The following is a 278,044-nucleotide window of genomic DNA, read 5'->3' on the forward strand; positions in this document are numbered from 1 at the left end:
CCCAGAGGACAGCAGTTGAAATTTTAAAGTATGGATGTGGCCATGTCAGCTTGTAGTACAGTAGTCACTAGTCACTGTGAGGATAGTGGGTTTTAAAATAGCAAAGGAAAGCTGTGTATTCATCAGTGTATGACTGATGTGCTGACAGGATCCTAATTATGCCATGAACAAAGCAATGCTGTAATACAACTTCACCATAAGGGACTTAAGGCCATAATATATTTTATCAGCTGCTGTGTAGGAGGAAAAACCTATTGCAATAGTTCTTTTTTATTTTTTTTTTAAATGGGACTGATGAAGAGGTGTTGATCATTGAATCAAGTAATGAATTTTCAAGATCATGGTAATCAGTGAAGGATAAGTATCTGTTTGATGTGGGAAACATCTGTTAAAGGATTTCTCCTGAGTCTCATAAGTAGCTGGCAAGTCTCATTGCTTTAGCAATGTTTTCATTATAGTTCTGTCTATAAAATGGCATAATATGTTTTGTACTACTGGTGTCTTCTCAGTGTAAACTAGTAACAGAAGTTTTTAATTCCAACTTTTTGTTAAAAGTTGTTACAATGTATTGCATAAAACAATATAGTGCTTTTCATCTGCATAGTCCTATATTGAAAATTTCAATTTCTGTGCTAATAGAAATCACTGAGTATGAAAATAACCTATGTGTAATTTATGAGTGACACATCTAACTTTGTTTAGACCTTTTTCTTTCAAAATGAAGAAGTAACTTTGTCCTTAAGTGTGTTAGCCTAAAAGTAGATGTACCATTCGTTACATATACTTCCTTTTCTTGATTTTGTACACAGAAAATACAGGTTTCCTAATGAGCATCTACTGAGAAGCTTATCAACACACCTGCACTAATCTTAGAACAGCAAGCTACAGAAGTAAATAGGCTAGTCTGTTGTCTCGTCTCTCGGCTGTTCCAATGGCCTGGAAAGGCTCGGGATGGCCTTGGGGCAGCCCGCGCTCCAAAGGACGAAAGGAGTCTTCAGGTTTTTTGGTCTTCAGTGTTGTTAATTAATTCTTATCTACAATATTTTCCCCCAGCCCGACAGAGGTCCGCACAGCAAGCCAGCCATGAGCACACTGACTGCCCTCGGGGCGGCCGCTTATCTTTATACTAAAAATTACATATAAGATATTGACCTTTTCCCCCCAATACCTTTCACCCTTATTGACAAGTGCACATTCAGTAAGGACCAATCCTAAAGTGCCACCAGCACCACTGAAGATGGATGACAAGAAGAAGAAGAAGAAGAAGGACAGGACACGCCTTAATTCCTCCATTTTGTCCCCATAGAACCCCCCTGTACCGAAACTCCAAAACTTGTGTTTCACACTATAATTAATCTATTTCTTCACCATCTATCCCCATGTGATCCTCTCATCCTCATACAGCTGTTACATCCTGTGCAGGATCAAAGTTCAACTACGAAACACTTCTGGCAACATTCCAGGACCTCTGAGTCCCCCAAGGGTTGTCTCAGTGACTCTGCACATCAGGACTGCTGTGCTGAGTTCCCACAGTCTGTCACAGGAATTGGTATGCCAAACCCTAATTATCTATTATTTTAAAGGAACTGATGGTGGCCAACATCAAATACTCCAGCAAAGTTGAAACAAATTGCACAGGAGTGGCATCCATTAAAAAAATGGAAAGAAAGATTTTTCAGTTAAGCTGAGCTTGAAACTAACTTTTCACATTGCCTGATATCTCTTTGTCAGTGTTAAGAGTACTCATGCTTTAGAACTTCAACAAACTGATAATTTCTTTTTCTTTTTTTATTTGGGGTGACTTTGACATGATTATACCCTTAGGACGTTTTAAAATAATCTACAGTTTTCAACACAAATCTCATGGAAAAAGGAGATTATTTACAGCCCAGGCTGTAAAACATAGCCTCCCAACTGGCAGTGCTTGGGCTGCAGCAATCTGCTGTACGAGGGCTGGGCACACACCTATGTACACATTTAATCTTCTTTAAAAGGGACAATGCATTTTCACCAAACTAAAGGAAAAGGTTCATATGGAAAAAATTATTTAGCTAGTGTACAAAAATATTTAGCTGTTCTACTTCTTAAATTCAATTTAAGCAATGTTTGAAGAAAATACTTCTTTGATATTTAGAAGAGTTGTGTATTCCAGATCATGCATCACAACATTAATTTTGCCTGTCAAAAACAACACTTTATCTTATTCATTCACTATTTACAAATCTTCACCAGACTACTATACACAGTAGAGCTGACTGGAAAAAATCCAAGATGTACGCATTTTTCTTGGAAAATGAATAGGGTTGGACGGGCGGAGAGATCTTAACTAAGAGATGCACAATAAAAGTTCAAGCCTTCAGAAGCTGAGTTGCGGTGCACGATCTGTTTTGCATAACAGCTGTAATAACAGTGATGTTTGAATAAGGGGATTTAGTATTGTTTCACTTTCATTTCCATGCTTTTTTTTGCTTTGTCAAAAATCTGATATGACTAGCAATTCTCTAATTGCTTTACACCTATGAAAATATAGTTTACTATTCTTTCTAGTGTAACAACATTCATTAAATTACATGCCTTTTCTGTCTCCTGCTATCATTATTATCTTGTGGTGGGGAGTTCAACACGTTAACTATGTGCTTCATAAAAATATTCTCTTTTAACTTCAAGCCTGTTTTCTTGAATAAATCCTTACTTTTAAATTATAAAAGAAGATAAAGATGTGTTCCCATTTACTTCTTAAGATTCTGCTTAGATTCACTGCTTTTTAGAAGTCATTAGCAGTAGAAAAGAATTTAATCTAGAATGGAAAGATTTCAGAAAAGTGAATTTAAAATACAAGCTTGTGTAGACATTCTTGTTTTCCCTACAGCTTATTCTACTTTAGGAGCACAAATCAAACTCCAATTTACCTGGTAGTTCCTCATCTCCACTGGTCACCATCTTCCATTTCTCAGCTTTTTTTTTTTTTTTAATGTATTAGACTTAAGCAAATCAATGCATACTATATGGGGTATTGGAGTATCATCATCTTTATTTGCATGTTGTATTACCTCTAGCAGTCTGTTTCTTTCGAATTACTTTAATCTGATTTTTGCTTTTCTCAAAAACAAGCCGAAATTGAGCATACCCAGCATCTTAATACAAGAAATAGTTATCAGTGCTTGTCTTACTTTGTTAACAGCTGTACTAAAATCAGTATTCCTAAGGTAGTGAAAAGTACATTGACATCCAACATACAAGGTTTTTTTGCTCCTGCAAGTAAATTACAAGTGCAAGATCACTGATACATGCCACAGACCTGGCAAATACAAGTAGTTGTCTGTGTGTAGTCATACCTTACAGGTAGGAAGATTACTTAGCTAAGCACTCCACTTTTTGTGTGGTGCCAGATGTACAACTGGAAAAGGATTTGTGTTAACATGGGAACACTAACTGTACCATTAAAGACATATCAACTGCTGTGAAATATCTGAAGAATTTCTTCCAAATCTGAGTTTAAAAACTCTGATAGAGGAAGGGAATGATGAGGATGTAGAAATTATCCATGTTATAAAAAATGACAAAAACTTCAAAAAAAAGAAAAAAAAAAGGAGGCAGACAGATGGTGGCAGGTGTCATCTTTGGATCCAGGTTACTTTTATAGTCATCTGACTCATGAATTTCTCTCATTTATTACTACCAAAGAGAGGATGAAACAGCTTAGCTTCAAGGCAATACCTAAGCCCTTTACATCTAACTCCAAGCACCTGGCTCACTTCAGAAAGAAAAGCTACTCATCTGTCAGTCTCCAGCTTGAAACTGGCAGTTCCCATGCACTGTTTGCCAAGTACAATTACATCAGTTGGCACAAGACATTAGACTCCCTAGTAAACCATCACTAAGTTCCCTAGTTTCAAGAATTATTATTTTGTATTCTGTTAGATGCTGAGTTTTCTGATAGGTTGTTATCAGAAAGATTGATAACAAAGGATATAATAATGAGGTTGCAGTCTTCTAGAATCCATCAAACCCAAAGCAAATGATCTTCCTTAAGACAATTATTACTTGTTCAGTCTGAATTTAAATGACGCCATATATTCATCAGTGGATTCCCAGGTCCACATAGAGATAGAGATGCATTGAGATAGTGCTAGAATGGGAAAGCTTTTCTAGTCAGACAAGTTATAAAAACAATAAAGAACAAATGTTTTACTGAATGTCATTTTACTATACATTGGAACAAACCAGAAGTATGGCAGTTACCACATCTCCATATATGCACCATGTTTCAGGTGAGGTGTAGAAGTTAACAGCTGGGAAGCACCTATCTGCAGTTGAGCTCTAACAGAATATTCACAAATTATTAGCTTTTCTGAAACTACAGAACATAACCTGTTTAAAAAAAAGCTTCCATTTGTTGTCCACAGAGTACTTAATACAGCATAGCTAGGCTTTTAAAATTAGCTCAGAAAATGAAAAAAGGGGATCAAATAAATTGTTTGCAATAAATAGCTCCCAAACATACCTCCTTTGATTTTGTTAGGCATACACTAGGGAAGAACTTGGTCTGCTCTTTCTCTGGCTAATACTAACCTCCAGTTGCTGATGCCATTATTAAGTTAATTGTTTGGATCATCAATCTGTGTCAACAAAGCTTTCAGAGTGCTTGATGAGATATCAAGCATCAAGCTGCGATGCATTAAAAAATGATGAATTTACATCCAGGTAAAACAATGCCCTTCAGCTATAATAATGCATCACTACTTTGTTTACAAATGGGTATTCATCATGAGACATGGCAAGCACAGACACTTTTGAAGGGGAAAGGCATTAGCACAGTAAATGATCTTTGCAACTAAAGCTGAATACATAGCAAAGTGAAAAAGGAGGGCATGTCAAATTATCTTTTCAGAAAGGAATTATGAATGCAAATTCACACTAGTGTTGCCTGACTCACATTAAATATTAACAAAAGATACAATTCAGTATTAAGATGTCCTTTATCAGAAGAGATGAATCAACACAATAGACTTCTTCCAAAAGTTTCAGTATTGAACAGAATTTCTCAGTACACACTTTTAGATCCTAGAGTAAATTGTTATTCTTTTGCTCAGCTACTTCCTCTAACAGGCAGCAGGTGCCAGTGGTCTACCTCCCACCATTCTGGCAGCCAAGGAAGATTCAACTATGTTGGCTGTCCCTCTTCATGCTGCTTTTGCCATTGGTTGCAAAGATTGATATTATTTTGCTAGGCCTGTCAGTCCAAATAACTGTGTGATCACATCACAAGTAAATTTAGTGTAATTAATCTCACAGAGGCAGTGAAGATACTCCTGCATGGGCTCAGGAACCCAGAAAACATGCAAAGAATTGCTAATTGCCTCTGATTTACAGCAAATAAGTAATGCTGGGCAGATTGTAGTTATCAAAAGTATGACTGCCTGTCCTATAATCATAACCAGATCATTATACATATATTTCAAATCTAACTTATTGCTATTAAAGCTCTGGAATCATTAGTAATGTCTAGAGGACTACCTTCCATGTCATAAATTCTGAATTATTATGACACATTTCTAATTGTCCAGAAACCCTACTGCAGTGGTATTTTCCAGTAGGTTGTTCAGATGGGCAGTAGCAACACCCAGCTGTGGACATGTCAACATAAAGAGCTCCACAAAGCCAGAGTATAAATTAGACACTCATTAACACCCCAGGAGTAAACTTCTGCTGTGAAAATCTGAATAAGTTGTTTGGTGATTCTAGAAGCACCAAGCCTCTGACAATGTATTCTTTGGGAGAGGAATGTACTGTAAAAAATGTAACCATGGCAGAAATCTCTAATCGCAATTTTCAGGCTAGTTACCATCTTTCTTATGAATAAATTGTAAGACTCCTGAAGCAGCTTTCTTAGGCTGGCCTGTGTCGGAAAATTCTTAGAGTAGCCTTGGTTGATGTCTTCAGCAATTAGGTTGCAATTGTCTCAACAGCATAGTTTGACAAGAAAAAGTGCTCTGGTCAAAGTGACACATTCTGATGGAAGTTTTGACAGGCAATAAGTATTTCTGCCAGATAACAAGTGATTCTGAAGAAAATTTGTTCTTTCCTCAGGGTATGAGAAAAGAATTTGTGAAATCAGTAAGCTACCAGCGCTCATTGTTCTCCTTTCTCTGTGCAAAAGACTTGTCAGTCTGGCCACTGAGGAGAGGAGAAGGAAACCTCAAAATGAACAGTAAGACTTTCATACTGTTAACATCTTAGCTGCCTTTTACATTAATTGTATCTATCTCACAGCACATTAAATTTAAAATAAAATTGTCACAAACTTAAGGACAGAAAGTAATTTTCCAATTTAGATTTGAATTATGCTGGCAAATATTTTGTTTCTAAAAGGATAAGATGAGCAGGAGATAGCTTTTTCTTATTATAGAACATGCAATGACAGAATAATTTTATACAGCTTCAAGGCAGTAAGTAATGTCTGCAGCAACCATATCTTAACAGTGCTCACTACCATCATGCATTACTGATTATTTTTCATGAAGAAATGCTTTTTTTCCCCCTTGGTTGCAGGATTATCTGCCAAAGTTCTGTGAAAAATTACAATTAACTCTAAGAATTGTTTGTATAAGGCAGAAGAATGCTTGCAAAGATAGCCTGGAAATGTTGCAACAGTTCCCATTTCTGCATTACATCACTAAAGAATCACCTTTGTGTTCAGAAACCTAATTTGCAAACACAAGTGTTAACAGTTCATTTGGCTGAAGCAATTACTGTTTGTCTGCCTGGTATTCATTCTCTTGGAGATTACTGCTTCTGTAGCAGGAGCAACCACACAGGAAACAAGTTCTGAACTACTGCTGTTTCGTACACAGGATATTAAAGTAATCCTAAGCAGCATCAATATAATTTGTTGTGGTGATCTGGGTGAGATAGTGAACCATCTGTGATAGTTCAGAAGTTGTTCCTGCTGTGGGAGCAGAAGCTTTCAACAGAGAGGTAGGGAAAACAGCTGAGAATGGTAAATTCTACAGCCATCTGACTGTAGCAATAATAATAAACTTCCTCGGATGTTTCTTATTAGCGTGGGTTAGCTTACTTTCAAGTGGAAGCATTCTTGTGCTTCATCTGAAATTCCAGTCATGTAACTTCCTAACAACTCATGTAGTATAAAAGTCTTACATGTTTTACCCTGTAATTCTTGTCTGTTTGTATTAGGGGGGGAAAAAATAGTTCAGTCTACTGCTCAGAACTCTGATTGTTTTGAATAATTTTGTTGATTTGTAATATGCATCAGTCACATTCACAGTATATTGTAAAATATATTTCAGTACAACAAAGTTATGTATCTAGAGTTGCATAGAGGGAGCTCTTGCTTTGTTTTTCCAATGCAGTAATGCAGTATTTCTGGGCAATGAGACATTTTTGTTATTTGCTAGAGGCTAAAGCAGTAGCACCCAAGATATTGTGTTATTTGCTGACATTCTCATATATCCTACCTAGAATAATTTTCTTTAAAATGTAGGTGTTTTCTCCTGCTATTTATTTCATATAAAGATGTTAAAAGAATAAACTCCGTGTGAAATTGATGCTTCATGATCCCCCATTGCTCAAAGAAGAAATTTTTCATTCTAGAGTGTATAAAACATGAACAGGAACCCTAAAAATTATCAGTAGAAGATTTAACACTTGTCATGAACCTGTGTAATCTGGTTCCTCCCTTTTTCTTGAATTTTTAACTATGTATTTGGTTCCCATCATTGTTAACCTTTTATTTAATCTGCAGTTGCAGTTCAAGACTTTTCATGTGTTCAACATGCTTGTTGTGTTTCAATTTTCCTTTTCCTGGAGTTGTTTGCTTTTCAGAGAATGTTTGAAGTTCAGCTACTAAACAAACACTAGAAAGAATAAGGTTTCCTTCCCTATTACTTATATGGAAAGCATTCTTTTCTTTTTCTTCCTCACAGGGAGTCAGCGAGTACATGCTTCATACAAATGGGTGGCAAATAGAGTTCTGTGCAAGGAAAAGAGACACTTATACCAGAATCTCATGCTGCATGTACTAACAAAACAAATACTCTTATGAGTGTGATGTTTTAAAAGTGGCTGACTTATGTACCTATTTCCTGCATCATATTGTATTCATTTTGTAATTGTTTACAGTCTACAAGTGAGAAAAAGTATTTTTAAAAGCTCTTAGCTGCTCAACAGTTTTTAAAGAAAATTACACCTGCCAAACAAAGCATAGCTTGTGAAATTATATGGTATAGCATCTCCAAGTTTGACATTCTTTACAATTCAGTGTGCTAGTTTTTTTTTTTTTTTTTTCAATAAGCTATAATACTTACATGAACTAGCAGACTATCAGTCCTGAAGGACTAAATAAGCTGGCTGCTCAGACTGGATGCTGTAGTAAGTTCTGTTAGCTGTATTTTGAGGTGCAGTTGCTCTCACATCATCGTTCTGCCTGTCTGAGTTATTCCAATAAATCTGTATATCATGAAGAATATAACACATATCTAGAATAAACTGGGATAATTCAGAAAAGTCAATGAAAATCTTGTTTATAGAGGTGAAAGAGTTCTAAAATATTTTGAAATACTTTAGAAAGCAGATTTTTTTTTTTTTGACAAGTTAATGATTTTAAATCTCCTAGGAAGTAAAGCTACTACTTTACATGTCTACTTTAGTTTGAAATAAAGGTGTGTGCCCTTGCATTTTTAAAATATTTTATGGGTTTTCAAGTCAGTGTTTACTTTACAGACACAATCTGAAACTTTAACTGATTCACCAGCATCAGTAAAACAGAGTGAGTGGTAGTAAAATCAGTGTTGTTGAAGGTCAAATACTGTTCACTGATTGGCAATAGCTGACAAGACTCTTTTTGATTGTTCTTGTCTGAAAAAGTACCTTCATGTTTAGGGAACAGGAGCCCAATACTCCTAAGACATCTAATTTCAGATTATGCCAGGATGAGAAGACAAGGTCGCTTCATCTTGTCCCTTCTTTGGTTTGGAGTTTTTTTGTTGTTGTTTTGGTGTGGGAGTGGTTTTGTTAGGTTTTTTTTTTTTTTTTTTTTTTTTATGAACTGCAGTATACTGGAAAGACATTTGGAAAACATTGGAAAAAAATTTCGAAAAAAACTTGGAAAACATTTCTTTGGAGGCTGGTTATAAGATTCTGTTCTTCTTAAGCTCTGACAAGGAGTGTTTTGGCCTGGAAAACAGTAAAGCATATCCCTGGCTTTTAGTGTGAATAAAATGTGTGTCTCCTGATTCAGTTTCCAAGTTGTGCTACTCTTACCCTCCTACATAGGCTAAGAAAGGACTTTTGTCCTACTGGGTCCTTGTAGGTGTCCTGCTCTACACCACTGTGTTCTTAAGCTCTGTAGGGTCCAGGTTGGAGCTGTAGATTGGCTTTGAGGCACAGACTGGTACAATGTGTCAGGTGATGAAGAGAGCCAGCACATGAGACACCTGGCATGCCCTACCCTGCATGACACAGGGCAGCCTGGGATGGGACAGTAAACACTGGTGTGTGAGATGGAGACATTCCATCAGGCCAGCCCTGTGGAGACAGACTCAGTGCACTCTGCCTCATGAAGGCTGTTATCTGCCAAGATGCTAATGCAGAGGTACTGCCCTGGCCCAGGATTTTCACCACTTTGGTTATGGTGGAGTAAGGTAGAGCTCCTTATGTTGTACTGTACAGTAACGTTGTGATAGTTGTGTTACAGGAAGGTTGGAACTGGAACAAATCCTGGAAGGTCTGCTGTGTGAATGCAGAAAGGACACTTTATGGAGAGGTGCTTATAAGCATTCTTATACTAGAATAGCCCATGGGAATGGTGTGGCCATAGTCTTTATCAAAAACTAAAAGGAAAAATACCCAGGACATAATTGGAATATCTTCTCTATACATCATACAATGCCTGAAAAATACTGTAAGAAAATGGTACTCTTGGAAGAATATGGGATTTATTTTTTAGCAATTTGGAAAAGTTGGAGGCAAAGAGAGTAATACAAAATGCGAGTTTCTTGCATTTTTTCTCTTTTTTATCGCCATGAGATTTCAAGTTGGTCAAAATTTAGCAGTATTTCAGCCAATTATACAAAATTTCTGGCTTTAGCTGAGTCAAAACAGGCTGTTCTCCCAAAGCAGAGGGTTTGTACTTTACCTTCTGTGAATTTGCAGTAAACTTTTGTGTTATCATGGGACAAGTCATCTGTCAAAAAATCCCAATAATTCCAAAAAATCAAAACAAACCTATATCAAAATACCACTACAATTAAAATTAAAGAACAATAGCCAGTGTGTTTTCTAGGTTGTCTCTGATATGTGTAGATATTTGTTAACATTCCTACAGTGCCAGTACTAAAGTTCTTTTATTTTCTAAAAAAAATCAAAGTTTGTCTTTTGATTTGGTTACATATAGTCATCTTATAGTCTGTTCTTCATTTCTTGGTGGTGTTTGCTATACATTGACTTTCCCTGAGTGAAGACTTTATGTATGACCATAAAGAAATAATAGTGTGTAGATAATAGTACTTATAACAGGAACATTATTCCCAGAGGGATCCCAGAGGGATCTTGAAGATCTAAGAAATTTAAGAGATCATATGCCTTAGCCAATTACCACTGGTTTGCCTGGTTAAGCAATCAAGAAAACTGACACTCTGTCCTATAATAACAACCTTTTATAATCATGAAATCCATAGTCTTTGATCCCAGGTGATCTCTTATTTTTTACATACACTTATTGATATTTGTGTCTTGGATTTACACATACAGATTTATATATGCTACAATATTTCTGATTTATCAGTGTAAACATTTAAATGCTTGTGTTTACAGTGCCCATTTTGAGATAATTACATTAGCCATTGAGTTATTTGTGTGTATAAAGTCAAGCCTGACTGGACTTAGATTTTGTTCCAGCTTTTGAATATTTAGTCTAGAATTTACTAGTTTGTGTAAGGAATAAAGCACAAAATGCTAAACTGAGCTATATCTGATTATCCAAATGTAAAGCTTTCCTTTTGTATAAAATTCTAGTAATTTATACAGATTATTTTGGTAAATGCTTCTATTTGGTGCATATATATTCCTCAGATTAGCAAAGACCAAAAGATTTGAAACAGAAATTTGCACTGAAACTGGTAGGTGAAATAAAAACAGTCCTGGGTTTAGAAAAGGATATAAAGCTTCATCCAAGAAAAATGCCTGTTTTGATGCATAATATTTAATAACTGTTGATCAAGTTGAATTGCAACTCTGGGTCTTGTAGAGGTCACCAGTAACTGTTGTCAAATCACACTTTGACAAGAATTCTTGGCATGAAGTAAACATTTCTTATTACTTTTGCTCAGAAGAGCCAATGAATTATGTCATTCAAACTTGCTGCAGATAAGAGTGACCATTTGAGCTACTTTTGTATAACTAATAATAACTAGATAACAAACTCAAATGAAAATTTTCTTTTTTCTACATTCATTTTATGGTCAGTAAAAAATTAAAACATATATTTAAATCACAAAAAAATAATAGGCTCATACTCACAAAGCATTTTATAAAAATAATCCATTACATACCCAATGCCCTAACGCTTATTCAAAGCTGAACAATGACTGGAATCTATCCAAATGCAGACAAATGCTAAACACTGCCAGTATACTGCCAGTATAAAACCAGTCTCTCTTGCAAGTATGCAGTGTCCCTAAGGGAATAGTGATCCGTACATTGCCATCCATAATAGCTACTTTCCCAGGAATAAGGGGGAAGAGAATGTTTGTACAACCAACTTGGGTGAGTTGAACTGCTTTTTCTTATTATTTTATTGTGGTTTAGTGGCAATCAATGCACTCAGGGAAAGGATGGTCTTGCTAGTTGCAGTGTCAGAGACAGATGCAGAAGATTCAGTCAGAGCAAGTGTTAGCTCTCTACTCATCCATTGCTCTGTCTTGCTTTCTAGTTGGCTTTTAAATTGCCTTTTCTGTCTAGCAGTGAGTTTCTTCTTGTCCTTCTGATTTTGTTATAATTTACAACTCTTTGTCAACATACTTGGAATATCATTACACAGCTCAGTTTCAAGGTGGACCTTTCAAGCACTGAAATATAAGACCTTGCCACAACTGCCCAAGAGCCAGGATGAGATAGAGGAGACAAAGAAGAATAGGGGTCCAGGAAGTTTTAAATTAGGATTTTCTCCATCTGAAACAAGGCCTACCAGAAAAAAATACCCCCACAATTCTTAGCAGAGGAGGATGTTTCTGATAGCAATCGTCTGATTCAGACAAATTCTTAAATAAGGATAAGGATAAGCAACATAACTTATTAAATAAGTAGGCTTCCCCTTTGACACAAGTTTCACATTCTCTCCAGAGTTTATGACCATGGGAAAGGAAATACAAAAGTTCCTAGACTTTTATGGGCCATGCAGACAGAATCTGAGTAATTCCAGAGGAGCCTTATCTTCCTCTTCCGTGTCACCATTCTGTTCTCTAGTTCATGAAGAGAAGGAGCTATTCAAAGCATGTCTAGAAGGATTCAAGAGTTGAAGAAAATCCCATGCATTGTAAGAACACTGTGGGTGGGAAACACCTTCTTCACAATGAGAAAATAGCAGGAAAATATTTTTTTTTGTCTTTGATCAATATATACAACTGCACTCATTGATGGAGATGTAGGATTTTGCCTTAGCAGAGTGAGAATAATTCACTGATGTCTCATCTTTTTTTTTTTCTCTTGTTATTTTTTTCTAAAACCAGAGCACTCATGTATATTAGTAGGAGGAAAGAAAGCAGCAGAAAGCAATGTGAAAGGCAGGGCTCCCAGGAGGAGAGAACAGTGTTGCACAGAAGATGTTAAGTCAGACTTACATAGGCTTGCAGGCATAAATGTTCCTTAGTGAGATCTGTAGCTGAAGGCACACATCACCTCTAAGGGGGGAAGCTCATTCAGTAGAGAAAGTGTGCAGCAGGCAATAATGATGAAGGATGAAGATGATGATGAAGACAAGTTTACACCACGCTGTTTCTTTAATCCTACATAGTTTTTGTGAAGATTTGCTCTAACTCTCTGCTGGATGTTCTTGTTTATGATGCCATCAGCAATGATTGGTAGTATGCTAAATAGATACAAGTGATGCTCTCTGATTGGATGGTGTATTATGGAATAATGTTTACTGAATACTTAAATGACTCTTACCAATTTTGCTGTGAATTTTTTTTGTGTGCTTTGATTTTCTCTAGGCCAAATTAAGATGTACAGAACAAGATAAAGGGAACTGGGAGGAATAAGGGGTGATTCTCAAGTGGTAGTTTCTTCCTATAAAAAACCTACCACAAAGCACATTTGATGACAATTGGACTGCATTTTCCAGTTGGGCATCCTCTGAAAGGAAGGAAATTCTGTTGTCTTATTCAATAAGTAGGGCTGATGAGGAGGTTTACATGAACAGTGTACTATAGGTCTAAACAAAAACCTGAATGCAGATATGCCCTGTGAAGAATAGCTTGGTGGTATTACAGGGACAGGTGAAGTCCAAAGGGATCATGTGGGAGGCAGCGATCTGAGCATCAGGAGCTGGACAATTGAAGTTGCAGGCTGTGATTTCCTTGATAACGTTCCTTGTGATCATGTTCCTTGTTTCTCTCCACAGACATAAAGCAATGACAAATGAGCTCAGATGTAGGTTACTCCTGTCAGTGTATGCTAGGTGTGATCTTAAGAGGCCAGCTAGATCTGGATTCTGGATTTGTACAGTGCTTGTTTTCTGAATGATACCAGGTTTACATGGGAATTAGGAGTTAATCTCCAGCATATCAGCTCTGGATTTGAGCAAGAGCCTGCCATATAAATGCTGTAAGCATAGATCAAGCACTGCAGTACTCAGGGAATCGGGCGCTTTGGTCTTTGGCAGCAACAGGTTTTTATTGTGACTTAATTTTGATTATTTCTGTGTGCTTAAATGTCTTTCTTGAGAAAGACACAATTCAGAATTCAGAACTGGTGGTTATGATTTGGATTAAGGAGCTGTCCTATTAAGCACTCTACAAAATATACTGAGAGACAGAGCTCTAAAGAAGATAATACCAGATAGAAGAAAAAGAGAAGTGAAATACCTTATCTTATTTATCTAGCAGATTAAGGAAAAGAATGTTTCCACATTAGTCTTATGGCACATTACTCCATGTTGCTGCTTCTAATAGAACTGTTTACTTATAATTATTTGCAAAGTAGCCTATTTATTTTCAAATATGCTTCATTCTTTTAACAGCTTCTGGACCTTCTTGTGCTGCCCTCATAAACAACAACTATAAAGTTCACTTTCCCTGGCCAGATTGTGTAAAGTACTGAGTTCTGTTAACTCTACTAAATCAAGGCTTAGCTCCTTCCATGATCAAACCTTCCAAATCAAACTGCAATATAAATGATCTGTGTTAAAAACTGTAATACAATGGTTGAATTATACTTCATTGGCAAGTAAATAAGGTTCCAATTGTAGAAGTAATTAATAGTATAGACTTCCTAATGTCTCAAATGCTGATGTCCAGTCTGCACTAATGTAAATTTGTAACCTGCTTTCTGAGATCACCTTACCCATCTCTTGTCATACTATTATTTACTCTGTTTATTAATAAAGAAATTGTATTCTCATATATCTAACTTAAAGGTTGATAAGCATGGACTGTAGATGGCGGAAGGAGCTGCCAATCCATTCTTGTAAGAAGTAGAAAGCAGAGAATTACCAAGAGAAAATGTTTATACAGTTGCCCCAAAAGAGCATTTAGACACAACATCTCTATTAGCAGAGTTAATTGATAAGCATGACCCAATTCCCAAATTCCATGAAAAATCAAAAGCTGAGTAATGCACAGCTGGAAGAAGGGCTTCAAATGCAGCTATCTTGCTCCTTTTAACAGAGGATTAAAAAGATTCAAGAGATCATGATGATAAATGGAAACCTTTTCCTCATGTAAACCGTGGCGAGATTCTGCTTGCTCTCTGAGTGTTTCATTTCTCATGAGTGTTGAGAGATAATGAGATAATGAGAACATGTAAATCTTTTCTCCAAAACCATATGAAAGGCAAAACCTGTCTTGTTACTGAGCATAACAAGTTTGATCCTGACTGCCATATCATTCATAGCTCAGGAAATTCGCTATTCCTCTAGTGATTGTAACTGAAAGCAAAACCTATTATTTTGTCATATGAGAATAATTTCTTCTTTAGACATATAACTTTTTTTTGAAATTACTTTTTCTGTCTCTCATCCAAATGCTTCCTACAAATTTTGTAAATCTCCATTTTTTTGGTTAAATTATTATTTCTGAAGTACCATTTTCACTGACTAATTATATGAGGTCTAAGACTAATATCTTTCCTTTTTAACTGACTAATTATATGATGTCTAAGACTAAAATCTTTGAAAATACTTTTTGTAGACTGATCTGGATCACGTGTGTATATATATAAAACTGATATATACCTTCTTTTTTGTGACATATTCATTCAGTATGTCTAGCTCCTTTTCATTGACATTTCTTTTTTCTCTATAGAGATGTATATGAATATGAAAAAAATACAGTAATAATTAAAAATATATTTGAAAATGTGGAATTCTGTTTCCAGGGGAAAAAAATCATTAATCTATCTGTCAGCTTTTTTTTGTTTTGAGGCTTCTCTTTTTGGAATATAAATACTATGAGCATTGTACAGATATCAAGTACTGAAAGGAAGCTGCTAGTGCTACTTTACAAAGAACTGGATTTCACTCAGCAGCAGTTCTTATTAAGTCAAGGTGCTAGTCAAAAAGTAACCTGGCCTTTAAAGCCAGTTGATCCTCAAAATTAGACATCTATAGATATGAGATATGGAAACATCTGCCACAAGATTGCATGTCACCTTTGTATGATGAAAAGTATTTTCAGTCCAAGCTGTCTCAGTTTGTCATCTACTTCATGTGACAGTATTTGGCAAGGAACTACAGCATCAGCTGACATAGAGTGCAGAATGGATGCAACACACATGCAGGTACTCCAAAGATGAAGTGTCCATACTCCTTTATGTACCTAACAATAATCCCATGTGAGAATATAGTACATGTCTTCTCTCTTTTTTTGCCTGATCCTGCATTAGAATATGATGGCTTGCATTTAACTGTGAGAGTTTTTCTTTGAATCTCACTCAGCACAGAAGTAGGATACCCTGTGTCCTTTGGAAAGATGAGCAGTCTGGCCTCTCCAGTCTGGAATCCCACCGCAGTTTCCTGGAAGTTGTAGAGTTAAAAAATGCACCATATCCAACATGATTTTATGCCTTTCCTTACCTGACAAGTTTTCTTGTCTGGCCTGTTCTTGCCTTCTCATGCATATTATTGTACTATGATAGTGTACAGCTTTCTTCTGGGATCCTTTCTACATGAGGGTTCAAAAATGACATAAAAAACACCAATGAGTTTATTTTTATTATATCAAAATAATGCTCAATTTTAAATACATTCTTCTGTTATTATGATATCTTATGCACTATTCTCTTACAAACCAAAGTATTTTAACTTGAGTTTCACTTAATAACAGTAAAGAAACCTACATGCTAGTTCTCTTTTAATTTGATTATTTTAAAAAAATCTAAAGCAAATAGTTGCAGGATTTTCTTCTGTTGAGTTCAAAGAATGGACTTCAAACTTGAATGCAGAAGGCTGTACTTGTTTCAGTTATGCAGAAGGCTTGAATTGTTTCATTTAAGTGCTGACTTCCACTGTACTTGTTTAATCACATTCAAAGATCTAATATTTGTGTCTAAATTGTATTTCTCTGATCCACCCTGATCAAGGGGAAAATGAGATCTATAGAGTCTGTGAGTACACCAGGAAATGAATCATGACTCATAATTTCTCTTGTGTTTTCCCTTCCTGTTGTGTGGGACTATGGGACTACTTCCCTGGTCTGTATGGAGCAGATTACTTGCTGTTGTTTAGATGGCCATGTACTCTGGCTAACAAGTATCAAAACCTCACCCTCAAGCATGTCTGTGGGGAGGGAGAGGAAAAAAATTATCAATATGCAATCTGGTGGGCATATTACTAATCAGCTTATTCATGCAAAGTAATACTCTACTTTTGAAGGCTAAACAATTGTCTGTAAAATATGGTTCCTTACAAATAGCAGCAGTCTTTGGACTGTTATTCCTGTCTTTGAACTGTTATTTCAGTGATTCAATATTCCAATCAAGGTATTCTTTGGAAAACAAGGAATGCAGCTCAAACATGAAAAACTTTTCTCTTGACGTTACTTTTTCATGCCTAAGAGCTGAATGTATTGAATATGGTATCTTATGATCAACCATGTCATGTCAATTCTGGTTCTGAACAGAACATTACTTTGTATGTAGTTAAATTGAATGTGAGAACTTACACTTTCTTACACCTCCTTAAGCATTCTCCTATTTCCATATCTCTTTATCTTAAAATTCTTATCTCCATAAGCACAGTCAATAAAAAGTCATAGCAATGTATTGTTTCTCCAATAATACAAGGGAATAAAAAATGGTTCCAGAACTAAAGTAGTAAAAGACTGCATTCTATAAAGGACAACCTTCATTTTTTTTGACAGCTTTTTGCTGCCAACCCAAGCTGAACAGCAGGTTTAAAAATATCCTAGATTAATCTCTGTATTCAAAGGCCATATTTCCAAATGAAGTGAAAGTAGAAAGTCCTCTTATTTGCATGCTGAAAATCATTAAGCCAATGTGAATGCCTTCAGAAACATGCCCTAGGGCCTGTCATGTGAAAACTATGATTGATATACAAAAATAAACACATTAAAAGAAAACAGTTGATTTTCAGCTTCTGGACTTTATTAAAAGCTTATGCTAAAGGTGACCTATAAAGATTTAGCAAACTTCATGTGACAGTATTTGGCAAGGAACTACAGCATCAGCTGACATAGAGTGCAGAATGGATGCAACACACATGCAGGTACTCCAAAGATGAAGTGTCCATACTCCTTTATGTACCTAACAATAATCCCATGTGAGAATATAGTACATGTCTTCTCTCTTTTTTTGCCTGATCCTGCATTAGAATATGATGGCTTGCATTTAACTGTGAGAGTTTTTCTTTGAATCTCACTCAGCACAGAAGTAGGATACCCTGTGTCCTCAGCTGAGTTCTGTGTGAGTTACCTGATTTTATAGGCACAGATTGGCCTTTCTAAACACATTGCAATATAAAACAGAAGGTCAATACTAAGATTTTTTTCTTCTAGATAAATATAATTGTTCCTATAGGAAGTAATGTTCATGCTTTAGAACTCCAAGCATAGATGTAAACAGGTTTGTTTATCTTTTTTCATTCAGATCCAGACCTACATGTACTACTTTGCAACAGAAAGCAAGCTTATTGATTTCCATGGAAGCAAAATGCATTTCTTTTCCTTGAACAGCAACTCTGATTTATATGACTACTATTACCCTAAATCAATATCAGAATTAGTGAGGACAAGATCACTTTCTATGCAGTATGTGCACAAGCAAATATGCAGATGCCTCCAGATAATGTTTTTTTAAATGCCAAGAAAGTACTAACTGAGAGCTGATTGCCCATTAAAAAGTGTGGGAGCTGGTAAACTGAGCAGCAAGTGTCACAATGCTGGGGGTTTTAATCACCCAAATAAATATTGACACAGAGTGATAATCAGTCCCTTCTTTCAGTGATTAAGAACAAGTGGACTTATATCTTCTGATTTCTTTGTAATAAAATGCAAAACCAGTCTGAATTAGAAAAAAAACTCACGAAAACCTGCCAATTTTTAGTAAAGATTGATTAATTCTAGTCAATAGAATCTTTTATTGACTTTGCAAGGTCCAAAAAAGGAACTTTGTCACATCCATCAGGGTTAACATGAAGGAAGAAAGATTATTATCTCTTTGGATTCAGTTTGGTTTTGGCTTTTGCTCTTGTTTCCCAACCCTTTGTTTGAAGCTCAGATGGAAGAAGAGAACAGAATTAAACTGAGCAAAGGGAGACACATTTTAAATAGAAGTATCTGGCTGCCAATATTCTTGTACATTTGATTTTTGTAGCCCATGAAAGCATAACTGGACATCTGAGCAGCTGCTCCCACAGAAGGGATACTAATTCTGAGTTTTCTTTGCATTCTTCTGGTAGAGAGAGGCTCTCAGAAGAGACAATAGTTTCTGTTCCAGCTCTTCAGAGAGCCCATAGGCAGACAAGGCTCCCAGCACGGAGGCTTGCATCTCACTATTTCTCTTTGACAGTATGCATACTCCTGATGGAAATATTTTGATGTAAAAACACCCTTGCTTCTTGAGCTTTTCTTCTAAGAAAACTTTTTATATTGTGGAAAAAAATAGATTTTACATTATAAAAAGCACATAAACAGTCCACTTTAAATTGCCTAATAGTGTTTTAATATACTCATGAGGACATGGGCATGTAGCTGTGCAGAGTAGTTTTCACACTCTCAGCATCCACAGAGTTTTCTTCAAAGCATCATCTTTGTGGTTGAGAAATGAAATGAATAATGTAACAGCTTCTCCTTAGCTTTCATGCCTGAGACACATTTGTGTACACATACTGAATGGTTATGTGATCTGAGGCAAAATTTTCAATCAGAGGATACCTATGGATAGTTTCTAAGAGTGATTCAAATTAGTGATAGAAAAACTTAACCTAAAAGGGGAGAGAAGGGCGAAAGAATGACTGTAGAGAAAGTAATAATTCAAAAAATTTCTATTTCCATTTAAAAAAGTACGACAAAAATATTTTGCTATTGCATAAATTTTCTCAGCAAAGGATGCTATTTTGAAACATCATAAAAAAGAATTTTTGTAGAATTGTTGCTTTCTTATTGTGATAGATGTGATATATCGTGATAGATTTTAGCTGCTGTAGCTTTGTATGTTCACTTATTTAACATAACAAATTCTGGACTAAGTTCTCATACTTTTGGCATGAAAACATAGGTCCTGAAATTGGAGACTGAATGGCACAGAGATTATTAATTGTGCTCAAGCACCTTCATTTAGACAATAGAGTAATAAATCTTCAGGTTTTCTTGGCCACTTCCTAGCAAACAGAGTCTAAAAAAGAGCCAATAAAGTTATTTTTGTTACTTGTATTCACATGTATCTGTGTTTCCATTTAAAGTGTGCCTTTATTTAAAAAATAGGGAAGCTGTTTTTAAAAATGAATATAGTAACTCTATATATGTACATATAATGAAATGTATAGAAATTTAAACTCTTATTTACCATACTGTACTGAAATGCAACTTAGGATATTTTTCTATTGTTTTGTTCCATTTGGTCAAAAATCATGAAGCTTAATAAACATTGAATATTATTTACACACTATTGGATGTGGCTTGGTTTCTTTACTTAATAATGCTTGTGTATTCTCACCATTTATTCAGTGCATATTCATTTAATTGCTTTCTACCTAAGAGCCTCATTGAAAGTGAACTTAAAAAAGTAAATTATTATGATTGACCAAAATTAATTCAAAAGACAGGACACTGATGAAAGAATAAGTTATCAGAAGACTACAGCAGAAATATTTTCCAATTAAAATAGATCCATCAATGTTACTAAATGGGAAGCTTGATGGGATTTTGAATTCCTTGATAGTCCCTTTGTTTACATTGCACACTTAAAGCTAAGGTTTTAGTATACTGCCTGGTAATTTTAATTCATGAGATATAAATTAAATAGTATGAGTTTAGAGTATACAATTATTCAGACTAACAAGGGAATAATGGGATAAATATTAACTGGCAGAAGAACATTCTTCATTTTTCAGATTTAGATACCTAGGAAAATATGGTTGAAAATATTGCTTCATATCTGACTCATAGAAACCAGTCTTTAACTTGGTTTCTCTATTATATAAAATATGTTGAATAATTCTGCTAAACAGGGTGGTTTTCTGTGCATGAAAACTAAGAGAGAATGTCCTGTAGAATTCAAAACTGGTACAAAAGAGGTGTCTTTTCTTAGGTAAGATAAAAAGTGTAAGAAAATGCACATTAGTATATTCAGAAGTAATAACTATTTTTGTTTACTCTGACAGAGACAAGATGACTTCTAACTGTGAGTTGCATTGTAGCGTTTTCAATACAAAGGATGGTAGTGATTCTGTGCTGGCTCTATGAATCATGAACCCTTTCTGTTTCAATTTGTGAGCACAAAATAGTTGTGAACCTGCATTCAGTTACATTTGCAAATGTAATTTACTGATTAAGGTAAATATTGAAAGAATTTTTTAAAGTCTAATTCAAAGGAATTTATTTGTCCGTGTATCTTCATCTTAGCATTAAACAGCAACAACTAGAACTTGTAATATATGATACCAGCAGACGTTCAATATGACTGATAAGATGTATTGCAAACATGGTTACTTATTTTCATCTCATAAATAGTAATAAAAGGAAATAGGGAAAAATGTGTCTCTGTAAATTTCTCACATCCTTGCATGTGTCACTTTGCAAGAGGCCACTTGGAAAGTCTACCAAAATCAAGTTTTTGTGATTCAGTTAAGTCCAAACATAAATTTTTCAAGTCACCTCTAGCTTTTATGGTGATGTGGTTTTGCACACTGAAAAGATTTATTTAAAAGAGCTTAATAGGATTTTTTTCTATTGAATAAAAAAGTTAGTAAAACTAAGATAAATCCAGGAGAGATCAAAAGAATAGTCAAGACAAAACAGCCCATTTGAGAATTAGGTTTATACTTGCTTTGTTTCTCTCTTACTTTATCCAACCCCCCACCCCATAAAACAAAACCAAAAACAAACCAACAAAAATAATAACAAAAACCCCCAAACAAATGAACAAACAAGCAAAAACCCCACAACCCAATCCTAAAACTGCTCCCTATTTATAGCATTTATAAGGCATATAGAAATAGCTCAATTTAAACCTAGTTCTCCTTCCTTGAATTCTTTGATTTTCCTTACCAAACTTTGGTTTCTGCACTGACCAGAACCTCTAAAATCCGGTTAACGATACCCAAGACAGATCAAGGCACTAGGGGGAGACACGAGCACGTTGACTCAGTGCATTAACATAAGAATGTTTGTCTTGTGAGAAATGAAACACTAGTTTTGAAGGAAGACTTCAGATACCAACACTCTAAGGGTTTAATGTATGATTGGTAATAAATTTTAGAGCACTAATGAGTATTACAGATCTCAAAATGTAAATCAAGTTGCTTATTAACAAGTCAAGTTTCCACTAATGTTCCAGCAGTTAGAAGTATTCTTTCAAATATACTCCAATACACTAGTTGAAAATTTTAACACAAAAGTACAAGGTAAAGACAGCAGGTTCCAAAGTCCTGTACTAGCTCTCCTGTTTAGTTCTGTCTGTATATCTTTTTTCTATATACAAAGGTCTAGGCACTATTTGAGAAGAGATACAGACTCATGCCAAAAGAATATGTGACATTTATTGGAAGGAAAACTTTTTATTTCCATTTGCAGAGTATTTTAGAAGAGAAACATGCAGATTTTCCTTTAGGTTTATCATTTAATATAAAAAGCCACCACCTGTTTTTATTTTTACAACCTCATTTGGTAAAATATAATAAATACATTGTATTATTATTGTAATTACAATTCTTTTTAGTTAGTTGAGAGACATCACTTTACATCGAGCTGTGTAACCTACTAATGTTTTACACACATGGAACATGTACAGTTTCTAAAAGTCTAAGCTTTAGCTAGTAAAGGAATCAGTTAAGGTCCAGACATTTTGTGACCTGTAATGGGATATTGAAAGATCCATACAATTTGTTTGTGCAAGCCATCTGTATAAAATCCAAATGCCCAAAGACATGTTCAAATCAGATAATCTTCTCAGCCACATTCAGCTGTTTGAGAATAAAAGGCTGTTTTCTACTGCTTTGTCTGCTTTCTCTAATTCCTTCAGCAACATTGAGATTTGTGCATTTAGAATATGATTCAGATGAAGTCTTTTGAAAACATATTACATTTATTTGACATCTGTAGTACTTTTTTACTGTAATCATTTGGAGTTTTTTGCAGGGTAACAAAAATACATTTGTCTGGTATACTAAGCATGTTAAATTTTGATATAAATCAGTGTTGGTAAACAGTGCTGCCCAAATAAACAGTAAGGTTTGGGAACTATGCACTTTGAAGAGAAATTTAACTTCTACTAATAGCTCTGTGTCTGGCTTTGGATAATTTTTTAATGGTCTCTCAGAGAAAATTGTCCTAATACTTACAGCTGCATTATTCATGGCATTGTATAGAATGGAGGCTTGAACTTGTTGTTCCTATCCAGATGAGTTTTCTAGTTTTATAGTTTGGGGAGTCCTTCATACTTCCTACTTGGTAAAAAAAGACCTTTCTAAGCAGATGGCCAGCATTAGAAAAGAAGATTCAGGATGTTTTTGGCAAAAACCTCAATGGATGAGAAGTAGTTATTACCAGTCAGACTAGGTAAACTAAGCCTTACTCTTTGCTACCTTTTATTCCCAAATATTTATCATCTTGCCACGATTTTTTCCTATGTTCTTAATTCATATTATGCATTACACAAGGAGCTCAAATTCCTGTTCAGTGTTCAGAATTTAACCTCCATACACTTCCATTAAACCCTGTACCTTGTGTCTTCCATGTAAATTCAATTATCTATGTTTTCATGTTCAACTACCATAAAAGGCATCTCAGGTAACACTAGATTGCATCTTTGTAATAATAGACACCTATTTAACAGATACACAATAATCATTAGGGTCAAAATGCTCTGTGCTCAGTGGAAACAACTTCTATATCTTTGGAAGAAAATATCCTCTATCTTTGAAAGTGTGCATTTCCTGTTAATCTAATGCTGTACAGATGAAGGCTCCATAGGAGCATGGTTGGGCTGATAGGGATTGTCATTCATTCTTTTCTAAAGAGGCATGAAAAAAATTAAAAGCTTCTTTAACAAATACACTGATTTAAAAAATTGTTTAGCTGTGGTTTCTGAATTAAAAAGAATTTCTGTAGTGTCAACAGTTCTCACAGTGTCAGTTCTTTGCATGAAGTACAGTATATTAGGATCCTAGTGTTTTCACTGGGAGGTGGATTCACACAGATAATTTATAAAAGACCCTAAGACAAATGTCTGTGGTTGGTTTCTGCAATTACGATTACAGCAGGCCCTACCATGGTGTGTATCTCACTAACTTGCCCTGTCAGATCTGGGAAATTGTAATAGTATTGTAAATATTCTGCCTAGATGCCTCTGATATATATCAGAGATATATCTAGTGAGTGCCGCTCACTAGATATTCAGGTGACTTGAGTTTACTCTATGTTAAATTTTTTCTACCTAATGTATTGCTTTATTGGCACTTGATTAAAAAATGCTTCATAGAAATTGGCTATTAAAGATTACTTTCTTCCTGAAACATAAGCTATTTATCATTTAAAATACCATTTAACTGATGCTGGGAGCCTTATACAAATATAGGCCGTTGATTTTGGTGTAATTCACCAAAATTTCCAAATTCACCAAATAAATGCGTTATTTATTTAACACAGTGGCCCTATAAACTCAGGAAAAACTTGATGCTTAATTTGCCTTACAGTATAGGGTCAACTAAATGTCACAAAGACTGTCCCAATTAGGTAAACTCTTGGAGGGATTACATGCATATTCCAGTTACTTATTAGCCGGAAGAAAATCACTTTGAAGTTTGAGAGCCATAAGCTGAAGACAAGCTAAATACAAGCTCTTGTATATCTCTGACATGTTGGTAGATTAGACTTACTAAAACACTCCATGGATTTATAGGGCCATTTTGGAACAGCTGTTTTAAATGCAGCTACTAATCAGCTTGGACTTGCCTAAGATGTTATTTGGGCAATTTAGTTTCTTTGAAAACTGGTTAAAAAAAAAATCAAGCTATGTATCACATGCAGGGAATTGCATTAATTAATCTAAGTATAACAAAAAAGTGCTTCAAATGCATAAAGGGAGTATAACAGTTAAAAATTAACCAAATCAAAGCCTTCACTGAAGTTTATGCTTTCTGATACAGAGCAGTCATAATTATATGTCAAGGTAAATCCTAAGTAACTTTTAGATGAGAAAATGAATGAAGGCCGTGGTAGGTACAATTCTCCTTATAGCATTGGAATTTCCATGAACAAAATTCTCAGATCTTTAACATTCTAGCTAAGAAATACCAGAAGTTTAAATGCAGTTATGTGGCAAATAAAAGTCACAAAAACAAGTATTTAGCTTTTGAATTTGTAATTGGTTAATTAATATAGCACACCTTTGACTTATAATTGCCATCTTTGAGAATGTTAAACCAAAGTTTAGATTTTAAAAATTATGAATTAATCTTAAAAATATCTTTTGACATGCTTTTTATAGCTGATGATTTTTAACTTTTAAAAATCTTGATTTAGCAATATAATAATAACTATGAGGGTTCAAAATACCATTTAATTTTTTAAGGAGAAATTTTATCATTTTTCCTTTAGCTGTTTAGATAGATTTGTAATAAAATAATGCAACATCTTTGAAGTTCCATAATGAAAAACAAAAAAGACAAATGTCGTTTCTCAAAATACTTACAATTAAAATAAACAAAACAAAAATCAGCATGAGGAAAAATACTTAGGGATGAAAGCTGTTGTTTTCAGGGGATAAATTAAACAAATCAGCAAGTTATACAATTCCATGCTTCCCATTTTGTTCTTTGCAAAAAATGACCATGCACAGAGTACAAAACAGTTAAGGCTTTGCTGCAGTAAAACAAAACTAGAAAAATTAAAGAAATTGCTTAAAAATATACAAAAGCTTTTGTTCCTACTGCCTTTTCAGGAGTATTTTTGAAAATTTGTGACACATTGGGTTTAAATGTCATGAGCTTGTATTCATGTTTTACAGCCAAATCTAACAAGTCACACATTTATTTGAGTACCAGAAAAATCAAATGTTAAACAGAAAGCTGATAGCCAAGTCCAATTCAGTTGCTGAATCACAGGCCTCTTCTGTGACTGCCTCAGAGTTATACAGCAAATGAAAACTGTTAAAAAATGTGAAGGATAAAGTACTAGCTCAGATCATATATCTATATTTTAGTGATGTCCTAAAGGGACACTTCTGAAGAAGGTAACCGATTAGGACATTTTCATTTGAAGCTATCATTCACTATCAAGGTCAGTTGCTACATTTTTTCTGAAAATTTGGTTTTCTTTGATTTTAGTGATGAGCAATTTGTGACACTGTTTCTGTATTCAAGCCTGAAGTTAGACAAAAGGACATTATTATAACATTCAAAAATAATATTTGCTATCTTGTCTGATGTCATTTGCCTTCTTTGATGCCAGTTAACTTATTGAACCAGAAGACACTTGTCTATTTAAAATATTTAAAATATTTAAATATTTGGCTGTCATTATTCCAGACAGCCCAAAGATTATTTTATCTAGAAATTCTACTGGGAATTCATACTGACAGGGACAAGCCATTAGCAATAGTCTAGGTGTGAATATGCTTGCCTTCTCATTGAAAAAGAAGGTAGAGGAGAATATTTGCACAGACGCACTCCTTTTGTTTCTCAACAAAAAGAAGACTCTTGTCCACAAAAAAGTGTGGAATTATAATATGAGGCAGACTGTTTCAAATAATTGGGAATAGGATCTTGTGCTTGTAAAAAGGAGGCTTTTTTTTTCTCAAATTGACAGTCATTATTGTTACTTTTACACTTCCATACATTGTTTCTAGAAGTCCTGGAAAGGTTTTGTATGTCATATACTTTGCATGTTTCATAGCTTATCACTTTTCATGTGTTGAATTGAAAAATTTGTTGATCATACTTCCAGCTCTTTCCCTGTTTAAGCTTTGACATTGCTTTAAAATGTGAGAAATATAATCCAGACAGTATAATTCATTCAGGTTTTGGTTTTGACCCCTGAAGAAACAGTTTCTGGAATTCATAGATTCATGTAGTCCCTCATATTTCGACTTTGCCTTTAAAATTCCTGTCACCTGGAGTTCCATCTCTGGATCTTTGCCTCTAACTCTGGCACTAAAACCATGCCGAATCAAGGATAAGCAACACATTGAATCATTTTTATCTACCAATTCAGTCAAAAAGTGGTATAAGAATTTTTCTGGATTCTGTGTAGCAGTTGAGCAAACAGAGGGATTGTTTTTTCATTTGTTCTTTTGGAATGGATAATTCTTTTAATAATGCAAGAAGTATGTTCTATTTTCAGTTACATTTTTCTGAGTCAAGATCTACTCCATTCTTTCTGTCAATGGGATTTAATCCAATGAGAAGACTACATTAAATGTACTTTTAATTCCTTCTGAATTAAACACCACACTGTGTTGTTTCACACATATGCTTTCATGTTTGTAAGACATTTTGTATAAAAAGTATGGGAGGAATAAACTAGAATATAAATGTATCCATTTAGAGTTTTGCTTTGTGGCATACTGACTTGAAAGCTAGATTATCCAATGTACTACAGAAAATGTTTCCAGAACTTGCAAGATGAGGTAATACTTAGCATTTTTGAGGAAGGAAAAACACACAGATCACCAAAATGTAAATTATTAAATTTAAGGAATTGCTGCTAAAATCAAATGAAGGTTGTAGTTGATAACAGTTGCAGTTCCTCTACCCCCAAATATTTTAAATTACACTAGTGGAGGAAGATGATGTTTGTTTGGTTTTCATTTGCACTAAAGGGAAAAATTTTTGCCAGTCAATGAAGTCTTTATTTTAGTAACTTTGCCACCAGGCATTGATAGTTCTGGGTTTGGTTTTCTTTCAGTACAGATTTCTTGCATATTACTTTTTTTACCATCCCTAAAATTCGTGATACTTACATATTCTTCTATATAGTTCTGTGCAAAGATGCTGAGAGTCTTTGACAGTCTTTCTTGACTGATACCACTTTTTCTATGTTGATTTTATCTACGGCATCTGCTATTCATTATGTGACCGACCAAATGTCTAATGAAGTCTTTGATGTCTGACTGACTTTGATGGATCATGAGTTTTGTATTGCGAAATAGGAACAAATACACTAATTCCTGAATTCTCTGAAGCATTTGTGTTTTAAAATTTGATCGCTCACAACATTAAGAGCAAGAAAACTTTATCTGGTATATCTGGTGATTTCTGTTAACTTCTTATAAGGCTGATCTGAAAACCATAGATGTAGAAACTTAGCTCCTAGGAGAAATAACATTTCCTCAAGAATAAGAATTGGAGACATTTCAATAAAACCTCATCAGTAATGCAGCATTAAATAAAGAACCATGTAAAATAGTAATTTTTATGTTGTCTTTCTGTATCTTTTTTTCAAATAAGCAAAAAGTCAGATTGGTAGACTGGTATCTGACAAAAAAGTTGCAAAACTTGTTTTGTGCTGCTATTCCCCAAATCCCTGTTATTTGGTGTTGGAGGACCATTCACATTTTCGGAAATTAAGTGAAGGCAAATAGTTGTTTCAAATTCTTATGACCTTAGCCAATAAACACATTTCATCACTATGGTTGCAAAAAACAAACACCCACTATTGCGCTGTGTTTCATAGGCACATAAGAATTAGTTGACACGGAAGGATTTGTTTTCTGATACTAGGTCAAAACCTGAATTCTTGAGGGAGAAAGAGTGAAAGTAGGGCAATATGATTAGATGAAATCTTGGGTATAATATTTTATTCTTAATGTGGGTTTATATTTGATCAGTTTTGATGCATTCTTTCAAGAAAAAATGTCTGCTCAGAGCCTTACTTTGAGTATACAAACAGTGCTTGAACAATGACAAATGAACTGCTTCATTACATCTTTTCCAGTTCTTTAATCATTGCATTCTTTGTGTACTTGGCCCCTAGAGGGGAAAAAAGCGTGTAAGGTAGAATAAAAAGTCCTGATGTAGAATCCATGTGGGGAGCAATAGAATTAAATAATAAGAGGGGATGGAAAAGGGCAGGAATTTATCTGAGAGTTTGAAAAATATTGCAGTAGAAATGTCAATGTTGCAAAGTCAGGAATTTTAAGATTGATATTTAGGGTCCTTGTGCAATTTCAGTGGAGCTGTACATAAGTTATGATTCAGATTTTAATTACAGAGAAATGCTTGCTTTAAAAAAAAAAGTCTAAATAATGTTCTGTACACAAATACACAGTATTTGTTTAAATTCCATCATTTAAAGTAGTTCAGAGATTTATTTGTCAACTTTGGCCAAACCCCTTTTGAGGAAAGCAGACTACATTTCTCTATAGACTTTCAGAATACTTATTCCTTATAATAGCTTTGCATATAGATTTTGGACACACACAGCTAGCCAAGATTTCTCAGTTTCCAATGGAGACGGAACATTGACTTTCCCACACAGGAAAGACTTAGAAAAGAATGTAATAGGACAGAAGCGACTGCACTGAGCTATTCACACATGACCAGCCCTTTTTTATCCTATTACCTTTCTTTTCCCACACTTGTTCTTAAACCATCTAAACATCTCCCCTTTTCTCCATCTTCTTTCCCTGAACATCCTGCAAAATTCTTGTGCACTTCCAAAACACTCTTCCCCTGAATCCCATGGCATGTCCCAGGACAATAGGCCCATGGCTGTCCCTTGGCAGCCCTAGAGCAGGCCCAGATAAATTGTCTGCTCCTTGGGAGTCCTTAATCTGCATTCCATTGTGCCATTGTGCCCCTTTGCTCTCCTGGGGCTGGTGGGGATGGGCTGGTAATGGGCTGATGGCTCCTCTGATGGGCCTTTGTCTCCCTGGACTCCTTTGTCAGATGGCTCTTACCACTTGACCCAACAAAGTCCAAAGCAGATGTTTTTAGTGCCCTTCATGTCCACACTCCACCTCCCTGAACTGTTTCTGCAGACAGAAAGCATTTGTCTAGCCACAGACAGCTGTGGCAAAAATGTAAATAATGTTTCAGATTTAATTGTAATCTAGTGGGATTACACAAATCTCAAGTGTATCAGTGTGGATGTGTGCCATGGGCAATCTAGAGGTTTCCAGAGACTCTGCTAGCTTGATCACAAATGAAGCATTCCAGTCTTGGGCACCTTCATTTGTAAAGTCCTTGTCCATGTCTGAACAAAACAGTGTAGAAGCACCTACAGTAACTGATACTTTTACTGTCTCTGTTTTGGAATATCATACTTCAAGACAACTGATATTTAAGGAAATGGATTTTCTATTATTTTAATAAACAAGTATTTTCTAGAGGTTGTAATCTTTTAAACATTTTTGGAGCCATTTAATTATGTTTGAGACAAGAAGTTTAAACCCCTATATTTTTAAAATTAATACCTGCGTTTTTGGGGTTTTTTTTCATAAAGATTAAGCAGACATTTAGAAGACAGATTAAAGACAGATTAAATTTTTGTTTTAGCTGCTGGAGTAATCCTCTGTGAGCATCTGATCCTTCTTCCAGCTACTGGGAATTACTATTTCTATGTTTATTTGTTGGCCCTCACCTTTACCTAGTAGGATTGTATCTCTACATAAAATGAAAGTTTAGACTGTTTAGTGAGAGAAGGTATGTCCTTTACACATTTTAAAATTGGCTATTTTCTTTACAAATATAGTTTGAACAAGGCTGCACTAGATGAAATTTTAAATAAGAGACTGAATAAGCTGTATAATGAGCATGAAATACTTAATTAAATTATGTCTATTAATTAAATAGAGAAGGTGTGCTATGAGAAACAGAGGGCATAATGCATACAGCATGATGTATGCTGTATGCCCTCCAGGATACATAAATTTTCTTATAAAATTGTGCTTCTACACTCAAAATAGAGCTAAATATGGTGTTCAAAAGGTGTAATTCTCATTTTCAACGCAAAGATAAATCTGCCTGACAGTCTAATTCTAGAAACCAGACATGAAAATATTCCTACCAATTTGTGCCACAGGAGAATATGTCAAATATGGTCATTCTTCCCTGTTAGGTTATGTCTTTACATATAAAAGACAAAGTCACTGCTCAACCTCCACTAGAGTGGCTTCACGTTCCTTTTGTTTTCATATCTACTCTACTGAAAACTGTACCAGAAGATATGCAGAATAATCTACAAAGCTTCGTCAATATACAGGGTTTTTTTCTCACTTCAATAATGTTCAAAGAGGAAAGATGACATCCATTTGAGTGCTGTACAACATTTACAGGAATATAGAGGAGACATGGGGAGGCTTAGCATTAGAATAGTATAGTTTGTGATAGCAGGGCAGAATACAGATGATCAAATGGAAGAGCTCTGATTAGCAGCTATTCTTCAGTAATAATTTAGTCTATATTCATATAATTTTTAAAGTATCCAGATAAAGTTCCAAAAGCTATTTTTCTTCACATATTCTGCTCTTCTTCACATATTCTGTTTTTTCCATTTGAAATCCACTTGATCATTGTTTTGAATGGATGCTTTTTTAGTCAAGTCTATGAACAGTCTACACAAGCCTTCAGTCTTCCTGGCTCCTTTTCTGCTATCGTGTTTATCGTGATTACCTACACCGCAAACCCTATGGTCTTTCAAAATTGCCGTAAAACAGAATATGAACATTCTGTTTGCCTTATTGGACAAACTGTTAGAAACAAGCTAGTTCAAGCTTGTCCATAATGCCAGGGATAGAAAAAAATATGTTGATCTAGTATGCTCTGTTATTCTGTCTCCATATCCCTCACCTGGACCTACAAATTTTCTTATAGTACTGCCTCTTACACCTCCATTGCCTGTAACATTTGTCTGAATAGTGCAATCCAAAAGGACACCAGAGAGAGCCGTGACATATTAAATAAGCTAGGAAAAAGAAAATGTTCTTACAAAGCTCATAAAAAGAAATTTAATAATTTCTCAGTCTAAAAGAAAATAATGCTAAAAAGTGTAAGTTTACATGCAATGTCTGTTAGCTGAATAAAAGTCATTGTTGAACAAAATATCTTCAGGGTCCACTTTCAAGGGAAAACATGTTTTACACATTTAGGTGGCAGAACTCCCATAGTCAAAAATTAGGAGTCAAAAATTCAGAACAAATTGTCCACTTGACTGTTTCTAATTGAAAATTATTAAATTCTGGAAATGCTTTTGCTTTTGAGATTATGACCTCAGCTGCTGGGAATTTCATGTATGAAGAAAACAAGTGGATGCCCTATTGAGGACATAAGAAAGTAAATAACCAGGCAAACATTCCTCATATGGAGTCAATAGTGGAGCATTCCTTAGAGAATCGGGCCCCAAGTGTCTAATTAAAGCAATTTGTGAAACTCCTTACCTTAGAGCTCATGGAATGTTATGGAAAAGTTCCAGAGTGTTTTAACCACTATTAAGCAATGACTGCAAATCACAGATTATTACATGACTACTCTAGATTATGCTTTTAATGTTGGCAACACCCAAACAGATATTGAATCTGAAATAAATCCTGTGTTTTATCTCGATTTACTCTTTTAGGAGTGTAAATGTTTCCCTACTGCTATATTGAAAGACATTAGCATAGGAGTTTGATTTTTCTTTTGGATATAGCAAAGGTAACTGTGAGGAATATAAAAACATTAGGTTAATTTTTCAGTTGGAATGGCATGGCACATGTAAACAGACATAAACTTTTCTCAAATCCCTTAACCTAAAAGGATTTCCTCTAAGTATGAAAGTGATATTAATCTCAGTGCCTCTTCCATTTTAATTTTTCTTTAGCAAACCAAAAGAATTCCAATTAGTTCCAAACCTTGTGAATTACTTTCAGTTAAGACTGACCTATATTCATGTGGGAAATTGCAATGTGCATATACATTTATCAGTGAATGTCAAAGGTTTAACAAACTGCTGTCTGTCATCTCTGTTAATCCTGTTTTGCTGCCACGTGAAAGTCAGGACCAACCCAGAGAGAATACAGCACACATAGTTTTTGCAGAGAGAGCAGACTTTTTGCACAGGCTCTTAGAAAAAGGCATGGGTAAATCTAGACCTGAATCAGAGACCAATACAGAACAGAAACACACCAGTTTTTCTTTTGAGCCATGGTGTACTCCTTTGAACTTCAGATATTGCATATGCATGCTAGATGAGCTCTGCTTCATCTTAGAAAAGTTGGGAACTCCCTTGAGTAAAAACAATGGTAACGCCTGGAAAAAATGCAGGAGTGTGGTGAAGAAGGCAAGTAACCACTTTCTCTAAATTTTTTGCTTAGAAATGACAAATTCAAGCCTATGACTATGCCATTATCTTAAAGAATGCGTAGTTGAAGTTACCGGGTCTTGTATGCAGCGCTGGCTCCCTCACCCCCTCGCTTTCCACCCATGGTTCCTGCTAACAAGGTAGTAGTATTACTACCTTGTAAAACAGGAGAAAAGTCATAAGGAAGATGGAATTAATAGAATATATAATCAAAGTTATGGAAAAACTGACAAAGATATGGCTTTCCTGCCTGAAAAGCAGACAAATACAGTGTGATATAACAGAGATTAGAAGTTGTTGGAGGATAGAAGTGCAATTGAGAGAATGATTTTTCCCCTGTTCTTAGATTCTCCTCTGGGGATCTGGCTTTAGTTATTGTCTGTGGCCTAAAACAAGTACCTGTACCTAAAATGCAAACTACTCTGATATAATTTTTTCTAGAAGGAGGCAGAGTATAAAGAAAAACACTAAATTATTGGTGAAAGAACCGCAAATCTGTTTTTGTGTAAGCAGATCTGTAGCAGGATTAATCCGTCAAGCATTTTAGAAAGAGTGGGAGATTATAGGGTCTGCAGACAGATTTCTCCTAATCTGTAATTTATCAGAATTACAGCCTCAGTTTTGTGAATTCCCCTGTGGCACTAGCTAGTCCATCTTTCAAGGCATGAAAGCAATAAGTGGGAAGCAAAGTCATATTGCTGCCTCACCTGGATTTGCTGTTTGGCTTTAAGGGTGAATAGTGTAGTAGCCTTTCAAAAAGTGCATTTTTCTTGAGCATCAAGGTAGCCTAGGAGTCTCTGTCTTTCTGAGGCACAGGAACTCATGGATTGCATAAGATGCTTCAACTAAATGCAGTTAAAAAAAATATTTAGCTTTGTTTGTCACAAACCTATAAAGGTAAAAGATAATGTTGATATGAAAGATACTGTGGAACACAAATGACCACTTTAGCCCAGGTAAAGTACTCAGAAGAACAAAGAGTGTCAACTGGGCAATTCTAGCCTACTTTGCACATGTAGGCATATAATTTGGAGTTTAATGGACAGGGAATGGACATGTTGTTATTTCTGTTTCTTTAAATGCCTTAAAATAAGCCCATTTGCAAACAACTTAATTTTGCTTTATTTATGCAGTTGTAAATGTTAACAGTCATAGCAGTGTATTGCTTTTATGGTTTTGGTTTTTTGCCACTTAAAAAAATCACTAAAAATTGTTTCTTCCAAAATAATAAAGTTTTGTGATTAAAATTTTGTGATCTGAAGAGATAAAGGAAAGCAAACAGATTTTTTTTTTTGGTCTTTATGAGGAGTTTCCATTGATAAAGCAATATGTTCCTTACCTCTTGACTTAAGAAACCAAATGAGGTATTCAGGTTACATTTCTGTTTTGAGTGCCTCTCAACTGTGATTTGGTGTTTTCAAATGCATTTCCATGGTCTGAATTTTCTCCCCAGTCAAAAAGTTACAATCCAATCAGGTCTTAAATCTCAATGATGTTCAGTTGTACGTATGCAGCATCATTGATTTCTTTATTTCTTGGCTAAATCTTGAGCTTTACTTGACACTTCTGCTTCATATTTGTTTCAAATGCAGTTGCTGTCAAAAGTTCTGAAATATGGGCCAAACCTACTCTTTTTTGGACTTGAATCTGTATTGCTTCTGTCCAGCTCCTTAGGCATGCTCTACCATCACCAAAAATGTATTATATGTGACAGAATGTGAACCACTTCATTTTCTCTTGAGATCTCATTCACCCTCCTTACATCATAAGGAAAAATATCTCATACTCTCCTCTTTTGAAGCTGTCATCTCAGTACTATGTTTGAATATGTCTCCTCTTTTTTGCATTCACTTTTTAATGTTGCTGTCTTTTTAAAACAATTTTGCTATTCTGGTAAGTCTATTCCTGCTGTCAAAAGCTCTGGTTAGTGATAATGTGAATTTTCACTGCAATGTATTCCCTATTTCACTTATTGCCATGCTATTTGAATGCCAAAATACACAAAATATTTTAAACTGTACTTCTGTTTCTTAAAGATTTTTGATTTTTGGCAACCTCTTTATGACAGGTCTTATTAAATATACACAGCTTGTTAAATAGAAATCTACAATACTCAACTGTAGATTGATAATGTTAAAATATTATCTCCCCCTTATTTTTTTATGCAAGGCAAAAGAACTTCCCTGTAATTTGATTCAGCTTGGTGTCCAGCCCTTGACAATGGATGCATGATCAAACTGATGAAAATGCATCCATTTTTGTTTTCTACATTATTCAACTTCACCATATAAAAGTAACACTGTACTTTGTAACTGCTGAGGTTTTTCAAAGTGTGCTCTACCTACTGCAGTATCCAAGCAACTGATAACTCAAGCAACTGAGCCTCAGAATATTTCATTATGCTAATATAAATTTGTTTTGGAAAAGATGATTGTTTTTTATTTTTGCAGTGAGTATAGAGCAATTAAAATTTCATAATTTAGAACAAACAACCAACAAATAAACTCCAAATCCACCAAACCCAAACTGTTCAATTAACCTGAAGAACAAATAAAATAACTCTTAACATCTCAGCAGAGTTGACTTGTCCAGAAATTGCAGAAGTAGCTATTTGTCTCCAGGACATAGGTTTGGCAGTCAACGTTTAACTACTCTTCTGGCTTTTTCTTAAACCATATTGTGATCTTGGGAAATCTTTTGTCATTTTTTCTCTATCTATAAAGTGAATGTAAACATGAACATTTTGGTAAAGTGTCACATGGTGTACCGATGGAAAGTGGTGTGTTAAAGCTAGCTAACTGTTATTCAGGTTATGTATAGCCTACCATTTATTGTTTTATACTTTGCCATATACTTACTTTTCTGCATTCAAGCTAATAAGCAGCATATTCCCTGCCTACCAATCACATTTGCAGGACAGCAGAAATCTTTGTTTTGCCTCAGATTGGGATAAAAGTTCACTGCTAAAGCAACAGTACAGTCTAGAGAGCAGAGTGTGCTGGAAGCAAGGGAAATGTGTTCCATGATCAGCAGCCTCCCAGCAGTCCCAGGAGACCCTGGCAGAGTATAGGTCATGGAGCCCCAGTCAGATTTTACAATACAGAAAGGAAGTTTCTCTCTGTTGACAGTAAATTATATTCTTTTTTTTTTTTTTTTGCTACAGGTTTGTCTGTGAGGGAAAGCTGGAGAAAGAATGACTAATTCCAGCTCATTTTTTTCACTGGTATATCAAGAGTTTCTGGAGCATGCATTTGAGCAGTGCTCTACTGTTTATCAGGATGCTACTGATAGGAAAAGTCTGGACTGGAGGGCTGGGTTACAGCCAGCTTCACCTCACCACTAGACATGATCTAAAAGCAAAAATTCAAGCCTCTGTTAAAAGGAGTAAAACATCTTACAACTCCCACTACTGATCTGGAAAACTGCTTTTAAATGTGTGATTCAATTGCCTTCTCATGAGCATTGAATACCCCTACATGTACTAGGGTACCCCAGAGGCCTTCAGCTGCCACTCCAGATGGCACAGGGATCCCAAAACCCATTAGCCTGATCAAACAGCACACCAGTAGTACCTCAAATATCCTAGGGAACAGAATCAAGTCCCATGTATTTTTCTTTACCAAAATTACTTGTCATTTTAAAGGAGGAAGGAAGTGCTGTGCTGGTTCCCAACACAGTGGTATATTTGGTTTAGTATCAGTCACATTCAGAAGATACAGCTGAAACCAGAGCTCAGAGAAGCATCTTTTAACCCTCATGGTTCACATTACCATGGCTTCCCTGCATGGTATCTTCTCCTGAGTAGTTCTATCTTTAAATTTGTCTCAAAATGAAGCTGTAGTTTTCATTTAAAAATGTAATGAATAATAAAATCTAGCAACATGAATATAATAATTTAAACAGAAAAGCACTGATGTATTTATGGTAACATGGTGTAATACAATTTTTAATATAGAGAGGTGTACACTGAACCAGCAGTAAGTTCCCTCATATTAGACAGAGGCATTCAATTAAATGGCAGCAAGTTGCTGTCTTGTCTAGAAACTGAAGAATAGCTAGATGCCTGTCATGTCTTTGTGCTAGAGAAATATGTGTGAATTTATCTGCATGCATTACATTTGCAACCAATGTGTATGTGATTTTTTTGGTGCATGCTTTTCAAAAAAACAGATAGAAATATTTTACAGTTTAATTTTCAATTGGATTTTTTTAAAATTACTAAGTGTTCCAGTCTGACTTAAAGTAGTTAGCATTTTAGGTACTGAATAGACCTTTGAAGTCAGAAGAATCAATGCTTAAAACTTAGCAGAATGTTAGATACTTTTCAATGGCATGGAATAAATTTTTAAATAAACTTTATCTTAGTAAAAGAAAAGCCCATTTCTGGCAAAACTTTTCTCTATTAATCTGTACAAAATCTACAAAAGTACAAGTGTGCAGAGGCAAAATCAGGCAAGACAAATATTTTCAGAATATGGTTAAAGAAATCTAAGATGCTAAAAAAACCTTTTACAATGTCACAGCTTCTACTTTGCACTGACGTAATAAGGCTGAATGACTAAAATTTATCAGATATGCCAAAGTGCCTGACTATTAGCACAGGATTATTTATATTGTTTTAACTACTGTGTTTATTTGTGGTTTCTAAAAGTTAATAATTTCTTTGTACTTTTTTATATTTTTAAAAGCTGTGTTGTGCATCAAGAAATGATATTGTGCAACAAAATTAGTTATGAATAAGCAAGAGTTTAAACAAGTAATGAGTGTGTTTTTCTGAGGTTAGTTGGCTTTTCAGCATTCTCTATTTTCTGTAGGATAAACATACCTATGATTTTATGTGATGATAGATTATCAAAACGACATCTCTACTCTTGCCCTTGTGTTTCTCAACATTTTTAGTAAATATCAAGTTAAAGGATCTATTATTCCAGTAGACTTTTAAAAAATCATTAATAGAATAACTACTTGTTGAGAGGGAAAAAAAGGAGATTTACAGTTACCCAAAAGCCTGAATGTTGAAAGACAGACAGAGCCAAATAAAAGTGGGTGAAGTGGAATGTTAAAAAATAATAAAAGTAATTGATAAGAAATGAAAACAATTTTCAAAGTATTATTTTCTTCTAATGTTATGTCAACATTTCAAATCCAAAACAGATGTAACTGATGCCAAATCAATTTTTGTACATCTTTTCCTTTCAGCGACTTGGAAAGTGATTTGGTTTCTGTTAATGAAAATGAATCTTGGTCCAAGAGTAGAAAAGCTATTTCATATGGCTTTAAATCTCTGAGCTGTTCCCCATCTCTGACTGATTATACAAGAATTATCTGAAAGAGCACTGGCATAAAACAGTGTTTATGCAAAGAAATCTGTTAAAAATTGTAGATTATTGATAAAGAGAGCTAAGTGGAAGGTCAAAGCTCAGGTAGACTGACTGTAAAACACAAGCAGGACCTAATCTTAATATACCTTTCAGAAAATAAATTGGAATCATTATGAAATGAATCCTGACAAATTGTCATATTCGTGGTGATCTGCTATGGGAAAAAATTCTTTGATTGTTTTATTTAACCCAGTGTGAATTCTCAACAGAATAACACAGGGAAAATGCGGAGTTTAGTAGTAGAAATATTTCTTAAGATTTATTCTGGTTAATCAAACCAACAATGGAGATTAATTAAGAAAAAAATGGCATTTTTTTATGTATCTCACACACTCCACTTCCCATATCAGTCATTATTTTTCTGTTCAAGTGTCCTTATAGACAAAACTGCATATTTAAAATTTTTGTTTATGAAACTCTGCTTTCATAAATAAAAAGAAATGTACGTTTATGTAAAATAGCCTGATAATTGCAAATATGATACTTCAAAATTTATCGGTTCAAGCAAGCACAGTGAAAAGAGATAATTGATTAACATTCCAGACAAAATTCTAAGTCACTGTAACTTTGCCATTTTTACTTTCTTTTTTCCAGTTTAATTTTGTTTTGATCAGTTTGTTTGGCAAATGGGATTAAAAATTCTGCCTTTTTAGTTGTAAAAAACATTTATACACAGAAGAAATAGGGAAGTCTAAAAAATATAGAATTTACTAAAAAGAGTACTTAAATGCATGTAGATTGCCTGTGGATATTAAATAGCATTTCCCCCAAAGGGACCATTGAGAGTGCTTTTGGAGTAAAAATATCAGAACTTAATGTAAATTGAGATTGAACTGGGACAAGCTGCATGTATAAAGAGTATTTATACTCAGTGCATGGACTCTTCTAAGTTGAGCATGCGAATATTTTCTCTCACATAAAATCAGGTAAATTACCTACACTGTGTTAGAATGGCATGCAGTTATCCCTAGATACACAAGTGTGAATTAACAAACTCTGATAACTCCAAAATTATTCTAGGTTTTCAAATCACTTAATCTTGGCAAAATAGACCCCAGTGTACTTCACATTTGAAGCACATATGTTACATCCATCAAACAATTCGGATTTGCAAGTTTTATTTTTCTGTATTATCTTGCATTAGACCATGTTGTGTGTACACAAATGTTGAAGCTAATCTCCCCCAACATTCATATATAATTATATTCTTATACATAAATGTACTTATATACATATACTTAGCCTGTCACGTGAAGCTGTTTTCATACCCAGTGACTGTTCAATATCACAGTCAACATAATCTGAAGTCTATTTCACATTAAATTGGCAGCTATATTTTGTTAGGTGCATCACACTTCAAAAGTGCCTGTTTCTTTCCCTGGAACACTAGAACAGATGTTGGCTGTGCATGCCTGTGCTTCAGAGCAGTGATTCTGAGTTTTGTGAGTGGGTCTGAAGTTATGTGCAAGCCTTTGCCTCAGTAGAGATTCTAGAAAACATTCATGGTTTGGATGTTTGGTACATGTACTGTCTAAATGATCTGGGTATTTTCAGTATCTCAGAACAAGCCCAGAGGACCTTTTGCATGCACACAGGCTATTCCCATTGCTTCTATCAGGTTGAAGAAATCCAAGATGCTAAAGCCCCCTGATAACTGCCAGGCACCTTTTCTGCACATGCACAGAAAATGTCTGGCATTTCCTGATGAGCTGCAAATGCTGTATCACCTGAAACATTGGGCATCCCAAGTAAACGTCCATGTTGTCATGTTCTTCTCAGGCAAAATTGCCAAAAAGAGAACTTACAGAATCCCAGAATGACAGGATGGATAAGATTGGAAGGGACCAGTGAGCCATCTGGTCCAACTTCCCTGCTCCAGCAGGGTCACGCTAGAGGACACTGCACAGAATTGCATCCAGACTGTTCTTGAATTATTCTGGGTAAATCTAGAACTTTGTTAGCTCTCATAGATTTCCAGAAAAGCACATCAGGTACAGATATTTCAATTGCACTCCAGTTTCTGGCAGTGATTTCTCACAATGTAATATAAACATAATTACATGCATATTACAAAAGGGAAGGATTGGTCTTATAAAAAAGTAGATAAGTCATAAGTCCTCAGAACTAATTTTTCAAATTGGTTTTATGAACCACTGGAGCTGAAAAGCCTCAGAGACCTCTTTGCAATTTCTTGGCAGAAATAACACAGTTGGCTGAGCCTAATAAAACACAAGGTATCTCAACTAGGTATGAAATTGTTGTTATTATTAGAAAATCACTGGCCATCTGGTTGGGCATTATGTGAAATAAGCTATAGACTACTGGTGTAAAATTCAGCATTATAAAGAATTTCTTGTAAATAGAAGAGCCAAATATAGTCTACATCATCAGTATTCATAACTAGAGAGAGAAACTTTCAGGGTCTGAACTCTGGAGTGTGAAAACTAATGGAGGGCAAACAAATGAATCTGTTTACTTGAAAGAGTAAACAAGCATGCAAGCAAGGTGAAATTCTCATTAAAGCTCAGATACTGAGGGGTATTACAGTACCACTTCAGATATAATTTAAAGCACTTAGTATAAAGTGATTGTGGGCATCATCTTGGAAGCTATGCCAAGATTATGTGAGTCAGAAAAAGCCCACTTTTCTAAAAGAGAACAAAAAGAGTACAATAAAGAAATTTCCTGTTTTCTTTTTTTTGCAAACTTTACTTTTATAGCTTTAAGTGGTCTTTGCAATTAAGGCAGGTCCATGGAGCCATATAGCATCCAGGTAATGCAGACAAAGAATTTCTCTTTATCCAATACACTATTCACATCTTTATGGTAATCACTTACAAATAATGTCTTATAAATTAATGCTTGCAATTAATTCTGTGAGTTAAAAATGTGAAGTATTTGAATCACAATCTAAATTACTCTAAAACTAGACATTTCTTCTTAAAACTACACATATTCCTTTTGCTTCTAGCTGCCTTCAGTGGATTTATATAGCTATGTAAGGGAAATTAACAAGAAATTGCTGTTTATGTTGAAAGACCATTTGGACCTCAACAGTAATTTTATTATAATTTTTGTTTGATTTAAATAGGTCAGTGAAGAAAGAATAATTTGCAGGAAATGGAAAGTTAGAAATTAGGTGACTACAAAGAATTGCAGTCTTGGAAAATCTATAAAACATATGGTTTTTCTTCAAGTAATTTTTAAGTTTGGACACAGAGGGCATATCATTGACAATCTGAACACATGTATCCAGGCATTTCATGTTGTTCTGGGAGGGGAGCCTCTCTGGCTGTGCCTCCTGTGCCAGGCAAGAATACTTTTCTCTCTATGCAGAAGTCCATTTCCCCCTGATTACTGTATCAGGTACCTGGCTGGATCACCCTAGATCTTTTGAATACACACACTCTAATTTTTGAGGGAAGCTGGAATATGTGTATGTCTTGGGGGAGTACAAAGGAAAAAGAATACACAGGTCTTCTTCCAGAAGCTGAGAAGCATTTTTGTGTTCCAGGGTTCTCTTTTCTCTTGTGAAAAGCCAACTCTCCAAAACAAGAAGAGGATATGATTATAATCCCAATAAAGATAAAAGGTATTAGCTATTATGTCATTATTTCAGAGACAGCTCTTAGGGATAAGAACCATCTGTGTCTCATATATGAAATCTGAAGTGAATGAATCTATTTGAGCAATTGGTTAAATGAAACTGGGGCAGTGACAACAAAAATAAAAGGAATATGCTACCTCCCTGCTGTATAATACCCAGCATGTCTAAGAGTAATTTGTCATTTTTTCCCCTTGGGAAATCAATACTACATGAATGGGAAATTCATAGCAACTGAAGAGCAATTTGTATGCCAGCATTCACCATATATCTTGAGATATAGGTAAGTCCTGCCAGGAATCAGCATTAAATAGCTTGTAGCAGAAAATATTTTTCAGTGTAGCAAAAGGCAGAAGGCATCTCTTTTATAATTTAAAGGGGAAGACTGTGTAAATTTTCCTTCTGAATATTGATTGCAGTTGCTTTGGGCAAAAGATGCATTCAGTAAAATATTTAGTTTGTTGCATTTGAATTTATATGAAGGTGAAGCTGCATGCTACACAAGGGATAAATAGTCAGGAAATGCAGATTTCATACGGAAACCCAAAATTATCTGTCAATTCTCTATACTTTTCTGTCTTGCTCTATGCTCATCCTATGTTAAGGTGAAGATCTTTGTACACTGTTAAGTGTACCAGTATCCAAATCATGCACATCTAGTCCCCATTCACAGTAATTTATTCCTTTCTTGTATGTATTTAACTCTGATCAGCACACTTGTTTATTGTTATTAGGATAATGTTAAAAAACCCAAACACTGAATGCTATGGAAAAATGAATTAACTTTATGATGTCCAGAAGTCTCCTTTACTTAAATAAAGGAAGCTTGGAGATAGGTGGTAGGGTGGTGTGGTAATAGTTCTGTCAGATGTTCTGCTTAGAATTGATGCAACATACTCCTACATTTCTTTATTAGTTCTGTTAAACAACATAATATTGTAACATAATATTGTAAACATGTTCTGCTAAACAACATAATATTGTACACACAAACTATTGTACCATATATGTGCAAGCAATCCTACACATGCACAGACACATACATCAATGTGACAAGAAAAATGAAAATTTTCTGAAAATTAACATTAAATAAAAAACTTAAATTTAAAATTTAAAAAATGAAAAACTAAATTAAAATCAAGGAAGAAGGAATGCAGAATGTTTTTAAAACATCAAGAACATAAGAAAGCCTGAGATTTTTCAGGGGTTTTCTGCAATTTTAGTTCATGAAGCACAAAAATCATTGTTAAAAAAATTGCTCTAGGATAAATTTCTGCATGTGACCTACTGTCATAAAAGCATGGGGAAATATTTTAGTAACCAAAGTAAGGTTATCTTGGTCATTGATACAGACAAAAATAGTGAGATTTGAACATTGTTATAAAGGATGAGACATTTAAATCTCACAAAAATGTTTGTGTTTAGCAAGAGATATGGGATGAAGGGCATATAAAGGACTGAAAACTAGTAAAAGTAGTTGTTCATTTGGAGTAAACAAAAAGGCATAATTTGATTTGTCATATGCATAGTGAAGAATTCATTTGGTCATGATTTCAGGAACAGTTAGAATTTTATTTTGTTTTATACAACAGTGGTGTAACAGAGATTAGTCACAAGTAGGAACTCTAAAACTGATCCAAAATCAAATCCTAGTCCTAATACTGATGGAAGTATTTTTATTTGTGAGGCCTGCTGCACCACAATACACCATTATCTTGTTCACTTATAATTTCCTGATGGGTTTTTAGAAGAATTTTGCATTATTTCACTGGGGAAGTAATGTGGTTTAAACATTTTGTAGAGCCTACACTGCTCTACAAATTGTAGGTAGATATTTTAATAGATACTAATTCTGCTCTTTAAGTAGCATAAACATAAAAGAAAACTGCTTAAATGTCTGAGCAACAGGAAAAAATGTTTTTTAAACTATACACTATACAAAGCCACTTAATAGTATTTCTCTAAAGGATCTAACAAAACATTAAATAAAAGCAGGGAAATAAAAGAGAATGCTATAGTGGACCTGTTTCCTCTGTCATTCAGAATATAATATTTAGTAGTATTTCCACACAACTGGAAAGAGACCCAAGAAAAATAAATGCTATAATTTGAATGTGTACAGCACTTAATATAAGTGTGTCTTAGCAAACCTTACGGAGTGCTTCAAATAAATTGTTAACATTCTTTCTTACTAGGAAAACCAAAGGAATACTATGAAAACCAAAGGAATAAATTTACTGGTGTGTTGTTTGGGTTTCTCTAAGTTCTTATTAATAAGCATCAGTTTTAAATTTGTCATTGAGAGAAATATCTTCTACTATCACATCATTATCTAGATCAAGTCTAAAAATTGCATTTGTTTTGCCAACACACCTAATGCGACACATGGCTAATTTCTCAGTAAAGGTCCCATTACAAGTGTTTGTTGATAAATGCATATTACTGCAATTATTAAATGGAGAAAATATTTTGTCTTATTTGTTTCCCTAATATCTTCTTAAGAAAAGCGTAAGAGTAAAGTAAAAAAAATTGCAGGATTCTGTCGTTTAAAAAACACCTTTGTGCATGTCTGCTCCTGATTTATCTGTCCTGAGTGCCCAGCATTGCAGTGAGTCCAACTTCACATCACCAAGTGAAACAGTAGCACGTTCATGTGTGCTTCTCAAAAGCCTGGTATTACCTGCCTTCTCAGCACATGAAGCCTGGGCTAGTACATATTCCAAACGTGTCTCTAGTTAAGAGGAGCTTGTCATCTCTCTACCAGCTCTCCTTTCCCCCTTCTCTTCCCCCACTCTCTTTATTTCTCAGTCTTAGAACAGAAGGAAAGTTCACCCTCAACAAAATTCCTACTTGGTGTGTCAGAGTGATACTGAGTTACAGAATCCTCTATGTATGGCTGTAAATTGTTTTAACTTAGATTAGCAATCAGAATTCAGAGAGGATGATCTTGTGGCAGAAGTGATTAAAGAAATCTAGGCTCTGATTGTTTTCCCCATAGCAAGTAAATCACATTACATTTCATTTCTTCCCTTCAAAAACACAGAAAATATCTTTTTCTTGTGCTTTGTTATGAGAACTAAAATACAATTGTTGTAGGAGCGTAGAATAGTCCATATAGAAGAATGGATAAGTGTGTATCAATGTGCTTGTGCATGAACACAAGTATAAGATATAGTGCTATACATAGAGTGACGAGTTTCATTTGGCATAAAAGACACTTCAAAGGCTGATTGAAATAGTCAGAATTACTTCATTCAGCTGGGTTTTAGTCAAGCTAAGCATAGTTTGGATGACCAAATGTGATTTTCCTAGAAATAACACTGTTTAAATGGAGAAGCAATTTCAGTGGAGTGAAAAGTCTCTGCAGTTCTAGGGGAAAAGAAGAAGCAGAGGTTTGGGGAACAATGTCCCAGCACTCTGCTACCCAAATAACAGCACAGCATATTTTGTAGAATGTACATTTATAGGAATATTTACAGTTGTATATACAGATACCTATGCACTTTATTTCCTCAGGCAGCAGAAGAAGAGTTATAAATTCTTTGTGCTGCCTTTTTTCCCCCTCTTGCTGTGTTGCCACCAATACAGAGAGAATTAAGAAAATGCTTTGTGGGCGTTTTTGATGAAAAGTGTTTTAAGGCTGCCAAGTTCATAGTCGTTTGTGCCTTGAAGGCTAGATGAGAAAGATTGTCAAGGAAACACATAATAATGAGTTCCAAAAGAAAATGTTGCCTTTAGAAAATTAAGGAAATAGTAGCCAAATATCTAGCAGGCTAATCTGTAATTGTTGTGGCTTTCACAATAGAACAAAACATTGCATGGATACCCCAGGTTTTGAGGTAGAAAGTTATTTGTAAGTGCTTTAATGAATTTTCAAGGAACATTAAGATGATGGGTGTCAAAAGACAGTTTTTACATCATGAAGAAAGGACTGCAATAATTTTTTGAAATGTGTTCCAGTAACTGCTTGGGTCATCTCTATGTACATTAGAGATTTTTTTAAAGCAATAGTGTTATGTGAAGAACACTTTATTTTTTCAGTGGAGCTGGAATGTGATATGATTTTATGGAAATTTTGTAAAGGCCATGTGAATTAATTCAATAGGAAGGGATCATATATTTTATGTACTTGTTGATGGATATTTTCCAGTAGTCTATTAGTTTACCAGAGGTTACAGAATCACAGAATGGTTAAAGAAAGGTCCACTTGTTGAGTCATCTGGTCCCACCTCCCTGCTCAAGCAGGGTCATCCTAAAGGATTTTTTCCAAGTGATTTTAGAATATCTCCAGTGAGGGAGACTCCATAATCTCTCTGGGCAATCTGCTCTGGTGCTTGGTCACCTGCACGCCTCCCTCATGTTTTTGGTGAAACTTCCTATGCAAAAATTTTTATCAGTTTCCTCTTGTCCTGTTGCTTGGCACCACTGAGCAGAGCCTGGCCCCATCCTCTGGCACCCTCCCTTCAGATACTGATGGACACTGATGAGATCCCCTCTCAGTTGTCTCATCTCAAGGCTGAACAGGTCCAGCTCCCTCAGCCTTTCCTTGTGAGAGAGATGCTCCAATCTCTTAATCATCCTTATTGCCCTCTGCTGGACCTGCTCCAGGTTCTACATGTCTCTCTTGTACTGGACACAGCGCTCCAGATATATCCTCACCAGGGCAGAGTATCAGAGCAGGATCACCTCTCTTGCCCTGCTGGAATGCTCCTCCTAATGCGCCCCATTGATATGAAGGAAACTTGGACATATTGCCTTCTTCTCTTTAACCAAAAATTTCCTGTTTAGAAGCATGATCTTACTTGGCAAGGCAGTTCTAGAAGAGGATTTTTTGTTTGTTTAAGTACTCATTTTAAGAGCTGTTGGTGGGCAATTAAACTAAAATAACCTTTCTATTTCATTGAGTCAGAATGGAACCCATGTCTTCCAACTAAATGGCTAAAATACTGTCAGGAGCATGCAAGAAATCCAGCTGCTTTAAAAGATAAAAATAAAATCTTCATTTCCCAAAAGGGTTGATGCTTTAAAAATGAAAATACTATGACTTTTCTGCTTTGTTTCATTTTGCTTTTTAATATAGATTATATACTAGTCTCCTGAGAGATTACCATTGGAAGGAAACAATTAAAATGGAATCTGGCCTAGGAAAATGTAATCTGACTGAAACATACACCTCTTATTTTCAATTTATCTTTCAAAAGTAACCAAGTAGTGTCTTTTTGTTAGTTACCATATTTAGGTTGCAAATACAGCACACAGGTTCAGCACAAAGAATAAAATCAGCTGGAAAGACAATATATACAAATTAGGAGAAAACTGACATATAGAGAAACATCTACGTTGGATTTCTAGTTCTTAATTCAGTGTTGTTATCACCCTTTCTTGCATCTAATAAATCTGAATCAATATGCATAATCATAATTGATTACATTAATTGAGAAGAATTTTTATACAACCTCTCTAATACAAGGGGGACCTTAGCAGTTTTCTGCAATGAATATTTGCATGTCAGCCCTGCAGGCTGGGTGTGCTGAATCAGCCACAGGAGCCTACATCTTTTTGTCATCCAAAAGACTTAAAGAAAGATGAGGTAACAATCACTGGACACTACATATATCCATATATTCAGCCAAGTCTTTTAGAGCTGCTGAACCAGCAAGCCTCACAGATTTTGTAGCCAATAAAGTGGTGATACTATGTCAGTAACTTCAGAGCTGTAATTTGTCAACTGTCTAACTCTATGAACTGCTAGTCTGAGAGCCGTGAGATATGGAAAGTTCACAGACCAGCATGTAGGCTCCAGGATTTTGGTCATATGTGATTTCAGTTAATTAAGTCAGTGGGAAAAGCTCTGGCCTTTTAGTCTTCCACTGTATTACAGCACATATTGATTTAGTACTGAAAAGTAAGTAAGGACATAGAAAGCAGATTTTGCACTACCAGAAACTTTTGTGTCAAGTTACTAATTTTCCTCACCTTACTGCAATGGAGGTGGGATTAGGTTTGGCACTGTGAGGCATATGATGGCTTTTCACTGATTATTACCTCCTCTTTTCATTCCTCCCCTGTCACCTTGTGACATATTTAGGAGAAAGATATTCCAGATACCATCAGAATGTGAGACTAGGAGGGGAGCATGAACCCTCTAAGAACTGTTATGTCACAGACATCTTTTCATTAAAATCCTTTCATTAGGATTTTTCCTGCTGAAGCTGAGAAGTTTCAGCAACAAAGTGTTATCATTGTTACAAACAATGGTTATCTGCTGCTGTGGAATGCAACAGGTGAATCCATGATTGGTCTTGGGTGAATGACCACTCACGGCACAGCTGGGTCTCACTCTCTGCTGAGACACAGCCCTTTGTTATTCATGCCTTTTCTATCCTTAGCTTAGCTAGCCTTCTGAGAACTTTCCTTCTATTTCTTTTAGTATAGTAATAATGTAATATATATAATAAAATAATAAATCAAGCCTTCTGAACATGAGGACAACATTCTCGTCTCTCTCTTCACCCTGCAACCCTTGCAAGCCCTGTGACACTGTTATATGGAGCAGTGGTTGTCCAAGTAGCTACCACTTGATCACAGAGGCAGAAATGCATTTGCATCCAGCTGGACTATCATGCTAAGCTTGATCTCATCCATATTTGGGGTTGGTTTTGATGACACAGCTTTATTTCCTTGTTTTGTCCTGAGTAACCATGACTTCTCAGTTGTTCTTTCACTCAGAAGCTGGAATTAAGGGCTTTATGAAGTCCATGTGCTTGTGTAAAGATACTGACTTTGCTGATGCTCTACCAGCCAAAAAGCTGCTTTACTCTTCCTTTTTTAAAAATAATTAATCTAGTTTAAAAATGGATTAGTGTTGACATCTCTTCTTAACAATAAGAATAGAAACTCAGAATGAACAGCTGTTGGGACAATCTTGGATGAAAGCCTTTCCCTAGGCAAACACAGTAGATGCACAGGCACATGCAAGGGCACGTTGCTGCCATTATTGATGCCCATCTGTCAGACTGGCATGGTGCCCGCTCAGAAGCTGAGTCTAAACAAGGTCTTAGTGACATAGGCTCTGCCTCCTCTATGACAGTACTGCCACCTGGGTGCCAAACAACTTTTCACAATAACTTCCATTTTTAGGTGAAAAGTACTACTTATAAAAGGAGGAGAAAATTAAATATAATCAAATGGAAAAGTTATGTTACTTTCAAGCAAATATGATGTAATTAATGACTTTATATATGCGTGTGCAGTGCATAAATATATACACACACACAGACATTTATGTGTAAAATCACATTGTCATTGCCTGTTGTGACAGGGGACTAGAGTTACTTGTTTTCATGAAGAATGAGAATTTTTCATTTACCAGGCAATTGATCTATGGATTTCACAAAATTTTAGAGGAAGAATATTTAGCAGTTTTACTTGGAAAGAGTTTACTTACAGAAAAGTGATTTCAGTTAAGTACCTGAGGAGACTGATTCCTTCTACCCCTGGAAATTCTGCAAATGGCTACCTACGAGATATTTGATTTCAAATGCCTTTGAAATGTCCATTCCTTACCTAGTGTTTCTCATGGACCCAACATCACCAAACACCTAGAGGTAATCTTTTCTAGGCAGTAAATGGAATTCCAAGTAATTCCTACTGCCGTGCATAACCTTCCTCCAAGCAGTTAAAATGACCTTCACTGTTGTGTGCAGTATTACAGCAGCGGTGTTCATGTCCTGTGAAAACTGAGTTTATTTTTTACACAGAGTATTCTATTTAATTATGTTTTCTTCAACAGAACTATTTATTGTTTTATTTCATTGCAGTCTGGTAAATGAGGTGTGAAGTTTTGTGCCATGCCTAATAATATTCTGTAAAATATGGGTCAGTTTAAATTTTTTTTTTATGGATATGACTCTAAGTATGAAAGTGATTCTGTGTTTGGAATAGTAGTCAGGTGGCAATCTGCCCTGGAAGCCTCACTGACGAGATTAATAAGAAATAACTTCAGGATATTCTAGCTTTATTTTCCTATATATAAAATCTGAGTATTTTGCCTTTAAATGCATACATGTTTATTAGTATTAGAATTATGCTTAGTTGTGAAGAAGAATACCATGCAAAAATTGAAGTTAATTTTAAGTTTTGAAATATTACAAAAAAATGTCACCAGGTGGCAATATTACACAACCTCTTCCAAGTTACTTTTGGCTTGTAAGCAAGTAGTATGTTTTAGAAAGATGTGTTCGCTTTAGACTATAGTTCTGAAAGACTCTTGCAGTAACAAAAATTCACCCTGAAGAGAAAACTTGATGATTATCAGAAATGTTTACGTCTTCTTGACTTCTGATTAGAATTCATCCTTGAGGCAGAGCATGCTGTGGATGAGCAGACAGCGTTTTCTGAGCTGTGTGAAAGGCACACACACCTTGTGCCCTGCAGGCTGCCCAGGTCACACCATGCAGTTCTGACACGTCCAACTGACCTCCTAAATGGACTAACAGGGCAACTGCTATGAACTGGAAATCCTTAACCTGGGGTTAGTTTTACTGTACAAAGAGCTCTCCAGAGCCCAAAGAAAAGATTCTGTCATTGTTTTTAGCTCTCTGCATTGCAAAAGAGTTATCTCACAAAAAAAAAAAAAAAAAAAAAAAAAAAAAAAAAAAAAAAAAAAAAAAAAAAAAAAAAAAAAAAAAAAAAAAAAAAAAAAAAAAAAGGCTAGGTTGGAAAACAGAATTGGCTTTTTACCAGCTGCTAGTAGCAACAATGCCTCTGAATCTGCTATAAAAAATAATAAAGGTTTAGTTAGTGTTTCAATAGGGAGAGATGATTCATGTGTGTACAAGTAGGAAGGACATGCCCCCCCTAACCTGTTCATCCTGGCTTTGTGACCAAAGATTGCCCTTTCTTGTATCTGTGCAGTGGAATTAATGAATATCACACTAGATTAAAAAAGCCAAATCCAAATACAACAGGATTGGGGTATTTTAGGTAATTTTCAGTTCGCTTTTATATTTAGTCAGTTGCATTTCTAGGCAGAAGTTACATCCTTTTTTTTTATTATTCAAAAGTCACAGGGAAGATAATAAACTTTAGCTTGGGGCCATCATTTAAACTTCTCAGACATCTAAAAATAGTAGTGCAGAGGATAATTTAATATCGTCTTAAGAAACATAGATGGAACTATATGCAGAATTCAACTCACTTCTCACAATCAATTAACTGATTCAAATTAAACACCAAAACATAGGGGAAGATAGATTATGGATTAGGGCTAATTTGTGTAATAATGTGAATATTATAATTTACTGTGTTGCTGTAAGCTGACTTCAAGTAATATAACCAGTGTAATAAACACACAAAACAGATGGAGACAGTTTGGGCCCAAATCAACCCAATGACCTAATACTTGGGTTTATATACCTGTTTATCAGGCATACAAAAAATTTCACACTGCTTCCATTTGCCTTTAAGGTAACTGAATTTCTGTGAATTTTCAGCAGAAGTAATTCATGTGAATAGCCATTTGCTGACTGTAAGGATAAACTCTCATCTCTAGCTGACATACTGAGTCAAATAATCCAAAATTATATAATGGATTATTTAAATTAATGAAAAGAATATTTATCTTAGAAAATATAACATTTATTATCTTCTCTTGTGGACTTTAAACTTCTGGAATTATACAGTCACGATTTCCCAGCCACATGTATTGCTCAAACCAGGATGACTGAAATGAGTCTGAACAGGACATTACCATAGTTACTTTTGGCAAAATAAAAAGTAGGCTCTGGAAAAAGTCCAAACTCAAAGAATATTAGCTCTGCAAATAGATGTGGGAAATCCAACTTCTTGCATTCTCCAGACATGTTCAGATACAGTTTGTGAAATATCGCTTTGTTTGATGCATGAAATTTTAGATGTCCTGAAATAGTGTGACAGGAAATCTTTATTTACCAAAATCTTGGCCACTATTTCATTTGAATGCTTTAAATGGTTATTTCCCAGTGAGGTGCACTGGAAATAATATTTCAAAAGTTAATACTCTAGAGTTTAAAAATACCCAAAGAAATTACCCTGCTTTTTTCAATAACTTGCCAAATCCATGGTGATCGTTGTGATAAACATTTTTTCAGCCATGATTACCACTTTTTAAAAATATTTCATCATATTTGTGCACTAGAATGTCCAAATGATCCTAGGCTTTATGCAAAAGAAAGAGAAGATTTCCAGATTTGTAATTTGATGTTAGACCAAACTCCTGAATTACCTTTGGTACCTCTAGCACTGATCATTTTAAACAAAAGGGCGTTTCCACTACATGTTTATCATCTAATACTAATTTGTTATGTGACTTTCATGCATTGTTTACATACCTCTACAATGTGCTTTCTTTGCAATAAATTGGAAGTTTCAGTTTATTCAATTTGCAGTACAATACTAAGGCCTACTGCCTTAGGTGATTCTCATAATTTTCTTACCACAGGTTTCTTTTTTATATTCCTACATGCACACATACCCCCTAAAGTGCCATACATCTGGAATTAACTTTTACATAAATCTGGCTCGGAGTCTGACAGTTTTAGAGACTATCTCTATTTCTCTAGCAGCTGAAATTAATAAAAATATTATGTCTACTGAAAAATGAGACTTTTTGAAAGTAGGAACAAGGCATTCTCAGCACATGTAATTTCTATTCAATCTACATATGATACGTGGATGTTCCCTTTACACAGAGATTGATCTGTTTGGAAAAAGACATTTACCTTCATCAAATAATGATTTCAGAAATCTGAGATCACGTAGAAAAGGAATGTAAGTATTGTGTTTTTATTGAAAAAAAAAGTTTGATAGCTTTTCTATAAAAAGCAGTTAACTTTGGGGTTTATTTTTGGTCATATTAGAAACTGGAGCCAAGATTCATACAGAAGTTTCAACAAAATCCACCATTATTTTAATAGAAATCAAGGTAAACATAAGAAATACATCTCAGTCAAATAAACTTTTTTTTTTTTTCCAGGCTGAGCATTGAAGTAATTGCAATTAAACAGCTTATGTAAAACTTTTAGATAAAAATTAGGAAATTGCTGTCCATATATATCAGAATATTCTACAGTATCTATCATCTTCTTTTATCTTGAATTCAATGTTTTTTTACAGTATAAATAAGTTAAATGGAAGGGAATACTTCAAGATTAAATATGTAATAGAAATAAGCTTATTTAAAAGAAGAGCGCAGTAAGTGTAAAGGAAAATATGACAGGTAATACTGTTTAACATAGAGGAGAAGACAGAATAACTTTTTTTCATTTTGTGGAGCCTGTAGGTGGTGTAAGTACCTTAAGAATTATCCAGAATTCCAAAAGAATGGTTATTTTTCTCTTTTATACTAATATTTTATAGAACTATATTGTATGTTTGGTAAGATTGTATTTCTACTTGTATCTAGTGGAATCCTGTTTTTTTTTATTTCTGGATAAATGAGTGATAAATTCACTTTGGATTATTGAAAGGGCTCCATGACAATGCAGGTTCTTGGACTGTATCACCTACAAATAATTAAAATACATTTTATTAATTCATTTATAAGTTATTTGTGTAGGGGAAAAATTTATGGGATACTAAAACACAGCAATGAATACTTTCAGAATATACAAAAAAAAATCACCTCCACCACCCCTTTGGCTTGTGTATTTATAAAGGATATGTGTGCTTTAGCTAACATATGTAGCTATAGGAACTTACTGGAGTTTTTCAGTACAAAAAATACAGAGGCCAAATAATCTTTGCTCATCAACTCTATTATCAAGAAAACAATATGTGTAAAGACAACTATATGCTTGTAGTTTGAAAGTTCTTATACTTGATGATTTTCTTTCATTTTATCTGCCGTCTGCTATGACTCTTGGATCACAAGAGATGAGGATCTGAACTAAATTTGGGGAGATCGTTTCAGGCCTATGCCTGCAATTTTCCAGTGAAATTATCACCTTTACTCACAACAATAGATTCAATTACAGGACTGATTTTTATGATGTTTCCTAAACATACGTACCCATTTATTCTCAAAAAAAAAGTCATATTTTGTGCGGGCTGGTGGGCAGTGTGGGAGGATACCATAGGGGAAGTCAGGCAGGGGCAATAAAACCTGGTAGTTCCCTCAGCAAGCCCTTTCCCTGGGAGTTACCTTTTCAAATGACAGCATATGCATGCAACATTTGTCCAGAGCTTTGTAGCACTAAATACAAAGATTACTATGACTTACTTATATTGAAAAGCCCAAAAATAACTGTTGTGTATAAAAAAAATCAATTAGTGTCATAAGCATCACTTTACAACTGAGACTAGATTGCTGCAATACACTTGATGCTTTTCTGTTATGACTAGCTTCCATGTGTGAAAAAGAAATGGTTTGCTTCAAAGACCACAGAATATATCCACTGTAGGCCTATTCAAAAATTGAATCATATCTCTTGGTTACAAACAAAATTTATACAAACTGCTATATTTGGTAACATTGCTAACTTGAAAAAAATAATGTATTTCCTGTAGATTTATTTTCCAAAATTTTTCATGGAAGCCCTGCAAAGGACTGAAATGTTATTGGTTCTGAATGCTATTACTAAATCTTTAAATTGTTGTCCAAGACAAATCAACAATTAACTGTCGCTTGGCATAAGGCAGGAATTTAGGTGTGTATTTATCATAATATGTAAAAAATATGCGTTGAAGTTTGAAAGCTGGTAGAAGAAAAAGTTTTTGCCTAAAAACCAATGATAGATATAGAAGTACATGGAACTTCACAGAACAATTACACAGAAGTACATGCCCCAAGGTTGAGGCACCAGATGTGAGTTCTGTAATTTGTGAGGAAAGCTGTCTAATGTGACCACTGCACAGAGAAGGTAAAGTAATACTTGGACTAATTACTTGTTGTTTATATAAGAGTCTATGAAGTGATAACGCTAAGTGAGTACACTTTGTTTAAAAATATTTCTTCCACTCTGTGGTGGTCTGAAGTGAATAAATTTGATAGATATCACTCTGCGCTCCTGGGAATCATACCATACAGATCTCCAAGACAACAGGAGAGCACAGAGCTGATTTCTCTATAATATTTTTGCATAATGTTTTCTTTACTGTAGGGAAATGTATTTTCTGCTAGCCAAGAACCAAATGTTACTAGAATTGTGAGATAAACTATAACAGCAGCCCATTCCCTGTGATCTTAGTTTTAGAAGAAGACAAGAAATTAAATTTAAGAAGTAAAAAAATGGTTTTTAAAGTATGATATTAATATTTTGTGAAAAATAAAGAAAAAAGCAGTCAACAATTTGACTACATTTGCATCTCTGATATAGATACATCTGTCTTACTTTCCTTACTCACACTCCTCTGTTGCTACATTGTATTTTAGACTTTTGTAATCCACATGAAAGGAGGCATATTATTTCACTAGCTGTCTTCTAAAGAAACTAGTTAAAAAAAATAAGTCTGCTGCCAAGAAAGAACTTTATCCCCAAGAACTTACTGAAAGCCTAACTAACAGGCTCTATAACAGAAGCCTACGGAGTATTTAAATAACAATATTAAAACATTCAGGCATTGTGCAGAGGAGGAATACAATTATGCATGACATCAGAAGTTGATATCATGTAGAGAACCTTTTAATGAGTTTATTACTTCTTCACATATCTACAGAGTAGAGAATTTTAAAAATTAATCTGAGTAACGTTTTCAAAACTGGAAGCTATAACTCAAAAGTCTTTTGGTAGTCAAGATGAGCAAACGTTTTAGAAATAAAATATTTAGAAATGCCACTAGGCATCTAATGTCAAATGTACACAGGGACAAACTGAGGTTAGGAGGTTACTTCTAAGGTTTTCTAACTCCTTCTATTCCTTCACTGTACAATTTTACACATAAATATGAACCTTAGGAGATAGAAGGTCTTGGGAGTTAGGAAAAGAAGTGGTTTAGCTTCCAGTGATGCAGAAATTCAATGAAGTTTGGTTTCAGAATTCATGAATTGGAGAGAAAACTATACTGAATTCTGAGGCTCTTTAAGCATTCTTCTTCCTATTAGTTCCCATTACCTTTAGTGTTCTGTGACTCCTGTTCCTGTCTTCAAGGGCTTCAAGATATCTACCTTCTTTGGTTCTTCCTTTTGGTGCCTCCAACCCTGTCATTTGAGGAAGAGATGAGATTCAGAGACACTGACTACATATGCCCACTTTTTAGTCAACAAGTGGTTAATATGGCTCCTTGATCATCTTTCTTTCCATGCAATTTCCTTCCATCTTCTTCCATATTATTAATGATTTCCAAGAACTGTTCTATTCCTTTGCTTTCTTTCCCATTACAATATTTTTTCCTCTATTTTTTTAAATTTAATAATCTAGATTGTTTTTTTCAGTCCTTGTTATCAGCCTTTCCATCCCAGTCATCTTCTAATTTTTTTAAAAGTCAATACAGTCTATCCTTAATGCCTCTTAGTCATTTGTATGTGCTTCAGCTCATTATTCATGTTCCTACCTTCTTACTCTCTTGTTATAGTTTGCCTAGCTAACCTCAAATTCCTACTCTGCTCCCTGGAATATATTTTTCTTTACTGTTTCCTTCACATCTTTAAGCAACCACTTTCCTTACAACTCAGATCTTTTCTCCCAATGTTCAAACAACTTAAAGATCTTTTAATGGGACAGGATATTGTTTTTCTTGCACCTTAAAAAGTGTATGGGACTTTTATTACTTCTTGTTGAACCTGTCAGAATAATCTGAAAAACTTTACAAATGGAGGCAACCTTCTAAGTTTTTCAGTAATGAAAGAAATGTAGCGTATGTCATACTGAGAGCTCACACATTGGGCCGAATAGAAAACCTAGACATCCTCCCCCAGAAACTTAATTCCCATAGTCTGCTCTCTTTCTGACATAACAGTGTCCCTCCCTTCCTGCTAAATAGCAGTGGTCCCATGCCACTGGAGATATTTACAATAAGGCAAATGTATTACGGTAAAACTGACTTATTTATTGCCAGCAGTAAAAGATCTTGTAGAGATCATTTTAAGAATGCTGTTAACATTGAATTTCAGCATCTGATGGTTTCAGTGCTCCCCAACTCAATTCAATTTTATAGAAATGAACTAAACTTCACACAGAAAATATTTACTAAGTAACGTAGTGCAAAGCCTCAGACGCAAAATTGATGCAGCATAACAAAATGGATTTTATGGAAAAATGTACTTGGCGTCATATAAAACTTAAAAATCGGACAATCTCACGATTTTTATAAGACTAGTTGTCAGGAATGCTTTTTAATTACATTGCCACACAAATGAAATATTTACATATGCAGCATAAGATTCATAAACATGCTAACCTTAATCATTCAACATAATCATATGCTGCTGGAAAGCCCAGAGAGAAACAATACTGTGCTGATTACAGTCAGGCCATTTATTAAAGTGCTAGTGGGGTTCAATAAAACCCTTCCAATAAAACAATTTAATGGAAATCAATTATGTAAATTATTATCCTGCCCAAGACTTCAGCCGATATGGTCTTATACATGTCACAGTCATGCTCCATTAACAATTAATTAAGTATATGTGATTGTCAGGCAACCATAAGATTCCCAGAATTTATGGGAAACAATCTCTTCCTACAAGGATTATACACTCAGAAGGAAGTGAATGCCTTGATTTGTTTCTCTGTGCATTCTGAGATCAACTTGAGTAAAATGTAACTCAAAATATGCATAAAAGCAATTCTGCAATTTCTCTTCTCGCCCTGAAGTGTACAAAACCAATAATAGAAGATGCATTCTACCAGTAAAGAAAAGTAATGAAAGAAAAATTATTTTGAAATCTAGTTATTGTGGGTACTGAGGAGGTAAGATGTTTTGGTGCTAGTTTCTTGTTGCCTAGGTAAGTGTTCTGACCATTATCTTGTTAGCTAAAATTTCCTTCTGAGGCCAATTTACACTATAAGGAATGCATGTCTACAGTTTCATTGGAGACAGATCAGGCATCCCCAGAAATTCCACCTTCTTACTGGGTCCCAGATGGGATTAAGTGGGATAAAAATGTCTAGATGTTCAGTCCCTATGTTATTGTGGACTACATTTTTGGACATAGATTTTAGATGTCAAAATCCTTTTACAGAGAGAGCCTTTGACATATTGTTATATGTGATTGAAATCAACCACAGTTGGTAATCCAACAGCTAAATAAATTGTGGTCCTAATCTAAAATAACCAGACTGAATGACTAGGAAGCTTTCCTGCAGATTTCTTTGGATAGAGCTGTCTGAAGGGTTTTGTTGTTAGTGCCAAGTGCTTTTAATTGTTCATTACCAAATAAAAGCTGCTAGTTAATATTTCTTTAGCTCTTCAGTAGGTCTTTAAGGCTCAAATTATTTTGCATTGTAGTTCATTGCATTTAACTATATCCCTCACATGGCAAGTTAAAATTCATAAACAATCTGCCTAATTTCTTTCAAACAGTGACTAACACTGCTTTTATATATATATATGTCTGAGAAACACCATACTAATATACACAACATTCATTAAATATTGAAAAGCATCTTTTTAACAGAAATCAAGTGAATATTAGTTTTTTTGAGTCTTCTAATAATTCTAAAGTATTTCCTTCCATTCTCCACTCTTTTAAATGTGTTAATGCTCTTCACAATGCTATGGATTATTCTATGTCTAATAGTCCCAAAAATTTAGACTGTATGTATTAAAGCAGTTCAGTAAGTTTTTTATTATTTTCTCTGTTTTGTTTATTCTGCATTTAAGCATAAGCAATTATTTTCAAAAAGATTTTCTGATTTTAGATGCATGTATTTCTTTGGTATCAACTCAAATTATTTTCACTGGGCTGGAATCCAGTCTTTGGAGATGATTTAACTTACGTCCAGAAACCAAAACAATCACAGTCAGATTCAAATTCTGGAAAAATCCTGGGTTATTCAGACATGTCCAACTAATGCAAGATTATTGCAGCTGTAGTAGACATGAACGTTTGATCAGAAACCATGAGACTTAAAGGTGAATAACAAAATACTTGGTTTTCAAGGCCAGATTGGGTGGTGCTGTGAGCAGCCTGATCTAGTTGAAAATGTCCTGGCCCACAGCAGGAATGTTGGAACTAGGTGGTCTTAAAAGTCCCCTCCCAACCCAAACCATTCTATGATTCTATGATACTTCCAGAATGAAAATGCCTAGAAAGATTTTACTTTTTGTCCTTCCCACTCTGGTTATTGATGTATAGAAAGAATTTTTCATAAACCACATATTCTTGGTACATTGTACAGGTTTGGCTAAGGTTTCGTTTCTGTGATTGTGTGTGTGATTAGAGCAGCATCACACAGCTCCCTGGGATGTGGACCCAGTTTGGGAGGGCCCTGGTCAGGCAGGGCAGGGCTGTGGGGAGTGAGGGGCTCACGCTGCTGCGGTGCCAGTGATGCCACTGATGGACAAGGAGAAGGACAGAAGGGGAAGAAGGTCTTTGTGGCATCCTCTGGACCCTGGTAGCAAGTAGGGAAAGACAGAGGTGGTCACATGCACCCAAATTTCCTAGCAATTCTCAGCATCTCTTTGCAATGACGGGTTATCACTGCAGGGGTATCAGGCACAGATACAGAAACTCCATTATCAGAAGGCATGAAAAAGCACTTTATTATTAGAAATCCACAGTTCTTATGGAAACAATGGTGAACCTCACAGCTTCCCAGGAAAATCTTGGGAGAGCTATGTTTCTCTCTGTTCAGAGATTACCACATCAAGTTACCTGAATTACCTGAAGCTCCATGATGACATCTCATCTCTGCACTTTTTGGCGCTCTTTTATCATGTTTCTCACTACACTCTAGTGAGAGATGCTGGATTTATTACTCCCAGTGAGAGCTAGGTTTACTAATCCCCTTTAATAGTATTATAAGCATTTTCTCTCTTATTCTATTTGGGATTCCTATTCAGGGATACCTTCATAGAACTTACCCAAAATGGTTTTCAGTGAGCCTAAAGTGAGTATTTCTTTTTAGTATTGCTTTTAGTCACTTTTAATACTGAAATGGTGGGCTTTGTTGTTTGTTATCTGTTTAATTTGTGAGAAACTGACTTGTCACATATTTGCTAGTCATTAATTCATCTCATTTCTTTGCTAGCTTCTTAAGAAGTTTTGACTGAAAGAGTAAAGTTTTGCTAGCAAAGCTTAGGCAATTTTTCATTACTGAGTTTGTATGTATATTAAAAGAGTGGGTATCATAATCTAACTACAGGTGGTAGCAAAAATACAGAGTTATAAATCAGATTAGGCTGGGTTTTTTGTGTTTTGTATTTCAGCTTAAACTTGTTGAGGTAGTCTCTGTTCATAGATTAGGTTTTGTTGAATAAATAGTCATGAATCACTGGCTCTGGCATCAAGTTTAATGGAGCTGGACTGGCACTGACAACCATGACCTACACTGCTTTTCAAAATAAACTTCCAGTAGATCCTTGCTAGTGTTTCTCTGTTTCCTCCAATGTCAGGATGAATTAGTCAATATGTGATACCCTGAATCCCCTGTAAGCTTCATAACTGGGTCAAAAGCAAGCTGGCTCAGGCACAGATCTATGTTGGGCTGCAGTAGATGCACTTCTAGTCGCACTCCAGCTAATCAGCCAGGAGATAGCACAGGTATCTCACAGAGGAGTCAGCCACGCAGGCTGACTGCTAAACGAGTTGGCTTGCACCAGTGGAGTAATAACTGCTATAAGCACACAGCAAAAGCAAGTTCAGTTAAGCTTCCATTGGCCGAGATGTAAAAGAGCTCAAAATAATTCTGTTGTCCCTCTGTTCAACTTTTGTTGGAATACAAGTATTGCTCAATCTGTTACTTCAGAGTGATGTACTTAACATTCCCCTGATGAATTTAGGTAACATGGCCCAGGGGTTGGGGGAGGTGAGCACACACACATGCACTCACATAGACACAGCTCCCTGTTCCCTGATAGCTCAAACATTCTGATTGAGGCTGGCTTTAAGCTCTTCTGCTGGAGTTCTTTCCACCATAATACTGCTTCTCTGTTCAGATTGAATACATCTAATTTAGTGTCATTTCTAATGAAATATTCCCACTTTGTAGTTCAAGTATGTGAAGCTTGCAGAACTCTTAACAGGTTGTCTGCTGTCTTTAAGACTTTTCTACCTGCCTCAGTACTAAAGAAAAAAATGTACATTTACTGGAGTTGCTATGACACTGGCTGAAATTTTCATCTCATGGTTTTTATATATCTTCTGTAATGTCTCAACTACAAAAGTAAGAATTCTAACTTCTAAATGTTAGACAGATGATTTTGGCTTACTGATATATTTAAAACTCTATCCTCTATCCTAAAGAATATTATCCAGTTTAAGTAATTTTATTTTTAAAATACAGTATTTATAAACCATCAAAAGGCTGTTTCTCAGCAAATACTCTTTTTATATGATGTCTTATTATGCCAAATTCAAACAATGAATACATGGGTGTTTTTCTTGTAACTTAGTGATTCAACAATGAATGGTTTCATATTAAGTTTGTTGTATATATTCTTATATGTTTTAAGTGAAAGAACCACAGAATCATTTGGGTTGGAAGAGACCCTCAAGATCATAGAGTCCAACCATTAACCCAGCATTGCCATGTCCACCATTAAACCATGTTCCTAAGCACCATGTCTACATGTATTTTAGGCAAGAAGTAGGAATTGGGGATCTACAGTTTGATAGCCTTCTATGATGGAACAACTGGTTTGGTGAGGGCAGACAAGTGGATTTTGTCTACTTGTACTTCATAAGGCTTTTGACACTGTGTCCCATAAAATCAGAGAAGCAAAGACTTGCTTAGAATGGTTTAGAAATAGGTAATCTTTGGAGTGCCTTCCAACCCCCATGTCATGGGCAGGGACATCTTCCAGTGGATCAGTGGAAGAACTCTAAGAGAGAGCTGAGATTGTTCAGCCTGGAGAAGAGGAGGCTCAGGGGGAAATTCAGCAATGTATAAACATATCAGAGGCGAGCTAATCTCTTTTCAGGAGATTACAGGACAAGGGCAACAGGCACAGACAGGAGCACAGATTTGGTCTTCATGTCAGGAAGCAGAAGGTGCCTGCACATTGGCACAGATTGCCCATAAAGGTTCTGGAGTCTCCACTGTTGGAGACCTTCAAAAAGTTCCCTGTGCAACCTGTTCTAGGTGGTCCTGCTGGAGTAGGAGGTTTGGACCAAGTGACCTCCAGAGGCCCCTTCCAACCTCAGCTGTTCTGTGATTCACTGAGCCAGAGGTAGGGCATTTCTGGTGGACTGTAAGAGGAGCTGCTTGTGGTTCACTGAATCACACTAATTTTTATGAACTCTATTCAGTTCTGATGAACTGGAATTTTCCAGCCAGATTTATTGATGAGCTAAGATTTGAGAAAGCTTTAACGTCACTGATGCCATGAAAATTGTTTCTTTGGCTATTCTAAATATACAGTGTGAACTCCTGTCAACTTGGAGGTTTGCAAGCCAGAGATGCAGATATAACATAGAGACAAAATGAGTAAGTTGTAGTAAACCTGTCAAACGTCTTCTAGGAAATTCTAATACAAAGTTTTATCAGAAACAATTTGTGTATTTTAAGAAAAAAAAAAGTTTCAATATTTCACAGACTCCTTTAATTTCATATAATGAAAACACAGCATATTCCCAGCACTGTATTTCCTGCTGAATGCCTTTCAAGAACTGGAAACCTTCCCTCGGTAGTTTTTATTTTCAGAAATATCCTCTCTGATTTAGACATATGTTACTACTAAAGTAATCGCATCTTGTTCCACATCTCTTCTATAAATTTACAGAAAAGGTCTCAAATTTTTTGATATAGGAATAAAAGAAGTTTTCTGCTGTGTTGGAAAATGAGCACAGTAACATTCTCTGGACAACTTGTAACCAAGTGAAGCAACAGCTGGATGAAGAGGCAAGCTATGGCTTCCCGCTGAATGGAAAGAATTTAAATCAGAATTTGTAAAATACAGTGCAGTATTGGACCAGCTCATAGGAACAAGAGAAAGCCAAATAAAAGCCAAAAAATGTAAATTTCCAAGTATTTCTGGAAGACAATATCTTGATTTTACAACTTTCCCATAAGAAATTATTTCCTCCAATCCAATTTGACCCATATGCCTATGGTTCAGTGCTAGAGAAAGCCTGCCAAATGTTATTTCAAATGAGAAAAGTTGGGAATACAATTCTTGCTACAACTGCAGATTGCAGAAAGAGAAAGAAAATCTTAGCATAAGCCAAGACCAAAGAAACATAACACTGTAGGAAAACAATATTCCATAATTATTCTAAATTTTTATCCAGTCATCCTGTGCTGTGAAAAAGATTACAGCAACAATGAGAACCTTCCAATTGTCACTGCATGCTCTGTCCTACAAAATGTAATGTAAAATATATTGTAACTGACATTTTGAGGCAGATTCAAAATGTAGCAAATAGTTTTAGCTGTGTTAAAAGAGGAAAATAATTCTTAAGTTTCAAAGAAATTATAGACATCCAAAGTAAAAACTGATTTTCATGCAATTTTTTACAAACTTTGCATTTCCGGTAAATAAGATTTTTTTTCTGGCTGCACAGCTTGACTATCTAGTCAATGGTTTGAGACATTAATATAAATACATTTCTGAGGTTTTGATATGGTAGCAGAATTATCCAATTGCATAGGAATTTGTGAGTCAGAAGGAATTATCATAGAGTAACAAATGTTATACTAGAATAGATTAATTTTTGTTGGTAACTCAGTCATTTCACAGTTCTGCTTATTTAGGGCTAAAAAATAATAATAATTTTCTACCATCTTTCCTTTAATTTGTGAGACTGCTTTACAGATGTGGAAAAAACAGATATGAATAGAAGCATGTGTAAATGTAAAGAGCATACAGAAATATAGAAATAAATTATCATTAATATGGCAAACACCTCCAGTTTACACAAGCTATGGCTATGCTTTTTGAACTCCAGCAGAAGTGAGATTCATCCGTTCCTTATGTGGGACTCATTCTGATGAAAGCAACTTAATAAATTTGGAATAAGAAACCTTCTCTCCAGAACAGGATATCTAGCAGATAAAGCTGTGTGATTTATATGAAATAGAAAGCTGGTAGAGCCAATGGGAGTCAGGGTAGGAAGGTACATGAAAAGCTGTGTAAATGTATTTACAAATAAATGTATACATTTATAAAAATGTATAAATGTATTTATTTATTTATTTGTGTTGATAATTTATGTATTTTTATGGCTTAAGATATAGGTATCAGGTGGATGCCTAGAAACCTCAAAACTTAGCTTGTTTGCAAACTAGAATTTTTTCTGTTAATAGAAGTTTGAAACTATGAAGCAATGAAATTTTATTTATGATGAAAGAGACCATTCTTCTGATAATCATATGAAGTCATAGCTCTTTTAACTGTATCTTTAATGACTTTCTAAATCTTCTTAAATGTGATATAAACTATAAAACCTCTTTTTTTATATGCTGGACTAATTTTTCAAAATAGCTTATTTTTTATTGATAAATATTTTCTTTCCTTTGAAATCTTGTCAACATTTAGAAGAATAAATTACAGTGTTTACTTTCTGTAGAGAATACTTTCTGAAAATACTGAGATTTGAGTCTGTGTCTGAGACAGACATTCTTATTTTTTTTAGAGATAAACTTAGATTTAATACAGTATGATAGTTTCTGGGCAACTGAGAAAGATCATAACAATCTTAAATCACCATTCTGGGTTATCTGAAGCAGCACTGTATTTACCTTATTCATTTGCACAAGCTGTGTTATTTTATTCTTTGGCCATTCTATTTGACATGTCAAAACTAGATATATCTATTTTCTTTAGGACCACCCTACAATGCAGCCTTGCAGTAATAGAAATTAATTTCCTCCTGTGGCCAAGCTATCTGATTTATCATTTGTTTAAGTGAAGCTGCACTTCTGGATTAGGTAATTTAGGATCTCCTTGTGACACAAAGAAGTGGCTCACAACAAAGGTGTCGTATAAGCAATGCCATAGCAAAATATTTCTACCATGATAAACTTTGGTATTGGTAACTTTAAGAATTCCCCTGAGAAAATTTGAGCCTTTGAATATAAGGGTGACCTGAACCACAACCATAAATCCAACTGTTATCATAAACTACTAAAATCTTATGCCGTTTCAGAGAAAGATACAACTTTTCATAAAAAATAGAAGAATATAATAACTGTTCATTATTTTTATTTCATAATAAATGAAGAAATTAAAATTTTATTTCTTTCACACATAGTGTATAACTGAAGGCAAGTGATTCATACTCTAGTATAAGCAGTTTACAACTAAATTTTTTTGTTCTGGAAAACTGCAACACAATTTCATAAAAGGAGTAATGCACTGTAGTTTGTTCCATGGTGTTATTATAAGACAAAAATCAGAAATGTTCTTTCTATACCTTGGGGTAAAAAGTAAATGTGACAACAAATACAGAGCAAACAAGTAACAGTTAAATCAAGATAGATAGTTAATAATGAAAAAAAAAATTGTCATTTATTCAATATCTGTTTCATATTTGTTAGTAGTTTCTCCCTTTTAATAAATATTCATATTCTAAATATTCTATAAATAGGTTACTGAGGTAGCTTGATACAAATCTAAAAAATTAAACCCAAACCTGGGTTTAATTACATTACTTAAGTGTCAGCTTTTTCAATTTGCATTCATTGATGGAGCCACAAACTGTTCTAAAACCTTTGGGTGTACATATTTGCAAACACTGGTCATTCAGTGTCATTTCACTCCAATCTGCCCCAAGGCATCTGTTAACAAGAACCTGGGTTACCCTTGCTTTCTGGGGGGGGTTGTAGCAAGGATAAGTCTTATTTATCTGACCTTTTGGGGAGCTTAAGTCTTGTTAGGAACCCTTTCTGTTCTATTAGCTTGAATAGGCACAGTAAAACATTAGCTCCTTAAGGAGTTGCATAAGTGGACTAAAGTGGTTTGAGGTCTGGTGACATGAGTTCTGACACTTACTGAGACAGCCACAGTGTCACTTGACAAGGGTCAAAGAAAGGAGAAAACCTGTTGACAGTCTGTCATAGCAAATTGTCACATTTTGTATTGTGTTTACCTCTTTTACCTCACAACACTTCGTTTTTTGCCTTCAAGGGGCATCTACCTACTTACCAGTATTTGGGGGTTTTCAGACATTATGTTTTGGAGAGACAGTGTGATCATTACTGCTTTGTGAAACTACTTTGGGGTTATTTAATGAAATAGAAATAGAAATAATAGAAATAGAAATGAATAGAGTATTTCTCTTGGAAGGGACCTACAATAATCATCTTGTCCAACAGCCTGAATGCTGAAGGGCAGACAAGAATTTAAAACATGATTTTAAGGGCATTGCCTAGATGCCTCTCGTATGTTCTTGTCTCCTTAACTTTCAGCTTTTGAAACCCCAACTCTTTGAAACCCCAAATTCAAATAATGTAATAATTTGGAATCCTCAATCTTTTCAAGTGCTTTTTATTTTATAATTTTAATATAAACCTAGATGCATGTCTCAATAAATAAGTTTAGTTAATTATGATTTACCCACTAAAGCTAAATAGGAAAAGTTCCTATGTATTTCAGTGACAGCAATAGTAAGCTTAACTTTTTATTGTTCTTGGGTTTTCCACAAGGTGGATTCAAGTAGAGTTTAAATCATGACAGATGTTTTGAAACAGACTGCAGGAGCTATGAACAATATAATTAGAACTTTAAATTTTGTGTTTCTAAGGTGTTTCTAATTAGAAAACATGTTCTTCCAATTTTCAGAAATTAATTTGTTAATAAAGGAATACTTTGAATGCACTGTGCATAAGAAATTACCATCCTGACTATTTATGTCATGTGCACATGTAGTAAGCTGCTACAGGAGGGAAAACTGCATGGAAAGATTTACATTGCTTTCACCTGATGATAGTTTGAAGGATCCAGATTTTATTAAAATATTCTAAATGGGTGTGTGACCTATGAAACTTTATATTCCATCTCTTTATTTTTATTTAATATATAGGTTTCATAAACACTCATGTAATTTTTATGTTGTATAATGTAATTTTTATAACTTACATAAAATTTTAGTTGCCCTGAGTAATTTCTCATCACAAGCAGTTTCTCAGAATACCTACTAAAATGGATAAAGGGATATTTGCAATAATGTTTGTATGAGAAAGATCATAGGAAAGTAAAATTAACCTTTTGTGAAAGTTATATAAATAATCTATTTACACTGGAGAAAATATTCTTTTATTGTCATACTCTTATAAATATGGGCAAAATTTTTTCTAAAAATTATTTTCCTCTGAACTACTCTTCAAAATGTGTATGTCTTGCTTGATTTTGGTCTGCAGGAGAGTGTGTACTCTTAAAGTTTATCTCATGTTAATAATTGACATTGCTTTCCTCTTTTTCAACTGAGGCTATATCAGAGAAATAGGAAATCTAAATCTATTTTAAAATTTTATCAAAATAAGTATACTGTAAACTAAGCTTAAATTTTTCTGCTTTGGAAAGATAATTGCAAATAGTGGTTGGTTTTAGAATTCCCATATGCCTACTTATGCTACTGAGTCAGACAGCCTTTTCTGACAGTTAAAATTCTATATGATGTAGCTAAATCCAGTAATTTATTCAAATGTAATGAAAATAAGATATACATTTTATATAAAATATACATAAAATTATGCTTAATAATGAGCTTTGAAATTCATTCTGACTGAGATGGAGAAAGCAGAAGAAGGGAATGGACATCAAGTCTTTGTCTAATAGACTAGTGTGGTTCAGATTACTGCAATGGTTTTTCACTGATTTTTACCAGCTGAAGTGCTGGCTTGCCCACTGCGTTTTCAGAGTCACAGCTGGCTTATTGAAATAATATTTTTCTCACCATTCATCCACTCTTAGCTCTATAGTGCTTACGCTATTTTGAAGTTCAGTGTAGCTTTTTCAAATTTCAGTTTTCAGTTCAGATTTCACACCACATAAATGCAAAATCCATCATGGCAAGAAAAACTCTGATAATAAATACCATCAAGTTGGTTCACCATGATGAAATAGACAATGTGTCATAAGTATGCATCTGAAACTGTCCTGTTGAAGGAACAATGTGCCAAAAGAATGTAAGTGGGCAATGTCCATAGAGGCCACTCAATTTTTGTTATTTAGAATACACATATGACATTCTGTAACGTCACAGTGGTTATTAGGACATTAGAAATCAGTTGCAATATCGCAGAATGAAAATTATTTTTATGCAAAATTATATGAAAAAATCAGCTTCTGAATCTTTGTGGCGTGTATATGTTTATGTTTACATTATATATTGGATATTTTGAAACCTGTGGGAGATCTGCCTTTAACTTTAATGATGCCAGAGTTTCACCCCAGTGTCAAAGATTTGTGAGAATGCCTTTAAATATCTTTCTGTGCCAGAATGAAATGCCTTGGAGGATTTGATGGGTTTAAAAGATTCATGGAGTTTGTTCAAGAATTATTAAATGACTTTGCTAAATAAATACTATTCATTTATGTTTGGCAAGGTAATCTCATTCATGCCCTCAGGCTAATGAAAGCTGAGTTAAGAATACATAGAGCACTTACACGCACAGCGAAAAGGGATTTGAGGGTCATTGGCATCTATTTGAACATTGAAATATCTGTGCCCAGGACAAATTGTTTCATTAACCTTCTCATTCCCTAATTCACAGATTAGTTATCATGTTGTTATCTTACTTGCTCTTTCCTCTGGCTAAAACTACGATGTCAGCCCCACCACATTCATAAAACAAGTTTTCTTTTCATGTTCTAGATTGCTTTCATTGATGCTGGCAGTACCTTTTAAGCCATCCTCTGATTCAGATTTCTTACAGAATATCCTCTTTCTATTCAGTTTCTACTGAAAACTGTTCAATATTGATTAAAAAAACATTGGAGAAATAACTGGACTGGTATAACTGCTATAATAAATAGTGACAATCAGAGAGAAAAGTGATAGAGCAAAATAAAAGGAGGTAGAGGAAGAAAGGAGAAAAGAGTGCTCAGATGGCAGCAAATAGAGACATTTACAGATTCATAGGAAAAGAAACAATGAAAGGAGGAAAAAAAGAAGGACCTCTTCTTATGAAAGAAGGACCTAGAAGCTAGAGAATGTGAAGACAAAATCAGCTAAAAACACCAAGCAAAGACAAACCCAAGTATGAGTAAATTATGCAGAATTGATCTATTTTTGAAGATTAAACTAAAAAGGGAGAAGAAAAGGAAACTGGACAGAGCAGTTCTCAGATTGCACAAACATCAACTTCTGGGCCACTGAATTTAAAATTTATATGTAGTGGAGACTAGCAAGTAAACAAAAAGTTTGTTGCTGTAAACTAATTCATTTTTTCACATAAAAGGGAAATTAAAAATTAAATTTATTGCAAAGAGTTTTGGAAAGCTTTGAAATTTGAGTGAAGATGGTAAAAAGGGTGATGAAATTCTATATAGTTAAAGGCAGTACACATTCAAAAAACCAAAAGGGTTATTCACTCTCAGGGCAAAAAATTGAAGCTATGAGAGAGAATTGCATGAAAACATCAGGTCACTACTCAGGAGCAATCCCAAAAATATAATCAAAAGTCAGAAAGTAAGCAGGAGGGACAACATTATTATATGCTCCAATACAAGATCAGGGGATATTATTGATGAAATTGTCAGGCAACAAGTCATTTTTTCATATATCATTTAAAAAGCCAAAATTTTGTGGAGGTTCAAAAAGCAAAGAGATGCATTAATGAAAGAATATATATTAATTGAATAGAAAATCTGATATATTAGCTTTGAATCTGTTCCAGTTGTGTGATGAGGTCTTCTGGTAGAGTCATTCTTCAAGGACTGAAGTGTCATGGATTCTGCTTGGATACTGTGCTGAAGACCAATCAGAACTTCTTTATTGTATTTGCCTTATTTGTTTCTCTACTCTATCCAAAAGGTCAGTCAGGAGAGAAAGGATTCAAATGCCTCTCTGACACTTCTGATGTTTGCACTTTGTAGTTTAAATATGATGTGGTCACACAGTTTATGGTCATTGGGGTGGGGCTGTGGCTCATCCCCAGTGGGTGCAGCTGTGAGCAGCAGGTGAGCAGCACTGACAGCAATGAGCCCTGGAGGGCCCAGGGCACTGACCAGCCTCCAAAGGGACACACAGGTGCAATGCATCAATGAGAGGGTATAAAAGGCTGGGCTGAAGAACAAGAAGGGCTAATGCCTGTAGCTTTCTGATGTGGTATGGTGTTGCTCTGTACGGGCAGACGCTTAAAGCTGTCTGAAATTACATGGTGATGCTCGGTGTATTGTAGCTGTCTCCACTGTGACATATGCTGTGATAATATGAGACAAAAATGCAGCTGCACACAGGTAAGTTAAAATTTGATATGTTTTATCAAAATATTCTAAATTTTATTTCACTTGGTACAAAGCTAATTCTAGCTAATGAGCTCCTGGCTAAGTTAGAGAACAAGTTAAAGTGTTTTTCAACTCTTTATCTTGTACTGCTTTTCAGTTGTTAAAGAAGATTTTTTTCTTTTTTATATACTTTGTCAGGCTCCCAGAATTTCCCTTTCACATTCTGTATACGACAGAACAATCTCCAAGGGAGCTAGTCCTGTATCTTATTAGTGACTTTTGCTCAAAATTGATTCATAGTGGCGAGAAATAGGGTCAGTTTCTAAATATTTCTGATACGAATACTCTTGAAACTACTGTTTGTTACTTCAGCTGCTTAAGACATTCAATTTAAGTAAAAAAGCCTGTCTTTGTCCTCAGTGCAAGTGCAGCTTGTTGGCATGCATCATCTCCAAAACTGTTTGGGAACATGTTAATATTTTTCCTCTAAGAAAATGTCATTTTGACAAAAATAAAACTGTTTTGGAAGAACATTTCTGTTGGAAAAGTATTTCTTAGATCCAGACAGCAATTTCTAGCCAAATCTGTGGAAAAAAAGGATCCCTCTTACACTTCCTTGTTGTCTGTAAGACTCTAGTCAGCTTGGTGAAACTCTGGATTTCTGCATTGCGTTAAACACCACAAACACTGGGGAGGGATCCAAGCAGTGTCAGATACATTCTCCATAGGTGTTCTCTACCATGTAGATCTTCAGGAGGAACTGTTAACAGCCCTGCAAGCGATATGAGGCCTTCAGCATATAAATATGAAAATATACATTGACAGAATCAGTAAATTATGGCTTAAGCTTGTTGGAAAGTTTTGTTATTTACTTCAATGAGATCAAAATTTCAGCTTACTGAATGAAATAGCTAGATCCTCATGGAATTTCTGGTTTGTATGTGGTAGAAAGTGTAGCTGCCTTCTTTCTTCCAAACACTGGATTTCTTGTAAGACTCTCTTTGACTTACTGTGGTTTGCTCTTGTAAAGTAATTTATTCAAAAATTGTCTGAGAGCACTGCTTTCTACATAAAGAAGAATGGTAAAAGAGGAACTTAAATGACATCTTTTATCAATCTGTACAATAGCATGTATTCACAAGAATACTTTGAAATGTATTTATTTTTAACAAAATAAAAATTCAGATTTTCAACAGCTCAAAGTTTCCATTCTGTAAAGATACTTTAGGAAATAATTTGCTGTTGCCAAAATTTTTTTCCATCAGAAATGAATGCTAAGCAAAATATTAAACTTAGCCTATTTTTAAAAATAATATTAGAATAACCTGAAATTTTCATACTAGAAGAACCTGATTTTTTCCCAGTAGGTAATTCATGCTTTTGTCTTTGCAGACTTCACTTTCAAAACATGAAAAATAGTTTGGATACTTCTATCAGCACAGTGTTTTGTGTCACAGGATTCAATAGGTTAATGAATTTCAACCAACAGCTTGAACAGAACTAGTCTAGGTATAGCAGTAGGGTAGCAGTTGTTCTTCTGTAACTTTTTGATCATCTTTTTTTATTCTTTCTTTAATGAATTGTAGTCTGTGAACCTTCAGTTTTTAAAAATATGTCCTAATGATTACTTAGCCCATTATGAGCACCTACATTCATAATTTCTATGTTGCTTATTATCTTAACTTTCTATGGTAAACAGAAATGTTCAGTTTGGCCTTGATCCTGATTCTTATATTTTGCCTAATATTCTTATGATATGCAAAATTATATAGTGGAAGTTTTCATATAGCCCTTAATGTTTCTGTCTTGCTTGAATTAGAATATTTCTACAAAAAAAAAATTATTCTGGAAGTGTTTATGCCAGTTAAAACAAAATACACAGCTGCCATGGCAAGCAAACCTATTTTCATAGAACTTGGAATCTACAGATCTTCTCAGATAGAATATTAATTTCAGTGTTTCTGTTTAGCTTCACTACTTCTGCTAGGAGACTCCTCTCCTAGTGCAAAGGATCAGCAATAAAGTATAAAATCATGATTGGTTTCAATTTGTGCAAAGTGAGACAAAACTGAAACAGATCCCTGATCAGCCTTTTAGTGACCAGGCAGTTGGGGTTTATTTTGTAAGCTTTAATCAGTCAGTGCCAAGCAGGTGATTAGTACAAATAATAATCCTCCTGTGTGAATGTTGCTTCCACTGGCATTCTTACAAAGGTCTGTGTTAAAATTTGTCCTTGAAATATCTCTAGTTCCAACAGCCAGATCATAATTTAGAAATCATAGACTTATATAATTATCAGAATTGTAGATAACACTTGGCAGCGTGAAAGAATGGATTACTGATATTTTTCAAAGGGAAGTAGAAAAAGAATGTATAACTATGTGAACTCTTCCGTATAAAATACATTGGGAAAAAATTGTTGACACGGCAACCATTTTCCATTGACAGGAAGGAAAGATGACGATGAGAAACATATGCAGTAAAAGATACAAGACTTAGAGTAGGCACAAGAGAAATGTAAAAATGGCCAGTATATTTCACACAACTAATCAGGAAAATTGCCAGGTTAATATTTCTTTCCCTCTTTGTCCTTTAATGAAATCTCATTTGTTTTTGAGAGAAAACAGCTTTGTAAAACAGTTTCACATCCAGAGAGAAACAAAGCCAAGGGTGAATACAGAGCTTTAGACATGAAGTACAGATGAAGGAAGGTTCTGTTTTAGAAATTCCAGCCAACATCCTTCTCGCCAACCTTTTCCCTTCAGTCTTGCTCTATGACTTTCATATTGTCTGGAAAGAAAAGCAACTTTTTTGTTTCCTCTTTCTGTTCATATTGAGTCATACTGTTACCAAGCATCTGTTGCAGAAGTGAGGCACAGCTCTAATACTGAGAGATGTTTCTAACTTGTCTACGTGGCATTGCCTTCAGTAAAGCTGTGGAATCAGTGGCTTTATGCCTTAAGGCTCATCTTGATGAAGTTTGTGAAACTTGAGTTGAAAATCTATTGTGTCACTTCAGTGCACTTGCTAGTAAATAAGACCACGCATTCTCATGCTTGATAATACAAGATAAATGGGACAAATTTATGGTCATTTAAGGCATATTCAGTATTAAAAATATCTGTATTAAAATGAGAATTAATGTTTTCCCACTGAAGTTGTAGTTATTTAATGACTGTGTTTTTGGAAAGAAATGAAAAGAAGCTACTTATGTCTCTGCCTAACTACATATTGCACAACACAAGAGGGTCTGTCAATGAAGTTGTTAAAGCTGTTGTTGAAGCACTGGTCTGGGATTCAGCACATAGACTATTTATCCATAGCTCAGATGACCTCTGATCCCCTAACTGTTCTGAATTCCATTCTAATTCTTCCTAGACTATAATTAAGGGTATACATTTGGCTTGCCTAGTTAATGGCTGCAATGTTTGCACGGGATTTTAAAAGCCAAATGTTGCAGTGCCCACAGCTCAAAAATGCAATGTGTCTATGCAGTCTGTAATGTAGATGGTCTATTTTATGAAAAGGAAATGAATAATATATACTTCAAAGATATATTAGAAGAGTGAATACAATGAAGAAATTTCCAGACATTTACTAACATTGGATTCATACATAAACCTGTCCTGTAAGTGTTGTTTTAAAATCATTGCTTCAGGCAAATTAGCACTAGACAGAATCTATAAATAAGCAAGTGCAAAGAGAAGTTAGGTTAAAGAGTTTGGTAGCTGTACTGAACAGACTCAAGTCCATTTTTTTTTGTAGTTACTTAACTGGAGACTACAAAAGTGCATATGTGTACATACAATTTCATTTATAGTTTTCTGATTTACTTGGTGAGAGGTTGCATTGGAAGGGTCAATGAATGCCTAGAAGGGGTTGCATTTTAGGTCAGTGGTGCTAGTGATATGTTAATCTGACCAAAACTGCAGTGCTATTATTGTTAAAATAATAAGCTGTAAACTGCTGAGCTCCTCCAGACTCTACTTGTTGGGCTTTTTTCTTACTGTTGAAAAACCTCAAGAAAATTTCCAGAAACCAAGAATTCATAAACCTGTGATCAAGGATTTCAAAGTGAAATGGTAGTGCTGGAACCTGAATAAGACAGAAATAGAAGTTACATAAACAACACAGCTGACCTCTTTTTATCAGAGTTTACTAGAACAAATACTGTGCCTGAGAAAAGAACAGATAAAGTCAAAATATGACCAAAATAAAACTGCCATGTTTCAGTTAGAAGATACCTGGAGATAGACCTATGGTTGGATTTTCACTCAGGTTCCTCAAAAGTACTTTAGTGATAAAACAGACCACTTTAAGCATTTAAGTGCCCATTTAGGCTGCACTGATATCACAAACTGCCACCTTTCTCCACAGCCCAGTACATTCTCTCTGTATTTCAGTTTCTGTCTATGAATTTGTGCTCACATCAGTTCTTATTCCTGCCTGCTATTACCTTAGTTGACGTTCAGTCCTAAAGGAAGATTCCTAGCCTAAGTTCAGTAGACTCATTTCTGAAGGCATGTTCTGACCACAAATACCAAAACAGATTAGAATGAAATTGCTCTGGGTATTGATAACAATTTTTACTTTCAGCCATGTTGTATATTTTACAGGAAAAGGACTTTCTGTGGATAAAGGACCTCAGATGAAGTTCCTTTGTCAAATTAGGCAAAGTATGGATTTGAAGCTATGTCCTGAGCATTTAATCTGGTCCATTTGTTACACAAGAGCTGTATATTTCTGCTTATGCCCTATTTTGGATTCCCCTTCTGCCTATACAAACAAACCTGTTAAACTGAAATCTATCACCTTACTTCCATAAAAGGAGTGTATGGTTTAGGACTGCATGGTACTTCTTGGTTAGCTCATGAGACATTTTTTATGATCCTTCTTAATGCATATAATTAGGTAAAATGTAGCAGTTACTGATTTCACTAGGTAATAGCTACATCAAAATTAGTGGACAGCTGTATAAGTATTTCAGAGCAACTTTAAATTGAAATATTAAGATTCATATGTCTGCTTTGAAAATCAAATATCTTAGACCACGTTTAAGGATAGACATGGTGAATCAGTAAGAGCATGTGAGAGGATCGAGCAAGCGAGATGAACATAAATACTGGATTCAAAGCCATTAGCTCATTCTTCATAGAACCAGGACTGAAATTAGAATCAGCTATAAGCTGTGTTTTGATAGATGCCTCCCTTGAAAAGATAATGACCATATTTTCAAAAACTACTAATTTTTAAATAAGTTTGGATAAAATGTTATGGGAGTGAATTGGGTACATAAACAGAGATATCTGCTGCCTGACACTATTCTTGTCCTTGTATCCAAGGGCACTCTCCAATTAGCCACTGCCTCAATGTCAAATCTTCTCACCTTTGATAACAATTTAATAATTTGACTTTAATTATGGGCCCATTTTTCCTTCAATTACCTCAGTGCTCTTTCTCTCTCTCCATATGCCACTCCCTCAATCTGGACATATTTCTTTGATGCTTTCTCAGCTGTGATAGTTTAATATCAATTTGGAAATTTTAAACATTGTTTTCTAGAAATTGCACAAGCTATTAATCTATTCTGCCCATACCTTCTACATTTCAATTTTTATTTTCCTGAGCAGAAACAGTTTTTTGTTACTTCTCTGTCCAGTGTATTCCATAATGAAGCCTTTATTCATAAATAGATATTTTTGCTGTTAGCAGAGTAATAAATACCCAAGCTGTGCACCCATAGTGCTGTCACTGTGGGTGCATTTATTATCTATTATAATAAAGTTATTCTTTAATACTGAAGAATAATTTCATTAAGCGTCTCCCAGAGCTTTTCTAAACTAGGTTTCTCTGGGGAGCAGAAAATGGCACCTAACACCATTTGCCTGGCATGAAGCTTAGTTTTAATCCACTGAAATTACACTTCCACAAAGTTCAATCTGTCTGTCTTTCTGTCTAATGTCTTTCCTTTTCAAGTCACCCACCTTTCTTCAGGAGGGGACAAAAGCCAACAAAACAAACAGCTTTGCAGAGCAGTTCACAGACAATACTACTTATAGTGATATTTTCTGGACTTTACCAGTATTCACTGGATATAGGAAATATCTGGAGAGAAACTTGATGTGAAAGGTTTTTCTGTTAGGACAGAATTTTGGCTAACATAGCTCCCAAACTCTGTAAGGGAAGATCCTGTAACATTGCCTGAAGTACTGAAAAAAAACTGGCTTTGCATTTATTACCAAGACAGAAATAAAAAATTTCATTAAAAATGTCATGCTGAGTAAACAACTGAAGTACTTCATATTTTTGTTATTAACTTCTATGTAATTTCTGGTATTGTTCCATTCTAACAACATGCAGACTGAAGTTCAGTATGTCTGCATTTCCCAGCTGATAACTGAATTCCATGCTGGTGTACTGGTAAGAGTCAGATATGGATGTGACAGGAAATTATGTAGATGTCCTTGAGAAGATCTTATTTTAGAAACAACTGGTGCTTTGGAAGGAGCATAGAAACAGGCTAGGCTATAGAAAAAGGCTCTTGTTTTGTTTAAAATCACTAAATAGTCAGATATTCAGACATGCTAAGCAGATGTGTTTTAAAACAGCAGTATGAACTTTAAAACAATTTGTTGAATTCTGATGCCCGGATCTTTCAAGTGATTCTTGAAGTAGAAAGAAAGAGCTGTCTTTTAATGGAAAAATGTCAAACATGCATTTGCATTACCTAATGGAGGACAGCATGAAGGGTGAATGAGGCACATGGAGTCTAAGAAGTTACTAAATCTAGAATTCAGAGGAACTTTTTTGTTTAAGGCACTTGCTGGCTGTTTCATTAACATCAGGATATAGTTTCTGCCTTAGTTTGTTATTGTGTCAGATACAGGTCTTGTTGCACCACTTATCACATATTATACTGTTTTAGAGACCATGGATATAATGTTTTAATATTCTGTGACAACTTTCAATGATTCAGTAATATTTTCTAGAGATAAATACAAAAATCATTTTCAGTCCAGTTTTTATTACTAATCCACTAATACTGGAGATATGTTGGCTAACCCAAGCAGCTCTGTTTCAGATTCAGATACTCTTGGAAAAGGAATTATTTTCCATTTTTAGTTTAGTATTATGGTCTCTAAACTGAATCTTTTCCATGGAAAACATTCATTGATTAGCACAATGACTGAAAAACACACCTACACATGGCTGTTCTCTGATTCTGTCTTTAGTGAACCAGGACAAAACAGCGTTTTAGGTCAAGCAAAACACGTTGACATAAAAATATCACTGCAAAACATTTTACAGTAAATACATTTCATTAGTTGAGATTATCAGCTATTTACTTTGGGTTTTATCCACAAAATCTCTCCATTAGTATTTGAAAAAGCAAATTGGCTACTGCAAAATGCTGCCAAAGACTACTTATTGCAGAAGTTGGTTTGAAGTTAAAGGCAGGAAATGAGATAAAAAAACCCTTTGAAACATGCCAAGTGCTAACACAAGTTTTATTTTTGAAATTTGTACTTCAAACCCTCATATAAAATGAAGAGAATGAGAGAAAAAAAAAATGAAGCCACAATTTTTAAAGCCATAACTTTCAAATAGAACTGTCATTTAATTTTCTCAACTAGAAAAAATGTGAGTTGTTCCATGAGAAATAGTCCAACAATAGTTACTTTGTTTAGACTTTTATTGGTCTTTTCAATAAAATAAAAAAATCTCTTTAGAAAACAAATTATTTTAATATAATCCAGAAATATAACATTTTTTAGAAAATCTGTTTGAAGAGGCAACAGTTGGTTCTTTTTAGAATTCAACTTCTCTGCCCCAAAGTGAAAATGTGTGAAATACAAGTAATGTTATTATCTGTCAAAAGAAATTCCCTGGTGTTTAAAGAAACCCAAACTACATCTAATTGCACAGGCTTTGTGCCATTGCTAGACCTTGACTTTACATTTATATAAAGTGGACTTTGAGCAAAATGACAGAAATTCCACCCTAATGACAGGCAAACCTGGTCAGACACAAAATTATAAGAACAGTGGTGGAGCTGACCTAGAAGTCCTAGGAGGTTTTTTCCTGTCTGTAATTTTGGGGACCTTCTGCTAAGAGATGAGGGTTTTTTTCTGGCTCAAAGAAAAGTGAGTGAGATCTCTGGAAGCCAACTTTTTTTTTTTTTTTTTTTGTAAATAGATATTATTATGAAATATCTGGTCCACTAACTCTGTAATTCCTAGTTTAGGATTTTTGTGTAGTTATTTGAGTATCTTTATCTAAAATAATTATTGATGCACATTAGGGCTTCCTTATTTGTCTTTTTCTCCCCATTTCACTATTCAGTAAGTACAGCAGTTAACTTAGAGATAATCCCCTTTGCACTGGATCTTATATGTGCAGTATTCAAAAATCACTATTATATTTATTCTTTTGTTATAGAATGGCTTCATTGTGTTCCAATGCTTAGAAGCCCAGCGTTCATAATCTCTACTGCTGTGCACTCCCCTGAAAGTTGGAAGACTTGTGACATTTTTCACCCAAGGAAGCTCCCATACCTATGGAATGTGCATTCATGTTTTTGCTAATCACAATAAGTAAATAAAAGCAGGGAAAAGCAAACCCAAAACTTTAAAAAAAAAAAGGCAAATAAAAGATTATACTTTCTGGAAAGTCAGCTTTCCCTTTTTGTGGCTGAGTCTGTACTTAGGTGAATAGTAGTATTATATATCCTGTTATACTCTATTATGTACATACATACACTGTGTATCTTAAATATAGAGCATACAGATTATTGTTGTAGGCAGCTGTATATCCATAATTAACAGGCACATTTTGATATTTGCCTCTAATAATCACCCAGTAGATACCCATCATATTGTGCTAAGGAACACCAAGCCTAAATTTATTATATTTCTTGTAGAAAAACATGTAGTAAGTAATATCAAAATCTATAAGCAGCAAAAAACTCAAATCTAGTGTCACACTAAAATGAGGAAAAAAAATTAGTTGCAGTCCTTAATTTTTACAATTTCAACTGATTTCAGTAAGGACCATGAACTACAGTAGAGAAAAACACTCCAGCCTATTTCCTGAGATAACAGCAATGTAAACAGACACATATATACAGCCTTGGGAAAAAAAGTAAATGCCAATTTCCCACTGAATGCCTGGCAAGAACTGCCAGCAGCACTGTCACTAAGCCTTTCAAAATGTACAGCTATCAAAACATGTCCAAACCATCCCCAAAATACTGTAACCTTAAGAATTTTCAGTGATGGATTACAAATCTAGAATTAGGTTCTCAGTCTCCATTGGTTAACAGTAGAAGTTAAAAAATGAACTAAATTGGGCTGTTGGATTAAAAAAACATACTTAGGCCTCAATTTTGAAATGTATATGTTTATACACATTGATGTTTCCATATTGTATCAAAACACAAAAATAGGACTGTGTACTTTCATCTATTTCAACAGCTACCTTAAAGTGAGATACTATATGATGCTAGAAATATTCTAATTTTTGCTCAAAGACAATCTGTTTTCCCAGCAGTAGCAGGCATCTCGTTTCTAGGGAAAGATTATTTTTCAGACCATCTTGTCCAATCCCCTCATTTCATGAGGCAGAATAAAGACATATTCAGTACTTTCAAGACTTTGTGGTTCACTCTTGAAATTTTTAGAAGAGTTGAATTGTCTGAATTTGGGTATTGCTGCTATATGGATTAAGCAAACCTGTTTTTTTTTTTCAGAAATAAGTATTGTGCATTAAAATAAATGCTATTTTAAAATACTGACACCATTAAAATTAACTGTACTATGTTAAATATATCACAAGATATAAAATTTAATCTGAAGTTTCCTAAACACTTTAAAATTGCTACAATCTTTAGTCTAAAAATAAGTTTTATGTGAAATATTTTCAGAGATTAATTAGGTATAGAATTAAGCTCATGTAGTTTTTCATATGAAAGAGTACTTTTCTGGCAGATTAAGGGCATCACAGTCACCCTGGAATGCCTAACACATAGGAAATTTTTCCTTATATCTAAGTTTTCTGATAGATGTGTCACAGAAGATTCATAATTTAGGGCAATAATTTGGGATGTTGTCTTATATTAGTAACTTTGGATTTAGTGAAATGAGAGTTATGAATGGTGTAAAATCCAAGACACTACCATTTAGCTTTTTCTCATGCTCTTTGCATATTTTGTTGTCACATACTATTTACATAAATAATAAAGTAGTTTCAGCAGAATGTTCAAGATTTATCAGTACAGTTAGTGGTTAAATTTAAGCAATAATTCTAAACACATACATCAAGAAAAATTCCGAGTTTTCTTTGTAAAAAAATATTGCTATGCTTGTCTTTTAAGGAAATACTTATCAAAAATTATGAGTACACAGTTTTCACTGCACACGAAAATACCTAGTTTACATGTAACTTGTTTCTCTATGTAAATTAGGTTTTTATTTCAATTTAAAAAGTTCTCTTTAACATCAGATCGCACGTTCTTGATAGCTAAAAAAAGTGTGTACTTGTTCCTGTTTTTACAGGTACCTTGGACTGGGTCATTGTCTTACAGTGATAATTATAACAAAATTATTCCACCTTTTGCTTAATGAGAATCAGCTTTCTCAGGAGAATTCTCTTAGGTGGCAGATATCTTGTTGTTTGTCTAGAGAAAGCTAATTTTTCAAATAATTTTGCTAAATCCAGTCCTTTCATGGGTCATAAGGAGACAAACTGTCAAATTTTATAAATAAACTTCTGGATTACTTCTAGCTTCTGACTAAAAGCCAAAAGGCAATGTACTCAGACATTAAAATGTTCTGAGAGAAAAAATTAGTAGATACAGGAAGTAATTAGAGTGTCTTGATAAATTTCAGTATCTGCAAAAATACCAACCTGAACAGGCAGGATGTTTTCAAGGGTAAATTATTAAAGAACTTGAGTCTTCAGTAAAATCATTCAGTCAAGTCACTTTTCTATATTTATCAAATCTATTCAGAAAATTGGTTTACTGAGCCTGACATGTTTTATTTTATATGCATATTATAGATGTCATGTCAAGTAAGAAGTGGACAACCCTTTGTAAATAACATGAGAGAGATGACAAATCAGCTCTTTCAACAGACTGAGGTTTCTAAGCAGGTCAGTGGATAATTATGTGGGATATACATCACATAATTAATGTGAAGCTCACAGATTTGGCATGCTAACAGTCACAGTATCAAAAATACCCATTTTGCTTTCAGGACAGTAATAATTCAGATAAATTTTGTCCAGATTCAGAGTCTGAGAAAATGTCCACTAATATTCACAAAATCTGTTGGTTGACTTAACTGTTTGTCTATCAAGTTGCTAAGTTAGAGTTTGCATCTACAGTAGTAAAAATGAAGTTTGAAGTGCAATTTTACCCTATGAAATATATTTGCTTTGTTCATCACCATGTGCATGACTTAAAATAGCAGAAGCTGCTTGATTTCCTCCAAGAAAATTCTCATTGTTGTAGAGTAGAAAATATATATACTGAATGTATGTTTACTGAATATGTAGTATGTATGCTGAAATGGAATCACTGAAATTCTGTGCGTTCTTCCCCACTCAACACAGCAGATGGGTTTGAAGCAGTAATGAAACATTTTGGTGTTCCCTCCACTACAGAGTGTTTTTTAGCTGGAATGATGTAGTGATGTTAAACCAGGCCAGATAATGTTTCTAAGAAACAGTGATTCTTTCTTAGAATAAGAAGAGCTCATATTTCCAGCACTAAAATTTAAGAGAATAATTTTCAGGAAGTTCCTTATCTCGAAGTTTTAACTTAGATTCTGTTTTTCCTTTTTTAATTTGTGCTTTGATTAAGTGAAACTTGGATGACTGTGATATAATTGAGAGTACAGTTTGATCTACTTGTGTTTTTTCTAATCACTAAAATTTTGGCTAATCTCTCACACAGCAAGAAAAATCTAGGGAGTAACAATACAGATAGGCATACTGAAAGTTTCATAAATTGTGCAATTTCAGTATTTATTTTAAATTTGTTACCTCAGATACTGTTTCTCACTCAGATAAATTGTTCTCTTCCCACAAAGTTAAATTTAAAATCATGCTTAGTACAATATGCAATCATTATCTGCAAAGCACATACTATAATGAGATCTAGAGGTCCAAGAAATTATGTCATCAAATTACTTAAGATATTAAACATCTGTGTTAGTTATGCAAAGTTTATCAGGAGCAGACTCTAAGTATAAAATGGAAATAGATTGGATTCAGGAGAACACATATAGAAAAATTGTAAAACCTATGTTCTCAATAAGAAGGTAAGACATCTAGGCACATTGTAAAAACAATAACTATGTAACTAGATAGGATTTAGGTACCTAAGTAATTCTGATAATCTAGATATTCTTCTGTGGAAATAAATCATAAGGCTGAAGATATAGATGTTTTTAATTTAAAATATTAAAATCCCATGGTATTTAATTATAAATGATAATGATAAATTACTGATAATCTGTATACTCTGGGGAATCTTGGTAAAATATTATGAAATTTTTGGGCACTATCAGGATGAGAAGTATGTCAGAGTTTAAACAAAATTGGGCCATAATCTTAGGAAGTAAACTTAGATTTTTTTTTCCCTTCATTCCTCCATCTCTTTTTACAGTTTATTAGTATACAAGGTTCCTGGTGTGTATTAAGCTGAAATGAATTTTTGTGCTAGAGCTTACAGATCTTTTCCAACTTCAGGATGCTTCCTTTTCTCATGATGAAAAATATCTATTTACAGATCAATGAAAGGCCACTCTCTTTTCCATCACTACTCTGGTTTAGCTGACTGCTCCCTTTTTGTGTGTGGAGCACATATTGCTTCTAGTGCCTGCTGTTCTTTTATCACAAATCCAAGTCCCCATAGAATTGGAAGATATTTTTTTCACATTACTTATGTTTTCAAGTAGGAACATGAAGTTCAAATTTTGAAATATGTTTGAAAGGAAAAGTCAGAGCTGTTGTTATTAGAAGGAATTAAAACTTCTTGTAACACTGACATGAAACATTGCACTCATTGTTATGGGAGAAGGTCAGTAGTTCAGATAGAATATGCATTACAGTTCCAAAAATGAAACTAAAGGAGCACTGATAATATATTTTTAAAGCACCTTTGCCTGTGCTCACTTATATGTTATTCATAAAAATGTGGTGGCCTTGCATCATAGAGACAATAAAGGCAGTGATTTATAAAACAGCCTTATCATAACATGTATTAAGGAGTGAAATGAAAATGTAGTCCCAGATTTCATAGTCACTTCTGGTTTTTTAGGAAGTGTGTACAACAGAGACAGGCTACTAATGGAGGCATATTTGCTTTTAATGGATGGGGTCCTAACAGGAGAGGGTGGGTACTTAATGAAAAACACTCAAGTGTTACAGACAAAATTATGCCTCTGGAATCCTGCTAACAAGAAAATGTGCAGTATCACTACAATGACTGGATTATAAATGTAATTTGATCATATTATTAAATAATTATATGAATGAACGATGTTCGGCATTTCTTCTTAGGAATATAAGGTCATTGGAATTATAAGGTCATTGCAATTCTTGGACAAACAGAGACTATTTGAATTTTTCATTCACAAATGCTATATGAACTTTTAAATGTCTACACCAGGATAAATGTTTTCTCTTTTATTTACCAGGGAATTATTTTGAACGAGAGTAATGTATATTGCAATGTGCTCAACACAGGCAATTTCTATAATGTTGATTTAGGGTACTCCTCCTATATGAAAGTTTAATTATGCCTGATAGAAACACCTCTGTCACAAAGACTGGTGAGAAACAGGACAAGATTTCCTAAGCAGTCAAATGAAGCAACTCTTGTTTGCTTACCTGACATTGACATCACAACATACATCATAGACTGCTCTTCTGTGAGAGCAGTGATATCCTGCACTAAGTACCAGCCCATCTCCTGCCCTTGGGTAAAATGATTGCATTGCTAATTTTTTTTGTCAAACAGTAAAAGGATATGTTTGATATTATGCTATGGAAGTTTAATTCTTTTTATGTGAGCTATAATTCATGTTACATCAACCAACATAGTTATGTGGGCATGTAGTTGAGATGCAATAATTGGAAACATGACTAGTTTTAGTAGCAGCTGAAAAGTCTTATTAATTACTACCAAGAACCAAATTGTTGGATAACGTAAGTATAACATTGATGTCTCTATGTTCTGAGATTAATTTAAATGGAAAGATAATCTCTCACATTCTTTAAAACCCCACTGCAAAACTTTAAACCAATTATCTAAGCATCAGTCAGCTATATGCTCATGTTTTCATTTCTGCATACTAATTGTTGAATTCTTTTACTGATAAAATACATTCATTGTAATTTATCAAAACCCTAAGTTCTCAATTTTTTTTTTTTTTTTGGTCAAGTGGATAAAAGTGAAATTTAAGAAGTTTTTATACTAGTTAAATGTGACTCTAACTAGTCACTGGTAAGTGACTGGGTTTTTTTGTCTTGAAATTGATTAAATGGATCTCACTACTAAACACACATTGTTTGGACTTACAAGTGGCTTGGAGTATTTGATGGCATACACTCAGTGTATGAGCAACACAGTTGTGGAGCTAGGTCTGGATATGGAAAATTGTAAGGATTTCTTCCTTTAATGTCAAAATACCCAGCTGTTTTAGAATGTTGCACACCCAATATTACTTAATGATACAGGATTAGGTGAACAACTGTAGGCAGATAGTTGAATGAAGCTGGAAAGATACTCTATCATATCTAGCTACTGTGACTATCAGCAATAGTGAATATGCTTTGTCTTGTGCCAGCAGTCAGTGCACACTCTTCCCAAAGCCTTAGTCTCTCTTTTCTTGCTTGTCCTAAAGCTTGAGTTGCTGGTAGTTTGTGTTTTGTTACCTTTATGAAGCTAGCTGAGGTGTGCATCGAGGTCATAACATTTCATGCTCTTGAAGATGACCTAACAGAGCACATTCACTGGATAGGGGACTGCACAAGGCAGAATGGCAGCACCAAGAGCACTCTGTTGATGGTTGAGGCTGCTCTCATCCTGAAAGGGATTTTTCCCACATGTAGACTGACACCTGAAGGAGAATGTTCATTTCAGCCCCATAATTTACAAAAAAATCCACACTAGTTAAGTCAGGTGCTGAGCTCTTCCCAGCACTACACTGTTGCTTCTGACATGCAAATTAATAACTAAGGCACTGCACATTCACAGATGCAAAGCTTAGAAGGCATTTCTCTCTTATCCTGTCCATAATTTAGGTGCTGGGTTAGAAGGGAGTCCAGAGTCTTGCAGTTGGGTGGGCCTGAGCTGTTCTCATTTCAAAGGGAAGTTGTGTCTAATGCTCAAAAACTCAGTGAGATTGCACATCAGGGACTTAATATTAACATGAAGTCAAAACATGCTCACAAACTGCTTTTTCAAGTGCTTGTTAGCCAAAAAAAAGGTCTTTCCTGGAGATATAAGTAAACACATACTTGTATTTAATCTTTTCCCACTTCTTAAGCTATGGTTTGCTCAGTTAAATTTTAGCCATTCCTAAGTTTCCCAAAGCCCTAATTTCTCACTGCATCTTCACCCACAGAAGCTTAAACATTCTATGATTTTATACACCCTCAGGGTTTGACCCTGAGACTGAAATTTTAAAGTGAAATTCAACCAAAAGAAGTTTAAATACACAAATAGGTCACCTGTGATCTTTGTAGACCCTTTCTATGAATCTAGCCCATACATAACATTTTATCTTTCAGTAATTAATAAAACTCATAAAGAGTTGGAAGCTACTGACCTCAATCTAGTTATTTCTTTTCCTGTTTTGCTAATTTATTGTTTGCCAATTAATCTTAAGTGCAGAAAAGAGTAGGAGGATTGAAAATCCATAAGCTTTCATTTATTTGGGCCATTTCATTACCAATTGTAGATGTCAAAGCAATTTTCTTTCTTAGAGGTAGGAATGGGGTTTTTTCTCAGATTAGAGTTTGCTTTTTATTTTACTAATAATTTTCTCATGAAACAAATTTTCAGCTGAGGTATGAGATTTATTACAAATTTTTGTGGTATTAAATGACCTTTAAGATAATACATGACCAGGTTAACATGCTTTTAGGTTGCATTGGAGTTGCTCATTTGCTTTCTGCTAACGCAGGACTCTGGCCAGCAGAGGTCATACCAAGTAAGTGGGATTACATAGTCAGACTTCTCTTAATATCTCTTCAGGTAAAGTTGCCAGTAAAATACAAAATAATGCTTCCAGCAAAAATGTCTGATGGCTGTGAGAATATTCCTGGCATGAACTGAGCACCTTTTCCCACGGCTGCATGTTGCCAGTTGTCTGTACTCTGGCACCAGCGCCTTGTGATTCTGGCAAAATCCATTTGTTGGTCTTTGCTTGACCCTGTTATTAATGCCAAGCTCTTCTCCATTACTGTCCATCCACACAGCTCAAATGACCTCACTGGCAGGTGCCAGTTCTATGGCTTGAAAAACACAAGTCCATGGCAATGATGACTTTCTCAGGGCGACTCAACAGCAAGAGACACGACTAGAAGTAGAACTTTGCCTCTTAAACCATAAATTGAGCATGTAAATCACCAACCCACACAAATTTTCATCAGACTGCACAGACTGGGTAGTTTGCCTCAAGCACCAGAAGACAGAAATAATCTAGGACTGCATAGCATTAGAAGGTATAACTCCTTTCTCTGTGTTTCTTTGTAACAGCAGAGAATGCACTGGGGGAGGGATGGATTGATCAAATGCATGGAACGGCACCAAAAATGAAACACTTAGGCAAATTATTTCACAGTAGAGAAAAGGTAGGGGTAGTGGTACTGCATGTTTCTCTTCACAGCTCTAGAGCAGCCCTCAGGAACCAAGGCCAAAGCAAAAATACCTGCTAGATCGTTAATTCAAGGAGGCAGCTAGCAGGAGCTATGTCAGAAACTGAGAGAAGAGAAAAATGAGGACATAAGCTGATAAAAGAAAATGAGGCAGCTGTGACCACTCCTGCCTAGCGATCAGGCGAAATTTACCTAGAAGTATTTTGGACAGCAAAATAAGAAACAAAGGCTGGAATGGAGGGGCAGAAGGGTTTCCTACTTGTTTTTAAAAATAAATTGGTAGATACTAAACTTATTTGTCCAGTCACTTTTAAATCTTGCTGTTTATATTCGGTATTGCACCATCTCTGAAGACTCAAAACATTGCTTTGAACGTGTGCAACAATAAGCTTTATTGGGATTAATTTAGCTTACCAGGCTGGTCTATGCCTGCAAGATTTTCTACTATTTCTTCAACATGTGAGAGAATTCACATGGCAGTAGAGCAAGTCTAGTCACTCAGAAACAGACCATGAGGTTGGAGAAATTTCAGATGGTTATAAGTCTCATTCTCTTTGATAGAACTCATTGTGTATCCAGGAAAAAAACCTGCTTTGCCTACCAGATTTCTGATTGCTTTAACTTTTTTTCCTTAAATAATTTTGGTGACTTTTTGCTTTCATGATTTCCCTGTTGCTTAATAGTATAATTTTTGCTCTCTTTGCTTGTACACCATATGTGGGCTACAACATGCATTAAATACTTCTGGATTTTAACTATTATGAAAGATATGGATCTCACAAAATGTCAGTTATGGTTGGAATTCAGTCTGGTATTAACTGGTTGAAACCATAGCAATATCAAGGATTTCTTCTGAACATGAAGTCTCCCTTTTCTCCTGTCTGTTGACCCTCAAAGCACCATTCATATCTTCTTTATCTAAGACTCTGAATCAAGTTTATTTACAGAAGCTTCACTTAGGAACTATTACTGTCAACTGGGATGGACCAACCTATATAATATTTATAATTACTATATGGTCTATCTACTGTATACAGTACACTGTAAACTATATACTATATTCTGTATACTTTGTCACATACACTTTATTAAATTAATAATTAATCCTTTATGTGTGTATCTGTAGTACTAATGACAAATACAATATCTCAGTGAAACAATGGCTTTTTGGAATTAGAAATTCATGGATGCATGTGAATCACCTTTAATGCAAAGGCTTCAGTTGAGTGCTATGATCAACAGAATCCAGCTTTAGAGAGTTAGACTCCTACAGTAGATAGATCACTTTCTACTATGTAGAATTTTTCCTGTAAGAAACTGTTAGGTTCAGAACATAACACCAAGGGATGACTTTTTATATTCTGGTACTTTTATACTATAGGGCATACCATCTTATTACATGAAAAGAAAATACACAAACTTACATTTAAAGAAAATAAAACTGTAAATGGATCACACAATCAATTCAACAAATAACAGTCCAGTACAAATTGTTTCATGTTCAGTGTACAGCCAAAATATGCTGAAAGTATGTACATTATTTTTGGCAAAGCTTGAATTCAGCTTGGAGCGTGCTACTGGTTGCTTACTTTTCTCTTACCACAGTTCACATAACTACTGCATGCACTGAGTATAGTAGATAGCATAATGAACTGTAAACTGTATTGCTTGCTTGTACCCCTGCTAAAGAAAAAATAATTTAAAAGGATCTGAGAGCACTTGGAATGTGTGGGGTTTAAACTTAGTAATTTTTGTGCAGTGCTGGCCTTTGTGGTATTCTGGGACATGTTAGGATTCAATTAGCAGGAGTCTGCTTTGTTTTCATTTTTAGTATAGTATAGAAGCATGACACTATCTAAATAAAACTTTAGTATAAAAATAACCTCTTTCAAAGTCAAATGATACGAACATTGGAGAAGAGTAAGCAAAAGGAAAGAAAGGAAAGGATACTGAATGTAGAAAACAACTTCAGGAAACTCATTTCTACAGTATGGAAGCCTTTTTGTTTCCATTCTGCATATTAGGCCACTTCTGAAATGTCTGCTTTTTTTCTCCAGATAGTAAAACTATTTGAAATACAGAAAGTACACTTTATTTCTACAGATGTCATTGTACATCAGAGCTCTGTTCAGACTGGGCTGAAAAATATTTCTGAAACAAAAAAAAAATTTACTGGAAATGTCTTCTAATTATATAGAAACTAATTATTTTTAAGTATTCTTTTGGATTTCCTTCTTGAAACACATATTTATTTGTAGCCTGAAACATCATTTGAGTAGCAAATTCTTGGATAGGTTTTGAAATGTCACTATTTTTCATGTTGCATTTACTTCTGAGATTCAATGTGATCTTTACTAGAAAAAATTATGAGGCTTTTGAGGATAATCTCCAAAGTGTTTGTAAAAGAGTACTAGTACAGCTTTGTATCCATTTGACCTACCACAGCTTTTAGTATCATTAGCTGGCAATGATTCTAAAGCAGTCAGGTATAAATAAAAGGGCAAAAGGACAGGCTTCTCTGGCACTTCTGGTAGATTACATAGTTGTAAAGACATTCCATTAAAGATTACTGATAATATGTAACAGACATCTAAAAATTCCTGCTTTGGTTAGCAAGAGAATTAAAGACGTTTGCTTACAAGTAAACTCAACTCAGAATATATTTTCAGTATGGACTAAACCCAGCTGTGTTTCTACTGTGCTAAAAGTGCCTAGTGGTCAGCTATCTTTACTTATAAAAACACCCATTTCCCAACAGTTACCACACTGTGGGGTGTAAGATAATGCCTTTTACCCTTTCATTATTTCAGATACCACTGTGTACTGACTTGGTAAATGCAGACCTTTAGTGTTCAGCTGAGCTGTCCAAATATTTAACTGATCAAAAAATCATCTCTGTTTTCTTAGTTTAGTGGAGACTCTTAGTGGTATTTGTGTGGTATTAATAAATGAGCACCTAGGAAATTTCTCCAAGAGTTTTGTGTTTGGAAAAGCTGTCATCTTTAAAATAGGAAGAAAAAAATTACAAACTGTAGAGCATAGCTGTCAGCATCAGCAAATGAACAAAAAAACATGTAATAATATTGGGTCACTGACAACTTCTTGTCTAACTTGTGAGATGCAGACTTTAGAAGTCATTTCATCCAGCTAAACTTTAGCATGCTGTGAGTATTCAACACTATTTTATAAACATTTAAAAAATAGTATTCTTGCAAAAGGCTATTTACATGTAAATATTTTATGCAATATTTTTGAAAGATAATAAAGTTTGATGTAAGAAGTGTAAGAAATTGCTTTGTTTATTTCTGGATGTACTATATACAATTTATAAGAAAGATCCTTTACTTGAAATACAACTTTTCTAGCAGTTTCTCTGGAAAAAACAAAATTAAGGAAAAGACATAAACCAAATATAAAGAATTATTCAAAAGTACAAATTAACATATGTACAATGTGACAATTATTAAATGATAAGCTAAAATGTTACTTTGCAGAGCCACAATCACTGTGACTCATGTCTGCTGTAGCTCCTGGTTAGAAACGTCGATCTTGTGGTTATGGCAGGGAACTCTGACTCAGCAGACACACATTTACATACAACTGGTGCTACCAGTTTTCCTGTGTAATATCTAGAATGGAATTTAGGCTAGATTAACAAAACCAGGCAAACAGAAGCACACTTGATGCTGCAGTGCTGAGCAGCTTTGTGCTTAACTCACTACATTACAGTTTCTACGCAGTGCGCAGGACACTTTGAGCAGAGAAGCACTTCTTGATGGGCCAACTTGAAAATAAGAATGTGGTTTAATTTAAACCCTTATCCTGTATTTAGGTGTTTTTCTCATTGCTGCAGTTGATGCCTCCCATTCCAACTTTACAGTCCAAATTGTACTCTTCAGATAGTTGCCTGTATCCCTTCTTCCAAAAGCTGTGTACAAGTGGTGATAGTGATGCCCTCTCACTTTTGCTTTTATACAGTACCTTACTGGTTAAAGCACTCTCTTAAGATAACAGAAACCCAGATTCAATACACTACTTTGACTGAGAAAATTAAAACAAAATTCCTTTAGCCTTTCAATCTCCCTCCTAATGACCAACATAAAGCTCATGAAAAGATAAGTACAGCTTCTACCTCACATGTTTTAACTATTCTGTTAGGGGGAGGGAAAAAGACAAAAGTTGTTAACTAGATCAGAGAATGTCACTAAGGGAAGCAGGCCTTCTAGCAGACCTTCTGAAGGCCTTCAGCTAAAGGCAACAAGATAATAAGTCTTTTTACTAAGACTTGATCCCTAGTCCTGTTGTTTGTGGAAGAGATTTCTTTCCCTATTTTCATTAACCTGACCACTTTTGACAAGAAGGTCCACTGACTATAAACAGGAGTGGACAGTCTACAGCAGTGCACAGTACAGGCTACTGGGTTTATCACAGTTTTGCAGGCACATGTGCCCCTACAGAATATGGCATATAAGTAGAAATCTCAGATAGAAACTGCATTTACATTACACCTTGAAATAAGTAAGAATGCATTACTCTTGATAGATTCAAACTGTTTCCCTAAGGTTGAGTGATAATGCTTTACCAAGTTGCTATGGATCGCTTGAGTTTATTCTGTAAAATGTATGAGCTCATCAATGAGAATCTTAAGGGTGGAAAGAAAATATTACAGACAGCAGCCTTATGGTAAAATGATAAGAACATCAGCTTCTAATTCTTAAAATCTTCTTAACTTGGAAATATTTGGTACTTTATATTAGATGTTTCTTAAAATCTTGCAAAGTACTTTTTAGTCACAGTATTTTGATTCATGCTGTCTTTAGCATGGAGCAGTATTTATATTGCTATATTTTTTCTCTTTTTTCTCTACTAATATTTTTCAAGAAGTGCTCTCTTACTTTCTGCTGATAACTAATAATCTCCAGTCAAGCATAGCTTTGCTGCTGGGAACAGTGACAGATAAAGAATGCTATCAATAATACTTCATTAACAGCATGGGAATAGTCTTAAGTGTCTTAACTCTTTCACCTAAAGAATTTTGATAAGTCTTTATTGAATTTGAGTTTTTCCATCAAAGACTCCATTTCAAAATGTAGGTTTGGGTAAGGAAGGACACACCACAGAACTGAGCTATATTTGATTCATAAAACTGAAAGTTTATTATCTCCATTGACACATCTGGGTGTTCTTTCCTGAGGACAATTTTTCTGACATTCTGCATTAAGCTGTCTGCCTCACTTCTTTCATTATGTCTTACTCAAATAACTGAATATGCTTAGACACCCCAAGAGTCAGTGGGAATGGGATTGTGTTCTTTGAACTTCACAGAATTGCATCAGATTCTTTTAAAACTGAGCTCATTGTTTTCATTGCTTATTACATCCAACTTAAGTGCAAAGTGAAATGCAAAACAGAAGAATGTATATAATCAATTTATTTTTTTTGAAACTTCAAAAGGTTGTTATTGTTTCAGATAAGAGGTAGCTGCAACACTGAGTTTATTGAACTTCTGTATTCTACTTCTCAATATTTTTTACATAATAACATCCTCTCTGAACTCCAACTTTATTAAATTTACCTATGCTTATGGTGCAAAACAAGGTGGTTTTTTTTCCCAAGCAGGTAATTTGTAGATTTTTATCTGCACTCAGCATTATTTCACACATGTATCTATTTTAAAAAAACAAACCACCTTTGTCATGAGAGCTATGCTGTAAATAACAGTGATAAACTTCTTGTTGCTTAACACATGATCTGTTAATGAATATGTACAGGTCTACAAATGACACTCAGAAAGGATCTGCAACTTTATTTAAGTATTGAAGACACAGAAAAGCATAATAATCTTATCTAGTACTCTGCAGCTGTTACTGTATTAAAAGTTTCTTTGCTAGCCAGATCATTCAATCTGTTCTTACCTTGTTTGGGATGTTTCAGGCACACAATTTACAATTTGGAGAGGAGAAAAGGGTGTTTTTATTCCCACTTCTTTTTATATGTCTGTCAAAGTAAGAATGCCACAAAAACATAGATATGTTTTCTGCTGTTGCAAACAAACACTGCAGGGTTTAAAGATTCAAGAGATCTCTCTTTTGTCCAACTGAATGCTATTCCCTTCTAATCTGCAGTTTATAAGATCACAGGAAACCACAAAGAAGATATTTTTTCTTAAAAATCTACTACTTGGTAAATTAATACTTTTATAATTTTGTACCAGCACTTGAAGTACTACAGAAACCTAAAACCCAAATAATATGAAACAAAATAATACCATGCAGTTTGTTGACTCTTCATAGCATTTATCATTTTCACATGCATTTGCTTTGCATTGCATTTGAAAACTGAACACCAAAAGTTCTTGTAAAGCTTGAAGGTTAATGGCATTAGTCTGCCCCTTGACTATAGGAAGCTGTCTATCTAGTTTAAACTGACAGATGTGCTTTTACAGCTGGAGCAACACACAGATATTTGAGTTTTGGCCTTCTGGGAGAAAGTAGTGGGTAAAATAGCAAGAAATGCCACTGAGCAATTTTTCCAGAAAAGATTGATCAAAGTTTGGAGTGTATCTTGACCTGAGAAGACCGAAGAATTCACAGGAGTCTCTCTAAAACAACCTTTTTTGTTGACTGAAAACTCAGTTATACCAAAAAGACTAATGGAATTGTATTATTATTATATTATATGAATTTATTCCAAACAAAATATATTAGTTTGATGGTTTTAATGTATTTGAAAAACTCACGGAATAATTTCTTCACAATATAATATTTTTCAATATTTTTTCTTAATTTAGAATTATTAAATATATGGGCAAAACTTTTATATTAATTTCTTCTGTTAATAGAAAAGTAATATGTAAGTTTTGATGTCAAAGCATGCATTTTTCTGTCCAAGTTTATTTCCACAAAAGAGATAAATTACTTCTGCAAGGCTTTCTAATTTCATCTAAGAATCCTGAGATAAGCTCTATCTGATAATGGCTTGTATGAATTGACTCTTTAAATACCACTTTTAAGATGCAACTTCCTACATTTGTGAAAGAAGTTATACAATATGTATTGTATTGCAGCAGAAATGGTCTTGGTGACCCAGAAAATCTAATTCAGTCCTATCATATCCTAAATATGCATAAAACTGGCTCTGGCTTAAGAATTATTCAGGTCATAATGACTGAAATATTGTACATTTTGTCTTCTCAGAAATAATTTTCAGTATAGAATTTTTGCCTAACTAGGACTTTTCTGAGAGAAGCAATAATTACAACATACTTGGAACTTAATGGATTTGCGAGTCATTTCCTCATTCTCTGTAGAAAGTGAAGAAAGTGGTACAAAAAGTGCTACTGTTGATCTCTAAGGGCTAGCACTGAATTCCCCTGAGATAATACATAGATAGCATCTAAAAGTTTGTTTGGAGTAGAATTGCACTGAGGTCACTGTTCAAGACAACAAACTGTCTGCTGCATTCTCTGACCCCAAAAGGTTAGAGTTTAGGAATTTCCTGGAGAGATTCTGTTTGGTCTAACATTTTTATGAAAGTATCAAGGGGATAGTTAAGAGCAATAGTGAGGTTATTTTACCCAGAGCTGTAAAACTCTTTTATCTAGCCAAAAATACTTTCAGGGAGATGCCTGTTAGGTCTGTGTGAATGCAGAAGAGAAATCAGAACAAGGAAACTGGTTTTTGCAGGAGTCTAGGAACACAGCAATTTTTTAAAAAACTAATTTTGTGTTTACTTTGACTAAATATATTAAGTGCATTTATTTAAGTAGCATAGCAATCTAATGTTTGTATTTTGCAGCACATGAAAAGAAAGTTCTTTAACATTTATTCATATTTTTGACCTATTTTCATGTACAAAACTCATTAAAACATGGAAGAAAACAAATCTATTTTTCATTGATGTAGTGAATTTGCTAATGATGTAGCCTGAAAAAACAGCTGGACACAGCTGACTGGACCCTTGATGATACAACTTTATTCATGATAACTAAGAGGAAGTCAGAGGAAAGTTAACTTTATCATAATTGCTTTTGTTCAGTTTTCTTCTACTTGATTTGTGGAATATTTCAATTCCAAACATGTACTGCACATCATGCAATGATATAAAAACATCTTAATGAAGAAAGAAGTTAGAGTATCTTTGTACAATCCACAATACTGGTAGTTTCACAGCAGAAAAACTGATTTTCAAGAGTATCCAAAAAGATACATTTTCTGACAAACTCAGCATGTGTTCTTTATCAGTGTGTAATTTAGGGTGTCTGTAATAGCTCATTAGTACATCTGCAGGCAGAATGTCAGTGCAAATACTGACAGGTCAAGGCAGACAAGTCCCCCAACACAGGACAGCGCTGGAGTCAATGCTGATATGGTGGACAGCAGCTGATAGCGTGGCTGCTGGCAGCAGGGGACACCCAGCACCCTGGAGGCCAGCTCAGCCAGTTTCACATGGACACACCACAGGTGAGCTGGTACAAGCAGGGACACAGCGTGGACTTTGAAAGAACAAGCTGGCTGTAGATCCTTTAATGGGCACAACTATTCAGGAGCACCCTGATGACAAAGTCAGAATAGGTGCTAAAACCATGGTGTCTCTTACATTGACTGTGACTGTTGGTCACCAGTCACCTAACCTGTCCCACTGCTACATTCTTCATTTGCACTCACTGGAGCACCTACAGCTTGAGTTATATTTACATTTGACATTCACTTCTTGATTAACTTGCAGCATGGTCTTGTTTTCTTTGATAATTTATTCTTTATTGCTAAGACTCTGTTCAAGTTTTAGCCATATGTAATTGTGTTCTTGTTGACGAGTGTGCTTGTTACCCTCATTCCATCAACCTGTTTTCCTTTTTCCATCCCTATCTCCCACACTTCACTTTTCATCTAGGGCCTTACTGAAGGCTACATTCCAATTCGTAGAATTGGAATAATTTCTTCAACCTTACTGTTTCATATGGATTCTCACATTTTGCTTTTTGTCTGAGTCCTATAAATACAAACAAATAGCAGTAATAGGGTTATCCTCCATATAGGTTTAACACTGAATATTAATGGAATTGTCATTCATATAGGCTTATTATTATTTCATTGCTTTCTCCTGGGGGTTCTCTAGGTGGTCACTTTCAATAAAAAGTTTCTTTGGAGGAGAACTGCTTTGTTTTTCAGTATCTTGGAGATACCTATAAGGTCTTCAGGACAGACACTATGTCTGCTTTCTGTGTGGTCAAACAAATCACAATAACCTCCATCTTACAGCCATGCAAAGGGCAGCCCAGATTTCATAGAACATATCAGAAGGAACATTTTGTTAGTTGGATCTAATTTTGGTTATCAGGACTAAAACCAAACCAAATGGTCCTTGTCCATCATGATTTTTCTCACTCCCTGCAAGTGAAGGATGCTTAGATCAAACACATCTGATTGATACAACCCACAGGAGTCAGTTCAGTTTAAGTCAATACTGAAGATCTAGGGTACATGTTACACAAAGAGAATCACTAAGCTTGAGCAACAGGTCCTTTCATGGCTATTTATTCCAAATAATACACTCATATAATACTATCTTATAAACATAAACTAGTTTTTGCTTTTCTAAGCTTCTTATATTAACAGTATAACACAGCTTTCAGCTGACCAGTTGTGAAAGGATTGTATAACTTCTAATAATGTGCTATTTACAGGCAAAGGCTAATAGTAAAATCTGGCACTTTGTGTGCAATTTGGATCTTTATCTACAATAAGTAAAGGTTTTAATTCTGTATTTTCACTCAACTGCTAAATTAATTAGTTTCATAAACCTTTTTTAAAACTTTTTTGTATAAACCTGTTTGTATGAGCAGCATGTATTCTGACAAGGAGCTCACTGATTCAGAAACCAATCAAGAACTTATAAAAATAAGTTCTGATAGTAATATTCAGTTTATTCAGGGTGCTGCTATAGCAATTCATAAGATACAACAAAAAAAATCTACTTGTACTTTGGAATAAACTTTTTGTAGTACTTTTTTTCTCTCACCATTTTGTATCTATCAGCAAGGAGAATATTTATGTGAGCCATTTGCACTGATGAGTTCATTAGAGTAGAGTGAGGTAAAACTTTTAGTTTGCAGAAAGGAGAAAATACAAGACCTTCCTAAGTGTTCACTAGAAGGTTTTGGGAAGAGGAAGCTGGTTACTAAGAGGAAGTTGAAGGTAACCCTTAAAACTAGAAACAGGCAGGGTGAGAATTAGGACAGCCTTCTTACCAAGGACTGTTCAGGAATATTTCTTCTAGCCTCAATGCCTCTTGAGAGCTAAATGAGGTGTTACCATCTGCTGGGAACTGCCCAATGAAATCAGATATTTTCTGCAACTGGGATTAAGAATAGAGGTAATTGCCACTAATGTATCAAACCAAATATGGTAAGAAGGGAATGTTACAGAGTTCTCAGAGGAATTAATGAATTTGAGTAATTGAATCATCAATTCTTAATTAAAAAAAAAATAATGTTTTTTGTACTCTTACAGTGTTGCTTTTCTGTCTGGAATTGAGATTCCATTGTGCCATTAAATCAGTATTAACGCATTCAATTTTGGGTTTTGGCTGCTGCCTCTAAGATTTCATGTCTCTTAAAAGACATTTTTAAAGATATTTTTTCCTAACAGAAGGCATAACATCTAACTGGGAAATTTCAGGTCTTCCTAATGACCTTGCACTTGAATAGCCACTTTTATCCCCAGAGGATTTAGTGGTTCTTAAACTTAATAGCAGCAAAGTGCTTTAGAACAGGATGAAAAGAATCCTTCAGCAGTTGAAAATGAATGGTAGAAAAATAAGTTAAGTACTATTATTTCATAACTAGACCAATTTCAACAGTTCAGGAAGGCATTCTGTAGAGAATATGGAACAGAAAAGATGTTTTTTTTTTTTTTCCTAAAATCTGCCTGAGGAAGCATGAATTTTAGTTGTAGTTGTCAATATAAGTTTTGTAACTGAGGTTTTGTCACTAATCCTTGCTTAGATGACCTTTTATTGTAAACAAAATAAAACTGATCTGCTAAATTTAAAATCATCAACCTCAAAGATTTACATGAAAATTTAAAATTTCGTCTTTTAAAAAATGTAATAGAGGATCTGATATATCTGAATTCTGAGAGGATAAATCTGAAATAGGTATGAACGTCTTTCCCACTCTGTATATCCAAACAGAACAAGCTCCAGATTTCCAGTTAGAAGTATTATATGTACAGTTTATCTGAAATAAAAAGAAGTTCCTTTTAAAACTGAAATTTAACCTCAAGCAGTATGCACATAGATGAAAAGTCTTCACTTTTCTGTTGCTGCTTAATAGCCATTTAATGGGCAATAAAGCTTGGTCCCTAAATGCACTGTACTGTGTAGTTTGTCCTTGAACTCTCAAGTGTTGCATTGGCCTCCAGCTGTTAGCAGTGCACCACACTAATATTAGCAAGAGGTATCATTAGAGCTACTAAACGTGAAAAGAGGAGTATTTAAGTTACCGTGATCTGGAACATAAATAAACTGTTACTTCATATCCTCTCTTCAACTACTCTCTATGGCTGTGTTTACATCTTCCTGCTGGGACAGATCATGGCATGCACTACAGTCCAAATTAGACATGTATTCAAGGAGTGTCATGGTTCTCATCCAAATCGGGAGTCTGTGAAGAATAAAAACCAGGTCATGAGGAAAAAAATAATAAAAATTCATCTTCTTGGGTGTTTCTTCAAACACTATGACTACAGTAACTCATAGGTATCCCAGTTCCTAAATTCTCTTATCTTTTTATTTCTTTTTCACGTGGGTGCTTTTAGAAATAGCAATTCTACAACATTTAAATTGTTTTGTTGAGGAAAAAATATTTCTAATTTTAAAATGGCAGTAATTTTATTTTCACCAAAATGTAACTTTTTATATACCATAAATTCATTAATTAAGAAATGCTTTTGTTATCTTCATTATTTATTAATCATTCTACTCATTATCTCATTACTTTTTAAAAATTTTACAGTATGAGCTTAATGTAGCAAGAGGAAAGACAGACTTTATTTTTGAACACTCCCTGGTTCCAAGAAACAATCCTGCACTCAGTATCTTTGTCTTCTTTGAGCTATGGTTAAGTGAAAGTTAACCATAGCTCAAAGAGCCTGATAACCAGCCTGATTTCACTGTTCCCACCAATATGGCATAACTCTGGAAACTTGGGAAGGAAAGAAGACATGAATAAAAAGTCTTGCATTCCAGAGCAAGGGAGTATTCTCAAGAAGAGGGGGGAGCAGTAGGGAGAGGGAAACTGGGGCATTGTCTCTCAAAGCATAACAGCATGTTTATAATAGAGGAAACACATACCCTTAAAAACTGACTTGATTGGAAGAAAATTACTTTTAGCCAGCTACTGAAATCCCTAAGCACATGCTGGTTTGTTTAATGGGAACCGATTTTGAAAGCATTTATGGAATGTATAGAGGGATCCTGTCTGAAAACACATACAAGGAAGGCATACCAGCTGCAGCTATTCCCTTCATCCTCACTGACAATAGCAATTTAAGATTTAGTCAAGCACAAAACACCCATGACCTTCTGAGCCATGCAGTCCCACAGAAAGCAGTCAACCTCTGCAGTTAGGCAAGCCATCATGAAGAAACATCACTGTACCACAGAAGACCTAAAATAAATCTGCAACAGTATTGAAAACTGTGGGACACTGAAATAAGAAAAGTTGTAAATCTGTGTCCTCTCTTGTCTATTGCAATACTCTGTTCTCAGGATCTTTATCCCTGTAAAACTAGCCAGAGAACAAGACTAAAGAGGACTGTAACTCAGCATGTTTTGTTCCTATTGTTCTCCCTGACATCAATTTTTCTAGCTTTAAAAGTCATCCAAAAGCAAATTTTGAATCGTGTTTCTACCTGGTTTCTGCCTTAAAAAATAATCCACGGTTTACAGAGAAATCTCCATGCTATATGAATTCATTGTATGGCTGATCAGAGGCTTGTAGAAGTAGCTCCATTGCCACTCCAGCTCTCTAGGCTGCCCATTTTTTAAGTATCAGTTCATTACAGAAAAATGTACCTGGCTGGGTAAGGTATTTTTTTTTCCCAAAGTTAGTGAAGAATAACTAGAAATATACATAAAGGAGGGGGGTTTAGTACTCAATTAAAGCTCCTTTTTAGTATTCATCTTTGTTGTTGCTAATCAGAGCTTTTCCAGTGATCTAGTTTACAGCATGACTCTCCAAGCAGGGGCATAGGCATTTAATGAGGGTAGAAGTGAACAGAGTAAGGGAGAAAATGAGCTGATGGAGACAAAATGGATGTGGGAAATTCCTAAGTTAAATCAGTAATTTACAGTTCTAAAATCTACTCTAAGCACATTAGTGTGGGACATTTTATTGTTCCACAACTTTCTTAGTTATTTTCTCAGATCAGAAGGATGTCAGCAGAAGAAATTGAGAAGAACTCCCAAAGCAGATTTTTGCCTTTTAATTTTGAAAGGCAAAGCACTGTCTAGGAGACAAGCATTCCTACAGGGTCCTAGGTCCCAGATGAATTACTTTCTCCCTCAGATACCCTAAGTAATATCACAACATGCCAAAATGTTTACTTAAGGTGTAAGGTACTCACTTATTCCAATAAAAAGTTAAAAAAAATCTTTGTAATTAATGGAGTTATTGTTCACAACAGAGAAAATAAAAATATCCACCTAAACATCTGAATTCAAATTTGTAGGCAAAGATTGACTAATTAAAATAAAAAAATGTGTATTCTTTGTAAAGCTTGTGGGTGAAAATAGTTTTATGATACTTGAAGCAAAAATTCCAGGTAAAATCCATCTTCATAATAAAAATAAATTTTCTCCTGAAAAAAAAAGGATGGGAATTTGCCTGAATGGTTCTTGTGAGCCCTCAGCATATTTTTTTTTCCTTCCATAGGGAAAGTAAAAGGAATTATGATTAATGTTGGCAGCATTCTTAACAGAATTGTAATATATATTTAGCCATTGAGTTCACATTTCTAAATAATATTATAACAAATGTGCTTCATTAGTGGTGTACATAGCATTATAAGACCTTTGCAAGCATTATGAAACTTCAAAAAACGCCCAAGGCAGTCAGAACAAGGGAGATTTGGGGGTGATTTTTCACTCTTTTTAAACAAGAAGTGTTCTTAATGAATGTATAATGAAAAGCTCTTTCTTCTCAGCATTATCAAATAAATTTTTATTGATTGAAAGCTACAGTTACATTAATTCTTTTAGTGTCATTAAATTCACATCCCTTGCACTACATTACATTTGCATTTATTATTTCCCTTTCTAAGACATGACTGAGAAATAAGAACATTTAGCCTTTTGCTATTAGCTTGAATATGTATTTTACAGCTTTATAGCCTGAGAAAATTGTATTTCAGATGGAGAATGGGAAGAAAACCCCTTTAATACAAATACCATGCCCTCTCCTATCTTCCCTTTAGTAGACATGTTCTATGTTGAGAACTTCTCATACAAAGGTTTCTTCACATTCCTAATTATCCTCCTGGGCTGTGACTGCATGCTGTGATTTCATTGTTTTTAATTTGAATGAGTGAGCCTTTATTGTAGCTAAGCAGCAGGTCAGTCAGGTAGAGTGAAATTGATACATATTCTCTAACGTGCTGCTAATAAGAAAATGATTTATTGAGGTTGGCATATTGAAACAACAGTAATTTCCCTTGGCAAATCTCTTCCACTGAATGAAAAGCAGCCTTACTGTAGGTATTTCTTCAGAAATGATTTCAGGTCATCCCTCAGTCATATGGTTAGGTCAATCTAAAGATAAGACTTTCCAAGAGCAGGCAAAGCCCGCCTCCAAGGAGGATTGGCAGAGATTAGAGTTATTTTACTCAAAGTACATAAAGTAATAAAATGCTCTGTTGAATAGTTTTGGTTGGATAGCTGGCATTATTAAGCAGAAGTTTTCACTGACTCTTCTATGCTTATCTTACTAATCATCCCTCTTCCCTGAAAGATTAGCTACTTCATACAATCACATAGAATGTGAACATTTGGTACAGAAAGAAACCAATCCAACATAAAACCCCCGAAGGCAAAAATAAAAGCAAAAAAAGCTGAAACTTTTAGGGAATATGGAGAATATTCAAAAATTATTTTTCACGGTATCAGACTAAGCTGAATTACTTAAGGTGTTTATCCACTTACTGAAAACTGTTAGATTAAGGCAGCAAGGATGGAATCAATGGACCTTAGAAGCTCACCAGGCTCAACCACTCTACACAAACAGGGTCAGCTAATCCTATGTGATTCCTGGAAGGTGCTTGTCTGGCCCTGAACATGCCCACACAGAAACACCATATATCCTCACATTCCAACTTGTTTCAGTCCTTAATTATGACCTACTGTTGGATTTTTCCAATTACAAATGAAAATCCCTTGTTCCTTCCTTGTTCTCTGCCTATACAGAGAATATATTACTCCCTTCCTCTTTTATGTATCTGAACTGTTTTCATGCCCACCATCTTTTCCTCCTCAGCCTAAACAATCACATTTTTGCAGGTTTTTTCTTTGAAGTCATATTTCCAAACCTGCTGCACCAAGAGTTGTGTACAGAAGTCTGGCCTGTGCATTACTCCCCATAAAGCAGGAAAGCCATCACATTTTCAAACAGGTACCACAACATGAAGAAAATGAGGAAGAATTTAAGCTTTTTCTAGATGAAGCTACTACACACTATCCTTATAAAATGCTAGTTCTGTTTTGATGGGAGGGTAGAAAAAGTGGTGAGAAGTACCCATTTTTACATTAAAACCTTGTCCATTTCATGAATTCATTAGGAATTGCATGTGCTGCTCAGATAGAAGACAGGAAACGTTTTTCATGGGTCTCTAAAGAAAGCTGAAGGAGTCTGTGTGTCCCCAGGAAAGCTGCTTTTGACCTATGAAAGAGGCTGAACAATTTTATTACCCTTTGAATTATAGATTGACTTGAAGAACATAAAGAGCAGATACAGTTGCTGGTTGCTTTAAAGAAACATGAAAAATATTTCTGTTGTATGGGCCCAGAAACATTCATGAAGCAATCGAAAATTTTTTTGACTGATTAGAATTAAGAAGAGAGATGTACTGGAGAGTTATGCTGTCAAATGTTTTTCACCACTTGACATGTCAGCAAGAGGATTTGGGCAGGTGCTATGAGAAAAACAAAGTATGTGTTTATGCACATTTAACACCTTTCTGCAGGCACTCTTGCCTCACACTGTCACCCTGGGCTGCTTTCAGCACGTAATGTGCTTCACAGGGATAAAAATAGCACAGATATAGGATTTTGCAGAGCACAGCAGTGTTTGAATGGGAAAACTGAATAGTTTTGGAAAAAGCTGTGATACCTGGGCTAATGCTCAGAAAAGGGGAGGAGATAAATGTCAGTCCTCAACAACTCTTTTCCTACTTGTGCCAATACAGCAGGCAAAATACTGTATGGTGGATGCTATTGCCAGTAGGTCTGCTTCAACAAACAAGAAACAGATGTAAAAATACTTAAACAGAAAATACACGTACAGATATTGATTTTTTAGGTGCTCAGCAGTAGCTGAAGCTGCAGTTCTAAGATTTTATAATGAGTATTTGAGAGTTTTTCTAGAGATCTCAAGGAAGATTTGCTTTTTTCTAACTGAAATTTAGGTAAAACTCATGTTTCCCAAAAGTAATAGGCAAATATTTATGTGAGATTTTGCTTGTTATTTTATAACACAACATTTGGTTGGGTTTTGGTTTTATTGTTTTGGGGGTGGATTTGCGTTGTTTTTTGTTTGGGTTGGGTTGTTGTTTCATTTTTTGGGGAGGGGGCTTGGTTGGTTTTGCTTGTTTGTTTGATTAGTTTTTGGGGGGAGTTGGGGTTTTTTGAGGGGAGCTGATTTTTTGGTTTTAGGTGGTTTTTTGGTGGTGGTGCTGCTGGTATTTTGTTTAAATTTTGTAGCAGGATCATTTGCAAACTGAGGGAAGTAGCTGGTGATTTAACATTCACTCCATGAAATTAAGGAAAATAAAGAGATACCCAAACCTAGACACATACCAATTTACTTACTAAGAAACTTTTCCAAACCAGAAGTGATATTCAGCTCCATTGTAGAACCTGAAAGCACAGAGATATTAAGAAAGGCTATTGGTACAAGTAACTGTCAGCATACTCTCCCTTTTGGAATCTAATATTACTTCTATAGGGCTAACATATATATAATAATACAAAGTCACTACTTCAAGAAAGAAAGACCTGAGAAATAGAAGTCCCACCAAAGTCCTTTCTCAAATGAAGGAGGGACAATTTTTATTATGTGATTTATCAAAAGATCTCAGGAACATGTTGAAATATGTGTTTAACCCTATGCAAGAAGATTATTAGGGAGTGAAAAAGCATGCACTTAGTGATCGAAAATAAAGAGTGACACTGAAGAAACTATTGCTTCTTGCTATCCATGCTGAAGTCCAATCAAGCAAAAGAATCCAATTAATTAAAAAGCAATGATGGATTTTTTATTGATGCCTACATGAATATGAATTTAACCTTTTTGTAGACTGCTCTTAATTCCTTGGTATATATTTATTATAAGTAATTTAAAAAAGCAAGGTCATGGATGATTTTAGTGGCAAGAACAATTTAGAGTGTTTTTTACTTAAATAAAGTTTGGACCTATCTCCACAAAAATATGATTACATATGTCTTTATCATCTCCTGACTCTCCAGCAGATAAAGACAAACCAATGCTTCTCATTAGAAACTAATCTGCAATTACTCTGGTCAGATAAGGAAACAGATAAAGAAAAGTATCAATGTTTGTATCTTGGATATGTAAAAGATTTTAAGAGAAAAAGACCAACTTCTTATATTCATTACTAACAGACACATAACAGTATAAGGTCACTACCCTAAGAAAGTATTACTTCAAAATATTTAGATCTTACTGATGGATTTAGGTGTTTTTTTTGTCTTGCCAAGCTCTTTGAAAAGTTCCCAGTTTCCTTATTGATTGCACAAAATCTTGTGTTCAAGTTGTTCAGGAACTTAAATTTTAAGTCCATGTGAAGTATGCCAAGAGCATGAAACCAAAGTTGAAGGTGTTTCCATGGAAGAATGAAGGTTTTGCACTCTGCATATGTTTTTTTCCAGTTAATAAAATGTAGAACATCACCATTAGATTATGGACAATTGTTCCAAGGAAAAAACTTAGCAAAGCATTTGGAAAAACCTAAGTAAGAAAACCATAAATACATGTTCCATAATAATCCTGATGAAGTATCACATAAACATATAAAGCTGATTTGCAGAAGACCACTCAGGTAACAGGTATTGATCAAGCTATTAATTTTTCTGTGTCACAAGTCTGATGTTAACTTAGAAAGAGGGAAAGCTGTGCAGAAACTCTTTAGCTACCCAAAACTGAGAAGCTAATTAACATGTCTGGGACAAGGACAGTGAGTGCTCCTTTCATGACTTGGTCCCATCTCCAATTTGAACCATGTAGATTCACACAGACTTTGCCTGAAGGTTTATGTAAGATTTGCTGGGCTTTATTGCAAAACTGATGAAACACAATTCTGTCACCCTCTTGTAAGTCATCTAACTAAAAGTCCAAGTTGGCTTTTTCTATCTTTAATATGTACTAATCACTTACAAATTTTTTCCTGTGGTACAGGAAGGGTGATCTAATAAAGAAGCATTGCAAAGAACATTATTTAACCTAGAAAAGCTGGCAATCAAGCTTCTGAAGGCTTGCAGTTTTTTTGCTAGAAATATTCAAGTTTCAGTGTTGGACAACCATATTCAGCAACAAGCTAGACTCCAATCCAGCCTAGTTGCTAGGTATGACTGCAATTTACTAGAACATATCTAGTGAAGCAAACAATACTAGATAACTGACAAAGTTATGTATGTGCTTACATGTCCCTTGAAGGAAAATTCAGTGGAATAATGCTTATGGCTTCCTGGGGGATACAGTTACTCTCATAAAGAAAAGAAATGCATTATAGAGAAGTTCTAATATAGCATAATATAGTCCTTACCCCATAATGGAAATTGGACCTTTTATTTTAACTAAGTGCAAATCTTTGAAACTGCTATTGAAAATGAAATTGTCAGTAAAGAAATAGCTCACCTCAGCAAGGGGAGGAGTGTCCTTTGCCCAGTTTTGAGGGAGATGGATCTTGTGAAGAACTTCATAAGTATTTGGGGTCTGCCGCACAAAGCCATTTCTATAATGTGAGAAATGGAGGACACAAGGAAATCACATAAGCAATAATATGAGGTATTTAATCCCAGTGGAGTCTGTGTGGCCTCAGTAAATAAAGAGGCCTCATTTCTCCCAAAACCTTACCAGTCTGTAAGAGGGTGACTCTAGTAAAAATGGCTACCCTCATACATATGTAAACATTCTACTTTTTTTTCACTGTTGTCTAGTAGATCTATATTAGAGCTGTAACCTCCATCATAAGCTTAAAATAAACAAAATAAATTAATCATCATTACTATGATAATAAAATTAATAAAAGGCATAAAACAATCAAAGCCATTTTTAAAGGGCAATATCTTAATCCTCTTTCTCCTCATTACTTTGGCATAAATTTTTCTGTTAGGAAATTCCCCAGCATCATAAAACTATACAAGAAGTCCTCATGTTGCTTCATGTTAATAAAAAGAAAATAGCAGCTTTGATGATCTGTATTATTCAAACTTGTTTCAATGCAAAGTCGTTACTTTCATTCCATCCTGGAAGGAATTAAGAACCAGCTGTCTTTAATCTGCTCTGCTGTTCTAGTCAATCACAGCTCTCCTGAGCAGCAGGGAAAGGAGGATTCAGGTGTTGACACTTGCTTCTGATTGCTGTGTGCTGATGAAGCACAGCTGCCCAGATGAGGAGAAAGTAGCATGCTTCTCCAAGCCTGAGCTTTTCATTTTGGCATCATCTCCACTGGTTAGTTTCTTGAATAATTCAACAAAGATTTTGTCATGTTTTTGTTTGTTTCTGGTAGTCTATACCCATGTAAAGATAGATTAATATCCACCTAAGGCTAGGTTAAATGATTACTTCTTTGTATAAAATCTTGTTGTTGTTTGAGCTCAAGCATGGTAGTCACATTGGTGTATTTATGTTTCCTGAAAACCAGCCTAATTTAGCAGGGCCTTTTCTCCCTGTATTTAGCTAAAATTCACTTCTTTTTATATTACAGTGCTATGTAGCATAGAAGCTGTAGCAAGTAAGTAGAAGTGAAGTAAAGAATTTTAATAGGTATTTCCATTTAAATGGGTTTCAGTACTGGCATTCTCATTTCTCTATAGAAGTAGAGGAATTGTAATGAAGAATCTCTTTTATTGTAATAGTTTAATATTTCAGTACTCTAGCAAAAGAGTGAGATTAAAAGGCAGCAAGTCAAAACTCTCCATGAGAGACATTATGGTGCCAGAAATGGCTGACATTTGTGCTAATTTTAAATTAAAATATGGCCAGAAAACATGGACTAAACTCTGGGGACAAAAAACCAGTTTGGGCAGTATTTTCTTTTTTGCAAAAGGAACATGATTTGGTCCCTGGAAGAATATCAAATTGTACTTAATCTATATTAGACTGTTCTAAATCAGATGACTTAGTCATTAAATAATATTACTTAATGTTGTAAACAAATGTGGATAATATTTTCTATGCCAAAATTTTTGCTGTAATGAGTAGGAAAGGAGTTTAGAAAAGCTTACAAGGAATTAATCCACAGGTTGTTAATGATCCACTTCCTCACACAAACCCGTGCATTTAGCACCTGATTTTTATTATCCTCTTTGCTAAAGCTCTTATTTGACTAGGAGTAAATCTTATGATGTATAATACTTTATTGAATACTTGTTTTCTTATTACATGCTTTGTTGACTTCATAGAACCTTTAGGTGGGGAAGTCAGGGAACATCATGAAATAGAAAAATCAAGGAAAAAATAGCATTGAGATCACAAACAAGAAATATGTTTATCTTAAAAAGAAATATAATTCAGTATTTCTGAAGACATAAGGTTTCAGTGATATTAAATAGATCAACAGGAGTAAAAATGTTGTTATTTATATACTACAAGTTGCAAGCAAAATCAGTACAGCTCTGTTGTTGTTATGACGAATGCTCTGTTTTACTGTCTGCCCTATGTTTTCTCTTCCTAACCACCAAAATCACTCAAGCTTATTACCTTGCCTAGCTTCTTAGCCAGACAGCCATTACTGAAACTGCTTCACCTCAGTGGATGAGTCTTCCTGTTTTCTTATGTCTAACCCTACGTAATTTACTGATGGAGGTTGTTCTTACAGAAATAGGATTTTAAAAGTGGAACCCAGTTTTAAATAGGTGCCATAGAGAGACTGTGAAAGGAATTTTTTTTAGTTGCCTTTTGATGGATTTTTAATTGGTGAATATATTTCTGGAATTAGGAGGGAGATAGAATAAGATCCAGGGTAATTTCTGGAACAGTGAAAAGTTATGATAATCCTTTGGGATTTGGTGACTGAATCAAAAGGCAGGCAATCATACTACTTTGATACACTTTTCTTTTAAAAAAATTCAACAGACATAGCAGATGTTTTCTAATGCAACTTGAGTGCCCCAATTAGTTGTAGGTAGTGGGTTGCTTTTTTTAAAGTGAGGAGTTGGATGGGTAAATGAAAGAAACAATACCTCAGCTGACAATCTGTAACTGAAGGAAAACAAATGGAGTAAGTGAAGAGAAAAAAATTAAATGAAATGAGATCTTCCTGTGAAAAGTGTTCTTTTTTTCTTCTCAGAGTGGAAAAATGGTCATTAGAAAGGTGTTTTTCTTGTTTGAGATTGTAGCATTGATAATTAGTAGTGATTCTAAAGTGTCTAATTTTGTATTAAGGAAAAGACATGGTTTCTGTTGCCTAAACCTTGAGAATAAGGAAATTATGTGTTTCCCACCTCCTAAATAAGTTTTCCATTCAGTAGATTTAAAATATATTTTTAAATTCTGTTCCCTGTTTTTGATCCAATAAACCTTTAGCTGCTGTTTCAGGAGCTCTTTCAGCTCTAGAAAAACAGTTAAAGATACAATCTGAATTTGGTTATTTACTAGTCTCCTGAGGGAACAGACAAATCTTGTGACTTTTGCATCTCAGGTACGTGACCACAACTCTATGTATATTGACATGCTTAATATGGCAAGAGCACACCTAAATGTTTGTTTACTGCCAGTCTTCTAACAGCCTGAATCACATACCAAACATTAAAACAGCAGGGGGGAAAAAAAAAGAAAAGGAAAATTTTTACCCTAGCTCACTCTTTCTATTTTGAGCAAAGCGCCACTGAATCATGGGCAGTGGTCCTGTGACTTCGTTCTCTGTATCCCTCTCAATACAGAGTACTGGATGTTGAAATGTCTCTTTCCTTTAAGGTGTTTCTTAAAGAAACTGAATTGAAGGAGAAATTAATAAGAGATAATGCAACTTAAAGGGTGAAAGTCATCATTCCAACAGGAACCATCCCATTTCTCACTCTAACATCTATGGAAACATAACAGGGATATATATCCATGTTATTAGTTGGAGAAAAGTGAAATAATGAGAGCTTCTGTGCCTTCCTTCTGGTGGAAGTGTGGGCTTCTAGTTGCCTCTTAAAACATTTTGTTGTTGTTGTTTTAGGCTCTAAATACATAAACTAAGAGAAGGTATGGGGCTCAGTGGCAAAAAGAATTGGGCATACCTAAACAAACTGCCAGTCTAATTAACATTTTTCTCCTCTTTCCACATCATGTTTTAAGTATTTATTTATGCACACATTACATGTATTACATGAATGTAATATTTATGCCGACTCATACCAGCTAAGTCCCTGAAATAGCAAAGCAGCATTATTATCTACAATTCCAAAACTAAGTTGGCATGCCATTGATCAGGCGTTATTTAAAAGGCTTAAGCAGACTTCCCAGGGAGGCTCATTTCCATCCAAATCAAACCTATAGCAAGTGTAACCTCACCTTATTTGTAATGCCTGGTGGGACACGCAGGGCTCCTGTTGTTTATGAAGTATTGCAGTGTAAGTAATTTGCCTGCGTAAGAGATCTATAGCTCGAAGGTCAAAGGTCCTGATGGCCTGTGACCCAGAAACAAGAAATGTTTAGCCTTTCCGTGTACGTAAAGTTTGGCCACTTCAAAACCTTTTGAATGTGCCTGTGCTGTGCCGTGCCCCTGCAGCTTTACGAGACTTTTCTCTCAACAGTGTTTGTTTCAAAAATTCCTTTAAAAATAGTACCTTGCAGGATCTGCTTGGCCTCCCAGAGGGTGAATAAAAAATGCATTCACTGTCACGTTTGAGCTTTTGGGAGTGAATGATACACTTCCCTAAATATTTGTTGCCTTACGTTACTGTGAAAACAGTAGCTTAAATTGAGATTTCAAAGACAGTATTTTTCTCCATGGTTTTAATTACCTGTGCAGCTTTGGTATGGTAGTTAGCCTTGTTGGTTTTTTCATCTTCCATAAAATCTCAGTTAACAATAATATATTATGCATAAATAACATGTTTCCTACAAAAATAACTTAGTTTGATCAATTTCAGGTATCACTCAGATGAAGAAAAGATTTTTCCAAACGGTCTGGAATTTATGCCTGCAGCTGCTGGATCAGGCAAGCAACAGAAGTTAATCCAAAAATATGATAAAAATTTGGCAAAACCAGGGATTTTAGTGCAGCCTCCTTCCCAGTCTTGAGTGTGATCTCAGCAACATTTTAACTCTTTTTATTTAAAATTAGCTAACCATGGTGTGATGATCTCTGAAGGTTCTTGACAATGAAAGCTCTTCCTTGGGCTGAGTGTTTTCAAACCATTCCTTTTTTTGCTAGAGTACAGTTATGCCACTAAGAGACCTATTAGAAATAGCCTAAATCCATTTTGGGGCAAAATAGTTCTGAAATGGTCAAACAAATATCCATAGGTCTCCAATTTGTAGATCTTTTCACTAATGAGTGGACGCTGGTAACAAAATAGGATTTTAAAAGGAAAATCTGATTAATCTGTAGAGTGGCAAATTGTGGGTTAATAGCAAGAGTGAGGCTCTTTATTCAACAATTGTTCAGGATACACATTTGCTTTCAATGCTGAGCAGAGAAGTTTTCCCTGACATTACCCCAGCAAAGAGCTCCTACACAGCTGTGCTGGTCTCTCCAGCTGTGTCCAGGTGAAACATCAGGATGTGCAGTAGGAGGTGATGGTGGAGTGCAATCAGGATAAGTGTTTACACATGACAGCTTGTAGCAATTCTAGATTAAGTCACCCAGACTTGGTGTTAAATGGATATTTTGCTGGGATAAAGTGTCTGTATTGCTCCAGTTACATGCTTATTTCAGCTGATTTAAGGTATAAGCCAATTAAATTACTCAATTTGACTTAGGTTTTTATGTAGGTTTAATCTCTGAGCTACTGCCTTCTCAAATTTTCCCAAGCTTCCCTTTTTTTTTCACAACTTTTTCTTATGGAAATAGTGGCTAGAGAAAAACATGTTTTGACTATTTAAGCTTTTAAATTTTCTTCTCAATGTTTGGGGAAAGAGTGGAGAGGAAAAGCATCATTATTAAATGGGACTGTAAACAATTAACAGTAGAATATGTAAAGCAAATATGTTGAATTCTTGATTGCATCTTGTTATAAATTAGTTATTAATGGTTCGTTTCATTTTTGCTCTGCTTACCTGAAGCAAACATTAGAAAAAATATTCCAATTAATTTCATTATTCTAATTATCTTTTTGTGTAAAGCCCTGTGATTGGACAGATGTTTATGAAGTTAAACAACTAATTCAAATGGTGGGGTTGAATGTATTTTTTCATGGCATTTTAAAAGGTCTCTGTCCCCTTGAAGCTTTTTTTATGTCTGAGCTGGTTAAAGGTAGGCTGACAACAGAAAACTGGATGGACAGACAAATTAAGATACAGTTCTGTATGCAGTTTATAAATTATTCACATTGCTATTTCATTTGTTTTGATGCTATTTTTAAGAAAACTGCTGAAAATAGGAAGATAATGTGCTTTTCTAACTCCATCTTTTTTGCATAGCATACCACATTTTGGCAGTGGATACTAGTGTAGTCTTACATGGAAAACGTAACTTACTTAGGATAAGCAGGTTTATTGTAACTCTGAGACAGACATGGCATTTCTGCCTTTACTGATTGTCACAGCTTAACTTTAATTTTTATAGCTGACAATGTTTTATCTCTTTTGTGCATGGATCTCAGTCCCTCATAGATTATAGGCAACTATTAATTTTCTTTGAAGGGATGGGGACTTACAGGTCAGTGCTGACTTTAAATTACCATTTATTTTTAAAGAAACTCAAGTAGTCAGCAGACCACATGGGCTGCTTTCACTTTGGAAGATACTCATAATTGTAATGCTATTTGTCATTTTAAGACTAGGAATATGACCTAAGTTCCCAAGCCCACATAGCAAATAAACACTCCACGTCTCTAGGGAGCAGTACTACCACTCCACTACTAACTTTGGCTCATTATACTGAGTTTGCTGAACATTTAGCCCTTTCAATGTACTGTGTATGTGATATATGAGAATGAGTGAGTGGGTGTTGCTTGCAAATGTCCTCTGTTCATCCATAATATAAACAGGCCATCCTTACTGGTCCCTAGGTAACCAGTTTCTGGCTCAGTGTTTAAGCTGCAGTCTCCTGGAAAGATTGTGTGTTGGACCTGGTTCTGTTTGTATTAGAAAATTATCTAGGTTTGTAGAAATCCTAATGATTTACTGTACATGATTCTAGCATATATAACTTAATTTGAATGCCCTGATAACTCCTTTAGCCTATATATCATTGATGCTTAGGCAATAAATCATTCAAATCCTTGGGTTTGACCCCTACAATGTCTTTTCTTTGTCTTTTGGAGGCTACAGATAGCAAAATGAAGTTCATTAACTCATGGCCTAACAGCGTGGTACTTTGTTGCTTTTCCCTGAATGCTTTCTCCTTAATGTTGTTACCATCACTTTAAAAAATATTCATTGATTATTCACATAGAGTAAATAGACTCACTATAATGATTTGAAAAATGTTTCTTCCCATTTTCGGTTCTTATCTGAGATTCCTAGCATTAGAAACCAGAAAATGAGAGGGGTGTGTGGGAGAGTCTGTGCTTCACCAATTGTAGTTTTGTCATTATGCTTACTTGTATTGCACTTACTGCCTCTTGCACTGAAGTTGTGATTTGTTTCTAGCTGTTCTGCTTTGTATCCAAATGACAAATTATCAATCTTAGCATAATGGAGCCTTCATTTTACATTTTCTTTTCCATTAGAACTTGAAAAAAAAATGGTCAGGCACTCGGTGTAAACTAATTCCTATTTGGTTGGGATTTTTTGATTTGGAGTTTTTTGGCACTTGCAGAAAGAAGACTTTCAAGGTGAATTTTAGGACTTCCCTCTTACACTAAGTTCTCAAGGTGTCTTGAGAAGTCTGTGAAGTCCCTCTAGCTGATGTGTGTGATGTGTTCCAGCATGTATTACTGCCTGCAGAGTTGTGGCAGGCAACTTCAGAGTCTCAGTGTTGTCCACTCTTGTAGTCAGTCCTCTCTTCTACTCTGTTGGCTGCAGACCATGCACTGTCCAGCTCTTGTAATGTTTATCAAACAAAAGCATTCTTTTCACACAGACTCAACCATGACAGTTGCTTTCCTCTTATGATTTCTGCATTTCTTTTATATCAAAGCTGTGCTTCACCCATTACAAAAGAGTACCATAATTTCCTACCCTGCTGTAGCACAGATAAACCTCTAAGTAGATGTTATACTGAATATAATTTTGTAATGTTTCCTTATTTTTAGTAGAAGTGAACACCTCCTGTTTCTCTGCACCCCATTCACCCCTTGAGCACCACGTTTCACCAGCAATTATGTCTCTGTAACTCAGGCATTCCTCTGGAACAACACTTAAAATGTGCAAGCAGAATGCAATACACAGTAATATGGGAATTGGTTCTGACATGAATTTTTGGAAGACCACACTGCTTGAGCATTTTCATTCTATAGCAGCTGTTAGTTACTCTTAAATGGTTATATTAGAACAATTGAGTGGAAAAAAACTTCATGAATTTCAGCCATGTCCACAGATATAATTTGTATCATAAAACATTTTACATAGTGGTCAATGTGGCATAATATATGGTTCAACATATGTTGACATGTATTGGCAACTTATGTCAGAGTATTCCAAAAAGCTAGTAGAGCCTCTTGACTCCTCTTCCTAATTATATTTCACTTCTATAAAGTTCACAGTTTTAGTATTCATTTCAGAACTCTTCTTGTTAGGTAGTACCTCAGAGGCACTTCAAATACAAACCAAGAAGTAAAAAAAAAATGCAAAAATGAGGCTTATGATCTGCTTTTTTGGTTACTATTCACTTGGAGAAATTAACTTGTGAGTTCACCAGTGCATATGGATCCATTTCTGTCACTTGAACTGCACTCCTATGGATGTTCCATGCTGGGCAACTGAAAAGGAGAAGCAAGGGAGTGGAAGCACAGGAAACCACAAGTGGTAGTTTGATAATTTGTATTTCAAGAGCTCTTACTTGAAATGCACAGGACTTGTACAATGAACACAGTTAAAATTGTACTGATATTTCGGACACCATATTACTTACAAATTCTGGTGCTGTGAGCTTCAAGAGTAACACATATTTTCTGGTTTATAGCCTCTCTTTCCAAGTATTTTTGATGCCAAGAAGTACAAATAAATACGACATGTTCATACTTATATCTTCTGAGAAAAGGCTAATAGGCCTTTCAGATCCTTGCCACACATTTTGTATTTTGTGGGCTAGGAGAACAAGGTAATCTCCTTAAAAATGCACATAGCACTGATATGCAAATACTCTATTTTACTTGGAAACTTTACAGGGATTTGGATGAGGGAAAGAAATAAAATAGTTATTTTGATTTTCCAGATTTAAAGCTGATCAGTCCAGCATAACACTATGTGTAAGAATTTATCTTGAGTTTTGTAACCTAGAACATTCGTTCAAAATATCTAGTCTTCAAAAATATCTATATCTAACTGGAGGACTTTTAGTAATGGTTTGTTTCAATGAGTGCTGCTCTCACTGATTACAAATCAATTTCTTCTTTTTATTAGTACTTGCTTTAGTTTGTTAGTTGTCTTATATCTTTGCTACATTAAATGCTGTAATTTCTACCATTGCTTTGTCATTTGTTTTAAGCTTTCTGGAGCCAAATATCTGAAGTAAAGGCAACGTAAGGATTGCAACAACACTCCATTTTATCTGGTTTGTTTAGATTTTCTAGTCTTTAACTAACCTGAAATTCAAAGTGAAGATCACTTAAAAATATGAGTTTGTACAATAGCAAACTCAAACTGAAAACTGTAAATCTTTTGAGAGCTGGCAGCAGGAAACATCTTGACCACAACCCAACTGAATATTTTATCTCCTGTATGCACATCTTTTCCAATGAATGTAATTTTTCAGAAATGACCATCAGTTGAATGACTGTGACAGATGTGACTGTCAGTTGTCATTGGGCAAAACGGCCTCTGATACACTGACTGATGCAGCATCAGCAGCTCCTGCAGGAGACCACTCCGCTGCTGCAAGCCTTGGCGCACACAGCCAGGCACGAACATAAATTACTCTCCATTACCCAGGAAAATGCCATGGGGTGCATGTGGAGTGACAGTATCAGGGTGCCTGCTCTTACTCTAGCTGCAATAGCACTGGCAGTCCCTTTCAGGCGCTACAGTGTGTTGCTGAGCCACTTCTGTCCACAGAATGAAGGCCTAAAGCATTAGTGTGTCTTTATTTCAGAAGAAGATTCTGGATGGTCTGTATGAGTCAGGTTAAAGTTTAGGAAGAACAAGTGATTGCAGCATCAGTACGCTGTCCTGGAAACAGTAACACTACTGCTTACCAAGGGCAGGTTGTGTGATATTAGCAAACTGAGCACTATTTTTTCAAACATTGCTTGATTTCTACTTTAGGTATTTAGTAAAGCATCTGTAACCTTAAAGTTGAGTCATAGGCTTGGCACAAAAAGCTGTATGACTTGCAATATGAAAGCAAACGTTTATTTAGATTCCACTTCAGGAGCAAATTTTTCTAACTATATAGGGAATATTTCTTGACTTAATGATTAGTAATAAAGGAAGAAACCAATGTTAAAAAATTATTAGGAATGTAACAAAGAAATTAAATAGAAAATACCACTGTGATTACTTTTATCTGCAACAAATATATGAGAACTGTATACAATTGTTTTTTACTCATTTCAGTTTAGAGAAGGATGACAAAATGTATAAAACCATCATCTTCATGAGTAAAAAGCATACTGGCTAGGATCCTTCACAAAGAAAGAAAACTAAAGAATTTAGAGACAGAAGCTTGCAAAATCAAGTATAGAGGAAAGGTGGATAGGATTTATTTCTGTCATAAGAATGAGGGGCATAAAATAAAACTAGTAGTATTCAGAGCAAACCAAGGAAGATGTTTCTTCATACAACTTATTGAGCTGCCACATGGTGTGATGGATAGTGAAAATCTACATGATCTCAAAGTATGACAGTTCAGATTCCTGGAAGAAAAATAAGAACTGTTTCATAGAAAAATAGATAATGTTTCTCCTTAAGAAGTTTTTAAGCTGCATCTTGCTGAGGTTTAGATAATATTCTGAGAAAGCATAGCTATGTTCTTGCTTTCATTTTCCTCAGCTTCCTGCTGTTGGTCACTGTAAGGGTCAAGATAGGCCAGAGAGACCCTTTTGCCCCAGTACTTCCACTCAACGTACAAGCTGCATCTATTCCAGAAATATTAATACCTAAGAAGAAAACAGAATGTAGGAAAGCCTTTTGTATATTATTTGTAAGAGTTTACCTCTAGAAAAAAAGTCTTTCTTCCCTGAAAAAGAACCATTTCTGTGAGGATACAGCTGTGTGAAAAAGGCCTTATGATTTTCATGTTTATTGCTTCTCAGTCACTTTTGGTTCAAAGAAGTTATTATTTCTCACTTAACCTAAATAGTAATATCATCTGCAAAGACAGTTATAAGTTGATTTGATCACTTTTAAAATGACTAATGCATTGCATCAGAGAGAATTTTGCATCTTCTAAAAAATATGTGTTTAAATTGTTTCATGTCCTTAGTGATTTCCTTTATTGAGTTTTTACATAGTTTTCATAGTTATTCTGATTGTACAACATTATATTCATATTCAATTTTTTTAAGTAGGAAATAAAAACCAAAATTCTAGTACTGTCTGTTGCATACCAGCAAAATAATTAATCTAGTTTGATACATGTTGCCTAATCTAGTACTGTTATTATTCTAGTTTCTTCTATTGATTATTTATTCTACAGTTTTTAAAGCTAAATTACTGTGGAGGTAAAATAGCTGCTATATTTTTTTTAATGAAGAAAGTAAAGATATTTTAATCTGTTAACTGCTTGGGCTTTTCTTTATATATTGTTTTTGTCTTAACTGAAATCACTCTTTATTTATTTACTAGTTTATTAGGTCTTTTTATTCTGATGAATGCTTTTGTTTGTTGGTATTTTTGGCATTTTCCCTATTTTTTGCAGCCTGAAAGTTTGGGATTTTTGTCCCAAATGCAAATTCCTTTCAAAGAATTCAATTTGAGAGTCACACATAAAAGTTCTTGGCTAGGATTACATTTTCTTTGCAACACTAAATTATACATTTCACAATTTTTCTCTGTCCAGTCAAAGCAGCACCATTAAAATTACTTAATATGCAACCTTAAAACTAAATGTTCAATCTTATAACCTCTGGTACCTTCAGTTTATGGGCTGAGGTAGTACACTGTCCATTACCCCAGAAAATAACAGACTCCCATCTTTCTCAATTTGTACTTATTATACTTTATGTGATACTAAGGAAAAGAAACTTGGTAATATGTGGTTTTGGTTTCTGGCTCATGCTCCATGGTGGTTTGCTGTGTGTTCCCAGTAGTCATCTTTAACTGTATTGTTGGAGTTTTACAGAGTCTGGCAAGAACTCCCTGCTTCTGATGGACTTTTATGGCTTTGCAAACCCTGCTAAATCACCTTTACAAATTTTTATTCACACAAAGTTCAAGAAAGAATTATTACATTTCTTTTACCACAAAAAAAAATTCTGATGCTTGGTAGCTGAAGAGAAAAATCCTTTTTTTTTTAGCAAATTTCCCATATTGTATAGCATTTGTTTTTACTATTCCTCTTCTTCAAAGTTGCAAAACATTATTTTACATGTTTTATTCAGGGAGGAGGAATATTTTGGTAGTTTTCTTGTTTTGCTTTCAGAATATGTATAAATATTTCCAGAGGTGGAGTGGTATAGGAGGTTTTCCCTGCTCCATCAGTTGTGATTAGAAAACAAGTCCTTTTTTAACAAAGGGAAAAGAAACACTTAAACCTCACCCTCCACTTCTGAACATACACACCTGTAAGATTCCACAGTTTAAAAAGAAGTATTCTTGTGGGAGCTGTTTGTTAAAATAGTACAAAATGTCAAGATTCTTGGCTTGTTTACTTTTATTCAAAATAAGCACTCATTTTTAAAAGGAAAATGAAGCACTTTTGTAATGACAGAATCAGCTTAGTGTAAGCCTCATCTTGTCCTTAAAATACATTTTCATTCCTATAGAATGAAGAAATAGAAAGATATGTTGCTGAGTATGCCAAGCTGGAAAAGGAACACTTCCCTTGCTTTCAATACAGGACTGAACATGATGCAGAATTAGTGATTGGTTTTGCAACACAGAACACCAGTGCTATGTTGCCATCAGTTTTGCCAAGATCAATGCATTTGTAAACCCAAAATATTTCCAGATCTCTTCATCATGTTCTGCCTAAAGAGCAAAACACTAGGCATGAAGCTTTCTCACTGAGGATTGTGAAAATTTTTTTATTGATTTTTAGTAAATTTTGGATTTAATTACTATCAGAGTATTGTCTTCGCCCTCATCCCCATCCCCCAGGCAAAAAGTGAGCACAAGGCTCTAAATTATATCCAAAGTGTAACTTATAAACACTTATAAACCAGATTTGCAGGTAAATACTTGATAAATTTTTCTGCTAATTCAATACAACATAGGTGTTACTTCATTTTAAAACTTTGGGTTTTGTATCAAAAATAAAATCCTACTAAAGAGAAATGGGAAAAAATAATGGAAATGAAGATGGAAAATCTTTAGAGTAGGACAAAAGGATGCCAAAAGGGGAAAATATTTTTAAAATCCCATATTTGCAGGATCCTTACAGTTTTTCTGTAGGTAACCAATCTTAAGCAACATTTTGGCTACATGGTTTATTCATCTCATTTTAACTATTATGGTAGCATGCATTTAACTGAACAGCAGGATATCTTTCATGTACAAAACACCAAGTATTAGTAAATTGCATTCCTTTCAATCTATTATTTAAACAAAAGCAAAAAGAACTTAAAGGCCCTAGGAAAAACTACTAAAGGATTGTGTTGTTTTCTACCAATACGGGATGATTACAATCATGCTGAAAGATATCATGCTGAAAATTTCTGATATGAAAGTATAAATAAATATTTTAATAAAATACTAATGTACTGTAAGAATGTTAGTGACATGCTTTCTACTTTCCATAGATGTCTTGTGGCCTTCTGCCTGATCTTTGGAAACAATAACTGTGACACTGATGTATTCAGTGCTATTGTGCCTGTTGTATTAGGAAAAAAAAAGACACTTCAGAATAAGATATTCTGCTTAAGACACATTTGGATGAACCTGGGGTAAATCTGCCTGGGAAAATGGGATTTAAGTGTCTAGAAAACAAGATTAGCCTTTTCCATTTGATCTTTGGTGAAATCACGTTGAACTGAGATGTTTTAGAGTTGACAGCTCCTAGTGAATTCGCTTTTTCTTCACATTACAGAATTGGAGAGCAGAGGCCACAGGCCCTGCTGCCCTTTTATTGTCTTATAGCTCTGTTGTGTCAATTCTCATGCCAGAACTTGTGCTGCACGTATTGAGTAGCTAAAGCTTCACTAATAGTATTTGACATTATAATAGATGTCTAGCCAAAATTATAGAAAAAGATTAGATGGATTCAAATCTCTGTGATTAATAGGATATGTTACTTCATGCCATTTTTTTCTTCTTTGAAGTAAGAATACATAATGAATGTCATAACATAATTCTAATTTTTGCAACTTCCTTGAATTGTTACCTCAAAGAGGTGGCAAAAAAGGTAAAGACAACTACCTCTTCCTTGTTTTAATAAAAGTCAAGCAGAAACATCTGTAGTTAATAAAAGAGAGAAAGTTAAGTGCTACTTTATTTTCCTAATTATGTAATGCTGAAGGTTACATACATGGTACCATTTAAAAAAAAATCCTGCGGCAGACCAGCAAGATTCAGGAGAAAAAATATCAGTGGAAATATTATCTGTTCATAATTTTGTAAAAGACAATCAGCACCCTATATACAAGATAAAAAGTACAGTGCCTCCTGCACATCTCTCATGTGGAAATCTACCTTGGTTGGTGCTCTCTTTCTAGCCTGCTGTTGATTCAGTTGAGCAGTTTGGATTTATTGCACAAGAAGCTTATGGTGAATAAATCTGGAATTTCTTCATTCCCAGGTAGGCATTTACCATTTGCAATAAGAATGCCTATAGAGAAATTAGACACAATTTTTTGAGTTTTAAATATTAGAGAAATCAAGTGTTACACTCAGAAAAACGAAATTTAGTAGCCCATAAAACTCGATACTTGTGAAAATCAGAGCACTTATATGGAATGATTGATATTTATCTATAAAAGAAAGAATACCTGAATACCTGGAACACAGTTGTCTCATTTCCATTTAATTCTTGCGACATGTGCAAAGGAAAAATAGAGCTGTTTAAATTAAAACTATAAACATGGTTCCAACAGAAGGAATGGATCAACTTGTGGGTAGTTTTCACATCTGGTTTGCTAAAAAAGCCATCTCATAATACATTTAGAGTGCAGTGCAGCACACACAGTGCAGCGATGTGTGAGTAAGGGAACTCTGAGGGCTTCACTAGTTTGTGAAAATCTGAGACTCTGATTGAAACCATTTCATGACAGTCTTTGAAAACCTGATCTGGACATACAATCTGTCCTGCATAACTGGAAGAAGACCTCTTATGATCAGAACTATGGTTTGAATCAGATAGACACAAGTGTGCACTTTGTCTCAGGTATCTATATTTCTAATTCAGAAGATTTCATAATTATAGGTAAAATGCTTAATGTTTCTCCCCTCCTTGAGCAGGGTTGGGTTTTTTGGGGGTTGTTCTTGGGAGCAGAATTCTAAATCTAGTCTGGGAGAAAGGAAAGGAAGTGATGTTGGATTTTAATGCTTAATATTGGCTATGTTAGTCGTCCATGATAAAATCGGAGATTTTCTGTGTGAGATTTTGTTAAATGGCTTTTTTTTAATCTACAATAAAATTGGACCTTTAAAATACCCACCTGCCCACATTTTTACATTGTAGAGTTAGTATGTTTTGTATATATAACGTGATACAAATAGCAATTACAGGAATTAACATAAAAAAATAACAGTTCTACAGAAATTGCTTCTAGTTCACTAAAAACAACAACAAAACAAAAAAAAAAAAACAAACCCCCAAAAGATTAAAAAAAATAAAATAAAAAAGTGAAAGCAAAATCATACAGAATCCAGCAAGGCACTTCACTGTATTACATTAAAATCCTCATAAAGTTATGATTATCAAAAATACACATTGTAAAAACTTGTATTTGCAGTGCAAAGAAAAAAGGGTAGAAAAATGACATGCTCTCTCTAATGGCAAAAAACAATGAACCTCAAAATGTTATTTCTACTTGATAAAATTGTAATCTTTACTTGTTGAGCAACATCTGTTTGCTTGGGCAAACAGAATTCTTTGAATGCATTACTGCTGAAATACCAAAGGAGCCATGAAGGAGTCAGTTCCTCCTATGTGTAACAGATTATTCAGATAACCAAACTGTTAGGAAGTTTGTCTCACAATGTAGACTTCCATAAGAGAGGTTCTTTAACTAAAAAGAGACAAATTGGTTTTTAGTTTCCAGAGTTTAAAAAATTGGCAGGAAAAAAATGTGGTGGGGGGGACATGTCAGGTTTTTCTGGGCCTAGGGGTACTGAATGAGAAGCTTTTGACTCCATGAAGTTATTACTCTAGTTAGGGTTACTTTAAAAAGACTTTATAATCATCAGATGAAATATAGGTTTTTTCCTTTGAGAAAAGAAAACATACATTTTTTCTTTGCTTTCTGGAATCTTCTTAATCTGTTTTTTGGTCCACCTCTACTTTTTAAGCTTTTTCCACACCGGCTGTGTCTCAAATGCTATTTCCTTTATTTAATCTGTCTACTTTCACACTTTGTCGATCACACAGCTTTTTTAATGGCGTATTTCCCAACAGATGACTGCATCCCAAAACTCAATCAGAATGTCAGACCATCTAGCAATATCCTACTTCTATATGGCTTGATTTTGACAGTCCAAACATCTCAGATAGAAATCAAAGTGCTTTAATAGAAATCAATCCATAGGCAAGATGACAATATTAAGGACCTAACAAATTTTTAGTCTGACTTAGTCAATTGTAATGTGAATTTTTTTCCTTCACTCATTTGATAATTCTCCAGTAAAACCCATTGACATGTCTAAGCACCTTTTATCACAGCTTTCAATTTTTGCTCAATAGAGAGCCAAAAAATGAACAATACAGCAATTTTTGTATGAAAGCATTATCAGTCAACAATCAAATACTCCCCTTATTTTATCAATTATGCCACTACAATGTTTGCTCCATTTTGACAACCAAATGGCCATGCTGGAGACTAAGTTCTTGTCCTGTCCCTCTTTCTGCCTGTAATTATTTTGCATCCCCTTATGCCATTGGATCTCCCCAGGAACAGGTATTCTAATTTCTATTCTCAACATGAGATTCTTTTCTGTAACTTTAGGCATCTCAAAGTTAGCATATAGTCTCCCTCTGTCCCTAACAGAGAGAAATATTTTAGCACGTGTCCTAAAGTGCCAAAGAAATGGAAAGCTATTTCCTCTTTGGAAGAAGTCTGTTTTGTTTTTCATTGGCTGTAATGAACCATCAGATGCTTGGCTTTAGGCTGGAGCCTTAATTCTGGGATGACAGAAGGGAGATGAGGTCCTCTCCTATTTGTTTTACTCTTGCTGTTGTTCAGTTAGTTTTGATGAATATCTGCCCACACATGACTACTGCTGAAAACAATTGTAGTTCTCCATTTGGGTTTCACATTCTTTGGTCAGAAAATGTTGGCATGATGCAAGAGGAATATCAAGGCAACAATGCCCTTGAGGCATCCTGGCATTTGCTTGGATTTGAGGATTTCTATGTATTCTAAAGGCTAGAACAAATACAGTTCAACTGATGACCTTAAGAAAATGACAAGAAAGCAGAAACATTTTTTTTTAATCTTTGCATGGTAAAAATTAGTAGAAATAGCCTGTAAATATCTATTTAAAGATAATCTATCTTTTTAATGAAGGAAAGCATTTAAACATGCTTTGAAATGTCAAACTGACAGCTCTGTTTTGTTAAAAGCAAATGGTTTGGCTTTGCATCTTAGGAAGGGTGAAAAAAGGAGTTTGCTTATAAGGTCAAGTGTTCAAGCCAACCTGAAAAAATGAGTTGTGTTATAATTACTCCCACTGCTGTGCAAGCATGAAGTTGGCTGATGAAATGAGCTTTCTTAATTATGAACTTTGATATTGTATATTTAGTGTAAGCTTTTGAAAACTCACTGAGTTTGATCCCATCTTTTTTTGACCTTGACTGAGAGTAGATCGAACTCAAAAAGTTGTTTTATTCCTACTGGCACAAAGCATTATAATTTTACAAGGGATTTGTTGCACAGTTTTACTAAACAATAGGTCACACAATATGCAAAAGAAATCCTTTGAATCTACTGCACATCTAGACTTTGAAGTTCTGTTTTTAAAAAAGGGAATCAAATCAAATGAATTTTCAAGATCTATGAGTATTAACAGCCTTGCTGTGCATACTTTTCCATGAATACATCTCATTCTCATTTGAGTCTTACCCCTTTTGGCTTAGGTGATCAACAGAGATGGAAAAGGGCATGAAAAAGAATAGGGACTTAGAAAAAAAGATGTTATTTGAAAGAAGGCTATTACAATATAAAAGGATATTATTACAATTAATTATGGCTCCTAATTCCCTCCAGTTGCCTTAAAGATTTTAGTGCAAAACTGTGGGCTATTAGCCTGTCAAATGAATAGTTTCAGAATTGTGTGGAAACAAATATTTCTTTGGACTATTTTGATTTTTATGTAGGTTTATCAACTAGAATACTAGAGCACCATAGACCCACTAGTAAACACCTATTTTCATTCTAAAATCTTAGAAACTTACTAGGAGTAACCCAAGAGCAAAAGGTGTGTGGTGAAGCTATCTGCAATGCCTTAGAAGCAGAAAAATGTGTTTTAAACTATAACATAGCTCGTCTCATCTCTCTTGTAGCTGTCTTTGTAGTCTCAGCAGCAGCACCACAAAGTTAGGCTTCCCTGAGCTTCCTCAGGTTACATTCCTAATATGGCCAGGTCACAGAAAAAAAAATCGTGTCTTGTTTCTTCTCTTTGCATGTAGCTGAGCTCATGGGCTTGGAGAGGCTGTCCTTGACTGTATGCTAGTCCATAAAACAGATTAAAGTAAGTTATCATCAGGTGGTCTGACAGTCCAACCTCAGCTGGGGCAACTCAGAACCCAGCGCCACACTGGCCTGTTCCCTCATCCCAGAGTCCTTCCATGGCAGAGGTGCTGCTCCTGACTGTTCACATCTCAAGGGAGCAGAGAAATATGGTGAAAGGATGACTCAGACTTTGCTCTATCCTGCTTAAGTGAGATATCTTTGAATGGCCATACAGTTAAATAAAAGGTAATTTTTGACCACTCAGAATTATAAGGCAGAAAGTGTAAGCAAAGGTAACATCTGTGCATCTCTGAAAATTATTTTAATGTAATAATCCACAGTTTGGAACCTATAATTGTAATTTTTTTTTTTTTTTGTAATAAAATATTTTCAATCTCTAGCTTTTAAAAGTAGACATCCTTGTCTCTCTGCCTCCTCCTCCTCTCTCCAGATCAGTTGGTTACCATGGGAAGATGCCATCACTGCAGGGAGTCTTACTAAGAAGCTGAGGTTAGTTTTAGTTCTGAATACACTCAGGCTTATGTTCATTATCAATAGAGAAGATTAGGTTGAGTTCCACAGCTGGAATCTGCTCCTGAAAGTGGTCTGTTGATCTACCCTTTGCACTTAAGAATTTTATACTGGGACAGATTAGTTGAAGTGTCCCTGTGGAGTATAGCTGTAGGTTTGTGATGGGATAGGAATTCAAAAAATAGATTAGGCCCAGCATGCTACCTGCTTTTTAGGTCAGTAGTAGCTGCTTGAATTCAAGTTAGAAAGATAAGCAAGCAGAAGGACTATGGATGTGCTCTGCTTTGCCCAGTGATGGTCTCATACCAGTTGCATCAGTTGCCTAGTTTAGCCTGAAGTGTGGAACATCAAGACTCTGTTCAGAGACAGATTAACAGGTCGAGCTGAAAGTAGGAAGCAGTCAATAACTGCTCTAAGCATGTCTCTTATTGCATAAATTCTTTAATGATAATAGGGAAAACTAGCATGGCTTTCACTATGTCACAGCGAACAAGGACCTCTGCCACCCAGTGTTAAGTGTGTAGGGAAATTAAATTTTCTGGCCAGACAGTGAAAGAGGGAAATATCTGGGGCCTGTGATGCAATCTCCATATCAGTGTACCTTTGTTCTTTAATTTGTTGTCATTGCTTTTTGCTTGTTTGTTTTTTCTTAGCAGTTTTTGAGAAGTGAAAAGGTTAGGGATTGAATTTTGAAATCTTAGAGACGTTGGTTCCTCATCTTTCTAGGTCTGTGCTCAGGATGTATCCTGATGTCTAATAACAACAATAATGCTCTTGATTCAGCACAAAACATACAGCATTTTGAAAGGAACGTGTCATGGTTTTTTTTTTAGCAATTGTTTAGCAGAGAACAAAACCTTAGCAACCAAGTTCAGCATGCTGCAAATTCAAACTTAGTAATGGTAACTTGCTGCTGCAAAGTTGGTTTGCAGGTTTCTCATTTTGCTTTGTCTGTCTTGTTATTATTTAAAAAAAAAAAAAAGAGGAAAAAATATCTGAAACTGCTGCTTTACTGTTTTTCTGTGAGATGTATCCAAAAAGCTGGTACATGGAGTTTGGTTTAGGTTTTTTCTCTCTCTGACTGAATGATTAAATCTAGTTTCAATGAGGATGGCAGTAGAGCTCTTTATTAATTTCACTGAAACATATAAAGACTATTTTACAGATTTGATTTCCTGTGTACTTCCTTTCAACCCTATCTGTTGGACTGACTTTTGGTGTAATAATGATGTGTAAAAATAAATATTTTTGTTATGACTAAGTATAGTGGTCTGAACATGAGACTGTAAGACAAGAACAAATTTACTCTGGGGTTTGGACCTGCATCAATGAGAAATGGATTGAGTTTCCCTCATATATAAGATATGTACCATGGGCTTAGATAAACCATCTGTCTAGACTGTTTATCTAATTTTTTTTGTCTCCAAAAGTTACAATTGAATATGCTACTTAAGAAGAGCACAGTGAGCGTCTGCTACTGCAGTCAGTTTCCTTCATGCTTTTCCAGCATCTGTATACATTGAATAAAGTATCCAATATTGGACTCCTCCTCCCTTTCATCCCTCCAGCTCCCTTTCACTTAAAAATCATTTTATGGTCCTGATGTCCAGAACTATGTCTGATGCATTTGTAACCCTCACAGTTTAAACCTCTCGTAACAACAAATTCCAGAGGTTCACTACCTGGCATATCAAGGAAAACAAAAGAAAAACCCAACAAACCCAAACCATTATCCAACCCAAACCACAAATCTCTCTTTCATAATTTTTAAGTTTATCTCCAACTATTTTCAGCTGTGTGAAAAATGAAGTTGGACCTAAGAAAGAACCTTGGTCTTTAATGTCCCCACATTTTGGCATTTATGGTTTCTGAGTCAGTATGATGGGCTGAAGCAAACCCTGCAGTGTGGATCAGGAAGTCAGGAGGGAATTTCAACCTTTAAACTTTGCAATAGGTCAATAACAACACTTTTTCTGACCACAAGGAACCAATGGCAGCACAGGGGAAATACATCTCCACTTGGTTATATGTAAAGATGGGACCTAGGGAGCAAGGACAACAAAGACATATAGACTTAAAATTGGAAGTAATTATAATGAAGTATAAAAATTATTAGAAAAAAATAGGAGGTAGTTCCCTTTCTATTGAGAAATGAGAGTGTTCCAATGTGGGAAGAGTCAGATCTACAACTACAGGAAAGGGAACATCTGGCTGGATAGAAAATCCTCAAAAAACATACCAGAATTACATCCTATTGCAAGCTTAAAATGAATCTGCCTAAAAAGCAAATACCACATGGGAATGTACATGGATACAGAAGAATGGGTTGGGGTGTTTTGTTCTGCCCTAAACAGTCAGATTTGAAGTACCTTCTTTCAGTGCTGAGCGTCAGCTTTCAATGAACCCCTGGATAAATGTTATCCAAATAACAGTTATAAGTGTAACTTCAGAAAATAAAAATTTTTCAGGACTTTGAAAACACTGATCATATTTAGCTTAAAACTAGAAGATTAGTTAAGGAAGGCTAAGCGTTCAAATCTGTAAAAGGCTATTTTAAATAGGAGAAAATAATTGACTTTTATAAATAAAACCTATTAAGAAGAAATGAGGATCATTAAAATGATGCATTTATACTACTCTGGGTTTGGAAGTGAACTGGTCTCAATAATGTTTGACAATATCTTTAAGGTTTTAATAATTCAGCATTTCACATTTGTAGGGTTTAGCATATTCCTAGTTTCTAGGACAGGCAAAATATTGAACAGAATGTTAGAAGCACTGAAGAAAAAGAGCAGGAATGCAGCAGATATCCAAGTGAAGAGGAGGTATACAGGAGCAAAATCAGGGGAAACTGCATCTCTTTAAAGAGACAATTATTTCTGTTGAATTGATTTGGTACCGTCTTGCCCTGCTATACTACCAAATTTTGTAAGCATAACTGGGAAGAAAAAGATTTTGAAAACACTATCTCATAGCTTATCACTTGGAAGACTACTGCAGGAAGGTGTGTATCATGCTAAGTGTTTGTATGTTTAGTGGTCATGTGCTGTTAGCTCCTAATATTTTTGTTGAATCTAAGATTGTTTATTTAGTGACGTGGCTTCAACTATACACAGTTTAGATTGTGCACAGCTTTCAGTTAAGAGGAAGCATAAATTTGCAATCAGTCATTTTATTGTTTATAGTCAGAGGTTATAACAATGAACATCATCACTCTACAGGATGTTAAATTAATGTTCTGTGGATACTTGATGTTGTGTGAGACCTTACATCACAAGAGGGAAGAAAAACTATGGTAAAGAGAGAAATCATAATGTAAGTCAGCTGAATAAAATGTGTGCTAGGGCTTTCTCCATTCTAAGCTTTAGAGATAATGTAATTTGCTTTGGTTCATTCAAACACTTTCCTTGAGGTGCAGCCTGGTGCTGTCCATTTTTGCATCATACTACCCCTTTATAGCAAGGGTTGGAAGGGTTTTACACTACTGCAGTCATTTAGTCTGTAACACAGAGAAATTCTAATGTTAGATGCCAATGGTTTTGATTTTAACAGTTTAAAAAGGGAATCCCTGAGAACAAAGAAATCCCAATAATCCTGTAATCCTTGAATATCAACCGGTGTCAAAAAGCTGAATTCTAAGGATTCTTGTCTTGTTAATTAATTTTCAAAAGGGACCAATTTTTATACTAAACAAAAGGCAAATTTCTCGATAACAAAGTGCAGGCTGCTAGGTCAAGCATTGCAGAAAATGATCTTGCAGCAACGACGTCTTTCTCATTGAACTGAAGTTATTTGTCCTGGCAATAATGCGAATGAATGGATAAAATGACATTTCAGGAGTCCTAGCTGGAAGTTTGGTGTAGAACAGTTTCCCATGGGGTTTTATAAGAGAGGATGTCTGATCAAAGCCAAAGAAAATATTTCAGTAGCTACTGATGATCTCCAAGCCACCATGCTTAGATCCTTTTCTAGGATTATATAAGGAAGTACTGAATGAGGGCCCATACCAAGAAAAAGATAGGGCTTTAAATGTGCATCTGATGAGTGAGGAAGGACATTGCTCTCATAATCAGTAAAACTGGCAGCACTCCTAAATATTTCCATTAAATTATATTATATGCAAATAAGAAATGTAGAGTAGCAGATTGCAGCCTCAAATCCACAGTACCCCCCTTTTTCAGTAGCTTAGTCTTCTGTAAAGCTGGTTAGTCTGAGAAGATAAGCAATATGAAAAGAAATGTGTAAATAAACTTTGGGTTGCATGATTCAATGGTAGAAAATGTATCACTGAACAGTTCATTTGTCCAGTTTGGCACTGAATCAGGATTACCTTTTTTTTTTTTTTTTCCCTAAACATTTACGGTTATTTACATTTCCCCTAATTTATGGTATCTACACCAGACACTGATATTTTAGACACTGATAAATACCCGATTTTTTTTTTTTTTTTTAATCATGAGAGGAAGCATGGTGGAGTCCCATCTGTAAAGGAACTAAGGAAGCTTACTTAATGCCTTCATCTTTTGGGATGACTCCAGAATGGCACTTCCACAGTCTTATGAGTTGCTGCACACAGGGAGCAATGTTTTTTACTTTTGAGATTTGCATTAAACATAAATGCCATGGAAACTTACCAGTAAGACTGATGTGTATTAAAAAAAAAAACAAGCCATGGTATCTGATTTTAACTCTTGAGTATGCCTCTGTCTGTTTAATAGGAGAATGAAAAGGAGATTGCTTTAAACCAAACACAATAATTTAAAGATAATGAAAATCACATTCTGTAAAAAGAAAACATTTGTTAGCATTTATTTCTACATTAAGCAAGTAAACCTCATTATGAAAGCATGCTACTGTTTTTTCTTGCTCTTAACTCTCATGTATGTCCCACTTTCTGCTCACATTTCTTGCAATGAGTTTTCACACTGCTAACAAATGGATAGGAAATAGGCATTGAAATGCATCCATATTTCAGAAGCACAATGTATCTGAAAGGAGCACATCAGGTATTTCTAGACACAGGAGTGGTGTGTTCTTGGCAGACATATATTACACCAACTTGAACAAGGGATTGGGGCCTGGATTTTTAAAACTCCTTCTTAAAACAATATTAAAAGAATTCATTTGAAAGACTCTTACTTCTGACATAAAAATTGTTGTTTTATTTTTCAACAGTAGCTCTTGTTGCCATTGAGGCATAAAGGACAGTCAGATCCAGATCTGTGTCTCTACATTTTTAGGATATCTCTTTAGTCACCTGTGTTTATAAGGTCAGCTCACTGTTAGTGTACACAGTGTCACTTAGAATTTTAAATTGATTGTCCTGTAGGCTGATTTCTACTTAATTTGAAAACAAGAGGAGAAATATTAACTATTAAGTGGTGGAGAAAGTATGAAATATATTTTAATTTGTAAACTTTCAAATTAGCCATCTCTTATGGGATGGAGAAAAATACAGTCTAGATTAAGGAAAACCTTAGTGTCCCAGAACTAATGGAGTATTTATGTGTTTGTGCACAGAACATATAAACTATCATAGATTTCAACCCCTTTATTGTTAAAACCTTGATTAGACTGAGACTTGAGCCCCCATGACTATGGTTACTAGCTTTCAATTATGACACTTGAAACTTGCTATACAGGGCAGTTGGTGGAAATGCTCTATTACATAAAAGCCTTTGATCCCATGATGGATGTTCTATGAATTGTGGGGGGAAGAATGAAAGTGCTGGAGAACTGGGGAAATAAATAATGAAGCCAGCTGATATTATGATGGCACAGCAGGAGTGGTATGTTTCATTCTGTTTTGTCATTCAGTTCCGCGGCTTCTCCTTGCACAGCACTCATTTATTGAAATAATATTATCTGTGCTTGATTTGTCAGGCAGGTTTTATTAAAGTGCTGCACATGAACTTCTCCAAACCAGTCTGTGGTAATTCTGAGAGATTTTTAATATATTTACACTCAAATCAGTAATGCCGTATTTCTATTTAGATGGATTTTACATCCAGGACTATGCTCTCTTTGGGCTTTAATCCTATGCTTTGATCTGAAGCGCTGTAAGGGTCCAGTGAAGAACAATGGTCTTTTTAATTTATGTATGCTATTTTGTATCTTCATAGCTGTTCTGCTTAACTTCTACCCCGTATTTATTTCATTGTTTTACTCTATCTTGAAAGTATTTAGAAAAACATTAGTGCTTCAAAAATTTTCTAATGACTGTACAACCTCTTGAAATATAGCCCAATTTAAACTTTAGATTTCATTCTGATTGCAAATGAAGTGATTACTTTCTAGCATCAAAATATTTGTGTAGCAGCATGTTGAAATACCATCTTGTAAATGATAACAAATAAATAAAAAAACCCAGGAGGTACCTGAGAGCCTCTCAGAGACACCTTTATGTATAACTCCCAAAATAATAACATAATGGGATTCCCAAAGAATAAGAGCAGTGTAACATGAGCAGACTGCCAGCATCTAGTCAAGGCAGTCAGGGATCTGCCAACACAGTTGGTTCCCATACAGTCTAATTACCAAAAGATGTACACAAGTAATGCAGAAAACAAACTAAAAGCTTTTTAAATATTTACACAAGGGTCAATAATCAAGCAAAAAATAAGAGTATAAGAAATATAACATTTTCCTTTGCGTAGCTGAGATTTGAGCAGGCAGTAGAGTGTTACTTTGATAGCAATATGCTTTCTTTTAAAACTTTTAATCACAGTGTAAGCAGAACACAGGATCTATGCTCAGTTTTATTTAGGGCTCTGAATGGGGTGTTACTTCTCTTCGAAGACGTCTTCAAAATGTCATTGATAGGAAGGCTACAAATAATTATGGTGCTCTTTGGATTACTGTTTCTAACACGGCAAAATCCTTTATGCTGCAGCCAAAACTAGCTGCATGCTGTCTTAAGTGAAGCTGCCAACACTGCTCAACAAGTAACTGATTAGGATTCACAAAAATTTTCTTGGATGATTTCTCTGTGTGAGTTTTACCGAACTTCACCCCTTGGCTTCCGAGCCTAATGAAACGAGCCGGGCACGTCGTTTTTTCCTCGGGGCTGCGACCTGCCGCGGGGTTTGTCTTGCGGAGCCGGGGCCGTGGCTGGACGAGCCCAGCTCTGCGGGACGGGACCGGCCGCACCGGCCGCCCCTTCCCGGCAGAGCCGCCCCGGGCGCCTCCTGCCCGCGCTGGGGGCCATCGCTCCCGGGGGCGCCGGCGGCCGGCGGGAGGCGGCGGAGGAGGAGGCGGAGGAGGAGGAGGAGGAAGGCGGCCGCCGGCCCCTCTCGGCGCGCAGAGGCGCAGGCAGAGGGCGCTTTCGCCATGCGCAGCCCCGGGCGCCGCGCAGCCCCGGCCGCGCTGACAGCCGCCCGCACGGCACAGCCCGGCGGGGCCCCTCGGCACCGAGCCCCCGGCCCGGCCCGGCCCGCCCGAAGGAAGGCATCTCCCCGGCTGCGACCGGCCGCTCGGTCCCGCTGTGCTGCTCCCTGGCGCGCTCTCTCTCTCTCTCTCCCTCCTTCCCTTCCCTTCCCTCCTCCTCCTCTCTGCGCTTTCCACCTCCCCTGCTCCTGAGTGAGCGCAGCCTCGGATGTCCGGTTTCCTGGTGGGTTTTTTACCTGGCAAACTCTGGATAACTTTGGTGAGAATTTGCAAAGCGGCTGGGAAAGTTAGGAACACCCCTGCAGGCGCATAGGAGCTGCTGCTACGGCATCTTCTCCATCCCACGGATTTTACTGCCTTGGATATTGCGAGGGGAGGGAGGGGGGAGAGGACAGCGAAAGAAGGGGGGGAGAGGAAAAGAAGGAGCCTCCTAATTTCGGCTGCATTCCTGCGACTGCCCCGCTCCGCGCCGCGCTGCCGTCGCTGCGCCATGCACTTGCTGGAGGTGCTGTCCCTGAGCTGCTGCCTGGCCGCGGGCGCCGTGCTCCTGGGACCCCGAGAGCCGGCCGCCGCCGCCGCCTACGAGTCCGGCCAGGGCTACTACGAGGAGGAGCCCGACGCGGGGGAGGCAAAGGTAAGCCCGTGCCCCCGCTGCAGATGCCAGCTCCTCTGGGCATGAGGCTGCGAGTCCCTTTGAACGGACGGCTTGGGAATTCCACCAAGGAAAAAATGTGGGAGAAGCTTTTTGAAGTGTGTGTGGGGGGTTCCTTAAAAGTGGGGGAAGGCATTTTTTTAGGAGTGTCTGAGTTTTCGGGGATGCTGGAGGGCGGGCTGCGCGGGGAACAGCTGCGTTTACAGAGGGACGCGCAACACCTGATGAGCGGAGGCAGCCCGCGGGATGCGCCCCTGCCGTGCAGCGGGGACTGCCCGATCCCGATCCCGGCCAGGCAGCGGCCCTTGGGCTGCGGCTGGTGCCGCCCTGGAGCTGGGGCGCGCCCCGCAGGCGCCTCCGAGCGGGTCCTGCCCTGGGCAGCAGTGCGGGGGGACGGAGGGCGGGCTGAGGAGCGCTCCGGGAGCAGCTGGGCGCCGGAACGGAGCGGCCCGGGAGGCGTGGGAGGACCATGACAGCAAAACCCCAGACCTTCCATTTGTTGAGAGGTCTCTTGGAGTTACTGACGCTTTGGGTGAACTCCTGCTGCTGTGTGACGGAGTTGACGGGAGGTGTAAGGTGACGCTCCGGTCTGAAAACCTCAGCTCTGCCCAGACGCATGGTGAAGGTCGGGCTTAAATTCTCGGATTCCAGACACAAATACTTAAAATTCTCGGTTAATTTTTGTTTGCATATTAAGTTTCGTAACATAAAACTCAAGTACCTTTGGTACTTGTGGTTATGCAGTTCCTGGTATGCTGATGCATGAAAAAGATGCATAGTATGTGGTTGTATAAGCATGTGGCATTGTTAGGGAGACCTTTGATGTCTGTCTTACCCTCATCTCATTGTTTTGAAGATTTCTGACATACTTATTGAAAGCAATCATGACCTAGCTCATTCATTATTCATTTCAGTATGGGGCAGGAAGGGAGTTGTGTGGATTAAAATTTAAACTAATATTCTGGGTTTTTTTCTCTTTCTATGCTGTTTGCTTTACTGATTAGAAAGTTTGGGAAATTTTACTGTAACTACCTAGGAAATCAAGTTTTGATAGTATACATTAGCTGCACTTCAGGTATGCAAACTGTTGTACACCATATGTTGTACACAGAAGTCATACTTTCATACTTTTCAAATCTGCATGGAAAAGTTTACTGATTATACTGTAGTCTCTCTTAAAATATTTAAACTACAGCTGAATGCTTACGTTGCAGTATTCTGAGCGCTAATAACGCTATCAATGGTCATTTTGATTAAAAGTGTATAAAGTGTTTTTCACGCTTCAGTATTTTAAAGTAGGAACACAAAATCAATTCAGTTTGCCACTCTTACCACTTAGACTATTTATAAAAATTAAAAAGAAAAAAAAGAATGTCAAAACTTAGTGGAGGGTAAAAATACCTCGACTCCTTCCAACCCGTGCCTGTAAGTCAGTTATTTACTGGGTGAAACTGGCATTTGAGTTGTAAAGCCTTGGAATAGCTTATGCTGAAAAGGCAGAGAGACTCCAAGCTGGAGCATAGCACATACTTTGTGTACTTAGACTGCTGAGGTAGAACAGCTGATAGTGAGGGTACTCTCCTCAGTGATGCTTTTGTGCTCCCAGCATATGGTGTGGAAAGTTACTCTGTTTCTTGAAGAAACCTCGAAGTCTTTGGGAGCTGCCACTGCAGTGCGTTGTGTATAAGTGCAAGTGCTCCCTGGAAATAGAGGAACTGTCAGCAAAGCAAGGAAAGGTCAAGAGACCAAGGAGAGTGGGATAGCATGTGTAAAGTGATTACGTTAATAGGAAAACGTTTTTGTGCCTGACTACTGCTGAGTAGTAAGTAGAGAATGATTCTGGATCCAAGCAGACTTAGTCATGTTGGAAGCCTTTAGTTATGAGTTTGTTGCTTTTGCTGGAACTGTTTGAGTGAGTGAATACTGCACATATTTGTTTCTGTGAATGTTGAGATGAGTATCTTAGGTAGTTATGAAAGGATTAAATAAGTACACTGCAAATAATTGTGTCAAGGAAAATATGATTGTATTGTCACTATAAAGCCAACTGCTTGAACTTTGTTAACTTCAAGGAAGTTCACAGATGCTATGTTTTTACTTCCCATCAAGATGCCATGCTGCTGCATGTTAAACTGATGCCTAAGTGCAGGTCATACAGGCCATTGGATCAACTCTTCATTCAATATATTTCTCTTCACTCCTATTTTAAGAGCTTTAGATTTAGAAAGCGCTTTAAAAAGTGTGAATGAAGTTGAGGCTCCTCCAACATAGGAGGAAAAGCTGGCCAGAAAATAGGGGTATTGTGTTTTTAAGCAGGTAATTTTCACGTCTTAAACTTCTCTAGAGATTTGCAGCAACTTGGAAGTGTTACAGATATAAATAGTAGTAGTTCTTCATACACAGCTCTTGCAAGGGCATGTTCTGCAGCAAGTGGGCACTGATAAGCTTGTGCAACACTACCTCATCCCTCTCCCCTTCTACCCCCACCCCTACTATTTAATTTTTTTTTTCTGCCTAAGGGTATGATTCCTTATTTAACAAGCTTTCAGGGCCCAGATTAATACTCTTCAGCTGAACTGTCAGCTCAGTGGGATGGGAATGAGCCCTGCCCGTAAATCACCTCTTGCGGATTTCCTGCAGCGCAGGGGGCTGTCCCGAGGAGCTGTGACCCCCTGGCAGCCGCACCCGCCCCTCTCTCCGCCTGGGGGGCTCGGAGTGCGGGGCAGATCGGTGTGCGGGGCAGCCTGGTCCTTCAGTCAGCGCTCTGCTCCAGGCGGGCCCGGGGGAATCAGCCCTCCTGCCCCGGATTTCACGGGTTTGGCACGGACCCGCCGCCCCGCAGGGATGCTCGGAGCAGCTGCAGCAAGGGGAGGGTGAGCTCTTTGCAACTTCAGCTCCTTGTACTGGCTTTGAGCGTTTTTATAATGTGTTTAGTCCCTGCTTGTGTTCCTTTTGCATAAGGAACGTGGGGTGAGTATAAACTCTACCTGGGAGAGTATTATTTTAAAGAAATAAATAATGCCCTCGTGTTCGTTTGCTGAAAGTTTAAAAGTGAACTGAAGGAACCACGTGGGTATTCTGTGCAGGAATTAAACTTCTTAGGTCATTGAAATAAAGGTGTGGCAGTAGCATGTACCTAGACTTCATTAATGGCAATGAGGTAACAATAGCAGGAATAGGTTATTATGGTAACAATACCTGGAATGAAACTACACAGCTGGCAGGGTTTGCCATAGCTGCACCATCATTTTGTTGCATAGCCTTGAGAATTATGTGACTGTGCAAATGCAATATTGGTCAATTGTCCTGTGTAGTTTGAAAAGGTTTAAAACTATATTTAGGTGAATTTTTTTAGTTTTGTATTAGAATGGGAATAGCAAATGAAAATGTATTTACCTGTTGTAAAGCACATCCATGAAAATTTCACTGGGGCCTCTGTACACAGACAGCAATAAAGTACAGAGCAGTTTGTGCTGTGATTCTGTGGTTTAGCGCAATGTAAATGCATGCACTTACTTGAGCTACATTTTTCTTGGATTCTACCTGAAATATACCTTTTAAATTTGATTATTATAAAATTATTTCAAATCTGACCTAATCATACAGTGCTGCTCATTGGCAGCTAACAGAGTTTAAGTACTGTTAGTGAGTGGGAGTGTGAGGGAAAGCAGCGTGTCAGTTTCCTGGCTTTCCTGCTGTCACTGTATCTCCATGGTACAATCTCAGATCCATCAGTTTCATGGTCACCCGTTAGTTCACCAAGTGCTTTGCTCAGTGTTCTGTGCACAGGTGAGAGAGGAGGCTGCTGGTCTGTTCTGAAAACAAGCACACACCTCACTCCCTGTCCTTAAGCAGTGCTAAGTAGAGCATGTAGGGAGAAGATGTTTTCCTGCTGCTGCTGTTTAGTCTGCTGCAAATTTTCTTGCGTGTATGCGTGTAGCCACTCTCTTTTCAGACACGTGAACACAAAAAGATGCTGGTTTTTTTTAGAACCGTTATTTGTAGCAGATACAACAGGATGAACATTGGTAGCAGTAATTGTTTTAAAGAGTAAGCAATGCTTCTGCAAACATAGATATTAAACTTTGGTCTGGCCTTTTGTGTGACTAAAGTACAGTACTAAGTTCAAGGAGCTCACTGCACTTTCTGGTTCTTGGAGAGCATTCCTGTCTGGTGTAAGCACGCTAGTGTGCCTGGGAGGGACTTCAGCTGTTTGTCAGCAGCAATCCCATGCATTTATGAAGGTTATAAAAAAAGCTGTGGAGGTAATTTTAACTGCAGTTTAAATGAGGCCTACAGAAGCATCTCATCAAAAGTATTATTTTTATGCTCACTTACGTTGTGTGTATTCAAAGTCTTGCCTGTTTTTCAATGGTGTGTATCCACTTATTTTAGTAAAAATAAACCAGGACTTAGACTTCAGACTGTTGTAGCTGAGAGTGATGGTAAAAATTATCTCCCACTGATACCCTGCATCCAGGACAGAAATCTGTTGAGAACCTTCTGCTGCTGCTTTTTTAAATGTGGTCAGTGATTCATGAAAAAAAAAAATCTTTGGAAAAAAAGGGAATCCAACTAAAGTCACACTGGTTTCCTATCAAATGTAATATCCTGTTTAATGTAAAAAAAAATGTGTTACAGCTGTTTGTAGGATGAGTTATAAGAAATTCCAAGCAAGATTGTCCCTGAAAGTTCTTTTAAAGACTAAGTTGCTTCTTAGGAGTTTTGTTTGGTAAAGTACTAAATTTTGCTTAGTAAGTAGGATAGGTATGATTGTTTTCCCTATCTATTATAAATGTTTATTACTTTTTAAATTTCACTTTGGTTCTATTCAGAGTGATAATGTAGTACCAATTTCCCCTCCATGTGTGTTACCTACTTCAAAGAAAGTAATTGCTGCATAAATTGCACCAGAGTTTTAATTTAAAACCTTGATAACTTACAGGAGCATGGATTGTTTGTTGACTTTGTCAACTTGTTTGTCTTGTTTTGTGTTTATCTGCTTCAGAAGTTCTTTTGGTGACAATATTTTGTGTTGTTCTCCCTCTTTGTTGCATTTCAGAATTTAGTTAGGAAATAGCTATGCTGTAATTCATTTATTCTTCTGTTCTTCCATCATAATCTTCATGAATCAATCCCTTTAACTCTGAAGTAGTTTGATGGGTTTTTTCTTTTGAAATTTTCCGGCTTGTCTAAGATAGCTACAACTCCTTGCAAGTATTTAGAGACTGCAGTTGTCAGTGGAAGGAGTTGATATTATAGTAAGAAGCTCCTTTTTAACAAAGTAACCGAGAGAAATGTTCTTTGGGGAAGGAGGAGAAAACATGGGGGGAAACTTTTGATAAGGAAAGGAAAAAAGTCATAGCAGTTGTTGTATTTTGACACTATTGTAGTCTTTACTGAGTGTAGATGAGTGTGTAATCATTCTTCATGTAGTTACTAAGGCCATATGTCATCTGAAGCTAACTTTTGGGATCTTGTTTATGGTTAACTTCAATGAAGAATGATTGCTTGGGGAAGTTAATGACATCAGTTACCTGACACTGCTGTCACCCTAACTCTGTATTACTCCATAGTGTTCAGATAATGACTTTACCCACTCACTCACAGTTTTCTGATACTTTGACCTTCAGAATGCAGCTTAAAAACTGTTGAAGACATTTTATATCTTCCTCCTTGCTGAATTGAGCAGGACTTTTTATACTGAACAAGGGAAAATCCTGGCAAATAATTGGGCAGTTCTTGGAAGAAGATGCCCGAAGGCTGCTGGGGAGCAAATGACACGTATTTCAAATGACATGTATTTCTGTCTGGTGTCAAGTGTGACATCACCTGTGTTACTTCTCCTACCTTCTTGCAGCAGTACTGAGAAAGCACTAAGTTATTTCAGGAATTGTGAAGAACAAAATCCTTTACACAATTATATGGTTTCATTCTTTGACTTGGCTTGCTCAATAGTTATGGTCTGTTGAGAAAGAGAGGAGAGAGGAATTAAGCAGACGGGATAGCTTCTGAGAACAGATGCAACAATTGGCTATTTCCTAATATTTTTCCCTGAAGATGACCCATATTAAGTCCCCCAACACCCCACAAGCATGTGTGGAAACTTTTAATATTTCTAAAGATTTTTAGAAACAGCAGATACCCTGCTCTCCTGCATTGTTGTGGCCTCACCCTGAGTTCTGTGTGCAGTTCTGAGCCCCAGAATTCAAGGATGTGAAGGTCCTTTGATGTAGTTGTAGGAGGGCAACAAAGCTGGTGACAAGGCTGAAAGGAATGTCCTGTGAGGAGCAGCTGAGGACTCTGTCCATCCAGCTCAGAGAGAAGGAGTCTGAGGAGTGACCTCCCTGCTGTCTCAGCTTTCTGGGGAGAGGAAGTTGAGAGAAGGGTGCTGAACTCTTGTCCCTCAGGTGCAGTGGTTAGATGTGTGCGAGTAGTTAAACTGCACCAGTGGAGGTTTAGACTGGACTTTGGGAAGCATTTCTTTACTGAGAGGATGATCAAACACTGGAATAATATTCTTGGAGAGGTGGTTGATGCCCTGAGCCTGTCAGTGTTTTGGAGACATTTGGACAATTCCTGTACAACATGCTCTAGCTTTTGGTCAGCCCTGAAGTGGTCAGGCAGCTGGACTTGGTGATTGGTGTAGGTGTTTTCCAACTGAAATATTATTTTCTATTTGAAATTGTTTGAAAGAAGCAAAACTACTGTTGTTGTCCTTCAAGTTAATTCAACTGCCAAATTCAGCTGGCCAAATGCATTTGTGGTGAACTGCTCCAGCTGTCCAGAATGTACTTGTGGCATCGGTTACGATATTTAGAGCCAAGAGAAAAACTGGCCAAGTGAAGCTTTACATCTTATCTGCTCTTGACTTACTCATGTTTGTGTGGACAATCAAATGTTTGGAGGGCTAGTTAGCTTGTTTAATGGGTGTATTTGTTTCAGAGGGAGAGGGGGAAAGTTACAGCTGGTGCGTCAACTCTCCAGTCTGCTTAAGGAAAAGTCTCTTTGGTTTTCTTTGTTCCCTAAGAAAAAAAAAGAAGGGAAAGCATTTCTTACCTCAAGTGCTGGAAGTAATTCTGAGAGGGTTTTGGTGTTTTTTTTCGTGTTCTTGTTTGTTTTGTTGGTTTTTTAAATAATCTATTTTCGTTTTAAGTGCTGCCTTTGGAGCCCTGTGAATTTACCAGTCCTGACCTGTCATTCTTCTTGACTAACAACTGTGAGGTGCTGCACATTGTGTGACAGCTTTGTGACTGCTGTGAGGTGGAGACTGTGAGGATACCATAATAGAAGCTTTCACTGAAAGTCACAGACAGTGCTTGTATTTTGTACCTCTAATAGGATAATTCTTTATTTGGTGTGCTGCTGAAGAGAGAATCTCTGCTTAATTGCACACTCACTATTACTTAGAATACACCACTCCTATTTCATCTTAGAAATAGGGAACTTCAATCAGTCCAGTTCTACCTGTTTGTAACTACCCACAGATAAACTTGACAGAAATGTAATTTGCCTGTAAAAGTAATAATAATCAAGAGTCTTGGTGGAGGTAAGTAGCAGTTCTATAAAAATTATACTATTATGGTTAGATCAGCAGTAGAATTAACTGTGGAAGGAAAATAGAAAATAAACTTGTGAGTTGATGCTTTATTGACGTTTGTCCCTTCCCTAGGGACAGATGTTTCCAAATTAAAACAGAGCCTAGGACTTCCTCTTCACCCCACCCACTCTCCAGCACATCTTGCATAATGGGCAGGGCACTGCTGCAGTACAAATACAACAATTTACTTTGTTTCATTTGACTTATAAATGTCAGTTTTTCATATTAAGCGTCCAATATCTCTTTGCCACAAGGATATTTTCTAATTTTACTTCCTTTAGTTCATTAGTACTGAAATATTCTGTGATTTGGAGGAAATGAGATGGTCATGTTAATAAGCAGGCTTGCACAGTACAATCAGGAAATATGGAGAATTTGTTTTTCCAGGAAGGACGATTACTTTGACTTTCCAGTCAAATGTTTTTCTGGCTGGTTAGAGAAGGGCAAAATGTTGGTTCATTTAAAAATACGAAGGATCTTGTTGAGCAGCCCACAGGGCACAGCTTTCAGGAGAACATTAATAGCTGCAAAAGTCCCACAGATGTGATGCCCAATATGGTGGGTATTGGCATGTCTCCTTTGTAAAGTTTAATTTCATCTAAACTGCCAGACAACAGAAGCAAGAGGCTCCAAATCAAATTCTCTGAGGCTTTCCCTGCTGGCTGGAGTGTCAGTGCTGCTGAGTTTGTGCTTTCTGCCCTGTGTTCCCAGGCACACTCTGAGCTGTGGGAACTGTTTTGAGCGCACGGTTTGGAGTGGTCTGGGCTGCCTTTGTGGCCGAGCAGAGCCCAGCAGGTGGGCAGCTCCTGGTACCTCCGTGCAATTGGTTCCAGCTGCCAGGAATGCCGTGTCAATAGCGCTGCACACGTGAGAATGTCCCCTCTTGGGAGGGGTTCAGTGTTTGTGTGCTGAGGGAGGTAGTGTAAATTGACAGCTGGACTCAGACTGAGATCAGACCACCTCAGAGTGGCAAACTGGTTGATGAAGGGCTGCCTACAGTTGTGGTTCTCTCCAAGATTGCGGTGTTCAAGTCTGATGAAAGGCAGTCTGTACAGCTAAGAGTTGTAAACTAAGAGTTGTAAAGTGTTTTGTAATAAAACTTTCATTTTTCTTATCCTAGAAGAGCTGCCGATTTCTCTCTGAGTATCAGTTATGAAAATGATGAAGACTTTTAAGATTAATGATTTTTATTTCTCCGTGTGGCTGGGCCAGCAGGTGATCAAATCACTAAAAACAAATAAAGAAGTAAAAATCTGTAGAGGAGCTCTGAAGTACTTTCCTTTTTCAAATATCTGTGGATGGGCTGTAAAGCAGTAAAAGCACAATGAACCATGAATTTGGAGCAGGAAGTAGGGAAAGGAGCAGAGAAGAATTTTCAGAGGGCAGGGCCATGTTTCAAAGGAAGGAAGAATTAGCCTGTTCTCTTGCATCAGGTAGAACTAAAGATTTAGGCAAACTCTAAATTGAGCAGTCACTACTAATCTGGATTAACAGCATAAAAAGGCTCTTTGTAGTAATGAAACTCTTTGGATATCTTAGCTAGCAGTTTCAGAAAATTAATGAAATTTTCAAATCCTCATCTCATGTGACAGATGGATGATCTGTTTTTACTTTGAGCTTGTAAGTTGCTGCTTTACTCCATGATTAGTTGGCTTGTGCTATATATATGGAGTATTGAAGTCACATAAGAGTAGAAGACTATCTGTAGCTGGTCAGACAAAATGCCTGATTAGCCCTATGTGCCATTCTCAGCAATCTGATTGGGGAGCCCATGCTCTATAGCCACTGAACTTGCACCCTGTGCCCCACTGATGCGGCAGGGGATGATTGGAGAGTGGTGTTGGATTCCTCACACACAGTGCGTGATGAGAAATGATCTGTCACATCTTCCCCCCGGCCCACCCTTGTCTCCAGTTCCTTCCAGGTGAAGGCTGCCTCTTAGCCATGGCCATCTCTATTCCTGCAAGAAGACAGTACCCAATGAGTCCTGCCCCCAATAGTTTCTTTTTTTATCCTTGAGCATGTGAGCTGCCCTGATTGATTCACCTGTAGGGAGCTTGATGCACAACATCCAGCTGATTTGTCCTCAAACCACCACATGGAAATGACTTGGGAAATTTCTATTGCACTTTGTTCTTCCACCTTTGCATCCCACAGACCAGGTTCAGGAGAAATACCCGGTGTGTCAGCATGTACCTGCTGCTCACTCCTTGGCCAGCTGGGGACCTCAGTTGGAAAACTCAGCAGCCGACTTTTGCAGCATCCCCAGACTCATCATGTTTGTCAAGGGCAGCCATGGCAACATGCACCTGGCTGCAGGCACTCTTCTGGTCTTTCAGTGCCTCTTAGTTTCTTTTGGCTGGCCTTCTTTTCTTTTTATTTATGCCCTTACCATCCAAAGCCCTGCCAAATTAGTGATAGTGAGGATCTGCTTGACAACCTCCCTCTGAGCAAAGAAATGGAAAGTGTCCCTGCATGCTGACAGGCTGTTGGCTGCAGCTGGTGAACTTCCTTGCCTTAAATGATGGGGTGTGTGTGTTATTTTGTTTTCTTTAATAGCTTTCAGTTAACTTTTCTCCAGGTGTTCATTGAGCCCACAGAAGCTTTTCACATCAATGCTTCTCTGTATCAACAAGTATGCCTTTAAGTGGATGTTCCGTTTACTATACATAATAGTAAATTAAAACACAACCAAACAAAGGACCAAGACAAACAAAAGGATTGGTTCTGACACCTGCTGATTAAATATGAAACTTCCAGAGTCCCTCCTCTGGACAAGGCAGGGGGAAATTCTGTTCATGCCACTTGTGGTTTTATTGAGTTCCTTTCTCCACTGTTCTTTTTCAGGCTAAAGATCTTTCACTTATGTAACCCGCTTTTTGAAATGAAACTGTTCTTTACCTTTGATCACCTGAATTCATGCCTTCTTAATTCTCTCTAAGACCGCAGAACAAGGAGAGGGGGGAGCCAGGAGGGCACACAAGATTCCATATGTGGGACACAACAGATGTGTGTAGGGACACAACGATTTTTTGTTCTCTTTCCTAATAATTCCACCTGTGTATTTGTTTTAAAAATGTGTCTTGATACACCAGTATTTTGTAACATGTCAGACATATGATTAAAGTGTCTCCTTTAAAGAGCTACCCATATTTATATTGAAGGACAGGATGGGGGAAGGCATTTCATAGTTATTACTACTTCCTCAAAATTCACATAAAAATTGTTCTTAGGGGCCTGTTTCAAGATGATGTATGATTATTTAGACTTTTGTGTTCATTATGCTTTTAATGTGTTTTTCTGCCTGCCACATGTGCACAGTAAGAGATTTAATGGAACTAGCTATCTTTTGAGTTATAAACCATGAGCTGTATATTTAATGTCCTTAATGATTTTTCTTTAAAAATGAGATATGGTCTCAGTGTGATCTGTGAAATATGTCAGCAGTCTTGCAAAGACTGTTTATGCCTGCTAACAATAAGATGTCACTGTCAGGCAGGATTTGTGAGGGCTTGGTTATGTGCACTAATTAGGTGCATATGACCAAGCAAATTTTAAAACCTGCCCATGCTTGCAAATTTTTAGATACATGTCAAGCCTAGCCTAAAGCATAAGAATATAGGAAATACCCCACTGGGGCAAGTTAATGGTTTGCAAGTGGCCTTTGTTGTGTCAGTGGCGTGTGCTGTTCTGTTTAAGGAGAATATTTGGACATTATCAGTTTCTCCAGAGCCCTCCCCTCCTACTCACCTAACTTGCGCAGTTGTTGTATTGAGGATATTAGAAGACATCCCTCTGCCTCTTCAGTATCTCTCTAAGGATGTCTTGTCCATGGCTTGGTCTGTTTTCATACTGAAGATTCTATTAGCAGTTGGTAGATTCTGAGCTACTTCATACCATGATGGTGCTGCTTTGGGGGCAGTGGAGTTTTCTATGGTTTTGTAGACTTGCAGTATATGTAAAGACTTGTTCTATAGATAATTTTGAATAATATTATTAAGATTTATAATTTGAACCTTGTGTCACACAGGCACATAAGTTATTTTGAGCACTTGGGAGGAAGAAAGGGCATTTAATTTGAGGATCTGGGATATATGTCCTTAAATTTTGAAGACCAAACTAAAGAAGAAACATAAATGTGTCATTTAATTATTTTATTCTGTATTTCAGTCAAATACAAATTTCATTAGCTCATATATTTTGGCCAGTCAGAGTCAGTGGGTGCATTGTCAGATTTCTCTCACCCTCTTGGTTAAGAGACTGATTTTATTTTCATCTTCAGACCTTTATTATATCTGAAGTGTCTCTTTAGTTGCCGTCTGCCTGTGGCTTTGCCACATTGAGGGAAATATTTTCCCTCCAGGTCAGAATTAAAATCTGTAGCTGTTTTGAGGTGTTTATGGTGCCTGAAAACCCCTATTATGGATTCATTAGTAGGAAATTCCATCTTCCAAGTGCATTTGATGAACAGTAGTGCAGTGCTGCGTACACGGGCAATCCATGAGATCCTTTCCTTCTCTCGATGCCCTAGTCCATAGAAAAGTACAGGAACAGTTGCAAGGATATTTACAAGAAGGAGGTGGAGTTGAGTCACAAATTTCCCTTAATTCCCTATTCTCATCTTCTAGGAGGAGGGAGAAGATAAGGGAATTAAGAGAAGACCTTCAGATAAAGATTATACAATGTGATCTTTAGCAGACATTGAGTGTTACCCCTCAGAAATGTCTGTAGTCTTCTGAAGAAGATGAAGTCATCTAGGGTTAGGATTTTTTTTTTTAATTTATCCTTGCATTGTTTTTCCTTCTGCTTTGTGCCATTGTGACATTTTTTTCTTCTGCTTACTAGAAAAGTACCATGATCTGCTGCATTTGAGGAATTTATGCATCTTGCCAAAGGTCCCATTGAGGCATATTTGTTTAAATAATTTTTGTTATAATAGAGATATTTTCCAACAAGTCATATATTGAATAAAATTGAAGTTCTTCTGGATCATGATAACATTTTTGAATTATAAATATTTTTTCATATTTGTGCCAACCTATTGATTTCTGTCATTGTTCTGCACATATTTATTACAATTGTGAAAACAATTACAATTGTATTTAGCTTTGATTTTGTTCTTTCCTTCCTCAAAAACCCTGGTATGTGCATTATCATAAAGCCCCAACTTAGACTATTTCACATGTATTCTTTAAAGACTTAAATTTTTGTCATCACTATACATACATTTTTTTTACCTTCAAACTGCCTAATAAGGAAGCTATTAAAAAAGCTTTTTCTGAGCCAGAGTAGGTTGTGTTCATTAGCTAATTAGTTTAATCAGAATTGGAATTTCCTTTTCACTTTGAGTTAGTGCAGTACTGAAGAATTTAAAGTAAATGCAAAGTCTTAGTAAGATATGAAATTAATTGCTTTTCTTACAAAACTTGCACTGATACCTGAGTAGCAATTCTAAAAGAAAAATTGAATTAATAAATGAAAGAAAAATGGAATTAATGATTTTGGTAATCATTAAAGTAACAATTTCATGCAGAACTACTCTAATCCACTACTTACCAATTTTCCCATCTGCTTCCATAAAATCAGAATTAGTTTGCAGCCAGCATCCTGAGACTCTGATATGTACGTGCTTTAGCTGGGCTGCAACAATGGCTTCAAAGTCTGCTAGGAGATTGAAATAAAACCAAGAAGGAAACCCCACAACCTCTCTGACTCTAGCCAGTGAAGATCACCACAGTTTGAGAAGTTTCTACCACCCTCTTTAAGGTCACTGTATTTAATGCCAAGCTCTGCCAGAGCTGTACCTTGGAAGGACAAATTGTATTATTTGATTATTTTTTCCTTACTGAGTTTGCAGTGGTTTTACTAGAGTTGTCTGAAATACACTAATTTTCTAGTATAATTATGCTCTGTAAGCAAAACTGATAGAAAGGTGTAATTGATCCTGCCTGTCTGGGTCCAGCCCTGGTTGCTGAAGAAGGTGGTGTCTGTGAGTGACAAGTAAATGTGTTGCATACGAGTTATGGTAAATAAGGCTGTACTTCATTTGAGAGAAGAGAGCTCCAGCCAGAAACCTGTCTCTGTTCTCCTGGTTCTTTCTCCTTCCTCTACACGTGTTGGGAAGCTGGGAAGGGAAGTACTCCTTTTGGTAGCAGCATGGATTTCTGCTGGATTTACAGTAACTGTGCAACAGTTTACTTATGAGTACTTCAGGCAAATAACTCCTAGTGGCTGATCTTGCTTTACTGTGTAGCAAAATTAAGAGTAGTTGTGTACCTGGATGCAGTGTTTCACAACCACCTCCTCATGACCCGTGGCTACCAATGGGAACAGATTATTCTAATAAAATTCTTTCTCATTTAATCTTTGTAGGTAATAAGGTTCTTATTAGCCAAACTAATTTTGCTGATCTTTTTTTCTCCGTACATACATATAGGATAAGAATAAGCAATATTGAAGTGGAAGGCTGGTAATACTGGTCTGATTGCTAATTTAACTTGTCAGCTGTACTTCCTGCAGAGCATGGCTCAGGAACAGCTATGAAGCTCCAACTCAGGTTTCCCTGTGATTACATAGTACTGTGGTTGTGTTCAGTGTAGTGATAAAGTGATCTGGTTAATGATGTAATTGTAAACAGGTTAATTTTTGCAACAAATTCTGTGTAGTTCATGAGCAGCTGAACTTGCACTGGCAATTTACAAGACTGTCCATTGGTTATTTATGTTGAGCGAAGGTAGTTGTCCAAAATTATTTCTGTAGAAATAACTAAACTACCAGAAGGACATATAAATATTATTTGTCTTCTGCTTTGTACTTGGACTTTCAGTGACACAAGTTTGGAGTCTGGGAATCTTTCTCTTGCTGTGATATGAAGATTTATTATCAATGTCTTGCTGTCATTCCACATAAATAATATGTTTCACTGGAGCCAAGATAAATCTGGTAGTGTTGACAAGCATGGAAACCACAAATGTATGAAGTGTATGAATACACTACAGCTTGCTAATTCAGTAAAAATAGTGTTCAGAAGTTGGATAATGCTAGTGTTAAAAACTTGCTTTTTTTCTGATGTACTTCTGATACTCTTTGGAGTTACCTGATGTTTAGGGACTTTGAAAAGATAAACAAGAATGCCTGCAGCTGTATTATCCAAACCTAGAGGGCAGCCTCCAGTCCTCTACAGAGTGGGGCTGGCTATGGGCAACTGGGGAGCATCACCAGCCTAAGTGCTTCCACTTGCCTCCGTCGCTGCAGCCTGTGAATTACATGCTGAACCTAATTTGGGGACTGTGAATTGATGCATAAACTGATACAGCTGAAGAGAGAGAAGCCTGTGTGTCTTAACACCTTTGAGTGTTTTTTGCTCATTTAGGGCTGCTTTTGTTTAAGTAGTAAAATAGCTGAGGGGGCAGCAGGCTTGTGTCCTTTAGGCTTCTTGAGCAGTTCCTGTGTTTTAAATCTGTCTCTAATTTCTCACTGTGTTTTGTCTACACCTTGCTTCTCTTCTTCATCAAACTGTGAAATAATCTGATCTCTCCCTTCCCATCTTAGTACCTATAATCATAATTTTTAATTGCCCTTTCTCATGTAAATAAATGGGAATGAGGTTACACCAGGCTGTCATGGCTCTTTGATTCCTTTTCCACTTTTTCTTTAGCAAATTAGTGCCAATGTATATTCCTCATTGGAGTGTGTGTCTCTCCCCACGTCCCTCACCAGCTCCAGATCACAGCTTTCTTTTCCTCTTTCTCTCACTTTCTGCTCTGAGATCCAGGTTTCAGCTGCAGACTCCACTCTCTTCCCTCCCTGTGTCCTTTCTTTTTCTCATTTTATTCTTAGGGCAAAATGAGCCTTTTCCTGTTTTGTGTTTCTTCACACTGAAGTTAATTCTTCTCACTGCTGTTGCTTCATGAGTCACTGCAGACCAAAGGTTTACCTGCACAGCAGGTCTTGTTTAGCAACTGCAGGGAATATACCTTGATTGCTCCTTAAAACTTTTTGTGTTTTAGCAGAGCAATCTGCCAAAGTCTACCAGAAATTCATAAGCTGTGAGGCTTATTTGTTGGCTAAATTTTACTGGAGATTTTAAAAGTAGGCCCCTGAGGCACCCTCCATTTTTTCTTTGTCCTCTCATCACTCCATATCATACCTCCCCGTCAATTTAAGGTGCTACAAATCTTCTCTGAGGAGCCTGCACTATATTAATGTGGACAAGAAACAGACATTAGTACAGTTCCTCAGTGGAAAATCAAACTTCAGGTTAAAGTCTGTCAAAACCTTTGAATAAACAGCTAGAAACAAGGTCTTACAAGTGGACAAACTGGAGAAGTTCCAGTTAACTGCCAGAACCTGCATGGTTTGTGCTGCCAGCACAAATGGTATTTATTCCCATTGCCCACTTGCTTGTTTGTCACCTGCACTGTCCCTTCCTGAGTGCCAGTGGGAGATGTGGGGAGCTGGACTGGGAACATGATCTGAGTGGCAGCTTGCCTGGGCAGAGGTGTGAGGTTAAGGAGTGCTCGGTTGAACTGTTTTGGTTTTGTTTTAGTCTGGTTTACTTCTTGGCTTCACATGTGCCTGTGTCTACCCAGGAGACAAGAATTTTTGGGAGGGCATGAATAAGCAGTTGGGAATAGAAAGAGTGGGTGTGGGTTTTTTTTTGGGATAGTCTAGGACATTTGTTGATCAATAACTTAGATCACAGTGGTACTGTTAACCCAGCTGTGAGGGCCTGTTTGCTTTTCACTTTGCAATGTCCTATGAAAAAATAGCCCTAGAGCAGAAAGTGCCTTGAAGGAGGTAGTTGTTCTTTGAAAAACATCTGTGATTATTGTGCCGTAACTGCTCAAAGTTTAAGCAACTGAGTCACGCTGTCTGGTCTTGTGTTGTAGCTGCAAGACAGGGACTGGCAGCCATGAGGAATACATTGCATGGCCTCAGTAACCACAGCTACAAGGTATAGTCACAAATTTCAGTTTTCAAAAGTTACCTCATTTAAATGGGCAGGCTGATTGAGGGAGGTTTAAATAAGTGTGCACTTGCACATTTATCCTGTGTAACAACAGCAACACTTTTCAGTTGCATTTCATGTTTTCCATAGCCTCTTTGGTGAAATTGATGAGGGATTTTTCTGAAGCATATGAAACTTTTGTCCTCAGATCAAGCTCAGGTTTCTGCAGTATTGAACATCTGCTTGGTGTTTAAATCCTGTTGGTTGGTGCCGAGTTGCACATAGCAAGTAGCTGAAGGAGAAGGTGAAAGAGAAAAAGCAAAGCAGCAATGAAGGGATGGGAACTGCTATCCAGTTTATTCCTACTGCTCTAGTAAAATGTATGCAGAAACCAAAGTTAGTAGGAGCATTATATAGCATACTCTATATGCTGAGAGAGTCTAAAGCACACACAATTTTTTTTAAAGAAAAAAACTCTATATAGATCAATGCTTCTGGCTGCTAGCACCAGCTGTTGTCTTGATTCCCATTCAGTGCTAATACAGTGGAATTGAAAGAGAGATAATTTTAGTATGGAATTTCCTGAGATCATATAGTTTTATTTTAAGGTATTGTTCTGTATCCGGATGCTGTTGCTTAGTTTAGATCTAGCTATAGAATATAATCATGCTGTTCCCACCCTTTTATGTATAGACACACAAACACACATGCACATTCACAATATGTGTCTATATCTATATTTACACATAGATTCTTTAGATAACTTGAAAATAAGAATACAAATGTGTGTCTAAAACTGTCACATTACAATTCTGCTATAGCTGAAGTAAAATTACTCAATTTTTTTCCATAAATTAATCTCTGCTAGTTCTATGGTTTTGTTTCCAGTAGGTCAGTTTCAGTTTAGAAAACTCAAAATCCAAAAACAAATTTAAAGTTAAAATAGTCTGGAAAGCAGGTATTTACTGCCAAATTTTAAATTTTTTTAACTGCCTGTTTTTACAATGCCTAAAACTTTTATACTGACTGTCATGGTTTAACCCCAGCTGCCAAATGCCACACAGCTAAATACCACTGCCCCCAACTCCTAGTGGGATGGGGAGGAGTATCTGGAAAAAGAAAGGTAAAACTCATGGGTTGAGATAAGAACGGTTTAATAATTGAATTGTTGACTAATAATAATAATAATAATAGTAATAATAATAATAATGGAAAGAACAAAGAAAGAGAGGACTAAAACCAAAGAGAGACAAGTGATGCACAACACAGTTGCTTCCCACCTGATGCCCAGCCCATTCTCGAGCAGTGATGGGCTCCTCTGAGTTTCCATACTGTTTGTTTTCTGGTATGGAATATCGCTTTGGCCACTTCAGGGCAGCTGTTGTGGCTGTGCTGCCTCCCAGCCTCTTGGGCACCTGTTTGCTGGCAGAGCAAGGGAAGCTGGAAAGTCCTTGGCTTAGGCTAAGCACTACCCAGCAACACACTGTGTTTTCAGTGTCAATCTCATACCGAATCCAAAACACAACCCTGTACCAGCTCCTAAGAAGAAATGAGCTCTCTCCCAACTGAAAGTAGGATGCTGACTCTGTTAAATGGTGAGGAGAGACTAAAATTGGAGATTAGTAAACTGTTTTTCAGGACCTCGTGCTTATACTTGTTGCAGTCTTGGTGTATCTTACCTAGGTGTATGTTAAGACTCCAGGATATTTACTTCTTATGCTTGTTAGTACTTTATTGCCATAAGATTTCAAGTCTGTATACTCATTGACAGTTGGAATCTCAGGGTAGTAGAATGCAGCAAATCTGCGTTATCAAGACAACTGTTCATATTTAGGGTGAAACATATTTTTATGCCAAAATCATGACTTAATTTAGAAAAGATTTTGTAATTGTTAGCTGCCTGACTCATCATACAGTCAAATCACAGTGTGCATGCTTTCTGATGTGGGTGAGTAGAAGGCTGACTGCTTTCACTTGAGGTATTGTATTGTTGTGTTCTGTATAATTTCATATTATAAAAGGTGATCACGATGTGCACAAGACAGAAGCCACTGAGTTAGTAGCTTTACTTAAAAGTATCTCAATAAAAGGAGTTTTACAGGTCTTTATTCCCTAATCTGCATGAAATACATGCATGACTATAACTTGTTTCATATCTAAATGTGACTGTCCACGCATGTGCCTTTAGATAAGCTCAGAAGCCCCTATGGCAGTGCCAATGAAATAGTTGCCTGTGCTCTCAGATGCCAAATGTGGGGTCTCTTTCTCTCCTCCTCCTGCCTTCTTGCTTCATCTTCCTTTAATAGTTTTATTCTGAGTGGAGAAGTGAGACCCAAGTCACCTCTCTCGCACTCATTTCATCTGAGTCAAAAGTGTTTTATAGTTACCTCATTTTTTTGTCATATTTTCCCCCAACTGTGAAGTGCAATAAAATTCATCTTTCTGCTTAAAACAGAAAAAGTTGTTTTGAGTAGATTGCAATTACAATAAGACCCAGGTGACTTGTAGGTGAAGTGCAGTTCTTGCCTCAGTACTTCAAGTGATAGTTTCATAGAAAATATGGCAAATGAGGAACACTGAATACAGTCTCTTATATTTCCCATTCGTGTTTTTATGGCAAAAGGCTGCTTAATTTCATTGAAAGGAAAGTGGAAATTAAAGTGAATTAAAACTCTTACCTCAAATCCAGTGCAGTACCTTGATTTTTTTAAACTTGATAATCCTGACCCTGTCAGTCTCATATTTATGATTGCTAATGTGCATTGACAGAAACAAAGCATAGGAGAAAATGTATTCTTGAATGCCTGCAAACTGTAATTGGAAGAACAGTTCAGCTGTCCTACCATGCTACTTTAAATTGCCTTACTAATAAATTGCAAGTGTTTTATATGGTGTGTAAAACAACAACCTATAAAGATAGGGGGAGCAATAAACAAATCTACATTATTGCTGCAGAAGTGCTTCCTATGTCATTGTTATCTGCTGGGTCACATAGAAAACCCTTTTTTTACCTGCTGCAGTAAAATGCCAGCACTCCCAAATATGAAAAATTGTGATTCCAGCAAAGCAAAATAATGAAAATATAATCTCATGATAGTTAAAATAAAACTGTGATTTACCTTCTAATATTTAATATTATATATACTTGTTGCATAGAAGACTAAATGTGAAATAGTACTAGAAGATTGATTTTAAAACCACAGTAAGTGATGTCTACATTCCAGTGTTGTCAGTGAGACAGCATTATGAGAATCTCACAGATATAAAAGGAAACAAGAGTGAATTGTACCCCCCTTCCCTCTTCTGCATGTGGCACTAGTAAGGCAGTTTCAATGTCTACAGATTCAAGTGATGAATTCAAACATCATTGCAGCCTTATTATGCTGATCAGGGAGTGACATGGGTGTCTCTCTTCATTATAGTGATTATATATCTCATCACATAATTGGAGGTGATGTTCTTCTTGTCCCTAATTGTCCTCTTACAAGCACATATGCTGCTTTTATATGAGTGTATATTCATCCATCATAGATCAGTAAACCAGAGTAGGTATCTTCATGGCTTGTCTCTTTCTAGTTAAGTGAAGAGAGAAGAGCTGTGATCTTTCCATAAATGTTATGACAGGGAGCAAGCTGTGTGAGTAATTCGTGCAGCCCCAGCTTGCCCTTATTTACATCTTGAAATATCTGAAAAAGAGCACTGGAGGAAGCTGTAGCTACGTGCAGAAGGAATTATTCTAGTGAGCCAAATCCAGTCAATAATCTTGGGCATCTCAGTCCAAATGACCTTTCTGGCTTTGGAAGAAATATTTAATTTTTTTTGAGCTTTTTGTCATTACTGGGCTTTGTATGGAAACATATGTGGAAGTTTGAATCGTGCCTCCAAGAGTTTAAATAAAACAGTAACAATTCTGTTTGAAGATGGAAATAAGATTTGGCAATATTGCTAACAGGAAAAGAAAAGCTTTCAAGCAGTGTATTTAGAGAACAAATATAATTTTTTTCATAATTAAATATAAATGCAGTTTTCCTCAACTGAGCATGCTAGACCTGAAATACGCTTTGCATATTAAAAATATGGGACTGTTCTGATCTGTTAAGGAGTATAAAAGTCATAAACTAAAGAAGTGAAATCTTTAAGAGTTATTTTGGCTTGAGTTCTCTTATTTACTCAGTTTTATATCCCAAATAAGTGTATTAGGTCAGTAGTTACTCTGGGCTTGCACTTATGTGAAAACAGAATGCAATCCCATGTTTTTGTCCCAGTCCGCAGACTTATGTCAGACCCATATGTAGAAAGAAACAAATTATGGAGCCAACATCCTCAGTAGAAATCTCAAGTCTTTACTCTTAGCTATACTTTTAGGTGAAAGATCAAGGGTCTGATCTTTGTGGCGACAAAGTGGGGAAAAGGGGCAACCAGCTGCTGAGGGCCAGATTCTGTGATCCAGAGTGACTCAGGGTGTCCATGGCTGGCCTGTTGGCACTGGGATGCTGGGGAGCTGCCCAGTGTGAAGCAAGACATTCTGATGGCTGGGCAGCTGCTAACACTTGCTGGATGGTTTTAAACTTCTGATAGAAACTTTACTGGGATAACAGATACCCATTTCCAGGGAACGCATTCAGAGTATCAGACCATACATAAAGAGTGGTCACTGACCCCTTCTTCTAAGTGCAATTTTTAGATGTAAGCACCTGTTGCACTCAAAACTCAAGCTTTCAGAGGGTGCCAAAGTGATCAGCTTCCTGGAGAGATTCTCCTTGGTGACCCTCCTTTGTGAATCCCAGATAACTTCATGTATGTAAATGGTGCTTGGATATGCTGTTCTTTCAAACTAGTAAGCAGGCGTGGGTAAGTGTGGTGAAACACCTTTGGGTATTGAGCATGGTTAGAATGCACTTACAGCTTCAGTTAATTTTGTTGTCCCGGCAAATACAGCCAGATGGAATGCTATTTTGTCTGCATGTGATAGAAGTGTGTTAGGTGTATCTTTGGTGTATGTTTTTTTCTGTCGTAGGCCTGAAGAAAACTGTTAGGAGAGATCTTTAGTTTTCACCTTCTGAGGAGTACAGGTGGGTGTAGGGTAATGACCAGGTCCTCTACCTCTAATTCTAAGGTCTTTTAAGGTCCTCTACCTCTAATTGACATTACCAGGCTGTGCAGCAGCTTGCTGAGCGAATTAGAGCTGCTTTGAAATTTCAGGCCACCGTAACGGTGGCGTGGAAGTTCTTCTGTGGGCATTTGTCCTCCTTCTTTCATTCCCTCACTAAGAGCCTTAGAAGAACCTGCAGTACTTCATATGAAACACTTCTGCTCAAGAAAATGCTCCTTAGAGCCATTGAGTCCCCTTCCCAGCCTGCAAATGCAGCTGCAGTGTCATGCACAGAGGGCAGACCAGGTCAGACTAATTCCCTCTTTGGGAAGCATGGGCACCAGCCAGAGACTTGAAATATGAAAGAAGCTCGTTTTGGAGAAGTCATGGACATGGTAGTGAGAGTTGGTGTAATTCTCTTCTTATTTATGGAAAGCAAACAAAAAACCACAAACCCCAAAACTGCTGCATTGCTCAATGTGTACATATAAAGCCATAATAATTGCTACGGAAAGTGGAGACCCAAAGAAACTCCTTTTGTTTTGCTTCTGTAATTTCCAACAACCTTTTAGTTAAGGATTATAGTGGAAAGGGAAGTTTAGAAAGCAGAATCTTGAATTTGAGAGGAAAGCTGTTATTGAACCATAGTTTAAGATAACTGGAGTATAACATATAATATATTATAATATATATAATATATATATTATATCTTATAAAATATATATTATGTGTCTTTTATATATATGCATATAAATATATATATATATAGTAATGGGGTATTTCTAGGCATAGCTGGGGCAGGGTGCATCTCTGGGAGACCCTGCAAAGCGTTTCTTGGAAGAATTTTGTCCATGCTTAGTTCTGTGTTGCAGCAGCCACTCCACTGTTAGTGCTTCACCTGTTAGTGCCTTCACTAGGTAACTAATTTGCTGTTAACTTGTACATTGTCACAAACTACCTTCATTTTCTGTTTGAACTTGACGTAAGTGCTGTGATTGAATGTATGGTAGGTACAATCAAGACGGTGACAAGCTCTTTATGTAGCTTTGTCACTATTGGTTTGAAGACCTGCTTTGGATATTCAGGTGTTGAATAACAGCTGTGGTATATGCTTGGAATTCTAGTTCCCAAAAAAAAAAAAAAAAAGCATAAATGTGGAAGTGTACTTCTTATCTCTGTGTATGTAGCATTGGCTATGCAAACTGCAAATTGACAATGTCAGGTTTTTTCTGCTAGGAGTTGTAATTTTGATATCCCCACTTTGAGTTTACCAGCTACATTTCTGTGTTGAATATTTTTGAACTGATGTCTCTGTATATGAAGATTCAGAGTTCTCTGATAGTTATGAGGGTCAGGATTTGATTCAGTTTCTGAAGTTGGCAAAAGACAATGGATTTAATAGGCTGTGATTTAGTTCAAGTGCACATAAATAGTTATTTTAGTGGGAATAAAGTGCATACTTCAAGTTTTTATAAAAATTAAAAATTACTGCCAAGAAGTTCTTTTGCCATTACTTACAAGACCCAATTAAAGATTGAAGTACATTTATGCTATTAGACAGCTACATAGGGATATTTGAAAATATGTTAAGCTACTTGTTTTCTTTTTAGTGTCCTTTCTTTAAAAGGCCGTATAGAGTAATTTCTAGTGAGTAGTTTCAACTTTTTTCCACAGTCTAAAAAGCCGCAGTAATCTTTGGCAAATAAAGGATTTGCAAGTTTGTGAGCAAAGGAGTAGTTATTACCACTGGAGGACTTTAGTGTGCTTGTTAACTGAATTGCATTTTGAACACAGTCCAGCGTCTGTGGGCATTTAGCCATGTGCTGTCTTAGAAACTTGGTCACCCAGAGCTGTTGTGAGAGATCAGGGAGAGGGAACAGCTTCAAAGGATAAACCCATGCAAATTCTAAATTAGCCCCTGGAAGTTCTCTCTGCATGGACTAAGGCATTGGAAAACTTGAGAGATCTAGAGCCTGAAGTGTAATGTAACTAATATGTTGGATTTTTTTTTTTTTTAAACTTTTTACAAATGATCTCTCTTTTGATAATAAAGGTCAAGTTTACTTTCTGCATTGCTTCTATTGAGGCAGATTTAAAAATATTGACCTTTCAGGGATCCAATTTTTATTTGTTTGGATTTGCAGATGTTTGGAGGTTTTAACATTATTTTTTTGTTTAAGAATCCCCTGCTCATGGGTTTGTTGTACCTGGATCTCACTAGGATGAGTCTGAATAGGTTTCTGTTTATCAAGGTAGGTTGAGGAACCACTTTAAGAGATAAGAGGTATATCAAGGCAAGATAGAACAGGATTTTCAGACACTGTGGACATCCAGTAGCTTAAACTTCTGCTTTCACAGGCATTTCTTCTCTTCAGCTGAGATAGATGAGTCAACGAACAGCTTAGGGCTTTACTGATGTTTCTGAGAACTTTGGGTTCCAAAAACCCCCAAAAGGTAAGTTAAGGCACTGCTGGAGAGCCCTCACCATGTTCTTTTCTGCTTCAGTTCTTCCCCATTACGTAAGCTTTAGAGGACAGCCGAGATTTCTGTGCTTCCAGGCGGTTGCTGAATTGGAAGTTCCTTCTTCCTCAAGTGGAGCTGTAAATATTAATATTAATATTAAAAATACTATTATGCTGTGAAGCTATGTTCCTTCTCTGTTCCATGATGACATCCTGAGAAGTGGGTAAACCAGGCTGCAGTTTGGACTTATTGTGCTTAATCGAATGCAGCCATTCATTTAACGTTAGTGTTTCATGAAACCAGCATTAGTTAATGCATTTTATCAGATTTTTGTCCAGATACTTGTTTCTGAGATTCTAATCGCTATTCTTTTGATTTTTTTAAATATAATAGCTGCATTTTATGCTCTTTAAAATTCTCATATCTCTACTTTTATTTGGGAAAAAAAAATCTTTATAAGCTTAAACCTTCTGAGAGCTCATTGCCCCTACAGTCTCAGACATATCATATTGTGGGTTATGTGAGAAATTCCAGCTTCTCCAAAGTCAAAACAATGATATCAAGAATTAGTTTAAAATTAGTATGTATGCCAAGGAAATGTCCACAAATAACTGATATACATCACACATTTTAATTGACTTTCTTTTCTTTCCAACAAAGCTTTTTTTTTCTGCTTAGTTAAAACCTAGTAGGTTTTTATGAGTAGAATTAATAGAAAGGAAAATAGGTGTTGCTTAGCTATTGGAGTATGCACCTTGAAAGAATGAGTTTGGAACTTTTTGCAGTGAAATTTTTCACATGCAGAAAATGAGATTAGTCTTTGGAACTTCATACTTTAATTTATTGAGAAATTAGCTAAAGTTAAGATTCAATATGGAGCTGTTCCAGAGATAATTTAAAATTGTGTTAATTTAAGAGTTTGGGGGGGCTTAAAAATTCTCAGCAATTGCTTTAAATTAAAATTGAATTGTATTAAAGTGGAACCAATAGTAATTTTCTTTTTTATTCTCCCTAAAACTAAGTAGTTTAAACAGAAACATATTTGAGCTCAGTTAAACCTCAATCAAAGCTTCAGTGCTAATGTCTTTATTATAGGGGGAAGTTCTTTCTGAAAAGCCAAATGTTACAGTTTTTTTATGACTTCATGATTATAAAAGATTCTTACTGTAAATTGTCATGCAATTCAAAAAAAGTAATGATTTGATTTCTATAGCCCTCCTTTAGATTAAAACCATAATATGGTACTGAGTGGGTTTTGATGGGATTAATTCATACTTTTAATTTTTAGAACTTCAAAACCGTTTGTCTAATTAGAAATTATGGTTTAAAATCAACCCTGTAAAGTAAATCAAGTGTCTCTTACACAAAGAATTGGCTTCTGGTGAACATCTGCATGAAACAACCTACACAGGAGGTTGCAGCTAAGCCACAGATCCATTGTTATGTACCCCCAGTGCAGGGATGGATTCAGGCATCAGAATTGATGAATAGGAAAGGTAGTCAGCAATGTGTGTTCAGCTCACTGAAAGATTACATTTCACTGTTGTGGCTGCCCTTGTGTTTTGTCTTTTTTAAAGCCTAATTCATGTTTGCTTTTATATACACTTATATATGTGGCCTTAAAAGATTGAAGTGTATTTTTTTCTGAAAGTCATTGCAAATTTTGCACAAATACTAAGAAAACAAAAGAAAAAAGAAAGAGCCTCCTGCATTTCAAAGTTTTTGGAATCGATCTATTAGTCAGAAAAAGATCTCTTTCCCTTTTACTCCCTTCCTCTTCCCCATCCTCTTAAAGTACTGGATGGCAATATGGTAGAATCCTGATTTTGGAGCAGGTGTCCAAACAACATTTGTTAGGCTGTTTTGTAACTGCAACACAAAGTAATAGTCTAGAAGTACTTTCTGTATTTTCACAAAGAGATTTTGTTGGCTGGTTATATCCAACACATTCAAGGAAAAATCCCTCTATTGGATTATTTCTTGGGCATTTTTAACTAACTGTGTTTTCCTTCTAATATATAATTACACTAAAAGACACTTTTTCTTGGAATTACATTCACATGTAGGGCTGTCCACATGAATATTGAAGGAGTTACTTGGTGCACTGGATCTAGCTGAAGCTTCACGGTAAAAGAAATTTTGAATCAACATGTCCGTATTTTGTTTCAAATACTTGGACTGTTTACAACAATTGCTCATGAGATATGCTGATGTAGTTCCATCAGAGAAGTTTGTCTTGATTGCTTTCCTGACTTCAGCTGCAGCAGTTCTGTTTTATAATGAGACTGACAGAAAGCAAGATGCTGGCTAGATTCAAAGCAAACAAAAAAGCCTCAAAAAAAGTCTGTGTGGAACAGCAAAGGGAGACTATTAAGAGACAGAAGGGGAATTTGGTTAATATAGCTTCCCATACAGATCTCTAGGAAAGAAGCTGATTCACCAGAATTCTTTTTCCTAATATCCAATGTAAATAGCGTGTGCTGCAAGTATAAATCTGTTACTCTTTGTCCAAGATAAAGTGGATATGGAACATTACTTATTTCCTCTTTCCTTGTCTTTAGCTCTTAACTTCCCTCAAACTCCTCTTCTTTAGACTAAACACTGGTCTCTTGAGTGTGCTCTTTTTAGTTTTTAACTCATGTTCAGGTTGTGATTCATAGATGGCTTTGCTGGAGAGCTGCTACAAAGTTAGCAGCAGTTGGTCACTTCTTCAGTTGTATTTGTCCAGTTGAATATTCCTGCCTGAAGGACTGAACTTAGAAGATTCTGAAGGGTAAAAGTGTCCTAACAAAATCTCATAACCTTTTTCCCCCTGTATTTTTTATATCGACAGAGTTTCTTTTGAAATCTGATCCTGTCATCCAAACTTTTTACAGCTTACCACTAAGCAGTCAGAAGCATATTTTGGTAAGCATCTCTCTCTTCAGCTACCCAAATACAGAATGAGTATGTTCAACTGCACAGCAACAAGTGTGTTAACTTTGACAGTGAGCACAGCTGTGTTCACTTTGACAGTGAAACATTGACAAACAACGTAGGGTACAGTTTTCCAGCAGTTTTGCTTCCCTCTTTGTAGTAACTTCCTCTAGACCACATTTCCTGTGTCTTAGAATATCAAGGAAAAAGCCTTACTAAAGTCAAAATAAATTACAGAGTGGACAAGATGATGCTTTTAATTCACACTGAGGTCACAAGCTTTCCAAGAAAACTGAGCTGGCAGAAAAAATTACACATTTTTTTTTCTGAAGAATAATTGTAAGAGGAAGTGCAGCTCCATGACAACTGTTTGTATTTCTGTAGTCCTTAGCCAGTGCAACACCTTGGATAAAGGGCAAGGCTTCCTAATCAGTGGATCATGGAGCAGGATCATGGGGCAGGGGCTGGGGAAGCTGTTATACAGATATCATGTGCAGCCCTGTCAGGGCTTGGTTTCTGACTATATTTAGGCTGCAGAAATAGTGAGTTTAAAAGTACGTGTGATCTCTTTTGCAGCAGAGGATATCTGGATCTGAGAAGGGTGTTGGGAGCAGTGAGGCTGGGTTGCAGGCAAGAGGTGGAAGGAAAGTTTGGCTCTTCCCCTTGTGACAATGCAACAGTGCTGCTTATTACCACTTAGAAGGTTTATCCTAACTCATCTAATCCATGTTGCTCTGTCCTTATCAGGAAACCTTTCCCTGCCGTAACAGGAAAAGATAATGGCATTAATTTGATGTGATTAGTGTATTACACACAGTTGTAACAGATGTTTACAATCTTTTGGAGCATAAAGGATAAGGATGATTTTTCATTTTCCTCCCTAAGAAAATGCAAATAACATGTTTGTTTATCATTTGCTCTAATGTTTGTGCAATTGGATTTGAGCCTGGGGTAGGAACTCTGGTTTTCTTTCATAGTCTTTGGAAACCAGCAGTCCTCCAGACTGATTGTTCTCAAAGATGGCAAGTAATAGCTCTGTTGTGCCTTCTGACAAATTTGAAAGTATTTTAGCATCCAGATTAACACATAGGAGAATGCTTTCCCCATTTTAGCTGTAGCCCTTTGTTACTTTGTTACCCATGTCAGCTGCCTGGTTACCGCTGACCTTTTTTAAACCTGAATGTAAAGACTGAAAGACATAAATATGTCTTCTCGTCACCATCTGTCCATAAGTTGCTCCTCTGCTGATTAGGTAGAAGATCAACTTTCCTTTGAAGGTTAATGCTCTATTTAATGGAAAACTATTTCCTTCTTCACAGGCTGGATTAAATCCTCCCGTGTAGTTTGAGTAGACTTCAGAAATATTTGCTCTCTAGTGGTTTGCTCTAGCCCCAGTACTGAAAATTGTGATAAGCCCTTAACAGAAGCTTGCTGGACAATCTGTTCTGCTTCATTCTTTCTTTGTCAGATGGGAGAGTTAAAGCACGTTTTTTTCTCAGCACTAATGTCCCATTCATTGGGTGGTCGGAGCGTGAGAGGCCAAGTCCTACTCATCTTTCTGTGGTTAACGTTCTTTCCACTGCCTTTATTCTTTTTATTCTTGTCACTATCCAGTTGCAGTGGATTGTCTGTTTAAAAACAACACGTGCTGTAGTAGAGATAATGATGCACAAGTTGGCATCTATTGCAGATTGAGCTTTGAAAAAAAAAGCAGTACTTGCTGATACTCTGATTTACTGGTACCATGTCTCATGCTCTCTGTGGAAGTCACTTGTTAAAAAAAAATGAAAGAAACAAACAAAACCCCCATAAAACAACAACAACAAGACCAAAATCCACCCCCATCTGTAAAACCTAACTAGATAAATTTGTGTCTGGTACATAATTTGAACTGATTAGAAGATAGAGTGCTGGATTTAGAGCTGTACCACTTTTCATAAGCTAGCAATCTGGTCTAGGAAGGGAAAAACAGCTTTATATTTATAAGGACATAAGGTAGATTTATTGGATTTTGTGTTTTTGGTGATTGATGTAGTACATAGACATAATAAGTGCCAGCTGTTACTTCTCTGTAAATCAGAAACAAAAATATTTCCTTTTATTTCAGTGTGAACTATCTGGCTTGCTTGAATTCCTTTTTAATTCAAAGGACTTTGTATTTGCAGTTACAAATTAGAAATATATCTACGCAAACAAATTAGAAACATTGCACTATAATACTATAATGGGACCTGAGAGCAGCATCCCAAATGTGTATTGTCAGGGTTTATTATCCTTCATGAGCTAGATCAAAAGTATTTTTCCATTTCTGCTTCAGAAATACATATTTCTGTCTTTTTCCATTAAAGCTGATGTGGATTTGGCTGCTCACATCCCTTGGTACTCTAGCTGTATATGGAAGCGTTGTGTTTTTGTTAATGGAACTGAGACAGACTTTACTATTCTGTTCCTTTTAATTCCTTTAAACTTTGAAAGTTCCTGCTTTGTTAGGAACTGTTAAATAACAGATTTACATATTTGGCGTGAAAAAATTCAGAGTTTTGATGTGCTGTCAGAACTACATGCTACAAGTAGTTGTTGTAAAGTCATGATTTATCTGGTCTCTTTAGCCCTTAAGGAGACTGCATTTCCATACTCTTCAGTTTTCTGTAACTAATTGACATGTTGATAGATGTCATGTGTGACATAACAGGATCTAAAAATAAAGTCTTGTGTTTGCGTAGCATAAAGGGTTGTGAACTATGTAAAATGGAAGAAAGTTAAGTTGAAATAAAACAATTGCTCAATATGCATAGTCATGTAATGCAAGAAGCACATTCCTGCAGCTTGTTAATAAATTCAATAAATGGGAGTTATCAACGGCTTGTATCTGCCTCTGTTGTTATCCAAATGAACAAATGGTCCATGGTGACCTTTGATAGTTCATTTTAATTATATTTCTAGTGGCTGTTTAGGGTTCTCAGACAGGTTTAGTTAATTAAAAAAATATTCTCCCTGACATTCTTATAGATAATGAGTGTCTTGGAGTGTTTCTCAACCTTCAGCTTTTGCCTTTCTAAATGAAACCATGCTGCTGCTTGGTTCATGTGTATGACAAGTGGCATCAGTTTCCTTAAACAGCTTGCTGTGGTCCCCTGATGTTCAGTGCTTAGGCCCAATCCTGCTAACTTGTGTGTGCTTCATATGGTGAAAGATTTACTGAACCCTAAACTCCAGATGGGGAGAGGTTACAGATGGTAAAAAGTGGCTACTTTTTGTTTGCACCTGAATTTTTCTGTTTTAGAGTATATGAAAAAAAAATCTTGCTTTTGTTGTTATTTGTATCTTTATAATGTTCTGAAGTTTAAATAGAAATTAACTAAAGCATTTTTGTTTCTGGAAACACACAAAATTGTCATTTGCTTTTAAATTTGACATGCCAGCATTTCAGATGTATTTTATTCTTTCATTTGCATCTGTTTACTCTTTAAAAAGATTATTAGATGTCAAAATACAGAGGTGCTACCACTTAGAGATGTCAGATGAAACTTTGTTGTTTTAGGACCTGTGCTTTTCAGAAATGTGTTTCCCTAATTTGACCCTCAGTAACCCTTGAGAGACTTGAGCACAAGTTACAAACGAATTACATTAATTGCTTTACTGGAACTTGCTAGGCATTTTCTGTTTATACATTAATGTAATATAAATATATCTCAGGCAACAAAAGCCCTTGGGGCAAATTTATGTCCTGAGTAACCCTGTTCTAGTGACCTCAACAGAATTACTCAAAGTCAAGACAGAATTTAAATTGGAAGACCAGATCTTCAGCTGCTCTTAATAGTCTCAACTCCACTAAAATCAGTGTAGCTGTGGCCACAACAGCCAGAAATGGCTCCTTCAATTATGGGGTTTTTTTTATTTGTAAGCACTTCTAGCAAAGGGGTTGGGCTGCCTTTTCATTCCAGATTTGAAAAGGAGCAGAACTTAGCTATAGAAACAATTTTGATTTTAGTCTAGCAATTTTATAATATACACAACCTTTTTTTGTCTGCATTTTGGAAAAAGCCTTCATGAAATAGTGAGCAACACAGCCTCTTTTGGTTGTGCATTTTTGGTTTTTCTATGTCATTTTCTCTGCTATGATCTTGCTTCTAAAAACGTTTGTCTAACCAAGCAATATATAGGAAGTTATACCCAACAGTTACATGTGTTAAGAGTGTGTATAAATATAGGAATAGTCACCTAGTAATAGAAAGCTTTTTTCAAAAATAAATTTAAAATGAAGTCTAGTCTGAACTCCTGCCCTACAAATGTTTATATCACTTTGTTTTCTCCTTGGGGATTATATTCTTGGTTTAATTCAAAAAGATGTGCTCAGAATTAAGTCTGGATGAAAGAAGATTCTCAACTGGAAATTTGGATTGTGAGTATTTTGTTTAGGAGGAACCACAAGTCATCTATATTTTTTTACAATATTATAGCAGTAACCCATCAGTGGGAGTTGTTTGGTGGAGTTTTCATTCAGTAGTCAACATTAACACTTTTTTTCCAGCACATTGAATTGTGTGTCTATTCCTTCTCTCAGAGGTTTTTTGTACTAACTGTAGAGGTCAATAACATCTTGTTTTTTCAAGTGACCTCCGTTTGCTAAACAAATATTAAGTTACCATCAGTCAATTGGCTTGCTGGAAGAGAAACTGCATACACTTCTTATAAATGGTAGCCTGTATTATTCTCTAAAGCTCTTCTGCAGGCTTAGCCAAGGAAGTGGAAGTGTAGTTCAAGATGTGAGGCTGTTGATCCTCACTGTTGATTAATGTTTCAGTGTCTTGCTGGTCAGTATCCTCAGCAGAACTGAGGCCCTGCTGATTTTTTTGTCTCAGGAAATGTTTTCTGTCAAGGCCTCTTGTCCATCAAGGGAATCAGCTGCACCTCCCAGCTAGGGTGCCCATGTTCTGATCCAGAGTGCATCCTGTGCCAAATGAAATCGAGTTAGGCAGTCTCAGGACTGCAATCTTTAGATATTCCTAGGGTAACTTTTAAAGGAGGTGGTTGGAGTCTCAGTGCAGGATAGCTGTACTTATGTGGCTGTTTGCTCAGTTCCAGGTAATATTTTCAGTATTCTGTTCTGGTCTTTAAACTCACTGTGTTAGATGAAATTTTATCTTTGTTTGGCTAGGATAAAACCTTTCCTCCCATTGCCTACATATGTGATACTGATTGAACATGTTACTGCATAGACTTCCATGGGTTTTTCATAATTTTAATTTGCAGCAGTACAGCTTCTCCCAAAGTAGCAGTGCTAATTTGAAAGTGTGACAGCTGACAGACAAACTCTGTGAGATTGTGTGTAGGTACTTTTTAATTAATGTTTTGTTGCTGGAGTTGAGAGGGATTGCCACAGATTTTAAAGAGAAGGAAAAAATTTGTTGGAAGAAAACAAGCAAAATTTGGATGACAGACAGAAAAGTACTACCAGCAGATGGTCAAATCTGAGGAAGAACAACTCCAAAACAAAACATAAATCTTCTGGTTTATAGACTGTCAGAGAAGAATTGCCTGCAGAGAGATGCACACAGCATAGGAATCAATCAGGAGGAGACAGACCTCTGCATGCAGACCCATCAATAAGGCATTGTTGGAACAACTATGATGGATGGATGTAGGAAGACTGGCAGACAAGAGAGGAATGGGAGTTTTCCTTTGCAAGTAGAAGCAGTTTGAGTGGATGGGTTTCTTGTTGATCAGGATTGGAGGAGGGGCAGGAATGAGTGACATAATGGTGAGCCTATTTTAAGGATCACTTGCTTAGTGTGGGAATAGGACAATGTCATATTTAGGCAGCTCTGAGACCCTTGTTCTTGGGATAGATTTTAGCCTCCCTCCTGCCTTCTGGAAGGGCCACACATTAAAGCAGCCCAGGATGTTTCTGGAGACTGTCAAAAGGACACTAATGAGGGTGCAATGTATCTGAGTGAGAGTCCTCACAAATTAAGATCTGGCCAAGAAGGCAATAATCAAAGACAGCCTTGGCTTGTAGCAACTATGAATTACTGAAGCTCATGTGAGGAATTCAAGTAGCTGAGTATCATCCTGCCCTTAAAAAGAGCCAACTTTGGGTTTAATTAGAGAACTGGTAAATGGATATTTTTGGAGTTAGACTGTGCATGCCAAGAGTAAATCATGCTTGACAAATCTAATTTTCTAATGAAATTATTAGGTTTGTGGATGAGAGCCCTCTCCTGGGATTTGTCCTGTTTTACTACAGTCACAGATTCACATGTTATTCTGAGTTGGAAGGGACCCACAGGGATTGAGTCCAGCTCTTAATGAACTCAATAATGAATGACCCAGGTATCAAACCCATAACCTTGGTGTTACTGTGCTCTAACCATGTTTTTATACCTTTGAGAGTTACAGGAGAAGAGGGTACATGCTGGTGAGACAGAGCCCACCTTCATATGGTTTTTGTATAGCAACGAACTGGAGGTGTTGAGGCAGTGGAGCTGATAGACTTCCTTGCAGGCTTGCCATTCAGATGGACTCAGGTACACTGGAAAAATCAACTGACTGGAATCTGATGAGATTCAATAAAGACAAGTGCAAGTCTTTAACCTGGGATGGAAGTGCTCCTTGCAGTGATAGGGACTGAGGCTCAGTGGTTGGGAAGCAGCTCTGTGGGAAAGGACTTAGGGTTCCTGGTGGAAGCTGAACACCAGCCATGCAGGCTGATAGTGTCCTGGGCTCCCTCAAGAGGAGTCTGGCCACTAAATTGAGCCAAGTGGTTGTCCTCTTCTTGACTGTTAAACCGCATGTGGAATATTGTACTTGGTTTTCAGCAAAAAGAAAACAAAACAACAAGAAAGATGTTAATAAACTTGACTGAGTCGAGCAGTGGGCCACCAAGATGGGCTGGAACATCTGCCCTATGAGAAGGGTCTGAGAGGACGGCACCAAATAGTGGTCTTCCACTTACAGGTTACTTCAGCTATGGAACTAGGCTTTTCACTGAGGTGCACAGGCTTAGAACCAGAGACAATTATCGTATTTTGAAGCAGGAGAGGCTTCCAAAGGATATAATAAGAAAATATATTTTCTATGGGGATGATTAAGCAATAGAACTAGTTTTTTAGAGACATTCTGAATTTTTTTGTCTTTGGAAGTTTGATTGGGATGTTGACTAGATGACTATTGGGGATCTTTCCAATATGTTATTCTAGGAGGATTAGAAAGTAAAAAGTACTAGTTGGCCATAAGAAAGCAAACAAAACAAAACAAAAAAAAGAATATTCCCCCCGCCCAAAAAAAAACCCCACCAAAACAACAAAAAACCTACACACATTCCCCCCTCCTGACAAGACTCATAAATCTGGAAGACTTTTAAATTAAAATTATATTTCTAAGTTTTTAAGTCTTCCCTTACTTTCAAAAATACTGCCATGTGACCCAGTAATATATCTAAATCATGAAAATCAGAGTCACTAATATACCAGTGATAAATCTGAAGTCATGAAAGAACACACATATAACTATATGTCATTTATACCTTTGCTGGATTTGACTATATTGAATTGTCTTTTTAATTTTTATTTGAAAAAATCATAAGCCTCTTTTTAGAATAATGTGCCATATTTTCTGTCTGACAGTGCATTTTCTGACATCTGTTTCTATCTAGAATAGCTCATGCTTTCTGAAAGCTGGATTAAGTATAAATCCTGAGGCAATCACTTCAAATATAATGGCAAATCGACATCTTTTTGATATACTATACCTTCTGATTCAGGATATGATACCAAGTGTAACTTCTACCTTTTATTAGCAGATGTAAGGCCTTTTGCCAGGAATATTGGTATAGTCAGTTAAAGATTGCTTTCTGTTTGTTTTTCCCAGAAGTTCTTTGGCTTTAAATTTGGAGGTACTGCTTAACAGGTATAATTCTGCATGCTAGCCAACTGTTTGCCTGACATGGCTATCTCAGTGAATTCACATGGGGCTTCAGTGTGTACCTGCATTGGGAAAGCTCTAAGAACTGAAGACTTACTGCTTCCTTTTCCATGTGTTTGCTGCAGTTTCTGTGGGATTTTGTACTAAAGTGATTACTATGTGCTTTTTGTACTAATTTTGTACAGGGAGAGTATAATGAAATGTTGCTGTTCATATAAGGAATGTCTGTGTGCTCTTCAAAAGTACCTTCAGGTGTGTTTAGCCCTGAGAAGGATCACTTAGCCTTTCCCTAAGAAGGGTGCTGAGTCTGCCAGCACTGGAGTCTATCTGTGGGCAGAATCAGTAAGCACAAATAGCTTTGACAGTCAGAGCTGGGAGACTTTAGTACCTGTGTCATTTGGTCTTAAAGATGGTGGGGAGAAGTTTTAGGCAGCTCATGTAAGGAATGCTCAAGGAAATGTTGGCATTGAGCTCAGGAAGCCAGCCACATGTGGCTGCAGAGAACAGGGATCCATCCTTAAATGTTGAGTATTTGTTGGAAATCTGAAAAAGGCCAAGAATGGAAAGTATGTATCTGGACACTTCAGAGAATTATTTTCTGTTCTGTGTGCGGGCTGCAAAGTAACATGACTTAGTGCAGGCTTTACTGAAAGAAGGTCAAAATAAGACAGACAAGAATTTCAATTCAGAGAAAAGACGTGGTTTTGAGTTCAGTTTGAAAACATGCACTTATTGGCTGGGTAACATGAACTTTGTTACCTTCCAAAATTTGGATTGACCAGTTCTAATTCATACTTTCCATGTGTGTGCTTCATGTTGCTTACAGAGAGGATAGTGAGTTAACATGGCTTTTCTGTAAATTCCAGCAGTCTAGACTTTAAACTGCATCTCTCTGCTGGGTTATCCAGCCTCCCTTACATGATGGGACAGAGCACTATGATACTGAAGAAGAGTAATAAATCCTTATGCAAAGCCCACAGGCTGATCTGTACTGATCTGTACCTCATCTGGAAATTAGCTGTGCTCTTCACTGTAGCTGTATATGCCAGGGCAAAAAGAGTACAATGGCTGGTGCTGGAGCCCCAGAAGTTAGCTGCTGTTTCTGCATATGAGGCTAGCACCTGGTGACTGTAGCAGTGTCCTAAACCTACCGAGTCTGCATCCCTTTTTGTCAGTGGGAGTTAAGTGCTCTTTTGCATTTAAAGTAAATAGCTGATACAATCTTCTGACTAGCATGTGCCTTTCAAGCATGACAAATCCCAGCTTGTATGTCATTTGGCAGTGACTGCTTCCAACTCTGTGGGAACATAAGGTAACCTTGAAAGTGGATGCCATTAAATAGTATTCTTATCACTCCTATAGCGATGTCACAGAAACTGCAAACCTTGAGCGGCAATTATATATTTGCTGCTGCTTGCAACTCACTAGAGACTTTTTAACTAAATGAATATGCTTTACCCACTGTCACTTTAGTTTATGCTTCTGGTCCTCAGGTAAGCAATTCTTCATCTTTTCTCTGCTGCTCAATAAATTTTGTTAATAAATTACAGTAAAATGCTATTGAAAGCACATTGGAATATTGGCCTCTCATAAGACAAAAATCAGTGAACTCAGTTTCTTGGTCTTTGGCTCACAGTTGACATATTGCTCAGAAGTCAGAAATTAATATTTAGAATTGAGGCTAGCAGAAACATTTGAAGTTACCCAAAGACCTATATGAGCTCGGGCTTGGGTGGAAACAAAGTCTATAGGTTTAAAAATATAAATGTTTAACATAATAAAAATATTGAGTGCTCACCAGCACATCTTTCTAATCAGTAGAAAAAGAAATAGTTAAGTTTTTCTTCACAATGAATCCTCTAACATAAGATTTGCTACGTCTCTATCAAAAGTGTCATGCTGCAAAAATGGAGATGACATCAGTGAGAACAAGAGCATAAATAGCATGACCCAAGGTAGGATTACAAGTGTGAGGGAGTTCAGAGGGTGTGAAACAGTCAAGTAATGTTTCCCTGTGGTAAGACCAGTGAGTACTTGACTTTCTACCTGGACAGCTTTGCTTGGGTTATTTTTGTTATTTTGCTTGAAGTGTTTGCAATGACAGAGGCTAAGTTTGTGACATATAAAGTCTTCCAGAATTAATGTTTTTTTCTTAAATCCAGCAGATAGTTTAGAATCCAGGGGTCAGAGAGTTTGAGGTAGCTACATTTCCACAAAGACCTTGCATGGGGAGGGAGTGTGGAGAAAAGCCCATTTCCTAATAAAAATTTATTTGGTAAATACACAAGTGCAGCAGGGATTTAACATGTATCAATAAATTTGATTAGACTAAACTGTAGCCCAATGAAGCTGCTTGGCTTTGTTGTGATATGAGATGCATGGGGAAGTTACTGAGCTGTAAATTATATGTGCTGTCCTGTAGTTTCACTGATCTGTTTTCACTTTCCAGGGAGTCCATGTGCCATAGGCTTTACTTTGGGAGGTGTTAGGAGTCAATCAAGGCTTTGGCAAGGGTTGCACCAGATGTATCTCATGTTCATGGCATTTCTTAAGGAAGGAAAGACTCCATCTAGGTGAGCTTTGTGGATTGTAGTAGAGAGCAAACTTGAGCCCTCAGGCCCCTTGGTTATGGGTCCGCCCAATGTCAATGGTGCCCAGAGCAGGATGAGCACACACACTTGTCACAGCATTTTGTCAGTACCCTCAGCTCCTCTTTAATGTCTCTGAGACATAATTACTGGTTTTGTTGCTTTGGAGGGTCCATCAGTTCAGAGAAACTTGGGGGTTTTTGGGGTTTTGAGTGTATTTTTGATTTTAAATTGTCAAAGTATGTGCTTCAGCCCCTTGGAAAGGTCTTTGTGTAGTGTGATACTGCAGGTTGCATGCTCCAGGAGGTGACAAAAAGGGTTTTTTCTTGCTAGAGCAGCTGGGATGCTCTGGGGACAAGCTCATGGTGTTTTGTTTTGTGCTGTTAGAATCAGGCACTGGAGTGAACTGTCTTGTCAGCTGTGTCTGGGTTTCCTCATGTGTTCAGTTTGGATGAGGAAGAGACCAACAGGCCTGAACTGACAACATAGAAACACCCTTGTCTTTCAGTTGTACAGCTGGTCTGATAAAAAATGAGGGCATGCACTTTTTCTAGACTTTAGTGTTTGTATAATGATGGAAAAATGTTTCATGGACATATGTTGTGGAGTAAACTAGGAAGACTGCAAAGCAACCTGATGTAAACATGTAAAAAAATGGAATTGGGAATTAATAATACAAACATGCTGTGGCAAGCAAAAATGTTTAGAGAAGTCAACAAAAGCTATTACATCATGAAAAAATCACCAGATTGCTTTAATAAGGACCTGAAATGTAACCGAGTAGGAAACATGCTGTCTTTGTTTTAGCAGAATGGCTGATACGGTAGTTATGTCAGTAGGTTTAGAAAGCAAATTAGAATGTTTGAATTGAAAATTATAGCAGCAGTAAGACAAAGATGGGCTTCCAGGTAACTATTATTTAAAGTCCAATAGTGGTGACTGTGGAAGAGCCAAAAAAAGAAAAGGATTAAAAACAGAAGCTGCATTTTAGGGCTTTGGAATGTTAAAAGTCTTAAAAAGCTCAACATGATATTTAGGGCTGGTAAAACTACAGATACTGTAACTGTAGGGACTGAAACATATTACACACAGAGATGTATGGATGCAGTAGTTAAGCTAGGAGGCTGAATCCTGTAATCCTCACTAAACAAAAATCCCATTGAAGTCAGTAGAAGATTTGCGTGAACAAGGAATGTATAACCAGGCAATTAGAGACAAAGTTGCAGCCTGACCTTGACTGGGCCTTTGTGCCTGTGATTAGCTGTACCCAGAGCATCTGGGCACATTTGTTTAAAGGCACAGTCAATTTTAATGGCAGCTCAAAAAAGAAATACAATTATGCCATAGTTTAAGTTCTAATGGATCCAAATGACGAATGCAAATAATTGCAAAGAGACATATTAAGGCAACACTTCTGTAATCTAAGTCTTTTGAAACAGCAAGTTCTGTGTTCTTTGTTCCTTTCCTTCTCAGGAAAAAACAGGAATTTAATAGATACTGTTCAAGTTTTGGCACTTATAATTGAAAGGCAGCTATTTGACTTCTCTTAAATGTAAAAGAACATGGGAGATTATTGTGTGAGATATCAGAAATATCCTCTAGTTAAATTAATAAAAATATCTAATAACATTTGCCTTACATGTTTATAAAGTTAAAATTATAATTGCTCTCCAAATCATTTTAGAACTATTTCAGTGTGAAACAAAATGTTCTTAAAATTCATCCATTTACATTTTTCCTGCTTTTGTGATCCTAGTTCAAATAAATTTGAAAATCAACAAAACACTTTCTTTTGAAGCAAAATTTAATTCAGAAATGTCATCCTCACTGCCAGTTACTCTAATGAGACATGTGTTCCTTGTGTCGGAATCTACTTTGTTTGAAAAGAACTGTTCTTAAAGCATTGAGGAAATTGCAGTTCCCAGTAAAAGAAATGTTAGAAACATACAAGAACAAACAGAAATTGTTTCATGGTCTGGTCCTGTAAATGGTGACCTCAGTGACTACAATGGGCTCTTGGTATTACTAAGTGTGTGTCCAAAATTCCAGTGTCCAGGACTGCAATCCTGTAAATACATGTGTATGCTTTGTGGTACGTGCCATAAGCTATTGGGGAAAAAAGTCAAAGGAATTCTTCTACTGCATTATTTTTGTGTGCACATAATTCCATCATGGTTTTATATGAAAACCACTATAAGTAATCTTTCCAGGAGGAGATTTAGGAAGTAGTTTCTTTAGTCTTTAGGAAGTAGTTTCATATGCTTTGAGAGGCAATTCCTGAAAGGTTGCCAGTAGTGCTGGAGAATTTGAAATTTCTCTCTGCATAAGTTCTCCTGCTTTGACGTTTTCTCCTGCTAAAATCTAAGAAAACCTCTAGAACCTTTGATTTTGAAGATAATGAAAATTATAGGATCTATTTTTTTTTTTTTCAGAAAGTTGAGAGCCTTTTGTTGGGTTTTTTTCTGCTTTTTGTATCAGAATCTGTCAACTCAAGATGTGCACCTTTCCTGCTGAAAAATAAAATCTCAGGGTGCTCCAAGCTGGAGATGGGTGTTACACAGTCATAGTACCAACACACTTTTACTCCCTTACCTCTTCTCCTGTTCCTGTTTTCAGGTCACAAATCTGACTGGGTTTCTTTACCTAAAGTTCTTCTGTTCAAGACTTTATGACCAAGTAACTACAAAATGCAATGACACAAACCCATTCTTTTAAATTAAAAAATTGTTTACTTCTAAGAGCAGATGAAAAGATTAACCTTGGTAAATATTTCAGTATAACAGTGGGGCTTATGCCTATGCTTAGCCTAATTTTAAACATCTTCCTTACATCTTCCCAGAGACCTGGAATAACTAGAGCCTCTTTCTCCTGCTCTCTGTATTCTTCCTTTTAATATATATAATCCATATTAATCTATTTTTCATTAGTTTCTGGGCCTGGATAAGAATGGAGGCAGCTCAACAAGGTGGTATAGGACAAGTTTCAGCTAATGGCAATTATGATGGATTACAAGATGCAATATTGTATCTTCCATCAGGGGTTATATGTCTTGCCATTCAATGCAAGTTGAGTCCTCAGGGCATGCTTCTTGCAATAACTTCATTCTGGAGTCAAGCCTCATTCAAAAACTCTTCTGATAGCATACTGTGTTCAGCATTGGATTACTCTATGTCCTGTCAGTGTAAATTAGGATCTGTTTTAATACTGCTGATGTTCCCTGATCCTTTTTAAGTAACATTGCTGTACAATACGCTATTCAGAATAATTTAAGCCAAAAATAATGGGCAACATACATTTCTCCTGATTTAGTTGCATGAAAGGGAATTGTGACCAAGTTTCAATTTAATTCTTGGATTTGCCATTCTCAGGGTTTCATTTGCCTTTCCCTATCTCTCATGCCTTGCTGGCAAATCTCTTAATACCTGTCAGGTTTTACATGGTACAGTAAGCTTTCTCCTTTAGTGGTACAAAAGCATGATTTCTCTTCTTGCGATCAAAGACCCTTGTTGTTTCTTATTTTTACTTTTTCTTCCCCATCATTCAGAACAGGTGTGACAGCTCCACAAAACTACTGATTTTTACTATAGTGTAGTTTGCAATGAAGTTTGGCAAACAGGGAAAGCAAAAAGGAAAAGAAAAGTATTACACGCTCAATGTCTAAAAAAATGGGTTTGTCTCTGCATAACTTATCTGTTACAGATGTCAAGTTGTGGTCCAAAGGATGTTTCACACAGAATTCAGAGTAGAACAAATTTCCAACACAAATTATCAGGTTAGGCACAAGTAGGTTGTGGGTAGCTCATCCTCTGAATTGTGTAACTACTCAGGCTAAAAAAATTCAGATTATCTGTTTCTTTTTGCCTGGATTAGCAGAGATCCTTTACATAAAATATTTAAGTAATAGCTTGATAAAAAAATAAAAGCATCTTCTGGTACTTTTTTTATTAATGAAATCTCACAATTTAATAGCTTCATTTCCAAAACCTGTCTGATATGTTAGTCTGGTGTGTTACTTTGGCTTATTAAATAGGCTTGTGTCAAATTAACTGAAAAAACATGATGCTAAATAGCATAAGCCAATAATAATATAATTTTAATGACATATACATCGAAACCCTAAAATGAAATAAAATGCGCAGGCTTCTGAGCCTCTTTATTTGTTTCCTCTTTCATAGATACAGAAACTAAGATTTTTTAAATAGAATTGTTGTGTTATTACTTGCTCACTTTTCTTTAGTTATTTTTGAATTTTAACTAGTGTGTTGTGTTTGTGGCTGGAATTTTTTTTGTAATAGTGACAAAGTAGGTGGTCTTGTAATTAATATTTCTGTACAGATCTGTAAACTGTGCAAGATTTGTTTAACAAAACAGAAATCATGGTCTTTTTAGATTAAGACATTTGTTTAGGAATAAAGTTCAAGTTTGTCTTTGAAATTCAATGATGTAGTTTCATGGCCTGTGAAATTATTTGTTTTATGAACCATTTTAAAAGTATAACTAATTCAAGAAATTTCTGTGACCTGTTGCTAAATAATTAGACTATGGATTAATTATATTTTCTCAGTGTTTCAAATAGTGATTTTAAAAACTTGGTGAAAAGGCAAGTTACTTAGTAGTGAGAGAAATTATTCAACAATAAGACACAGTGTGTTCATGTAATATTTCCCTCCTATAAATGACTGCATTTTCAAAAATTCAAGAATAAGCAAAGGTGTTGAATTATAAAACTAAATAGTCTCATCACAGTGAGAACCTATGTGTTCAGTTTAACTCAGAAATGTTATTACAAATGTGCAATTTATTATTTCTGCCCTTAGTGCAACCTTCATTTATGAATGATTGTCCTGCAGAATAGAAAACATGATGTAAAAACTACCCGCTGCCTTCTTGAAGGCAGTCCCTTGATACACAGCCAGAGCTCCTACTCACTGACTAATTGGGATCTGGGATGTGTTCATGTAGAGCAGGTACTGTGCTCAGACGGTGTCTCAGAATGTGCTGGCATTCAAATTGAAATTAATTAGAATTAATTTAAAATTAATTTACCCCTTACCTCCCCACTTAGTAACCCTTCATTTGATACTGAGAAAGATTTTAATTCTCACTGCCAGTGTTACACTTGCTGAGGATTGCAGCTCATTGCAGTGCTAGCATGTTAATAATTTTCTTCAAAAAAAGACTCTATATTTGGTTTTTTTTGACAAAGCTAATAATAGTTGTTAATAAAAGCAATACCGGTGAAAGCTAAGCAAAGACTGAGAATAAGCAACCTTCTTTGAATGGCCTGATAGTTTTTTCTGTTGTACTGATTTTGATGGAATACATGTGACTGCTGAAAGGAAAACAAGGTTACAGAGTATTTTGAAAAAAACAGCAATATTCAGCCCATATAAGAAAAAAAAAAAAGCTTAACTGACATTTTATCTTTTTCCGAGAGAGTAAGGTATTTTAATGACGAAGATTTCTAGCAGGAGTGCAAGTTTTTCTTTTCAGAATTGTGTGCTTTGCTTCTCTCAATGTTAGTTAAAAGTTGCTTAAAAGCATTCAAAATGAACATATTGTTTTTATAATGTGTCAGATTCTGCAGAGCTGCCATGTGACAGCCACCCAGAAGTCTTGTAGAGGCAGCGCACGCAATCAGCACCAGAACCTGGCTGGGCTGCAGAGCGTTGCGGAGGGTGCTGGCATTCTCATTCTGTTAGCTCTGTCCTTCCTGGCAGGGGTCTGTGCCTGTTCATCACCTTGATGTCCCAGCAGTCATCACAGTGTTGTCCTTTATTTTCCCTTTACAAATGTTTTTTTCTTACAAAGAGCTTCCCCTTTCTTCTGGTCGTGCATCTGGACGTGCATGATGCTGCACACATTTGTCACCACTCGGTCACTGGAGCTGCTGGTGACCAAGAGAGTAATGCACAAATCTCATCTGGTACTGATTGCACTGCCTGATGTTGCCAAGGTTTAATCAGATGTAAGCCTTTCAGCAGCAATAATCCAAATCCTTATTGATTCCAAATCTATCTGTAATGCTAGCTGGAAGCTTCAGTACAAGCCTTAGAATCAATTAAACAATGCAGATGAAGCTGCTCTTAGACAGCAAAGGGTTATCCACATATTTGCAGCCTTTGACCTTTTTTGAAAGATCAGGCTGAAGTGTGTGAGAACAAAACCTTTCCTGTTACTATAATCTAGTTGTGAAATTTCTTCCAAAATAGGAGTCTAGCTAAGGTGCCACAAATCCTTGTTCTGAAAACTGCTCTCTGTTATAGTCAGGAATGGTATTGATTGCCCAAGTTTGTAGAAACCTGTGAGAACAAGCTGTCCAAAATGAGTTTCTAAAGCAATCAGGCAGCAGCCTACAGTGCTGCTCTAGAAAGCAACTAGATTTTTTTTTTTCTTTTCTCTCTGCATCCCAGGGAACTCAGATAAAAAAAAGGGTATTGTCATAAGTAATTCCCATTGAATATAAAAGTACCTGCATTTTTTAGTGAAGGTTGAGAACCACTGAGGAATGCAGGTACTTGAAGAATAAGTACCAGCCAAGAAGCATGTTTCAGAACCTCAGCAACAGCTAAATGTTTGACTAAAGGACTTAATGTAAGTACCCTTTTGCAAATCTATAAACTTAGGTATTGTTCCAGCATTGCCTAAGAATATCTAAATAAAATATTGCCATAAAAATGCTGACATGCATAAAATTTAATTTCCCTTAACATGGAAATTTTGCATTACTCATTACCTTAGCCTAAATACTTGTACTTATGAACTGGAGAAGCAATATTAAGTAGTATAAACCTAGGATGATTTTCTAGCAGTTTATGATCTTCCTCTCAAAAAAATGGTCAAAACAAGAGAAAAAATACATTATATATAATATAGAAGTGACACTTCTCTAGTCTTAACTTTATCCTTATAGCCTTTGTCTTTTTCTTCCTTCTTACAAATTCTTTTGAATTTCTTCCCAAAAAGAAATTTATTTTTCCTTGCCTATCTAGTTTGTACATTCCTTACTCCTCCCATTTATTTGTTTTCTTGTCCTGATGTTTTTCTCAGTATTTAAAATTTCATAGTGAGTAGAAATCACTTAAAGCAAAATATAGTCCAGACTGATTTATTTATTAATTTATTTTCTTCTTTGATTCTTACTTTTTATGTTTGTCTGATGTGCTTTGTAAGCTCTTTGGAGCAGAGACTGATTCTAATCTCTCTGCTGTTGTCATGATGTTTTGATTTAGTTCATATTAACTGCAGTGGTCTTTCTACTTATTTCTACTTATATCACATCACATCTATTTGAAGTGATGTGAAATAAAATTTATGTTCACTGTTACTGTTTGGCTTCTGTAAGGTCTGTTTTGTTACTGTATTGAATGGTAACTTAAAAGTTCTCAACTACAGTCATCCAAGTTTGCTGGTGACAAATGAGTGTATGGGAGATTCAAATCAGGGCTTTTCTAGTAAGACCATAGAAGTGGGCATAAAAGTTGAATTTAATTCTTAACTATAGCTACAATTTTTATTTTATTTTTTTATTGGCATCAACTTCTAAAAATACTAGCATTGAAATACATGAAAATTGCAATAAATTATTATGCAAGTGAAGTGTTTATAAATACTTCTGTAATATTTCCATTTGCTTACCAGTAATTTCAACATTCAGATTTAAGTACTTGATTTTAACCCATTTCACTCAATCAATAAATGCAGAATATAAGCATCTTAAAACAGAGGGGTTTATAGACAGCATTTTCCTCTTCAGAATTGTCCACAAAATCCTTGAAAATTAAATGAGCTGACAGCTGTAGTCAGGACAGATACATAAGGTACCATTATAGCATATTGCACCATCAATTATGTGTCAAGCATGCTGCCAAATATTAAGTGTTCTGACCTTTGTTATTAATAATAGAGGCAAGCACTGGGGACATATGAAAGATAAGTAATGTAATGCATGGAAAATCTGTTATACATTTGACTTTGTTAATGGATATAGAGCCTATTTGGTGTCCTGCCCTTTTCCTTGCAAGCCATAATTTTATGAAAAACTGGGCATACCATGTAATGGAAAGCCACATTGTGAAAAACATACTTTGATAGAATGAAATATTCTGAAGTTAAATAATAGCAAGAGAGCACTTGTCATCAAGCTTTGCACCTTTATTTATATGTATTTGTCACTTCCCCCGTTCCTCATAAAAAATGTGAAATTATTGAAATGGAGAAGTGTAACTTTATTGTATTCTCCATTCACATTTGTATTTTTAGGTTATTTTGCTTAATATCGCCTATCATCTTGTAGTGTTTGGCTAGTCAAAGGTTTAATCAGTGTCTTTCTCTAGAATACACCTTCTAGCCTTTTCAGATGTTCATGCAGGACAACACTGATAATAGCTAAAATTGACAAAAAAATAGTAGAATGGTCAACCAGAGTGGATAAACACTTATGAAGGGAGTGGTCCTGGTTAAAAAAAAAAGTTCAAACCCCAATTCCTTAACTGACTTGAAAATGCCAAGAATATAGAAAAGCCTGGGATAGAGAAAACTCCTTCCTGTGCAGTCACTCTTGGCTCTATTTCCTGCTAGTAAAACATTAAGCAGTTGGTCCACAATTTCATCAGGAGCGCTCTGTAATTATATGAAAACCAACTGTCTGTTTGAATTTATCAAAAAGTATTCTTCAGTCATAAAAGTCATAGAATCTCTCTCATTACAACCTGTGATAATGTTCTATTATTTTTTTTTCCTCCCTTTGAACTTCACATTTGGGAATAACTAGCTTGGTGGCAGTAAGTGCAGCTACAAGCCATATTTCTTTCTGAACTTCACTAATCTGCACTTGCATAAGAAGAATGAAAAATGAGAGCTCCTCTAATCTCTAGTACATTTTTGTTGATGGAACTTTCTTTGTGTTGTCATATATTCTAAATGTGTTTAAGTCTCAAAATTGTTTTGCAATGGAAGTCCAGTGTCCCACACTACAAGCCAATGCACAATTTAAAAAGAGCAAAGAATAAAAGATATGGACCAAGACAGTATATTTTTGTCAAATTACAAAAATTTGCACAAAATCAAAATCTTTCCAGACCACTATTATATTTACAGAAGCAGATTCATTCTTCCCTTAAAAAGTATGAAACTCTAACAATCCTTAATGATCTGATGCTTATCCTGTGTGCAGGACACACTCTTGTAATCATCCAGAACTCAACATTTCATTTGATGTTCATGTCAACAAGATGTTTGGCTGTTCTACAAAATTAAGTCACAAGTTCCTTAAACATATGTTCTTCTAAACAGTTTTCCACAGATGAGAGTAATATGAGAGTAATTTGCTGCAGCTAAAAAATACATAGATGTATAGGAAGAGACTGTTGATCTGTATTTCAAGGTAGCACTGTAAGCATATTGAAAAAGCAACATTTCAAGGGAGTTTTTTTGTTGTTTTGGTTTTGTGTGTTTGTGTGTTTTTTTAATTGTTTTTTTCCCCTCCCTAATTCTGGGCAATAGATGCAGTGTATATATATGAATTTCCTTCTCCTTTTCTTTCTAAATTGGAAGAAGGGAGAGAACAAAAGTCTTCTGGTGAACAGATTGTTTTTCCATAGTATAAATTTGAATTGAAGCCATCTTTACAAGCAAATTAAGCTAAGCAGAAAATATTTCAGATGCAATAATGATAATTTTTTAAAAGTAATTTTATATGTCTGCTCCAGAAATTGGTTTCGTTTTTGTTTATATTAAGGGAGTACTCAGAGACTCATAGAATGAGCTGAGCTGGAAGGGACCCATCAGGATCATTGAAGTACAGCTCCTGGCTCTGCACACAGCAGACCCAAGAGTCACACCATGTACCTGAGGGCATTGTCCAGACACTCCTTGAATTCAGACAGGCTTAGTGCCGTGACCACTTCCCTGGGCGGCCTGTTCCAGTGCCCAAGTACTCTCTGGGTGAAGAAGCTTTCCCTGAGATCCAAACTAAACCTCTCCTAACTCAGCTTCATGCCATTTCCTCAAATCCTGTCGCTGGTTTTGTGATGAGATCAATGTCTGCCCCTCTGCTTCCCCTCGAGAGGATGTTGAAGACCACAATGATGTCTCCCCTCAGTCTCCTTTAGACTGAACAAACCAAGTGTTCTCAATAACTTCAGACCCTTCACCAGACTTGTGACCCTCCTTTGGATGCTCTCTGATAGTTTGATTTTTTTTTTTTAATTTTTTTTTTTTTTGTATTGAGGCGCCCAAAACTGCACACAGTATTCAAGGTGATGCTGCCCTGGTGCAGAGCAGGACAATCCCCTCCCTTGCCCAGCTGGTGATGCATTGCCTGATGTCCCCAGGACAGGGTTGGCCTGCCAGGGCACTGCTGACTCAACTTGACATCAACCAGGACATCCAGGTCCCTTTCCAGAGTGCTGCTCTCCAGCCTCTCCTTCCTTAATCTGTACACACAACCACGACTGCCTTGTCTCAGGTTGTATTCCACATGGCACTATGGCCTGTGGAATATCCAGGGTAAAATAAAACTTTATTATATTTGATACAATGCTTAATTAAAGCCATGAATTTCTTCACATTTTGAGTTTTATTCGTACATATTTAATATATGTGCAAAAAATTTTGTGTCCAGCTGAAAAGACGCAGCTTGATTGCCTGACCAAAGAGGAATTAGTCAGCATGCATTATTTCTAATAATTTCACTTTTCTGCTTCATGCTTGACTTTTTATCAACAAAGTAATACTGAGTTTCATTACTTATTTTCCTGATGCTCTAGGCTGCACTCTGAATATCTGCAACATCAGCAGCCACTGTGATGTTTTGTCTGCTGTGGGCTGTGCAGGCTCAAGGATTCATCAAAGGTGGCAAAGCTTTCGTTGAATTCTTTTTCCATGTTACCCCCATGATCTGTTAGGACTTCCTAGGATCAGCTGCTGGATGGCTAACCACAGGTTTTATTCCTCTGCCTTTTACATAATAGCCTGGCTCCCAGCCTTGTGACAGGATATACACGCTTAGCCATGCCTATTCCCATCACGTGGCAGACGCACATCTGCAACGCTGGCATTGTGCTGGTGCAGCAACTTGCTTCCCATTACTCAAGGGCCATGTGCTGCAGCACCCTCAGGAAACAGTTTGGCAGGGAATGAGGCTGCTCAAACCCTGCACTCCTCACCTCTCAGGAGGTGCAAGCAGTGAGTTGCCAAATTAGTTGCTTGTTAAGCTCGGATTTTTGTCTGTGACCCACTGATTGAGACCCTGAGTGGCATCCTGCAAGGAGAGCAGGGGTGAGGGGGAGTGAAATTCTCTATGTTACCATTAAATTTGAAGTCAAAGCTCTCAGAATCTTCTTGATTCATGTCTTGGGTCAGGGATGGTCCTTCCTATGGTGACAAGGAAAGAGATGAAGGCCTGTATGGGCATATTTCTGAGACAATGTCTTGATTGTTGAAACCTCCCAGGACAGTCATCTGCAAGGACACTGTGGTTAGTGAGGCTTAAGTGAAAACATTTTTTGAACTTCATAACACTTTGTTAAATTAAACTAATTTACAATTGGTATTGGTATAATAGAATCACAGAATGGCCTGAGTTGGAAAGAGCCTTAAGGATCATCTAACTTTTGGCCCCCCACCATGGGCAGGTACATCTTTCACTACACCAGGTTGCTCAGAGTTACATCCAGCCTGCCCTTGAACAGCTCCAAGGATTGGACATCTACAGCTTCTCCGAGTGACCTGGTTCAGTGCCTCATCCTCTTCACAGCTCTGTATATAGCTGTGTTTACAGAAATGAGGTCTGTGAATTGCCTTATCCTGAGGTGTTTCTGCTGTGTTTGACTCCAGATAAGGGGCTAGATGAAATCACATATGCCATTTTATACCCTTGCAGTTGTCCGTGAGACACGGAGCAGTTTTGATTCAGCTGGGCTAGTTCTAAACTACCTGTTTTACTCATGTAATGTTCTAAATCATTGAACTGAAAGAGTTTATTTTTTTGTTAGTGGTGGAGTCATATAAGAAATTGTGAATTTCAGTTCATGTAGCTTCGCATTTCTGCATTTAGATATTTTAGACTCTTAAAGGTTTTTGGAGTAGAGCAACAATTTTGTAGTAAACTGTAGAGAGTCTCCAGCCAGTTGACGGATTTTGTCCTAGTTTGTACCTCTGTATTTTGTGTCTCATACTGCCATCTAAGGGCCATGTAGGCTGAGAAGGTGGCTATAGGTTCTTCAGTACTCCTCTTTCTCCATACTGCCTTTCCCTTTGAGAAGTCAGCAATCCATGGATGAGAAATGAGCAGGGGAAAAACACCAGTCTTTTGATGCAGTGTGCTTCATCTAAGAGGAACAGAGGAATCTTCCCGATAAGCGATAAAATAGAATGTAAATCTCAGTCATTCAGAAAACTACAGTTGCAATGAGTTTGTGTAAAGGCCAGAGAATAACAAAGCAGGATTACAGGATTTAAGGCTACTCCTGAAACAGAAAGGGAGTGTGAGGTTTACACTCTTCAAGGTACCTAAATCCTCATGTCCTACTGATTTAGGAAGTCGTGCTTTATAATATAATTTGCTTATTAAGATTTTTCCTAGAATGCTACCAAATAATATTATTTAGTTTATTTGTTTGGTGTTTTGTTTGGTTTTTTTTGGGTTTGTTTTAACTGGTTTTGCAGTTGTGGGCATTTCTATTTTCTGGGACTAAGAGATTAAATGGTAAATAATTAGTGTTACTTCAGGAGTATATGATATTAAATAATATGAACATCATTTAAGTATTTGGGGGTTCAAGCATTCAAAATTTCATCACAAAAACTTACCTTTCCAGGATAAAAATGCTTTTTTAAAATAAAATATATATCATCTGCAAACTGCGTTTGTGTAGGCTTAATTGTGTAGGCTCCTTTCTCACACAGATATTTTGAACTACAAGAGTGATAAAGAAGTGGTGGAAGAAGCAAAACATTTCATTGTTTGTCAATATAGTAATGTTGGCGTTAAATGACAGAAGCAGTTTTTATGATGATGACCCCTTTATTTTACAATGCATGACTTGCTTTTCGGGCTAGTTTCCAGCAAACCTTGAGTACCAGAGAAAGTAATTAATCCTGCATGTTACTTTGGCAGGCTCATGGAAGCAAAGACCTGGAAGAGCAATTGCGGTCTGTGTCCAGTGTGGATGAACTCATGACAGTGCTTTACCCAGAATACTGGAAAATATTCAAATGTCAGTTGAGGAGAGGAGGTTGGCAACACAACAGGGAGCACGCCAGCTTTGACACAAGATCAGATGATTCCCTGAAATTTGCTGCAGCGCACTATAATGCAGAGATCCTGAAAAGTAAGTACAGGACGCAGTCTGCATTCCAACACACAAAAAATGAAATTTTGAAGGCTTTTCAGTTGTGTCAAAAACGCTTTAAAAGCTAAGAATTGTCAGTAGGCCAACCTCAGCAGTTTGATAGCATGTGTGTTCTATACTAGAAAATCTTTGATAGTAAGCCTTTCATAATGAAGCAAATCAATGCAGACATATTTTAGGTATGTCCATCGTATAAAAGTGCTTTCTTGGCTCAATAGAGAAAGTGAAGTGCTTGTCTTAAAGTATAAGGAATCCTACTTCATAGAGGCTATAACAATTTTGCAGAAATCAAAGAGGATGCTAATAGTTGGGCTCATTGAACTATTTCTTCTCATTTTCTGCAATTGCATCACAGCTGGTAGTGCTTTCTTCTCTTATGCATTATGACTTTGGAACACCAAATAATCCACTTGTAACTTTTTCATGTTACAAGAGGATAGTTGTAATGATGTTGTGCTAAAACAAGCAAAACAGTTTTCAAACCAGTGTGTTTGAATGCCCTTCAGTGTTTCAGATAGCTTGGATGAAAATGTATTAACTTACAGTTTAAGCCAGTGCTTGTAGGCAGAGAATGCAGGATTTATGGTAGGAGGTGTATTTTTGGACATGATATTGGAAATCATGTACCTTAATGGACAGTTTAAAGTACACATAAGGCAAAATTTCCATTTCTGTTGAATAGCTTACCAAAATCTAGTGCCAAAAGGGAATAAACTTACAGCTGTAAGTCTCAGGGCTGTGTAGTGTAAGATTAAATTTAGTGAAATGCTGTATAACATGATACAAAGTCTTTGCCCAAATTTGTGTGGATAATCTGGGGCACAAAAATCATCCATCAGATTAAATCACATGCTGTACATAATTGCTAAATACTTTTGCTTTAAATTATACCCTTCTAGTTAACAAACTAAACACGTATTTAAATGAATTTCACATTATGTCTATAAAATTTTAAAATTATAATATTTTATATCCAAGTGGAGTACTGTGTGGGGCTGGTTAGAATTACTTTGCAGAAGTGTGCAGAGCTAAAGTGCAGACTTTACTCAAGATGAGACTTGCCCCAGGTGAAGAAAGGAGGCGTGCTTCAGCTTCAGCTGCTGGCCAGCCCTTTGAGGGAGGTGATTCTGCCCCTCCCTTTGCAGCCATCAGCAGCGCTGTGCCCACAGTGTCCAGCTCAGGGGACAACACAAGAAGGATGTGGAGCTGTTGGAGCAGGTCCAGAAGAGGTCCGTGAGGATGTTCAGAGTGCTGGAGCACCTCTGCTATGGGCTGAGAGAGCTGGGGCTGCTCAGACTGGAGAAGAGAAAACTCCCAGGCGTTCTTAGAGCAGCCTTCCAGAGCCTAAGGGGGTCTGTAAGAAAGATGAGGAGAGATGTTTTAGCAGATCCTGTTGTGACAGGACAAGGGTAATAATTTTAAACTAAAGAAAATAGATTCATACTAGATAAAGGGAAGAGAAATTTTACTGTAAGGATGGTGAATTACTGGAACAGGTTGCCAGTGGGGTGGTAGATGCCCCATCCCTGGAAACATCCAAGATCATTCAAGTTTAGGTGGGGCTCTGAGCAACCTGATCTGCTTGAAGATCTCTTTGCTCATTACAAGAGGATTGAACTAGGTGGTAGGTGACATTTAAAGGTCCATTCCTGGACAAGCCAGGCTATGATTCTGTGCTTTAAGGTCTCCCCTGCGTGTTGGATTCCCTTTTAGTCCCACTGTGACTTTTCATCTGCTCCATGATGATATGTCATGTCCCTGTGAAGGAGAAAAATCAGTTAGAAGGTAGCAGAGAGAGATATGTGTTTCACTGACTAAAGGCCGTGACTCTAGAAATTCATATTCTTGTTTTGAAGTTTAGTAAGGAATCCTGATTTACTGAAAGATAGTTTTGGTTTTAAACAGTTACTTTATAACGTGAAATTCCCTGTAACTTGGCAGGTATTGATACTGAATGGAGAAAAACTCAGTGCACACCACGTGAAGTGTGTGTGGATGTGGGAAAAGAGTTTGGAGCAACTACAAACACCTTCTTTAAACCCCCATGTGTGTCCATCTACAGATGTGGAGGTTGCTGCAATAGTGAAGGACTTCAGTGTATGAATATCAGCACAAATTACATCAGCAAGACAGTAAGTTCTCACACTTTTACACCTGTTATACTCCTTGCAAATACATTTATGTTCATGCATAATTTAAACCTTCTTATTGCTAAGGAAATAGTTGATTCCAAAATACACAGGAAAAACAGCTGAAGACACTACTACCTGGGAAAAAAACGTGTTTAACGCTCTTGTCACCAAAATATTTTTATTTTTCAGGGGAAAAAATAATTTATGATGTCTCATTCTCAGTTTTGAGATTATCCATGAAACTTAATTCTCTCTTTTTCCCATCTACCTTATGCCTCTAAGGGCCAAGCACTCCATGGAAAACTAGCCTGTCATTTTATTAGTGTAGACTGCTGCAGGATGTGTGGAGACAGGATGCATGTTTCAAAATGAAGCCTTTTTAGGAAGGGTGTTTTTCTGTATTAAGACATATTAGCATTATGTACCTATTTATTTATTTTGTTGTAATGCATCTTATTCCAATGTATGTGCAGGTTTTGTTCTTCAAGTTCAGGGTTAGGGATCAGGTAGGAGTGTGCAGAGTTCATGCACTGAGCCTGTGACCTGCCTTTAAAACAGTATATTCTACATTATTCTAAGTAGATACAGGAATTATCTCAATTATCTTTCAACATTTTCCTCAAAAATAATGTAAAAATAGTCATACTTAAAATAATTTCCTAGGGTAATATCCTGTTACTATAGTATTTGGTAGGGTTTTTATTAGTTGTGGGCTTTTTCACTTTTTAGTGTAAATCTTGCTTCGTTTTTCAAGAGGATTCATCTAGCAGAAGATGCAGTACATATTTATAATGAGGACCAAAAACTGCATAGCCAGTTATAAAATTGAAGCCCTTAGGAATGTCACTCCTTTATAAAAAAAACTTTTTAGTGCTCTAAGCCTTTTCTCGGGGGAATTGGGGAATTTTCTTTACGTCCCCTTACAAAGTGAATGTAAAGAAAACAGTAAAACCCACCAGTTTTGTAGAGTGCATTTTCTGCCCTCATTTCTCACCAATCTCTGTCTGAAATGGTATATCTTTCCAAGAATTTTTAATCCTAAATCTAGGCTACTGGTAGACAGCCACACTGCACAGGATTAATGTAGCTCAGATAGCTTAAATGAGGACAACTACAGCACTGACGTTGTTCAAGCTTTACCATTTTTCTCATTATTAGGAGAAACCATTTTCTCAATTCCACTTGCTTGAAAGATGCAAATACAAATTTCATTTTAAAACCCAAGAAGTGGGACTTTTTTTTTCTTTCCATGTATTGGTAAAATTTAGCTTACCAAAATAAAGAATTATCTAATCACAGAGAGAGCTGTTCCACATAACACAGATTTCCTGGTTTTTGAGCACTGTGTCAGTTTGGGCCAAATCAAATCTTTCTCTTCATGTTACTGTTCATATCTGTTGAGCAAAGTAATTTTTTACCCAGTAGAAAATGTTTAGCACTGAGTTTCTTTTTGAAGTTCTTGATGTTATTGGTGATGATTTGATGTAGAGTAGTTAAAGATTTGAGAGACTCTGAAAAGGAAAATGTTAAAGGTCTTACTAGAAAGAAGAGGCAATAACACTGTTTTGTTTTCTTACTTATTCTGTAAAAGTGAGCAAATGTATCTATGAGTTTTCTGTCTTGCTTCTGATTTCCAGTTTTATCTGGTCCTTGACAGAATGCAGTTTTAAAAGAACCCTTAATGAAGGAACAGACCTATAGCTATATATCTTCATCTGTCACCATCTCAAATTTTTTAAAATTATGTGACCACAGTTTAACTCATATCAGATGAGAATTAGAAAGAAAAACAGTATTGGATTCAAGACCTTCTGTGCAATTCAGGTACCCTATACATCTATTTTCACCATAGTTTCCCTTATTTCCTGAAAGAAATGACTACAAATAGTTTTCTCATAATTCACCAATTTTTAGCTTTATTTTTTGTGCATAAACTCCATAAGGTAACTTCATACTGTTCGCCCTGCAGAAAAAGTGCTTAATGGGAAACTAATTTTTTAGCTGGAGTTCTTACTGTGAGGGCAAGCTCTAGCATTGGTTCCAGACATTAAAATATAAAGAAAGATTATATCAGCTTTCATCAGAATTATTTAAAATTGAAAGAACTAAACACAGAAATTAGTTTTATAGGGAGCAAATAGTTGATTTCCAGCAGAATGGACCAGATCAGATGTTCCCAGATTGCCTTGGTGGCAGTGGTCTAGAGCAAGGTCAATAGTTTCTAGTTCAGGCTGTGTTACTCCTTTCTAGCTGTTTCACTTTATTGAGAGAAAAGTAGAAATGTATTCTGCTATGTTTTTAATACAATTTTTTCCCAAAACCTGTTTTTGTAGTTGCTAAGGGATATTTGTACAAGCAGGATTGAGATACGAGACAACTTCTTAATTAAAGTACAGTACAAGATCTGTGACAATATTTGAAGGCTCCCTAGGCTAATTCACAAACTGCAGTAGGTCCTTTCCTGCCTGCAGTAGCTCAGTACTTAACTGGTGGCTTGGCTGGTAAGGATCTCTGGGAAATGTGACTGGTTGGATTTTCATTTTGTGGTGTGGTTGTTTGGGTTTTTTCTCTAATTTGTTATCAAACAGCTGTTCTGTGTTTCCATGGCACAAATAATTCAACAGTGGTTTCAAGGATTGTGGAAGTACCTGGGGCAGTTACAGCCTGTCCCTCAGCAGCACTTTTTAATGCCCCACCTACAGACACTTGCTTGTAGGTTGAAGGGAAGCAGAGAGCTGATGTCAAAGAGTTGTTTCATCCCATTCTCCCTCTTGGCTGTCAGGATGGCCATTTTTTTGGCTTCTTTCAGAACACTTGTTGTAAAGGTCCTAAATCATCTTGTTTCACAGTTACAGTTATAGTCCCTCCAGGGAAAACATCTATCCAAGCAGATCAAAATTAGATTTAGAGGAGATTTTCTCACAGGAAACAAGTTAACAGCTTGAAATTGCTTGCCCAGTTTGGGATGTATTTGGTGTTCTTTTTCACAATTCACAGATATGCCACAAGAATATTCAGTTGTTTTCAACATTACAATTTCTACCTTTTCCCATGCATTTTTCTGTTAGATTAATTATTGTAGTGATATAATAGGTAGTTTTAATAGTGGGAGATATATAAGTTCTAAATGTTTTTTGTTAATATTTCTGGGCAAAGAAAGGAATTAAAATAGAAAAAGATAGAATAAGGAACCCAAGCATATTAAACAAATATTAATTTATTATATAAAATACCTGTTGTTATATCCCACATAAGGCTTGAAATAGTTTTCCAAGAAAGTTCAACAGTAATGTTATGATGATGTGCCATTTCTCAAATAGTTTATTTTCATTCTTTTCAATATAGACATGTTCAGTTTTGAAATCAGTCTTATGTCCTTAGTTTAAAAATCTCTCTAGACACATTGTACTGTGTTACACTGGTTATATTTGGCTGGCTTTACTGACACTTTAGAAAGTGCAAAGATCACAAGTGATGGAAACTTAGACTTAATCAATTTAAGGGAAACTTGCCAAAATAAACCACAGGCCATCTGAAGAACATGGTGTAGTTAATGTAAATCTTGGGAAAAAAACATACATAAATCCTGTATTTGAAAAGTATCTAGAATGATGGCCTTCCTACACAAAACCAGTTTTGATATATTTTAGGAGTCAGGGAACATATTAATAATTTTATGTGTGCTGACACAATAGATATTGGCACATATGATGATAGTGCTGAATAAATTAATTTAGCCACTGAAGCAAAGAAATGCTGTGTATGAAAAGCCTCAGTTTTTCTGGTCAGTACACTATGAAGTCCTTCTAGTGTAAAGAAGAAGCCATCAAGGCCATGGATCAAAATTTTATGTCTTTTGGGCCTTTGAGTAACCAGGTCTAGTGAAAGGTGTCCCTGCCCATGGCAGAGGGGTTCTAATTAGATGATCTCTAAGGTCCTTTCCAAACCAAACCATTCTATCTTTCTAAGGATCAGTGAGAAGGAATATATGGAAAATGGCTTTTTCAGGAGTTCTGATAGTGCTTTTTCTCAACACATTCAGAGATTTCCATCTTCTATTAGATTCTTTTTTTTTCTTTCAAGTTTAAAATCATGTTATGTTCTAGGCTGTGGACAGTACTTGGAAGAGAAACCCTAGAAATGGTGTGAAAACTGGAAGACCTGCCGTCTGGCTTTCTGTGTTTATATAAAACAGCCTTAGACTGGCTGAATGGCAGGTGTTGAATTTCTTATTAAATGTATTTAATTATTAATGGCTTTCAATTGTTCCTCAGTTACACAGAACTTCTGTCAGTATGTGCTGTACTCTGAGATTAACAATGTGTAACTGATTTATGTTTACAATTAGCAGCTTTTCTGGAGGAGGACAGGGCTTTGTGATTATGTGGGGGGGAGTTTTGTGTTTGTTTGGTTTTTTGATTTTGGTTGATTTGTTATTTTTGTTATATATATATATATATTTATATATTATTCTTTAGGTATACAATCGCTTATTGCTTCTGTTGATGCTTTCCACTGGTTTCTTGAAAATGCAGTGTTGGTGGCAAAAAGGCACAGGGCAGCATGGACCAGTTGAGGCTATTTCTGTCTTTTATTTGCCTCTGACTGGAGCAATACTCATGAATTGCTGTTTTATTTATTATAACTACTAACATTTTTCAGAGCAATAAATGCTCTCCACTTTTCAAATACTTCTCTAATCCCTACTGCTATCAGATCTTATGTTCTTTTGGGGACTTAAGCTCATTCATTGTAGTCTTTGGTACCGAATATCTGTCTTTAGGGATTGGTACCTGAAGGAAATGGTTTCTCCCTTTAGAGTGAATTAGTATGTTTTTTATCAAAATTTAAAGTTGGAAAGGAAGAGAAGATTTGGGCTTCTAAGAATGCAGTAAATCCAGTCTTTTAGAGAATGGAGGATCAAACAGAACAAGAAGCCATTTGGTCTCCAAGAAGAACTGCCCATTTGGGCCGTGTGGGTAGCAGCAATAGTAGCCACAGCCAACAGTGGTGCCAGAAAAGGAATTGAGAACCAGCCTCATACATAGATGTTATGAGGCATTTTTCATAGAAATATCCTTTCTACGTGTTGACATTTGGTTGTTAAATGTTGCCAGACATGCCCTATAGTGACAGCAGATGTTGAGCTTATTGTTCTGTTGGATGAGGAAGGGGAGCAAAAAATAAATTGTAGATGTTATCAAAACCATAAAGCATTGTTCATGGCCAGGTTTTACATAATCTGTAATGTTTTACTTAGATGAAGGTTCAGACAAAACTGATGCTTGTTGAGTTTATTCACTTAAATAGTTTCACTGAATAAACAGTAGTAGCTATTGGGTGAGGTAAAATATGTTACTATTAAGAGAATTTATTTGAACAAACTGAGGGTAATTTGAGGAGGTCAAGGAAACTAGTCTACCGTTATGTTATTTAACTAGACTTTTTTGTCACTGCACCACTGAAGTGGTGATAGGAATAGTTGTTAGCAATATTCATCTCCAAATGATACCTTTCACAGTGGAAGGATAAATGTAAATTAAGATTAATTCACGTTCACCATCATTTCCAGTTCCATTACCATGATTGATGTGTCTCAGCAGTTTTTGTGAAATTTCTCTCGGTGATCTCCTGAAGCTGAATTGGACTGTTGGGCAGGGACCTACCTCTTTTAGGTGGTTTGGAAATGTAGCAGTCGTCCTGTGCTGCCATCTCCAGTGGTCTGGAGTCTGCTATGCTTTGCAGCATGGCAAATTGATCTACTGCAAGAATACGGGAAGAACATGCACTTGTTTTCCAGCTGCAGTTAGGTCCATTCACAGACTCATGCTTATTTCACTTTCTAAGATTTATCAGTTCTCTCTGTAGCAGGTTTTTATTTCAGCTTCAGAAAAGCAAGGTCATACTGTCATGAGAGAACAGAAAAAAAAAATTCTCCTTACATGTGTAATATTGTAATTAAGTTCATACTCTTTGTTCTGCCCATCAATTCATGCATATTTTCTAAGAATCAGCTTTCTAAACAGGTGAATACATCCCATAATGCTGTATTCTATATTTTAAAACATTTAAAATTACCAGTATTCTGATTATATTTGCACGCTGTGTAAATGACATACTCTAAAGTTACAGATTTTTAAAGAGCATTGCAAATACATCTCAGCTAAAAATAAAGTTTTTTATACAATCTTACCAAGTGGAACTGGAATAAAAATACCAATGACCATTTTTAAAGGTAGTAAAGTCCCCAGAAGATGAAGAAATGTTCTTAAATGTATTTGGAAGAATGACTGAGCACCTAAAAGGCAGCAGTGCACTGTTGCCCTTCTTAAAGACCATCAAAAACCAGCTTTTCAGACTTTGACCTAGTGTATTTTGCCTAGCTTTTCAGGAGATTATTGAGACTTTAATTTTATAGCAAAACCTACTTAATTTGATAAAGTAGATGTCCTGAACTGAAAACTGAACTGTTCTTCTGTTATCACTTGTTCAGTTTTACTACAAGACATCGCTGAAGTTGTTCTCTTTCACCAGTTGAACTATAATTTCCGCTAAAATTAAGATCTTGTTAATTCACTTACAGATTATTTTATCAGTAGTGGATATTTCTTAATACTTTGGGGGAAAAAAAAGAATAGTTAAAGATATATTTTATCAGGATAGGCATATAACTTGCACAGAAACAAATACTAAAAATTTTTAAAATGTGGTAAGCTGAAGTTCAAATGTTATTCATCCAGAACTGGTGTGATCAAGGTCCACTATACTGCTGTGTTACATAATCTTTTGTAATTGTGCAACTGATATATTAGGTGACAACTTACTGTCTTCTTTATATTATTCTTCAGTTTTTCAAAGCACCTTCCTAAAGTTTCATTTTGGATTTTTTTTAAAATACTGCCAGTTTGAAGTCATCTCCTCTAGAAAAATGAGTTCTTTGTACATTTTCCTCTCATATATTAAATGTTGTAGTAAGCAAACTGGCATGTAACGGGGTTTAACACTAAAAATGTTAGTTATCACATCATAGCTATTATATTCATTCTGTACATAATAATTATTTAGCAATATAATTGAATGCCGGAGGACAACAAAAAAAATCTGAGCTTAAATTCTTGATAGGTTTTTTGTATGTCCTTCCGTTAGTTTTAGCTGGATCTGTGACAGAGGTGTTTTGCTTTTTGCCTTTTGTAGCTGTTTGAGATCACGGTGCCGCTGTCCCAGGGCCCCAAGCCCGTCACCGTTAGCTTCGCCAACCACACTTCCTGCCGCTGCATGTCCAAGCTGGACGTGTACAGACAGGTCCACTCCATCATACGGCGCTCCTTGCCAGCAGCACAAACTCAGTAAGTATCAGCCTTGTCTTGCCTTTCACTTTGTGAGCAAACCTGTATAATTCAGAATTAAAATACTGCTGGGAAGTTCTCACAGCTTACATAGGCGAGCTATGCATGGCAGTAGCAGAATGCGTTCTGCAAGGGAGCTGCCATTATTTTACACAATTTTACTAAATTAACATCACCTTTTTTACCCAGTAGATTAACTGGAGCAACATGATTTAAAACTGAAGAGTAATGTATGTGGGATTTGCTTGATGAAAGAGCTACAGTCCAATTGAGACTTAAAAAAAAAAAATCAGCAAAATAAATTTATTTTCAAAAGAAAAGCTAAAAAATATCTCTGTAAATAATTAGGAGACAATATTTCTCTCTCAATCTATATTTTCATATTTTGAATGCTTTTTTTTAAAGGCTTGTTTTTTAGGGAATCTTTAACTCGCAAATCTTTCTTCACATCTTCACGTGCCAGAGGTGCATATAAAATAGAATGGAAGGGGGAAATAAAGGGTTAATTGACATTCCATAAAAGTAGCATGTTGATTTTTTTATGTGTGTAATTTTGAATGAGAAATTTCACAGAACAATCTGGCACCATAAATCTGATTTTAAGTTATTAAAACACTTGAAGATCTCCTTCCTTAATTTAGAGTTTTCAGCGATGATTTTATGATGTATAAATATGTAGGAGGTCAAAAACACATAACAGACTAGCAGTTGCTTTGAAGAAGAGTCAATAACTAGAAGCCAGTCTGGAATGAATTGACATTTTTTAATAAGGTGAGTGAGTAGAACAAATTTCTCAGAGGTGTTAAGCATTTTCCTCAGTGGTTTCAATCTGTTTAAGTCTGGATGTTTTCTGACATGTTCCTAAACATAAATTAAACTCAAATAGAATATAATCTATCTAATTTGTTCATCAAAACATGGATCATAAACAGTAGCTTGGAAATAAATCTATTCATAATTAGTTTAGTTGCATAATTAACAGATTATTAAAAAACAAACCCAAGAGTCAGTAAGAAAGTCAAATTGTGTTGACTCTCTCCAGCTTCTCTGTGTTTCTAAGTTAAGAGCAGTTGAAGTGATCAGTGCAGGAGTTTATTCTAGCCAGGAAACAGCTAAGTGTAGTTGAGGGAGGTGAGAGTACAGACACCAGACTTGGACCAGCACTCACAGGTAGCAGTTTGTCCTGTGACTAGGAAATCACACTTCAACAGAGGTAAGACAACATAGTACTAGATGAGAATATATAAAGGTCTTCTCTACTGTTACTTAATGTATTTAAGTTTAAAATCTGTGGCTTCATGCAATAAAAAAGCAGGAGGGTTTGATTTTTGGTTTTTTTGGTTTAATTTGGTTGGTTTGGTTTGGGTTTTTTTTAATAGAATACAATAAGATGTCTGTAGATTATCCATATAATTTCTCAAGCAGAATTGGAAGGTAGGCTAAAGGAAGCATATGCCAAGGAAACATATGCAAGAGTGAGATCATTACTGGGATGAAATCAGGAAACACTAGTTTGATAAAACTATAACTATACTGGGGTGAAGCAGGGCGATGTTAAACCACAGCAGTCTTTACAAGTGCAGTGATTTAGCGTGTTGAACGGGAGGGGTCTACTTGAATGATGATCACGGAAGAATATCCCAGCACCTGCATTTTTGAATGTGTGAGTAATGGTGCTCAGGGGAATGAAAAGTGCATGAAATGTGTAATATAGGTGTTGTCTTAAAAGATGAGTAGGATTTTAGAAATACTACAGAAACAATGAATAAATTACATAGCCCGGATACATGAAGTTAGGCTTGACTTGTTCAAAGATGTAATGTCAGCTGTGGTGATAAAGAAATTGCAAGCAAGGAAGATGAGATAATACACATAAATATTCTATCAGTGATTCACCAGACAGCTCACTTCACTCATTCTTTAAAAAGGCAACAGCTGCTGTTTGGATTTTTTGCTTTCTTTGGTACTACTACCTTGGCTGCAAACTCTAGAAGGAAAATAGGACTAAAGTGTTTAGTTGCTTATTGTCTTTATTTTTAAAGTGAAGAGGCATCACTGCTGAAGGTCTAATTCTTTAGATTCGAGAAGGCTGGCCAGAATGAGTGACTGATGAGAAATTGTCAGCTAATGGCACATAACTTTCACATAAAATGGAATGGAATCTGATAAACTGATTTTATTTTTTAAAGTTTTGCCTACACAATTAATTACAAAACTATTATTGCTGTCTTTTGACATCTTAAATTTGAAAACATTTTTGTAGTTCAAAGAACTACATGGAAAATGCCTGTTACCATGCAGTATTTGGCATACAAAAGAATTTTTATACTTGTCTATATGAGGCTTATGTTCTGCGGTTAGGTCTGTTTCAAATCAACATCAGCAAATTACAAATGCCATCTTCTGGAATTTGGAGCTAAAACTTGATGTATGAGAAGGTTTCTTCAACAAATGGTTGAAAATCTCTGAAGTGGGAAGAACCTTCAGTAGCAGACTTGACAGGAATAAAAAAAAAATTATGAATGAGCTGACACTCTTAGAAAGATATTTGCAATAGTGAGAAACTAAAGCAATCAACAACTGAAATAGGGTTTTTTCCCCCTTGAGTTCTTATAGTAGTAAATCAACAGCATTTTTAATTTCGCAGGTGTCATGTGGCAAACAAGACCTGTCCGAAAAATCATATTTGGAATAATCAAATTTGCAGATGTTTGTCACAGCATGATTTTGGTTTCTCTTCTTACCTTGGAGAATCTGGTAAGCACTTTCCCTTAAAGCATCAACTGTCCTCCTAAAGACAAGAAGCTGTAGTAATTATTTGTATAGTTTTCTGTATCATTGCTACTACTGGTTGTTGCTGTCTTTTGATAAATTCTTGTTTTTGAAACACCATAAAAGGTATGGATTTGCTCATTTCTTCACATAAAAGTGAGTGAGAGAGTAGACACAATATTCTGGTACTAGTGGGACTTCTCTGCTGCTTTTGCAGACACATCTGAAGGATTCCATATCTGTGGGCCGAACAAGGAGCTGGATGAAGAAACCTGTCAGTGTGTCTGCAAAGGAGGCGTGCGGCCCTCGAGCTGTGGACCTCACAAAGAGTTAGACAGGTCATCCTGTCAGTGCACGTGCAAAAACAAACTGATCCCTGCATCCTGCGGGCCCAACAAGGAATTTGATGAAGAGAGGTGCCAGTGTGTATGTAAAAAGACCTGTCCTAGACATCAGCCGCTAAATCCTGCAAAATGCATCTGTGAATGTATAGAGTCTCCCAATAAATGCTTCTTGAAAGGAAAAAGGTTCCATCACCAGACATGCAGGTAAAACCACAGTTTTTATTTCTTTTATGGTGTTCAAGGCCTAAAATTTTGGGTTGTGACATTATCTGACTTGTTGAATTGCTTTGTAGTCTTAAACTCTAAGCCTGTTGTCAGTTCAGTTTTTATCTTCTATGACTTCTATAATCTCTAAGAGGAAGCTACTAGACACAGTAAGTATCCTAAAGCATATTTAGTTTCTGGTGCTCTTAGACTGCTCCTGGTACTTTTCTTCCTTTTCCTTTTTTTTTTCCTGGTGAAAATGAAAAAATTTAATTAGTTGGAATTAAAAGAAATATATATATATATACACATATATACATTTGTTCATCTTTATAAAGAAAAATGTCAAATATAAGTAGAAATACTTGTTTTTAAATCTCTAAAGTGAGGGAACAGATTATTAACTGGCATTACTTGTTTATAAGTATTTGGCCTTTTAAGTGACAGAGAAGAGTTGTTAGAAACATCAGAAATTATTTCTTCTCTTTAATTCAATTTTATGTTTGCATAGAGAAAGAAACCAGCCTGATTACATAAGCTTTACACATTACAAAGCCTTTGCACTGTAGGTTTCACTTCCAGCAGTGCTACAAACATAACCCACTAACAGTTTAAAAGAACATTCACAACTAGAGAAGTCAGGCACTTAAGCCAAGAAATGCCATAATAAATATATGATGTTGATTTCAATATCTCTGTTGATTTAAAGACTTAGTATTTGAGGGAGGAAATTAAGTTCAGCCTTTCTCTGTTGTGTTGTGGTTGAATACGATAGAATCATTTTCTCACTTCCCAGGACAGTGTGATATAGGATGCTTTTACCTTTTTTCTAAGCTCTTTTTCTTTTGTCTTTGAGTGCGGAAAGCAAGGTTTATATATGTTGTTACTTTATATCTCTAGAACCAATAGTCCTGCAGATGTTAGCACTGTTAGAGGGGACAATCTCTCCTCCTTAAGAAACGACTTAGCATAGGTTTCTCACATTTTGGTTCTGTCCAGCACAAGCTGTTTCTAAAAGGAATAAAAATCCTGCAACATCCTTTTTATTTCTGAAAGATCCCTTGCTCATTTAGAACAGCATCAATTATACAATTTAATTTATATAATAAAAATATAAAATATTTTTATGATACAAATTTATTAAAAATAAATGGAAGTACCATTCTGTTGAGATTTGTACTAGACATGTGAGCCCTAGACATGAGCATAATCCTGTAGTCAGTCCTAGTCAGCTCCTGGTCCTACAAGTAATGCTTGTAGCTTCTGGCTTTGAAGCAGTAATATTTTTATGCACTGTAGCTAAATGCCTCTGCCTCTAGTGTTACACCCTGCTTCAGATGAAAGGAATACAAAATCATCTACAAAGCACAGGATGGGAAGGGAAAAAAAGCTTTTAGCCTACTGCTTTTTAAAGTGATTATGCTGCTCAAGAAGTAGCATTTCCTCATTTCGTCTATTGGAGTTCTTAGAGTGCCCACTGTAACAGTTTGGGCATTCTGCGCAGCAAAAATTCACAATTATTGACCATAAAGAGAAAGTTGCTGCTGCTTTGCCCAGCTCTATGAATAGTGACTAAACATCTATCTTAGCTCCTGTGTGCTCAGATTTTCCTCATTGAAACAGACTTCTGTCACATGAAACCACTCTGTAAACAGCATTCAGACCAAATCTCTTGAAAGACCTGGTCTATTGTTCAGCAGTTTCCTAAGGAAACCACATTTTATGTAGTTACAATGACTCTGCTGCTATTCACCTTGTGCTACCACCTCTAAAATTTATTTTGGTCAGTTTTGGCTGGGCCAGATAACTGGGAACTTCATCTGTTAAGCACTTTAGAGGAGGAGAGGGACTTTCTTGCTCTGTTGAAATGTCCCAAATAAGGATAAGACTGAAGTAACCTGACCTTGACTGCTACTAGACACAAACTCACATGGGAGAGGTGCTGTATAGCACTCCCAGCTGCAAGTTGAAGTTCACAAGGACGCATGAATCCTAAGCAAAGTGAACTCCTCATGGTTAATGTTTTCATGAGCGCTTTTCATTGTGTACAGTCATAGACATGTGGAAGAGTTTGGCTTTGCCACTTTCTCTTCTTATTTAATTTTGCTGTCATTTAGTACAATGGGCTGAACTTTCATGGCAGAGACAGCAAGAAGGTGAGTTCAGTGTTTCATCCACTGCATCTCTGTGGAGAACCTTTTTCCCAGAATGGACCCCTAGCTGGTTGCTTGTTCACTTAGAATATTAGGTCCTTCCACAGACCTTTTAGTTGCCTTTTACCACTGTTTCCAAATTTTCGGGGGAATAGATCGCTAGGGGTTTGAGAGATTCCCATGAGCTGCTACACTGATTTCAAATTTCTGTTAGGTGGCACACAACAGTGTTCCTCCCTGAATTAGAGAGACCACAGTGGTGAACTAATCTGTGATAAATGACATTGAAAACACTGAACATGATGTGACTAGTTAATAAATGTCCCATTTGCAGTCTTCCTCATTCCTTATCGCTTTCCTCATAGCCAGATTCATTTGTTGAACTGGATGGTGTGAATTAATGTAACTGTAGTGCAGACCTGATATCATAAACAAATTATTGCAAAGTAGTAACTTAGTATCCAAAGCAGGCACACAAGATACTAACTTATTTGCAACAACAATAAGAGTCGCTGCAAGCCTGAAACAAGAATTACCGAGGGAAGAGGAGAGTGACATTGCACAATTGAGCGTGCTGTATATATGCAAGTAAGAGTTATCGTAATAGATCATAATATCAGTGTTTCATAAACAGGCACACATAATTTCAATACAAGTTTTAACTGTAACTGTGCTGAAATTCAAGACATATACTTTTGTCTTTTGACTCATTGCCAGTGTCTGAAAAAAATCACAGACTTGTACTTTGTCTCTATTATACACCACAAAGTATTTAGCATTGTTATTGTAAGGTTATTTTGGGTCAAGTTCTTGTTTTAATAGAAAAATTAAATAGGAAAAGGAAGGGTTCAGGGACAACCAGAGATATTATCTTTGTATAAGTTCTATTTTTCAGTCAAGGAATTGGTGAGGAAAACTTCTGCCACTGCACACGGAGATGTGCTTTGTGGTTCAATGCTGTATTACTTATTAAACTTATTTTAATCAGATAGATACTAATTCTTTTCTTTCTCAATTAAGATTTATCAGAAACATGATAAATAGGCTCTGATTTTTCTTCCGAATGCACACAGATGCAATATGAATGCAGATATATTCCCACTGGCTCAGAGACTGCCTGTGTGAATTTGCAGTTTGAAAGGAAGTATGTTCTCATTTTCAAGATCAGAGTCACCGTGCAACATATGTAGGCAAACCTCTCTCAGGCTTATTGAAGTAGTCAATAAGATGAGAAACAGTCCTGGGTAGGAGAGTGAGAGATTTGGTTATAACATGATTCTGGATTACCACCTCCAATTTGCAGCATGCAGTAGGTTACAACTAACGAATCTGAGTACAGAAATAGATCCTATTTTCAAACTAAAGCTAAAAAATAGTACTCAAGATTAGAATGCAACTACAGCCAGCAGTGTGATAAAAAAAGATCCATATGTATCTGTTGCAATAGAATAATTTCAGTATAATTTGTTATTGTTTCACTGTCTTTTGTAAAGAATAGTTCAACTGAAATTGTTTGTAAGAACATAAAAACTTAAAATATATATGTGTTTGTAGGAATTAAATATTCTGTTGAGAAATAGCAGTGTGAAGGCACACAGCTTTCTGTTCCAGTTAACTATAAACAATGGTTTTATATTAATGCCCACTTTTTTCCCCTTTCTTCAGTTGTTACAGACCTCCGTGCACGGTGCGGACGAGACGCTGCGACGCTGGCTTTTACTTCAGTGAAGAAGTGTGCCGCTGTGTACCTACATATTGGAAAAGACCACTTATGAATTAGCCAAGAGAGCACTACTTGCTACGCTGGTGTACACTTTTCCATTAGAACAAAAGAGCAACAGAAACTTTGCTAATATTTGGAATTAAATGTTCACCAGAGACCCTGTGGGGCTTTCAGAGACAGACTCGTGCTTTTCTCAAGACGTGGAAAGCAAATATAGAAAACAACTGGGGTTCGCGTTTTGTAAAGAACTCAATAAGGACTTGTTTTCTGTCAATGACCAAATGCCTAGGTTCTCCTTCTTGTGATTTTTTTTTTTAAGAGATAATGACTATATAATTTATTTCCACTAAAACCATCGTGCAGCATTTCTGTTTATAGCAGTAACAATTGTTAAAGCTCACTGTGATCAATATTTTTATATCATGCAAAGTATGTTTAAAATAAAATGGAAATCGTATTATATAATGGTGAGAATGTTTAATCATCTGCCTAAAAAAGGAACTCAGATTCAGCTCTATTTTCTGGATTCTTAACAGGGAAAGAAGCAATAAGGAGAAAGCAGAAGGCTGCAGACATTTTCTTGTACCTGTTGTGTTTGCCATGTGGCAGACTTACATTGAGGGTTTTGTGAGCCAATGGTACTTCTGTCTCTAGAATGAAAGTAGAAAAGGCATAATTAATAATAAGGAGAACATTGGAGATTCTGTACATTGCCCAAGTATAAGGACTATGTTTAAAGCACAGCAGCAACTACTCACATCATAATATATTCATCTCCTATTTTATTTCTTGGTGTCATTCCCAAGGAAAAGTATAAAACTGAGTCTGTTCAAGATTATTGGCATGTAAGTGGAAATACCAAGATTGTTTTTTATTTAGTGTTACAGGCTACGTTATAAATTTTACGGCTAAGTCTTTCAAAATGCTTGGATGAGTTTACCATTATGTAGTCAGATCTCTTGATCAATGTATACAGATGCAAATATATTTTAAAGGGGAAAAAATATATTCCAATGGGGACATGAAAGGACTTGTACCAGTCTGCTGTGGATTGACACAGTCTCTACAGTGAAAAAATCTCTTTCAGAAAATATGAAATCAAACATCTACAATTTTAAAACAAGGTAAGATTTTTAACTTAGAAGTTGGAAGGAAGTTTTTTACTTACAGAAACTTTGTTGGGTGCAGAGTGGAGCAAGCAAAGCTGCAAAGCAAAATTTTTGTGATGGGAGTGGTCAGAGCTCTAAAAATAATTCTGCTGGGTCTAAACAGCTTTTCTTAAAAGAGTTATTGATGAAATAGTATTTTATTCCAGAACTTTGGCCAGGAGGGGTTGCTTTTCTAGATTCTTTGTATTTCATAAGTTTTGATTACTCAGTCCCCATGGTGGGTTGAGGCAGTGTAACAGGATGAGAGATACTTTGAGACTTCAGCACTTTCCACTGTCTGCCTCCTACTCTCAGTGTTCTTCTTAAGAGGCCAGCTGTTTATTATCCAAACAGGATAATAGGATGAAGTTCAGGCATGCAAATTCTGAACAATGTCTTTATTACCATATTGCTTCAGCAATCAAATGCAGGTAGAAATGTGGATGACAATTTACCATTGATGTACAACTTTAGCTGTCATAACAACTCACACTTCCATCAGTAGGATTGGTAGTCACGAAAATCATCAGTGTCTAAATTGGCAATGTTGACATAATAGCTAGAGGTTAATGTTGAAATTTAATTCAGTATTCAAAAAAATTCAAGTATCCACTTCTATAGGTTACCTGCTTGAATGAAGCCTAAAATACCTTAAGAAACAATTGAAAAACAAATTGGATTACTGCCGTGACTTGTATTGATGAACCAAAACCACTACACTTTTAAAAAGATGTGAGGGAAAAAAAACCCACTGTAGGTGAAGATTTTAAATTTCTGTCCCAGACCAATACAGAAGAGAGGCAGTGAAGAGAAAGACAAACCAAATCTGATACCAGGAACAGAGCCTAAGTAAGCAGGTATCTAACTAACAGATCAGAAATGTACTTCTGGTTATAAAGTAGAAGGGCACAAGTGAAGGCAGAACAAAATCTACATTCCATCACGTAATTCCACAGAGATGATAAAAATTGCATGTTAAAACAATATGCAAATAAAAAAACCAAACCCTGCAAAACTGAGCAATGATCAAATGTCTAAATTTTTTTAAAGGGTTCATGAAAACAGCTAATAAACCCATTGTGGCTAAGCAGGTACTTACATTTCTACTGAGTGAGCATACTACACTCAAAAATAGTAAAACCTGTCTGAGTAGGGAAGGGAAGGCAGGAAGTTCAAAAATGAGACCAGTGAACAAGAAGTTTCAACATTATCACAAAACACTAGTATCCAATAAGAATTACATTCTTGAATGCATTTTTCCTTTCTTAAGTTTCCAAGTACTGAGACTTTTAAGCATAAATTATGCCAATCTAAGTAAAATAAGATTTATAGAGAGCAAATTCCTGACTTGTAAAAGTTACCACAAAGTCAGGTTTGTGTCTGAGTAAAGTGAATGGTTAGCCATTCACAAAATGATGTAGATGCATAGAATAATTTATACAAGCAATTGATAACATTTTCTGATAATCAAAATCTCCAGTTCTACTTTCCACAAGCATAATTTTATAAAAATGCATTATACATAACACAAAAATCAGAATTATTATCATTACTAGTGGAGAGACTCTACAAATTCTATATGATAAATGTGATTCCATTTATCTCCATACTGTCATGAAATAATCTCTAGGGTAGGTCTTCCTTGCATTTATTACATAAAGTAGCTTATAGGTCTACACTGTTTCCAGTTTTGAAGTGATACTTGATTATGATCTCTTTGAAATTATCATCTTCACTTCAAACCTTTATATTCTTAAAAAAATATAAAAATAGGTTATACAGCTTAAAAGGAGATTTGATAGATGATAATTCTATATGCAAGTTATTCTGCACTGACTCCAAATAAAAAGCTTGTATTGTTATTTGTCTAAAATCCCTGTACCTTGTACAAAAATTACAAGGTGGTTGGGAGAGGGAGAGCGCATGTAACTGCAGTAAATCACATTTAATAGTAAACAGACTTATGCTTGCATTTCATCGGGAATTTACAGCAGTTTCTGCACTCTTTCAATATTGTACTCTAGGGAGACCGTAAATTCTGCAGGGTAAGCCCCCTCTACCTGCCTGACCAGAGGGACATGCTATTTACAGTGTCAGTGCTGTTGGGCAGCTGGCATGTTTGTTTAATTCATGCTGAACAAGTTGATAGTAAATCAGGTCTCTCAGCTCTATTTGAAAGACCAGCATGAAATCTTGGCATATGCACTGTATCATCTTGAAAGGCTTAGTGTGAGGATTGCTTTCAGTATTCTCATTTTCAGCCTTAAGATCTCAGTTACAACTCCAGTTGCCCTTGAATTTTAGCATATCTCCCATTTCTTTCAAGCATAACCACCCATCACATCTATACCAAAAGACAGGAATGGAATAATTAATGCAGTCAGTAATCTCATCAACAGATTAGCCTGAGGAACAGACTGCATTCTTTCAAATATTATTTATTTTATATTTAATTTAAGGATATATTCTTAAAATATTTTGATATAAGTATATTTAATTTTGCGTCATTTGGAGGTACAAATGGTTGCTGTCAGGTAGAAAAGTTTGAAAATGGTCAATTCAGAATTTTCACAACTTTTTCATTTAGAAAATATATCATAGGATGAATTCTTAATATTACAGGGGTTTTGCTTCCTCAAAGAAAATAAAAATAATAGTTGATAAATTATTTAATAGTTTCTTTTTGTTCTCTTTCTCTTTTCCTTTTGCATTTCAGATAAAACTATTGGGAAAGAACACAGGACAACCTTCTAATTGAGTGATGAAATAATAAGATCAAATGAACGAGGTATTAAATTTTTTTAAATTTAATTAATATTAATGGCTAATAGTAACTAATGAAATTAGGCCAGTTAAATACAAGTTTAAGACTCCACAATACACTAGAGGTCTCAAAAGCTCTGGTGAAATGACAACCTTTTTATAGAACACGTGTCTGGACTCATTTTATCTCTACTCTCTCGTCCAAATGTTGTAATGGAATGTGGACAGTAGAAAACATTAGGAGGTCAGCAATTTTATAATTAAAAGTTCAAAAATTTTAGTAATTTATCATTAAAAAATTATAATTTGTCTGTAGTCTGGATCTGTGAATTAGGGGACCTTATTTCAGCTTGAGAATGTACTAAATTACAAGTAGCACATTCCAGAAAAAAATAAAAAAAAATATAACACATAAAAAACATAAAAATCTTTGCTCTTTTATATAAGCATTTCTGCTTCTGGCAAACGACAGAAACCTCTAGTAAATTTTTATTACCATTTATTCCCTTTTCTTCTCAGCAAAACCCTGTCATGAAAATAACATCTTACAGATTCAGGTAATTTTCCTGATCCTGAGTAAGGATATTGTATCCATTCATGACAGTCACTGCCTTTCAACTGCATTTCAGCAAACTCTTTATCCCTTCTCTACATTTACAATCAGCTGTATGTGGTCACTGAGCTCTTCCCCTTTGCTCTCTTTCTCAACTTAAATTACTTCTCTTGGATTTCTGCCCCATATCTCAGTCTCCCTGTAAGAGCATGTCTATTTCCCTGCCAGCCTTCTCCACATATCACTGTTAACTCTAACCCTTCTATTTCCCTTTTTTATCCAGTCTCTCCCTAAAAATAGCATTGCTTTCTTCTCTGTTATCATTAACACCACTTTATTCTCTCTCTTAAATAATCATGCCAACACTGGGATTAATCTCATTTTAGACACCTAGTGTTACTCTTCACTACACATACATGAAAGCAAGTGTTAAAAATAAAGTCTGAAACTTCACATTCCAAATTTGCAAATCCAATCTGTCCAAGCAAATAATAATAATAGTTACAGTTGAGAGCTCCCCAAAGCAAACTTGCAAAAAAAGATAACACATATATTGATCACCCTAGCAGATGCCACTTGAAACAGAAAGGATAATTTACAAACAAAAAAACAGTTTATAATATCACTCTCCCAGTAAAAAAAATTCAAGTTTTAATTCTGCTGGATTCTGCAGTCTAACAGTGCACTCACCCAGTCCTCGATGTCCAGCACAGCATTTGGAACTAAATTCAGCCTTGTTACTGAGTTTGTGTTCACATCCCATGCTGTGTGGGGAATAAAATCTTGGGCTCCAGGGCAGGTAAGGATACTTCTCATCTATCCCACGAAAACCCCGAGGTCTGTGCTCTTCCTTAGGACAGATGTACCCACCACTTGCTTTGCAGCACTGTGAAGACAGATGAAATGGGGTTATGGAATCTTTTCCAGAAGGATAATGCTAATTTTAAGGATAGATACTATTTGTAAGCTCAAATCTTATATCTATTGATGCACTTTTCACTAACCTGCACACTGTCCAGTAATTTGGCTGGAGAACACTTTTGGGTCAGTGTAGTCCATGGGGTGCGATCAGAGTAGATACTGTTGGTTTCAGCTTATCCAATCAGTTTTTGTAAACCATTTAAGAGACACTTATTTTGAAGTGCAGCAAATAACCTCTAACTGAAGGACAAAAATACCTTGGACATGTATTGCTTTCAGAAAAAAAAAAAAAAAAAAAAAAAAAAAACCAAAACAAACAAAAAAAAAACTCACAAACAAACAAAAAAACTCCCTAATCATATGAGCAGATACACTGCCTGGAGGCTTAGTTTGAAATAAACTTGAACTAGTACTAAGATCTGACTTCACTTCCAAACTATGACCAAAATACAAAGATATTTTTTATGTAGAGAATGATCTTTTATCAAATGTAATTTCTAAAAATAAGAGAGTGAGTTTTCAAACACATATTGGTGTTAACTGTCAGAAAACTGTGTGACAGCACACTTGCATATTTTTTTGAAAGAACAGGCTGTGCAGCAATGAGATGTCTTGATATTGCTGCAAGTATTATGTATAAAAGATCAATATTCTTTTGAAAGATTAATAATAGTAGCTTACACTTTAGAGAATCCAAGTGGTAGAATTTTATCTGTTCATTCAGTACATTACTGCAATAAGTTTAAAAACATTCAGCATTCATAATCAGAGGTCTTTATGTTTCAAAGATCTACAAGTTAACATTTCCTTTTATTATGGCATTGTTCTTTGAAACATGTAAAAAGTATATCTCATATTCTTAAACTGTAGCTTAATTTGAAAAACAGTTCTAAAATAACTATTTTCAATTTAGTAACTCTAACAATGATAAACAACCAGTGGCTGAAGAAAACGTCACCTTTCCTAGCCTACAGGCTCAGTTCAGATATTCACTCTGTTTCCAGTCAGAGTCCTGCAGAACTGTGCACACAGATTCCTAAACCAGCATCTTCTCTCTGAGTGGTGTAGAATTGGGAATGCAGCTGCAGCCACCAGTGCTGACAGATTCTGGGTTCTTCTGTGACTTTCCCATCAGGCAGCTTCTAGGGCCAGCTTGGAATGAAGATCAGGTGCTTAAGGGGCTTCTTCAAACTCCCAGGAAGAAAAATCAATACTCAAAAAAGTAAAAATAAATAAATAAATAATAATAATCTCAGCAATTGAAAAGAACACCAAGAAGGGGTTAGCTGAAGACAAGTCAATACATCTGCAGGATGAGCTTGTTGCTGACATCACTGATCTGAATTCTTCTGATCTGAATGGCATTTCTCATTTCAATGGCTTCACTGTAAGACTGTGATCAGTCTTCAGAGTAGCAAGGCCTGGTAAATATCATCAAGCACTCGTGTTCTTTACAGGTTGTTCTATCACTGACTACTGAAGAAGGGAAGAGCTACTCAGGAGTATTTTACCTGAAAACTCCAGGTTTCTCAGATTGGTAACTATAGCTGTTACAACTCTCTAGCTTGAGAAGACATCATCCCTAAGTTTTGTTCCTTTTCCATGCAAAATGAAGCAGCATGGGATTTCTTTTTAGCCCTCCGTGAGAGAGCCAGAAACACTGTGAACCTCAAAGCATGCCTCATGGAAAAAGGGCTGAAAAAATAAGACAGAGAAAACTGAAATTCTCACAATTTATGAAGTGTTAATTAAGATTAGGAGCATTTGAAACAACTTCTACTGACAGCAAAACCATTCATATGAGGTTTGGAAAGTTGTAAAACAGTCAGCTTAAACCAAATTGTGGTCTCCATCCACTGTTTTGTCCCTGCCACGAGAGTTTGCAACACAGTGAAATGCCACACCAAAACATAGCTAAGCCTTAAGCATACTCACTAGTCAGTGCTGAAAATCTCCTTCTCACTGAAGAATCTGTAAAGAGACAGATGAAAGGATACATAAAGGAAAAAACACAATGAATTAGATTCACAAATGACTTTCTAGTCACGGTGAGTGATACCTAAATCCTAAACTTAGACCAAAAGGATTCCTCTTTAATTTGCTCCCAATTCATATGGGGCAATTTCTGAAGTAATTGTCCCTAACCTGAAGATGCACTTTGGCAAGTGCCTAGAATGCAGTGTATATACCTAAATTCTATCAAGGCATGTAAACCGATGACTTCTCTATTTAATCTGTGAAGTAAAATTCAGTAGATACTCAAAGTTCTAACAGCTTTACACCCAAAACTCAAGTGAAAGGTTCTCTTACTTCTGTTTAAGTTATTATACTTCATATAAGCAAGGAAGATTCAAGTCAGAAATGGAGAACATAATACTCTAAACTAGTGTGGTTGACTTGACCAGGATTCCAGTGCTATTTATTTGACCATCATGTTTTTGTAAGAGAACACCAGATGTTAGAGAAGGGGCTGAACTGTCCAGGAGGTTACCACCTGCTGTAAGCCAGTAGTTCTGGAAATGTTACAAATACGGGAATAAATCCTTTTCATCTAGTTCTTGTGACTATTTCTCATTTCTCATGGGAAATGCTTTTGTCATGTTTTTCTTCTGTAGGATATGACATGCTTTGCTTTCTTCAAGAAAGTGACATGCAATGGTTCTTCTATGGGCAAAGAAACTCCACATATTTTTTGTATTTTTGCTGTGATCTCATTAATTTGTAGGGTAAATTGACGCAGTAAGAACTGGTTTATACTTAAATTTTCATCTGCCTTGCCAGGTGCGCATTTGATTATTTTGGAATATTTCTTGGTTTACAATGCTTATTTAATGATTTAATAAATTAATTAAATTTATTAATTTTATTTATTTTGATGATTATTTAATCCTTTATATATACACCTTGATGAAAGCAATTCATTTCCATTTTTTAAGCTGTCATCTTCATGCGTAGTAAGGTATAACTACTAAAACAATTTTTAAAAGGAAAACATTTTGAATAAAAAAGCCTCTTTACTTAAACTTCTATTAAAATCTCTTAAAGAGTTAAATAAGAAAACTTTTCATTTGACATGTTTTGCAGTAAAAAAATTCTTTGAAGCAATTAGCTAATGTTCTGCTTGCCTGTCTTCAAGACCCAAATGTCTAAATTAATACTTAACACTCACATGTCCAAATTTATCTTAGCAGAAATGAAAAAACAAAAGTAATTGCCTTTCAAAGAAAAAAACAACATACAGGAATTTATGAGAGGTGATCTCTTCTACCCCTAAAGCCTTTAAAGTTTGGGGGTTTTTTCCTTTGATAATGTTAATTTATCCTTATTATTTACATTGCCTATATTTTCTTTTGTCTTTACATGAAATGAAACAATCATTGACCTAAACTGTCATCTGCTGAGTAGAAAACTATAAGCAGAGAAGGTTGCTCAGTGGGATCATTCCATCTACTAAGACACACAGAGTATGAGAAAAGCATTAAATATGCCCTTAATGCACTGAAAAATAATGTTACAAAAGCTAATTTATTTCTTTAAATTCTGATACATTCTGTTTTACTTCCAGATTGCACCAAACAATATGCATTTCTAACAGATCCAATCTCCCTCTCATGCCAAAATACAGAAAAAAAATGTTAAACATACTCTCTAGAGATACTTAACTACAAATAAGACAGAGAGCACTGCAAGGTTTTCATATAATTCTATAAAAACATCATTACAGTACTATTCATCTATTTTGTACATTTTCAACAGATGAAAAAGTGTATTTAATTGAAAAATAAACACAATAGAAATATCTTTCTCTTGCATAAGCCCTTTCAGACCAGAATTAGGCTGTTTTCTAGACAGTCCATAAACAAAAGACTAATTCCCATGACAAGATGCAAATGAGGCATATCCTCTATTTCACTACAAACTTTGATGAGAATTAAAAATACTTCAAGTTCTGCACTACCAGGTGCTAAAAACTGGTATCCAGCACTAGTGAGACAGGCTGTCTCACTATATTATATCTAATTCATAGATAGAATATATGCAGTTTGTATGCAGTCTGATTCCCCATAATATTTTCAATACAGCCACTGGCCAACTTTTCTGATCCATTTCTATCCTTTTCCTGCAGGTACTGTTTCTGTGAGAAGCAGAGAAGCACCAGTATCTTCACAAGAGCAGAACAACAATCTCACTTCTGGCTCAGTTGGCTTCATGCATCCTTCTGTATGGAATCTCATAACCCCACATCTGTACACATCTTGCTAAGAAGTATCCAAAAACCAAAAATCTGTATTTTGGTCCAGAAAAGGAGTTGGCTTTGAAAGACAGGACAAGAGACAGTGAGGAAAAATAATGCAGAACAGTTCTGGATCTGTAGTAAAACCATCTGTTCCCATTCCCCCAAGGGTGCCAGAATTGTAGCTCTGTAAGGCTATTTCTTTTCTTCCCATTGCTTTCTATTGAAATTAATTATTTTAGTCAATTTGTATGAAGAAATGGGTCTTGAATGCTTTAATTGGGAAGTGCTTCCTAGGCAGAATTTAAATTCTAACATCCAAGTCAAGCAAAAAGATGCTTGACTATAGCATAGTTCTTAGTGACCTCTCACAATTACGTCTTTTTTTCAATGACTGATCAAGAGAGTAGCTATGTTCTTATTTTTTGTTAAAAAAAAAAATGGAATATTAACATAGAAGTGTAACTATGTTTTCTAAATATTAACAACAGTTTTTAAATTCCAACAGATACATTTTGATAACTAATAAAGCTTATTTAATATATCTCCATAGAAATAAACAGAGAAATAAATATATAAATAAATATTAAGTATATATACATTTAACTAGAGGAAAAAAAAATAATAGAGATTTTGAAGGGAAGTCTGGGGTAAAACTGTCGTTTTGAATGCCTTCCTATTAAAATTATAATGCTAGATAAAATACCATTACAGATACATACAAAAATAAAATTTCAAGGAAAGAAAAATCTCTTTCCAAGTACCACAATGTCCTTACAAGTAATAATGAGAATTTTAACCTAAGAAAAGAAATGATCCCTCTGCTAGGTCTTAGAGCAGATAATCTCAGATACTGCAGCACTTTGCAAACCTTTTCAAGTGTGTCCCATGATACATGATCTCCTCAGTATGTATTATGAATGACTTACAATGGGTTTTTTTCCTATTATTATATAATGGGTAAGAGAACATATGTAAGACATTCCATTTTAAGCAGTATTACCTGAAATTAATTTTATGTTAAATGGTACATCGAGTCTCTCTGAGTTCCTGTCACCTTTTAGCTTCACCACTTAATTTCTCACATGATCTCTCTATAGGAATTTCTCTCCCAGTTTCTCTATTGTTTCTGTAGTTGTTTGATGATTCCCAGTTCATCTCCCCACTTCCAAAATTGATACCAGCTGCTGTTTTCTCCTGGATTACCCCACAGCCAGTGCTGGAGCATCCAGCCTCTTGGATATTTTCTCTGCCTACAGTGATAGCAGGCTGTCACAAGAAAGGCCTGAATGTGGCATCACATAGTTTCTCTCCTAATGAAGCAGCTCAGACCCAGAATTGAACACAGTGATTTTAAACTTTAGATATTTACATTGCAGGACATTTAGCACCTCCTCTAATGAGACTCACCTTCTCTTTAATAAGATGTGCTAATGAAAATATCAGTCTTCCCACTATTTTACATACAGCTTCTCCCAGTTTGAATTAGCTATTGAGCAATGGAGATGAAACTCGTAATTCTGCTCTCTGTAGCAAATTTCTAAATTTGTGCAGGAGGATAAGAAAGTGCTCTGCTGAATGCAGTTTTGCCTTTTCAATTTCATTTTACGTGCTAGCTGCACACCAGTTAAAACTGAAGACTGAAAGTTACGCCACTGGGCATAAAATTCTGATTAAAATGGCATGATTCTCATGATTATATAGGGCATAAATACACTGAAAAATTAGTAGAGTAGTTTTGGCTCTGTTAAGCAAATGCATAAATATTTCTGAGCTCATTGACTGCCCGAGTACAAACTTGTATACTAGTTGCTTACACTGGGTATGTAATTCCAGCTGCTTTTCCACACAGCATGGTGAAACTGTACAACTTGTGGATGAAAACAGGAAAACTATTACTTTGGATTAAAGCCCTCCACGTTTTTTTCTGTGGTAGGAACACAGGAAAATTATGTGATGTTATACTCCATTCATTAGTATCACGTTTGCTCAGTAGTCAAGTAACCACTTGTTCCTAAGTGGATGACTGTGCCAGCAGCATTTTTTGAACATAAATTAAATGCATGTTTGACACTTAGTTCTGCATTAGAATGCTTTCCAGAAATATTTTAAATAGTAAGTCTAGGAATGCTAATTATGCATCATTCGGCATTAGGGATGTTAGGGAACAAAACATATTTTTCAGCAATTATTGTCTTTAAATATTTAATCCAGTTTCACCCAATATTTGGAGTAGGAAATAACTGAACAATCTCATTCTCAGCTTCAAAGTATTGGCAAAAATAAATTTCAAAAAAAAAAGCTGCCTTTAAGATCTTCTAAGGCAATAGCAGTCCAACCCAGATATGTGCCCAGCTGGCTCCAGAGAAACCTTCTAATTGGTTAAAGCACTTCAAAAGTCAATAGGAAATCCAAATCAGACATCCAAAAACTCATAAAGGATGATGGTATTGATAGCCTAACTAAAGTACAGCAACCAGGAGGAGCTGGAAGTCATTGTGCATCTGTTGCCATCACAGTTCTGGGCTTCTCAGTACAAGTGAGACATTGAGGGGCTGGAGCAAGTCCAGAGAAGGGCAACAAAGCCGGTGAAGGGCCTGGAGAACAAGTTTTATGAGGAGCAGCTGAAGGAGCTGGGGATGTTTAACCTGGAGAAAAGGAGGCTCAAGGGAGATGATCTGGCTCTCTCTGAGGGGGTTATAGTGACGTGGGAATGGAGCTCCCAAGTAACGAGCAACAGGCTCAGAGGAAATGGCCTCAAACTGCACCAGAGGAGGTTTAGATTGGAAATTATGAAAAAAAATTCTTCACCAAAAGGGTTTTCAAGCACTGGAACAGGCTGACACAGGGAAGTGGTTAAGTCACCTTTGCTGGAGATATTTAAAAGACACGTAGATGTGGCACTTGAGGACATGGTTTAGTGATGAACTTGGCAGCTCTAGCTTTAGTTTGGACTTGATGATTTTAGAGGTTTGTTCCCAACCTAAAGGGTTCTATGATTCCTTGGATACAGACATCTTCTCAAACACTTCACACAGAAGAGTTTGGCACAGAAGAGAAATTATATCCAGCTATGGCCAAAAGTACTTAAGAAAAAGGGGTGGAATTAAATCTCAGATGTTTAACACTTCTTTTGAACTATCCAGAAGTGATCTTATTCGTGCTGTTTTATTAAGTACTGACCAGAATACAGTAATACTATTAAAAGGTGATCTCCTCGACTAAACATAACAAGAGTCTTGTTTCAGACACCAAGCATAGCTGACACTTCAAGGCTGTCAGGTATAAATGCAAGGCCTAGAGAAGATCAGGATTCACTTGGATATTCAAGATGCCACTGGACATCTCTCTCACTAAGCATTTGGATTGAACATTGAACTTTTACTTTCTCGGTTAATTCTTTTTATTACATTAATTTCTTTTATTGTTTCGGTCTGAGATAATTATTGAATTGTATGACTTAACTAATTTAGATATTATTAAAATTTTACTAAATTCTTAAGTGGACTAAGTAGTTTTAATATTGTTTCATCTCCACAGTACTTGAAAAACTTCCCAAATGCCAAGTAATCTATTTAACCACGTCAGTACTTTTATGCATATACAAAGACACCCCTTGTGAGAAACACTTATTCTAGGAATATTATCTCATACAACTTTCATATTAACAACCTTCTGTGCTACTGACTCTAAGCCACTAATAACATTTTGAATAGATTACATCATTGTCAGTGTCTCTTGCTACACCTGAGAAGGCATTTGATCTCATACAATACGTAGTACTTGCTATTGTTCTAAAAATTGCCTCTATTGGCTTTTCTGTGTGAACAGTTTCTGAAAATTATGATGGTTGAATTTGTGGTCAAGTCAGTCATTCTCAGAAAGCTCATGAAATCCCAAGAGACTTGCAAAGAACAATCAATCCCTACATCAGGAAGCAAAAAGGAAGTGCCAACCCAGTGGAAATTTATTTATGACATGTTTGAAGTTTGTTGAAATAACAAAACGCTGGACTTAACCATCAAACAGGGCATATACAAAGGCAATGAAATTAAATCTTTTTTCAGCGAGGGAATGATATTCAAGTAAGTATTAAAAACTTGATTTTTTTTTTAAGTCACTCCTGAAAAATTAAAACAAAAAGGTAAATGTGATCATATATGTTACATTAGGCATCAGTGAGAAATTTTCCTTGAGCTATATCCTTGCAGGAAATTGGCTAAATGTAGCCCCTTGGCGCCAAGGAGGTCACGAGCTCTGCGTCAGTGCTAATTCATTTTTTCTGACTGCATTGTGTTGGGAAATCCTGATTCCCAGTGCTGAAGTGTAAAACAAGACTTTGAACTCTATGGGATTATGCATATAATATGCCAAACATTAATGAAATTTCATTTCCTTAAACATGCAAGGAGCATATTTATGCAGAAAATGTTCTGCATATCAGTAGTTATTTTCTTTTGCAAAAGTTTCAGATAGTTTTCTCTTCTGAAGTGAAAATTGTATTTGGAATTAAAATACTTAATGCAATGCAATTTTTTTCTGTTACTTTTTTGTCTGTGGAGATATAACCCTAATTACCCAAATTAAAACATTCTTAAAGCAAAACTAGTCTGTAACCCCCTTTCAAGAATCCGTCAATGGCAAACAGATATTCACCATAAAAAAAAAAAAAAAGCAAGCTAATTCTTATTTATGAGAAGGCCACAAAAATAATTAATCCAAATGTGAACACAGTAGAGACCAAAACCACCATACCAACAGGCTTTGCCTCCAAGTCAAACTTGCATTTGAGCCCTAGCTTCTGCTAAATAGGAGACAGTCTGGAATGTAAATCCTCCAAAGCTGAAAAATATAAACATACTACAGCAATTAAACACCACCAGTTAAAAACCTGCAAATTGTATTACTCAGATAAATCAGTAGATGAACAAAAGTGACAAACACTAAGGTAAAATATTCTCAAAGATAAAGGTTCATCATGCTTACAGCACACATCCCTCAATAGAACTGCCGCACTCTACACCTGCAGCACTCTACTAGTGCTGGCTCTGAGAATGGCAAGCTTTAGGTTATACAGTGAATGTTGTGGCTGTGTCTAATGAAATTGGGGATAATTCTGGAATGTTTCACTTTGGGGAGAAAAGATAATGCGCTTTTCACCCAATATGCAGCTACTATGCATGTATAGAAAATGGCTAGAATTCAGGACACTGTAAACCTGCTTTGCAAATTCTCAAATCTTTGTAGACCCTCCTTGAAGACTCCCAACAGCTCTTGCACTGCTTCACCTGCTCCATGCATCAGTGTTCATTGTTTGTCTAGACAGAGCTGTGCTGAACTACTTCTAGTCTATGCTCAGCTTTCTCTACAAAAGGGAATAGGAAGGACATACCACAAGTAGCCCTAAACAAGTAATGAGAGTCTTTTTTTCTCTGTAGTGCAGGTAGTGAGCTTTGCAGAGTCACACCTGCAATGGCATACCAGGCACACTCCTCCTGCATCCCCTGCCACCCACGAAGCAGCCTTTTGAAATGGCTCTTGCAGAGTCTGGGAAAAAAAGGATGTCAAGCAGCACAGCACAGAGATTTAGATAAGGCAGAATATCTTTTCCTAGCGCTAAAATGCTGTGGCAGGGTGTGCAATAGGACACATTGGAGTTCTAAGGTTAGGACATATATCAGTCAACAGCAAGGAGGAGGGTCAATCCCACCAAAACATCTATTAACTGTAAAGTTATTCCAGGAGGACAAAGTATATTTGTCAAACATGGTAAGAATTATGAGTTTAGATGATGTTAGGGAACAAGTTGGCTGCTAATCATGTACAGGAGGTGATCTCTTTCTCCCTCTTTTGTGGCACTTCCATACTGACAGGCAAATAGTAGTTGTCGAAAATAAAAAAAAAAACAAAAATTTGCAGGCACCCCAGCCCTTAGTGAAAATGTGATGAAAGCTTTTTTTGTCGAGTTGTCTATCCTCTCCTTTCTCTGAATACAGTGGCTAATACCTCTTGGAATAAAATTTCGAATAAAATTTGTCTCCAGTTGCTTGTGAATAGGCAGTAGCAGTTCAGAGCTGTTGGCTCTTTTCCACAGTTTCTTAAATTCTGCCTTTGGAAAGCAAATTTTCTCCAAGCTCTTTGGAGAACAATAGTTTCTTGCTGTAGCCGGTGCAGTAACTTCTACTAATAACCAGTGTTCATAATACAGCCTTTAAAATCCTCCCAGGCATCATTGCCTAGTTTTTGCAAGCAACAAGCCATTTACTATTATTTTGTATCCATGAGTTGTCCAATAAGTTGGGCCACAGTAGCAAAGGCAAAGCTAGCTGTTTATGTGTTTGTACACAGAATCATTTAGGTTGGAACTCACTTCTGAGATCATCCAGTCCAACCATTAACACAGCACAGCCATGCCCACTACTAAATCACATCCCCAGCACCAAGGGCACAGGTTTATGAACACTTCCAAGGACAGGGATCCTCCCACTTCCCTGAGTATCCTGTTCCAATGCTTGACCACCTTTCCAGTAAAGAAATTTTTTCCTAATATCCAATACCTAAACCTTCCTTGGTACAATACGAGGCCATTTCCTCTTGTCCTTTTGCTTGTTACCTGGGACAAAAGATGCACCTCCAGACCTTGAACATACATAGAACATGGGTTTTGGTAGGAGGAAAATGGAGAATTTATGTAGCACCCTATACAGGCATTAGATTCCATTCCCAGAATCAAACTGACCCAACAAAAGGAAGCTTGTGAGTCCATGGAACAAAAGTTTTAACTCTCTCAGCACAAAATGAGCCATAAAAGACTCCAATGCTCCACAGCATGTTTAGAATGTTTAATAGAAAAGACAAAGCATAATGTCCTTAGCTGACACAGAAGGCCTTGTGCTAGAATTTAGTTAGGGATATTAGAAAAATAAAAGTTATTTCTGGTAATGGGATTGGGTATCTTTTCTAAGCTTATATTACTGTAGGAAGACACGTAATTGAAAAACACAAATTATACTTCATTCTACTTTTTTTTCCCCTTTACTTCTCATCCCATTTTCCTAAATAGCTGCTACCAGATTGAAATGGCAAAACTCTTGAGAGCACTTGTCCAATTCCTACCCATAATCTATTTAGCATATGTTACATACTGAGCTTATTGTACTGTCATTAGGGAGATGGTTTCCATTGCCACATGTCCATAATCATTAGCTGTCTGGCTTGTGCAGATTCTTAGCATCATTATTTAAAAGTGATTCGAAATACTACTCTTATTTGGGGCCAATACAGGTTACCTCATGCAAACAGATCTTGTTCTCTTCCTTATCTAAGGAATCTTTTTGTTTATTTAATTTCCTTGCAAAGGTCGCTTCAGCTTGACTTCTGGCAGTTCTAACCTCTTCTTACTTTCTCTGACCTACAAGATAAAGCTCTCTTTCATGCTGTCTTTAGGGCAGGAGGGAAGAAGTTCTTTCTCAGGTCAGGATTCATCCAGATAAGCCTGGAAACCTTTCTTTGAAGGGTGATGGGTTTGGGGTGTTTTACATTTTGACTTGCAACCGTTTTCTGCATTTGAGCCCTTGACCTATTTAGTTCAAGGTAATTAAATCAGTTTATTGGAAACAAAATTCTCTTAAAATGTCATTTTGCTTTTTTCATACTTATATTTTCTAATGATATTTTTGTCTGTTTTAGCATCTTTTTTTAAAAACACATACTTAGTAATTCTTATAGTTTCTCACTATGCATTGAATAGATACGTATCTAAGCCAAATAAATATTTTATAAAGATGAGCATTATTAGACATATCCACATACAAACACTGAAGAAATAACACACGTTAAAAGGGACATTAAAGCACACATCAGTATTGCAATGCAGCTGTCAACAAATTCAGGGTTTGTTTTGGTCTCCCACACTTACAGTATAATGTTTATTCTCCTTTAAGTAGTATATACAATTTGAGACCTAAGCATAATGTCCCTCTTCATGTTAGTGACCGTGCACAAGGGCTGCCACTCACACATCTTGTAGGTCAGACAAAACGCACATTAGGTGTTGTCCCACATCCCGAGGATGTCATTTGATGTGTCAACATTACAGTTTTTCTTTTTATTAGTCCCAGGAGTTGCACTAATTTTGACAGCTGCTAAACTCGTTTCCCTGCATTTCAAATTTTCTAAGGCAATCATCATAAAGGGACAAATCCTGCTTGGCTTTGCAGAGGAGAAAGGCTTTGCTCAAGCCTTTTAAAACGTGATGAAAGCGAAATGATTGTTAAGACTTTATGGTTTGTTTGGGTTTTTCTTTCCATTCAAAGCAAGGCAAAGTAGCTAAGCAGTGAGCTTTGTTCCTCTTTTTCCCTCCCTACAACATTAATAAGGAAACTACCTAAGCCCTGACCTTTAAAAGTACATATTCTGAGAGTTCCTAAACTAAAGGTAAGCATTTGTTTAATTAAACAACTTCTGGAGACAATTACAGAATCAAATCACTAATGTAAGTATTTAAGCAAATCTCTTTTGAGGAAATCTCTTACCCTTAAACTTTAATTTATAATTAAAGTGAATGAAAAAATATTTTTATTGGAAGCCATGTTTTATGCTGCTGCTTTTCCAGAACATGTATTATCTAAGCTTTTTCATACATCTCATACATGCTATATGAGAGACGTTGAAAAGGCCCCCAAAAGAATATAAAAAACACAGTAGTAGACCTTTTATCTTGAAAGTGAATAAAATGGGAAGAGCAGGAAGAATTACCAAAGCATGCTGAAGAGCAGGAAGAATTACCAAAGCATGCTGCCTGAAAAGGAGCAGTACATTTAGCCAAGGAGATTTGTGATATGCATTTCAAAGGAGAAACTGAAGATGTTCATCCTTCCAGAGGATCCACCATCCTTTCAGATAAAGCAGAAAGTAGAGAACATGGTTTAAAATGTGGCTAATGAAATTAAGCATCTGAGCTACTATCATAAGCTAAGCACTACACTGCATTAATTTCTTGCAGGTAAAGGATTCCTTTCAATGATTTTCCAAAAGCAAGTCTAGAAGTGAGTTTTAGAGGCCAGAATGTCTTCCAAGAAGACATTGCATATGCTGTCAGAGATTTTACTTCCTCTCTCATTTTCACCCCATGGAGCTATCCAAAATCCTGATATTTACAAGTGAACCCAACAAACACGCTGGCTTCACAGACATTTATAATCCTACCTACAACTAGTCCTACATGTTTTATTTCTCATTGTCCTATGTTGATTTGATAACAAATTCAACTAATTGCCCCAAGCCAAGTCTGTTTTGTTCATGAGGGTACTTGATGAATGATCTTTGCCTGCCCTTATCTCAACCCACAAGCTTTTTGTTATATTTTCTCCCTCCTCTCCAGCTGAGAAAGGGAATAATAAGGTGGCTTTGGTGGGCACTTGGCATCCAGCCAGGGTCAACTAACCACACATATTTATTTGCAGTACGTGAAACTTCATACACTTTCTAAACTGTAAGGAATACGTCAAGTTTCCTCCTTTGGCTTGTAACAATCTGTTCTTTGAAAAGCAAAGAAAGACTCAAAAATCTGCTCAGAGGAGAAATGAAATACAATAATAATCCCAAATCAATACAATAAGTCTTGTACACATTCTACTGAGTAAAGACAGTAAGTGTAATTATTATTTAAAGCTTCCCAGTAGAGAGGAGGAAGGAATTACAAAAATTGTGGTCAGAAGGTTATAGGTGGCAATACTGATTGCACAGAGTCTGATGAGAAATGCTGTTGAGTGCTGATAAAAGCTGATGGGTTTTTTAAATTTAATTGAAGAAATTTTTCAAAATTTATGTAACTTATCCTTATGCTTGCCTATGAACAAAATTACATTTTCAGTTACATACTGATACATTGTGGTGACATCAAGACAGTGTCACTAGACGGCAGCGTGCAGAAGTTATCTGCTGGTGGCACAGACTCACGCCAACAGCTGTATGGGGTTAACAGGAGTGGATGCCTACTACATGGATGGCTCTGTCTAGGCAAATTTCTTACCCCATAACTGACTTCCTTTGAAACAAAGTCTCAGGACAATTATTTGATTTTATTTCACCTATTGGTATCCATAGGAAAATGGATTAGAATTTCCCTCTTCAGGCCTGTGGCTTCATGAAGAAATAGTTCATGCTCCTTTGCAATCTAAAGTTGCACCATAACATTATTCAACATCCACACACAAAGCTCCTCAGCACCACCATTACAGTCGGGTCCTGAGATACTTATGGCAGAACTGAAGGCAGAGTCAGAAAAGTCTTAAGGACTATTTTAAAAAGCTTTTCTTTAACGGTTCCATTGAAGGCATTTCCTTCCATTGTCTTTTGAAAGCTATGTCAGCTGTCCATTGTTCTTCATGGATAGGGCTGACAACAAGATTTTTATATGTGCCTAAATTTCAGTGTTATTCTCCCTTTTCAATGACATTTAACCAACCATTCAAATACATAATTTTCAGGACTGGGATTTCAGCACTTGTATGACTTTGAAACTGGTTTTATGGAGTGCTACATGGATACACATCCTAAGCCAGTGCTGAAGAGCACCTGTTTGCCAAGGGTCAGCAACCTAATGCAGCATTCTAGTGAGTTCAGATCACTTTTCCCAGCTCCCTGCACATGTATTTTTCACAAAAAATACTTCATCTCTTCAATATTTGTATTGAGCTAGACTACTATCTTTACAAATTTGAATTGTTTTGCCATAGTTTCTAATTAAGTAAATGTATTTCAGCTTCAACATTTCTACCAACCTTTTCCTTCTATTACACGTTTCTGAAATATTTTCATGTTTTTTTAAAAAACATCATAATCTTTCACCCTCTATGCTTTATGACTTCCTTCTAAGTCATTGTTATCTGAAAATATCCTACATATTCTTTTTATTCTGTTATTCAAGGCATTAATTAATATCAAGTAGTATTGGTTTTAAGTTAGATGATTGAGGAATACTATTTAATAAATCAACCTTGAAGCAATAATCCATTTAACCTCATAATGGTGAGAAATACAAATATTGATTTTATTATTAACTTTTTTTTGCCCTCCCCACCACATATTTTTGATATGATACTCATGATTCCAAGTGATAAATCTGAGACAATCTACTGTGAAACAAAGGTTGAAATTGTCTATGTCTGCCATTATTTACTATTTTTTTCCTTCTTTACATTTTAAAAATTAAATTTCCATTCTGTATACTGTAAGAAGAAGAGAATATGGAAATTTGAAGAATCACCACAGGTACACAACCTGAAACAGCAAACACACTGAAAGATTTACTATGATCCTTATGGGTCATTTTGACCCAAGACATTCTATGATAATTATATTGTATCTCATAAAAGTAATTTGCCTTCATTGCTCAGATCCAAAGTATAAGGATAATAAAGACCAAAAATTTTAAATGAGATTATGCATTCATCACATTTTGTCACATGGTTAAATGTATCTCAAAATAGCTATCCAAGAATAGACATGCTCCAAAACTCTTCACACATCCAGAAATTTTAAAATTTTAGTACAGAACAATAAAGTACTGGAATAATCTAAAATACTTTTCTCACAACATATAAAATTACCTACCTTTATTTTATAGTTCTGACTTAATATGACAGCTAGGTCCTTTTAAATAAGGTTCCTATGGCCTCCAGCCTGTCCTCTCCACCTCAAAGAGCCTCAGTGGATTCCATCAGAGATGGAATAACAAACAAGTAATGCATGTCTCCTTCAATTTTCACTTTATCATTTCCTTAATTAATATAAAGACTAACTTTAAGTTCTGTGAAACCAAGGGAAAAAAAATCATATTATTGAAGATATAATAAGAGCTAGGTATTTCCTACAATGCAATGGAGTAATTGAACAGATTTGTTTACAAAAGGTTTTTTCCTCACAATCCAAGCCCCTTTCTACGTGATTCAGCAGGAGAAAGTACAGACTTTTTTTTTTTTAATGGTCAAATTTGTGAATGGAGAGAACTGTTCTATCCTAAATTTATCATTGGGGGAGACAATTTTGCTGCAGGAGTGTGAGAGATGACATATCAGGAGAGGTCAGCCATGGTATCATGCCACAGAGTTGTGAACTGATGAATAAACTTAAGAGGAAAAAAAATACGGTCAAGTGAAGAACTATTTTTAAGGAGTAAAATACATCATTAGACATGTAGGATTACATTTCAGAAGAATCTAAGAAAAAGACAAACTACTACAACTGATTCTTACAGATTGTGGGGCGAAAGTGGTCAAAAAATGTGTGCTGCTGTCACCTACTTGTTTACTGAGGACCTTCTAACAATACTAGATCCCACTAAATGCAAGTATTAAAATATAAAAAGTAAACCTGGAGCAGCCCCATTCAGGTCAGTTTTGGGATTTAAAATTGAGGTAGGTGACAACAAATCTAAAGCCTTCAAAAATGCCCAGAAGATAATTCCTCTAAAAAGGCACTTGCTTTCTTCCAAAATAAGCTTGAAGACCAAGTGGAAGAGACCTAAATAAATTTAAACTGTTCCCTCTTTTCATGGAAGTCCAAAAAGATGAGGGGAAAAAAAAATAAAAAGCAGTCGGAAATCGTGCACCCAGCTTTGTTGAAAGCAGACGTCTGCTAAGTAAACCTTCAGAGCCGCTTTGTAAACAGCCAGAACCAGCCAGTCAGTTTTCTGTAAACAGCAAAGTCACGCACCAGCAGAACACAGCAGCCTTCTGTGGAAGGCTTTGCTTGATGTTTAACAGGGTTACATTTGAGGCCAGCGAATAGTCCTGTGACTATTATCATTGCAGTTCCATTGCACAAGCCAGAAAACTCTTCAAAAAGTGGGCCACAGCCTGTTCTGCTTGGTGATGATGTTAGGAAATAAATCAAAGAGAAAAGCAATAGATCTCCTAAAATATGGCAAATTTATGCAAGGTCCATTCCTAATCTTCATGAATAAGCAGAAAATACTTAGTTCACCTTGAGTTAACAAGTTTCAAGCCAGTGCAACTGTCATATATACAAGTATTTATTCCATCCTTGTTTGCTTCTTTCTACTTTATGCTTACACCCCATTAACGTATTTTGAGAAGAAATGAAACTGATCATGTGAGTTATTTCCTGACCTTCAGAACCTGAAATATTTAAAACTTGTATTTATTCAAAGCAATATTACATGCTTTATTTGAATAAATTATCTTCTTAGTTTTAGTGATCCTTCTTAGTTTTCTTCATAAAGTGAATGCATAACCATCACTCCCACAGAAATAAAATTTAGTTTAACAGTTTAAGTATTTTCATCCCGTGTCTTTTATGGCACCTTAAAATAAACTAAATTACTGTAAAACACTCAGAGTGTCACAGCAATGAAGATCAGGCAAATTGACCACAATTCAGATCTAAGTTGCTCTTAGAAATTGCCTTGTGAAAGTTTTAAAACTTCCAAGCTCTTCTGGGTTGAAAGGCAAATGAAAATTGTTGACAGAATGAGTATATTTGCCTATTTCCTGTCCATTGTATGTTTTCTGCAGAAATAAATTTTCTATGGCCCATTCTCCATCTCAGTGATATCAATGAAAAGTGACATTGTAGGACTTCTACACTAAGGGCTTTTGAATGTTCATTTTTAGTCTCTACAGATGTAAGAGTAATAAATATGACATAGCCTGAGTATCCATTGTTATCTTGCAGTAATGATGACTGTTTTTGATGGTGTATATAAGTGAGCCCAATGCTGAATTTAAGTACCCAAATTCTTCTCTTTTTTTAAGAATTCACAGTGGTTCTAGCTTTTCAAAACTTGAAAACTGGTAAAGAAATTTAAAAACTTTTAAATATATGTATATAAATTACTGCAATCCTGCATTAATAACGCAAGTTTCTAAGTAACTTCAATAAAGTATGGACCTAAAAGGAGGAAACTAATACTTTCAAATAAGTGTAAGCTGAAGGATAAGCCTGACTAACACATTTAGGCTACCTTGATATCTGTGATTAGCGTGCAAAATATGTTAGAAATTTTGGCATGGATTCTGAACACAGTTTCCCTGCCCTAAATTTGACAGATTTCTATAAAGCGGCAGATTTGTTCTTAGAGTTGTCTGTTTTTTTAAATCTTACTATTATTTTCTAATAAGTCTAAATTGAGAAGAGGTAAAGTTACCTGGCAACTTGACAAAAATCCCTGAACAGATGAGTTAATTAAAAACGACTCTCAGATGGAAATGATATTGTTTGCATATCTGGATTGCTACTATTCAAGCTAACAATTGATTTGTTACAGAACCATAGAATCACGGAATATGCTGAGTTGGAAGAGACCCACAAAGGTCAGTGAAGCCCAGCTCCTGGCTCTGAACAGGACATCCCCAAGAATCAAACCGTGTGCCCAAGAGCATTGTCCAAACGCTCCCTGAACTCTGTCAGGCTTGGTGCTGTGACTTCTTCCCTGGAGAGCCCGTTCCAGTGCCCAACCACCCTCTGAGTGAAGAACCTTTTTCTTATATCCCAGCTAAACAGCTTGAGGCCACTCCCTCTGGTCCTGTCACTAGTCAACAGGAACAAGAGATCAGTTCCTGCTCCTCCTCTGCTCCTCACAAGAAAGTTGCAGACTGCACTGAGGTCTCCCCTCAGTCTCTTCCAGGCTGAACAGACCAAGTGACCTCAGCTGGTTCTTTTATGGCTTCCCTCCCTCAGGCTCTCCACTGTCTTTGTAGATTGTCTTTGAATGCTCTCTAAAAGTTTGACATATTTTTTGTTATATTGAGGCACTCAAAACTGCACACAATATTCAAGGTGAGGCAGAGCAGAGCAGGACAATCCCCTCCCTTGCCCAGCTGTGATGCTGTGCCTGATGCTCGCCAGGACAAGGCTGGCTCTCCTGGCTGCCAGGGCACTGCTGGCTCATGTTCAACTAGCCACTGACCAGGACCCTCAGGTCCCTTTGCACATCCCTGCTCCCTAGCACCTCATTTCCCAGTCTGTCTGTACGTCCAGGGTTGCCCCATCCCTGGTGCAGAATCTGGCACTTGACTTTCTTAAGCTTCCTACAGCCAGTGATTGCCAGACCTCTGAATTGTTTAGGTTAAGGTTTTGCTTGGTTTACGCTAAGCTATGAGTTATAAATAATAACATCCTGATGTTTTTATTTGCTTTAAAGGCAGCATTACAAGAACATAACTACTATAAACTTCTCCTTACCTGAGCATTCTCAAAACCTTTTGTGTCTTAGAGTCACAAAAGTCATATTTGTTTTTATCATATATAATCCTAGGGAAAGGGGCAGAGGCAGACAGAGGAGGTGAAAAACAGGCCGCACCTAATTTTTCTCTGGTTTTGCTTCCCTGCACCCTTAGATTTTCCTTGATGTATGCTAAGGAAATAAACTAAAGCACACATGGTATTTTTTACTGAAGGTTGGCAATGACTGAATCTCACCATCTTTCGCACAAAGAATTCTATAAATTTGGTCAATCTCTCCTAAACATTAGGTATTTCCAAATCTTATGGTACTGGTATTGATTTTTTTTTCCTAGCAGAATATTAGTACCATGACAGATAGCAAAGGGAGATGCACAAAAGAGAAGGAAGTCTGATGGACCCTTTGACCTGAAGTGACTGCTTATGACAGTCTGTTTTCAACCTTTGCTTTAAAGACAAAATGTTAGAGAAAAACCCTATAGGGTTGTCACATCTGGATTTAAAAGGAACATAACTAAGGATGCATTTTACTTCTTAAGCCAAGAGAAAGAACTTTCACCTTTTGTCAACTGAGTGAAAACAACATAGAGGATATGAAACTAAAGCTAAAATGGTTTTGGCAAAAATTTGCAGGAACAGTTATGGAACAAGGAAGGATGCAATATGAACTTTTCCAAAGTGCCTATAGAGGTTTTTGAGTGTTGCTTCATTAAACTCTTAGAAGAGTACCAGTAAAAAACACTATCTACAAGAGACTGTTTTATCTTTAATGATATTTATTGTGTAATCATAAAATTATGAGATATGATGAGCTTTTGTCTACATAAGCTGATAGCATCTTTCTCATCTCAAAATAGGTGTTCATTGTTTCAACTTCCTATGGGGAAATGGCATTTCCTTACCTTGGCATGCTATATTTCATAATGTAACAATCCATCTCATTCCACTTAACTAAAAGTTATCTAATTTTCCTCATCTACTGAAATTAGCCTGAAAATGTGATAAAAATTTGCTTTCTATTGATTCATTAATAGAGAATTTTATATATATTTATATCTTCTTTCACTCTGTAGAATGAAAAAAATAATACACATTGCTGAAACTCTTAAAAAATAGTGGAATTCAGCATAGTTGGATTCTTATGGCTAGGAGGGTCATGGTTAAATGTTCAGGTGTCTACTGAGTTGAGGATTTTCCCACAGATGAATCTGCTCATGGGTCTCAGTAACCTTATACCACAGCATTTTACTCAGGAAGCATTACCCATATCCAATTTTCAGGTTAATTTTCATTAACCTGTATGAACTTAATAGTCTTGAGGCTTATATTAGTCTTACAAAATCAGTTTAAGCAAGCCAACTGAGTCAAATTTTTTGAGAAAAAGAGAGCATGATTGATTGGAAATTTTTAATTATTTTACATGAAGTTTGAAATAACAGAAAAGATACTGCTGCATGATTACGTTCTGATTAGAATGGAAAACAATAATAAAATGGGATATATTGCTCCACTTGTAGTTCAATTTGGGAAGTAGACATTTATTTTAACTGCACATAGTTTTGCATTTCAAACATGAAAGCCGAAATATTCTGGAGAAATTAAATATTTTATAAGCTGAAAGCACCATTAAAAAGGTGAATTGAAACACCCCTTAATAAATAAGGTGAATAGATAAAACAAGTTTTTGGACAGAAAACTCAAAGGCAAAAGTAGGAGCAAAGAGTTTCCTAAGATAGTTGGCACTTTTGTGTTTTAAACAATTTAGAAAACTCAAAAATAATCAGTGCTGACAGCGTGCAAAGTATTTTAATAGGTATTCTCCTAAATCTTCACTATTTTTAGATTTAATTAAGCCGAGATAATTTCTGCAATATTTGCCTACCCAAAGCAAAGTCCTTCTGATGTGATAGGAAACATCTGATGAAATCTTTCCTTCTTAATGAATGTCAACATGGAACTACAGTTTAATACAAGACACTTGACAAGGGAAAGGCTCTATTTAAATAACCTGAACAAACTCTGATACAGTAAAGTAATATATGACTTGTGTAGAGCTAAAAATTATATATGCCTTTTGATTTGTTCCAGGGGTATGGGTTCAAACTGTCTGAAATTGTTAATCTAAATGTTGAACTGGAATGCTCTCACATCTTCCCACATGATTCCTAATTCACATCAAGGCTGGAGAGTATTTCCAGCTGTTACTGATATGTTAATAGGACCACTGTGAATGCATATCATTTTTTAAAACCATACATACAAGAAGAAGCATGGGTAATATTTCCAAAATAATTTCATCCAGCCCTGCAGTGACTTTTTTTTTTTTTGCTTTGAAAGTTGTACTCAATTTCCATTCTTACTAACAATGAAATTAATCACATTATGTATGCCAATGGTACCTTATGAATATTTGCTTAAATACACACACTTGGAGTACAGAAGAGTGAGAAAGTGCCGTGAAAGAGTTCCTAATTGTCTGTAAACATACATAGTAGGTATGAAGTATCAATCACTCATATTTCCACTTGAAATTATTTTCTTTATCTTCTTTCCCTGGCTCATGCAATGATCTCCAAGAGGGGGAAGTAAAACACAGTGCCTTCCAAAATGCTGGAGGTGTTGCTTCCAGATCACAATCTAATCTGCCCATCAGGTTGTTGAGCTACAACTTGTACAGTTTGCATGAGATTAAAAAAAAATTATGGCTTTAAACCTCATTTTTGTAAATCTCAAATCATAACAGTCTAATCAAGGAGTTATTATTAGCCCAGGACTCCTTATTACAGGGAGAAAAATTTAAAAAGAGAATAATCAAAGAAAAAATATTATTATAAAAAAGTCTTCCAAAGTAGCAGTTAAAATTGAATCCACCCAGTTACTAGTATCTACACCTTATTCTTGGTGTTATCCCACCCTTCCTTTGATTAAGATTGTAAGTTGATGACTGCTTTCTTGTCTTCTCAAGGAGAAGTGTGATGTTGGTTTTCTTCCTCCCCTCTAAGGTCTCTATAGCGCAAGTTTGATGCACTTTCAAACATGCTCTACACATTGCTTGTTCCACTGGTTTGCAATTCCACAGTACAACCAAATTCCCTGCACACAGCAGATTTTAATGTATTGGGCACTTCTCCCCTGTTCTCCTTGCAATTCCTGACACTGGTTTTGACCAGTCCCAAGGCTGCATTTCTGTGGTGACCAGTGACTGACCACACAGAGTGGTTTATAGCACCAGGGCCTCTAGTATAATTTAAAAGGCTTTACTGTCATTCCCTGTCCCCTCTACCCTACATTTTATTCCAGGGTCAATCATAGTTCATTCTATATAGAACAGTTTTATTATTGCCCATTATTGGGCACTTTACGTAACAAGAAACACTGCACCACAAAATTGCACAAAGCTAAGCAAAAGACAGAATGAGCTGTTTATGGTCATCTTCTCATTAGCCAATTGCTGTAGTAGCTAAACAAGCTAAAACAAACTTCCAGAAAGATGAAGACAAGATCCAGGCAGAGCCAGACAAGCCTGAAGCTCTTCTGCCAGCTCAACACAAAGACCAGTGGCATTTTTCAAGTAATAGCAAGTCCTACACATAAGGTCATAGGGCTACATAGCTGTAACACGGATAGTACTGGGAATCTAAAGCCAGTGTGTTCTCCTGCCTCTGACAGACCCATTCCAGACTGTGCAGTGTGATCCACTTCTCTGGATATTGGTAAAGTTGTGCTACCAATGTAGGCACTGATTATAACAGTCTCCAGTAGAATTTTTTGAGCATGACATCCAGGATTTACCCAAAAATACCCAACAGAAGGAAAACCCATGTCTGAAACCTTAGTCCTAAGTAAAATAAGGATGAAAGACTTTGGACTTTATTTCACCATACCAAAAATCAAAATATGAAAAATAGAGGTTTCAATGTTGTTCCTACCAAATAAAGATGCATTAGATCATCTTAAAAGTACACTGACTGCAAAGATTTATAATTTAAAAATACTTAGAACGCTAAGAAAAGCAATAAGTTATACCTTTACAGGAAAGCAGAAGAAATAAAGCACATTCAGTAATTGCTGTTGGAATTACAGCACCACCTAGTGTGCTCTGGAAATGCTCCTGGGGTGACTTTTTAATTTTGATTTATGTTTGCCTTTGGAATTGAAATCAAGTGACTATCATTTTGTTTTTCATAATTCCTGCAATTTGTTTTATAAAGCTGCAGTATGAGTTTCATTCATTTGATGGATTTTGGCTCTATTAAAACAGCACCAGAGGAAGTGTTACATAATATTGAACTAATTCCCACTCCAGATGCCAAGAAAGTACTTATTTCATTTCCTAATGAAAGGATCTACGAGTCCTTCTTTTCCTCTAACGCTCTTTTTAAGTCTTCAGGTATGGAAGGAGGAGCCTGTCTGCAGAAGCTGAGTTGCTCCAGCAGTGGGACTGAGTACCTCATAAACACCCAAACTTGGGCCCTCCAGGTTTTCAGACTTCTCAAGAAGTGCAAGGACACCCTCTTCTCTCTGGTGATCCTGAGCATTGTGAGACACTATGGAATAAGCCCTGCACCAAGCAACGACTTGTTGGGGTTTTTTCCTACCCTGCAGAACAGAATATTCCTAGTTAACCCTGGACACAATTTGATAATCATACTTGATAATGAAAAATTACCTTTCATAGTCTTTTTCTCTGTTTGCTGTGCATATACAAGGGAAAACAGTGAAAGGTCTGGATAAGGAAGGTAGGTTATTTATTTACATACTTATCAAGATGGAAAAACAGTGCTAGAATAAAAAAGGAAGAACAGACACAGTGTAAGCCTCTGAATTTTTACATATTTTGATGTCACAACTCACTTTTACCACCTGATTACTTTCAAATTTCAAATGAAATTGGTGGGGGGTTCTTGTCCTTTCATGAGAATGATCAGTAGAACTGAGGCTGAAAAGACTGAAAACCTGTGAAACACACACAGAATCACACACACACAGAATCACTAGGTTGGAAGAGACCTTCAAGATCATCGAGTCCAACCCAGCCCTAACACCTGAACTAACCATGGCACCAAGTGCCACATCCAGTCTTTTTTTAAACACATCCAGGGATGCTGACTCCACCACCTCCCTCGGCAGATCATTCCAGCATTCCATAACATGTGTTATGTTTGTGTACATACATTGTTTATGTACTATTTAAATTTATTTTAAAAATTGGAAGTTGAAAAGACCCACTAAAACCTAATACACAAGCGCAAATTTGAAGTGGCCTAGACTAATCTATGCCATTACTAAAAGGGATTAGGCATAGGCCTGCACAAGACATTGCACTACGCTCTCATACATTGAATTTATGGCTAAACATAACTGGCTGCTGCTCAAAAAAAGACTAAGAAGAAAGAGGCATTATGTAAAACTTTGCTGCTTCTGTACATTGTTCAAACCCAAAGCTGAAGACAAAGCCAGTCAGGTTTCTAGATTAGAGGGTTTGCCTTGAAGAAGAACAAAACCAGTTGCAAATGGTAGGAACTACCTATCTCTGTGCAATCATCTTCTGATAAGAGCACCTTTCCAGGAAACAACATATCCCCATAACTGATAAGCTGTGAGTGGGCTATAAAGGGACCAGTCTCCTTCCCCTCTCTGGTAAATGCATATCTGTGCTGAAAAGATTCAAGTATTTAATACACAAGTGACAGCCTCATTGTGTGACCTAACAAGAAAGACATTTCCCATGGGAAGCTCTGAGATCTTGTTTTTGTTCACTGCGTCCCTCGTGCACACATCCTCAATGCCTCTGTAAATTGCTCCCAAGAATGGCTTATGAAGGAATGAGAAATGCAGTCACCTCTGTTCAATGGAATTTACTTCATTACAAACCTGAAGATCTTCAACTTTCTCAAGAATAAACATATGTCATTTATTAATCTTAAATAAATAGAGACCAAAGACAGCCCAAATATATAAGGGGGAAATTGCAAACCTGACTGTAATGGCATTCATCATAATCAGCTTTACCTAAATTTCTTATTTTTCATCACTGATCATAAATTTCTAGAGCAACACTATTTCACCACACAATTAGATGCTTTCATGCATAACTTTTTATACATTTCCAAAATTTATATCGGCAAGTCAGAATGATCCTGAACTTCATAGCAGGATCATGATCCTGAAATTCTAGCAGGAACACAGAATAAGAATTATAATAGTACTTGTAACTCAAATTCAAGAAAGGATTCTAAGAAGTTCATAAAAAGTTACTCTTGAGGTTTTTTATTGGACAAGAAGTCCAGCAGGTCAAAGAGATATAATAAAATAAAAAAACAAAATCTAATTAAATTTTATTCCTAGCAACAAAATAGAAGCATGTGTTATATATGACGAGTAGTGTGTACTCACATCTGGCTTCAATTCCACGCGGTGTGTAGGGGAGCTGGCTGGAGATGTCTCCATGACAGCTTGGCTTTACCTGAGCTGCCTCTGTGTCCCTTCACAGACAGTGGAGAGCACTGAAAGCATGTGGTTTGTTCAATCCATTTTAGAATGAGATTAGCTGTGCCATAGAATGCCTATTTCTCTATTCTGCCTATAAATGAGCCCAGGTGACTAATTCTGATTATGATAATTGTATTATGGTTGTAAATGTTTGGTCAGTTTTATCCCAAACCAACTGTCTTTACTAATAGTACCATTCTTGCAGCAGAAATACCAATTGTTTTATCTTGAATATATGCCTGATCACATCAGTGACTTGGGTCACTTAACCATTTATCTTATATTGGGTCACTCACCACTTATCTTAACCATAACTTTTACCTTATACATTACTAGTGTGGCTTAGGAAAGGAAAACAGGAAAAACACATCCCAACAGCACAAAGTGGGAAATGGAGAGAAAATCTTCTGTATGTTTAAAATCTGACAAATACAAGGATTCTGAACCTCAATATTTCAAAAATAGTGATGATTAGGAAAAATTGCTTAGAAGACAGAAATTATTTTAAATATTTTAAGATATAATTTTTTATTTTTTCTGCATAGATAACCAAATTTTACTTCAATTTAGGATTTGGAGAAAAGGAATTTTCTGAAGTACTAAGTAGGTGAAGAAGGCCAGCTGTTCAGAAGCTGATAGGCAACAATTCATAAATAATAAGAAAATATCTTTCACTGAATACATGAAGTAGGACTTTTTGAGGTGTAGAAAGAATGGAGCAATAAAAAATACAGTTATACCCATTTGGAAATAATTACTTAAATTAACATGTCTGGAGACTATGCAATTATATAAAAGACCATAGTTTAATCATATACTAGAACTTTTTTTTTGAGTTACACTAATATTTGACTCATGGCAAAGAAAGAAAAGCAATGAAAGGAAATTGAATAAAGACTGAAAACAGTTGCACAATCAAAATCAAATCTAGCTATAATTTTTATCTTGCAGAAAGGAGATGCATGCAGACAATACCCCTGGAGAAAATATTCATCAAAAAAGACAGAACACAAAAACAAAGAAACAGACGTGAAGTGTGAGATAACATTTAGAATTATTTGTGATGATAAAATATTCTCTCAAGTTAAAAGAAAATTACATCCTCCAAGGAAACAGGCCTTCCTATTTATATGTCATCATATGGCATGAAATCAATTTTTTTTTCCATGAAGCCAAGATTACAAAGACCACATGACAGTTCAGAAACTTGGCAATATTCAACAGTAGTGTAGTATAGTGACATATTTTAAGAACAGCTAAGGCCCCAATTTTTTTCAATTGTATTCATTAAAGATAAATTAACCATGAAATGTAATTTAAAAATCCCTTTCTGTGAGCCTTTTTCCACGAGATGTGCCTAGTCTTCGAATTTCATCTAAAGTTTTCTAGGGGAATAAATAAAGTTTGAGGAGAGACCATTTTTCTTTGTATAGTATTGAAGATATTTGAATTAAAAACTTAACTTCTCTTGAACTATTTTTCAGATCTTCACAGATGAGAGTCAGGAATGCAACCTTCTCCAACAGAAAGAGGATTGACTGAATTGCACTGAAATATAAATACTACACTGCAGCAGCATTCACTGCCAAAAACTGCTTTGTTTGTCCAGTCATTATTCAATGATTTTCCTAATAATTGCTATAACTACTAACATAGCTTTATCATTTACCATAGGAAATGCAGTATGTGAAATTCTTAGAGATGTTTAATAGAGAAGTTCATTAATACATTTTCCTGATGGCACAGATTTCTGCAGGAAAGTTGCATCAAGACAACTTCACCTAGTCTGTAAATTTACCATCCTCCAATTTACCAGAATCCAACCACACAGAAAATAGTTTTTCTTTGAAGATAACATGAATAAAATAAAAAATCCAAACACTAGCATAGGTAAAAACTTGAAGCTCTTCCTCCTAATTTTCTCTTCTAGCAGAAAATGCTGGGGAAGCTCCCTGATGTAAATGCCTACTATAAATGCCCTTCCTTTGCATGCATGTGATAAAGCAAAGTCAGCTAAGTAAAACTACAAGCAAAACATGAAATTCTAAATGAAATCACGTCATACAATCATTTACTCATAATGAATTGACCATTGGTAAAAGAGGCCTTAAAATTACAATACACCACTTGTTCACCTAACACCTTTTCCATCTTAGCACCAGATTTTTGCTGATGTCTTTGAAGTTTGAGATTTTTTCTGGTTTAACAAGACATTTTCTCTAGTTAGTACTTATCTTGTCTTGATTCGACCTCATAGTGGTTTCAGTCAAATTCCGAGAGCTTTAATTTACCCAGTATAGGGTATATAAAATGCCTGCTCCATTTCACCTTCCATCCCTTGCATACCTTTCTGTTGAATCATTTGATAAAGTCTTCACTCTTATGACTAATCTGTTCATCCAGGTCAGATCTACAAGAATGGACCCCACAAATAAATAAGGAGAATCAGGCAGTAGCATAGGAATGAAAATTCTGTGGGTAGTATTTAAATTCCTTACAGATGTCTCTTTTTCTAGTGTATCCATATGTGTGTCTTATGATTTCCTCTCTTAGAAGACAAAAACCAGTCTGGTTGCCTTAGAGACAGCTGAGGTATAGTGTCAACTAAAATGGAACAAGCTACAGGGAACTTACAGGAAAAACACACTTAATAAAAGAGTTCATTGCCAATAGCCCACCCAGTATAAACATATGCTGGCAACTGAAGATGTAATTGTCTTTACAATACAACTTATTTTTAACCTGAAGCCCTCTTTTTTTAAACTGTGTAGCTGCATTGCTGAAAGATGGATCATCTGTGAAGATGTGCTAAGTACCTGCTGAAATATGTTTTTACTTGACATTGTGGTCACTATTGTGTAAAAGAAGCTAAGTATTGGTTTGTAAATAAAGCCTGAAAATGTATCAGTGGGAGGTGTATTTGACTTTCTGGATCTGTGAACTGCTGTGAAAAGTTTCTCTAAGCATATGACAGAAAACAAGAAAATTTTTAAAATTCTAAAGTACTATTGCAATCAAGGATTACAAGAATAACATTCAAATCAAGTTGACTAAAAATTAAATTAAGAAGCAGCAAAAAAACCCAGACCAAAATATTAAAACAGCAATACAATAATGAATCAAAACTGAGTGGGTTCTTATAAATATGAGGAACACAGCTTTATTCCCAAGACCTTGAGTAAATTCCCTAAGGGATGCTATTTACCAAATGATTTATGCTTTAGAACAAATATATCAAGTTCAGTCCTTTTCTAGTTTTTGTTTGCCCACCAAAAGTTTTCAGAGAACTGATCTAAGGCATCTCTCTTTCAGCCACTTATTAAGTAGGAGTCAAAAATCCTCAGAGGACTTAAAGAAAATGTGTATTTTGAGTAAGAAAGAAATATGACAGTGAAAAATGTTAAACTACTGTAAGGTATTTTGACCAGCTTGCAGGAAGACTCACAGCTGAGGGAGAAGCTACAGATTTTGCCATTTGCTCAAAAGATTCTGCCTTGCCAAACTCATCTGAGTTGCAACTAAGTCAGATGGCTTTTGAACAGAGCATGTAATCAGCCAAATGTAAAGGAAGGCAACAGTTCCAGCTGAAGAAGAAATAAAACAAATCAAACTTTAGAAATACAAATGACAACCTACAGTAGTATCAGCCCACATCCACCCATAGATCTGCTATAACAATTGAAAATATTTTTTAAAGTGGAAAAAAATAAACTAAAAACCCCTAAGGAACAAATGATGCCTGTTATTCTGAGTATTTCAGAGGTTAAGGCTTTTGAAAGGCAAAAAGTAACTGCCTATAAATCATCTTCTGCAATATCTCAAAGAAGAATGAATGGAACTACATTATAGTCTTTCCTTCTATACCAAAACTGCAAAAATTTCAGTGAGAGCTGTTTCTGGCTATTAAGATTGACATAAGCAGGAAAACACCTTCCAGCTCTAAAAATGCTGACTGAGAGAAGAGGAGCAGGGAGGAGAAATTTATTCTAAGCTAAGCTTAATTCAAGATGTAACATTTCAATGCAGTTTTTGTTATAGCTTCTTTTTCCCTTTTCTTCCCTTACTTTTATAGTTAGTTGATGCCTAAATTGGAAATGGACATTTCAAAATGAAAAAACCCACTACTGTTTTAATCCAAGAATAAATGAAAAGAAACATATGCATTTTGTCTTTTGCTCTCCTTTAAACAGTCACATAATTTACTTAAAATTTTCTCAACAAAATGTTAAAGAGCAACCCTTTTTAGATAGTTCTACATGCTAGAGTATAGCTCTTCTGTCAGATGCCATAAGAAGACAGGAAAATGACCACTACAAATTAAATTCCATTGCAAATTTAAATAGATTTAATTCTGTTATAAATGTTTAACTACTTTTTACCATTAAATAAGGTCTAGTTGTTAAGCAACATCTGATATTTACCAGTAACTGCTTGGACTTATTTAAGGACATTTACTGTTTAATTTTCCCCTCAAGAAAATATCTCTGCTTGGAAAGAATGGGCCCAGCTATTTTTCCTCATTTTTCAACTTCCACATAAGTGATGAAAGCCGATTAATATTTGGAAACGCCCATTTTTACAAAGAGGATCTAGAACATTCAACAATCAAGGAATTTTTTGCTGTTTCCTTCTACCCTGATAAACTACCACAGAATTAATTTCAGATGATACCTACATACTTATCTGTCATACTCAGATATATTGTCATTTTAAAAAATTATCCAAATACTAAAAAAGTGGAAATACATCTTTGATTCATACTCCTACCGCTGAAAATGCAGGAAGAATACTTCTCAAAGTCTTGCAGATCACTTTTCATTAATTGTAATCCCACAAAATCAATAGATTTTTTTCACAAAGTTCAATTTCTTGCTGAATTGCAAGCTTGCTATTATGCAAGCTCAGATTTGCATTCCTAAGTGCATCTGATATTTCAGCTGTAACAAAAAGAATGCTTTTCTCTGCAACTCAGAAGGAAGGAACATGATGGAAAAAAACAAGCCAGTCTTTGAAAAAGTTTTTTTTTTTAAAGACTTTTAAATGGATATATAGTTCTATGATCCATAGAATCATTTTTAATGACAATTTTTCTTGATTTTTAGCTTAGACCATACCCCTACTTCTGATGTGTGCCTGACCACACAGCGTCTCCCTGTCAGCCTTCCTTTTTTATCTACTGAGCCATCTCAGTAGATGATGCTTTATCTCTTCTTCAAATGAGCTTCAGCACCAGACTCCCAAACAAGCCAAACAGAATCTCTCCATTCCACATGGAAATATCAACAACACTGACATTCCAGGCTGGAGATGGGCAGAATGTCTTCAGTATTGTAATAAGCATCAGTAATGGAAAGCATCACTTTGTACTTTCCCTAAGTGTAAATATCTGCTCTTGGGTGTGCTGTGAAAAGGTTAACAGAAGTTCACTTCTTTCTACAGTTAAATGCAGAACTCAATGAGAGACTGTCCCAAGTGTTATTACCACTGATACACATCTCTTTAAGTAGAATGCACATTAATCCCTGCAATATAAGACCTTAGGGGAAAATTTCAGTCAGGCACATTTAGCATTTCCCCATAATGTCCACATCTAGTCAATCCATTGCAAACATCCAAGTGAAAAAAGGTCCCAATTTACCAACCTGGCCTTGCAATTGACAGAGGAACAGCACACCCATTTCCTTTCTTATTTATTTATTTTTGAAGCACTAAACACCCCACCCTCTAATTCCCAGAAAAAGAATTTGACAATAGACTTTCAAACTCCATAGACGTTTTGCAGATATATAGAGCCAGCAGTGTGCATTTATCATTACCTATAATTTCTCAATTTATTTATGGATAAAGCTGGTTAACACCCTAATGGGGATTCAGCAGCACAATTCAAATGCTACAATAGCTAGAGAGAGCTGCCAAGTTCCAATACAGTATTCCAGAGCCAAGATTATTCTAAAATTATTTTCTATTATAGTTCAAGCTAATTAGACAGATATATTAAGTATATTCAATTTTAATGTAAAAATTAATATATTTCCTGAATTTGAAGCTTTTAAATTGATTATTTGAATCACGTCAATATATAAAAACTCATTATTTTTTTTCCTATTATCATTCAGATGCCTCTCTGCAGGCTTGATCCCCATAAGGGTCATTCACTTCAGAGCTGGATTCAATAATCCTTCTGGGGCCCTTGTACCTCAGAATATTCTGTAATTTCTGTAATTAATAGCAGGTTTTGTCCATTGAATATTATTTTTTATTATCTCTGTTGAAAAATTTTCTGAAATATCACAAAATATTTCAGTATTGTAATGTTTTGTAATTATTATAATGTTATTATGAAAGAAAGAACATTACTTGAATAGAATAAGTGGCGCTCAATTTACTTTTCTTGCTCAGACATGAGGATATGCATAAAAAGAGCAAGCAGTGCTTTTGTCAATCAGAACTGCAATTCTTGCCTCTGATTAGAGGTTTCATAGAGATAATAAGAGGACATGAGTATTACTTTTTGTTCAGACCCAAGAAAGAGGAAATGCTGACTGAAAACATGCATCAAAACAAGCTCACATTTGGAAGCTTTGGTTTGACGCTGTTGATATGGAGATATGTGTGTACATGTGTTTGAGACATGTGAGGAGGAAAACCAGCCCTTGAGCTTTAGCCTGGCAGCTCCTCAAACCCTGAGAGACATCCATGCAAAGAGTCCTTTATCAGTACATCTGGAAGGGAGCAGGAAGTGCCAGCCCAGTGGACCTCCACCTATTGCTTGTTTGACAGCCTTGGGTTAATGCATGAGCAAGCAGACAATGGGCAAACATGATGGGGTCATCCTTAATGCAGATAAATGAAATCTGATAAAACACAGGGTTTTACGAGGCTGCTAATGAAGGCTCTCAGGAAGCAATGGGAGGAAGACACTCACTATACAGTGTTCTTTCTCTACTTCAAAATGTCTTGCAACAGGACTTGAAATTTTAGACCAAACAATTTGCAGGTGAACTCCCTTCAGCCACTGAGGACAAGAGAATATGACGTCCCATTTCCTCCTACTCTTAAAAGTAAAATCCACAGCTCAGTTCCTGAGGGCAGAGGTCTAGAGGGATACAAAGGAAATGAAAGGAGATCTCAGCCAACCTAGGTACTAAGTCCTAGTTTTCCATGGAATTATGCTTAATAGCATCAGTTAACCAGTGACTGCACTGGTTCTCTGGAACTGTCTCGTTCAGAAACACAGATTTAAAAAACCCAATCAGAGCCCTCCCCTGCCCCCAACCCCCACAACGACACACAAAATGCACAACCAAAGACAAATAAAAACCAAAGAACCCATCCAAAACCAATCAACCAACCAAGCCCAAATCCCACAAAACTCTTACTTTCCCACTGTTTCAGGAGCCATCATGTTACCAGATTAGCTTGTTTTATGTCAGTGACAAGTGACTTTAAGTAGCTGCTCCAATATTGCTCAGTGGGAAAAAGGCAACAAAAAATTGTCAGGAAAAATATAAACTGTTCAATAAATCACTTTTAAAAACACATGATGAAGGGCATTTGGTTGTCTGCATGCATATTAGTCAGAGAACACTTGGCAGGTGAGTTGGACTTCTATGTATTTCAAGAAAAGATCATAAGCCAGTTAAGTGTAGTCAATGATTTCCAATGATACCAACATATTCTACAGCAACAGTTTTTTGGTATGGGTTTATTTTTGATGAAAATAATAGTGTATAGAAGGGGAAAAAAACCCCAAATCCCTCCAAATGTGCAAAACATGACTAAGAATTATTCTAGCTAAAAAGTCACAGGTACTAGAACAGCATAGAATTTATGTATATTTGAGATGGGTTAAAAAATATTGTAGAATACACAGAATACAAGTGAAGAAATATTAACACATATGTTAAATTATATAGAGTAATTTGTACTATACATACATTTATTGCATACATGTACTTACCTAAGTACATTAACTCAATGAATTTTGATTATTTTAATAGCACATTTTTTTTGCCTTTACATTTTTAAAACCAAAGTAACTAGAGAAATCAAACATTATCAACTACTTTGGTATATTGAAGGTCTTACAGTGAAAGACCCTAATGAAATAGAGGAGACCAAGGTGAATCTGAGCTGAAATTAGAAATTACTTACTGTAGTTAACATCTTGTTCTTGGTGTCCTGGTTTAGGGCAAATTTGAGAGAAAACTGCTATATTTTCTATGAAAACCTACAAGATAAGAAAATGCTGACAGAAAAAGTAGAAAATTGTCAGTTTTAACACCATATAAATATACATGTGAGCCTAAGTACAAAATACTACGTGTTGCACATAGAAGATATTTTATAGAAGTGTATGTATAGTAGAGCAATTTCTGAAAGGGCACACAAACAAGGTAGAGAGAAAGCATTGATAAGGGTCCACTAATTAATAAAAAGTCCAAATTCTTTAGAGCTAAATTAAGCTAGAAAGACTATAATGCACCAATCTGAACTCACAACTTAATTTCTGTTGAACAAACAAGTGAAGTCTAAATCAGCATTTAGGCAACACTACATATGGGCATTTCTGTTCTATGCAATTTCCAGATTTTTCATCCCCAAAATTCGTTACTTTCCTTGTGATCTGTAATTTCATAAATGTTTTATTGGTACGCTTTTATTTTATTTTAATTTCTATACAATATTGTTCTACTGTTCTTTGTTGACCCAGAAAAACAACAAATTGCATGCCATTTTGGAGCTGTAACTAACTAAATATTTATTTTCTCTAGAAAAACGTTGAAGACTGAGTTTCATTGTGATCTGACATAGCCTTGCAAGCATGCATGGACTCTTTTTGAGAATTTGATTTTTCTGTACATTCATATTTGATTATATTCAAGTTTTAGCTTTCATCTATTTGTCTCTGCCTGATCGGAAGATGCAGATGGTTTTGATTAAATGATTACTTAAAAAATAAACCTGATTTATACTGAAACTTTATAGAAACTCATTGCTTTCATATTTTACATAATAAATTCAGTCTTGATAAATGCCAACTTGCAGCTGGTTGTAAAGCAGAAAGATTAAGACAAAAATATATGTGTCTTATACAAAGCACTAGGGGTGGGATTTTTGTGTGAGGGCTTTTTTTAAATACAAATCTAACACTTTTGTGAAAATCAGTAGTTTTTATCTCAAAGGTTATTTTTAAAACCTTAATTTATATAAAAATAAGTTTAAGCAAAAAAAAAAAAATTTAAAAATATTTTCATATGAAAACATCTGGAAGGATGCATCAAACATAATTTATACTTCTGCCAACCTATATTTTTCCTGCTTCTTTACTAAAAGAAGTGACTGAACAAGAAAGTCTCTCTTCTATAGAAAGTCACAGGACAAACACACAATAATCAACCCTGCCAACTGAGAAGTACCAGTGGTGTTCTCAAATAAAATCAGGTTTTTGTATTACAAATATAAGCCACAAAATTACTCAAATTGCTGCTGGAAGCTTTCTAGAACAGAATGATGAACTCGACCTGTCTCTCCTTCAACAGCTGCCACTATTTGCTGCTGGTGGCACGACAGTTACTAAAACTGAGTGCAATTCTACAAAATAATTCTTTAGTAATTTCCAATTTACTCAGAACTTCAGCAACATTGCTGTAGACGAGGTTGGGTAAGGGACAACATAAAAATTCAGTAATGTTCAGTTTCATAATATTATTCTTAAGCTCTGGTAAGGATCCCAGTATTGAGCCCCAAAAAAAAAAAAAAAAGCTAGATATCTAAACAGATACCTAAGCTACCAGGGAAGTAGTGTTTGATTGCTGTTGTAGGTGACAAGTGTTTCTCAGGCACATATGAAAAATTTGCACAAAATATTTAAAGTTTTCTTCACAAGTTTGCCTTAAAAGCTGTGTCTGACCAATATTCACTCACTGGTTCACTGCTTTTGGAAAGAAAAATTCTTTCTATGCTTCAAGAATGCAGTATATTAACAGTTATCTCCATGCATCTTTTCAGGGCTACTTGGATATTTCTAAAGTTTAGTTGACTTAATTAGCTAACTAGGTCAGCTAATTTATCTTCTTATTTTGAAAGGTCACTAGGATCAGAAAATAAATTGTTAAACTTCTGTTAATTCATTCTGCTATTAACATAGATTTATATTTTTCCACTTGAAAACTTTAACCCCATGTTTATTGGTTTTGGGGCTCCTGCATTCAGGATCAGTCATCTCCATCTCAGCTTATGACCAATTCTCTGCTCCATTCACAATTTACATTGCCCTCTCCTAAATGCAGGTGCTGGCTGCAGCTGGGCAGCAGAGGACAATGCCAATACAGTACAGCGCTATCCCTCAGATATTGCTAATCTCTGTGAAAAGGATACCTGAGTCACAAATAATTATTCATGCAGGCAGGCATTGCTCTCTATTGGAACAAGTCTGATTTGTGGCTGAGGCACTGCCAACTACACAGTGTCCAGGAAACAGGCACAGAGTCTGTATCTCTGTGCTGATCTGGGGAGTGGTGAGATCCTCAACTCCAGAGTCATTTCTGAGCACTTTTGCCATTCTCTGCGCTGCACTTCACAATCCAGAGGAAGCTCCAGGTAATTTCAGCCAGCTTACTCATCTGTGACCATAGAAACCAAGCAGGAATTCTTGACCCTCTATCCCATAAATAAAGGTTTATTATCACAAGTGTTAGTGACTCCCATCAAGTAGGCTGGAAGTCTATTTGAGCTGAGATCACAAAAAGAGTAGCACAGCTATAATGCATGTTTTGGAGCAGATAGACAAGACTTCCAGATTTCTTGTATGCAGTTAGTACTAAGTAGAAAAAGAGTGGGAAAAAAAAAAAAAAACAAACAGAGAAAGCATTTTTCATTTCATCATGATACAAATTACTGCTTTTAAGAAAAAAGTCTGTGTACATGAATTCGGGTACTCCTCTTCAATCTAGGTAGGGCTTTACAATGCAGACACACTACAGGATTTTAGACTACATAAAGAGTACCCACTGCTTAGGTGGTTAGTTGCACAAGGGAAAAAAAAGTGCACACAAAATGTTGATTAGGGTTCATAATTATAGAGGAAAAAATTATGATGATTGGGATATCCTGCCTCCACCCTATCACGTAACTCTCCTTGCCTACCCAAACAAATAAAGTGTTTCATGATTTACAGTTCTCAATGCTAATTAGCCTTCTCTTCATGTTTCCTTTCAAACTCTAAAAATGGTTTTAAAAGATTTTAAAATTCATTATTGTTTGATTCTCTAGAGATACAGAGTGAAACAACACTGTGTAAACTTTGGAAGTAAGAAAATGTGTCAGTGATTTAAAATGCTTTATCAACCAGAGACTTGTTAAATATTCAAATACTCTTTCAAGGGTATAGACAAATGTTTCATATAAACTGTGCTCAAATGTTTATAAGTGACATCTCATCTAGTCAAAATACAATGAAAAACATTTGTATGGGTGTGTGAGAGAGATAGGGAGTTTAAAAATGCAGTTCCTAAATAAATTATATGTTAATTGATGTGAATTTGGCAATAATTACTACGCTTATGACATCTAAACTTTTTAACTGGCCTAAAATCAGGTTCCCAGACTGTCTCGGTTGTGAGGAGAGAAAAGAAAAATTAATTTACAATGAAGCTTTAGGGGTAAATGTTGATAAAGTTTCCCTGCAGCTGAGTCATTTGGGTTTCTGGCTTAATTATCAACTGCCCCAAGAGCCAGAATATTCATGGTGATTTTTAGGAGCAGGCTGAAGAGACAGGTTTTTTGCTTCATATTATGCTTCAAAAGTTTCTCAAAATTCTTTTCTTGGTAACTAGTGACAACATGAGCAGGAATGTGTGTCCACCAAAACATCACCTCTTCTATTTGTTAATGGTGAGTCTGTAGTAAATTCTTTGTAAAACAACATTTACCTGCTCCCCAGTAATGAATAAGATATCACATATTCCTGCAGAAGAGTGAAAGAAATTCCTCAGAAAACTCATGAAATTTTCACTTTATTGAACAGATTCCTGTCCCTTCCAAAAGCAGTAATTTGAAAAGGTTAAGGCCAGAAGCAAATCAAATAAATTGAACAATTTAACACAGGCTAGAGATTTTACTGTTCTCCTTACAATTATTTTGGTCATTTGCTACACAGGTTCAATGTGCAGAGAAGATTTAGCAGACCCAACTCTCCCCAACACCAAATTCAGACTATACGGTATCATGGTTTCCAAACTACCGTTTGGATATAAAAGAAAGGAAGGCAATTTTCAGCATCTGCTCAAGTGCAAGCTGTTAACACATTTCAGTACTAGGTAGAAGAACATCTGTGATTGATGTTGAGAGTATCCTGATGTCCTGATAAAAATAATAACATCTTTCAAACAGCATTCTTAGCCTGAATAACAGCTTATTTCACACAGAAGTGATGGTAGCTCTCAGCTGCAGAAGATATAAATCTTTATCTTTACAAGCTCCAGTTCAATTTCAGGCTGTTAAAAACCACCCAGCTGTAATTGCTACAATGATTTCACTTTCACATACTTCTTGAACTCCTGAAAGAATCTCCTGTAAACCCAAACACTTTTAATCCAGTTACATACTAGCTCAATTTTTTTCCTTGGAGGCAGTTTACCTTGCTATCCCAAGGCAGCTAAATTTATATCCAGTTTCTGAAGTTAAAATTTCAAATCAAAGCCTTGTATTTATCATTTAATAGAAACTGTACTTTGAACATTCTAGGGCTTTTTTTGTCATTTGAAAAAGCAAACTCTCATAGAAATCCATCCAGATTCAACAGTGCAAAATGATAGAAAATTAATCATTCTGTGTCTCAAAACACATCTGCCTTTATTATATTTTTGAAGAGGATAGCAGTGTCTTTCTTGGTATGATATTAAAAAAAATCCTTTATTTTACTTACAATGTTTCTAGCACCATTATATATGCTTGTGGAATTTTCAGAGAGTAATATAGCATCATGTAAATTGGTTTTTTACCACTACACTAATAAGGTTTTTGACCTGTTGTCTAACTGAGAAAGAACTAACTGACTGAATGTCAAAACTACCTGGTACTTCCTAACCTGCAAAGCCATCTGATTGCAATCATCTTGAGCATAAACCAAAACTAATTGCTGGATTGAATATTTGAGGAAGTAACTACTGGAGAGTGGTTGAGTAGAAATAAGACTTAGCTCTTCCTGTGTTTTTATCATTATGGATATCCAAACCATCATTTAAGCAGAACACTGCCAAAGCATTTAATAGTGGAGGTGCATCTCAATCAAAGACATAGTGTGAATGAAACATTAAAAGACATTAAAATTATTTAACCACTAAAATGAGAGTTTCTGTCAAATAGAGGAATGTAGATATTTCAGGTCTGATGATTATCTTTACTGTCTTTCTGGCCTTATTTCAAAAATTTGTTATCTCAGTATGGGATGAAATAAATCTGAAGGGGAATAGACATATTCTTCAACTTCGTTTGTTTTGGCATAGTATTCAATAAAAGACTTTCATTTAGGTATCATGTGATTTGATAAAACAAGTTACAACTACTGCACAAAACATGCCATTGTTTTCACTCATTAAATCCAGGCAATTATCTTTGCTTTTCATATACCCACAGATTCTTTTCCTCCCCTGTGAATTTGCTTCCTAATAATTTATTTATTAGTGAAAATAAAATTACTATAGAAATCACAGTTTCTGAAAACCTCTAATTTAGCATAAATGAGGCATTCTCTTTTACAAAAAACAGGAAGAGCATTTTAGTTCAGACTGTTTTTAGAGGCTAAAACAAAAGCAAATTACAGAAATAAAGTGATATAATATAGTTAGCTAATAATTTTTAAAAATACCTATTTCAAAAAACAGTACAAATCTATTTAATTTAGACATAATCTCGGACATCTAATAAAATAAATATTTTAAGATCAGGGACTGAACATGTCTGTGACAAGTAGATAACCTACAAAAATAATTGTCAGTGGCACATAGTTTTCTGAAACTTTACTAATAAAACAATTGTAAAATCAATTTATGGAAATTGTTACTACAAAGAACACAATAGATACCTGTCTACTTCTCTGTTGATGGAAAAGAAGAATCCAGAGGAAAAAAAAAAAAAAAAGCTTTTTTTCTACTATTTTATCCAAACTGAATTTTGACTACTTTTCCCTTTGAAAAACAGATTCTTATCCAAGAATGTTAAGACTTTTAAAGGATCTCATCCTCTAGAACAAGAACAGCAATCTAATAGACAGCATGTTTTCTAGGGCCCTGATTTCATAATAATCCTTATTGTTTAAATCCACTGACATTACTCCATCTGAAGCCCTACCAGTAAGGATTGCTCTCATGGCTAGGTAGAAGATGAAATGCCATGCAAAGCCAACCACTTTTCTGCCTCCAACACTAGGGATACAAACAATTGTTTATTTGAAAAAAAAAATCTTTTTTTTTTTCTAGACTCTCTGCATTAGTATTTTTAAAATATTTCACTTGGGTTGAACAATGAACAGGAACAGTCTGTATTTTAGGTTTTATGAATTGACATAATTTTAGTCTGTGCTCTTTTCACTAGCAGCAAGAAGCATTAGAGTGAAAACACTATAAACCGAGACTGAAAGAACTAAAATTCATAGGAATGAGCTGGAAGAAGCATTATTCAGCCAACATTACATTCTTCAAATACATCAGATCAGACATCTTCAAGATTTTTTATAAAATTTGGATCCTAGATCAGCTTTATAAAATTGATCCTCACATGGAAAAATAAACTGCAATATCATTTTTAAGAAGACTAAAGAAGAGATAAGTCAACAAAATTTCATTTTCAAAAAAAGTGGTTTCTGGAAGCAACATAAAGGAAAACAAAATACACAGTAGAGCACTGAAATAACTCCTGGATCACATTCACACAACTGTTCCACACTGCACTTACATTACAGTGTACTTTTACTTAATTTTTTATTATCTAAACTTATTTTCTTCTTTTTGCTTTACTTTATTCTAGTCAAAGCTCCTAAGTGTCCATATATCTTACAGAATATAATAGAAATCAATTTGAAAAAGTCAAAAAGAAACTGAAAACAGCATTTGAATCCTATAGAAAACTATATCCAATATAAGGGGGTAATATTTATCTCTATAAACCCATATATTTTTGAAAGAATAAAACCCTTCCTATTCCAGAAATAGAACCAGACATATGTATAGACTAAATGCCATTGGCAGAACACAGTAAAGCTCAAAAAGAGCTAAGAATGGAGTTAACATTAATCTAAGTAAAAATGTTATGTATTAAAAGGCTATCCAAGTATTTCCACATGGGATCAGAAATTCAGATTAAAACAATTATTACATGTGATCTACAAGAGCAAGATTCTGTATTGACATCTATTTGCCTTATCATTCAATATGATTTTTCATAATGAATGAATAATATGTAATATATATACTGTTGATATCAAGAAGTGTTATGTCTTCAAATTTTCCTTAAACTATCATAATTAATTAACTGTGGTTTTGCATACATTGACTAAACCTCATAGTTTCACTCGAGACTTATTAAAAATCAGTGGCAAACTCTTCTTTGATTACCAATATATACAACAGGACTACTTCCAAGACCCTCTTCCAAAATTTAAAATGAAAGCTTCAATTTTCTATCAATATTCTCAATCTTTACAACATCACAGATGGCTTTAAAGTATCTCTTACAAGATGAAACATAGAACATCTGTTGAAAACACTTTGAGGACATGAAAGAAAACTAGTTTTTCAAGTCTTTAATTTTTAATATAGAACAGGTTACCTAAAAAACCTTGAGAGATTTTCATAGGAGCAAACTATACATTTTTCCCATGTTCAATACATGTTTTTTCCATTAAATCAGTGTTTGGTATTGTAATTTGTCTTTAAACAGTGCTTACAGAGATAACATTAAAAGTTGCCATGTAACAAATGAGATTTCCTCTTATTGTGAAGGAGAAAACACTCCCTCTTAGTCACAGTTAATGGAGAAGAGGGGGGAGCAGAGTTACAAGCCTGTTTCTTTATTCAGTTGTGGTTGCCAAATTGGACCACAGTCACATTCATCAAGTATTTCAAGCAAGTTCCTCTCCCAAATTGTTTCAAGGGTTTCATTTTTTAAGTATAGTAAGAGAGGCAGATTAATGCTGAAAATTAATTGCAGCTTTGAAGTGAAAGCTCCACTTTATTGTAACTTCAACTTTAAAAAAATTAAATAATCTGAAAACATGAAACTACATTAATTTAGAAATAAACTTTTAATGATATACATAGTCCTAAAAGTTCATCCATAAAAGATACCATTTTAGTAATTTACACTATATTTAGGTATTCTAAATAGAAACCCCCATCACAGTCAATGTTACAAACATTAGCACTGGAATGTTTCACTGGTTGAAGGCAATGTCTACAACATAATATTGATTCAGCTTACAAAACACAGCATCAAATTCCCTCTTCTTTTCATGATAGTAATCAAAATATTCATTAGGATAAAATAAAAGAACCTAAGCTCACAGGACAGGAGTGAGACTACACTTAGCTATAACCATCCATTGAAGAATTTTATGGAATTGTACTCAAAAGAAATGTACTGGAGAAAATGAAACGTTAGTGTTGTCTTTACATAGTTGCTGAAACTCGTGCTTTCAAGTTCACTTCTCATTGAAGTGATAAATATTGTTGTTTCCCATCTCAGTATTCTCATTGCCTAATAAAAACACCAGGGCTTGGTAAAAAGAAATGCAGTGCCCACTACAAACTTCCTCATTTATCACCTCCTATTGTTTCCTCATTTATCTAGCATTAACCTACCTGCAGCTGCTTTCAGAGGTAAGCAATCTGTACCCCCTCCTGTTAAGAAGGCTCACACATAGTCAAGACTATTTTCTCTCAGCTTGCCTGCTTTGCTCTGCTCTTAAACTGAAATCTGCAAACTCAGGTTTGATTGTGAATAAAGAATTTAGTGCCAAAACACTGGGAGGAAGATTTGATAGTTTTTATCAGTTGGAGTCATAAAGGCATCAGCTTCTCCCAAGCTCTTATAACTCACAGAGCTCTGCTGTTTTACAACATCATCGTATAAATTTCTAAAACAGTCTACCAATATTTTCAGAAGAGAAACCAATGGTTTTAAATCAACTGTCTTTATATTCCTGAAGCCAAAATTACTTTTGGCTTCCATTGTAAATTGCTTATGCTGTCTATTTTGGCCATTAAGAGGCTGCAAGGCAGTACCATACATAAATATATAATGTACTACCAAGAGTTGCAAAACTCACTTGTCTGACGACCCAGCAGAGGGGAAAAATAATAAGAAAAAAGGATCATATACCACTTCTCTTTGACTCAGATAAGCCAATGCTTTCAAAGCTTTGCTGTCTCCAGCTCCTGACAGAACCTCACTTTGAAGGGTCAGCTTTGAATTATGGAGTGCCCTGAAGGAAAAGCCAAAGGCAAGGGGGCTAGGAACCTCTGGTCATTCACAATCAAAAGCTGACAAAGAAATCCTGATGAAAACAACTTTCTTAGCTACCACCTTTATACAGTTCTGAGGAATACCTTCCTCCTCAAGTACCTGCATATAATATTATCATATTAAGAAATATTAATGTTGGAGAATTTTTTTAATGAAATCAACATATTATATATCCATGTATTTCATATGGTCCACACAAAATTTAAATTACAGTACACACAGCAGTGTGTATATTTTTTATGCCTCAGTTTCAGTTGTTTATTATTTCTAACAACCAGAAAGATCCCCTTCAAAGGTTTCATCAACTGGACAGCCTGCTGTTTTCTTTGGAATCAGATTCAAAAGACATCCCTTGGCACCTAACCCATGACAAGCTCTGGCTAATCCGTCAACAAGGCAACACAAGTGAAAATGAAGCCCTGCTGTCCTCACCCCTGCACCATGATACCTGCAGGTTAGAGCCTGGGGATGGTCCATTACACTCTGTGCTTCCACTTAAATGTAATGAGAGGCTGCATCTGACTTCAGAAAATATGTGAGTTCTGCAAGAAGCATATTTCTAACCCTTGAGAAGTATCAATTCGCCTTTAAATACAACCCCAATGTTGTATAGGTATATTATGATAGGATTTAATACAGTTTTATTATTATTATTATTAATTAAACAATGCACATTTTCTTCTGGTGGAGAGGATAAGCATTTGCACTCAAATATTTTTCTTTCTTTTTTTTTTTGCATTGAACAGAAAATCTTAGAGATAATAGAAGAAAAACACCTATAACATTTTGCTTAAAGAAGTGACCAAGATAGTGGCAGAAATAAAAAGTAACAAATCACAGTCTCAGACAACAGCTGACATGGCTCAGATTGTTATAGAAATGACCAGCATCAGAAAGAGACAGAAAGGAGGGCAAGAGAAAAATAGCACAATATTGGTATCTTTACCAGTGAAATCCAAGTACTTTGTTCTTTCTGCTTAATATAATCTAAGTTTTGCCATGCTAAAAAATCTTCCTTCTGTTATATAAGGTTTTTGAACCATAGCTGTAAATCATACCAGAGAAGTAAAATTATTTATATTCCTTTAATAGATATCTTGTCGTTCCTTTATCTTTAGGAGAACAGTAGATATTTTAAAGGAAAAAGAAGAAAACTACCTGGAAACTTCCTTCTACCTTTCCTTTGGAAAGGAAAGGTATTTTATTTTAGCTCATTTCTTTATGTGCTTCAGGTGTCTGATCCCAGCTGAACAGTGTGCCTGCAGACAAGTGTGCACAATGAAAAACCTGAAGTGTAACAGTTACATGCACCACATGTGAAGCTTTGTCTGATGCACATTTGTCACAGGCAAAATTATTCCACTGATTAAATCAATCTTCTCTTGCAAACAGTAAAATTTTGAGTGAGAAAAAGTACACCCCTTCTGACTTTTTTTTGGGCAGTTATGACAATTTCTTTTCTCTTTAATTATTACCATTTTTTTTACTTTTTCTAAAAACCCCTCCTGTGAGTTACTTACAGAAACATATCCCAAGCCCCACTAATCAGTTTTATATTTCTAGGATGTTAGCTTGTATATCTTTGTTTTTAATGCCTCTTGTCCTCACAGATCTCTTTACCATTTAATTTGCCCAGAAGTCTTTAATGAATGTATTTTGTAATCTTAAATACTGATTCAGAAGCTGATAAAACTATTCCAGCAGTAGAAGCAGCAGTTATATTTGCAACAGCTAGCAGCATTAATAGCTGACATTCTTAACTTGCCACACTTCAATACATTTAAAAATATAGATACTGCAGTTCAGAAGGTTCTGCTCTAACTTGAGTTCTCTGGAGTTCCCCCAAAGCTACTGCTTACCTCTACCATGGCCCATTTTCCTTATTAAATTACATTTTCCTCTGAACACTGCAGCAGAGAGATAGGAACCACAGATAAATTTGAACTAGTGTTTCAAGAACCTCTCATTCACAATTACTTTGCTCCAAAGTTTGAAAGTGTTTGAATTAACTTCATATAATGTGAAAGCACAGTCACTATGACTGTTTCGATACCCATGTTTGTTTTACACTAAATCCAAACTAACTGACAGAATTAATCTTGGCTTATGTGCATATATAATCATTAAATAAGAAATAAAGTATACCCTATGTATATTTCAGTTGGCAAATAACAATTTTCACCTAAACATAGTAAAGTTTCTGGGGAGATCACCAGTTTGTTCAAAAGCTTTCAATGTTTTTGCAGCTGACAATACTTCTGTCTACCCACATAAAGAAATTTCCCATATCAAGAGATTTCAGATTTGGCACAAGAAAAAAGGGCTTACATTAATTTCTACACTTGGGGTCTTTCTCCCTGTGTACAAAGATCATAAATCTATAAATTTTGAGCTACAACGTAACATCAAAATTCTAGCATCCTTACAAAAACAGAATGCAGAAACTTTTAATTGACATGCACTGTGGTGGTCTGACCCCAGCCAGCAGCTGAACTCCCATCCAGTTTGATTACTCACTCCAGTGGGATGGGGAGAGAGTTAGAAGAACAAAAGTGAGAAAAACCTCAGGGGTGAAGATAAAGACAGTTTAAAATGTAAAGAAAACCAAAACCTAATAAAAAACCCCAAGTGATCCAAAGGCAATTATTCACCACCTCCCACAGGCAGACCTGCTGTCCAGCCAGTCCTACAGCAAAGGTTACCTTGGGAGAGATGTCTGCTGCCAACTTTATTGCTCAGCACGATGTAATAAGGCATGGAATAGCTCTCTGGCCAGGTCAAATCAGCTGTCCCAGTGCTACCCACTCCCAGTTTCCTGCTCATTCTCAACTTACTCCCTGTGGGACAAGGTGAGAAGCAAAAAAGACCTTTTCACTTTGGGCATGAATAATTGATTTCAGTGATATCAGCACAGTTTTGGTCACAACCTAGGACATAGCACCATATGAGCTGCATGAAGAAAATTAATTCCACCCCATGAGACCTTACACAGATACTAAAAATGAACAAAAGGTGTGTTTAACTACAACAAGAAATAAAAAAGCATGAGTTTAGAAAATAGACTTGACAGTATGTTTGTCTGAATATTCATAGAAGCAGCCATAGACTATTGGGCTAGAAGGGGACCTCCCACATTGTTTGAAATTTAGTTACAAATTCTTTAAAAAACTATTTCACCATGGATATACTTACAAGAATAAGGTCGTTTTAGAAAAACATCTCTTCTAAAGTTAACACATTTAGTTAGGCTCATCTCGGGCCTTTTCTGAAGTCTGGCCTGGGAGCTGTCATTTGGGTCTTGTTAATAGGAAAATTAGTTAAAATGGCAGTTAAAAGCTGTGATGCAAATGAATCAAGTCCTAACATAAAGCTACTCCAGTGGAATGTTTAATCTAAATCAGCCATAGGATTAGCTTACTTTGTTTCCAATGACATTTGTATGTTTCATCAGAGGAAATGCCTATAATGTACAATCATTTTTATTTTAAAATTTAAAGCCCATAAAAAGTAAATTACTGGCAGCAGGAAAAGAGGACACAATGCAAACCTCCTGTCCCACTAGTAACCTCTATCATGAGTTACAACTACTACCTTCTGCAGATGTCAGAGAGAGTTTATTCTTCGTGGTCTTTCATCCCAAAACAGTGCCCAAATACATATGCAGAATGAAGGGGGGAAACATGAGTGGCTGTATAACAGGCACTGAAATCTGAAAACCCCTGAGCCAGCTGAAACCAGCCATAATGCCATTCTGGTAAGATCTAACCCATTCTTCAATGTAAAACAGGTTTGTGGAAAGAACCTTGAGTTTGTTAAAGCAAGAAAAGCACAGTTCTATCACAGTCAATAAAATTTAAAATTATGTTTCCTTGAAAAAAATAAAGCAATTTGTCAATATAACTCATGTTTTTCAGAAAAAAAACATATCTTGAAAGTGAACTGGTTTTAGCTACTTAACGTTACAAGCAACCATTTTTGATCAACAGTGTGTCAGGTTTCTTCCTGCTTCCTAAATATAACAGAGAACATGTGCAAGCACAGCTGGCTCCTGACAGAAAACTGAGCAGGTCCTACATCAAACTGAGAAGGCAGACAGCATCAGGAAGGACACAACAACCTAGCCAAGATAAGAGAAAGGACTACTGTACACACAGCCACTGAGCACATCAGAGCTTCCATCACAACCAGAAACCATAACCATGCAGAAATTTCATATCCATGACAGCTACAAGATCACTAAAAGATGCTTTCTTTTTTCTTAGAATTGAAAATCCTTAGAAAGTAAATAACTTTGCATGAGCCTTGAAACTTTAGGCAATGAATCAGCATCACTAGATGCCGATGCTTTTCTTTCATGAGAAGGTTCTGAATTAGATAAATTTGATACAATTAAACATATCAAATAGAGCTTTAAATTTCCTTACCAGCAAGGATTACTATTGAAATACACACTAGAGCAAACTTACAATATTTCCCATCAGGCTTCAAAAAACTCAGAGCTGCAACAATTAAAATACCAAGCCATAAGTGCAAACAGGCCTCCATTCTCAGGTCAGCACAAAGGCTTTAACTGTCCTTAAGCTTCTGCATCTAACTCCAGGTCCTCTCACATAATTCAGAGATACTAAAAACATAAGTTATAGAACTCTTTCTGCTGAACAACTTCGGTTTGCGTCCTAGCATGGTGTGCAGCCCACAGGAAAAGGGAGTGAAGCTCAGACAAGGTCAGTAGCGGGACCCCAGTGTACTACAACAAAACAGAATTCCATTATTTCATCCTTTTTTGTTCCAGAAGTCAGGCATGAGAGTCACTCGTTGCTTTTCTCTAGGTTTTTCCCCACTATTAAGAAGCAAATAAATAAAGGGATTTTATTTATTCAATAATGACCTCTAAATTTTTTAAGTACCACTTAGAGAATTAGGCTGTACCATTTCTGTTTATCATTAGAAGCGTCAGCTTGCTTAAAGCATACAAATAGACACTTTTTTCTTTTTTTAATTTGAGCAGGAACAGGTATGACAAAATTACATCCAAATAGAAATAAGAATGTTAGGAACAGAGATGGGTATACTGTATAACCAAAGCATTTTGATTTCAAAGTAGACTTAGACAGACATCTGGCATGCTTTTATGGAGCCCTCTAAGTACAAAAAGGAAAAAAATAATCACGTAATTAAATTATACCATGGCAGCAGTATGTGCATTTCATTCATCTTCAACTGGAGGTGGCCAAACCTTCTCTCCCGCTCTGTTCCCTTCTTACTGGAAAGGGAACATCTCAGCCTCACTGGCTTTCTTCTGTGATTTTTCTCTCACTTAGATTTACTTAATTATCCCTTAAGCTCTTATAAGAAACAGCTCAGTCATTCCTATGGAAGGAATTTGCCATTATTTGCCATTTCTCTGTATACGCGATCATTTATGTAACTTATCATCTTAGCCCTATCGGGTTTGTACTGTATTTTTTTTGTCTTTTTAAAGAAAAATATCCAGACACTTGCACCTAATGCCATCCCATTCAAACTCTGAATTACACAAATGGTAACTTTCTTGCCATTATTAGGGTCAGTATGGAGCTGGAGTCACACAAGTCTTAGTAGAGCTCTCTGAGCTAATCAGGCATGTGAATGACTCCTCAATCAGCACACACTTGCAGAAAGAGGTTAATATCAGGCAGGAATAACATCTACGAAGCACACAATATCTGATAATTTTCACATAATAATAGTTCTTCTACTGCCAGCACATCTTGGCTGGCATCTATGGGAAAAGGAAAATATTCTTTAGCATCAGGATATTCCAGTGCAGGATGGTGATACAAAACACAGTCGCTCTGAACACGTATCTGGTGCCAGAAAGTGAAAAGTCTTCCCAAGGCTTGGTATGAAAAAAAAAGGGCAGGATTATTATAAAAATGGGGAAATAAACTATTCTGGTTTTCTACAGAAATAATTCAATTTTGCCTAATATTTCACTTTTTTCTGTAGGGCTACTACCGACAAGTAACCCTACAACACTGTTGAAGTTAATAAATAAAGAAAAATTAAAAAGTTTTGGTGAGAAAAAGAGGAGGGGAAAAAAGCAGATAACTTTACTCAGCAAAAGCCAAGAAGCAGTCCATGCTGACTTCCAGCTGCTCTAATTTTGAATTATGTGTCACTCAAAGCACTGATTTATTAGGACTAGATTTATTACAAGCAACTATCTGAGACCGTATTTTCCACTTCAAATATGGCCCCAAACATTTACAAGAACACACAGTCTACACAAATGTTTATTCATCCATTTTTTCAATATGCCATAATAAAAGTGCTCTATTGTTACTTTCAGAGTCATAACATTTTCTGTTAAACTTGCAAAAGCAGACAGTTTCAGGCTGTAGCCAAAAAACCCAGAACTCATTGTTGATTTACCTGACTTTCCTATCCAAGTTCACGAGAAAAAAAGTCACAGGCCAAAGGAACATCTAGTCAAATACTAAATTACTTTTTCTCAGAATGAACAAAATGACTGGGAAAAGTAAATAAGTAAAGCAAGTATATGGTGATATTTTCCATTAATACTCCCCCACTCTCCAGATAACTTGAAACTTAGTGACTTCCTGAGCCACAGGGAGACATCTTTGCCTTTGATTTTTCTTGAGTGAACTTAGTCAGCCCACCATTCAGGCTACACAAATTTTTATAATAAAAACAGCATACAGTTAGCTCATAGGGTGAGGCACGATGAATCACAATTTTCTACTGGTAATTTTTTTAGTTTTGGTTTTATTTTAACCTTGGTATTGATACAAGTATTACTACTGTTAGATTTCATGTTACTTAGTACCCATTGTATGACTTCTTACTACAAAAATGATATTTAATAAAAAAAACCAGTCATAGTAGAGCAGTTTCAATATATAATAATCTTTTTTTCAATAAAAGTAGTGGAATTAATTGGTTTATTAGTACATAGTAATAGTGGAATTAATAGTTTGTTTAATTTCAGTACCTCCAACTCTTGCCCATCAAGATGTCTTTGGCAAAAGCTCATGTCTTACTTTACCCTCCCTGCTACAAAACCTTTGGATTAAAACCCATCCAAAAAAGTAAAAACCCAGATAATTCAGCAGTAAAACACACGTACATACACACACACAAGAATTTTGATGCAGGACACAACACACTAAAAACATTTTTCTCTTTCCACCTGCCCTGCATACTTTCTAAAATTACTGACAGCAGATCACACATACTTAATATTTAGTACATGAAAAACAAATGCAGAGCGTATTAGTTTAAAGTGCGCTATGTTGCACAAGTGAAAAAGACTGTGAGTGTGCATATACATATATACACACACACATATATACATATATATATATCTATATATATACACACACACACATATATATATATATACATATATATATACACATATATATATATACATATACACATACGGCTTTGGTCAGTCACACAGCAAAGCACTTCTGTCAATGGAAAAGCTCATCCCACTGGAATGCCTTCCCCCTTCCAGCCCCTCTCTCTCCATTAGAGGGGAGCTATAGGAAGACACCATTCCACCACTTCCAGCAACGGAAGAGCTTTTGAAGACAGAGCTATTGACGTCATTGAACCAGGCCTCACAGCTAGCCTCTGGAAAAAAGAAAACAACATTCTTACTCAGTAAACTGGACAACATTTATTTCTAAGAACAAAGCACACCCATTGTGAGTAAGAGAAAGAAAGGAGTTGCTTTCACAGTCAAAATCCCTGAAAGAAAAACACAGCTGCACCTGCAAGTTTTCTTTACTGCATCACAAGCATTGGCTTGCACTTTCCTAAGGACCGCCAAGAAGCTGAAGGTACAAAATAAGATGAATTCCTGTGCTCTTGTGCATGAAGAGGAACAATGCTGGTTTTTTTTTTACTCCTTTTTTTGTTGTTGTTTTAAGGACAAATCTGATGTAAATACTCCTGGGTGCTGTTGCTATCCCAACTTCTTTTGGTTCCAGTAAGGTATAAAACCACAGACAACAGAAAATGATCTTGACTAAAGTGAGTTTTTTAGGAATTATTACAACAAATAATGTCTCTCTGCAAGAGAGTAGGAGGTGTGTACAACACAGATGTGTCCCCCTGCGCTTATGCTATGACCACACTCCCTCCAACATGTAGCCAGAACACGTACTTTGCCTAAAAGCTTCTTGGCAAACCATCTGAAGTTGATTTAGATTTCTATAGCCTCTGCAGGAGACTCAAACACAAAGGTATAACGACATAAAGGGTTCAAACTTTGCCTAGAGAAGGGAATGACATTAAAAAGTCAAGCCAGAAAAATGAAAAAATAAATCACACCAGATGTTGTAAACATTCATGTCAAAGTATCTGAGGCTCCATGTTCAAGAAGCAGGTAAATTCAGAAAATATTGCTATATTCAGAAACTATTTCTGCACAATCTAAGCGGTAATAAAATTCCATTCTTTCCTGTCAGAATCTGTAAGCAAAGAAATCCTTAAGCTACCACCTGCCCTCCTGGAAAGCAGGAGGACCTTGCAAGTCTGAGCTCTCTTACGCCAGCAGAGTTGAACCAAGCCAAACGCACGTCATGTGTTCTAGATCAGCATATACAAACACAGCTGACAGGATGCATTTGAAGTCTGGATAGTGTGAAGTTTACACCTGCACTTGAGTCTGGTTAAAACTTTGCTGCAGCTGCTTTATAGAATGGTGCATTTCAAAGGCAGCCAGGATTTTAAGAAAAGGTTAGGCTGGCTTGTCCTCCCCATGGGTGGTCCTCTTCAGGCTGACACAGGCTGCTAACATTCAGTAGATGGTGTGATTTCATTCTTTCACCTCACCCCCTCCCTGAAAGTGTCTTTTTTTCCACCTCTTTTTCCCTCCATTTTCTCCTGCCTCAAAATCAGCTGTATCCAGCTATAAACATGAATTCTTACAAACAGCGTACATAGCTCAGTGTATATTGTAAGCTCTCTGTGTTCCTGCTGGCTGCTATTCCAAATGCAAGCCAAATCACTTAATTTAAGAATTACAACATCTGCATTTGTATACTGAAGCACTTTCTAAAAAGATAAAGCAGGAGGCCAAATTCTGAGCTCACTGATGCCACTGAATAATTTCACTGATGATAAAAAGGGTTAGTAAAACTTTCATCCAGTATCACAGAGATCAGAATTTCACCATTTGCTTTAGTTATGTGCTGATATTTTCTTTAAACAGATGATGAGAAAAGGAAAATAATCAGTGCTTGCATTCCAAATATTTGATCCCTGTGAATGTTCAAGAACGAATTCCATCTTTAGTGTGCCTTAATTTCTATGAAAAACTGCATTTTATTATTTCTCCATTCTCAAAGCTACATCTTTAATAGATAGGAAATTGCATGAATATCTGCCTACACTGGCCTTTTCAATTTACAAGAATAGTATTTACAATTCAAAAGAATAGCAGGAAATGTCTAATAGACTTAGGACTTGGTCTCTAGGAAACGAGAAATACCATGCTAATCACTGAAGGCTGCACCTTAACTATATTAAAGTGATTAAGCAAGCATGAGAAAGTGTACTTTTCTGTGGGCAGTAGTACACTGAACAGAAAAACTACAGATACTAAAAGAAAAATATATCTGAAATATTTGTTCTTATCAGTTGTAAGCATATGAACAAATCATTCTTCTGTTGCAGTAAGGATCAGTAAAAAGGATCAGTAAGCTTTGCTTGTACAAAAATTTTTGGAACTGACTGATCTTAAAGATGTTTATCATTATTTTTTCAGGAAAGTTTTCCTTGATTTGCAAGATGAAGATTCTGAAAATGATTTTACAAATCCTAAACCAAACAAATCTTTTTTTACAAATTCTCTTAATAACAAATATATACATTTTAAAGTAATACAGCAAAAAATGTGTTCAGCCCTACAAATCCAAGTAAAACCTAAAGCCAGAATCAGATGCTGTCATTTTCACACACTTTTCCCAATACTAACATGCATTTGACCAAATTAGTCTGGAAATTTTCCTTTGCAGTCTAATTTTCTTCTGCTTGCTCTTAGTGGCACATACAGGACAGCATTAGCCTTCTTTAGACTCAATTAATGAGTTAATATAAACAGAAAATATAATCCTCAGTCTGAATGAGAAATTACAATCTTTGTCATTTACTTGCTTTGGAAACAAGGTAATGAAATAGTTTTTCTTCAAGACATAAATTTCACTGAAGAATGGGTGTATAGAGAAGACCCACCTAACAACACAGGCATACTGTGTTTAGAGGGTCAGGCTACCTCATCAATTTTCAATGTAAAATTACGGAAAAATTTAGAAAATAATGCAAATTTACACTGATAGGTAGCATGTTATAAAATTAAATTATATAACACCAAAGACAACAACAACTACAATCATAGTCTCCTCTGTAAGTTATCCAGAAAATAACTCAAATGCATGAACAATACATTTGATAATCATGTTGTAGGCACTGGTGACACAGATATCATCAATATATTTGATGAATCTACAAACCAAAACTACATCTTTGCTCCTGCACAGATTCATGGCTGCATAAAGTATGTAGCAAAAAGGACTTGACAGTACTTTAACAGAAATCTCCTGATGTTGTTGTGTTTGCATATCTTCAGCTCTCTAAAAGTGAGACAGAGACCATGTCCTTTCCTTCATCAGTCCCTGTGTGACACTCTTGGAAGATTCAAGATTCTCCCCTGACTTTAACATACACTGGGTATGGAGGGTGGGGGAAAGCTGACTTGAAAATTAGCAGTTTCTAGCAAGAGCTCCTGTGCAAAGACGGTTGTTCTGCCCCTAATGACCATCTCTGATTGCAAGTCACTGCTAAGACAACTGCAAGGATTGCTAAAAACTTATTTCTTTGGCACATGCTCAAAAGATTTTAAGAATTTTACCTGGTTAAATGTTTGTTTGGCTTTGGCACCACCATATCAACCTCCTTCCTCCACGACTCCCCAGTATTTCTAATCACAGCAAAATCTAGGAGCAGCTAAGAGGAAATTAACTTTCCATAGACTATAGGACTGATGCAGACTGCAAAGTAGCCAAACAAGAACAACTGTCTTACACACAAGTTCAGATCAGAGTGACAGAGTGGCAGGTCATAAGGGAAGAGATTAAGACAGCTAGCTCACGGATAGACAAAGTAATTTATAATAACTAATTTCTAAACCCAACTTGAATTTAAAATTTACAATAACTACACCAACACAGACAGGAAACAGAAGCCTCTTGGAGAAACTATACAATTTTCACTTCAGCCACAAGAACCTGATGTGCCTCAAAGGAGTCTGTACCCTTTATAATAAAAATGATTTAGACTATTGCAGTCCAAATTAGACAGCTCAACCAGCCAAAGTATTGAGCATGTAACTGCTTTTGCTGTAATTTTCACTTAAACTGCAAATTTCAGTTTTCATTTCAAGCAAATCAGTCCAAATATAAAACAAGCTTGCACCACACAATTTTGCTAAAGGAAAACTGAATTTTTGATCAGGTACTAGCAGCAGAACTATAAGCCCTATTTAAAAGTTCACAGCATCATGTTAAATAGTGTCTTTAGTGCAGAAAGGTATTTATGCCTTGGCAATATCTTGCCAATTTGTAAGATTTGGCAAGAATTTGCCAATTTGCAAGAATTTGCAACCTAAAGTCAGGAGTGATCCTACCTTGGGCCTCCTGAGTTCTCCTTTTTATTATCTCCCTTAAGTTATTTAGGGATCTCACAACTTGATGATGATATATTTTATTATTGCACCAACAGAGCAAGATGCTAAGACACAAAGATCACATGATTGTTTAGGTTAAAAGGGACCTCTGTAGATCTGTCCCCAGTAAAATGTAAATTTTTAGCAGTTTTAATGATGCAGGTTTTATCCACACATGGTTTGCCATCTGTAAAAGCTTTAAAAATAAAAATATATCAACAGGAACACATTTAGTTTCCACCATTCTCACAAGCATGTGAACTAATTTTAAACCCAAGTCAGGGTTTTTCAAGTCTTAATAGGTGTATTTAAAAAAAGTCTCTTCACAGGTACAGTATATGAATAAATAATCCTAATTCCTAACTACACTGTAAGGCACATACTCTTGGAGTGCTCATTCTACTAGTAAATGAGATTCAAGTTAGCACTCACAGGATAAGTCCTATTAATGCATGTTAGGGCAACTACACAAACATATTTACATATTAGAGTAATTATAAAAACCAACAGCTTCTTAAATTAGGCAGTAAGTCCTGAGCTGGTTATTTGCTTCATTCTTAGCTGCCTCAAAAAAAGAACAGAAAAGAGTCAGTCACCAAACCTTGACTTCCAAAAATAACACATTACAGCATTACTAGACTTGGTAAAATTCTGCTAGCAATAAAGCACCTCATGTCTTCTGGGAAGAAATGCAACTCACACTAGACCATAAATGCAATAACCTTGTAAATCATGGCATTTATCATTTTGACTCTTGCTAGAAAATCATATTTAACCCATGGTTTTGTGTTTATCATTACAAAGAGACACGTCTGAGCAATAACTTGTAACAAAAGACCTGATGGATTCTGTTACTTTTATCTTGATTATCCTTTGCAATGAGAGTTTGAAGCTAATACAACTTGAACAAAGTACAGTAGATTTCTTTATAATGTAGAAGTACCGAGAAACAGGCCTATTCTGTTCTTATACATCATTTTTCACCAAGGGATCTCAAAATACTTTAAAGAAAAGGAAGGAAATGTCATTAAGCCATTTTACAGGTAGATAAATTTCAGAGATTTCAGTTTTTCTCTGCCTATTTCACATCCTCCTATGCAAGAAAAAACAATGGACACTATATTTAGAGGCAGCTTCCAAACTGTGGTCTGTGAGAATTCAGTAATTCACACAACCATATTCAAGAGTGGTTTCAGGGTGCCCTTTAAACTTGTGTGCTGATCCTGAAGTTCTAAAATTGGACAGCTGTTAACTGGGCCCCAAAAATCTTGCAAGGCAGAGGCAATGTTTATATGCACTGTGAAGTGCCAAGATACAGAAAATGAGCTCCAAATTCCAATACTCTAATACTTAAGGCCTACCCATTAAGAATTGTTACCCAATTCAGACTGAAACTAAGGTGAAATTTTTCTCTCTGTGGAAGAACTTATCTCAAAGTGTCTTCCTTTTACAAATTACCAGCAAAATTCAAAGTCATAAAAATTCATGAAAAATAGGTATTCTAATTTAGTCCAATATTTTTTTTTACATTAATGAAAATCTTGATTAAAATCGGATGTGAACTGAAAATGGGAGCTTTTAGATTGAAATTTTGAAGGAAGAATTCTATCCTTTTTGTTGGTTGTTGCTCTGTTTTTAATATTTATGATTTATTTGGGGAGGGAAATAAAACTGACTCATCTGGATTTTTGCATTAGGCGGGAAGAAGATATTTAGATCTCCCTAATAAAGTAATGCTGAGTATCTCAATTTTCTGATGATCCACTCTCAGTACTCAGATCCCCTAGAATGCCTGGGTTTTCATGTTCACAAGAGCCAGTCCCAGAGTCTAGAATGCCTTAGAGCTCTCTCACTTCATATGAAGGTCTCAAGATTAAGTAATAATCTCAGTACCAAATGTGAAGAACTATTTATAAAAACAACTATCTTAAATGTAGGACTAGAAGCTTAACTTTAGGGGGAAATAAAAGAAAAAAAAAAGAAAGAAAAAAGAGTATCTTCAATTAGTACTCTTTCTGCCTTACCTCCATCCATTTATTTGTCAAGCTACATAGCAACAGCAAATTATATCAACTTCAGATTCTGGCCACTTCTGTTTTCTTTAGTAATGAAAACAAGTGGCTGATAATTATGTCATGTTTGTGTAACCAGTTTCATAATGAAAAGCTCAGTGCTGTGTCAAGGGAAAGCTTTGTACACCAACCATCTCCTAAGCCCTTCCTGGCAGGAGTTCAGCAGGTTGCCACCAAAAGTTCCAGGTCACCTCAGGAAACAAAGTGGAATTAAATGTTTCCACATTAAGATTTGCAAATGCAAATCTGTCAGACAGATGGATTTCATAGCTATATCTAAGCTCTGCAATATACATCTTCCCAATGAAAGACCAGCAATTTAAGTCTAAAGAGTTTCTGGTAAAAAGGTTTTATACTACGTCAAGTCTGAAATTATGAAATCCGTTGTCTCTCATCATTAGGCCAGTTAAACTTCTAGTTATATGGCTTGAGTGTTGATACAAATGCTGGATAACCAACATGGAAACTAGTTCATGAAATTTTCTGCTCAATTGCAAACTTTTGAGTATTTCAGGAATAAATATGACAATATACAAATTTGATTTATTATGAAATACAGCCCACTTAAATGAAGCTGAAGACGTACAAGAGAGAGAAACATTCAGCTACACAATTTGTAACAAAAAATTAGATGTAATGTGCGATCCCCAGATACAATTAAAAAAAACCAAAACCCACACAAGAAACATAAAGGAAACAAGAAATCGTGCAAGTACTAGTGCTAGTTAATGCTTTTATTCAAAGGCTATCTACAGAGACAGTTTCAGGGCCAGAAGAATTTTGTTTTGTGCAAGTTTTTGATGGAATCTTTTCAGGATGAAAAGATCTTCAGGGATCCTCTCAGCCAAAGAATTCAACAGAAAACAGGAAGAAGAGAAAAAAAATTCCTTTTCTGCCACTCTGAGAGATGCTTTGGGCCATGAAGATGTTATGGAACTCTTAACATTATGGTTGATTCCATAACTAAAGTTTGCATTTTAAAATGAAAATTGACTTCCATAACAAAGATAATTCTTTCTATACTAAGAACACAGAATGTGACCTCATGATTTTTATCCCAGTATATAATGCATAGGCACAGAAATTAAAAGAGTTCAACCATTTGTTTCACTGTGATCTGTATTATTCTGTATGGAAGTGACCCTCAACACATCTAACACAAGGAAAGGACATGGCTAATAGGAATAGCACAAAATAGGCCACCAGCACTTAATTCCTGTAAATCCTACCAAACACCAAACCAATGCCAGCAAATATCTGAGTCATGGAAGCCTTTAAATGTGCTTTCAAGTAATTTTAAAAAGGAAGAACTTTACCCATACACTCACAGTCTCCAGCACTGAATGCTGCTAGCTTTCATTGCTGAAGTGTTTTTCAGGGCTCAGCTTATAAACCATAATCATAAATCAGATAAGGAGCTTGCAGGAAGTAAATCTGAGGTAAATCTAGGTCCTACTGCCCTAAATTACTTGATTACAAAAACAAATAAACAAGAATATCTGGGGATGTTTTTGAAGATGTAAATATTTTACATACCTAACACAACCTGAAATCAAGATGATTTTATATGTATTTACTCACTCAACTGAACAAGCCTGATTTTTTTTAAAGTAGACCTTAAGTATTTAATACCCAAAGATCTGAAACAAGTCCCAAGTTATGATGCCCAAATTGCATTTCACATGTAGTAACTTGACCTGCAACTGAAGAGTGCTCAGTCCTGACTCCTATCTTAAACATATTTGACTGCACCTGTTTGTGAAAAAATGGCTTTGTATAAAAATTGAGTTATTTAAAAGTAATAAAATCCTTTTCCAAAGTTTAATGAAATGAGTGTATCGCAACTCAAATTTCATAAAGCTATTGACACTTGTAAAATATTTTCCAAGTATAAAAGTATAATTGTTCAATATTCATACAGAACTGCTCCATTAACAGTATTGTATGTACAGAACATGACAGCAAAAGTGCTCTAACACATCCTTTTTCATGTACCTGAGTGCCACATGTGTGCCAAATACCCTGCAATACCTAATTCTAATGAAATGCATCTTGCAAGGAAAGCAACTGTGAAGGAGCATTGTTAAAAAACCACTTACTCCCATTTTTAGGATGGAAACATACATTCTGAATTAGTTGGGCAAGGTTCAGGAGCCCAGACATAAAGTGGAAGAGCAGTGTGAGGTCTAAAGGACAATTTCAGGGTGCCCAGCTCACTGAGAGTACTGGTACTTTCAGTATCCTGGTACTCACTGAGAAACCAGTAAGAAGGATGAGTAGCAACCCCAAGTTGAATTTTACACACTAAAATGTGCAACTATGTGCAAAGTATGTCTTTTGCCGTAGTTTGCTATATTTTCTATTTTATTGATATGCTTAATTTTTAATTAATTACACAAAGGAAAATAAGCAAAAAGGTGAGAGTATAAATGACAAACCAGAAAAACAATATTAGATGAAAACAGGCATCCCTATAGGCAGGCACTTTGATAATCAGCAAAGGAAAAAGTAAGAACTGGGCAAATATATGAGGCTGTGCAAGGAAGAACCCCCTTAACTTTTTCCATGTCCAACTTTATGCAAAGGCTAATATATGCTTTTGTGTAGTAATTACACATAGATCTCTATTTCAAGTACTTGGGCCACCCTGAACTCAAGCAAATATTATTCATTTCATTCATGATCACAGCTCTCATTCTGCAAATAGTTCTGGAAGCAGCTTCCAGTTGAAACATCTCTAAAGCATCATTGACTTTGAACTTGCAGAGATTTCATCAGCATAAGAAAAAAAAAAGCAATGACAGAACTATTTGTAAAAGTCAGACTATCAGGGGAAAATAACCTTGTAGTATGCTAATAAGAAGGCTAAAAGAAGAACACTTGCATTCTCGAAGAAAGCTAGAATTTGCCTTACAGAGGAGATGACTAATTAAGAGCGTCTTATGGTTAAAATACTGTAACCATTTACTTTTTAACCAGAAGACATTCCTTTATTTCAAATATGTCACTACAGACTCCTCCTGTTTTCATACACAGTTAAGTGGCAGACAATATCCTAAGTCTATTCTGTACAGATTTATCAGCCAAAGACTTGTTGTTGAAAAACAAGGCAAACTTGGGCACCATAGGAAAGCATTGCCAGTAAGAGGGTTAGGATATTTTTCTCCAAATTGCTTTCTTGCAAAATATGGTTTGTGTATTTTTTTTCTCTATTTTTCATGCTACCACTATGAAGAAAACACAGATTAAAAATACTTCAGAAGTGAAAAAATACATGGAAGATTCAAGTCTAGAGAGACAGAGCTGACCCTGGGGAACCATCCTTTTCTCCCATTTTGGAATGGTAAGACCTCAATAGCATGGCGGGGAGGGGAAAGGTGAAGGAAGATGGGACCTTATTTCTTATTACCTAAGCAATTGGGTTAAAGATTACAGGAAAACAAGAGAACTTTTGCTTTTAGCTTTTATATCAGAAGCCAAAGCAGACTTGGTTGAAAGAATTTGCAACACTAATTCACATCTTTCTCGTGTCTGGAATAACCTAAATTGAACTGAACAATTAAATTAAAACATTGTTCTTTGTATACAAACATTGCAGCATCTTTGAAATTGTTTGTAATCAGAACAATTTCATCAAATAATCTTCAAGGGAAAACTAGGTATCTGGTTCATTACATCAGCAGTGAGTAGTAATTTCTCATATTTATCTCAAATCAGCTTCACTTTGTTGACACAGTTTAATCAATATTGTGCTTCTCATTATTTATTTCTTACTGTGAGAGTTAATCTTTTTCAACAGGCCTATCTAACTCAATTGTCAATTTATGAGCAAAACTAAATATGTTTTGTTAAAAAAAAGTCTTTCTGACACTGCCAACATTTTTGTGGGAGGGCAAATATTCAGCTGTAGTTATTTTCTTATTTATATTCATGTTTTTAAAAAAAAAAACAAAACCAACAACACAATATATACCAAAAATACACAAAGCCTTACTTTATTTCAGGTCTTGTAAAACTCTGTATATTTTAATTTAGTAGCAACTTTAATTTAGTAGCCTCAAAGCTTTTTGGTAATCTCTGACAATCTCTGCCTGTGGTAAGACATGTATAGAATTTATAGGTTTTACCTGCAAAAACTGCATTTCCAAGCACCAGGCAAACACTACCCAGTTTCCTAATATAACAGAGCTTATATTTTCATATTCATTGTCAGTGAAATAAGCCTCATCTAGCACTTTTTGTGATTTTCTGTTCCCTTTTGCTAGAAAGAAACTCTGGTGTTATTATTCTGTTAACTGCGCCTCCTGATTTTGCCTTTTTTTCTACCAGGACTGGTAATTGTCTTGTCTCTGCAAACAGATGAGACTTCCATGTTTTTCCTACAAAACCTGAATCATAAGCTTCCTAAACTCTCCAGTTCTTTAAACAATTTAGAAAGTCATTTGGATCAGGACCACTGTTCTATAATGACCATAAGTCTATGCACCTGCTTTTTTCAGTTAGGTTTTCAGGAACTCTCATAAAGCACACCATAGAACAGGTTCCACAGAGGGAAAATGTGTATAAATATAAAAATCTAAGGTAAGCACTGGTAAGAGAGACAGGACAACTTGAAGCCACACTTGGCTTTTCTGCTGAAGAAGTGGAGACAGCTGTTTAGGCAGGAATCAACACAAATGAGCTCCTAGAGCCTGGTCACTGAAAATTTGTATGTGTGTGTATGCTGGTCTGCCTCAGCTGTCAAGGAGCTCTTTGAAAACAAACTAATGATCCATTAAAACTTCCACTGAGGTAAATAATTATCACATCTTCTTTCACAGATGAGTAAATAAAGATAGTAAATAAATAGCTGGTCTGAAACCACAGAGTAAAATCAGTAGTTCCAGAAACAGAGTACCAGTTTCCATGTTTACGTATTGCCTTTAAAGAGTTTCTGTCCCACTTTACTTCTTGGTTTAGATTACAGATTAGCCTTTTAGGTTTTGCAGCTGCATATTTTAGCTCAGTTTCACAGAAAAACCTCACAAGGGAACAGAATAATATGTGTGCATTGTACAGTATTATACACCTGAGCTGCATCCAGAAGAAGCAGCAGGATGAACACATCATATAAAGTAATCTGCTGGTAGAGTAAAAGGAAGACTCAAAAGGAATTGTCATGCAGAAGTCAGGTTTTGAAACACAAGCATCTTCCTAGTACTGCCTGATACAGGCAATATGTAGTTTCATTAGCAGCTTAACATCTAGCTCTATAATGAAGTTCCCTCCCAAATTATTTTTATTACAGCAGTAGATGGCCTTAGACCACCTTTCATGCTACTTAATTACATCCACATGTTCCAGAGGCCCAACACAGACTTCATCACCTACTGATCAATCTTTCTGAAAAGACAGGCATGGTGAGGAGCACAGAGGAGCTGCTAAGCAAGCTGCTGTAGCAGCAGGCTGGACTGACACCCTGGACTACTATGGGGGAACTGAAAACATAGTACTGCTAAACCAGAGAGGTTTGGTTAAGAGCAGCACAAAAGAAATTAGTGTAAAAGTCATACTTTTGGAAAATAACTTTATTTTTGAGAAAGACCAACTCTCAGCGGTAAGTTATGGTGAAGCAGAAAGTAAATATAATTCAATTACTTAAATAATTTATCAGAAAAATATGATCTGACAAAAATTCTTGACAAAAAACGCTGTTTGATAAGGATAGCTACACAATATCACATGTAGCACATAGGAATAAAAATACATAACCTTTAAAAACAAACAATAGGTCACACTTGAGGGCAGTTCACTTAAGAAAGAAAAGCAAACTTTCTTACTCCCTGTGAAAAAGAATAAAATTCAGCTTCTCTCCATTCTTTCTTCATTTGTGTAATGTAGAATCAAGAAAAATTACAGCTATACTTTCCACATTCCATGTCTCTCTCATAATGAAAATTTCAAATGAAAAAGAGGGAATGATAGGAAGACATTAATGTCCCTCTTTGGAGGTTGTTGTACCACCTTTTCAAAGCACTGATGCACTGAATTGAGTTTAGCGTTTGATCAGAGAGTTTGGCACATAGGACTAGCTGTTGGGGCAGGCAGGGAAAAGAAGTTGTAAAGAAAGAGGCATAGCAGAATGATTAAAGCAAAGCCTAAAAAACTGAAAAGCATACTGATATACAGAATTGACACATTCACAGAAGTCAGCCATATACCTACTCTTTCAAAGATTGTCATTTTAGAGACTTAATATATTATCATATGTCTACATATTTAGGCAATATTGATCTGTGAACTTGAATAAATTGCATTTCATATTTCACTTTATCTGTCCATGGTTTTTGTTTGTGCTTTTATTACATTGCCCACCCTAACACATTCCAAGGTCTTGAAAATATTTTCAGTAGACAACCACTAAAATATCTGGTAACTTAGTAACATTAATATACTCATAAAAAAAGGCTTAATATATTTTTACTGTAAAAATAAAAAGAATACATACACATTCAGAAACAACTCTTCCAGATGACAGTTTAAAGGGTTTGCCAAATGCAGTTAAGGAACACTGATAAATTAACATGAAAATGAGTGTATATGGCACAGTATGTTTTCTGTTTAGTGGATTAACAGAGAACTTTAGCCTATTAGTGTTTTCTGTGCTATATACACATCAAATCAGCACTAAAAATACAACTTCTGTAACTTTAACTTCAGCTCCCAGATAAACAAGACTCCTTTAACGTGACAGCTATAAGCATTCACGAGAAAATAACTCTTTTCAGCAGTCATGTAACAGAAGCCATATGCAGAGACACATACCAGCAGTAGATAAAAATCTTACTATACTGAACTCAACTTCCCCAAGACACAATTTTGCTCAATGTTCCGCCACATCAGAACCACTATTCCTGTTTCTCACATGGTAAAATCATGCATGTATGGATGCGACTTCATTTGATCCCAAGTGTAATCACAAGAGCATTGAGAAAGCTCTGGTGGGGAGTGCACACTTGCCGGGAGAAAAACTTTTACTGAATAACTCAGGGAGAGTGAAGTTTGAAAACATCACTCTTTCAGGGAAAACATGTAAAGAGCATTTAAATTAAGCAGTAAAATTCATCAAACCTCTGTAGTTTATCACACTGCTATCCACAGTCCTCTTTTTGTTACTGTTTTACTGCCAGTGTTCACATACTGTTACACTGAATTTAACATTTGAAAGACCTATGACTTTGTAGTATTAAACTTTAGTAGTATTTTGTAGTATTAAAGCCTTTTAAAGTAGTAAACATATTTTGCTAAACACTTCAATAAGTCAGCCCCAAAGAAGGGAGAATGCCAGATAAAGAAGTCAGCTCTTGGCAGAATTCAACTCCTCTAAGTCTTCAAAGAAAGGGCAGTCTCTGAAGACAATGGATTGGGCAAGCAGTTTTTAGCATGCCATTAAACCAAAAAAAGTCCAGATCAAAAGTGGAAGCAGATTGGGCTGTCTCTCTGAAAACAATACTTTGCATGCCATAGTGTTTCTCCAATATAATTTTGACTTGGCTAGAACATTACTTTGGGTTTTCTTTAGCAGACCTTCTTTGAAAGGTGGGAACTTCTAAAGCACAGACTTCAGTTGTGAGTCATTACTATTGTTTCCTTTAAATTTTCTCACCAGCTCATCCTGCACCACTTCCCTTGTTCTCATGAATGAACAACAGTAATGGAAACATACCCATTGGTAAGAAAGACTGAGAAAACTGTTGTGATAGATTCTCAAATGTCCTGACAAAAAAAAGGCAACAGTTAATTCTAGTCGCTGATTTTAGGGCTGTTGTAGAAATTAAGGACTTAATATTAACTCATTTAATATGAACTTATTTCAACTTTGGAGCCATGAAACTCCTTAAGAGAAAAAAAAAAAAAAGCATCCACCTTGTGCAACTTTGTTTTATGATCCATTACCGTAAAAAGGAAGGGGGATGTGATTTTAATCTTAAAATAATATCCCATCTGTGTAAAGGCAATACATCATCAAAGCTTCATTTCCCCATAGCATCTCTGTATATCAGCACAAGGGAAAAAAATAAAAAGTCTTTACATACCACGAAATCTTACCTCCTTTTGAGATTAATGAGCACTAGTCTGTACGTACATTAAGAGGTCACTCGACCCCATCTGTTGTGCAATAGCCAGGCACACTGGGATAAGTGAAGGAGACTGAAAAGCTTCATTTTCCCTCTATAAGTCATTGCATGCAAGCTTTGTGCTGTGGGCCCTTCGTGTGTTACGCCCTTGGAACTCCCTTTGACAGCAGTGGAATTTCTGAGAATGACATGAGCGTGGTACTGCCACATCAGGTTCTGCCAAGTGCTGCTTTCCTGCAACAAGCTCCCCCAGCTATTTGGTCTCTCCTAGTACTGAGACCTAAAGTTAAAAACCAAACAGCCCTCCACCAAACAAACAGAAAAAACCCCATGAAAATAAGGGGAATAGTCTAGTTTTACTAAAGACATGCAAACTTTAACAAGTTGTAGCCTAGACTTCGTTTTACTTAGCTACAAAGGAGGCCAAGAAATTTCCAGTTGCCCTTTCATGAAGGAGCACTATGACACAAACTCTGACTAAACACCTACTGCAATTTCTGTTCCACCATAACTATGAAGGCCTTCAAGCACAACCAGAAATATTAACATTTCTCTCCTGCAAGATTATAAATATATCGTTTTTAGATAACGATATCACAAGTCTGTTTCCTAGCTTCTCATTTGTTGCACTTTTATCCATGAAAACTGCCTCAAAAACCTGTTTTTTCTCTATCTTAAAAACTTGCTCATATAGTTTAACAAAGTCCCCCTCTGCCATGTGTTACATTGCCATCTAGTGACACATTGTAAAGGTATTTTCTGCTGATAAACTATTCTCAATCACTTTTCCCTAATGAAATTTCACTCAGTGTATTAGCTTAGGGTTAATAAAAGATTATTCAAATCATTAATGTAGTTTAATAGGAAAGGAAATTATATTATTTGATTGTTTTTAGACTATATCTCACTGTGTGTTTGCTTTTCCATAATTAGCTCTACGGCAGTCTTGCTGGTATTTTTTAATATTGTTAATGGAAAAGACCTTTATATTAGTAGGAAGTGGAAGTATTTTCTCTTTGAAAAAGAGATCACACAGGACTACTGGCATGGTTACAGACCTTGCTGTTAGTGCTCTGAATAATTATATTAATAATTTTACTGGTTTTACACTTCAAAATGAACCTTCTCCTAGTGCACATCTTACATGCCATCACCTTATCAATACCAGGTGCTTTCAAAACAATAAATCTAAGAACCAATTAAATTAAGCCAGGCCTAAGCCAAAAATAAATGGGCTTGTGCTGAAGATGAGAAACATATATGTGCTGTTGGGTTACAGCCTTCTCTCAAGCAGAGGGCCAGATAAACCAGGGTGTCACAGCCTCAGCTCACTGTGACTCTGCAAGTGGCCTGGAACAGGCATAAGATGCTCCAGCACCACCTTGCTAAGGTAATAAATGCTCTAGAGGACACAGTCAAAGCCCAGACTGACAACAGCCTTGGCAGGGTCCTTCCCTTCAGCTTTAGAAGGCCTGTGGTGTGCAGCCCAGCCCTGGGGAGCTTGCACTGCACTGCCTCTGGCTACTCTCATGACAGCTAAAAATCCAAATGAGGACAGTTCCAGAGAGCCTCATCATAGTTTGCACAAAGATTTGGTTGACAGGGTTGACTTTACCTGTCTATAGTGTATTATACCAAACAGTCTTTGAAATTGTTCCAAACAATCTTTGAAATGTTGCTACTCTCCAGAAGCTATTTTGTGCACAACAGCAAGTTTGGATGCCCTGAGCTGTTTTTATGCTTTGGACTTAGGCACTGAAGGTGACCATTTCGCTGAACTTCTTGCAATTCAGAACAGAATTAATGAGGTCCAAATGAGAAGAGTCTTGCCTCTGGCAAGAAAGTGATGCTGACCAGCTCAGGCTGCTAAGTCTAGTGATGAGACTGATTGTCCAGCTGACCAAGTCCTGACTCACTGGTTCTCTCTGCCTGAATGAAGGAGCAGTTACTTGCCATTCATTCATAGAAAACTGTTGGATCAGCAAGCTCTTCAAAATTACTTGGCCCCAACCCTTGAGTTGGGCCAATAAAGGTGGAAAAAGTATGTGAAATTTTCTTGAAATACTTTTACACTAAGTCATCTTCTTTCTAATCTGCCACTTTCAAAGTGGTTTATGAACACTACTGATTCTTATTTATAGCCGATATCTTTGTCTTTCCCTTTTAAATTGGATCAAAAATACTTTCCCAGTGCTTGCACAAAAGGGAAAACCCCACAACATTCTGGAGCAGGTATAAAACCAAAACGTCCCTGATAAATGTAGCACTCCTTTATTTCTCATATATACAGAATACAATATTTTCTTACAGCACTTATTTTGGCCCTTCTTACTTGAAGTGGCAAAAGTTGGTAGGTAGAGGACAAAAATGGTTGGTTGTTTCTAATACAGTGGGAACTGCAGAGGCAGCAATTCTCATTTCATGCTCATGCTTTCTCTTGTTTTAACCACGGCTGCTTTGAGTTTCCTGCTGCTGCAGCACCAGCAACTGACTTGTATCTTGTCTCCTTGGGAAGCAGCTGTTCCCACTTAGCAGGGGTAGATGCTCAGAACACAGACATTTACCTTAAAGAACGGGGTCACTGCGGTTATCTGTATAGAAATACCACCCCACTTCAAAGGACAGCTACTCCTGCTCCACTGCCCAAATATTTACAAAAAATAGTTTTGTTTTCTGTATGAAACACATAACAGGTAATAAATGCACTGAAATTTGCCTTAAACATATTCACAACAACAGTGTAGCTTCAGAAAGAAGATGATGCTGCCCAGACTTCATTCCCTACAGCAATCTCTACCCATACTATTCAAAGTTGGAAAATTTGATTTATATTTGCAATGAATTAGGATTCAAAATGCTTGTGAGGCAACCAACCATCACTCCCTATATAGTTTAAAACTCATCTGCATTTTTCATCTGCAGCTTTTTTTTGGCCCATGAAAGATCTGTAGAGGACCCAAGAATAACATCCCAGAGTCCTGGGGCTGTCACAGTTTTTAACTGTAAAGATTTTCTCATTGACAACAGATGATGGCAAATCCCATCCCAGGGATGAGATTCCCAGGATAAACTAAACAGCACTCTTAAATGTCACCAGACACTTAACTGCCTAGAGAACACAAATGCAAGTATGTCACTTGTGTACACATGTATATAATTGACTCATCTTTTTTTACTGTATTATACATGACATTCATAAATATGTCAAATATATTTTTAAAAAAAGTTATAATAAGACAATCAGTGTCTAAATCCAAACACTCTGAAAATTCCTTTAAATTAAAATCTCTCAATTAAAATAGGTAAAAAAACCTGCATATTAGAATTATATACCTAAATTTAAAGTCCAAATATCTTATATACCCTACTCTGAAAATGAACATTTCTCACTCGATGGTCTTGTAAAGTGAATGCCTGACATCTGCTGGTAAATATACAAACTGCATCTCGTTGAATTAAACTGTTTTTTAGACTAAGGAAGACGTTTTAGAATATGTAATTGATTAAAATAAAAGATTAAAATTATTACAATCATGACATAATGAGGCTCAAAACTGAACTGCATCAATATTGCTTTTACATATTAGACTTGAGAGAGATTCTTAGATTTTCCTACAAAATTTCCTTGCAGGAATGATCAAATCCAGTCCTCAAAAAACCAACATGAAAACCAATCATTTTTCCTCAACACGATTTTTGTTTACGTTATTTTTACTATACTAAATTATCAAAAGCAATTTTAGTGCAATTACACTGCCATTTTGTTTAGATTGGACATTCTTCAAAAAGCTATTTCTACACTATTCTGTAATATTTCAGTCATGCTACCAAAAGTATAATTGCTGGTTAAAACAACTGGAATGTCCATTAAAGCACTGACTTATAAAAGCCTAATCTGTGACAAAGGATACAAAACATTTTTTTAAGACTTCTCAAGACCCAGGAAAGATATTTCTCTAGGAAAAGCAGTGGAGAGCACTGTCCCCAGAACTGATCAAATGAAGGCTTTCAGTTTTTCTCCCTCTCATGTATTGCACAGTTCTTTTTCTAAAATCTGAGGAATTTTTAGCATGGATAATTAGGACTCAGTTTTTATGATGTACCTTTGTAACACAATGTCTTGCTGAAACACAATTCAGAAATTGATTTTGTGCACAAATGGGTCAGCATATCAGAATTAAAATAATCTTGCTGGATCACAGCAGAAATCAGGAAGGAATGAATATACCCAGGAAAATGAAAAACTAAAATATTGTATGAATTCTTTAATATGGAGTAATATGAAAGTGGTAAAAAGACTGAAGTCCTTTTTGACAAAATTTAAAAGGGGAAAAGATTTCCAAAGCTAATGACAAACCTTTGCTTAAATCCTATATGGATATGAAAGAGCAGAACGCCTTTGTCAGACAGAGAAACTGATCCTTCATTGAAAAAATAAATTGTTTGACAAGAATTTCTTTTGTAAAGTAAAAAGCTATTGTCTTCATTCAATTTTGGTTATTCATTTTCCCTCTGTACCAACAAAAACAATGAAGTATAATTAAAACTTGGTACAGTTTCTATTGAGCCTCTATATCATAATGTGCATTTCTGGTGTTGAACAATATAAACACTATACTTGGCTACGATACCACCAAAAAGAGAGCATAAAAGAATTACTATAACTTTAATTGCAAATGTAGATCAGTTTTCTGAAAGCAAACCATCCACAATTCTCTTTGACAGAATAAATTAATAAAAAAGGAGAGAGAGCTAAAAATACAAAAATTAATTAAAATCCAAGCCATCAAAAACCTTCACTTTGGTTCCAGCAAAAAAGTCATTTACACCTCATATAGCTCCCTGGGAAAAGGGTTAAATTTGTGTTGCACCCTGTAGAGTGGCCAGATAAATCTCAGTGTTTGATGCTGGTTCCTCTGAAATACAAGCAGCACTGAAAAATTGCTGAAGTTCCCTGGTGCTGACCAGTTCTTGATGGATTACACTAAACAACAGATACATATAGTATAAATATTTATTGGATCTCCCAATATAGAAAGGATAGCAGCTTGTTATGTAAAATACAAATGGAAGTTCCCCATTCTTTGTTTTCTTTATCAGTAAAAATTATGAATTTCAGAGTAATGGGAAATTGTCATGCTGGGATCAGGAGAGCATTAAAAGAGACATCACTACCAAACCCATGACATTACCATTATGTGAAGTATCCAGAAAAAAAGAAAGAAACAAACAAACCCAGACACCTCTTATCTGAAGACACCCACTGGCTTTGATAAATATTGATGGATTCTTACACAGGTTATCTCACTGTGAGAAGTGGCCTACTGTCCATGCTGAGGATGTCAGCATCTCCTTTACAAATTTCTGATTAATAACTTATTAAAGTGAGAGACAGGGAAAAAAGATACTCGTCTAGTAAAAGGCTCTACCTATACCCTATTAAGTAAAAAAAAAGTTTTATTAACCAAAAAACAAATCCTAAGGAGATACTCCTTTTTAGGAGAGACACTTGACAATACAGAGAGGTGACAACTAGGCAAAGTTCACTGCTCATGTGGATCAAACCCTGTGAAATGAGGCAGTCTTTACAGTGAGATCAGGAAACATTTTTGATGAGATATAGATCATCAAAAGTTAATGCTATTTCATTACAGCATTAAACCATACAAAACATTTTACTTTTTAATTTTAAAATTTGATAATATAAAAACCCCCAAAAAACAGTCTTTAAAAAGAAGAATGTTAATGTTGGTTTTTGCCACATGTGCATTTAGAATGCAGGCATTAGTGCACTACTCTCTTTCTTACTATACTAATTCCTAAAGCAAAATGCAAATGAACAAGTAATATTTAATGAGCAAT

The 278,044-nt window shown here is 35.9% G+C and overlaps 1 protein-coding gene across 3 annotated transcripts; it reads left to right on the plus strand.

Moving 5' to 3' along the window:
* Window positions 1-11,718: 11,718 nt before the first annotated feature.
* Window positions 11,719-202,123, plus strand: VEGFC (vascular endothelial growth factor C). Of its 3 annotated transcripts, none has more exons than XM_059470683.1 (7): window positions 11,719-11,784; window positions 184,507-184,720; window positions 186,683-186,873; window positions 194,068-194,219; window positions 196,867-196,976; window positions 197,209-197,539; window positions 201,358-202,123. In XM_059470683.1, the coding sequence occupies exons 1-7, from the start codon at window positions 11,764-11,766 to the stop codon at window positions 201,470-201,472; spliced, it is 1,134 nt and encodes a 377-aa protein (XP_059326666.1). In that variant the 5' UTR covers window positions 11,719-11,763; the 3' UTR covers window positions 201,473-202,123. The 3 variants fall into 3 exon arrangements, with proteins under 3 accessions (XP_059326666.1, XP_059326665.1, XP_059326667.1); XM_059470682.1 differs by lacking the exon at window positions 11,719-11,784 and adding an exon at window positions 133,604-133,836; XM_059470684.1 differs by lacking the exon at window positions 11,719-11,784 and adding an exon at window positions 134,413-134,479.
* The last annotated feature ends 75,921 nt before the right edge of the window (window positions 202,124-278,044 follow it).

This window comes from Ammospiza nelsoni, chromosome 4, assembly GCF_027579445.1.
Source record: "Ammospiza nelsoni isolate bAmmNel1 chromosome 4, bAmmNel1.pri, whole genome shotgun sequence".
Taxonomy (NCBI): domain Eukaryota; kingdom Metazoa; phylum Chordata; class Aves; order Passeriformes; family Passerellidae; genus Ammospiza; species Ammospiza nelsoni.

Excerpts from the sequence above, each read along its gene's own strand:
- VEGFC (XM_059470682.1), top strand. The coding sequence starts at position 133,693 with ATGCACTTGCTGGAGGTGCTGTCCCTGAGCTGCTGCCTGGCCGCGGGC. Across the intron at positions 196,977-197,208 it reads TTCTTACCTTGGAGAATCTG|ACACATCTGAAGGATTCCAT; the intron begins GTAAGCACTTTC and ends CTGCTTTTGCAG. Across the intron at positions 197,540-201,357 it reads TTCCATCACCAGACATGCAG|TTGTTACAGACCTCCGTGCA; the intron begins GTAAAACCACAG and ends CCCTTTCTTCAG.